The sequence below is a fragment of the Bactrocera neohumeralis genome, chromosome 2, assembly GCF_024586455.1.
Source record: "Bactrocera neohumeralis isolate Rockhampton chromosome 2, APGP_CSIRO_Bneo_wtdbg2-racon-allhic-juicebox.fasta_v2, whole genome shotgun sequence".
Lineage (NCBI taxonomy): Eukaryota > Metazoa > Arthropoda > Insecta > Diptera > Tephritidae > Bactrocera > Bactrocera neohumeralis.
The window spans coordinates 60,272,379-60,560,736 of NC_065919.1; the positions used below are offsets into that span (position 1 = coordinate 60,272,379).

The 288,358-nt window shown below is 35.8% G+C and overlaps 1 protein-coding gene across 8 annotated transcripts; it reads right to left on the reverse strand.

The window, feature by feature from the left end:
* Positions 1 to 2,143: 2,143 nt before the first annotated feature.
* On the reverse strand, positions 2,144 to 185,813 carry LOC126751535 (cytotoxic granule associated RNA binding protein TIA1). Of its 8 annotated transcripts, none has more exons than XM_050461878.1 (9): positions 184,613 to 185,813; positions 137,659 to 137,800; positions 47,759 to 47,846; positions 41,286 to 41,361; positions 40,931 to 41,027; positions 24,155 to 24,344; positions 23,463 to 23,858; positions 19,303 to 19,459; positions 2,144 to 11,939 (listed from the first exon to the last, which is right to left on the reverse strand). In XM_050461878.1, exons 1-9 carry the CDS (start codon positions 185,738 to 185,740, stop codon positions 11,898 to 11,900), a joined length of 2,316 nt encoding a protein of 771 aa, XP_050317835.1. In that variant the 5' UTR covers positions 185,741 to 185,813; the 3' UTR covers positions 2,144 to 11,897. The 8 variants fall into 8 exon arrangements, with proteins under 8 accessions (XP_050317835.1, XP_050317837.1, XP_050317836.1 ...); XM_050461880.1 differs by having other exon boundaries at positions 2,144 to 16,878; XM_050461879.1 differs by having other exon boundaries at positions 2,144 to 16,899.
* Positions 185,814 to 288,358: the final 102,545 nt, after the last annotated feature.

The following is a 288,358-nucleotide window of genomic DNA, read 5'->3' on the forward strand; positions in this document are numbered from 1 at the left end:
TCTTCTTCTGTCTACAAATGCGTCTCGCTACCCTCTTCAACTTTCGGTATCTATCCCATTCCGCACGTGTAGTGGTCGATCGTAACGTTGCGAGGTAGGCAGCCTGTTTTCTCTCCGCTGCAACACGGCACTCCTCGTCGTACCAGCTGTTCTTTTGCACTTTCCGAAAACCAATGGTTTCGGTTGCAGCTTTACATAAGGAGTTTGAAATGCCGTCCCACAGTTCCCTTATACCGAGTTGTTAACGAGTGCTCTCAGAGAGCAGGAGTGCAAGCCGAGTAGAAAATCGTTCGACTGTCTGTTGTGATTGCAGCTTCTCGACGTCGAACCTTCCTTGTTTTTGGTGGCGTGCGTTTTTTACTGCACAGAGGCGGGTGCGAATCTTAGCTGCACCAAGATAGTGGTCCGAGTCGATGTTAGGACCTCGGAGCGCACGCACATCTAAAACACTGGAGACCTGTCTTCCGTCTATCACAACATGATCGATCTGGTTGGTAGTTTTTCGATCCGGAGACAGCCAGGTAGATTGATGAATCTTTTTATGCTGGAATCTAGTACTACAGATAACCATATTTGGGGATGTTTCGTCGTGGAGGCTGAATTTACCGACCGTAGTGCCAAATATACCTTCTTTGCCCACCCTGGCGTTAAAGTCGCCAAGCACGATTTTGACATCGTGGCGGGGGCAGCCTTCATAAGTGCGCTCCAAGCACTCATAGAAGGCATCTTTGGTCACATCGGCCTTCTCTTCCGTCGGGGCGTGGGTGCAGATCAGCGATATGTTGAAGAACCTCGCTTTGATGCGGATTGTGACTAGACGTTCATTCACCGCAGTGAATGATAGCACTTGGCGACGGAGTCTCTCTCCTACCACGAATCCAACACCAAACTTGCGCTCCTTTATATGGCCACTGTAGTAAATGCCACAAGGGCCTACTCCTCTCTATCCTTGTCCCGTCCATCGCATTTCTTGGACGGCGGTGATGTCAGCCTTTATTTTCCCGAGGACATCAACCAGCTGGGCAGCGTATATCACATTCGTATATCACAGTGCGAAAATGGGCGAAATCGGACTACAACTACGCCTACTTCCCATATACCGCAATTTAAGTTCCGTTTGATTTCAGGACACAAATGAAGAAACTTTTATAATAACGTCAAAGATGCTCAAAATCCGAGCAAAACTATTTAAGCCCCTAGGATCCCAGTGTTTATAGTTGAATTTTGACCGAAAATATCGGCCAATGTGTGAAATATACTCTGAAAATTCAGACAGAATCCTTTTCTGACAATATTTATTCTGTGTGCCTAAAATAGGTTGAATCGGAACAATACTTCCCTTAGCTCCCATATACCTAATACAAACATTTTCGAACTTCCTGGTCACTTTATGCTAATCGGCCAATATTTGAGTATTCTCAATGAAAGTTGTAAAGCGTGACCTACCCCCATGTAAATAATATCAGAATTTTCGAACATCCGGCTGACTTTATTCTATATTGATTGGTGATTGTAAGTATGTGAGGTACTTTATGAAACCGTGTATGTTCCATACATTTGCTTAGTATGTGGTATGATAATAGTTAATAAATAAAATCTGGTCAATACTGCCCCCTTTTCTCATATATTACGTATAACGATTTTCTTGTTTCTAACAAACCTGAAGCCGAATATGTCGTTCAGTGTATGAGTTCTATACAGTATCTGCATATAAAAAATTTATTGCGTTCTGCTTGACATTTTACATCTTATGTTATTTTCCTGGCTTTGATTCTTGCAAGTTGAAAGAGTATAAAATGTTCGGTTGCACTCGAGTTTAGCCCTTACTTACTGGTTTTTTCTCTCTTTCTTCACCGAAGATTGAAAACAAACCCCAATATTCAATCAAAAATTCTCAAGTCAAAATATCAGATATTCTTAAAAATTCAGTAGGCCTTATGTTCGCTGAAATATCTACGTTCTGATGGTATAAACATATAGACAGTACTTTTATATTACATGTAGAATACTCGTTCTTAGATAATTCAGAAATACCCATTTGCACTGATCTGATTAAGCTGCATGAATCCCCATACAAGTCTAGTCCCTCTTTGCTTACCATCCAATAACTAGGCAACGGCAAAATAAAAACAAATTTGAGAAATATTTTTTTTATTTTACAAAATTTTTTTGGTTTGCTTTTTATTTTATTCGTGTCAATATTTGATTTAAATGTATATATATAATATATATATTTATTTTGTTTGTCAATTGTTGCTTTGACTTTACATTTTTGGATTTTGTTTTTAATTTTTTGTTGTTGCTGTTTGTGTTGCATGTTATATTTTATAGTTTCACTTACAGTTTTACATAATATATATATAATCTTTACGACAACTGCGCTGTGTTTGTAGTTTAATTAGTTTATTTTATGTTTTTTTTACTAATTATACTTGCTGAATATTTATATATGTACCGTATGCTTCAACTGGTCGCAGCAAAATCATGCGTGTTGCATACGCAACACACCCAAAGTGGGCTCGTGCGATTGTTACATAGCTGTTTGCTGCGTTTTGTTCTTTTATGCCACATGTTGTTGTTATTTGTTAATTATTTTATATATTTTATTATTATTATTATATATGTATATACTTTTCTGTTGTAACGCGTGGGTATAATTTGTTGTTGTTGTATAAGTGTGCTAGTGTGTTGTATATGGTATAAGTGTGTGTGTAATTCGGCTAACAGTTAAAATGTAGCAACTGCTTGCGAAAAATCTTAGCCTTTCCTTGTGACTAACATATTTTTTGGTTACTGTTTACCGTTATGTTTTTTTATTTTATTTTTGTTTTATTTATGTGCCTAGTGTTAAATATAGTTTAATGCTGCTTTCTCTCCATATATTTAATTTTGTTGGGAGCTCACCAAATATGGCCATAACAAAATGTTTTTTTTTTCTTCTGATACAATTTTTTTTAGATTTTCTTTAAATATATACTTTTCAACAGTTTTTGTTTATATTTTGTAATTAAATATTCGCCAATTGTATAAATAATTGTTAATTGTATATTATGCGTTACTAGGTATTATATATATATTTTTTTATAATTATAATTTATCTGTATTTCTAGTTTTTATGCACAGGCTCTTTGCATGCTTTTGGGCTTTTCGGTTTTATCCTATTTTTAACATGCTTCAATATATTTTTGCTTAGTTCTTATTTGCTATGTTTGCTGCGGTCAAACGCTGAACCGTCACTTAAATGCCTACAAAATAATTGCAATACTGCAGTCAATATGCTACTATTTCTATTCAAACTACTTGCGTTCCACACTTTTCATTGACGTTTTTCTACAGTTTCTACATCAACATATGCTAAAATATTTTATGCTTATTTCCCAGTTGCTTGTTGACTTCCTCTTTTCAGTTGTATACTTGAATTTATAGGTGTATTTATGTATGGTATATGGCTACTGCGTTGTGTATGCATGTTTTAACGGTAATTAATTTGATTTTCAGTTGTTTCAGATCTCATTTCAATTTAATTTTCGGTTTAATGTCATATTATTTTTTGATTTCTTTTATGTTTGGGCTATTACACTTTCTTTACTCCATTTTATGCTTAGCAAATGTGCCACAGAAGATACAAGTCTCATATGAATACATAATACCTGCAAGCAATTATTTCTCAACGTTTGCATTTTACTGTTATTTTGCTACCGAAAATTTTAGACCATTTTCATTCACACTTTCATTGAACTTCATTTCATAAAACGATAAACATGTATCGAATTTCATAGAAATTTTTCACAGTCGCACATAGTACATACAGTATCTTCTTAAGCACTTTAGCTCAGCACTAATTACTTTTCTTTTAATTATTTATATGTATGTATATATTTTTTCTCTCGCATGAATTCTTCATTAGCATTTACACACACTTTCTTAATTCATGTATTATTACTACAATATAAGACTACATAGCTTTGCCTATTTATATTTGCTTACTTTTGGTTTACTGCTCATCATTTTGATTTCAATATTTGCAATGGATATATTTTTGTTATCTGTAATTTTTAGCTTCTTAAAAAATTATATTTATTTTTGTTGATTGGTTTCAAACTGCGCTCATTTCATTAATAGAATATTGATTACACAGTATACATTTTCCTCTTTTGCAAATTGAATGAGCGGGAAATTGAATTTGTGGCATTACAGGCAGCTGTTAAAACGATTTTTTGGTATTCTGCGTAGACGTAGAATATTTCCAAAGCACAGGCTTATATTTTCATAAATTTTAATTAAAAATCATTAGCTTTTGTTAGCTTTTCAGAATATATTAGCTTTCATGAAAGCTCAGTGAAAGCTCTGTCAACAATAATGAATGCTCCTTTAGTAATTTTATAAACTGAGTGGAATAGATAATGTTTTAACATTTTGTTAAAGTTAAGTGGAAGCTTTTGAAAGCTCTGTTCACATTAATGAAAGCTCATTTACTAATTGTTTAAAAGGAGTGGAATTGATAATATTTTAACATTTTTTGAAAGTTTGTAGTGGAAGCTTTCGAAGGCTATGTCTACTTTTATGAAAACGCAGCTACTAATTTAAAAATACTGTATTGTGATATAAACATACTTTTGTTGAAATCACAAAGCAAATTAGCTAAAGTTTGCGTCAAAATGTATTAATAAAATGAAAATTGTATATTTGTTCTCACACGTGTTCCTTTAACACATGTTAAACTTTTAAGCTTAAAACTTAATGAACAAGTCAAATATTTTTCGTATAGCTTTCACTTAGCTTCAAAAGTGAGATTGTTATTGCCCTTAAATAAAATATTATACAGAATTTCAAATGATAGCGCTTTTTTATTATAAAAAATCGTTTAAGCTTTACTATTCAGTGGTAATTTAAAAGTATTGTAGCTAAAAAACTTTATCAGCGGTTTAGTAAATATATTTGTGAATTGCAATAACGCTTCATTTCATTTCATTTATACATTTTTATTGGCCATGATTAAAATTTTAAACTAAATGTTCATCAAGCTTTCACTACATAATTTGAAAGTTTTCAAAATTAATATTGGTTTATAAGTTTATATTTAATTTTTAAGCTTTTGAAGCATACTTACTTTTAGCTATAGTTATTTACGTAGGTCAAGAGCTTTTAAAAGGAAAGTTATTTTAGCAACTGAGCTTTCACTACTTTATGCAAAGCTCTCATGAAGTTATTTTTCCAATAAGTAATTTTCGAAAAAAGTTCCTCGCTCATTTAACGTACATAACCCAACTTCCAAATGTGTCAGTTTGTTTCATAAATATTTTTGATTGCTATTTTGATTTACTTTTGCATATGTACATATGTACCATTTCATAAACTAAGTAACGTTTTGTGTTGGCTATTATTGTTTAGCTTAGTTAGTCAAATATTTGTATTGCTGTGTAAGCTTCCTTTTTCAGTTTCACAATTTCATCGGCAAACAAATTGCACGCATACAAATAAACATTGCCATATTGTTTAATGCATAACTTGTGGCTATTTTTGTTGCTATTATTACTGCCATGTATGAATGTATGTGTGTTTAGGTAGACTAACTTTTCTTTCACATACACATATATGCATATGTGTATATGCAGTTGTTTACATTGTAATGCGTATCAAATATTTCTAATATATTTTATTGGTTGGTTTTTCTTCTATATATATAATGTATTTGTTTTTTTTTTTTGGTTTTTGGTTTTTGAAAATTTTTACCTCACTGCCGGCAACTATTTTTACTAATCTCATTTATGCCATGTCTGTATACACTTATACTCGTGTATGTCTGTATGTATGTATATGTTTTGCAATTTAATTTATTTGATGTTTGTATATGTATAAATATATATATATATATATATAGTTATATATATATATGTTTTGTATTTTTATTTGTAATTATATTTATTACACATATGCTAGTTATTTTGCTTGTGGTTGTGTTTGTTGTTGTTGTTACTGCTACTTCTATTGCATATAATACTCTTATATGATTGGTTTTGGTTTTCATATTTGTATTTGTAACATTGATTTGCCCTCAACTTTTCCGCCAACATATTGCAATGGTTTTCCATTAATTATCTTAGATGTGGCATCACTGTTTGACCGCCCGTCGTCACTCAGCATACCTACTCTGGGATTCATCTACTGCTATAGCACTTTTAAGCTACTCGGCTATTCAATTGCACTACCGTTACTACCACTCAAATCTTACTAAATTGACTAAAGTACTTAAAATAATTCTGCTGCTTCTTCTTCTTGCCTTTACTAGTATATATTATATTAATATATTTATGTATGTATGTATTGATTTTATTTTGCTTTTGCGTTTAGTTATGTAAGTATATATGTAAATATCGTGTTATGCATATGTGGTTATGATAATCTTCGTAGGTGTACCTGCATAAATATTTATTTTAGAGAAAAAAAAATCATAAAAATCAAATAATGAATTCACTACCGTTGCACACATACACAGTATTAATTTATTAACTAAGAGCTTAGTAAATATGTATGCAAGTACTTTGGATTAGTATAGTAGTATAATATTTTAGTAGTGATTATGGAACACTTTCAGTTAACATGCCGATGCTTAGTTAAAGGAACGTTACGTTGAAAAGCCAATGGTTTGGAGAGTTATGATTCGGTTTTTAGTGTTTTATTTCTAGATGTTATGCTACAACGAAAAAAAATGAACATATTATGGAATAAATAAACATATTACTTGTTTAAAGCCTCAATATATTTGCCAATGTTATGAAAGTCTGAGTTTTAACTACTTCGCTGAGATGAAAGTTTCATTCTCTAAGCTTTAAAAGTAGTGTATGTTAGAGCTTGTTCCAACGAAATGTTACTATGTGATTAGACACCGCATTTCATGCGAATAGATGTGCTTAAAAAGCTTTTTTAAGGGCTCCAAGGCTAGAATAGTTATTAAACAAGTTTGAAATCGATGTAAAACCGAGTTCTAACTACTCTATATGAAAATTTGTTTGCTTTGGAGGCAGTGAAAAGTCACGCTTCTTACATTGAAATATGCATGAATAGTATACACATGACATTATATAAAAAAGTGTGCTTGAAAAGATCCTTAAAGCTCCCTGGGACGAGAAAGCTATTTATGTTATAGGCAAAGCATTTGTTAATGCCTCAAATAAAATTGCAAACCGAAATAAACTGATTTTTTTAATTTTTCATATGAAAGCTTAGCAGTACGAGCTGTAGAGCAGTAAAAGCTTTTCCATGTTATAATGAAAAAAGCTTTTGGGATGAACTTTTTCATCTGAAATAAGCTCTTGTGGTTGCGCACGGCACTTTACAAGCTATATACACTAGGAAAGCAGTGAGCCGAGTATGATTTTCGTACACACAATTGATTAAATTTTTACACAATATTCTTACTGTTATATATAGGTAAGAAAGATTTTTTTTTACATAGTGCAGGTACAAATGACTATGTACGTAATTTCACTGAAAAGTTGTTACTGCTTCAAAAAGCAAAAATACCAATAGTTACCCCGTCTAGCTATTACCGATTGCTCGAGTTTTGGATAGAACTGAAGAGCTTTCACAACTCAAAAAAACGCTTAGAGATTTTTAAATTTTTATAAAAGAGCTTGCCACGTTTTTTTCTATTAAAATTTGTTAACGAAATTCTAGGAAATTAGTTCCAGACGGTTACTAAAGTCTTTGTGAACGAAGATAGAGCTTTCAATACTATTACGAAAAATGTATCGAAAGTTTTAAAGGAAAAGCTCGTATCTTTCCTGATTTCCATTTTATTAGCTTTTTGGAGAATGGAGGAAAAAGCATATTTATGCTTATAGAAAGCTTTCACTTTTCAATTTGTGAAATTGACGCTATTTTTCAGACTCATTAAACATATTTTGGAATAGCTTGATGCTTTTAGCACAACACATTAGTACAGAACGCTTGTTAAGGTAATTTAGAACTGCCATCAAAGCTCAGCGCTTAGCCAAAATTTTAAATATAATTTTGTATGAATGAAAAAGAATAATATATGAAGTTTAGTAAAAAAAAAAAACAAATAAGTTGATGCCACCACTAAACATTGTTACGGATTATGTTCAATATAAAAAAATTACTTACTTTTTCACACTAAAAATTATATATAACATATTATATACATATGTATGTATATTCAGTTATTTTTTCACTAGTTTGCTTGCTGCGTGTAGGTATATATGTGTCTTTTTTCTATATGGAACTTAACATTTGTATATTTTTTGGTTTATTGGCTAAAATACTATATATAATTATGCACATCTTTGCCTCGTAACGTATATCAGCAAATCAGTGTTCTACTTATATGTATGTATATTATACCTAATAATTGCACATTGTATATGCATTATTATATAAATTTATATGCTTATATATGTACCATATATAGGGTAAATCCTCCAACATAGCACAATCAATGCGGTTGTTGCATGTGTGTGTGTATTTTTGTTGTTTTTATTGTAAAATATTTGTTTTTAATGCTGTTGGGCTTTTTCATTTTCTTTCCACTGTATTTATATAGTCTTATATATATATTTGTTGCAGCTATTAAATTATATAATATATAATTATTAATTTCCTTTGTCATTTATTAGCCGTTAGACTTTTTTTGTTTTTGTTATACAAATTTTGTAATTCCCAACAAACACACTTTGCTCGTGTGTTATTTTTCTGCTTTTGTTTCATTAATATCATGCGTTGACTTACTTCTTCTTTTATACATTACGTGTGTATGTATATATGTTTCTACTATTATTTTATTTATATGTATATTGTATTATTATTTTTTATACACTTTTTTGTTTTTTTAGTTTTTCGTATTACTCACTGATATGTAGCGCAAACTTTAACAAACAATGCGTTTTCGTAAACTGCAACACGCTCTTCTCTTCCTGCCAGCTTAAAACTAATATTTTTGCAATTTAATATTATATTTTTTATTTTTATATATAAGTGTGATTTTTTTATTTTAATTTTCAGGTTAGTTTTGTTCCTTATTTACGTCACTTTGCTGCTTGGCTAACTCTACTATGGTTTGTGTACTATTTATGCATCTATATAAATACATATATAATTGTATATACATCCAGTATTTTTGTTTCTGTTAAATAATATTTCAAAAACTGTTTGCTTCTTCCCATTTTGCTAATATTTCTAGCTTGGTGATACTCTCTAGCGCATAAATTTCACAAACTTACTTCTCGAGTTCACATTTTTATCTGTTTCTTACATGTACAAGTATGCAACATGCTTATTAACGCTTGCAGTTTTGTTTTTGTCATTTTTTATATGAATAATTAAGTTTAAAGTTTTTTTTGTAAACAAAATTCATTTAAATAATTTAACAAAATTTTAGCCGCTTCCACATTTTCTAATAATTTGTGGTATTCTTACCTCAAACTTAATGAAAAATTTTTTGTTCATATAAACTGCCTAAAACTCAACGCTTATTTTTTAGACATTATATTGTACAAACTATTTGGATTTTTAGCCAACAAAATTTTTTGTTCATATAAACTGCCAATTATTCATTAAACTTTTTCGTGTTTTAACAACAAAAGTGGTTTTCTTTTTTTTGGCAGATTGCACACTATGCTCACGTGGGTGTATGTGTGTGCACTTAACCCACATTAGCATATATGGATTTCTCCTGAACTATTTCTATGTACGCATATGCGTATATAGTCACTCATAGCAATAGCTGCATATTATATACGTATGTAAATATGTGTGTGTGTGTATGTATGTATATCTGGCGTGCTATTGTATGCGTAGAAACATTGAACAGCCTCATGTGTGTATGTGTTCACGTCTATGCCTCAAATAATTCGGTGTGACACAAAAGCTACAGCTATTTTGGTTTGTATGTGTGTGTTCGTGTTGCTCACCACTAATTTTTAATTCGTTTGCTCACGTACTTACTAATTTCACTAGCTTGTGCTACATTTAAGAATACTACAGTTGTGTTTTTTTTGTTGTTGGTTTTGTTTTTTGTTTTTGCTAAAATCTACATACCTTTTCTGCTACACACATTCATATATGCACTTACATATGTGCTGCTATGTACGAGTATGCATGTATATAATTGGGTTTCATAAGTACTTCAATATGTCCTTACATATATATATATATATATATATGGGTGTATATATATACTGCATATATATAAATATATTTTAATATATACATATACATGCTATGTATATAGACTAGTTTATGCTCTTGTCCATTTTCACTACTCTTCTGTACACACACAATATAATGCCCTCGCACATACATATGTATGCGCATAAACATATATACTTTTATTTTTTAATTTTTTATTTTTTTTTTGTTATTTTCCGTTTATTAAAGTTTTTGTAATACTTCAGCTTTGCATATTAATTGATACATAATTATACATATGTTTTTTTACAATTATTTGTATGTGTATATATGTCTTTGCACCTGCTGTTAAAAAACCGATTATCAAGGTAACTCATTTATGGATGTTGATTGTGTATAAATTCCGGTATGTATGTATGTAAATGTATATATAGTATAATATGAATTTTTGATATAATTAAATAAGAGATGCTTAAATAAGAATTGAAGCAATTTAATAAAGGAAATTATAATAAATTATGATATAATTTTACTTGGACTCTCAGATACCCAAACGCCACTCAGTATATATATGTATGCATGTATATGTTACATAATTAGAACGTGTCTCGTAAGTTTCGAAATATTTTTAAGTGTGAAATATTATGCTGGTCTATAGGCGCCATAAACATATAGAAGAAGAGTTGACTGATACTCTCTCGTTGCTTTGTAAAGGTTATTAAGAGAAGAAAACAGCTAATATATCAAAGATTGATGAAAAAATATGTGTGCTGGTTGTGAATATAATGTACACTGACCTTTGTTAATTAAGTAAGCTTTCAATGTATCCTACTAATATATTTAGGGGTTTCATATAGTCTCATGAAGTTATAAGTTATACTGAACCGAAAACAAAGCATTGAGAATCATGATCGCATAAACGCATTTTTTTATGCAATCCAGCAACAATTTTTTTAACCAAGTGTAAAAATGAATGACTTTAAAATTTTTGATTTTTCCACCTGTTTGAATTTAACTTTAACTTTGAAATCGTAGAAATGATTTGTTGCTTTTTTTCGAAAAATTAATTAATTTTATGAGACAGCCCAAGCTTTTCTTCAAAAATGTATGAAACTTTCAATTCAAGAAGAATTCTGAACTTTGGAAATTGTTTTGTATAAAAATTTATAGGCGAATATTTCGAAATGTCAAACTATTCCATATTTACAACCGACAACATTATAATTACCTAGTCTTCTGTATTGGACTACAAAAGCTGTTTGCCCAGATCTCAAGGGAATCTGCAGCTAAAAAGCAACTTTTGAAAATCCATATAGTATATAAAAATATTACAATCAATAATAAATTTATTGATGTTACTGGCAATACAAAAAACAAAAACAAAAAAAGAACCAAAAATTGTTGTTTTTATCAATAAATATTGCTAACATCCTAAAAGGCGCCCGTCATAGTTCGACTCTCATATTAAAACCTGTAATGAATATCCTTATTTTGCATATATACCTTGCGTGTTTCAGAAATTGTCCCATTGAATTTGTTGTGTTTCTACTACTTTTCCACTCGCGCTATTTTGGTATGAATTTATGCCTGTAAATATCAGTAATTTATATGCGCACACATATCAATTATACTCTTCCGGTTACAGATCTCCTACATATTAATAACATATAATATGTATAATTAGTTATATATACATAAAGTATTTCTTGAATGCATGTCTCCATATAATTACAACATAACTTCACTTATAACTAACAGATTAAATTTGCTGCTAACCATTCATCTTCTGGCAACTGAAAAACAAATAGAGAAATTAAAATAAATAACAGTTTACGCTTAATATATAAATAAGTTGAAAATATTTTTAAATTTATTGAGTTACGAACGTTTGTTAAACTCTGCTTACGGTAGGGAGCTTTTAAATATATTTACACGTGTACATGAGCTTGAGCCTGGAACTCTAAGGATTATGTTTTTAGATGATAAATTTTTGAATTTTCATATTATTTAAAAAAAAAGGCTTTGTAAATGTTACAAAAGTTTTTTTGGGGAGGGTATGTTTGACTAACATATGGCGGAAAGCATTCAGTGAACCTCCTCTATAAGTGATGATAACATTGAAAACGTTAAAGTAATTGTGCTTAAAAAACGTCGTGTTGGCTTATGGATCGATTGAACCATTTTGTCCAATCTTTGTTTTTCTACCAAAGTTTTTGGCCAAACATGAAATGCAAGTCATTGCTTAGCCACCATATTCGCCAGATTTATTTCTTTGCGACTTTAATCTGTTTTCGACATTAAAATAACATCCGATTAAAAAACAAACGCAATTCGTTAATTGGCCCAATATATAAAAATCGCGAACCAAACTGTTCTCGTCGTTCGTGTCGCAGTAAAGAAAATATACCAGACGTAGTTGAGAGTGACACGAAGATCATTGGAGAGAAAAGTTCCGAGAAGATCCGACATTTTCAAGACAAATTTAGTTCAGCGATAAGCTGAAAAGATTCAAACCATTTCATTCAGAAAAACGCAAGGGTTTGCTGTGGTTTGTGATGCCGGAGAGAGCGCTACCGTCAATGGCGACCGTTGTCGCACCATGATTACTGACTATTTGATGCCTGATATTGAAACTTTGGTTTCCACAAGACGGCGTCTTTTTCCACACATTCCATCAATCAGTGGACATATTGAGAGAATACTTTGGTGAGTAGATAATTTAGCATTTTGGCTGGTCTATTGACCACCAACATGGTGTGATGTCGCACCGTAGACATTTTCCTGTGAGGATATGTAATGTCTTAAGTCTATGCGGACAATATCGCTTCGATCTAGGCCTTAGCGCAAAACATCACGCGTGTCATTTCGCCAGTTTGCAGTCGAAATACACATGTGAGTGATCGAAAATTGAAACCAACGTATGGCTAATTTTAGACATTCCCCATTAAATTCGAAATTTCTGTGTAATTTTCATTAAAAAAGTAGAAAATCTTGAAATGGATCACCCTTTAGTTATGTCTATTCGGCTTGCGCGCGTAGTCTATATGGATTAGTCTGCATTTATTTTGATACTGATTGTATATGCTTAAGCTCCAAGCTTAGTGTATAGTACATCTTCGTTATGAAGCGATATGAAAGGCTCTTGGAAACTTTAAGCAAACGAAAAAAATTGGAGTTGGCCAAATGAAACAAGTTTACAAATATACTTTAGTAAAAGGTGGACAGCAAAATACAAAATAAAATTAATAGTTTTTGGTAGCAAAGCTATAATTGGTTCAAGAGTGTACTAGGTACTGTTCAAAGTTAAGGGGTTATAGCAAGTGGCTGCTAGTTGACTAGTTGTTAGTTGGGGTTTCAATTGCTCAAAAAGTAAGCGTATATAACAAAGAATTTTGAGAAGTTTTATTACTAGGGAACATAAGCAAGTGCAAAATACTCATATAGTTAGGTGTAGAGGTATTTATAAATCTTAAATGGAATAAGAAGCTGATTTTTATGGTATATACAGTTGCTGAAAATGGTATGTTTGATTTTGATTTTGAACATTCGAAGATGGAGTGGTTGTTACTTGCAGTTTGAATAATTTGTATGACTAACTATTGAGTTATACGAGTATTATATTACTTATATTTTTTATTAGTTAAATCAAGAGTATGTGAAATTTTCAAAGGGGTTGTATTTATTTATGAAATAACATGAAGGCATTGATTAATAATTTTTTACCATGGAAATATAGATTTTTGGTAGCATACAATTTTTTGCGTTGTCAAACCTGAGGGTTCTGTTAATCGTTGGTGTGACGAGTGCTAAAAAAATACAAAAAGAAAGCTACTGAGGTGAAAGCTTTGTGTTACGCTCAGCTAAGGGAGTGAATTTTTTGAAAGCTTTAGAAAAAAGTTCAACCCTTTTCCAAGCTAATTTTTTCCTCTCTACTCCGTATACTGGCCTATTCTCTGTAATTGTTCGCTTTCACTTAACTACTTCACCCATTTTACGAAAAATGTAGGCAAGTTATGCTAACATAACAAGTCGGCTTAGCATTACGATCATGCTATCTCATATAACTCTTCTCAAAGTGTCCTTGATCGACTTGATAATCAATTACATTCGCAATTACTGCGCCTCTGTGTGTGTGTGTACAATACAAATATGCATACGCCATTAAGTACTTGAAAACGGTATATTCGAGCTTTGATTACAAAGTAAATCGCTACGAGTATTTCGTGAATTGTTTAGATAATTCAACAATGCAGCAGATAATGTGAGGAGCTAGCTTATATACCAATGTCTGTCTGCTTCTGCACATAATCAATGGGCAGCAATTAATTAGGAAATGTGTTATTGAGTTCGCCACGTCAATGATGATTTGACTGCCGTTCTCCCTCTCTGCAATGCCCGCGCTGCGTAGCGTTCAAGGTTAGAATTACCGACAGAGTTGGTAGGAAAAACAGATATTTATTGAATGCTTCATATAACGGAATGAGTATTGGAGGGTATTTAAGTGGGTTACATAATGAAGGATGAAAAAAATGTATGGCAATGTATAAGTAAATAAATAAAATGCAATTATTATAATTATTTATATGTGTCACTTAGCATGGAATTTGTGCGGGTATGTGTGTCAAGTTCACTTGGTAAAGTAAATAGTACAAAAATTTGATTTTAGTAGACTGTGTAGTGATATTGAAGATATTGAATTTATAGTAATTTTTTTTATTTTAAAAAATTTAATTTCAGAAGAGTTTAGCATCGAAAATGTCTTTGAATGAAAGTTTATAAATGCATGAGCTTTCAGTGAAAACACTTGAGATCAGCAGACCTTAGTGAAAGCTTTCAAAATTATGTGCTTTTTATGGAAACTTTAGAAATGCTGAAAGCTTTTTGAAATCTATATCTTTACGTAAAGCGTTTGAAACAATAAGCTTTTATGAAAGTTTTGTATGAGCTTTCAGTGAAAATACTTGAAGTCAGCATATTTTAGTAAAAGCTTTCGAAGTTATGAGCTTTTATGAAAGCTGTAGAGCTTTTAGTGAAAGCTTTTTTAAATCATGAGCTTTTATTGAAACTTTTTGCATTGCAAACTTTCAGTGGAAACTTTTAAAATCCGGAGCATTTTTCAATTTATGAAAACACTTTGTCATTACTATGTAATAGTTTCACGCAAAAATCAAAAATAATTCTAAATAATCTCTGTTTCAATATTTTCGCTTCTTGCAGAAAGCAACCTCTATATTTGTTTTAGTTATTTTATAATTAATAGACAAATTCAACTACTCAATTTGTTCTTAGGTTAATTTTAGTATCTTTTTTGTGTTTGCATTATTTCGATATTAGTCATACAGGCACTAGTGCAATATTCGTTTTAGATTACGTTAGATTACGAATGGTCTTTGTTTTGTTATATTTATATGTAGTTAGTGTATTTTTTAGGACTACTGTGTACCAATGTGGACCTGGGCTTTTCACCTACGGTATAAGCACACAATAGCTAATCGGAAACAATAAGTATAAAGGTATGCATGTGCTAGAGTCCTTGCAAGCGAACCGAAAAAAAAGCCGGAAAAGTCATCGAATCGCTGGCGCTTAGCACTGACCCAGTCTTAATATAGGGTATATGTGTTTGTATGAGTATGACAACTACGGGTATGCATTGATTTCGACACATATTATGTATAACTGTATGTATGCGTGCAAATCCATATGCTTGTGAGCGTTTTTCGGCTGCAGCGCCTAAAGCTAGACTTGATAAGTTTGTTTGCCAGTTAGTTTCAGTGCGAGTGTGTTGTGTGCATAAAAAATGTGTGTGTTTGTGTGGGTGTGTATATATGTGTTTTTGTTTGTTGAGCTTAAAGCAAAAATCGCTAAATACATATACATATTCACTTTTCAATAGACATACACTACGTTGCAATATTTCTATTAAAAATGCACTCAAGCGCGCATAAGCTCTCACTGACTTCGATGTTGTGGTGGTGGTGATGGTGGTGAGTACAAATTGTAAACCAATGAAATCCACATCATCCTCAATGTCATCGGCGTCACTTCAATCTTTCCGTTAAATTACACATGTGTGTGCGCATGTGAATCTGTCGCCTTTCTTCAACATTTTCCTTCATTTGGCCGCCATTCATTATGTTTCTACCATGTGCTGCTAATTTTAATTACGTACACAAATCTATTTTGGTTTTATAAATACTATTACAATTAGTTTATTTTATATTAATTTTTTTTTTGCTTTTATTCTTCTTCTTTCACGCTGTTTTTTATTGCACATACTCGCCGCCCTTTTATTTGTTATTTTTCTTCTATACATACATAGGTTTGTTTATGTGTTTGTTAATATTCTAATTCTTGTTGTTTCTACTACATTTTGCTTTCATTTTGTTGCAGCAAAGTAATCGCTATTCATATAATTACTACATTACAATATTTCGTATTCAACTTTCAGTGCAAAATTTGCATTTACGGTGTTTACTAAACTCACTACTTTTCCACTGTGCTTTGTGTTGCTTAATATATTTACACATTTAGTAATTTTTTATTTATTTTTATTTTATTTTTTTTTATTTTTTTTCTTTTTGTCAAAACTACCGCTATATATATATATATATATTAATTTTTTTCTTTAACTTTTGCTTGTTAATTCTTACAATCATCTATAACAATCTGCCTTAAGCTATTTATGTAGTTTATAATGTCTTTTATGCTATCTTAAATGTGGGTTTACTGTGCCTGCAAAAGTAAAGGATAAACCTTAAAAAATAATATGAGGTGTTAGTAAAAATTGGAAATAGTAGTAGGAAAAAATTTTAGTAAAATTTTAATGAATAAAATGTCGATAAAAAAGATGAAAATGCATATAATATCAATTATTTATATGGAATAATATACAAATGTTCGAGTAGTAGTAAAGCATTTAAAACTGGAATAAGTAAACATGCAAGTGCAATATAGAGTTACTATTTTCATATACATATGTTAATAAATAACAAAAGAAAATTTCTAAAATGGAAAGTAAGTGTAACATTTTAAAGAAAACATTACCATGAATATTTATAAAAAAGTTGCAATATTCTTCTTATTCTCATACAATTTGATGGATGCTGGACAGAAAAAAACATTTTTGCATTAAAATGTGAAAAATGATGAAAATATATGAAAGGCATTCAAAACCAAGTGCACAAACAAATATGTTCTTCTACTTCGTTAAAGCTTTCAGTTGTGTAAATAGCTTTATCTATCTTCAATCAAAAGTTTTACTTCATTCGAATTCCGCACATTTTCTTCCTAACAAAAACCCATAGACTAATTATTTAGTAACTTGCACTATTCTAACATAACTTAAAATTAAAAAGAAAAAAAAAATATGTTATTCCTTTAATCGCCTTTGATCTTATAACCTAGATTTGTAAATTAGAGAATAAATTTAATCCAAAATTTTCGCCCAGTCATTTACACCGGATTCCCAAAGTTAACCATCGGGCTTCGTTAAGGAGCTACATGGGTTTACGGGCTTGAAATTTGTATTTTTTATTGTCTTATAAAATTCTACAATAGTTTTCAAGTTGATCCGTGTAATAGTTTCGGAGATACAGCATTGAGAACTTGTGCGCTCGAGGCTAGCTAGGCTAAGTGCAGCGTCTTTAAACGCGTTTTTTTTTTTCAAAATTGTGTTTTTGAAGTCGGTTCTCGAGAACTCCTCAACCGATTTTCATGAAATTGTACACAGAGCGTTGAGATTCTATTCATGAATTCTTGGACGAAAGACTTTTTCTTATTTCGTTTACAAATATTTGAAAAAAAAATGTCGCGAAATTTTTTTTTTTTTTGGTAAAAATCTCTGCCGAAATCCAATTTTCAGTGTTTTTCCTCTTTGTCCGAGTTTTAAATTAAGGCTTTAACTAAAACATGTGTTTTTTCACTTTAGATGATCCTGTAAGGAGTTATTCTGCCAACGGGGGCGCATATTTTTCCGAGGGGTCACCGGATATGGCGTCGCAGTGACTGAGTTTGAAATATTTTTTTTCAATTTGGGATTTTATCACGCAAAAGAAAAACATTTATTTTAGAACGCACTGGAATTAATAAGCGGTAATGCTAATATAACAGTAACTACAAAATTACAAAAAAATTTGACATACTCTTTATAGATATTTTCCCGACCCACAAATACAGTTATCTGGTCACTCACTGGTTTGTCATGCGTCATGAAGTAATTAATCGAGGTCTCTTTCGGCCACTAATACGACAAATAGATCGGACACAATATGTATATCTTAATTGACTTAAATCATTATCCTATTCGAACAATTATAAATATTTGTAATATCCTAAAAATTAATTGGAACAGCCGTGCTTTATGCCCTTGGTGTTGACCTATAAAAAGTAGTGGTTTTAAAGATAAAACTCTGCAGACTGTTCGGTGTAGTTTATACTAATGCCGAATCTTTATGCTCCCAATGTCGTTCCGAACAACAGTGAATTCGAGGTCTCAACGTATACCATTTTGACTTATCTTCAGTGCCCGACTATCACACAGAACTATTTTACCACCAAAACGCTGAAAATGTTTGCTAAGGATGTCAATCAGGTGTTGAGTCCCTACTTCTGAAAGCTACTTGCATAACATGTGACTTCTGTCATTGGGTAGAGGCTCAGAATACGATCGCCTGGTTCCAAACCATCTCCTTTGTGCTAGTGAATATCGAACGATAGTTCCTCATTACACTAAATACCCTTTTATTTTACTCAGCTAATTACTGTAGTAGTAGACAAGCAAAAGATTTCGACTATGTTATATGGTAAAAAATTGGGTTTCGATACGGTGTAGCACTCCGTTATTGCTTATTGATTAAAACGCATACACATATATATGTGGGTATTAATGTATATTGTGCAAAATATTTTTAATGCGCTAAAAGTCGTTGATAGCATAATGTAATTAACATGGGACAAGCATTTTAGGTTTATGCAGCATGCAAAAAAGGGGTAAAAAATAAAAATTGCAACAACAATAAATTATAAACTCTTTCAATCTTGCAACTCCAACTAGCAACTGCAAACATAACGAGCACTAACACTATAACAACAATAACAACGAGATTTATATATATCGTCATTGTTGTTGTACGAGTGAAAACATGAATTGACACCTACCTGTGGGCTCACTTGAAATTGCTGAATCGGATAGGCGACGACGCCGGCAGCTTGCGGTATCCCAGCACCAGGAACGCCCGTCGCCAACTGTTGTGCAGGTGAGATTTGCGCTTGGGTGGCAACGCCTTGCCAAGTGGCGGGAATCTGTACGCCCATGCTGTAGATGCGGAAAGAGAAGGAAACGGATGAATATAATGTTTGTTGTTTCATAATTTTACGATTGTATAAAACAAATTCTAAAAAAAAGAATTAAAAATATTGTTTTCTTTATCAAAGAAAGTTTTCAAAATGTGCATAATCTATTGTTTTTGTAGTCGTGATTTGGCAAACTTTTAATTTTACTATGCACAATCACAACCATCAAAAATTTGTGGTACTCAGCGTTAGTATGTAGACAATTCTGTTACCGCTAACGAACACAGTTCTTGTCGAACTTTTTTTTAGATATTTTAGTATTTTTGGGTACACATCTATGTATATCTATTTACTAACAAATATATGTACGCTTTGTTTTTGTATATGTTGTTGTTATCATCGCCATTGGCTATATCTGCTGTTGACGCTGTAAACACAAACTGATGCAATCAACCAAAGTGTCAGCAAGAGTTACAGCCACAACGCTAATAGCGGCGAAAAAGTGTATACAACAACAAATACGAGCAAATGGCGAGAAAAATAAATTCACCAGCAAAAGTTTAGCTGTTATTGCAGCAGCGAATATGCTTACACCCATACACAAACAAAACGAATATATTGCTTTCCTGGTTGGTGTGTGTCGGTGCGTATGTTGCACTATGCGCCAATATCAGCTATTAACAGATTCATAAAATACTTTTTTTTTAATTTTGTGGTCATAAAAGCAAAAATTGTAAAAATATAGTTAAATGTTATTGCCTTCGTACCGAATTTATGTTCCCTATCGAATTAACTTTCATATTTTTCTTCAATTTTACAAACGAAACATTTTGTTCGAAAATTTATTATACAAGTGTTTAATAGCATAAATCTTGATTACAATATTCCTTCCAAAGTTCGTCTAGAACTTAAAATTCTGACTGATTATTTTTGGTGCAGTATTAAAGTCTTCTATAATTACTTTCAATTGAAATTCCAAAAAATCTAAGTTCTGAAAATTACACCTCGCAGTTTTAAATTTATTAAAAACCTACACAGAGAAATATAGTAAAGGAATTCTTTTAATTGTTCCTCATTTTATCTATATAATTCAGTTTACAAGCAGCTCACGACTTCCGGTCTTATATCAAGTATCCTCTGCGTAGCCAAAAAATGTCGATTGAGGGTGAGCTAAAGTGAAAAAGCGAAACGTACCTCCCCAAGGTTGTGCACTAAGTTTGGGGTCCGCCACGTAACACCCCCAATGAAAAGAGCAATACAGCCTCGGATGAAAACTACTGGCGCGCTGTTATAAACTAGGCCAATGAGGAAGAAGAAGAACGGTTTATGAGACCGCATTTCCTCTGATAAAAGATAGAAATTGAGATTGCGACAGTCTCATCCCATTACTACAGCTACAGTTAGTCCATTAGGTCATGAACGAAAGGTTGTAGTCATCGTATTACAAAAAAAAAAACGAAAATAAGGTACTTTTAGGAGCGAAACGAACTATTCTAATATTTGTGGTACTGCGCATATTTATATTAACTGCCATGATAATTGTAAAGGCAGTTCAGACTAAAGTAGCAAAAATTCGCATTTCCTGGTAAAGCATAACTTTGTATTAATTTTTAATTTTATTTAATTTTGGCGAAAATTGAGCTTTTTTAATCAGTTTAACCTATGAGCTAATTCAGGTAATACTACGTCCAATATTCGGTCGACATAATCTCACCGCAGAGTTGGTAATTCCAGCAACTATAAAACGGTTTCATACCACGTTAATCTAGTGTATATTGCGCATCCTCAGAGATACAGTGCGCTCTTAAGACATTATTGCTTCTGTGGAACAAAGTATCGAAGAAGAATCGAATGAGTCCATATGCCATCGTTCACAATATTTGGAGCTGTGTCTATCCATTGTGTACAAGATTTTGCAGAAGGATCTTGTTAGTTTGTGGGCTAACAAAATTTAACTCACGCAAGAATTGAAGCCAAACGACCATCAAGCGCGTCACACGTTCGGCGAATGAGCCTAAAAAGAGACGTCCACCGGTTCCGATTTTTACAAGTGAGTTTTTACTTTTTCGTACCTGAGTTTGAGTAAGTGGTCCGGCGACCTTTAGTTCCAACAATACTGCTCTACATACTACATAGTCAATATAATAATCGATTTTTACAAAGAAACTTTTGTCGAGCCCATTATCTATTATCTGTGGTGTGGCCTCTGAACAATTTTTTGTGGGTTTTTGTGAAGTTGCTTGGAAAAGACTATATAGCGTTATTGCTGAAATAAATTGAGCTATATGTACGAGCCAGCCGCGGCGATCACTTGCCATTAAATCATGTTTGAAACATAATGGAAGCCCTCATTTTTATAATAAAGCTAAATTCTTGGTTTAAAAAACACCCTTTATTTATTTTTTTCTTACGAACGAGGTTAATAAGTGTGAGAAGTTCTATATTGATGTTATGTACTGGTTATGTTAAACTAGATTGGACAAAGATGGAAATCATATGAACCTCCTAGGTACACAAAAAACTTGCTAATTTCTGGCAACATCTCATTCAAATTTTACCGAAAGGATTGTATTGGCATAAACGGAGAAAAACTGATCAATATTAATATATATACCAGTACTAAAGGTTTTATTTACATTCGATTACATGATAGCAACAAATTATTATCAAAGGCTTATTTCTATACCTATCACTTTATCGATTTAAGGAAGATTTTCATCTCTCCGAACAAAATGAAATGTAAGAAACTGGAATATAAGAATTTTGTGATTGTAATTACTTCTGCATTATAGAGGTTGCCACCAGATATGAAATACCTGATCAAATGAGCATATAGCGCACGTGAAGAAAAAATGATATTTTAAATATTTGTACTACAGCGCCATCTAGTGTGAATTTTTTGTCAAAGTGGAGAATATGGGAAATTATTACTCTTGCGCTAACTTCGAGTTTAAAAACGAAGCGGCTCAAACTAAAATTTCCATTAGTTTTAATAAAATACAAAATTTCTAAATTTCCATAATTTTATTTCAATATTAAATTTTTCTACAAAATTGCTGTAGTTACACTGTGCAACATATTCTTTGAAGACTATCACCGCATTGCGCTGGGCTAATGAAAGGAGAGGATGCATAAATACAGAGATGACAAACCGAAAATCCATATGACAAAACAGACGTACGAACGGAAACGCGTATTTACGGGACGAATAACGATGTGCAGCGACAACTGCAGACAGCGGACGGTGAAAGCGGACAACGGAAAGCACTGGCTGCGCATAACTTTCGCAATTAGCAAATGAATTCAGTCAACCAGTAATTTCGTCATCATTCAGCGATACACAACTGTGTGCTGGGAGGCTACGAAACGGTGAATTGGCTGTTGCAGCAATCGTTAAAAGCACTGTTGTTGCACCACGTTATGTGTGTACGCATCTGAGTTGAGGGATTTGTTGCGACTTTTATTTGAGCACGAATTTGAATTTCGCGGCGATAATTGGCTATATGTTTCGCAAAGATATTGCAACAATTCTCTGCCAACGACCCATTACTCTACGCACGCACATAGCGAACCGAATGTGTGGCACACGTATTAAAACGAACTTTGAACATTTGGAATCGATTGATCGATGGGGAGTGACAATACTAGTTGTGCTGTATTGTATTAAAAATGCAAAAAAAAACTCGTGGAATTGCAAATAAAGCGCTGCGGCACAATACTCGTAAGCGATTTCGAGTTAATTGCAAATTTTTGTTGCATACATTACGGCGCATTGCCTGTCATTAACGGCCTATCTGGCAGGCAGCGTTCATTATGCAGCCAAATGGACGTTAGATATCGATAAAGTGGCAATAACAACAACGGCACGCGCACGTAGCGCGATTATCGCCTTCAATTATGTTAATAGCTGCAGTGTTTCACGACGCACGCGCGCTTGATTGTGTGCGCTTTCAATGGCTTTAGAGCCGTCGTCGTATATACATATGTTTGCGTGTGTATATATATATGTATGTGCGTGTACTCACCCCATATATCCTTGCTGATAGCCACCATACTGTCCGAAATGATATCCCTGAATGCCTTGCAAGAATTGATTCTGCACCGCGGCAGCGGAGGCAGCAGCAGCCGGTGTTACAGCCGCTGTGGTCGACGAAGCGGAATATGTTGGCGTTGGCGAATACCAGCAACCGGTGGCGGCCAACTGTTGTCCATAGGCAGCGGCAGCCGCAGCTGCTGCACCCACACTATACGGGAAGCCGGCTGCAGCGGCAGCAGCTGGATTAAGCGCCTGACTGGCGATTGTCTGTGCATTATTCGGATCACCGCTCTCCTTGCCCCACGAACACTTCACAGGCTGCGCATTGATTTCCGTATTATGCACGCCAACGATTGCATGTGTGGCGGCCTCCTTGGTCGAAAAGCTGCGCGCATGCATGTGGCGTAACAGTAGATAGCGGTAGTCAGCAGTCAGTAGTCAGTAGGCAGCAACAATAACAATAACATTGCGCGCCAGCATGGAAGAGTAAAGTACAAAAGCAAATAATGAATTAATGGCTTTGCGCGTGTGGAGGAGTGAGCAAATCAGAGAAGTCATAGTTTGCGGTCTGTATGTGTGTTCGTGTATGCAGGTGTTTATATATACGTATATATGTGTTTGTGTACATGTGGGTGTAATGTTTGCCAATTATCTTAGTGTTCTGGCGTTGCTAATACTAACCGCACAAATGCGTAGCCCTTATCCTTAAAGACGCGTATCTCCTGTATCGAGCCGTACGGCGAGAAGGTCTTCTGTAGGATTTCCTCGCTGAGCGCAGTTAAGGCGCTGTTGACACCACCCACATAAACGGTGCAATTTGATGGGCTGCTTTGAATGTAGACCTCGTCGAATGTTAATGGCTTAATGTTTTCTGAAAACAAATGCAAAACATACATAAGACGGATATTACTTATTACTGGCTATGCGCCTGATAAGTAAGGATTATTTTACCATAAGTTAAGTAATATTCTGCAAGTTATAATGGATATATTCGACAAAATACAATTCTTGATCCAATAATATTTCAAATATCAGCTTGACGATAGCTTTCTGACTATATTTGTGTATATTGTACTATATACTTGTATAACGAGCATCTGCTTGGAGTAAGCATGATCAAATAGCTCTACTTCTATATCGCCTTACAAATATGTCTTTTTCGTTAGTTAAATTTATCGTTATCTTAATTGCGGCTTGGGTCTACATATAGTGTATGTAAGTAAGTAGATTTTCTAGAACAGTTTGAATTGGTATGGCCAAAAAGCTATACTTCTACTTATCTTCTATGTCACCTTTCTTAAGGGTAATTTCCCATTGAGATAATTTGGACTAATGCAGGATCTATGGAAACAGGTTGTTTACAAGTTGCTTGTTTTATTTTTTTTGCTGAAAATTTTCGAGAAGACCTACGGCCGAAGTATTAGGTAAATATGGTTCCCTTTACAACGGATTGCGACTTAGCTTAGGGTAGGAAGATGCATAAAAAAATAAAGTTTTCTTTAGACAATTAGCAGACTTTCGTTTTGGTATTAGAGACAAATGGAATACCAGCATAATGAAAATGTGTATTTCTTTTTTAAATGCGTTATTCTCAAAATTTAAAGCCAATATTTCTTTGAGTGATGATTTTCAAGCACTGAGAATCCGAAGCAGATGTTACTTCAGATTTGAGAAAATTCAATGGTGTAGTCAGTGACACAATATTTTAGTCAATCATAACTTCTACTAATACAAATGCTACTCAAGCAAACGTTGGTGGTGTTATATCCATCAACATTTAATTTACTAAATGGCGATGATTAACTCCCTGAATTTATTGACAATGCCATTTAAGAAGACTGGATTTTACAGAGATCTACCACTTCTGAGTTCATTTCGAAATTACGCCTTACATCATTATGCTAGTTTAGCTAACTAACATGAAAAGTAACGGGGCTTTCAAAACGACGCTACAAAAGTGGACCGATAGTAATGGCAAACGACGCCGTATTTTTTCCCGCTCTTTTTACATTTCTCTTCAGTGAGGTTTGCCATCGTGGAAAAATATACGCTCCAACAGCGAGTTAAAGTTATTAAAATTTATTACCGAAATACCGGATTTACACCAAAAATCATCTACAGCGATGAGGTTCATTTCTCGCTGAATGGCTTCATCAATAAGCAAAATATGCTTTAGTCATCAGGTAGCAATCCACACGTACTCCATCAGTCACCGTCAATTACGGTTTGGTGCTGTTTATGGGTCAGCGGCGTCATTGGGCCGTCGTTTTCCGTGATGATCAAGACCGGCATGTTACTGTGAATAAGAATTGCTACCGCTCAAAGATAACCGAATATTTTTGGTCCGAGTTGGATGATGTGGACTTAGATGTGGTCCCAACAGGACAACGCCACAAGCCAAACAGCGAATGTCAAAATCGATTTATTGAAAATCTCGTGCAGCAGTATCGGCCGATTCATGCTTGAAAACGTCGAAAATTGAGTTCAGCGTCTGGACTTCTGCAAGCGTGTTCATGGATGTCATGCGAAAGAAATGGAGTTGCAAACATAATGGCATCGAATGTACTTTCACAGGAGTAAAGAATTTCTTTGATATCCTTAACCTTTGGTTTCATTTAAAAGAGTTTGTAGCGCTCTTATTGAAAAACCCGTTATTTTCTGAAAAAATTTCCACTTTTGCAGGTTCGTGAGTTCAGCTCAACACCTCTCGTGCCCTCCCTACTCGGAAAATTGTAGAGATGATGAACTTATAAGAAAACGGTTCGGCTTTTCAGGTCTACTTTTGAGGTATAAGAACGACTTTTGAGCTGATTTTACTGACCTTTAAGCAGTTTGACAAAATATTTTTGAAAGTTTTTGAAGAACTTTCATTGCTTTCACTCATTCGTGCTCGTGCAAAAGTTTAAACTGCAAGCAAACCAATGGAAAGTATTTTGTAAAACATGAAAAAATTTTATCAACTATGCACCGTCAACATTTTTAATGAAATTTTCAATATAATTACCGGCATCATTGGATATGCAAAGGGCACTACAACAAACATATTAGTAACTGAACGAAATTGAGTATAATATTAAGCTACGTAGTCAAAGTTGGAAATAGATACCCCTGTATTGAAACTTTTATAAGGTTGCAAATCACATTAAAAATTCATTGCTATAAAAGCATGCAGCAGCGCATATGACACATATATGTACATTTTCGATGTGTACAAGGGAGGCCGTGTGGCTGCAGTTGTTGGTGCGGAAATGGACTAATTAGCCCTTTTCAGGTTAAAACGAAATTTGCACTATTTAAAGAAGGAAAAAGAAAATAATGTCAACATCGCGTGTTTATTGCTCAATATGTTTGCGCGCGCGTATGTTTCCTTATGCTGTTGTTATAAATATTCTATTATACATGCTTGGCTGTTTGGCTGCAGTAAACGCCAGTGCATTCCCCTGCAGACGAACGTATATGCTTTCATATTAGCAAATTACACGTAGTACGAGGGTGGTTATAGAATATACAAATATTATCAAAAATGAAACAAATTCACCCCCATGCGCTTTATACTTAAATATTCGAAAAACGTGAGGAACATTTCTTTAAGCCTTTAGAGAAAAGTTGGGCATTTCTGAGGCGCCTTGAAATGCATAAATGCATTAATCACGAATTTTCTCCACATAAAATGGAATAAATGGAGCACATTTGACTAGAAATCCAGACAAAAAGTCTAATATTGTGTCTTGTAGTTTGTGGTTACCCGCGTGTTTTAGAGGATTCGATCATTAAAGTTTTTTATTTGAATTTTTAGAGTTTCACATAAGAATTATTTTTGATCATTATCAGATAACGACTCTTTAAAGGACATATTTTATTTTATTTTCTGTCTTCTTCACATTCTCATAGAATTGTTGGTTTGTATGGAGCCTAGCTCTCTCTGCGGCTACTAAGAAAGTTGTTAAGGGAAGCCCCTATTGATTTTTGGAGCATGCTTTTGCACTAAGTATGCAACAGAGAACTTGTTTTTCTCCAGTACAATTACGTATGGATAAAATACCTTTTCAATGAAATAGCATTGCTCCTCACTCCTGACGTTGCACAGGGATATGTTTGTCACAAACTCAAAAAATCTTAAAATGAATCATGATAACCTGGAATGTATGTATGAATTCTGAAAATTTAGTAATAAATTCCGATTTTTGCAAAGTTGCATTTACACTGAGACAAATTTAATGTGACAAAAAATCATTGCGATAGCACATTCTTAAGGGTACTTACAACAAAAAAAAAGTGACTAGTCATTCTCAGAGAGATAACTCATATGTGTACACAATAAAAAAGAGGTATTTAAATCACTTTCGTAAAAAAAATATGCTTTCATTATTTTATGGTAAAAAACCCACTCACTTATCCTTTATTTAAATTACTTGTCTCATTCGAGACATTATTTGAGCCGCCACTGTAATTTTTGAACCAAAACCCCTCATGTCTAGCTTTTGTCGCCATACATTTCATTGTGCTGCAGCGTACCTTAGTTGTAAGGACAATAATTACCGTGCAACAACAACGAATAAACAAAGTGAATTAACAGGAAAAAAAATCAGAAGTAACTATAACGGCGACAATAAATGCGGCGCATACGAGTGGAATTACTACGAAGCATGCAACAGGGCTTTTTGTTCATGCAACCTCTCTGCCACTGTATGGTTGTTATAATGTGCTAATGCCTGACGGTGTAAAAATCTCATGACAAGCGCTCATAGGACGCGGCCAAAGTAACAAAGCAAAGCAAAAAAAGAAAATGTTATAATAAAGAACAGCAAATATTTCTATACGCTCATATAAATACCTCCATAACAAGGCTGAAATTTATTTAACGCTATTGCCATGCCGCATAGCAAATATATATATATACATACTTATACACATATGCACTGAATGGTGAAAACAATGCAATGTACTGTTAGATTGTTTACTGTTCTTTTGGTTTGCTTTGATGCAGTTGCCACCTTCATGCATCGTAATTTGCACTGCGAACAGCCACCAAATGAACAATATACAATATAAAACATTGTACAAAAACAATAATTAAAATATTTGAAAACCTTTGAGTTAGTGGTTGACTGTACGGCTGCTGTTCCTCTCCCACACTGCGACCCAATTTAAACATAATTTTTGTGGCTAATTCACTTTTGTGGCGCCATATTAGATATAGAAAACAATGCAAACGTAGGTTGCCTACTATATTTCTGGTTTCGGGAACCAAAAAAATAAATAATTTTCTTTTTTTATACCAGCGGGTAAAAATTGGATAATAGGCGTGGCACCGTCGACGTTCAGGTAAAATCACATATCTCAGGACCTGCCGCATGGATTTCATTATTCTACAGTACGTAATATTCTTATGTCGCAGTTTGAAAATAAGCGAAACTGGACTACAACACACCAAACTTTCCATATAACACTATCTTAAATTCCATGTGCCTTTTTCCTTTTCAGTTTTCAAATAAAGAAGCGATTAATGTAGCGGGATAAAACTTTGCACGAATATTTACCTTAGCCTATGATCATAGAGGATGGAGTCGTGTGTAGAAGTTCACGCAAGTGAGGAAAGTTTTCTGATCGCCATTCACTTGGTAGTGGCCAGAAACGATTCTTTTACACATGGCTCAAGCAGCTCACGACTTCCGGTCTTTGACCAAGTATCCTCTGGGTAGCCAAAGAACATCCGTTTGAAGGCGAGCTAAAGTGAGAAGGCGAAACATCCTCTCCGCAGGTGCGCTAGGTTTTGGACCCTCCACGTAAAAAACGTACCCAATGAAAAAGAACAAAGAGCCTCGGATGAGTTGCCCCCCCTCTGGATAAGAATCGACACACACCACCTCTTCGTCGATTTGAAAGCTGCTTTCGACAGCATTAAAAGGAGCAGCCTTTATGCCGCAATGTCTGAATTTGGTATCCCCGCAAAACTAATACGGCTGTGTAAGCTGACGCTGAGCAACACGAAAAGCTCCGACAAGATCGGGAAGGACCTCTCCGAGCCATTCGATACCAAACGAGGTTTCAGACAAGGCGTCTCCCTATCGTGCGACTTCTTCAACCTGCTGCTGGAGAAAATAATTCGAGCTGCAGAACTAAATAGAGAAGGTACCATCTTTTATAAGAGTGTACAGCTGCTGGCGTATGCCGATGATTTGATATCATCGGCCTCAACACCCGCGCCGTTAGTTCTGCTTTCTCCAGACTCGACAAGAAAGCGAAACAAATGGGTCTGGCAGTGAATGGTGGCAAAACGAAATATTTCCTGTCATCACTCGCGACTTGGATCTCACGTCACTGTTGACAGTCATAACTTCAAAGTCGTAGATAGTTTCGTCTATCTTAGAACCAGTGCAAGCACCCCCAATGTCAGCCCCAATGTCAGCCTGGAAATCCAACGCAGAATAACTCTTGCCAACCGGTGCTACTTCGGACTGAGTAGGCAATTGAGAAGCAAAGTCCTTTCTCCACGCACACTAACCTTGTTCTGCAAGTAACACACCATCCCCGTCCTGCTATATGAAGCAGAGGCTTGGACGATGACAACAACTGATGAGTCGATGAGTTTTCGAGAGAAAAGTTCAACGAAAGATTCATGGGCCTTTGCGCGTTGGCCAAAGCGAATATCGCATTCGATGGAACGATGAGCTGTAGGAGGTATTTGACGACATTGACATAGTTCAGCGAATTAAAAGACAGCGGCTACGGTCATGTTGTGCGAATGAACTAAAATACTTTAGCTCTGAAATTATTCGACTCAGTGCCCGCCGGGGGAAGCAGAGGAAGAGGAAGGCATCCACTCCTTTGGAAGGACCAGGAGGAGAAGAACGTGGCTTCGCTTGGAATATCCAATTAGCGCCATGTAGCGAAAAGAAGAAACGACTGGCGCGCTGTTGTTAAGTCGGCTATAATCGCGTAAACGATGTCTACGCCAATAAAGAAGAAGTAAGACCATAAGATACCTAGATCCAACAAAAACTTTTCAAGATCTTATGTACCGAATATGTAGACCACAGTATCTATAGTTGATTTTTAACACAAATATCGGTCAATGTGTGAGATATGTTAATTAAATGTAGCGATAATATTTTTCTTCCCATATACATATCACAACGATCTTCGAACTGGAAGTATAACATGTTCGATTGCAACCGAACTCAGCTCTTCCTTACTTGTTCAATTTATATTTTTGAAAGTAGGAGTTTGATGTCTCTGAAGTCAGACCGGTGTTGTGTTTAAAGAATATCCAATCCTTTTTTAAAAAAAATTTAATAGCTTCTTTCAGATAAAGCAGTGGTTTCATAACAAAAAGGAGAACAATAGCTTTGTCTTCACTTTTAGATGCTACTTGGTTCCTCCCTCTTCCTCGCGGTTTTTAAAACATATCCACTCAGTTCAATCAGCTCCTCCAGTTTATTTTTAAACGCTTTTTCCCAAACTCACATTTTTCAAATTTCCTTGTGTGCGCGCTCGATCTCTATCTATTTGTTAATCTGATCAAAAATTTAGTTTTTGTGAGGCAAAATCTACGAAAATTTTTGCTTAAATTCAATTTAATAAAAAACGACGATATTCTGTCAATTTTTAATTTTTGTTTCGACCGCAGGTCATAGCAATGGGCATTCCTTAATTTAGAATTTTTGTTTAGTTTACATCTGCGAAGGAAGCCAGAATGATTACAGCAGTGGAAAATCTTTTTAGCGCTGCGGAAATAATGTCAATTTCGAAAAATATTTAAGTTAACTGCGTATTCCCGAAATACTTATAAATTTTTACCTTGAGTTACAGCAAAGTATGAATTTTCTAATTGATACTATAATTTTTTAAGGTTTTAATCCCCAAAAATTTTAGTACAGATTATGATACTATTATATCTGGTAATTATTCAAGACTAAAGGAATATTTTAATCACGCTGTAGCTGCTATTAACCACAAAAATGATGAATACTGGATAATCGTCGGTACTTTCAAAAAGGATATTTATACCCAGTGGTTTTCAAGATATTTCTTATTATTTCTCGAACACTTATTATATCGCAATAATTTATTTTGTATAAACCGAAAATATGGCTCACCCTGTAGTAATAAGTATTACAAATAATATTTATATAACTTCACATTTAATAAAGAAATTAAGCACTTTATATTCAACTTAAACTATATGAGCAATCACAGGCACATTAGCAACTATTTTAAAGGTGTCATTAATTTATATTCAACCTCCATTAAGCGGCACCGCCCTCCAATGCTCATCGCTCATCGCACATTCACGACGTGGGTACAACGCCCCCGCTGATTTTTATGCCAGTTGACAGTGCGCAGCTTGCAGTATGCCACGTGCGCTACGACCGGGGTAGCTCTTAGTGAGGGGCTGAATACACGTAAATATTTAATGGTGACTTTTAGAGTTATTTCCGGTAAGCAACTTACTTACTACAATGCGATGGGGGCAACTGCTGCCGATATTGTTGTTATATTTGCCATAGAGTTATTGTTGTTGCATATTCCCAAAGCTCTAGCTAGAGTGGCGCTCTTGCATAAATTTCAACCTTATCCATTTAGCTGCATAGCGCTTATCAGAAGCGTCGTTATTATTATTATTATCATCATCATCAACGGCATGGCCGCCACTGGGGGGCTACAGCAAAGTAGCAGAAGCAGCGGTGGCAGAGGCAGTGGTGGCAGTAGTTGCCAAGCAATAATGTTCGATGACTGTAAGCTATAGCAAAATCCAATAGTGGCGATACCAAAGCAGCAGCATCATCATTTTTACTATGAATTCAATTTTGGATTTAGTCCCTCAGCTGAAGAAGTCCGCAAACACTCACACACACATTAACATACATTTTGCACAATTCCTGAGAGCTAGTTTTTTTAACTTTTTTGCGCTTAAATTTTCTTTTTTCTTGCTACTTTTAGCATTTGGTGGCCTGCTGGTAGCTCGCTCCTGGATGCCGCGCCGCTCTGCTGCTGTGATAGCTTCCGGTATAAATTCGAACGGAAATTCAATTCAACTTCCTTTCAATAATAGCATTTTAATGCTTACAACTCTGTTGCTGCTGCTGCTTGCGCTATGCACTTGAGGAAGGTCAAACAACCTCCTTGCGAGGCGAGTGTTGCTCTCCTGATGTTATGTATTATTTATGCTGATATTGTTGTTGTTGTTGCTGCTGACGGTGTTGCTGCTGAGTGCACTCACTCGGCACTTGCAATTGACAATGTGTTGTTACTGTTGTTGCTACTGTTGACGATGTTTTTCTTGTTGTAGTAGCGCTATGTACATTTGTTTTGTATGCAATCTCTGTTGTTGCTGTTGTACTCGTTCTACCGGACGATGCTCGTAAATCGAAACCGTTGACGTTTCTCATCCGCTCGGCTTGCCAGGTGCGCTCTGCTTTACTTAGCCGAGCTCAACTGCATAATGTCGCTTTGCTCCCTAGAATTTAATGCTTTTTACGTCTGCTGAACGATGGCCAATTAAATATGAATATTTGCAAATGCTTTGCTATAAATATATTTCGTATATTTATGTATGTGAGTATTTCAGAGCGGAGAGGAAAGTTTAAAGTTATGGGGAAGGACAAAATTGCTTTTATAGGAAATACTCGTTTTTATTTATGAAGGCATGGACATTTTATGCGTCGCAGAACATTTATTGCATTTGTATCTCTATATTTCGGAGAGATTTATTTTAAAACGCGTGTGTTGCATAAAATATATTTCTTGGTAGGCTTTGTTGATATAACGAAAAACTCAATAATTTTTGCCTCTCAAATTTTTAAAATAAAAAATTGTTCGGAGATTTATTTAAAACAAGTCATCACAATAGTTATTCATCATCAAAAATTATCAACTTTTATATCAAGTAAATGAATGTATGTCAATTTCATTCTTCTTCTAACATAACTATTACTTTTAAGAGCCTTTGCTTCCGCTGTCCACCTATGTTTCTCGAATCGAAGAAGCTTTTCGCATTCGCTTGGTTCGATTTTCTTCGATATACTATTTTGTGAACCATTCAAGAGATGGGCTCCATAGACCGTGCGGAGAACACGTCTCTCGACTGCTCCAAGTGCTTTCTTATCTCGGTTCGTCATTATATATCTGCTTCTCAGTTGCCTACCTAACCCAAAGTAACATATAGTATGTTGGCAAGAGTTATTTTGCGCTTGGTCTCCAGGCTTAGGTTGTTGGTCGGATTTATGCCGGTTCGGAAATATACAAAGTCCTTTCGCACACTATTATAATTTTAATTGATACAATTAAGGTATACATTGAGTCATTGCTCGCTTCCTAAATTAGTCACTACTTAATTATCTTTATGTTGTCAAAACAGTCTGACTACTGTAATTAAAAACAGCACGCATCATTTCAGCCAAAATATGACGAGGTATTCGTGATCGCCGTGCAAGATATAGTACAAGTATCGGGCCAACAGCTTTATTTCGTGCCGTTCGACTGATCTTGTGCAAACTTAACAAAAGCCATCTACTAAATAGTTGAAACAAAGACTAAATATTTGGTTTGGATAGGTGAGACCGATCTTAAGTTATAAAATTATAACAAAAAGTGGCATTAATTTTTATATATATTGATATAATATACCACTTTCTGTAAGGAAAAATCTGCTGTTAGGGACTCATCAATTCTTCATCCTGATTGATTTTAAATTATTTGAAATATAAAATGTTAGGAAAAAGCGGGAGTTAAAGGCTGCATTTGACAAGTACTACATTTTTACCGTAATTTGGTTAAAGAGTTTTAGCAACGACCCCTCAAAAGCCATTAGATAGCCATTGGAAAGAACCAAAAGTGTTATCAAAACCCTTGTCTATATCTTTTTTGAACTAATCTAAGCTAATTAAATTATGATAGGGAAACATTCATCTAAATTCTATGGAAGGAACAGTTTACTGTAACCCAGAACTTCAGGGTGTGGTCATTTAGTATGAATTTTATTGAAATTCTTTAGAATACAATTTTGAACGAGTAGTCAATACACCAAGACACAAGAAGCAGCCATTACGTACTTACTCAGGTTACTTTCTCCAAATTATTATTCAGCTTTCAACTATTTACATCCCCTTACACGTGCCTGTTAAGGTGTGAAGAAAAAAAACCAGAAGGAAAAAGTTTTTTGAGGGTGTCCTCATATGATAAATCTACAGAAAATTTCGTAGACTTTTGCTGAACTATCGATGCGCACGGAGTAATTGAATACATCCGAAGAAGTTTATAAAACTCTACAAAGGATGCGTTCCAATTCTCAGCACACAGCAGATTCAATTTAAAAACTGTGTTAGTATGACATTGATTAGATATTTAGTGCGCCTAAATGTATACCTCAGCTACTAAAAGCTATTACAAAGCCATTTAACAATAAAAACAACAACCGAAATCAAAACAAAACGGAAAACTTTTCGCACGCGCAACTTGAACTCGATATAAGAACAGTGTTGTAAACACGCAAACAAATAGGCTGACGCATACACACACATGCGTGACGTTGTGTATGCGCAAAGTTGGGAAGTACTTTGAGTGTCGTTTAACTAGGCGTACTTTCGTAATGAAGTTACCATGACCAACGACCGAAAACGGTGGTATTTTTGGCTTTTGTTTTCCCACAACAAACTACCAGCACACCGTTAGAGCTTGTTGTTGCGCCTAAAATTATGCCGTACACTCAAAAATTGCGAACCTAATTGTGCGCAACCTTATGAAAAGTTTGATTTATTACGCTGAATGGCTGCGCCAGCGTTTCGTGCGCCGGCGAGCAAACAGCACTACCACAAACTAAGCAAAGGGAAGTACAAACAAACAGGACGCGCAGCTGATTTCAGTTACTTTGCATCAGTTGAATTCAGGTGCGTCAGCCGCCGTCGACGCTGGCGTCCAACGAAGTCACAAGTCAAATAGTTGTCGGAGCAAATTTGTCATTGAAATATTCTGCAGGTTAATTAAGTTATTACAAAAGCAGGTGAGGTAGTCAATTGAGCGGATGTCAGCTGGCGGGTGGCCGTTGAAGGGTGTTGGAAGTGCTTTTGTTGGCTGTTGGAATTTCTTAGGCGTTTACACGCCAGTTAGACTGCATGAGTGCGCGCTTTTGTGTACATTTTGTATGCCTGACAGATGTGCAGTTGTGCGTGACGCAGGTGATCTCGGTGCCGGCAATTTGTGAAGCGTAATAAAGCGTTGAAAGCGTTGAGCTTTATATAGTTTCAATGTTGTTTTTGTTGTTATTTTTGATTTCACTGAAAGATATTGGCGAGAATTTACGACTGCGCTTGACATTCGGTGACTTTGCGTCAGTGAGGGGAGCACTAAATTTTAAGACAACAAGTACAACAACAACAACAAAGAACAAGAGTGCTCAAATGAAAGGGGTATACATAAAAAAAGTTCATTAAGCGACTTGAAAGCAATAACAAAGTAAGGAGCACAGCAGCAGCAAAGTCGTAAAACTTTGTAGAAAAATCAAGAAAGTTCAAATAAAGAAGAAGAAGTAATAAAAGTAAAATACAGCAAGCGCGACTTCAAGGGTCTCAGCTAATAAATTCAGATGCCCTATCACTATAGTGGAAAATGTAGAAAAGTATGTAGTACAGTTAGTTCTATATGCCTGTGTCTGAGTGTCGCTATCGAAATTTAACAGTAGTTTGCATTTAAGTGCAACGTTTACACACAAAAGTGATCATAAAGTGCGACTAACGGTATTTTTTCTTTTATCTACTTATATATTTCCATTTCCATTTATTGCTGTTATTTATTCAGCACATTTCGCCTCCAACTTAGCTGTAGGTGTCATAAAATCAAGCTGCCACAATTGTCGTCTGAAACCTGTAGCCGTTGGCGGCACCAAAGCGTTAACATAAAATACCTCAAAGAGGTAAGCAAAGTGCCAAGGATGAAAATGTAATAAATAAGAAGAAGTGGAGCAAGCAAAAAATAAACTAAAGAAATAAAATAAAAATAAAAAAGCCAAAAAAATTAAAAAAAAACTAAAAATAAAGTAAAGATAAAAACATGACAGGCACAATGAAAACTATCAAGTCAGACTGGCACATTTGTCAGCGCTTAAACGTCAACATCTAATATTGCATAAAGTACAGCGTGTGGCCAATAAAATGAGTAAAGGTTTATAAAATTTAAATGTTGAGCAGACAAACGAAAAGCCGTAAAAGGTAATTGCTGGCAGTGCTTGACAAATATGGTGACAGTAACGATGTGGCTCAGTTTTCTTTTATGGCAAGTGTGTTGGCATTTTTATTTAAATTATATACGTAAAGTGAGAGATTTTTTTGAGTTTATTTGCTCCCATCTATTTTTTCAATGCATTTAAATAACTGTATTTATTTACCATTAAAATAACATGCTGATATGTGCTTTGCTGCACTCCGTCAGAATGGTGTGATTTCTATATATGTATTTTATGTAATATCACATATTGTTAGTTTTCGGATTTACTTTAGAAGATATATAAATTCACTATCTCCCAATCTCTCTGATATGTTCATAGATCAATAAATGACTGAAACCATCTTTTATTTAAGGTGAGTTAGACTGATTATAAGAAAAGCTTTGCAAATTACACAACTCATCTAATCTGAAGGAAAAATGTGCGACTCATGTGCGAAAAGGGTCTGTGGGTTATTTGAGGTGTCTTGATTACGAATTTGAGTTAAAATTTTTTTTATTACGTTGTGGTTTAATCACACACTTCTTGACTGCAGCACGCAAATGTTTACGTCTTGTGAAATTCTTGCCATCATCTTTGGTTTTAGCAACCAAAAATTGGCAAGAAATTGCCTCTAACATAACAGTCACAAATGACTGTAAACTATTGATGTAGGCGTATATTAAAGTTTTTGTATTTGTTGAAAACTTCTAAATAAAAAAGTAGAAGAAATATATGTATATTTCCCTATAGAATTTTGTCTGATTTCTTTGAATATTTTATGTTCTCAAGTCGAATAAATTTATCAGGTACTGAGGAACAGTAGAAATAAATTATCACAAAAAAAAAAAAATACAAAATATTTCCAAAAAAGGACAGTTCAAAAATTTTGTATATTTCATTGAAATATTGTTTTTTTTTTTTTTGAGTTGGTATGACTGTCAGAAACATCTGAGCAAAATGTCACATTAAAATAAATGAGAATTGAGAAAAGATGAAAAGTCAAAGACCTTACTGGCATCGTTGGGATATCGGAAAGATCAGTGAAAACCATTTTGAATGAATATTTTTGCTAAACGGCTGTGAAACCAGATTGTCATGGAACGTTTTTTTTACTGTCGTTGAGTCTTGCTACTTTGTTTACCACCCAGAAACAGATGATCGTAGCAAAGGTGAGCCGAAGCTGAAAAACCATGTCAAAGCAAGTCGGAAATCAAGGTTATGTTGACAGTTTCCTTCGATTATCAGCTACTGATGCACTTCGAACTCCTTCCAACAGTGTACTATTTGAGTCTTATGCGTTGTTTGGGCGAAGCTTTTCATAGAGGGAGCAGGGCATTATGGACCGACAACTTTTGGTTTTTGCACCACGAAAACGTACCGTCGCATACTGGACTTATTCTTCCTAAGTTTTCGCCAAACATTCAACCAATATCATTATATTCAGCAATCTCAAACTAATGCTCCAGAGCAACCGTTTTGAGTCAATTGAACACACTAAACGTGTATAACTCTTTCGAGGATTGGAGAAAACTGTGACACAAGTGTATTGCGGTCAAGAGGGAATACTATGAGAGAGACAATATAGAATTTGAAGAATTCGAAGTTTTAAGATTACTATTTTTTGGTGATAGTATTATACTTATAATAATGGGATAATTTGTGACCATATCTCGTATAGGTTGCACTTTTATTTAGAATTCAAAATTGCAAATGAGTCATAATATATAACATAAACGAAGAAATATTATTGTATATTTAATATACTTTTAAAAACGATTGCTTCTTATATTTCTATAAGTTTTAAAGTAACACACTAAAATTTTAAATCGATATCTCAAGTAGGTTTCGAATTTTCTTGAATGACTACTCAAAGAAAAATTTTCCGACCACTATACAATTTTTTCTTCTTACTCTAAATGTAGTTCTCCATAGAATTGCTTACAAGATCTGGTAAAGAATTTAATATTTACTGACCACGCAGAGATAAAACTTCTTTTCCATTCCATCGTCGATCATTGCACAGACAATACTTTCTTGTGTACATTATTTGTTAGATTTCATCTTCCGAGAAGGCCAGGTTCACTGTAACAACGGAGGACGTTTTTATAAAAATACGAGCCTTATGGCATTGATTGATAATATTCTTGTGTCGACCGATAGTAGCTATTTAATCTTAAATTCCATTTTATCAATAAACTTAAGTTAATACATTTCTATATAAGTATTGTATTCTATATTCTTATTTACTTATAAAAATTACAGAGGCATCAAAATACCAACTAGTACCAACTAAAACCCTAACAAGCAGTGAAAAATATTCAAGAATGTAGTTGGAAAAGAAACTTTCTTCGAACACAAGCGACACGCAAAACAATGACAAATTGACAATAATCGCCTCGCGACGCGTTGAAATAACAATTTCTTGTGAGTTATTTACATATGAAATTGCAAATATGAAGATTCTCCAATGAAAAAAAATATAATAAGTTAAAGCATAATGAGCAGTTAAGCACAGAACACACGCAATAAATATGAGCTCAATTTAGAAGAAACGAGCGGCAGTTCTGAGAGACGGTGCTGGTAAAGTGTAGGCACACACTGTGTGGAATATCAGCAAATCAGGGCAATGAATATGCAAATGATTTCGTCGTGAAGCGGCGAACGATCTGGCAACTGGGGCGGAAGCGCGAGCGTGGAAATGGGCGAATCAAAATTATGTTGTTAATCAAAGCTAATAAGCATATTTGCATGTTTTAACATACTTACTAAGTTTTCTGCTTTTGTTTTCTCTCCGTTGTCCTTTGCTCTTAAAGGCATTTAAGAAATACATAAATGTGTCTACGCACTTAAGACACGTAGTTAAGCGTGTACGCATATGAGTGCATGTGTTTACATAAATAATTTATATGTATTTTTATAAAAGTTTGTGGGTAAATATGAACACAAATGAAAGCACGTGTGCGGCTTAAGCTCAATGATTTCTTCTTAAGTATATAGTATTTCAGATTTATGTCGACCTCTTTTTCTTGTTTCTTACTCTCAATGTAATAGCTTAAGCGATTTTAGCCAAAAAAAAGATAGTATCGGATTTTATTCGGTGGTTGACGTCACTTTTAGTAACAATTGATCTCTTTATACTAGTAAAAAAGAAGAGGGAGAGAGCGAGAGAGGTGTTTCACAAATTCACAGAATGAGAAATTTATGAATTAATTATCAATTATTATAATAAAGGAGTAGTAGACTACTTCTAACTAAATGTTAAACAATCGACAGAGAGATGCTTTAAGTAACACTTTGCGCTTCCTTTACTTTTCTAATGAGTGTCTTGATAGTTTTCTTCTATTATGGAGTTAATACCTTTTGTCGTTAGTGAGGAACGTTGCATTCGAAAAAACTTCCACAACCTGTCTGTACTGACCTGACAGATAACATTTTAGGAAGACAAGTTTGCGGGAAGTTGGAACGTACAAGTAATAAAAACTTTGACCAATTTCTGACCAAAATAAGTACCGTTTCCCATCAGTATTTGGTAAACATGAGATTTGTGTTCGAATATCATTTCTTTTAGAGGATTATAGAAATGATCGTTTGAAAATAGAATGTATTCCTAAAGCAGATTATCAGACTTCATTCTTTATTTTAAAATATCTCAGGTAGTGTTCAAACCATCTTTAATATCACGTGATCTCGGATATAAGGTAACCTCTTTCATTTTCCAGCATATCAAAAATTAAAAGATGAATAATTTTTAAAGCTAATGAAGAATATAAAAGTTCAGATTAATAAATCACTTTCGTCAGACCCTATTTTCATTTATTTTCTAGATTAATGTTTATACTACACAGAAGCTTAACAGAGAGTAAAATTATGGCCATTATAAGATCTGACTTCTTTTCTGAGAGTAATTCTGTCTCACAATGAAGCAAATTTAAAATTTTAAGAAAACAAAAACAGGTAATTTAAAGTTTTTACCGTTAACTAAAAAATATATGTATAAAAGGATTGCTTAAAATCGGAAAGTTCGCGGCATTTGCTTTAAATTCTATTGAAGTTAAAATACAACAATGTGTGTCTTACTAAAAATTGAAGTCAGTTGAGCATAATGACGCTTTGGGTCACCTATTTTGACAAACAAAAGCTGACAAGCTCAGACGAGACAACAAAAAACCAAGGAGTTCATGTCCAAATTAAGCCAGTCATTATTTACGAATAATGCTGACCAAACAATAAAAAAATTCTCATCGATGCACACTCACCTTTACTCGCCGGCGGTTTTCGTGTAGCCCAATTCGTTCGAATCGAACGCGAGCCCAGCCATTGTCCATTCATTGCTGTAATGGCGCTTTCGGCTTCCTGTTGAGCAGCACAGCCAGCATAATGAAAGAAAGATGCAAAAATGGTTATTATTAGAAGTGGCTTATTGTGCATGTACTATGTAGGAATATAGATATGTATTACAACGGATGTCGAGTGTGAGGCGGTGGTATTGGTGTGCCATGCTTTTTAATTAAGATGAAAGAGTTGTCAAAAGTTTTCGGGTTAAATTAAAATCTAATGAATTGAAGTCAACAATAAGTTTCAAGCAGTAATGAAATGAAAAAGCCGACTCACCGATTTTTTGACAAATGACACAAATCCATAACCCTTGGATTTCAATGTTTGTGGATCGCGTACGACGCGGCAATCACTGAAAGAAAATAAATGGCATTTAAAATGTGTGTTAATATGTGTGAATAAAATTTGTGGTAGTATATTCTTATTAATGGTGTTTTTATATGCTACTCTCAAGCAGAGTGTGGAGGTAAATAAAGGGTTTGTAAATGGCTGGCAATTTAATTAAAATAAATTAGTCATACGACATTGAAGGCATTGCTTAAGAGAAAGCTATGCTTCAATGAATATTTACATATATTATATGTATATTCTGTTATACACTCATGGCCACGCACACCTTACCACTATACATTCTTAATTTTTTTTCGGACTTTTTCGTTCGTTCGGGATTTTCTTCAATTTTATCTTTTTTTATGTTTTTAGTAAGCATAAGTAAACTAAATTATATTATCTAATTATAATTACAGGTTTTAATTTATTACGTTTAATGAGTAAAACACAAATTAGTTTTTCTGTGCTTATAAAAAGGCGGCCGATTTTATTGTTTTTAAAGTGATACACCGACTAAACTTCGGGAAATATGAAAATGAAATTAAATTTAAAAAATAAAAAATATTATGTTTACATCACATGTCAGTTTCTTTCATTTCATATTGTAAAGCTCACTACCTTTCAATTGATTTATCTATAGCTGAATGTGTTTTGTTTTTAATTTTTAATATTTTTGATAAATAACTTGTCACGAACTTATTTCTAAGTAAAAAATTTCTATACCGCAAAAAGTTCCGTTATAAAGTGTAGTCAAATCTGCACAATACTTTAAAATTTTTAGTGGTAAGGTTTGCGTGGCCACGAGTGTAAGAATTTCTTATACTATATAAGTGGAAACACTAAAAGTAATTCTTATGTTGTATATGTATAAATTATTATATCAGAATTTACATACTAGGATGAGCCAGCTATGTCGCGTGGCATGGAATTAGTATGCTCGTTATTTGAAATGTCTTAAATTGGCAATTGTACCGTAACATTTTGTATTGTCCTTAGCAGACTTAAATCAAAACAAAATTAGTTATTTTATATCCTTGACTATAGTAAGGTCGATTTAGTGAGTATAATAACTTTAGAAGTCTACAATCTGAACATCGCGGGAAGAATTTGATTATAATATTATAGATTTGAAGATATCAGGTGAGACATTTGCTTAATACAATAGCAGGTTAGGTTTGGTTAAATAAAGGTAGACTTCATAGGAGTCAGTCTAATTAGCAATTAGTCCTTTTCTTCTTTAAAAAGTACTCAGTTGTCGAAAACGTCAAATTCAAGTCCATGTATGGAAACCCTTTTATTTTACCAGATAGCTTAGCACATTGCATTCAAGGATACTATCTTCAAAAAAATTATTCAAGTCGGACCAATATAGCATATAACTGCCACACAAACTAACCAATCAAAGTCTAACGAACTAACAAATGGTCTTCAACGTAACTGAAATTAACGGATTTTTTGTTTTTTGTAATTCTATTACACCATGACTTTGTTGATTTATCACCTAAAATATCCACGCCTTTCCGCCATTGCTCCATACTGTTTTAAATTTTACTGAACAGTTATGCAAAATTCAACAAAAGTTAATTTATATACCACAGTATTTATGCAGAAATTGACAGAAGGGGAGTATGAACTGATTTTTAGCGCCCAAGGTGCGAGTTAAATTCATTTCGCGTCATACTTTGTGGCTTTCGGAGGCACTCACATACGTAGGGGAAAACAAGTCACACAAAACCACACTGGTACACATATTAATCTATTCGCATATCTTTCTGAGACTCGATGTGACACCAAAGTTGAAAGCGGTGACATATGCTACCGTATGTAATATATATGTATGTATATACATATGTATAATTCTAACAAGGATTTTATAAAAAAGTATGACGAAAATCCTCATTAAATAAAGTTGTCAAAGTACATTAAAATAATTTAAGCGCTGGAGAGATGTAAAATGAGGTGCTGGAGGAACAAGACAAATAGAAACTCAGCAAAAATAAATTTCACCATTTACATATCAGTTTCGCTTCCAACTTTGTGGCTTTTATTTATTTTTGCTAATTTATTTAACTTTTCATTTCTAATTTGTTTTATTTTTTATTGCTTGTCTCAGTTTTCACAATTATTAATTCTAATTTCGTTACTTTTTGCAACTTTTTCATTGCAATCCGATACGCTTTTCGGTGACAAATTGTGAATTTATTCCCGCTTTCCAGTTGTTTGTTAGAAAAATAATATGTTAACGAAAAAGAAACATTTTTTTGCCTTTGCAGATTCTCAGGAAAAAACATGAAGAGCTATGTCGCTTTAATTTGGAAAATATTGAAATATTACCGTGGACAGGGCTACTATAATGGTAGGGATATGAGCGGTAAATATGAAGGAGCGCAAAATCCCTAACAACCCATAAATAAACATGGTAAGCTGTTCCATTGCAGTGTGGTGGACGGTGAATTTGGTGAGCGATGACTCGGCTCAATGCTGTTCTCGTGCAATAACTTTTTTTTGTGCCGTTCAAAAATGTTTCAGTATAATCAGTAGCAGCAGATACCGTTGGGAAATTCTGAAATCCAAAATACCCAATTAATTTCATTGTCTTTTTAAGCCAATTTCGAAAAAGCAGCCCGCATTGATAAACGCTTTGAGAGAAATTAAAAACACTTAACACTACGGCAGAAACTGGTCGAGGCGTTGAAGGAATTCCGACATACTTGTATATGAGCAAATTTGAGTGTATTTTGATGATGGTGGACTTGCAATTTCTGCCCATTTTATACGTATAATGAATTTAAAATAGTTGCAGAGAATTTAGAGCATGTCGAAACGATTTTACCATCAGCAAAAATAAAAAAAAAAAAAATGGAAACGACCTACACGAAGAAGTGGATGAAAATTGTAGTAAGAAAGAAATTGAATTCAAAGAATTAGTTCACATTTCTGTGGCTGTTTCATGATATGAATGACGATGAACTCCACGCAGCTGCAAAAAAGTATTCTGTTGACGTAACATTCTGATGTTGCACATTTGGAAATCCGTCTTACTCCTTACACCTTATAGAATGCCATCAACCCTCGAATATTAGGAAGACTTTTACCAACTCTATCCGTTTCGGTTTCAAGTGGAAAACGGTCTTTTATTGGTTCTTAGCAAGTATAGAACATTTTCATCGGTCAGGCTTGTTCAGGACTAGCTAATTAGAGGAAGAACTAGCCACGAAATGTGATTTCCTTTCAACACATTACATTCGCCAAAGGTCGAAAGCTCACTTCTAAGTTCCAAATAATTGAAGGTTGAAGAATTTTAACCTGCAAGGAACCGTTTATAATTAGGTCGATAATAAATGCTTGTATCAGATGTTTCTGACTTTTTATTAACTGTCAAGGGTTGCTATTCTTATATTCATATATTTCGGTATATTATGTAAAATGTGTTTGATTAGAAAGCCTATTGATTAACTGATTTATATATTGTTGATTTTCTAAATCACGCAAATCCAATTGTGGAACAACAACAGGAAAGTTAATTTGATTTAAATTTAATACAGATGTGGTCAGAGCATAAAAAACTTCATCGTTTTTGACCTATTCTTCAAACACCTTGAAGTAGTAAGTAGGAAGACAGTTAATAAAGTTTATAGAAAGTTATACATATGTATAAAAACTATCTCTTTTTTTAGCGAAAAGCCGTGTTCATGACTTGATTGTTATAGTTTTTGAAATCATTTCACACTGTAGAGTTTCGGAGTAGAAAGAGTAACATCCTCATTTAAATTTGTTACACAGTCAAAGCATTTTCTTTATTCTCAAAAACTGCTGCTTAAGAAAAAGCTAATACTATCCGTAATGCAACACAATCTTGAGCTAGAAAAATGCAGTTAAATTCAATTTTCTATTTTCATTTAAAAACGCTAGTTTTCTCCAGCCAAAATTAAATTTTAAAGTTTAGTAAAAACCATTTAAATGCTGAAGAATATTTCTTAGAATTATGTCCCTCTCTTCCTTTTCAACTTCTTAGCTTCCTTATTTCCGTATATCCAGTTCTTTTCACAAACGCTCACTTATGAAAAAATATGTTGCTTTTCACTTAATCTCTTATTTACTTTCCCACACAATCCATTTCTCGTAGACCAAATTCTACACACATATCATTTACATTCATACTCTTGTTGCGAAATCGCTGCAAATGTCAACCAGCTGTCTCCAGCCTTTCGGCAAACACTTCACGCGGCGTCACTTTCGCGTCTTCCTGTTAGGCCGCCAAGCCAACAACTATGTAAGTATGAACAGTTAAGTACCGAAGTAATCACAAGTAGTTGAGGATTTTTAGGCGCACCGTTTTAGCTGCCGCTAGTCATATGGATTTTCGTGCTAAGCTTGCGTTTGGCGACGTGTCGTACTCACTCAGTACCGGCTGACAGCAGCACTACTAACTATTCTTCTCGGAAAGCAAGGCAAGGTGTCGCCGATGTTAACCACTTTATTTGCTTTTGTCATCTACATAGTAGTTGTTGTTGCTGAGGAAGCTCGCTGCCAGTCTGCTGTTGACAGGCAAATCCGCGTTAAATATTCGACAAATAAAGGCAAGTCAAACGTTTGCCGGGTTGGCAATCGTAGTAGTCAGATTTACTAGTGTATATAAATATTTATGCCTGATATGTTTATCTGTGCATGTTGGTAGAAATCCTCTTACTGGAAGCGGTAAATGCCATATGTTTAACTTAATATTTAAGTTATGGGGATTATCCGAATTTTTCGGCTACATTTGTGAATATGTGAGGGCTTGAGGTTAGCGAGGGAGTTATACACATTTAGCTTTGGTAAGTAAGTATGGGATTGCATGTTTCGAAATTTCTTGAACCTTTTCGACAGATAGTTGAGTAAATCCGTTGCCTAGTAGAATACTCCAAAAATTGTAGGCAACATTGAAGACCGAAGATCGTTGATTCCCCACTATAATCAGTTATAGAAATTGGCTCCGGTTTCATCTGACTACGTTCTAAACCTGTTTGGATCGATGCGTAACAAGTTAACCGAAAATCGTGCTATAACAAAACTGCGGTAACAGAAGTCTGGACAAAAAGATCTGTGATCGTTATTGCCAATTCCACTTTTCAAACACTTTTTATAAATAAATTTAGTCCTAGGAATGGATGCTGATCTATATTAATCTACGTACTATATATATAGATAAATTTAAGTAAAAGTATTTGTTGTGAAAAATAAAATTTATAGCCATATGCTTAGATCAAGAATTTACCGTCCACTCAGAGAGAAGAGCGGCGTTACTAGCCTTGAATTCATTAAGAGTGCGTTCAGGGTTGGTCTAGGAGTGCCTAAGCTCGCTGTAAGTAGCTCGAGTGTCTTTGTGATAACACTGGTATGGGAGCCTAGCCACAGTGGAATCGCAAGAAACTGAAAAGCTGATGAAAGAACAGGTACGCTAAAACGGCTATAGGTAGAATGAGAGCGGATTGGCGCTCCCGTATTATATTTTGTTCTACTACTAGATACCTCGTGGATGCTCGGTACATGAGCTTTCGCAAAATCCTTTTGGCTCAAAATCGATCGCAAGAGATTTAGTGATCTCTTTAGCCCTCAATAAGTCCCTAGTTGTGGGGCTTTTAACAGATTATTGAGCCATATACGTCCATGATACAAGGTTAGGAATCTTACTAGACGCTATCTGCTTAACCTAATATAACATATACTTAGATCGTATTCATTCATCATCCAAAATATATTTATTAAAAACCAAGTCGATACAATTTTTTTCAGAGAATCTCCTTTTGTCGTCTCGTGTTCGCTTCAGAAAATTCAACTCATCGTTGATAATTGTATTCCAGTATTATGCAAGGATAGATAGAAAAAATCTTTATTCCAAATTCAAAATTGGTTGTTTTAGTGAGAGATAGAAGTTATTTGGCATACATTTTGATATCTCGAAGAAGTTCTCTTTTAAACCATCAAAACTAATTTTGTTGTCATTGCATTTAATACATAATTTTCCGGGCAACCTATAGGTCTTCATATATGCCTACGCCACAATCTTTAACTATAAGGTCTCGCGACCACGATATTCATTTCGCATGACGATGTTGGCATGGATAAAAATTTTATAAAGCTAAGTAATGAGAAGTGAATAGTATTCTTTAAAAATGAGGGTTTATTGATACTACAGCAGCAACGAAAACCACAGGCTAACATTGGATTTAGAGAATAGCACACTCAAGTAAACGTAGAGTCATACGAGAGCATATATGCTCTAAGAAAATTTGAGAATAATCTGCTCTTTAAAGAGGACAGTAACGACAGTAACGTTAGCACAAAGGCGTGGAAACTCTCAATATTTAATAAATAGTATCTAATAAAATGAGATATATAAATCTTTGAAAATAAAATAAATATATTTATATACTTACGAAATTTCACCGAATGGTGTAAAAGCTTCACGTAATTGTTGAGTTTCGATTTCTGAGCTCAAATCGCCGACGAAAATATGAAATTGTTCTGTAATAAAAAAGAATCGAAAATTTGCATTAGTTATGGATTTTATTTGGCAAACAATCTCAGTATATATCTGTACGAATATAATAATCGTAATAAATAAATAAATGTAAAATTGTGCAGCACAAAAAAAAGTATAACAGAAAACTCATGTCATTTACATCCCCTCACCCAAAGAGCAGACATAATGGAGGGATGAAAACTTTCGGCATACATTTTATACAAATGTAAAGTAATTTGCATAAAACAATCTTCAACTGTAAATTGGGAACGACAAATGGCTGAGAAAAGAGAAAAAAGCGAGAAGACAATGTACCATAAATGGCAATGCGGACGAAGTGAATGCGAGTAACTCCAGCAGCTGTGGAACGCATAGTACAGTGACACGAGTCGCTCGAATGCTATGTGCCTCAACATGTTGGCGTGCCTAGTAATTTTTTATATATGTATAAACTCTGTGTTTGTATATGTATTTGTATCAAAACGAAATGTCTACATTCACTGACGCTCGAAAGAAAGTTGAGCAATTTTATTAAACGAATGCAAATCGCCTTAAAATGGTAACCGATGATTTTTGTTTGCCCTATTTGTTGCACCCACTACAGCCGAGAGAGAGTTGTTGTTTAAATTTTTATACCTTTTCATATTTCCATCTCAATTTCTGTCGCGAATTATTTCGGAAACGTAAATGTTAATGCTAAAGCATTTGTCGCAACGCTTGAAATAGGGTCACGAAAAAGAGAAAAAAAAATTACAATGCAATGACGGTGCAGACATAATAAACTCGCATAAAAGCTGAAGCAAAATATTGCGAAGAAAACGGGTTAAGTGCGGCATAAAGTTGATTTCTTTTCTAAAGCGTCGGCATCTGGCTACTGTTCTGAAGAAATTATATGCAATGAGTACGAAAAAAGAGCCATCTGAGTGACCATTGCAGCCACTTTCCATCTCATTACTTAACTTTACATAATAAAAATGCAACTTTATGCGTATTTACTTTATTGGCAGACAGCGCATTCATTTTATAACGCATATTAAAATTTAAATAACAAATATGCGCTACTTTCTTGAGTAAAATATGAAGGTCAGTTTAGGGCGCATACTTAACGGCGTAGTTGTCAGAATATTGAAGATGAAATTACGTAACTTATTATAATAATGCAACTTTTTAACAGTAACAACTAATAAATTATAACTTAAGTAGTATTAATTTTACTAAATATATAGGCAGTGAGCCAATAACGACTATGACTTTATAAAAATCAATTGAACTTCAAAGGTCAACTTCAAAGATCAAAGACAACAGCGCGCTAATCAATTATATTTTCCATTTAGTGTAAATGAAATCATAATATATAACGATTGCTGAGCCTTTATCCACAACTCGTTGGTAACCGAGTGGATTGCTACTTGACTTTCGTGCGTAGATGGCAGAACGCTCATATTAGCATACATACATATTACATATGTACAAAAGCTTGGTAAAATCAATTATTATTACAAATAAAATAAGTAGCCTTAAAAGACAAAATATTCGAAATATTTTGACAATTAAGTTAGGGTACTTGTTAAACTAAAACGGAGTTTGAGGAAGTTTAACGATTTCTTATATTTGATTAACTTTTGCGTCGACATCTATCAGAGACCAAACGGATGTCGCAGCTGTAGGCTTGGTCCTTTTGGGTGGTTTATCAATCTGACAAATTTATACATGGTTATAAGTAGTTACTACATCCATTTTGCATTTGAAGATGAAGGTCTCTTCATGTCTGAAATCATACTAAATTTCTTATTTATAAGCAAATTTCGTATGCGAAATCGTTGCGAATGTGGACAAAGGCTTCCGGTGATGTAGATTTATTAAAAACAAGCCTAAGTGTGGTACAAAGCCTTTAGGGACGGTAGAGAGATCGTTGAAGACATTCCTCGTTCTGGACGTCCTTCGACCTTTTCAACCAAAAAAAATATTAAAAAGTGAAGCATATGGTGCTAGAAAATCATTAGGGAGGTGTTAGAGAGATGGAAAAAGAACTCGTCAGCTCTCGCGAGTCCGTTGAAATGATTTTGGTGGATATTTTGTGTCTGAAATGCTCACTTGCTCGACTCGTCTCAATAAAACTGATTTTTTTTCAAAAAGAAAAGCAATGTGATCGAATTTAAAGGCAAAAACGATCAACCACAGTATCCACCAGATTTGGCTCCGTGTGATTTTTGTTTCCAAATTGAAATTACAGCTCCGTAGAACCCATTTCCAGTCGATCGAAAAGATAAAACAGAATTCACTGTAGGAGCTGAAGGCCATCCCAAAAAGTGCTATGATACTTTGTGGGGATTATTTTGAAGGCGATGAATAATTAAAAATTTTGCGTTTTATTTACAATTTCCGGGTACTTTTTTCATTGTATATGTATAACTATTTACAGGGTTTCAATAGAAATATATCTAATGTCATTGATTGTAATTAATTAGGTAAATTAGGTAAGAAAACATCAGTTAAGATTGAGATAAAAGAGCTTTATGAATGTATGTAAACACCCTTCTCTTTTATTTACCATACAGCAGGCAAACTCCTACTCGCTTCAGCATATGAACACTATTTCGTATTAACTACTTCCATAATAAACCGTTACCTCCGCACACCCAGTATTTAAAATATTGAATAGCAACAGTATTCATTTAGTGCCTGTGTCACCTGCCAGCAGCCAGAAATTACTAATGTCGCTGATATTAAATGCATATACTACCAGGCATTCCTCTGAACATAAGTACATATATTTGTGTGGGTGTGCGTGTGTGTGGCGCTTTATTTTCATTTACATCCAAAATTACCGGAAACGTTAATTTGTGCACGTGCGTCTGCTATAAAAATGGGCAGGCACACATACCTACACATAATTATATAAGTACGTATGTATGTTTGCGTGTACATATGTATGTGTGCGGTGGCGCGTGCATGGCAATCTGCAAACACTACTACTTAATGTACCATGTTATATATTGTATATGTGCATATGTAGGTGTGTGCCTTCGCTTAACTACGAGCGTCGTACCCACTTCCTGTTGCCGGCGCTGCGGCAAAGTTAATAAACGCGCACAAATCCAAAACTACGCCCCTCGTGCCACTTGCTAACACCACTACGTAGCCGTTACAATTTAATGCCTGAATGTCTGCATGTGCTCGCTATAGTTTATGGTTATATGAGCGTGTATGAAAAGCGCATGGGGATGTTAGCGAACAGCTTAAAGAAAATTTATAGAAGAAAGATATACTTGTATATCCTTTGAAGGACTATCTTTTTGCGCCAGCAGTTATCCAAAACGAATAGTGCTAATTATTTTGGCAAGCGACACAGTTACTTTTTTTTGTGAGGCTAGAAAGATGCGCCTTTAGGAGTATATCTATATTGTACCTGTTAAGAAATTTCTGCTTAAATCTTAACTGTAGTCGTTTCGTTAGCTTTTGAGAGTGCCGATTAGAACAACTATATTGTAAGTGCACTAAAATTGAGTGTGATAAAGAATCACCAGAAAACATTATTCTTCCATCTTATAATAATTATTTTAATATCCAGTTGGTTAAAATGTTGTGGTCACTGAATGTAACCAACTTTGTACTCGTAAAAATATGCAGATATTAACGCTATTTTTATTTTTTAGTGCTACTGAGTGTGTCATATACTTAGCGGAAGCGGAATCATCGACTATATACCATACATGTGTGGGTCTATATATAAATAGAAGTCAAGGTTTCATCACTTTCCTTTAAGCGGTTTGGACAGTCTAGGACTTTCAAAAAAATATCTAACTTTTTTTGGCCTAAAATACACTTTAGGGTCATAAAATAATTATTATTTCCTACAGGGTGCGTGTGCGCTATTGTAATCTTGTGACTTTTGCATATCGCCAACTTTCTTTGCTGTACCCATTTGCATAACTGTACGCGTGCATACAGGTACTAATTACATGCAAATGTACGCACGTTCCCAAGTACACACACACACACCTGCCTACGCAGACATTTCAAAGTGCAACTTCTTGCATAAAAGGACGTAAACTGTGTGCATTCCCTTCGCAGTTGCAGAAACTGTTGGAGTTGTAATTGAATGGCGAAATAGACGAAGAAATAAGCGAAACAATAAATTGTAGTTTCACGCATGTTGCACGCGTATACTCAAACTCACACAAAGCTATGTATGCATAAAGAAAGGTATAGCGAAATGCTTTATGCAGCAAAATTCTGAATTCACTGAAATGAATTCACGCAATTTTTGCATACGGTATCCTTATGCACAACTAAGCGTTGGCTGTGTATGTGTGTGCGTTATGGAAGCAACAATCAAACGTGGCAGGAATATATACATGCAGCATACTTCCATGCACCTTGCGATAGCAATCGCTTATTAATATGCCACAAACATACTTACACACTTATAAATACATGTAAATGTTTGACTATACCTCTTGCCGCATGTTGTTGCAAGCCAACCTAGTTACGCTTGTATATCAAATTGTAACTTAGTGTGTGTTTAGTTAAATGAATTTATAACTTCATATTGTTGGAATATACATATGTATGTACATACATACAAATAGCCGAAGAAGTTCTGGTACTGGTTTTTCACTTGCCAATGCACGTAATGTATAGTATGTGTGGATGTATTGTAAGTGCAACTTTATTTGCAACAATGCAGTAACCAATCAAGTTGGCAAGGAAGGAAGGAAGGACTTTTCACTTGCTTTGCACAACAATAAATGGGAAATGCGGAGCACTATTTTAAGTTAATTGCGTGTTATTTAAAACGATAAGAATTTAAAAAGTTCACAAAATGGAAATATTTAAAATGTAGAACATTAAAAAAATAGTATGTTGAGTGCTAACTATATTTTAAAATGGTGCGTTATGTTTAAAAAATAAGGTTAAGATGATTAAATGTTTTTATGAATATTTGTATATTACAAGAGAACGGAGCAAAGTAAACAAAACTAGTGTACTAATGTCAGATTTTTAGATGATGGAACACCTCACTACATGTTAATATAATTTTAATATTAAATATTCAGGAAGCATATAATTGAATACCGCTTCCAATGACTCCCAATCGAATATGTGTTGCTTATACGCCCTGTACAACAAAATTAAAAATGCGCTATTAATACAAGCCAGGAAAAATTTTTTGATAAATCGTAGTTGAAAGCTCGAAAAAATTGAATTTTATTCATTTTATAGTTTGGATCAATCCTTTTTTTATTTTTTAACTATTTTATTTTTATGATTTTGTTAAACTTTGCATGGTTGTGAAATCAAAATCGATTTGACTTGATATACATGTATTTAAGAAGAAACGAAATCGGCATGTAAACATTCACTAGCTCCAATACTAAATACTTTACTCGAAATTTAATTATTTTCCAAAAAGTTACTCATACGCACTGACATAACTTTTTCATAAACCTATGGACGCACCATGAGAAAGCTTAATGCCCAAGCGGTAAAAACTAAAAAATATATATTTTCAAGAGCATTTGGGTGTACTGATTTGCTATGTTTGACATTACAATATGGTAAATCTGTCATTAACAAGCGTTAAATATGCAAAAACAATTATAGAACAGTATTATTTACACAAGGTTGTAATGGAAAAAGAACAAAAGATGATATATACCCGGTAAAAACTAACTAGTACTAACTAAGTGACTACCAAGAAGCTTTGAGCAAATACTTCGCTGGGTGCCAAACACGGTTTTATCATAAAACCTGTCGGAAATCTAGAAATAATCTAAATTTAAGCTTTATTTTTTTAAAGCTTAATTATTGGTTGAATTCAGTATAAAATCTGTTATGGGGCTATGAGATTGTAGCTACATTTTCAGCTGTCCATGTTTTGATACCAATTTCTATGAAGGACTTATTCAGATATCAAACTATTTATACTGGAAAACACTTCAAGTACAGTAAAATATTACGAGTATAAATTATTGCCGCTTGAAAATATTTTTTGATAAATTAAAAATTTTGAAATTAAAAAATATTGTTTAAAATGAGATTTGAGTTTGTATGTTTATTAAAATTTTAATGCCTTCAATTAAGTGCTCTTATATAACATAACCAGCTAATTTGATTGCATTATGTCCAATATGTATTAGATACTCAGCTTGCCGAATTTTGGCCTGTTACGCAATTTATTTCAATTTAGTATTTTTAAGCACTTAAATTTTTTGTTATTGTGGAGGACAGTAGGCTACAAAGAAATATTGATAGTAGCCAAAATAACCGCCTCCTAGATTAAGGCGAAAATTGTTGTATTTTTTTTTTTTTTGTTATTTCACTTTAAACTTTGCTGGTCACTTAAGTGCAGAGAATTGAATTGAAAATATTTATCCATTAAAATTATAAGGTAAACATCTTCAACTTCTTTTCCATATAATTATTTTATGCGCTATAAAATCTCTTCGCAATTTAAGTTCAAAACTTCCTTAATTTAATTGAAAGCAAAAAATTCTTAAGCATTTATTCTAATCACATTACATTCCGGCATTGCAAAGTTAATTGCCTTAACTGAAAAGTATACCATCTTTATCTTTAACAATCAACGTAAATAATAAGCTCTTTCATCTCTTAATGATGGCACGGTGCTACCAACCGCCCAAGCCGCATGCCAGCGTAGGCCGCTTTGAGCACTTGAAAGCATAATTACATAAAGAGGCACTCGCACTTACACACATACAAACACAAAATCGTAGCTGAGATATAAAAGCATGAAGCGCATTCCGTGCGCCAGCAACTTTTCGCCGAACGGCAGCAATAACATTAACTTTAAGTTAACCTGAATTTTTAAATATCCACATCCTCCAACCATTAAGCCGCGAACAACAACAGCAACAGCATTTATTGCTTTTCCAACGAAAAGACATAACCAAATCTCGCTGCGGCAGTTCACCGTGCTCATTAGCAAACTGGCAGACAGCAAGCGCTTGTTGTTGTCATTGTGTTGCTGTTGTTCTTTCTGGTTGCGTAATGAAAAACGCCACACATTTAGGGCGCGCTTATTGCCGTTCGTTACAAATTTGCGCCGAATTGCCTACCCGCGGGAATGTCGGCGCGCTGCCAAGGTGAAACGATTGGGCGCCAGTTGTTTTTGTTGCTGCTAGTGCTATTATTGAGTAACAGCAAGGCATGCTAGTGGTCGGGGCACCACGCTGCCGCTCAGCCCAGCCTTTGTGCGTCGTTCGGGCACAAATGAGACTCATTATTGTAAATCAATCGACCTGCGCAAATTTCGTAACTGCGGCTTTTATTGCTTCCGCAGCCACAATTTCAATTTCCCTTTTTTCTGCCCTACACCGCGCGCCCTGCTGCGCAATCAGAACACACGTGTACGCGCACTAACGCACGCTGTCGCTTACAAGCACACAATGCTGTACATACATAGCAAATTAACATGCACACACATGCACATACATACATATACGAATACACATACATGCATACATACAAACTTATATAAACGCAATAGTAAGTGGCAATTGAGGTGTGCGTTACCCGTGCCGCAACCGCATTCGCCATTACAACGAATGCCAATAAAAGAAAAGTAGCACGAAAACAACAACAACACCACGCTGCATGGAAGAATGGCAACAATTAAAAAGGCAAATAGCAACATGCACCACCCTCTTACCCTTTAACAGCGCCTTTTTCTCTAACCGTCGTGAATGCTTTCTTACTGGCGCGTTCCGCCTCCTCTTTTTACTCTACTTCTTTATGCACCCCTCACATTGCTTACCGTAAAGCATTTCCTCTTTATTGTTCTGTTCGTGCCGGCTTTTAACGACATCAACGCCGCTGTCTGCTTTTGCCAATGAAAAATTCATGATTGTGGCTTTGGCATCAGAGGTGCTTCAACCTCGGCAACGCGTTGCCTCTGCATTGCCAATGCGTTCAGGCGCACCATCAGCGTAAACCGGGATCTGCTTTTACTCTATCTGCTCAACCATAGTCATTGTTGTTTGTGCGCTGCGCCGCCACAGCCGCAGTAGTATAAGAATTAATGATAACAACGCTACTAATTAAAGCCAAATAACGAATGCGAAGGATGGATGGAGGAAAGTGAGACGAATTGAAGACGCGTCTGACTGACTTAAACAGGAATGAATGAAAGGCATGCTGGTAATTAAAGTGCAGATAAGGAAAGGAGTTCATACAAGAGAGAAACTTTGCATATTTGTAGTATCTACAACATCTTATGCAATATCAGATAAAGTTAGATAACAGGTTTTATACTGACTTTCTAGTGATTCAATGCATATTTTATCAGAAATAAATGCTGTGACACATGCGTTGAGTATAGATCGATGTTCCATAGCTGTGAGCTTTTTAGAAACAGATCAAGATATAAAGAACTGAGTTAAATGAATTTGGAAATATAGAAGTTTTCAAATTCAGACCTCATTTTTAATTCATTCAGTTAGCATAACATAACCTAAAAAAACTAGAAGTAGATTTTTAAGTCGAGTGATATAAGAAATCTTCGAAATAACCTAACAAGGGAGTATCCCTGCGATAAGTTGCAATAAGAACTAGTGCTGGCTCAAAGGCTCTTAAACTACTTAAGAAATGCTAACAAAATACATTTATCCCAGCTTAACTATTTTCGTAAATTGGAACACTAGTAAAATTTCTTTATATACAATAAAAGAACGACCGCCCTGGTCTTCTATAGGTATATTTCCATAGCGTAAAATGGCATAATGTATTATTATCTTGACTTTGATCGGTCAGTTTGTAGAGTTCAGATTCTATAGCGTTGGTTTGGATAATTATCATCGACATCACTTACTGTATTTCCCAGCAAAGGGTAGCATAAATGACTTCCATCTGTTCCTTTTTATTACTAGCAACTTTAATTTTTTCCAAAATTTTCGTTATTCGTCGATTTCTTTTAAAAATCTCTTACGAGCTTCAACACAGAGTTTGTCGGTAAACTTTTGTGGCATATTTTCGCAGTGTATGACTTATTCATCTATTTTCCATATCTGAGAAAGTTTCACATATTTAGGTTCTAAGTTGCATTTTTTTCTATAATTTCTAGTTATTGATGATATTGGCTCAATATAACTTGAGGATACGTCGTAGGCATCTGTTAACAAAGCTCTGAATCTTTCAAGCATGGTTGTCGCTCACAAGCCAGATTTACATCCCTGGCGCAGTACAGAGACCGCGTTGAATTAACATATTTTGATTTTTATAGGGAAAGCTACTTGCGTCGAGCTGTGAGTATAGGTTCAAAATTATATCTACAGTATCGATATAAAAAATTAATATTTATTTAATTCCAGCATATTTTAAATATACTTATTGAAACGACTGGTTCGGTATGACCTAGTGGCTTTAACGAAGTTCTAAACAAAAACTATAATATCTAAAATAGTCGGAAATATTATTTCGTGGTTTTCAGTTTATTTTTCGAACTAAAACATTGTATTTATACCGTTATTTTTACTTTCTGCTTCGAATCGGTATTGACTTATAGCAATATTTCTTTACCCAACAACTACTAGGCCACTCAAATGAGCACGCATATAGTTTCTTAACAAACGACTAAAAAAACATAATAACATGTATATCTGTACGAGTACTTATGTATTTACATGATATAAGCCATTTGTATACACACTTAACTCCAGCTAAAGCAAAGTCTTGCAGCTAGACTGACGGCTACTTCCGCCTGATTTGTGGCGCTCTTACAGCGCGGTCGCATTGCGTACTTTCTAATGAGTTAATTTAGTTCTACTGCAGTGCCGCTCCACTACAATTCACACACACACACACACAAGCGCCTGTATACGTAGACACATTGCGACGCGAACACCACGTGCAGGACTTTAGCAGGGCACAGCCATTAAACACATCTGTATATATGCCTATATAGTTATGTATACACGTGTATTCGTTTACTTTTACCGTACATTGCATAGTTTGCGGCGCACTAGCCGCGATTTTACTTCCACTCTCGCCACAGCTGTCTAAACCACCCTTACTGGGCCACGACCCACCCGGCGGCAACGCGCATTTCCGCTACTTACAGCGGTACGTTATAAATTAATCATAAATTCTATTGCTGTGGCTTTTTTCTAAGCGTTCCGTTTTATATTTCAACCCGACGCAATTTTATGCTTCCTTTGTGAGAGATGCAACAGCGTGTACTTTGTTGTATATGTGGAGGCGAATGCAAATGAAATGCTTTATGAATATATAGTGTTGTATATGTGTGCGTGTGTGTATACTTATAAAGTCATAAAGAAACATGTTTGTACAAATAGAATTGTGTAGTGTATACGTTTTCATAAAAAGCAACAACAAAAATATTAAACTAGAAAAGTATGTAAGCCTAGTTTTATTTGTCACTGTGAACCGCTACCGTGCGTTATGAAGCAACTTTTTGTTGAAGATAGTATAAATTTTAATTTAGAAAATAGCTGAATTAATTTGAGTGCAGTATTAAGTGCTTAGTTTATAAGACCACGTTTTCCAGCGGAGTCTAGCTTTAGACTAACAACAATAAAAATGTATTTATGTAGCTGTCGACCTCAAAAAAGCCTTCATTGCAACATATTTCTACCATTAAATCATAGTTTATGAAATTCTTTAGCTGTTCGTAGTCGTTTAGGGCGTGCAAGACAACATCGAAATGAAAATATTCTACGAATATATGAAAATAAATGACTCTTCTGAAAGCATAATAAACGGTAGAAAAACAACCAAGATATGAAAAGTTATCATCCATCATCCCTAGTAAAATCGGTGGAAATAATCGGTCCGATCGTATCTGATCTAGTCCCCACAAAAATTTTACTAAAAACTCTTTTGGACACATCCATCTCATCAATATCGCTTTATAACCGTAAATATAACATCGAAAAAATAAAATAAGTAAAGAAAAGAAAAAATAATAAGCAGCACAATAGTAGAAATCAAATTAAATTTTGATATGGAAGTCAAACAGAGTTCAAGCTCCAAAAATTTAGCGTTCAATTGATCGTATAGCGATTTCAAGGCACATACTATATACTTATGTTGAAGCCTTTGGAGAGCGTCACGAATTTATTGAAAATATGAATTCTGCTATTATGAGTTGTATGATATTTTCTCTTCAAAATTGCATCATCCATAGATTCCTTTTTAACAATTATTGTTTGTAAGCTAGTTCAAATGTTAGAAAAATCAATGCTAAGTAAGAGTTTTGTCTCAACTTTTCAAATTTATGCTCATAGATAACTTTTATACGCTCCTTAATCACATTACCCAGCGTCTCATAATTAATTCGATAGAAAACTGTAAGAAATGCATACTTTTAGTAAACTGTACTTTTAAAATTTATTGATATTCATATTTTCTGAATGTAAAAATAGCGGTAAAGCCAATGTTTCCTAATTCCAATTCATAAATTTCAAATTAATTCACTCACTATTAGCCTTCTAGTAAATATAATCTTACCTCAAAACACTGTGTAAGTAATGTTTGGTTTCATGCATGACCTTTGCGCACTCTTAGGTATGTGAATATGTGTATGCCTCTGCCTAGAATGTGTGTGTAAATATGCAAATGTGCCAGTCATCAGCACTGCCGTCCAGGCTGTATGTATGTATGTGCGGGTAAATCAAAGTGTGTCAGCGAAATTTTACAAGTGTTTATTTTGCAGATTTTATTTATACGCACAGTGGTGCAACAACAAAAACAACACACAGTATATAATGCTACCACATTGTAACTACAGTCGACAAAATTTGTATACACGAATAAATGCCTAAGCAAAGCCGTATATACAAACACCTGCGTTTAATATCTTAACATAAATATTAGGGTGGGCAAAAAAAATTTAATTTATTTTCTTTAACTTTTTAGCTTTTATATAGGTACTACGTAAATATCGTTCGAAGTGGCAAAAAGCTAATTTCTGTCAAGTTATTTTATTTTGTGCAAAAATTAAAAAATATTCATTTGCTAAAATAAGCTTTTACGATTTAAGGTTTTACTTTGACAGTGAATAATATTTGAACGACTCACTTCAGCAAACAATCATATCCGTTTCAGTTTCACTGTAAAATAATTTCTTTAAATACATGAAATAACAAAAAAAAATAAATAAATAAGAAAATATTCCGTTGTTTTTTATTTTATGGAAAATCAAAAATTACAACTCGCCACTTGTAAATATTAATTTAAAAACTTAAAATGTACATGAATTTGTTTCATCATTCAAAAAAACAAAAAAAAAATATGTTTTTTTGCCCCACCCTAATACATATGTATATACCCACACATGTTCGTATGTCTGTCTGCATGTACGCGTATTTACTCACTCGTGTTCTGCTGTTAAACTTAGCCATCCGTGCTTATTCATTAAAGTCTTCAGCTTTGCAATGCATAACTCTCGCCGCTATCACAGCGCACACTAGCACACACACACTCATGCATGCATAGAGATATGAATATGCCGTTGTATAAGTTATAATGGCAATACAGCACTATACACTAGCGTGTGTGTGCGTATAGTGCTGTCTTCACTCAGTAAGCTCTTCTTTAGCCTAGTCTAGTGTAAGTTTTAATTTCATCCTTTCGTTCTTCCTGCTCACATCCTGTCTGCTCTAAAGCTGCAGCAAGAGCTGAGTACTCCACTTTGTAACTAACATGCTACCAAGCAACCATAACATGCAGTCATCATGTTGAGTTGCGTTGAGTTGTTCCTACCTCTGCAAAGCTTATTGCGCACTCCTCAACCCCCACGCCTGTTGTACTTGCGCTTATTTATGTTTTAACATACGAGTATTTATATGCATGAGTGTGTTTACAAAAGGTAGCTCTTCTTACTAACTTTGTTAGTTACTTATGCAGATTTTCAACGTGTAAAATTATACCACTGTGTCTATGTGTGTGTATGTGTGTACTTTGTAGTTTGTTAGTTGCGGTAGTTTCCGCCACCGCCGTCGTCACTTACACACACTCGCACTCATATATGCAGGCTGTCTTGAGAAATTGAATGTGTGCTTAATTACTTAAATCGTTTAAACTATGCAAAAGCGGGCGAAATAAATACCAGTTGCCGAGGAGAAAAATTTAAGGAACCAGCTAGGTAACCGCTGAAGTATACTCGTAACGGCAAATGAATCCTTACTGCGCTTAATCCTGCAGCTACTTTATATTTTGCATAAAATTTAATTGCTAAACAAGCATTGAAAGCAATAAATGGGAATATTATGTGCTTATATAACTGTATGTATGCATGTTTGAAGCATTTTCTTATGTCTGAATACTAAACCTGCTAACTTAGTTGAGCTATTTGTTTAATATACAGTTTTACCGTTATAGAAAGGCACTTGAGTTTTATTTATCTTAAGTAAGTCAAGTATTTTACTTCAAAGACTAGTTTATTATAGAGTTGCATACACAAAGCTACAAAGGCAAGCATGGATTTTAATGTATTTAAAAGTGTATATATATAAAAATTTCTATATACTGATGTGTATACAAAAGCAGCGATATGGGTTTTGTGTGGAAGACACCTTTATATATTCCAATTAAATCACTTAATTAGCATATGTTGTTCCTGCCTTCGGTAGTGCTGCTTCTTTTTAGCGTTGTAACCCTTTGGCACTGTATGTGTTATTTTTAATTGCATGCCATACACTATTTATTATCAAGGTGTCTCATATTTCAAAAGTTAGTTTTTTTCCACGCCCCCGTGTAGTTTCAGTTCTTTGCACTAAAAATGGTCATACACGTAAATAAGCACTTTATTTTCAATTTATATCGTCATCAAATCATTTAACTTTTCCCACATTTTTTATTTGCAATTTTTTGATTTTTTGCAATACATTTTTTATTAAGTCCAATAAATATACTACTTTGAAAATGTGGTATTCTAAAACTAAATTTGCGTACAAAAGGGATATTAATGATTTTTTTTATAAATCGTACAATCGTTTTTAAATCATATACGCTGTTAAAGTTAACCGGATATATAATCCATTCACATATTTGAGTACACCATATCGTATGAGTGACGCCTAATGTATGCACCACTTGTTTGGTTCCCCAGTGAAGTTGATGCATGATGCAATGCAAAATATCAAAGAAGCCCATATATCGGGTGATTTTTTTGAGGTTAGGATTTTCATGCATTAGTATTTGACAGATCACGTGGGATTTCAGACATGGTGTCAAAGAGAAAGATGCTCAGTATGCTTTGACATTTCATCATGAATAGACTTACTAACGAGCAACGCTTGCAAATCAGTGAATTTTATTACCAAAATCAGTGTTCGGTTCGAAATGTGTTTCGCGCTTTACGTCCGATTTATGGTCTACATACTCGACCAAGTGAGCAAACAATTAATGCGATTGTGACCAAGTTTCGCACTCAGTTTACTTTATTGGACATTAAACCAACCACACGAATGCGTACAGTGCGTACAGAAGAGAATATTGCGTCTGTTTCTGAGAGTGTGGCTGAAGACCGTGAAATGTCGATTCGTCGCCGTTCGCAGCAATTGGGTTTGCGTTATTCGACCACATGGAAGATTTTACGCAAAGATCTTGGTGTAAAACCGTATAAAATACAGCTCGTGCAAGAACTGAAGCCGAACGATCTGCCACAACGTCGAATTTTCAGTGAATGGGCCCTAGAAAAGTTGGCAGAAAATCCGCTTTTTTATCGACAAATTTTGTTCAGCGATGAGGCTCATTTCTGGTTGAATGGCTACGTAAATAAGCAAAATTGCCGCATTTGGGGTGAAGAGCAACCAGAAGCCGTTCAAGAACTGCCCATGCATCCCGAAAAATGCACTGTTTGGTGTGGTTTGTACGCTGGTGGAATCATTGGACCGTATTTTTCAAAGATGCTGTTGGACGCAACGTTACGGTGAATGGCGATCGCTATCGTTCGATGCTAACAAACTTTTTGTTGCCAAAAATGGAAGAACTGAACTTGGTTGACATGTGGTTTCAACAAGATGGCGCTACATGCCACACAGCTCGCGATTCTATGGCCATTTTGAGGGAAAACTTCGGAGAACAATTCATCTCAAAAATGGACCCGTAAGTTGGCCACCAAGATCATGCGATTTAACGCCTTTAGACTATTTTTTGTGGGGCTACGTCAAGTCTAAAGTCTACAGAAATAAGCCAGCAACTATTCCAGCTTTGGAAGACAACATTTCCGAAGAAATTCGGGCTATTCCGGCCGAAATGCTCGAAAAAGTTGCCCAAAATTGGACTTTCCGAATGGACCACCTAAGACGCAGCCGCGGTCAACATTTAAATGAAATTATCTTCAAAAAGTAAATGTCATGAACCAATCTAACGTTTCAAATAAAGAACCGATGAGATTTTGCAAATTTTATGCGTTTTTTTTTAAAAAAAGTTATCAAGCTCTTAAAAAATCACCCGATACAAAGGAAACACGATTTAGTCGCGGTTTAAATTGAATTGTAAGTAATTAACTCAAATAAATATCCATTTCTGCATGCACTTTAAGGACTCTCTGTTAGCAGCATTTTAAATGCTTTTAATAGTTAATAGTTCACAGGCTACAAGCAGTAAATTGTGCAAATTCTGTAGAATTTGAGCTACACTGCCTGTATAGAGAAATTAATTTCATTTTTACTGCGAATTCAATAAAATAATTTGCACCACGTTCGCAAAAGATCAAGGTATGTATGAGAAATAACCGTGAGTATATTTCGAGGAAATTTAGGAGTATCACAACAAGCTATTTCGTCAGAACGAGATAAATAAAATATAAATGAATTTCCGGAAATGAATTATAACTTCGAGTTTTTGAAATAATAACAAGCTTCTATTAGTATCAGATAGGTGGTATATTTTCTGCGTTCAAGAGCTTAACTGATTTCTATATGTAAACAAGTAAGGAAGAGTTAAGTTCGGGTGCCACCGAACATTTTATACTCTCGCATGATAAAGTGATAATCGAGATTTCATTATCCGTCATTTACATATTTTTTTATTTGCAGTAGTCCCTGAGATATGGTTTTTGGTCCATAAGTGGGCGACGCCACGCCCATTTTAAATTTTTAAAAAAAGCCTGGGTGCAGCTTCCTTCTGCCATTTCTTCCGAAAAATTAAGTGTTTCTGAAGTTTTTTGTTAGTCGGTTAACGCACTTTTAGTGATTTTTAACATAACCTTTGTATGGAAGGTGGGCGTGGTTATTATCCGATTTCTTCCATTTTTAAACTGTATATGGAAATGTCTGAAGGAAACGACTCTATAGAGTTTGGTTGACATATCTATAGTAGTTTCCGAGATATGTACAAAAAACTTAGTAGGGGGCGGGGCCACGCCCACTTTTCCAAAACAATTACGTCCAAATATGCCCCTCCCTAATGCGATCCTTTGTGCCAAATTTCACTTTAATATCTTTATTTATGGCTTAGTTATGACATTTTATAGGTTTTCGGACGGCAGACGGACGGACGGACAGACGGACATCCGGATTTCAACTCTACTCGTCACCCTGATCACTTTGGTATATATAACCCTATATCTGATTCTTTTAGTTTTAGGACTTACAAACAACCGTTATGTGAACAAAACTATAATACTCTCCTTAGCAACTTTGTTGCGACAGTATAAAAATTATCGTACGTACTATATGAAAGTAAACATCATAAGCCTTAAGTACCGTAGTTCCCATAATTTGCCACACATTTACAGATTTGTCTCAGGCAATGAAAAGCCAAAATGCCCTATTTAACTTTTTATGGGTCGAAGTGAAAAATCACAACAGTAGACTAAAAATCCGAGCTATATATTATTTAATTTATTGCGTGCGCACTAGTTTCATGCACAAACACAGATATATATAGTATGTGTATGTATGTATGTATATTTGGTACAACGATATCAAAGAGCACATTCAGTAATTTCGCCTCACAGCTTGGGTAGTGTGTGAATATGAGATCAATTGAGCGCCACAGTTCATGGACACACATATGTATGTGTATGACTATGAATATGTTTACAAGTGTATGTGCATATAAACGCAGCCAAGCGTACGATTGACCAACTAAAATGGCCAAAAATTGTAACCCACAAATTTATCGTTTGCCCACAAGTTAAAACATGCAAACGCCAGAGTCACAATACAACATACAGACATGTGAATGGGCACAGGCGCATGCATGTGGCTGCGTGTGTTTGTTGCCTCAATTTGTGCGTTAGTTTAGTGAGCGATATTATTACAGTGTCGATGCTATTGAGTCGCCGCTAATCCCCTCGACTTCCTCGAGGGTCCTAAAGGCAGGCTTCGACTGCCTTGGGTGCCCCATTTCGGTAGTGGCGTTGGTAGGGTTGCATCATCATATCATCTATCAGTCGAAGCTATGTGGTCAACGCGACTTTCGTAATTTTTCACATTCGATGACTGGGAAATGAAGAATATCCGCTATGGCGACTGGCACACATTTGAGCCGAAACGAATCGATGAATATGCAAAAGTTTGTGTGGGGGTGTACACAAGCGATACGCATCAGTTAGCCGGTAAATGCCACACACTTCCTTTTTGTGTACATAACTAACGACATTCGCACCAAAAATGTGCCAGACACACACATATATACATAGCTGTATTTGTAATTTCTGAAGCAAAGCATTCCGCAGCAGCTTAGTTGCCATGGCTGGTGCTTATGAGTGCGTGTACGTGTGTGTGTGTGTGTGCGGGCATAGTATGAGTGTTATGGCTGCTTTTGTTTGTGCGGCATTTACCGTTAGTACCATAAGCCAGCATTTTCGAGAGCTATGGATTTCACTGAGCCACACAGGCGCACAAATACTACGCCGTACAATAACAGCAACAACAATAGCAAAAGCAATTGCGGCAATAAAAGGCGTTACATATCAGCAATCGACATCTGCATTGACCACGTCCACAGACTCCGCACTCCACTCCACTCCTCACACTCCACTCGACTTCTACCTTGCAGCAGTTGTTGGCCATAAAGTCGCAAGCAACTGTGTGAGCCTGCGATAGTGCGCCTGTGTGTTTAGTGAGTAGGTAGCATGTACCAACTGCTGTGCTGGATTTACGACCATTTCTGCCGCATGAAATACAATCCGAAGACCGCACTTTTGCATTTATTTGCCGTGCCCCATGTGCCACAGGCCGTTCCCATTGCTGCCAGAGGATATCGCTACGCATTCGGTACGGTCAATTTTCCTTTTGCTTTCGCAGTCGTCAGCAAAAAATCAAAAACGAGTGGGTACATTGGTAGAAAGGTAGCTGATACACACACAAGCACATATACATGAACATACATATATATTCATATACAGAACGACATTCGCGTTGCATGAATATCAACAATTTATTTGTATTCACATCAAATAGCAAATATGAATTTGTCTGCCACAGCATGGGCGTACATATTTTATTATGAACGCACACACTCATACAACTTTACACTGTCTTAAATTGTTAATAATCCACTGAGATATTCACGTACCGAAAGTACCTTAAGGATGCAGCACGAGCGCAACTTTTTTGTTGCTATTGTCGTATTTCTACCATTTTTGATGCCTGTCGGATATCTGCCATTGTAGCGAACCTTTCAATTGCGCCGCGCTTATGCCGTTAAGGAATTCGTTAAGGACCTTCGATTGGGTTCAATGTGTGTGTGGAAGAAGGCCAGAAAGGAGTGTCAAGGATATTTAAATAGACATGTATGGGCATCTGACTTATGACTTTGATCACTTTGTCGTTGTTAAGGAATTTTTGTTATTTGGATTGGCCTTTTATTTTGGCCAATTGTGCACAGAAATGTCTCTCGTTTGTTTGTATGTCCGTGCGTAGATATGTTTGCATGTGTGCAGAATGATGACTTCAGTTAAATTTGGTTGATTTGGGTTTGAGTGGCCTTCCGTTGTTGGCCCATCAGTGATTTGTGACTGTTTTTTCGAAGTAAGGACATTCTTCTTTGACTTTTGGGGCTTGTCTACTGGGTGTATTTATCCGTTCAATTTATGTGGTCAATTATAAATTGTTGACTTTTTCGCCGGCAAACATGTGTACATATACAAATATGTGCATTAGGATGGTTCAAAACGAATACTTTTTTTACTTTGTATTCTGAAAATAGGGTCTTAAGACACCTTTTAGAAACTCTCCAAATATGAGAATTTTATGATAAGGAGAAGGTTCTCCGCCTTACAGTTTTCTATTTTTATTTTCTTATTATCAGACAGAAAAAATCATATACCGCTTTTAACTTGAAAAAATATCTCGTTTCATAGAAATTTTAGAAAATGTGGTGCTCGAAAAAAGAGATACTTTTCATTACATATGTATATGTACCTTAGGGTGTTTTTTTTAACTATTAATTTTTTTCAGTCCCATCATGAAATTTCATTGGAAATACCCTTGAAAAAATTCCCTGAAAATTTGAGCCCTTAATATTAACATTAAGGACTGGACTAAGGCATGTAAAATTTTCCATTGAAAATACACGACAATCGTGATTTTTTATCTTTAAATTACCATAGCTCAGAGGCATTTTATAGCATCGCTTTGACTTTAGACACATATTCCTCAGAATTGAACACTCTACAAAAGTGCCCATTGCGACAAAGTCGAAACTCACACCGGCGAGATAGTATGGGGCTCTAAGCCTGCTTTTTCCACAAAATTCGCATTTTTTTGTATATATCTCATAAATTAAAAGAGCTATAAAAAAATGTACATGCCAAACTTGTAGAAAATTTTGTTTGCTACAAAAAAGGTCCGAGGTCAAAATCGCTTTCATTAATACTTCTCGAGATATTCGGCTTTTTAATTAAGGCTGTATGGAGTTTTCATAGCTTTTTTATTACTTACCATCTATGAAAATTCTATAAAATTTATTAAACGAGATAGTTGAAAGCGAGATATGCATTATTTTATCTGATAATAAAAAAAAGAAAATTAAACTGGACGATTGAGAACCTTCCTGTTACAATTAAGCGCTTATACGTAGAGATATTTTCTTAGAAGTATCTGAGACTCCCTTTTTGAGAGCACCAAGCGAAAAAAAATTTTCGGTGTTTTACCCACCCTAATATATATATAGGTGTGTATGCAAATGTTGATTGTTAGCACCACAAGTACAAATGCTAATAAAAATTCAAAATCCTCACATACAAAAATACATTTCTTTTTATAGTATTTCTTAATAAAATCAATGCAATTAATAGCAATACAAATAAATATTTATCACACTTCGTGCAAATTGATAGAGTTTTGTGTCATAAATTGCTTTGAATTTCATTGCCGACAATTAGAAAATTTATTGATTGGTTTTTGTTAGATGGCAATTACATATTTCCATGCAATTGTCAACTAGAATTCTGCTATTCAATAAAAAAAAACTTCTCGAGAAAGCTTGATAGCGAAGTTTTAATTTTTACGGGAAATGAATTTTAGTTGCGGTTGATGTTATCAAATTTTTAGCTTAGGGAATCATTTTAATTTTGCTTAAACAAAATTCAATTTAGACAATAATGTTTGATATTAAACGACTATTTTTTTGAGAAATATGAAAGTTTATATCTTTTACTTGCTTTGTTTTAAAAAGTATATGCTAAACCTTTGGGGTATATTTATTCATATTTTAGGAATATACTGCTGTCAAATTGTAAGGTGAATCTTGTTATATTTTTAAAAACTTTAATTATTCTTGCAAGTCCATTCCACCTCCTTCAAAGTAATCCCCTCCCGCTGCAATACACTTATGCCAATGAATTTTCCAGACATCATAGCACTTGGAAAAATCCTCCGTCTTGATGGCCATCAGAGCTATCTTCGATTCAGCTTTTATATCCTCAACTGAGTCAAAACGGTGTCCTCGGAGTGGTCATGTGAATTTGCTGAATAGCCGAAAGTTACACGAAGGTAAATCAGGCGAATGCAGTGGTTGCGGCACGATATTAGTTGAAAATTTGGCGAAATGATCACAAATAACCAATGCAGTATGAGATGGTGCATTATCGCACTTCTCACAAAATAAAATGTATCTCAAATACTAATGAATATTTTGACGTGAGATTTAGTATTCACCATTCAATTTGATCACAGTAGTACAATACAAATTTTGGAGGTAAATAAATTTCATAGTGATCGGATCATTTGTTACTTTAAAAAGTTGTAATTCAAAGAATTTTATAAATATTCTTTTGAAGTTTTATTATGTTATTTTTTAAGGTCGGTATCTGCGAAAATAAAAACTAAGTTTTTTTCAAAGTTTCAAACTAAGTGTACCCTTTAAAAAGACTAAAAAATAAATAATAAATAATTTATAATGAGCGGAATATTATACATTTTAAAGTAGTCTCTTGGACATCATATACTCTCTGTTACTCTCTAAAATATTGAACCTGTCTCAAAATTCTAAAACCTTTCATTCTAATCCACTTGTCATTTGCATAGTTATCATCATATGTACATAAATAAGTGTGAAGTCAGGGACCTGAGACATGCTCTGCATCTATTTTGCTTAGATTAGTCCTTCCAAAAGCTTTGTAGATCACTTTTGATAACTGGAGAACTATTATTATCAAATTGAGAAGAGTGAACAAATGCCATCCCGGATATTAAAATCTTCATCGACGGGCATTTTTCCAGAATTAAGTATAGTTTCATTACACTTAAAAAAATAATTAGACCAACTCTATCTGTGTTGCTGTACTGAAGTACGGCAGCTTTTGAGTACAGCTTTTTGGTAATACAAGAACTGAAATCTTAAAATTATATCCAAACATACAGAGCTGGTCAAAGAAACTGGAGTACTGATATCTGACTTCTTGCAAAATCATGATGAATCTAATTTGCTATGCTTAGTTATAAGAAGAAAAAATTGTTCGCTTTTCACAGAATGGTCACTAAACCCATTTCAAAAATTCATATCGCTAACTGTAGCCTAAATCTCACCAAAGTGCAAACAAATATCTAATTTAAGTAACTTATCATACCTATTCTCGGTTTAAGAATTCAAACAAATTAAAAAGCCGAGTGTAATTGAATTAGATTCAATTAGAATTTGATTAAATTACTTTCAGCTGCTTTGTTTGGATGGAAGCATAAATATGCAAAGGATATTTCTTTTCGCTTGCAACAAAATGTCCTTACACTCACCCACACTCTATCTCTCTCTCTATCAAAATCTGCAACACGCTGCAGCTAATCTTTTGTTCCGCGCTTTCTCGGAAAACAGCATTAGTCGAGGCAGCCAGCGCAGACAAATCAGCAAAATTATTTCTAATGACCATTTAATTGCATTCATTTACATTTTGTTTGCCGCATACACACCTACTGCTGGCGCGGAGTCTTATCAACAACATTTACTGCTCTGACGCACGAAGGAGAAGTAAACTGAAAGAATGAAAGGAATATGCGGACGAGCTGAGAACAAAGCGCCTACTCGTGCTGAGTCGAAGAAGTCACATAATTAAACACATCGTCAAGGCGGGCTAGGAAATCACTTTAACACAGAGCTACGCATACAACTGCAAGAAGTCTACAACAACAATGAAACGGATAGTGGGAAAGGATTGGCTAAAGCCGAAGACCAAAAAAATTGAAGTTGGATAAGAGCGAGAAGTAAAGCAGCGTGCAGTAAAAAACCATGCCAAGCTACGTCACAGCTGATCTAAAAATACAACAACAAAAGCTACAAAAAATGCAGCATGACAATAAGACTTTACGACAGAAAGCCATCAATGCAGCGATAGCGGTGAGCACAAAAACCGCTATAAAAATGAAAGCGGCTGCCGTGGCGTCAATTGACGCGGTTGTGGTGTGCTGGAAATAGGAACAACGACAAGAACAACAACTGTAAAAAGCAAGCGCAAAAACGTCAGTACCAACAACAAAAACAACAATGAAGGCGATATAAAATTAAGTTACTCCACGCAATGCAGTCGGTTTGTGGCACACGTATTTCGATTCACTTTCGCACACAATGCCGCATTAAAATTGCAAATGCATTTGCATTTGAATTTGAAATTGGCGCGCCAAAGCCGAGCACACACCAACACTCGTGCATACATACAACAGCATACAAATACACTTTTAGAAGCATACACATAGGCGAGTTGGTGCCCTAATAGACTTGAATTGTAGTTGCAGTTATATATGTATATATAGATACATATATGGACGTCTGTATATAGTGTATATATGTATATATATATGGAAGTGCACACAAATGTGTGTAAATGTGTACATTTAGTACCCTATCTAAGCCATCTAAATACCTTGTCGCGCCACTGAAGCGTTATGTGGCACAAATGCGTTTATGTGTCGCCGACATACACTCTTCACTTCTATGTGACATACATACAAACATACACGAGTGTGGCCTTTGCATATTAACTATTAGTACAACAACTATAAGCACCATAGTGCGATTGCCGTTGATGATTTTAGCAGGAGCTAGTCGCTGCCGCTGCCACTTGCATGCACGCTCGCGCGTTTTAATGAAATCTTCACACATAAGACAGCAAATAGGATGTGCTGTCGCAGCACATGAAGATAAAGATAGCGGTAATAGTGGTGTGGCATTTTAGAGAATCGCATAGCAAGCTTCTTCCGAACAGAAAAAAACAACACTTGAAATAAAACTTTAAATATTTTTTTCCAATATTGGCTCAACTGTTTGCACAGCGCATTATAACAATGCATATTTAATATTTGGAATACTCTTTATGATTTAGTTTTTATGAAAATAATTTTCTACTGGTTTTTCATTTAAATCAAATTCAAAAAATAAAAGTGATAAAAATTTGTATCAAAGATTCTTTTGAAAAAATAAAAAAAAATAGTTCAATTTCTTCTTTTTTATTCATCAATACAAGTATTCATTTTGTTGCCTTCAAAGTAATCGCCACCGGATGTAATACACTTCTGCCAATCATATTTTTGCAGTCTTCGAAACACTTTCCATAAACACTTTTTCAAATGGCCTTCAGCCGTTTTGAAAACGGGCTCCACTCCGATTATTGTTGATTTATTTGCATGTCAAACCGTCGAGCCCATGTCTCATCGGCAATTATAATGCTCTCCATGAATGTGGAATCGGAAGTCGCACGATCAACCATGTCCAAAGAGACTTGTTTACGATATTCTTTTTGAAAAGAATTCAACTCTAACGGTATGAAGCGAGCAAGAACGCTTTTCATACTCAAAATAACCATCAAAATCATTCTAACGGACTCGCGAGAGAAGGTCACCCAGAACGTGGCATGTTTTCAACGATCTCTCGTCTTTCTTTGAATTGTTTTTACAACTCATAGGCTTGTGTTTTTGATAAAACTGAATAACTGAAGCACCAAAATTCGAAGCAAATTCTTTGTTTTATATTTTTATCCCTTGTAAAAATCGCAACGCATTTCTTAGATTAACCGTCTCAGGCAGCTGGTGTAAACTGATAAACAGATCGCGCTGATATTTAGCATAGTAATTAAGCCACCAGCAGCAAAATACAATTTATAGGTATTATTTATTATAAGAGCTTCAACAACTCTAAATACACTACAAAGTAGCGCCAAGTTCGCATTCAACCGCAAATGAACATGCCATATGGAACATACTGCCACAGACTTTTGTTTGAAAATGTCCTAAGAAAAAATTAATTATACCCCTTTGAACATGAGACCCGGCTTGCAGAAGAAAAAAAATCTTTTTCATCAGAACAACGTATCGTGTCACAAGAACATTTTGACAATGTCTAAAATCCATGAATTAAAGTTCGAATTGTTGGAGCATCCACCGTATTCATTAGATTTGGCCTCCAGCGACTTCCATTTGCTTCCAGAACTCAAAAAATGTATGCGTTGCAAGCGTTTTTCATCAAGCAAAGAGGTCATAACGGCTGCTAAAGCGTATTTTGCAGACCTCCCAGATTTTCACTTCAGGGATGGGATCCACAGATTGGAGGATCGTTGGAGCAAGTGCATTAATGTTCTGGGAGATTTTACTGAATGATAAAATGTATTTTGAATCATAAAATTGAGTTTTCTTATCAAATGACAAAACTTATTGGACAACCTTGTACCCTTCTTTTCACCTTCCGATCATTTGCTATACATCTATCTTGATTTTTCTAACACTTTCTCAGCAACTAAGTTTATCTAACCACAAATGTTTGTGGTGATTAACTCAGCCTTACAATATACTATATACGTATTAATTTTTTCACCATACAGCAACACACTGGCAGCCTCATTGAAATCACAAATATGATAGTGTGGAATAATGAAAGAAAAAAGGTAATATACCGCTATAAAAAGCCACCCAGCTGTTGCTGCGCTTGGAATCAAAGAGTTGCGCCGGCGAGATTTGATGGCACAAAAGTTGTTGACGCCACAATATGCATATTTACAGTTTACACACGCGCGTACAATGCATATATTAATGCTTTGACGTCTATATAAGTATATATATACGTATATACATATATACATATGTATGTGTGTGTGAGTTTAGACAACCACTTCAGATACTGGCGCGTTAATGGCAGGTTAGCAACCCAATAGCTTGACTGTTGAGCCGATTGAAGACGACGCACGAAAGTCGTCGGTGTTGTGAGCCATTGACGTGCGAGGGTGCTACTGTGGTTAACCAACGCACGCACCAATTTATTTCTACATGTGTGTATATATTCATGTATGTGTGTGTGTCAGCTTCAATTTTTAGTGTGTCATGAAATGGTCTCAGCCTACCACGTAGTTTGTGGTGGCGGTGTTTTGCTGTGGTTTGGTTGATCACCTGCTGTTTGTGATGCTTGTGGTGCCGTGGCTTAGGGTAGCTGACTGCTGCTGTTGCGATTTTATTGTTGTTGTTGTTGAGTTCACTCAGCTTACCATGCGAATGCTCACTTAACGCCTACGCTAGAGCTCAGCAGCAGAGCAGATCAAATGAAAATTTTTATTGTTTGTCACTGGAAGGAAGGTAGCCCCGAACGCACTTAACAACAAACCATCATCACCAAATGTGAAAGCTAAGTCATAAGCGGGTTTAGTGTGTGTGTTCCAGCTTTGGCGACCAATAAGCTGTAAGCTGTGACTCCTCAAAGCTGTCTGCTTAATTTTGGTCCAATATATGTGCGGTTAATGCTGTTGCTATAGTCAGTGTATTTGTTGTTGTTATGTTATTGCTGCCATTGTCAATGTTGTCCTTTCTATCTTACGAAATGTTGGTCCCCAGCCCCTCTTGAACCCGCCTTCAAACTTGACTGTAAATGTATTTCTGTTGTTGTTATTGAAGTCCTTCTGCTGATTTGCACCTCTACCGTTAGCGCTACGTCGCCTTCATTACAGCCGTATACTTTAACCCTTTTATGTCCATGCTTATCATGCCAGGGCCGTTTGTGCTCTTAACGCCTCATCCCATCCCTTCCGCTTCCGCACTTCAATAGCGGCACTCAGCCACTCAGTCAGTCAACCAACCAGCCAAGCAGTCAGACCTATTTTTATAGTGTTGCTATTTCTACCTTCTGTTGTTATTTTCTCGCACTGTTTGCTTTGCTTTTGTGCGCCTAGCTTAACAGCGCACACAACAACAACGACGACAACAAATATATATATATATGTATGTGTGTGTGCGTACCTTGCCTTCAACTCGAAGCAGTGAGAACGTGCAAAACAATGACTCATTAAGGCTCATCTAAATTCTAATGAGATTCAGTAACCATTAAAAAGGGTTTCGTTTTAGTTTTGCTGATTTGGCCTTTTTGCCTTTGCTTGCCTCGGCAACTATTCAAAGCTACACATGTTATTGTTGTTGTTGTTGTTAGTGTTGTTGTTGTTGTTATTTTGTCGCTATTTGTTGCTTATGTGTGTGTCTTTATTTGCCCGTGTTTCTAACATGCTCACGTACACACCAAATACACACACATACATACCCATTTATAAAAATATAGTACATACACATACATATAAATATACATATTACACATATACAGAGCGGTAGTTACAAGGTAGTTTCGTATTTACTTTACGTTTTTTTGTGCCTCTTCACCATTGCTCTGCCTGTGTTGGCCTGTTCTAACCTTCAACCGGCTTATGGCGGACCTTTAGTAAATTCTATGAAAATGATTTTTGAAAGGCTCTTAACTTTTATGCGAATTTAATATCTAAGAAATACTTGCCTAGGTGCTTGCCAACATAATGGAAATATTAAATATTTAATATGTAAAAATAACGGCAATATAAAGGGTTTAAGTAAATTCGGACACATATGAATTCGTTTGTTTTCCAATGAGTGATAAGAGCACAACACACGCCCGATACTTAATAATAAAATAGGCTCTCATTATTACTAGTACAGGGTGCTATAGAGATTTAGTTGTGGTTTCGGCAAGTAGAATTTTTTTGGACAATCACGGTTTTGCAGTGCATAAATAACTTTTTGTAAAATCCCCAACAAAAAAGTTATTAAATTTTTCAGGAAGCAACCTTTTTTTGTGCAAAGCTTTTTTCTTCAAACCTTCAGTTATCAGGTTTTAAAGAAAATAGTAAAATCTAAATCGTTCATCAATATTATATTACCGTACGATAATTTTTTCTTAGAGAACTTGTTAAGACCTTCTTATTTACTATATAATGGGTTGTCAAAAAAGTCTTGCGGTATTTTTATTGATTTTTATTTTTTTATTAAAATTGAAATGAATTTTTGATGACTATGCCGGTCTCTTTCGACCAATTCAGCGATTTTATCGCAATTTTCGACGACAGGCCTTCCGGAGCTTGGCGCATCTTCGACCACCTCTACACCAGAACGAAAACGTTGAAACCGTCGTTATGCGGTGGAAATGGAAACTGTATCGGGTCCATAAACTGCACAAATTTTATTGGCGGCTCAAGATGCATTTTTGCCTTTATCGTAGTAGTACTGTAAAATATGCCGTATTTTCTTTTTATTTTGCTCCATGTTTGCGACGCTTTAACTCACGAACGACTTAAAAGAAACGACAATCAATCAAACAAATGTGAAATGAGCTCTCCAAAAAGGTATAGCATGACCCGATGCGACGAATAAAACTAGAACTACGCGCTTTCAGCGTGAACTAGCGAAAACACCGTAAGCTTTTTTTGACAACCTATTATATAGTAAGCAGTGAACATCCACCGCATATTGAGGGCAAGTATATCGGAACCACTTTTTCTTTAAATATTCCAGCAGGAAGAGCTGGCCCTTCTACCCCATTCAAAATTCCGAGGAAGTTGGAAAAATCTTGTCTTCTGCGAGATAATGTCTAATTAGAAGATAAATGTTTGAAAAAATTTGTTGTTTGGTGATATCTGCTCTTACTGTAAAAGTTATAAGCATAAGTAAAATATGACAAGTCTAGGATGTGATGCTTCCAGGGAACATTTCAAGGAAGACTTCAAGAAATGTTTAGAATACATGGCAGAGCCTCTGTGAACCAGTAGTTTTAAGGCTATATTGATGAGAAAAGGCAGATAGCAAAAGAAATAACCAAAATTAATGGTTATTAACAAACAAGTTGCCTAATTAAATTTCCAGAGATTCAGTTCAGAACTATTCGAGAGAAAAATTGTTTGGAAATTTAAACCCATTAAACTTGAAGGCTTATTACCTTTTATGAATATTATTGCTTTTGTTATGTTATTGCTGCCATTGTCAATGTTGTCTTAAACCCACCTTCATGATTTTGTTGACTGTATATGTTTAAATAACAAATATCTTCTACTTTTTTACAATACTCCTTTGTATGCCCTCCATAACCTATTGGAACTTTAAACCTCACAAATATCAAGAGCATAAATCCATGAGTTTCCAAACGACTGAAATGTAATGAATGACGTGATTCGACTTTTTATAACCTGAACGAGGTAGACTCATATTACGTTGGTAACACCTGGAGGAAAACGTCAGGAACCGTACAAATAAAAATATAAATGGATCGATATATCGTCTGCCTGTCTTTCCATTTGAATACCATGTATGTAAGCTTGTCGGTCAAATTTTAGATATCAACCTGACATACACCCTTCTGCTCCCCAGAAGCCGATCGCTTATTGGAACCGGCTATAGCGGAAATCTTAAAGCTGCTTTCAAACTGACCGATCGAAATCATGTCTTCATATGGACAAGTTTTTTTATTTGACAAAATATCTTCTTTGACATGAAACGTTGTCCAAGGTAAAAAAGAATTGTTTAGACGGACTAGCATTAGCTGCCATACAAATTGACCGATCAAAATCAAGATAAAGATCTTTTTATGCCCTTCTATGCTATAAAAAAAACACCTGCGAAATGTATTAATGTAAAGATGGTCTTGTTATTTCAGTAAACTGTGCTCCTGAACCCAATATAAGCAGCAGAATTGATCACTCTTTAAAATGTCAAAATTAAAACTGATCTCTATCTGATTTCACCATTTGATAGAAATTATACAAATAAATATATCAAACGAAAGGGCTCTGTATTGATTTTGTTCAGTACTTGTAAAAGGTTTAAAAGTTAAGCTGTTAAAGCTAAATTAGTTCTTAACATAGTATTGGACACTTTTGTATTCAAAATATAGATGACGCTGGTGTTTAATGAGAGACTAACTGCACGCTTGATTTCCATATTAACTGACTATTTTTGAAACGCTCGCCAATGCTGTTAAAGCAATAACTCGAAATATCCAAATAAATACCCACAATTTTAAGCTTTTTTGTCGTTCCATTTCAGTTTTCCGAGATTTGTACTAGTTTTTTTGCGAGCCGTTTGTAAATTAAATGCATTAAAGCTGTCCCCAGGGTAGACAAGCATTCATGTTGTGCTGTAAATTAGCGGTGACACTTACACGAGTTCAAATTTATATGTTTATATGCTGGTATATATTTACTTCTCGCACAGTATATGGTGATGCGTTCACTGTTGTGTGCTTACGAGTGGCTGCAATCAAATGCGCTTTAATTCGTAGATAAAATCCCAGTCAGCAAAATATTTTCTGTCTAAATAAATTTTGATTTTTGGAAATATTTTAGAAAAAAACACAAGTAGGGAAGGACTAAGTTCGAATAGAGCCGTACATTTCATACTCTTGAAACTTGCAAGGATTTAAGACGGGGTAATACCTTCAGCTACACAAGGTGTGTTTGTTATGTGGGGTGAAGGGAAAGCTTTTATACGATCTTATTCAGCCTCAGCCTCAGCTTCAAATATACACATGCAAAAATGTGGTTTCAAAATATTTAAAATTAAATTAAAATTAGTAAGTCGATTTTCGGTTGGAATTGCATTGATATTTATGTGTATATGTATAAATTTGTTTTTTACACGCCATAAATTTTGCTCACTGGGTTACGGCATTTCACATGTGAAATATACATATATGCCTGTATGCTTGCATTTACGCACCCAAACTCTGCGCATGTTTTAGAACAAAGCTTCTATGGGTTTTTTTTCGCAAATGCACAAACTCAGCGCTGGTGGCGCCGGCACAACCACAATGTCACCAATGCTGACGACATGCAACAGCGATGAGAGAATGGAAATTTCGTATGCCAAATATACACAACACAAACATATACACATACATATCGTACTAATCGTATACGCACACATAGGAAGTAAGTTAGAGGCTAACGGCATTAGCGCGCCCGAAAAACCATTTGATAGCACATGGTGTGAATGAATGAAAGTAAAGGCCGTAACAAAAACAACACGGTAAAAATTTTGAACGGGAGCTTAAAAAAGTTGCATGTACTATATAATATGTATATATGTATATATTTCCATTTGGGTTGACGCATATATGTGACCGTTAGCCGGCAGTTGGTTGTGTGGGTGTGAAGATTGAGTGGTTTATTGCTCCCGGTGGTGTGCGTACGACACACAAATACATGCCTTGGTGCAGCAGTGGTGCACAGGCAACACATTCGTACCTTTTATGCAGTTTTTGCTCGCATTTCGCTGTCAATAGAAGTTGCGTTTATATATTTATAACGAACGCGACGCTTTCCCCTATTTTTAGCATTTCGAATTACAGCCACTCACGAGCATCAATTTTGTTTTTCGTTTTTTTTGGAGCAGTTAACACAATGCTTGAACAAATCCGCTCGGACTGCTGGTAAAATGAAATAGTTTTTCCGAAAAGTCAAAAGGCCACTTACGCAGGAAAAATATGTTTTCGTGGGAATCGTATTAAAGGAGATTTATATAGTTTGCGAAAAGTGAAGTGTGTTTATATATATATAGTACATATAAATATATTTTTAAATCGAAATCTCTGAAAGTAAATTTTAATTGTGTTGACTATGGGTTTAGTGGGTTTAACGGTAATCTTTTTGAATATTTTAATACAAATTATTTCAAAGAAATGCTTTTGTTATTAAATATTTTAAAAATATTTGTGACTTAGGCGTTGTTCCGATTAAATAAATAGTCTTATCATTGAAATTTGATCCTCAATTTTTACAAAAGCGGTTGTTAAGATTTTTTCTTGGAAAGAACAGTTAAGTTTATTTAAAAAATTTTTTAGCTCCGAAGAGATAGGGAGCTTGACAAGTTTTAAGCCAGTTTTACATAAGTATATTATTTGAGATATTTCTACACTTTACTGTAAAATATAGATTTCAATCAAGTTGATGGTATAAAAAGGGCGATTTTTCAATATAAATGATTTGATTATGGCTATTTTGGATTTAAAAAGATCGATTGAACAAAAATTTTAGTAATTGTGACTTTTGAACACTTTGACAGGCATTAAGCGCATGAAAAGGCATTACAAATTAATTAGTAAAAATAAAGAAGTTACTTAGCAGTCTTACCATCGTTTATAGATATTAGTAGGTAATTTTAATTTTTTAATTTTAAATTTTTATTAAAAAATCGGAAATCGGGTATTTCGATGGAAATAAAAATCCAACATGAAACAGATCTACTTCCCACCATTTTAAAGACAATTTTGCTTTAATATCAGCCTACAAAATTTTTTTTTGCCTATTATTTTCTAACTGTTCTATTATAAGCATATTTTAAAGAAAATTTTATTGCAAAACCAACTGCTTCTTGAAAAAATTAATTCCACACTACCGTCCAACTCTAGTTGATTTCTCATTAAATATTTGTAGATCTGGAAAATTATACTAATTCGACGACGCAAGATTCTCGGTCACCATCGTAATTTAATAATATGATTTTGTGAGAACGTCTAATTATTATACAGTCTGAAAGAGCCAAATGAAAAATATGCTTTTGCAAGCAACTACAAACCAAAATCTCTGCTGATCTTTATATTCATTAATATCACGTGAACTTTACTGCACTCCACCACATTGAAAAAATATGTTTATAGACTTCTTACTTGTATATATGACACTTATGGTATATAATATACGTTATATAATATAGTTATATATAGAAAAGTATGTAACCCAGAACAGAAGTCAAATTGGACAAAGTCCAGCAAAAATTCAGTAAAATAAAAGCTAGCAAACGAGTTCAACATGCAGCAAAAGCTCGAATGTTGTATGTAGTTTAGTAAAACAAACAAGCATACAACGAAGATGGGATATGCAAGTATGCGCCGCTGTGCGCCACGGCTCCGGGTATGTGTCACAGCTGCTGTGACTGCGACTGCGACAGTCGTAACCAAGGGGATGTGTGCAAAAAGCTGACTAACTGAATGCATGACCGAATGACGGAGTGACTAAATGAATTGCACAATCTTCATGTGCATGTGTGTGTTTCTGAATGCGCTTGTGTGCGTATGCGAGCATTAGAGTGCATGAATGCATGAATGAAATGTTGAAAAGCGACCAAAGCGCCATTGTGGCGAAAACTGCTAAATATTGCAGCAAGCAAATGCATATGTGTATGTATGTGGTATATATGACATGCGTATCTGCATATATTTATTTATAGTGTGTATATGATGCAGATACGCACAACTGTGTTGCGTTTACACACATGTAAGTCACCGCTATTAGTTATGAACTTTGGTTAGGCTTGTTTCTGCAGCCTTGGCTAACACATATCTTTACGGTTTTCTTCGTAATTTTTTTCATATTTGCTTTTTATGACTTTCATGTATTCGTAAAGGTTTTATAATTTCGAGCATGTCTTTGTGAAAACTAATACAGGTAGAAATGGAATCACAAAAAATTTTACGAAACAATCAGAAAGATGTGGTGTCAACTATTTTTGACTGCTACAATTTTTGGCTGCATTTTCGTTTGCCTTTTTAGCTGTCATCATCAAATATTGATTGACAGATGATTTTTGTTAAAACTTTTCAAGCACAAGCGATCGTCAAAAACGAGATCTTGCGCTATAGCTTCAACATATGGGTTATTAGTAAACAAAAAATTTGTTCTAGTAAGAGTGTGTTTGATATGGCTTTCCTATTTATCAGATAGGTATCAGGCACACCTAGTGTGAAATTTGGAATTTCATATTTTAAAAATTTAAGCCTTTAAAAATAACATACTAAAATTTCTAATCAATATCTCAAATAGCTTTTAAGTTACAGCCATTTATAATGTAGTCTTTAAGTCATTCCCTCTAATAGTATATTTCCATACTGCATTACAACTGTTTCAATTTAGTATTTATTAATGTAATATTTCTTAATATTTTTTCTCATATTAAAAAATATAAATTCATCAAAATCAGGCTACTATAACTTATATCAATCATGCAACCGATTACTCATATACATTTAGACATTTTCAATTTGAACACTGGTGGCGTGAAAAGTCGTAGTACTTTTATCTATTACAAAAGCAAACTCATTCAATTCGTATCAGTTAACCAACTGCCTACATGAAACAATCCTAAACAAACGTCTCTCAACTTTTATTTTTAATTTTGAATGCAAACTATTTCGGCCATTTAATTTCCAACTGACTTTTGAAATGCCTTTATGTCTGTGTATTCATAGAAATATAAAAGCTCATAACTATATGCCCAATGCACTGGTCTATTGCACTACCACTGCGCTTCTGTTTCCCACGAACATGTTTGCTGTTTGCTTTCTGCTGGCTTTTCATTAGCTTAACCCCTATTGCCGTTATTTTTAGTTCCACAGATTTTATTTTCCCTTTTTTCACATAGCAAACAATTTTGTGCGCGATTTTGCTGTCACAGATTCATATCTTCAATTGGTTGTGCACACGCATACATAAGCATTTCAAAGAACGCACGCACATATAGACAAACAACAACAAGAACATTTCATGTAAAGCGCTGTTTATTTGCTGCCTTAGAATATATACTCACCCACACATACACACACCTAACACATTTGTTTGTGGGTTCCATGTGCATTTCTAGCTTTTTCCATATCCGCACATATTTTCTAACCTCCATAGAGTGTAAACTACACAGCAACTACACGCTTGCTGGCAAATTGCAATTTCAGCTTGTGTCGAGCAGAGCGTGCATTAAACGCCACACGAGTGCGCAGAGTGCGAGCGATGAAGCAAAAGGCCGAGAGATACATGGATAACTTACATATTACTTGGCTGGTGGTAGGTGGCTATATGACATTGAGAAATACATACACACAAGGCGAATGTGCAATAGTATGTGTTTGTCGGGTGAAAATGTCCATTCGCAGGCGTCGCTGCAGCTAGCTGCGCTATTGGGGGCAGTAGTTGCACCTCAGCGTCACCGCAAACAGAAAAGTATTGAATATGAATGGCACATAGTTTTGTTTGTGCTTTTGTGGCAGGTGTGGGTGTTTAACTATTTGCGCTTTGTTGTTGCTTTTGCTTAACAGCTTTCCCATGTACACGTATACACATAAATGGCTTGTTAAGAGATACCAACGAAATGAATATTGCTTAAAATTTGAGGCGTTACTGAAAAGTGTCATATTAACTGTAATAATATGCGTATTATTGAGTAATAATCAAACGTAGCGCACATTTACACATGTTAAATTTGTTAGAATTAGCTGAAATTAAATTCTACTGATAACGAGCCGTGGATTTTTAAATTAAATATGATGCGCGACAACTGTCCAACAATGACCTACAAATGAAAAATTGTATTGGCTGAGAAGGAACTTATTTTTAAGGACATGATAAAGGTTTACATTGAAGTACTCGAATTTGTGGTTTCTGCCAGTCCGGTTCTAATTTGATCAACCGATAATTTCCATAGAACTATATTTCTACAGTTTACAGTTTACTCTAATACCAATGGGAGATGGAAAAGGAAATGAAAATGTTCAATGCTTGCAACAAAGGCTGTTAATTCTGCTTGTAGACGAGTTTAGGTGTAACTTGTGAAGATTTTACCAAGTTTTAGTTGGAAAATATTGAGTAGTTAAAGCTAACTTACCTAATTGTGTAATCTATATTTCTATAATAATCACTTCTCTTGAGAAAGCAATATTTCTTTCCGAGGAAATCATATTGATGAGGTACAAGGGTCTTAGTTTCGTTATAATATAAAAAAATATAGTGCATCTATTTAAACACCAACAAGTAATGCACTTTCCATCATCGAACCATTGGTTGAGTGTTAAATATTTTATATACTGCTTAATTACTGTTACCGAAGTGTTGGGTAATTTGAAATTAAAATTTATTTGCAAGAAAATCTAAAATTTCGGAAATTTTTAAACAAGTTAAAATTTAGTGCATTCTACTAAATAAATTACTACATTGCTATATTTGTACAAACACGTGTGAATGTATATATTATATATCATAATTCATACAACTAGTTATTCGTCTAAGACTCTCTCCTTGCAAAAATGTGTCTGTATAAATATACAAAATTTCCTGCACATAATTTGTATACCATTCCTTCATATAAACGTACTTATATATGTATATGAAAATAAGTTTATATAATAGAAATGCACTCCTGCCTATTTTTTTATACAGCCTTGACTCTTTGCTACACTCTTCTGCTGTACCCGCTTCGTGCCCTAACTACCACTCATTGATATTCTGTAACAGATAAGATTTGACATTTTCGGTTTCGTTGAATATTATTATGGTCTCGAGCGCGCCGGAGACATTTCTCGTAAATGAACAGACAAATTTAATTTTTCCAAGCTTGCCATGGCAATGCCGCATACGCACCCATACACATGCACACTTTTTGGTTAGAAGATGAGAATAATTTTTCTGCTTGCAACAACTTAAATTTGCCTTGCCAACACACATAGTTCATGCCCCGTTATTTCTTCTTGTCTACCAAATAATTATTTTGTCTGCCAAGTGGCTTAGCTGGGCCGCACAGTGGCAATCGTTGCCAAATGTGGGCATTTATATAGATAGAATTTGTACATATTATATACATATGTATACAAAGAATACATGAAATTCAATGTGGCACAGTTGAGTGCAAATTTAATTGTTTGTAATTTGAGCGATAACAAGCTATTGGGTTTTCTCAGACTTCTTCATCTATTTCTGTGGAAAAACTTAAATTTGCTCTCTCACTTTCCCACTTGTTCGTTATATAAGCTCAAAGGAGATGAAAGTGCGCCGATAAGCGCACGAGAAATATAATAAATGTTTTACAAGCAGACACATATTTTATACAGTTATGTAATTGGAACAGTGTGTGGGCAAAATGCGCGTCGCACCACAAACATGTGTGGGAATTAATTTTTTCAATCTTTTGTTTTGTTTTTGGTAAGGCCCATAATGCCAGTTAAGCCGTTTTGGCATTTTGTAATATAAACAAGTAAGGAAGGGCTAAGTTCGGGTGTCACCGAACATTTTATACTCTCGCATGGTAAAGTGATAATCGAGATTTCATAATACGTCATTTACATATTTTTCAAATACCGTATTTTTGTAAAGTTTTATTCCGCTATCATCATTGGTTCCTAATGTTTATACTCGTATTATACAGAGAAGGCATCAGATGGAATTCAAAATAGCTTTATATTGGAAGAAGGCGTGGTTGGGAACCGATTTCACCCATATTTCGTACATGTCATCAGGGTGTTAAGAAAATATTATATACCGAATTTCATTGAAATCGGTCTAGTAGCTCCTGAGATATGGTTCTTGGTCCATAAGTGGCGGCGCCACGCCCATTTTCAATTTTTAAAAAAAGCCTGGGTGCAGCTTCCTTCTGCCACTTCTTCCGTAAAATTTAGTGTTTCTGACGTTTTTTGTTAGTCGGTTATCGCACTTTGAGTGATTTTGAACATAACCTTTGTATGGGAGGTGGGCGTGGTTATTATCCGATTTCTTCCATTTTTGAACTGTACATGGAAATGCCTGAAGGAAACGACTCTGTAGACTTTGGTTGACATAGTAGTTTCCGAGATATGTACAAAAAACTTAGTAGGGGGCGGGGCCACGCCCACTTTTCCAAAACAATTGCGTCCAAATATGCCCCTCCCTAATGCGATCCTTTGTGCCAAATTTCACTTTAATATCTTTATTTATGGCTTAGTTATGACACTTTATAGGTTTTCGGTTTCCGCCATTTTGTGGGCGTGGCAGTGGGCTGATTTTGCCCATCTTCGAACTTAACCTTCTTATGGAGCCAAGGAATACGTGTACCAAGTTTCATCATGATATCTCAATTTTTACTCAAGTTACAGCTTGCACGAACGGACGGACAGACGGACGGACGGACCGACAGACGGACGGACAGACAGACATCCGGATTTCGACTCTACTCGTCGCCCTGATCACTTTGGTATATATAACCCTATATCTGACTCTTTTAGTTTTAGGACTTACAAACAACCGTTATGTGAACAAAACTATAATACTCTCGTTAGCAACATTGTTGAGAGTATAAAAATGAGCGAAGAACCCAGATATAATGGAAAACGAGGGAAACATGAATGTCCACTAACACAAACACCACACATGTTGCCTTGTTGTTATTGTTGCCGCTTGCGTGCGGTTTGCGTATGTGGTAGTGGCAATAATAATGCTTTCGCATCAGTCAGCTCATTTCTCATTTACAGTTCGGTTGGTCAAGCTGCGTCAACTGGGCCCGCAGCAATTCTTATCCCACTGGCGCTAACGGTTGCTCTTTGTGCTTTGTCCTTGACTTACCGCAATGAGCCGAAACTATTTGCAAATGAAGCAAAAGCTCATTTAAATAATTTCGTTTGGTTGTTGGCATTGTTGCTGTTACTGTCGCTTTGCGCGCAGTTAACTGGACTTATTGCGAAAGCGTGCTGGAAATGCTGCTACAACGGCTACTGTTCGAAGACTTTATTGCTTTTTTACGAGTTATTTGCTGGGTTTTCTTAAATTCTTTTTGTTATTCTCTGAAAATATTCAAAACAGTTTGCTAAATTTAACCTAAAGTGTGAGTGCGTGGGAATTGTGCTTAAGTTGGTGAGTGTGTGGTGCGTATGAGTGATATTTAGGTTAACAACTCATCGTACACCATAGCGTATGAGTGATATTAGAAATTTCATCATGTTTGTGACGAGAATTAAGCCTTCACGAGAGATATATTTAGGGATAAGTAAGTAAATCGGTCATCTACATTATTCTCTACACTGCATGCGGTGGCGTATGAGTGATTTTTGAAATTTGGAATGAAATCATGACTTCGAAATACATATGTATACCGTTATAGGGATGTAATGTCAGGGTTATTTTAAGCTTTTAGCTGGCTGAATTAACGATTCGTAGATATGTTTACTAGACGTTTATAACTTTTCCTTTAAAAATGTTATTGAATTTATCTATACTTAAAGAAAAAAATTTATTGTCATTGCGTATAAGTAACTTGAATGTCCTCTGTAATACTACTAGCTCTAAATTTTGCGCTAATGCAGACTTTTTAAAAAGTAATATTTTAAATATTAAATATGACACCAATTTTTTATTTTTATTTTCACACAAATTTAAGTATTGTCATATTGAAGAAAATCGGAAATCAGAAAGGCGATTTTCCGGCATAATATCGTAGTTCGAAATACACGAAATTAGTTTACCTCAGTTATTAAATTTTTTTCTGCACGACCTTCATGAAAATATAATTGTCCTTTATTGAATCCCTTGTATCTACTGCATTGGTCACTTAGTTTATTTCAATTTTTTCAAATATTTTTTGCATGGAAACATAACCAAAATTACTTATGATTACTTTCAGCGCTATTTGCTGCTATTTTCGATCTCTCATTTGTATTGATTTGAGCTGTTGTTTTCAATTATTTTCTTTCCTCCTCAGCGTGATTGCTTCTAAAGCTATTTCAAAGCATTAAAAGAAATTTCTAATTTTCTTCGATAACCAGATTAAATGTGGTCCTCATAAAGAAATTACGCTTTACTTAAATATTCGAAATAAAAAAGTAAAGCCTTAAAGCCGCTAGCAGCAGGACGTAGCAACCCTGCTGTCAGCTTTAAATTCCGTTCTGACTGCCACAACTAAAGCGCACACAAATGGTGGACTTAATGGGCATCAGCATGATATTATGTTGTTGCTTTGTGGCGACGACATTGCCAAGCATGCAGAAAAAATTTCTTTTGTATTCTCTTTTCTTGCGTTTTTTACCTAACGTTACGTTCATGACGGCTTTCTACAAAATTTATTTTTATATTTCTTGGCAGTTTTTATGCTTTAATTTATTTCAACTTTTTGTCAACCTCTAACCCAATTTTAATATGGTTAATTTTTTGGTGCATTTTCTTTTCCTTAGAAATTTATTTTTTTAAATTTTGTGTACAATTAAATTTTTTGTGACATTTCATATATTTAAAATCATTTGGGCACAGTATTTTTATTATTTCTTATTCATAGGAAGTTTTGGAATGTGCAGCCATTTCTATGATCTTTAAATTGATCAACAAGGAGAGATAGACTATATATTCTATAAAATTTTTTCATTTGTGTTCGCTGTAGGTATATGACTTTAAAAATTTTTGGGAATTTTCAGAACACTGAAGTAAAATTGTCGTCTTCGTTTGACTTTTTAAGTCATCTTAACTAAATCAGCATAGTACTAATCTCGTTTCTTTATACAAAACAAAGTGATAGTATGTAGACAAAAGGATTTATATTTACTCTCTTATATACTTTCTTCATATTATTTGTGTTGCTATTTCAATCAGATTGCTTTCTAGCGGTCTATGTTGGCATGTCATTAGGTGCCGGCTGTAATAATATTATCAGCTCAACGTTAATTTTGCCCAACACCAATGACAGTCCAACAAAAATTCTAAAGAAAAAGTCAAATGAAGCATAAGTAAAGAATAAAGAGAAGAAATAAACCACGAAAGCAAGAAATTTTGCTTGCACAAAGAGTCAGAAATAAAAAAGCTCCAGGAAGAACGAGGAAAGTATAAGAATTAGAACGAAGCTGCTTGAAAGAGCTCGCGTGGAATGAAATTCAATCAGTACTTACAACACTAGCATTGCAGATGAAGCAAATGGTAAAACGAGTGCCATGGAAAGCAACAATATATTTATCTAATACCAAAGTACAAATATATATACTCATGTCTATGTAAATACATACTTATATACCATAAATCCGCTTATTAGTCAGTAGATAAGCAAACAGCCCTACCTTATATTTCGCATGCAAGACGTGCTGCCTGGCTTTTCTTACAAATAAATAACCAATCAATGACTTATTGAGCAAGTGACTTCATGCTTCTGCACACATACTCTCATATATTCGTATATACATCACTGAAAGTGTAAGTTGAGGCATAGCTGAGCACGCAAATCATAAAAACTGCATTTCATTAAATTTAGTATATTACTTTGTAGACAATGTTATCAAAATATAGTATATATACACGAGCTAATGGAGGCGTACGGACAATGTTTTAGCTGTGTAATTTAATTTTCAGCAAAATGTTCTCAAAAAATTGTTATGCTTTTATGCGAAAGTACAATAGGAAATGTTCTTAATGAAGCTTCAGAGTAAGATTGAGACATAAGATCATACCAAAGCACGCTTTGGGAAATGTAAAAAGAATTCAGATACATTATCTTTCTTAACAGTGCGATTTCTGCGAAAGCTACCTCTTTTCTTTGGGTGCATATTTGGTAAAATATTTAGGATTTTACTTATATTTAAGATCTTTAGCTAGATTTGAACTAGAAAACAAATTTTTCTATTCGAGAGCAAGGTAAAAATTTACTTTCCGAGATTTCTAGAATCGAAAACTGACTCAAATAATCTTACTCTATATTAAATATTGAAATATGGAAAATAATTTTGTTCTGTAAGAAGAAGGACTTTCTTTCTTTCTTAATTCTATTGATTAAGTTTAGTAGTGTCTACGAATAGCAAAAAAAAATATTTTTGCGTGTTTGGGAAAGCCCGAATCTTTAAGCATAATATAAAATACAGTCCAGTATACGACTTTAAGGAATTATTACCAAAAAATTTCTCAATAATTTATATTTTAAACATAAAAAGGAACACTTTTTATTTAATACTACTTTATTGGTGTTGTATGAATCTGCTTTAGTTTTCAACAGCAGAAACATAGTAAAGCCATCATATCTAGAATATAGATGTACATAAATTTATTATATAAATGTATGTAGAAACGTATGTAGAGACCCAAATATACTGCATATAATTTACTCACTAACTTTTTCCAACTAATTTTCAAAATTTCAGGCGCTACCAGCATCAACACCCCAGAAGACGATCATATCAAGCAAACCATTACAATGGTATTGGTGTGATAGTGGTAGTGGCAATGGCAAAATTTAATTTACTACGCAAATAAATGTCACTCATACGCCATATGTGCACTCGAGAGTAAACAGTGACTTGCCACAGTGGCAACAGCAGTCATTGCTCCAAACTTACACACAAAAATACATACACAGCCATATAAGAGCTGCTACTAGCTTTGGTGTGCTCAAGTCAGTTATAAGTAATATATGCACACATATGTATGTATGTGTGTATGAATAGAGATAACATTTTTGGTTTCATTGTATTTGTGCCACTTTTCATAGTTCCATTGTTTTTGTGCCAAAGTACAGTTGAAGGTTTGCTGAGTAAACGCAGAAATTCAGCTATGAATAAATTTAAAGTCATAACTTTTGACACCCGCAACAAAGATTAGCGCTCTGCGAGTGTGTGAATGGAAGAGAGGGAGAAATAACGAGTCGTTGCATAAATTGTGGATAGACGCTGGATGTGGTGGGTGTAACTATAGATATTTTCGCGGGGTTATGCTCATGAATAATAGCGGTTATCTGTAAAAGCTGTGAATTAGTGCGTGGCACTTTGACTTTTTGCACTTCAATATGTGAGAATTGATCTATTTTGAATTCAAGTCAAGATTTTAACCAATTTAAGCATTAAAATTTTTGCTGCAATCTGGCTTTGACTATGTCAATTTGTTAAATATTTATAATTTTAAACTTATTTTATGGAAACTAATGTTTGAAAATGTACATATCTACATACATTCTCTATGAGTCATATAAACACTTAGGGCTGCATCTGAGGGAAAAGATCAAAACATTAAAAATATCTCCTAAACTAACTAACTGTGTAGTCGGGGAAAGATTGGTTTAAAATATCGAATTTAAGCTGCGATAAAGTCAATATACCGCAAATCTACACAGTGAAATTACTATATATATAAACACATATAGATATAAAATTGCGATACGTATAAAATATATGCATAAGCTAATACATATATACCTACCACGACTTGCATTTATGCCCACGCTTGCTTCGAGAGCTGCTACTTGAGACTTTCCCTAATACTTAAATCCTCGAAATGTGTCAGCCGTTCGCTCGCGCCTCGCTCCACCGCGCTACGTTTCGCTGTTCTGTGCTTTGCACCTCCCACTACCTTGTAGTTTCCGTTAGCTAACTGTTGTTGCTGTTAACATCGTATTTAGCAACACATCGGCAATGTAACGAGTAAACCGACATCGTTTATAGTTCGTGTGCAACGTAAAATTACAATATTGTTGTTGTTTTTTTGTTGTTGTCAGCTTCCGTTTACCATACAACAACATAGAAAGTGTTTTCACTTTTGTTATTGTTTAGCAACGAACGCCCACCCACCACCAAAGCCGGCAAAAGTATGCCGAAGTGAGCGTGCACATCCACACAAACATGTACATACAAATACGCACACACACTCACAGCGCAGCACATACAAATGCGCCAAGTAAACACTTAATATCGCTGAAGCAGTAAACGAGTTGCCGCAATAGGCACTAAAATGTTGTTTTTGTAATTGTTTTTGCTTTCTAAGCGTACACCAGCGCGTGGGTGCAACAACGTTGCGCGCAAAATTTTGTAGTTGCAACGAGGAGGGCTCACAGCAATCGTTGCATTATTGTTGCCACAAATTGTCGTGTTGCTGGTGCATGGCTATTGCTGCTGCTGCTGCTGGTGGTGGTTGATGGTGGTTGCCGCTCGCTTTGGCGCTGATTCGTTCACTTTACTCGCTTGCAACACGAGTCGGCTATTCGCTTGCTGCGTCTCGTTGCAAGTACTTTCTGTATTTTGTTAGTGTTTTTGTTGCGCAAAGCAAAATTTGTTGTTATTGTTGTTGTTATTGCCGCAACTGTGTAGTTACAAAATTGCTGATAACTCGTTGCTGTTTCTGTTGCCACCCACCCATTTTTTTAACATTTATTTTTATTCCCTGCTCGTTGCATATTTATTTTGTTTTCAAAGTTGCCACTTTCCACCACCTTTTCTTCTATGTTTCTATTTTTGTTTGCTTTTTATTTTACTAGCAACTTTTACAATTTCTGCATTTCACTCAATCATGCCAATACAATGTTACACCCGCATTTATTTTCTAAGTTGCACATGCAACAATGTCGCAATATGCTGTTGCAATTGTAATTTCTATTCGTTTCGCTGGCATCTTCTTCCCTTCAGTGCAACAACAACGTGTCTATGTGTATACACTCGCATATGTATGCGTGTGCGGCATGTAATTGCATGCTTGCAATGCGCCACCGTTAGTTGGGGTGGAAATTGTGTCCTCGTTTCCTTGCTTTTTATTTTTTTTTCTTGCTACCTAGTATTTTCTTTTGCTGTGTGGTCTACGATAAATTTCGCCTGCAGCAGAGCGGGATAAAATAATAACAAGTTATTAAAATTGAATTATAGTGTCGGTCTGCTCTTGCCCCAGCTTTCTTTTTATTTGCTTTTTGGCATGCGTCTTTGTGTGTACGTGCCACAAGTTGTTGGTTGTTAGTTGAAAGGGTGGTTATAAAGGTAACATAAAGTGTGCTGATAATTTTTTAAGCCAACAACTTTTATCGAACTTAATGAACTGAATATTCTTTTGCCATACTGTACGTGTATTTCTACAAAGCTTTAAGCATATTTCGGCTTTAATTTTTTGACAATCACAATATTGCCTTTCTGAAGTATTTTTACCGAATCAGTTTATAAATATTTGCTGTGTGCAAAATTTGCATTTGTGTTCTTTACACCTGCGTACCTCATTATATTTGGCTCGATCGGTTTGGCGATCGGTCTAATAATCCTATCTTGATACATGCATATATGACCATTTGTATAACCATATTATTAAATCTACTTTTTAAAGAACTTAAGAGTTCATTTGTTTATTTATTTTAATATCCATTTTAGCAATTCCGACTATTTGTCTTCATTAAACCAAATAATCTTATACAAATTATTCTTCGTTTTTTTCAGAAAAAATTAATCGCATTAATAGCTGCTTCCGATTTCGTGATAGCAAATTTTTTTAGCTTAACTTGAATCAAAATAGTTTTGGGTATTTACAAACGAATACTTCACTTGCAGACTGCAGACATCGAGTACAAAAATAAAAATATTTCAAAATGGAGTGAATAGGCGAGTGTAGAAGATGTCGCAACTGGCAATAAGTGAAAGAAAACTGAAAGAATAGTTTATTGAAATCCATTGAAAATTAGAGATAAAACAGAAATTAAACGAAACGAAACATATTTTATGGCCGCTCTGGGGACGCGATAAGGAAAAGGAGGGTCGTGGTGGGATTTCTAAGGGTTAAAAATGGATTAATCGATTGCCGGCATAACTACGAGTCATTTAGAAAAAAGGTTTATTGCAAAATTGTAGAAAATTAAAAAACCTACTATATAGTTATGTATAATACTAAAATATAATAAACTTTTTCTCAAAACCTCGAAATGTATGGGAAATTTTGAATAACCCTGCATTTTAGGTTTTTTATTTATATCTTGTACACAATGCCACTTATTGGCCCTGATGGATATGTAACATTAACCGCGTACAACTTTTGAAATAATGTTTTTATGAAAAAAATTAATTAAATACTTTTCTGTAAAATGAGAGATTCTGTAATAAAATAATAATTTTTAGAAATTTTATATTTACTTGCTTAATGCAAAAGATCGTGATTTAACACCATTATAAAGTTTCTTGCGGAGTTATTTGAAGTTATTGGTCTGTAGCAATAAACTAGACTCTTTTAAAGTTTTGAAAGTGTAGAAGATGTCATTCATGACATAAGACTTGATTTAGTAAAAAAAATACTCGAAAATTAGGCTCATCGAATTCGCTCCTCCAAAAAAAGTTGTGAAGGCTATTTGAATGGTCTATGTTCAGAATTTAATTGTATCGATTGTGCTTCACTTTAAAAAGAAAATCAGTTGAATTTCCCTACTATGTATGGTATGTTTTTTTTAAAGAAATCATATCATTCTTATTGGAAACAGTATATGTTTCAGTGAAGTTTTAAACTGAAAATAAAGAGCTTCTTTACACTGGACTCTAATTTTTAAGGCGCTATAACAGTGTAACGCATGAAAAATTAGGCGATTTTCCTGATTTTTTTTTTAAAGAAAGTACTCTTTTGAATGTTTCGAACTTCTTTGGATGTAATAAAGTATATTTTCAGCCATATTTTAAGATTTTTTTTTACTAAAATATTGAAAAATACTGGAATTATTTGCTGTCTTCTGAGGTGTCAAAAGGAAATGAGTAGCTGACACAAAAGAATTCAAAACATTGATTAAACTTAAAGGTATTTCCTATATAATGACTTACAATTGGTGAAAAATATCAAAATTTAGCAAAATGGCGTAATTTTGAAAAAAAAATCGTTTTTTTTAGGTAAAAAAATTTTCGTTTTTTTAATGCCAACTTGTCAATTTTTAACCGATCCTAGGTCATTTTATAGTAAATATATTCACCAAACACTCAGTTTTAATTTGAAGCCGAGCGGTTAATTTGAAATATATCAGCTTTAATTTGAAGTCGACCGGTTATGATATCAGTAATTTTGAAAAATGTCGTTTCGAGAAAAACGCCTTTATAGTTTCACATCGCTCTTTAGAACCCTGTCATCCAAAAACTATTCAAAATATGACCTTGCCGATTGTACAGGATTTTTTTGGAAGTATAATTTATCAAAAAGGCAAAAAAAAAAACAAAAAAAATGTGAAAAAACTTACGAAATAACAAATAATGACGTAAGAATTAGTGATTTCAATTTTTTTAAATATATTTAGTACAATAGTCCGGTTGCTTTATGGAAATAACTATTAACCGAATAACTTTATTTAAAATTTCAGCCTTATATTAGAAATTTGTAATTCTAGTCATTTTGCCAATATTAATTCACATATAAAAATCTCACTCTTTGTGTAAACTAAAAAGCGGACTCTTTAATTATCTCCCAGCTACAAATAGTTTCGAGAAAACAGAAGCTTTAAGCAACTGCTACGCTTTAAAAACAGAGACATTGTATTGTGATAAATATGCTGCTATTATACTGGTATGTACGTGTAAGTGTGTCTATAGCTAAACAAATATGGCAAAAGTTGACAGAAAAAATAATCTATGTACAGTGATGTGAAGTAATTTATCCATTTGCAGCATAATTTTGCGGAACAACGAAAGCACACACACGCATGCAAACAGCCGCGCCGTCGACAGGAGAGTTAGTACCAGTGCAATAAAACTACATATTCCCAACCGGAGGCGCAACAGCATAGACACGGCTGAGGCAGTAATATGTTTGCTTGCCTTTGCGCTTAAAAAGTTGGCGAAAGTGAGCCGGGTGCGCGAACTTTGCCGCCATTCATTTCACCAATGCTGGGTGCTGCTATTGCATGCATGTGGGTGTGTGCCTGCGAGTGTATTTGTTTGTGGCATAAGCCGGAAAGCAGGAAGCCTATTATAAATTAATTTTTGCTTGCAACTGCCGATTACACCGACACCGATGCCGATGCGAGCAGCCGATGCTGGTGGTGGCAGTCAGACAGGCGCACAGATAGACCGACAGATAGATTGTAACGGAAAGCCGGTAATAGCTGCCTATTTTTCAGCTATCAGTATCCGCTGTGGCATGCGCAATTTTTAGCTACCTAGCTTGGAATGAAGCCGGTGTGTGTGTGCTTTTGTACATGTTAGTATGTTGCAACAACAGGAAACACACAAGATTATATGAATTTTTGATTTAGTGCTCTCGCCCTTGCTTTCATATAAGTTATGCGCGCTTTTGTGTATCTGTATGTGTATGCTTAAATCAAATATACCATATGACTTCTCATGTGTATGTTTTTGTGTGATTTCTCGCCCTGCCATCGCATTTTCCGCGTATGTTGCTGCACATTAATGCTTGCAACTACTCACTTGTTGTCGTACTACAACGGCGGTAATGCCTATTAGTCGTTGTTGTTGTTGCTGTTATTTTTGCTGAGTTATCACAACCGCTGTCACAATTTTTCAGCGGCAAAGCAAGCACCATCCAGCCAAAACATTTGTTCTATCTCAATTCAGCGGCAATAACGGCGCACACCTTTCAGCAACTGCGTGGTGGCAGCGCGGTGTGTTGGGTAAATACATAAACTTTTCCCAGTTAACGGTTTATTATTTTTTGTTTTTTACAGTAAACGTTGTAATTTCCATCAGTGAGCCGTGGGTGTGAGCGAAATTAAAACAAATCATATGTATGCAACAAAGTCAGGTGTTTGAATAATTATGCTTGCTTGCTTTCACACTTACGAGCACCCACACTCACACATATGTATATTTATATTTTACAATGTTGTTTGATTGTACTTGCATATGTGCACTGCAAAGTGCTTGGCACATTATTTTTAACACATGCTGTGCAATGTTGCCACTTTCAACTTATTAATAAAATATGCGAGGGGAATATGTTTGCGAACTTTTTCATTATTTTACTTTCACGAGTATATTGCTGTGTTGGCGCTAGTCTATTTTTGAACATTTTTTTATTTCTATGTAGGATATAGTCAATTTGCGTGGAGTTTGGATACCACTTCTATACGAATATATTTGTATCGTGGAAAAACGTTATTTAATTTGGATATCAAAAGGAGCATTATTTTGTGAGATCTTCATTAATAAAAATGTATATAACTACGTGAGAACAAACCCATTAAATCATTTAATTTTTAGAGAAATGCTCAAAATCCTGCAAAAAACTTCGGTTGCACTGAAGCCAAGCTACCCTCCACAAGTTCATTTCTAATACCATAAAAGGGCATAAAAAGATTTTTATTTTAATAAAAATAAAATTTGCCAGTTTGTATTGCAGCCATTTGTTGTAGTAGATCGATTCCGAAATTGTTTTTCGGTTGACTTGTTCAATAAATCATTGCCAAGTTTGGTTTAGATATTTCGACAAATAAATAAGTTTTCCATTCAAGTACTGAACTTGGATCGATGAGTGTTGATGGCAGCTATATGCTATAGTGATTAAAAATATCTTCAAATATTGGCGTTATCTTAGATAATAGTAAAAGAACTTCATTCCAAACAGAAAGTTAGTATAGCAGCATTATTATATAGTGGTCCGATATCGGCAGAACCGACAAATAAGCAGCTTCTTTGAGAGAAAAGAACACGTAGAAAACATCAGTTCGAAATCTTAAAAGCTGAGGGCTTTGTCGGTGTATATACAGACAGGCTAAATCTACTTAGCTCGTCAAGCTGAATTGATTTTGGGAGTTACTTCTTTGTTCACTCAACATAAGTACCTTTTTCTGGGTAAACGTATTTATATTCGTTTATAGATTTGAAAGAAATATTTGACGAAGAGGTATTGTATTCGAAGATAGACTGTGGTAAGGAAATGCTTTGAAGAGATAATATGATTTTTTTATACAATAAAATTAAAGTTAATTGACTTTGTATCCATTCGCATAACACCTATAATTTTTGTTAGTAATAGGGCATAACAGTCGAGATATAAACCGGCCGGTGTGGCGCATGTTTAGTTTAATGCCTTTTTTATTTAAAGTAATATATGTGGGTACATTTAAAGTATTTAAGTAGTATGGCTTAATCACCAATTTATTCTCTGGAGATATGTGGAATAAATATACATATGTACTATATGGACGATATACTAGTTTACTTAATGCCAAAAGTGGCTTAGGTATAATAGTTTTCGAAGTATACAATTTTCTACATGGTTAGCTGTCAAATTAAAAACATGCGTTTAACATTTCCAAATATTTAGCACGCTTTGAAATTTTATACAGCAAAACAGGTTCGCAATTAGTGAAAATGTATTTCCAAAAACCGATAAGTCACACCTCTTTCTTAGCATGTACGGAGATCAGAGAAACTTCCTTAACGATTCACACTATTATTGAATTATAGGCCTTCGTCTTGCTTCAGTATTGCTTTGCCTTCAATGGCTTTCTTTCGGCCACGTTAGTGGCATAGTGGTGACCGAATCCTATGAAAATTTTAAAAGAGAAATTCTCTTTGGCACTCCATATAAATTACTGCCAAATATTAAATCATTCACTCAGTAATTCCGATTTTTTTAGGGCAATTTAAGCATAATTTTACAAATTAAATCTTTCAGCAACCTCTTGAGTTTTTATTTGAAGATTTGCACCGGCCAACAACTTTATTTTGTCCACACGACTTCAAGTGGCATTCTAGGACGTAGTACATCTTCAATATCGAAATTGACGGAACGAAATCTTGTCAACCAATTTTGACACTGGCGTTTGCTCAACGCATCTTCTCCGTACACATCACATAATTTTCGCTTTGAGGTAAATTTTTACACCTTTGATAGCAAAACAGTTAGAAATGCCGGAAATTCAGTTTCTTATGCCATTTTCGATAGGGCACCAATGAAAAGCTGATCCAAAAACTTTAAGATTGTTTTACAAATAATTCTTACTATACCAGCTATTGAAATATATAACGGCAAAGCGGTTAAGTGTGTACTTGGCACAATTATCAGCTGTTGTTATCAAATGAAATTACTTAGTGAGCAACACTTTATTTACTTTGAAATATTGAAGAGCAACCAATTTACAGACACTAGCCGCTTTAACTATTTCATGAAGCATATATTTAGATCAAAATTTACCAGAGGTTAGTATTTTTCAGATCACCTATCATTTTTTTTTGTTTTTTTGAAGAATATAAATAGCTAAGAGAAACTTTCTGAATTAATTTCATAAAATGATTTTTTTTTTTCGCTGATGAGTATCTACCAAATTTTCTTTTGTTTCCAAAATTCAAAATTTTCTTCAATAGAATTTAATCTTATCCCACAAAGTGATAAAAAAAAGCTATATAGATTTAAGAATTTTTTATTGAGACGCAAAATTATTGAATTGGCCAGATACTCTATAGATACATATCTGTCTGTCGTTAAAACGATTGAAGTGTTTTTAGTTGAGTTAATTTTTTTTTGTCATTATAATTTTTTATACTTAGATTAGCTTCCAAAATTAACCATTTCATTCTCAATAGCTTGAATTCCTGCCTTTTTCGAACCACAGAACGGCAAATGCATAAATTTCTTTCGCTCGTGCTGGCATTAATATTTATTTTGACGCTAACGCTGCGCAAAGCTGTTCATGCTGCGCGCACGTAGAGACTCAATTAACTTTTTAATACATACATATAGATATGAATATTTATCTTTATATTATCTGCTGCAACCTTAAGCCAGGTTGTTGCCGTTGAAATTATTTACGGCGAAGATTTGAGCATAACGGTTTCGCAAAATACGCAATTTTTTCATATATTAATATCCGCGCTAAATTATTTGATTATAATCACTTTAAAATAATTTCATAATAAAAATGCTTTTATAAAGGCAACTGATACGCAGCCGTGGTTCGCTGCAACAATGTGGCTAAGCTACTTTAAAGCGAACACACATACAGATGCTCGTTCAAACAGCGCAAATTTGTCAGCGAGGCGACAGCCGCAACGATGGCGAGTGTGATAAAGGCAACAAAAACAAAAAAATGATGGCGAAATAGCACAAAAATAACGGTTGAAACAACAGCTACAATCAGCCATCAGAATGGCAGTCATATTTATAGCTGCAACCACAGCCACATGGCGAACGTTGACAACGGTTAGCTACAAAAACAACAATGAATGGGTAAAAAACCAAATTTTCTACACCACAAAAGCAATTGCGGGGAAGCAAAAGAAATGGACAGGGAGAGAAAACAGCGAAATGCATTTTACAATTTTATGGTCACACATACAAACAGACAGGCAGGCGGCAGCAGCACAACAAGAACAACCGCAACAGAAACATCTGCAACAACGCCATCAACAAACCGTAACCAACAACAAGTCAAGTGCCAGCAACGAGTTTCACCGACTAGCATTTCGCCGCAAATAATGCCAGAGTAGAAATGACGTGCGATGGCACGGCAGAGCATAGCACAGCATGGCATGGCATGGTCGCGGTAGCATCAAAATCTACAACAATAACTCTTATATAAATAATAATAACAAAAAACCAACAAACCAATTTTAAATTTCTGCACCAAGGTGGGAGCGTGGAGCCCCCTCCGCAGGCACAACAACACCACTTGAATTAAGAGTAAGTAAGGCAAATAAAAGGCAACAACACAAAAAACAAATAACACCAAAATAAGTTGAAAAGACAAACAAGACTAAATAAAATATAAGGCAGCAAGCAAAGCGCAGCGTTTGGCCACATTCATTTCCCGTTATAATGCCAGAGGGCAGCGTACCAAATAACAGCGCGACTGCAACCAGCGAACACCAGTTGTGTGGATGGAGAAGAAGAAGCTTGAGTTGTGGCTGGACATAGCGAGCGATGACGGATGCTGAGTTTTAATAGAGAAGATTGTTGTGGAGGAAGATGGAGGATAAAGAGGGTGTATAGAAAGAGGGTGAATTTTGATAGTACATGGAGGAGAAAGTTATATTAAGGCGTACACAGGGTTGCTTTAAGTGAATAATTTTGTTATTGAATGTATATGTACATATTTTTTAGTGAATGAAAATTCTAAATAAATATATGCAATTTAATTTTTTCTACTAACACCACATTATTGTAAAAAATTTGTTGATAAACACAAATTTCTAATTATAAATATATTTTAAAGCTGTTTTCTACTAATCAGAAATTTTTCTAAAAAAATACTTTTTTGTAATATTTACATATGTATATTTGAATTTCAACAGGTAATGTGGTGTACAAGTAGCGACACCAAGTTAAAGTAAAAACAAAAAATAAATGAAATCCGTTTAGTTGACTTTACGAATTTTCAAAATATGGCGATGGATTTAACCATATTGAGAATTAATTTTTGAAGTTAATTATCGACTAATGATGACACACCATTTACTGGCGCGTATAATAAAGTAAAGGTCCTGCTTTATTATTTTCAAGTTGCTGTATCTTTGCAGCAATAGTTATTATGATATTGCACCTTGATTAGAAAATATGATGCTCACGGTCGTATTAATCGTTTTCAAAAAGAGGACATTCCGAATTGGCAGAAAATTAAAATAAAATTATTGGTCAATCCGCCTAAATGTAAGCAACATTTCTTTTGTTCTATTTTTACTGTCATACATACATTTAGGTGTGGCAAGAAAAGGTGTTTTTCATACTTTCCCTTTTGTGCTTAGCAATTGTATCGATATGATGATTTATATTCAAAGAAACGGCAGGTTGCAAAATTTTTCACTTGGTTTCATGAAAATCCAAAATCTTTATATAAGTTTAAAGTTTTTTAAATGAAATCACAGCTAAATAACCACTAAAAATACGTTGAGTGCCATAGATCCGGTTCGGTTTATGCAAGTTGGACTAAAGAAAAACAGCTCTGCACTTCTCTTATTAGCAATAAATTCGAAAAACTTGCACGGATTACGTCAGCACTAGGGAGTTATCAGAGAAACTATTGTAGAATTGAAATGAATAGCTGTAAATTCCACTTTTAAATTCACGATTCAAAGATTTTGGTTGCGGACTAAGGAAATAGTGGGGGAAAAGCATATCATTCCTCAACATTATTTTCTATTAATATGACTTTCGAGTTCCCGACTTTGTTAAAAATTAGTGGTGAACTCTGGTGGATATAAGACCAGATTGTTATATGGTAGGATCAGTTGCTTTAAGTCTATAGCAATTTCACTTAAAAAACTGAAATTCATATGAGCCGAAACCTATATCAGTTGCCTGGCATTTACAAAGGCATCAGTGCTGGGCCACCATCGGTACATGTGCAGTCGCAAAGGCCTTTTTAGTTGCAGTAGATCTAGTGATCTCTTTGCCTTCTGCTACTTCTTGCCTGCGAGAAAGCAAACTTATATACATATACATTACATACTATACATAAGAAGACTATTTTGCTGAAATAATGATTCCAAGAAACAAATTATTATTTTAGCGGTCGAAAAATTAATTCAATACTCTTCATATGTACATTATCATATCATATATACATATATGGTACTCAATGTATTCAGTTTAAAAAAAATTATGTAAATAATGGTGGACACACAAATGCGCACACATTGCATGCCACCGAACTTCTGAATTATCAACTAAAAGAAGCAATAAAATATAATTTGCTATCTGCGCTATCGCTCGTCTCCTCTGCTGATACCACTGCTGCTGTTGTATATTTTGCCTTAGTTGTATTGTTAATTTTCTTATATGCAGTTTGTGTATAGTTGCCACTCTTTTGTCGCGTTTGCTGGTCTCATGGCCGCATTCGTTTTGGCGAGCAATGCAAATGCGTTGGCGGCGGGTATTCCGCTTGGCAAGTGTCAAGCCATGTTGGCTCGCTGAGGTCGTTGCAATGACAATACTTGGGAGACAAGGAGCAGTGGCACAAGAAGTCGACGTCACACTTCCTTGTGTCTTGCTCTTTTCACTCTTCCTTGTTGGCCTCGAAAAATGACGGAACATTGTGTATTTGGCCTTTCTTTTTTTTCTTTTAACAGTTGCTGCTTTTCCAGTTGAAATTTGCAAATTTTTCCTCTTTTTGGTACAAATGTACATACCTTTTGATATATTTAGTGATTTTTTTGCTTTATGGTGAGTGTAGTTTGCTGCCCAGACACTCGCTGACTGACTGCTTGTTGTTGCTTTGTATTGGCAGAAAGTTCTTGAAATTTCGTCCATTGCTCTTTTGTGCTCTGCTGCAGTTCTTTTTCACTTATTGCTATTTTTGTTGTGTTTTGTCTATTTATGGCTATTTGCATGTATATACATATATATATATGTACAATGTATGTATATACATTTTATTGTGTTTGTGTTTCATTTGTTGTTAAGGTCAACATCAAACGGAGCAGCGCAGCATATTCCATACAAATGATTTCCTCCTTCCTGTTTGCCGACTTCCCTTGACCCAGCTCATTCTGAGAACATGGCCGAGTTGTTATTGTTAAATTCTGGTAATTTTTAGTTTTTGTTGTTATTATAATAGTTACTGCTGCTGAAGCTCAATGACAGCGCTGTATGCAGTTGGGGTCAGCAAGCAATTTTGGCTATTTCACAGCTGCTCCCACGCGAAGAATTTATATGCATTTGAATAAATAAGTATATGCATATAGAAGATAACAAATATATGTGTAGATACAAAATGTATTTGGGAGCATGTAATAATGTATGCTTTTATTTTCAGCTGCCAGTATACTTGTGCCCCCCTGTGATGGTGTTTAGGAGAACTAACATCTTGCCCTTTGGCCATCGAGTGTATTGCACTCTTATTAATATTTATGTATCTGCCCTTGTTCATATGTATATAATCTCTTACATATGTGTGTGCTTATCCAGAAATGTAATGCAGCCTCTCCCTGCTTATCCATTATACCCTCCTACAGCACTCTTATTGACCCTTTCAATGCAACTCCATTTGCTCCACGCTGTCCTTTTCGCCTGCGGCCACTTCTGTTTAAAAATTATATTGTATATTTGCCTTGTATCTTCGAGAGATGAGCACTTGCGTCGCCGCCAAGGCTAAACCATTATGCAACTATCTATGTATGTATGATAAAGCGGCGTCTCAACAACAAAAACAAGCATAAATAGCACAACTGAAAGCTTTCCTGCTGACACTATAATGTCACTACTATCGCCATATATAACTGTATAGTACATGCTGTCGCCACTGGGGTCACACAGCGGGATCAGCACAATCCCTTGGTTACTCTTACTTGTGCAACTCTGCCTTCGCTTTACTTTGAATTTCATTTTGAAAGTTTTGTGGTGAATTTTATAAAGCATAGAGTGAAGTGATATTTTTCATGTGGTTTTACTGGTTTCAACTTATAGTTAGTTAAAGTTTAATTTAATTTTACAGCAGCGTGCAGTTTTTGCTGTATCTATTTTTAGACTGAAGTAATAGTAGTAGTAGCAGATAGTTGGTAGTATAGTGGGCCCAGTGTATTTATGAACTGAAGAAATCTTACTCTGATTGGAATTGGCATATTTTTTAATGGTTTCTTATGTAAAATGATACCACAAAAAAGTGCTCTTTGAAAAACTAGCAATGATAAAATTGAGGCTGCAACACATTTTAAGGCACCCATATTGAGACCGCTAGCTTATTATTTGGATTCCTGAAATTTATTTCTCAGAAATTTAGTTAACATATTACCTTCGACTTTTTCAAAGTCTATTTGTCATAATGAATTCGTTGACAATTTTCTTACAGAAAAAGTTCACTTTGAACATTTTTTAATTTTAAATTTTGAATTGAACAATCTGAGTTATGAAGACTTTTAAAGCTATATTCTGAAAAATGTGAATCTTGCTAAGAAATAGGATTGTTTTTAAGTATTTATTTTATGTATTTCGGTTTTTGATGAAACCAAGACGGAAGGATAGTAAGATGTGAACCCACATTTGTGTCTGATGTACTAATTGTTTTGAAATCCTACATAATATTACATTGTGCCCTTGAAACACTATGAGCGAATGAGATATCTTGTTTTTCATATTTGCATTTAAATAAGAGGATCAAAGCTCGGTCTAATACTAAATTCAGATTTTTTCTTAAAATTTCTCTATACTACGGTCATTTCACTCTCTTGAAAGAGAATAGTTACGTAAGCGATCTTAAAGTTTAGAGATATACTACGATTTCTAAACGGCTTAGTAAGCTTTAGTGGCACAGTCTGACATAATTCGGCAGTCGAATGTGAGAGTGAAAATCATGGACTTTAAAACGCTTTGGGCTATTGATGGTCACATCTTAGCAGAAAAATCTAAAAATTTTGCATTTTTCTGACTGGCGAAAGGATTTCACAAAACACATTAGCCACTCGGAGTGACTTAAAAATTATATAATCTTCCGATGTAAGATATAGGCTGTCATTTACACCATAATTATGATAAGACGTCCGGCCAATACCAAGCGTAAGGTCTGACCGAAAGTTATTTTATACCATATATAAAGGGGATATTACATGAAATATAAAATCAGGTAAAAGTTATAATATGTCTAGTAAAAAAAGGCATTATTTTTTCAGTTGATATCTCGTGTTGTATAAGTGCGTTTAGATTAAGCAATACGCAGTTAGGAAGATTAGATTAAAAAAAAAAAATTAAGTAATTTTTAAAGTAAAATGCTTGACTGAGCATTTTTGGAACACACGTCAAGCAAAAAGAAAGTACGGCATATACCACAATTTTTCGCCGATAAAGGCGAAATCAGAAGTTAAGCTAAGGTCTTGACACTGCACCTGTCAATGTGTGATAGTTGCATCACGCCCTGGTAGAAGAATTGTCGAAAATATCAATAAAATAATAGAAACCATGCGATTGTTTTAAATAAGGCTGAATATGAAAATAAGTTCGATGAATGTGCGCCTCACAAGTGAATGCAAAAAGACCTCATGAACCGAAATTCGATCTGCGTAACAAACTAACTACCTAGAGACATTGCTGAAGCAGATGTTTGCTGATGACGCAAAGTGGGTCATTTAAGGCAACTTCAAGTTAAAACAGTTGTCATTGAATTGGGTGAACCGATAGCTACGGCGGAATTCACTAACAAAACGGTTTTGCTTAGTACATATTTGTTGTTATTGACAAGAAGTCATCAACCACGAGCAGTTTCTTTATGACCGAACTCTTACTTCAGAGCTGTACTGTGAACATCCATTTTATAGTTTGGCATTAAGTTAATATTATCTACTTCCGCCTTTCGGAAATGATTTTGCTTATGAAAATATACTATTCTAGTTTTTTGTCGGTTAAGATGAAGATTTTTATGAGAGTGTTATATTTAATACAGCCTCAAAATTCTAATAAGTGATCAAACAAAATGGTGCATATTTTACCTAAATCGGATAATTCTAACTATGTGAAATAAAGTTTCCAATTTAGCGCAAAAGTAGTGGATCTATTTTTGCTGGACCTTCAATATATTCCCTAAAGTTAAATCGAGTTACATGTATGAAATAATTCTCTGAACACATATACATATAAATTTAGTATTCCTTCGTGTGAAAGGAATCATATATTTTCCGGCTGCAGATAACGGTGCTTCCACTTTTTTTCGAGCAGACAATTAAGTCTTTTGCAATTTCCATGAATCTACGTTCTAATTATACACCAAAGCCAACTAATCTCGACGGCCACAATCCTATATTGTCATTGTCACATATTCGTCTACACAAACACTGCCAACACAGACACACTTATATGTATATATCTACATACATACTTATACGTACGTGGAAAATACACATTGTGCTCATGTGCTCATTACTTCAACTACAATGGCTTACTATCATACATATATGGGTGGTATATACATACATACACACAAGTACCATAATATATAATATGCAGCCATATATGCCCCTTGTATTTAGCAGTGTGGCTATGTGTGTGTTGGTTATAAGCTGCTGCCAGCAGCCTGCTGCTAAGCTGCCATTTTGCCACACATTCAGCGTGTTGCAGCTACTGTTGGTTAATGAAAAAATTGCTTCCGTTGTCGCTGCGCCCTTGCCATTAACTGTTATTTTCGACATCATTGTCGTTGTCATTGTTCGCTATTCAAACTATGGCTATCCACCGCTACTCCTACAAACCTATAATATACATATATGTATGTATGTTTATAGGAATGGTATGCTGCGCAACCTGACTGCTTGCAACGTCACGTCATCAATGTGCTCTTGTCACTCATGCCAGCCGAATAGCGTCAGTGATGCAAGGTACATACATTTATGAGCATGACTGTGTGTGTGTGCGCAAGGACATACGCGCAAATGACTCTGGTTGTAAGCACAAACTTATGCTTAAGCTTTCATATAGATATTTTTTTATGTGAGTTGTTAGAGCCCAGCTGTGACTCAATGCATATTGGTATAGAAGAGGGCTCAATTCTTTCGGTTTAAGTTCATTTTCGTTTTATTTTTTATATTTTTATCTCTTACCTTGTTTTATTACTTTGTCTTCTTTAGGATTTATCCTTTTCATTTCATTTTGAAACCGGAGCATCAATTTTGAAGAGGGGTTTTCTAATTTTTCTTTAATTAAATACAGGAACTTAGTCAATCTCATGATTGGTACACACGTTAGGTTAGGCTAACCACAGAGACGGAGAGCTTGCTAAAAACATTTTCATAAGCCCTCACTCGTGTCAAAAGCTGCTAAGTATTAATCTAGCCTCCTATATTGTCTAGAAAGCATGCTGATCGGATCTCAAGTATCTAATACCGCTTGATTTCGATTCCACTATGTTAGTGTGAATTGCTAATGGAAGGAGAACTAAGTTCCAGGTTTAAAGAAATATATGTATATTATTTATTAGGAATCCTTAAGAATTTTCGATTACAAAAAATCTTCCAAACTCTTTCTCATATTCCCGATTTTGCATTATGACCCAGGTTCCTCTAACCTTTGGAATTCAAAATAGCGAACTTAGTTGAGACATTCGACTTATCTTCGAATAGTGTTGAAAAAGTGCAACTATTATATTAAAATCAGAGCCTCAAATCACATGCCCCGAATAATTTTTCTAAAAGTATGGGAAATTAGAGCTAATTTTGCTTATAAACGCTAAGTTTATAATCTTATTTATCGCCCCAATTTACTCACCCCTTACCACAAATGCTTCATTTTCTGTTATACCATTTAAGAGGGAGCACGTTAGTTGACGTAAGTGACATTTCACGTACACGCTGGACACCATCAACTACCAGCTGACTTGAGTTCCAGATTAAGTGCATACACAAAGTCGATCAAAACGTGTCCATGGGTTGAGTGTGTACTATAAACCATACTATATGCAGAACAAGCATTGGCAGGAGCATGTGACAGTGAAAATGATTGGGGACATTTGTACACATATAAAAATTGCGTGAATTGTATTTTGGTAAATTCGGATCATTTCTGTGAGAAAGTGGGTAAAACAGAAGAGTATATGCTTCGGTTTTGGTGCTCTCAGTTTGCTCTAAGGAATTGTGAACATTTTGGATTCAGATATTTAAAGGTTTGGGAGTCTCAGATTTAAAAAGTCGTCCTCCTAACTTCTATAGTATTTCTCCATATTGACGCACATATAAAATATGAAATCTGCGGGAAGTGCAAAATTTTTTTATGTTAAAAAAAAGAGGGTTAGAAAAGTTTACTCTTTTGTTTGCCAAATTTGACACGTAGTCAAGAAAAAAGTTCCATGACTTTCAGTAAGGAGTCAACCATAGCCACTGTAGTTCACAAAATCGATATATGTGGTGTTTGAAAAGTTATAGTCCAATTTCGACAAGTTTTAGTCGTGAGATAGCATATCTTATTAGAATAGAATTTTATTCCAATATCTTTACTGCCTTTTGAATTATATATTTCATAGTAAAATAATCACATCGAAGATAAAATTGTTTCATGTTGAGACTTGGCGTGATTGTGGTTCGATTGCCGCCATTTTCGAATTGTAACATAAGACAATGAGTCGAGTCGTTGCCGTGGCTTGCGATTTTGCCATTATTTTTGATCAAAAGGTAAAAACTTAATAAAATTTAATCATCAAAACTTAAAAGAGCAGCCATTGCCAGCCTCACCAAAGTTTTCTTCGAAAAGTTCAAAACAATTTCTACAAGTTTAAAACTCCTAACTTTCGGTTGTGTAACAATTATTTTTCTTGCAAAAGTCCTTTTATTTTTAATTTTGTAATCAAAACTGATTTTTCACAAGAAATATAACCATATTTCTAGCGCTTTAAAGTCCTAACCCGTTCAAGAGCGCAAAATATGACTGCAAAGTACTGCGCATTTAAAAGCTAAGCATGAGGCAGACACATAAATTAAATGGGAAGAAATGAAAAAGTTCAACTAACCGCACAATAAAAAATGAACAATGACAGGTTAATAGCAAATAAATGAAATCCCATAAGCAAATGTACACACAAACGTCAATGAAGTGGAAGCGGCAGTCACGGACCACGATACATTGGCCAGCAAGAAGAATAGCGACTAAAAAGGAGCAAACAGCAATGACATCGATGGCCGAGAGGACACCACGATAATGGATACAAGGCAGCGAGTGGCGCTGGCAATAATGACAGCGCGTGAGAATGTACGCGCATAAATAAAAAATAACAACAACAACACACCAATAATAACAACAGTGAAAAAACGGCATGTATATAAATTATGCTGCAAAGAAGCGACGAAACAAAGTGATAAACAACACAAAGGACATGCAACGCAACACATACATACATATACACAGATACAAACATAAATGCAACAACATAAAAGTGTGTTAAGAGAAAAGAATTGGCTGCTTTTAGCCGCCTCAATTGATATATAGCTTCAATTTGAGAAAAACTCAACGAGGAGAAAAAAGCGAAACGCCAAGCAAGTGGGCAGCGGCGCATTTATGCAGCAAGTGGTGAGTAAATATAGCAACAAACGAAAAAAGCGATTGCAACAGCGCGCAATGCAAGATAACGCATTCGCTGCACAAGAAGAGGCAGAAACAGAAGAGTTGGCGTGCGGTGTGTGGGGGACGCAAAGAGTATCAGTGGCACGGAAAGAATCCAGCAAACGCTGTGTGGGTGTAGAAGACGTATTGGCAAAGAGGACACGTTGGCGTGGCTAACGGACACGCTATTACAGATAAGCGCGCACATGAGCACACATGCACCAAACACACACAAACACACAGATACGCAAGCAGACATATACATATGTATATGCACAAAGTTAATTGAAAGTGGGCGAACTGAGTGAAGCAACGCGGCTATTGCAGCAAAGTAAGTGGAACCGCGCAAATGTGTTTGTATGTGCACGTGTGTGTATAGCGGTTACCAGTGTTGTGGGCCGATAAGAGAATGTGTGCTCAGTGAAATGAGGCAGTGTTGTCGTGTAAGGACGACCAACATGCTGGGAGTAACTGGCAACCGGGCTGTTCCGCGACACTGCCTCCGCAGCAGACAAACTTAATGGCGACAATAATGATAATGACACGGCGCACAACAGGCGTTTCAGCAATAACAACAACAACAACAACAGCAACATGCACAGCAATGCGACCAAGAAAGACCAAGAAGAGGAAGCGCGATCAAACGATTGAATAGGGCAAATGAGCGTACGACCCAGCAAATGATGGTGCAAAAACAAAGCAAGAAGCGCCACGCTAGCGGCGAAGCGATGCAATGAAGAGGCAAAATGCGTGGCACATCATTTGAGGCGTCTGTAGGAGCACCCAACAAGAGGATAACGTAAATTTAATGAGCAGTGCAGAAATATAGGTGCTGTGCTGCAGCTAGGCAACTATGCAAGGCTTAGAGCAGAGGGGTTACTGATGCAGAAAATGAAATTGTAAGCTGTGAGCTGCATGATTAAATGCAGGTTTAATGCAATAATTTTGAAAGTTTGCACATTTTTCTTGCTAATATCATAGGCCTCTAATTATTTTTGAAGCACGAAAGGGCAGACATTTTTGCAGCAAATAAAGGCTGGTGGAAATAAATGCTGACTCCAAGAAGTGAAATATATTCTAAAAACTAATTGACAATTTTATGTTAAACAAAGAAATAATTGTAAATGAATAAGCATACAAGACGTAGTCCTTATTTAGCTATCTCTTAAGCAAATTGTGAAAATGATTTCCTGGAGGTTATAATGTTAATCTTTGGTAGTTAGACCTTTTATTGAAAAATGGTAAGATATTTTATTGTTTTATATATATTTATTTCAATCTTGCTAAGGTTGTGTTTAAAAAGAGTTCCTCTGTTAACTCCCATACAAACTAAGTAATCAAAATCAAGTTTTTGTATGAGAAACTTTTTTATTGGACAAGATATGTTCACAAAAATTGGTACAGATGTATTATTTAAACTTACCGTTAGTTAAAATAAATAGCCGAAGAAATGTTTCAGATCGGAAGAATATAGCATATAGGTGTCATACAAGCTTAAGAATCAAAATAAACTTTTTCTATGAAATATTATTTATGTGAGTGGTATTCTAGCTGCGATGTAATAAAAGATAACGTTTTTTTATTGTTTTAATATAAATTTAATATCTTTAACAGGTCTATTAAATATTACGTATACGCCCTGTGCTGCACAGTAAACCTTGCAGTGTATGTCAACTGAGTTTACTTGTATGCTTACTTGTGCATATGTCAACTGAGGTTGCTTTGTACAAACATAATAAATAAGTTCCTGTATTCCTTCTTTTGTAATCTAATTTTGCAATGTAATGTCGTTATTTTCAATTGCACATTAAATTAAATATTACGTATACGCCCAGTAATACAAAAAAACTTCGTATATATGTACAAATATTGACAGAGCGTTTGTTGGATATTATGTATGTGTAAGAAAGCATATCGTTTTTCATACGTAATATCATTTTTCATTGATGTAGAAATTAATATCATTTATGCTGTTGTTAATAACAAGTTACGTATACGCCTCGTTTGTCAAATTGGAAAAAAGTAACAATTGCTTGCAAGTGTAAAAAATACATTACATATTTTTTTTAGCGTGTTAATTTACTAACAAGGGAGTATTTAAAGCGTAAATGGCGAGTTGCTGTTTATTTTACTTCGAATATGTTGTGTTACGTATACTCCTAGCATCACCATTTAGTAAAAATATGTAGCTATTAAATTTACGAATATATGCTCTGACAAACAGCAAGATGATTCAGAAAACAATTTTCTATATTAATGAATAAGATACTGAGTAATTATTTTACTATATCTTGTTCCGCATATAAAAGGTTTTACATTAAATCTATCTTAGTGTCTTTTTCAACCCGCTGATATACATATATTTGCTTGTATACAGTTATATACATATGTATATACAATCCTATATATGTCTTTAACGCTTCGCACAAGCCACAAATATTTTTTAGTAACACCAATATTTATGCGTTTGGCTTAAGTATACACTTTATCACATGGAAGCGTAAAAAAAATAATTATGCAAAAAATAAACAAAAAAAAATTGCATTAATTAATGAAAGCGGTAACAAAAATGCACATGCGTTTGCTCAAATGCAAAAATGTGTTGAAAAGAGTTAGGCGTGAGCAGAGACGTGTTTAAGTCTAAAAAAAGTATTTAAGCAAAAAAATTAACGCTAACAGGCTGTTGAAAAATGTGCGCCGTTTGTATTAATTAAACATTATTTTATTTTTTGTGGCGCTTTAAACCGCACAACCGCAACAGCAGGTATTCTGTATGAAACAAAAGCCAAAAAATGTTTATCGAACACACTTTTACATAAATAATTTAATTTTTGAAATATTGTGGAGAATTAAACTTCAACCATGGACTTTACTGCATTCATGGAGAAACATAATATTTCTGAAATATTTTTTTAACTATTTTTAAAGCTCAATATTTAATGCCGGGCTTTTGAGTAAACTGAACAAAGAACATGTTCCACCAATAATTATTTGTGCGTGATTCTGTTGAATTTGTTTTTTGCTATGGGACTTTCAATTAATATTTCAGCAGCAGATTTAAGCTGGCATTAGTTATTTGAAACTTCGAAAACAAAAAGTTGAACTCAATTGCATTTAAATTAACTCTATTATTGATTTTTGTTTTGGTCAAAAATTTAGTTTAATAACCACCGCTGAAGCAGCTTATGGACTTAGTTTATACATGTATATGTATGTAGTCGTAAGCACATGCTATGCTTCAGCCAGTTGCTGACGTAATTAGTGTTTAAATACACATACGTGTGTGCGTAGGTGCTTTTGTGCTGAAATGCTAGTGTATGTGTATGGCATATCAAAAATTAATTTCTAACCAATAATAATGTAACATTTGAATTTTAAATAAGGCGATTAATATTTAATCAATTATTATCGAATACAGTTCACTTAACATATTAAATATCTATACATATAAACTGCTGTGTAGCATACCCACAGGCGCATGTGTGAAAATGATGTTTATGTATATAAAAAAATGCATGTAAAGTTATATGTATTTGTTTGTATACGTATATATGGTATATAAATACATTTATTTTACATTTTTTTCTACGAAAACTGCCAAACAGTTTGCTGTCCAAATATTATGTAATACTTTTATACGCTTAAATTATATATGTAATTTAAAAACATATACATATGTGTATATGCATATATATATATATACATATGTCAACAATTCAATTCTGAAATTTTCGCCATTTTTCTCCACTACACTTCTGGTGGAAACCTAGACTTTATACGTGCTCATGCCATTCTCTGTTTTACATTCTCTCTCCACATTCACTGTTAGTTTACCGCTTACTCAGTCATGAAATTGCAAAAAATCACAGTTACCCACACTTGCACACATACATAAGTGAGCATATACTAACACTGCAAATTCATTCCTAAACGTTGCCATTTAAATGCTGCAAAATAAATACACAACAATACCTTCACACACATACATATATATGTGCATATGTACAAATGTATGTGTTTGTATGAATTTATCGTATTCACAAAAATCATTGAAGTAGAAAATGTCATTGTCCTGAGCATCATAAATTTTATACTTCACTGCAAATGCATGTGTTAGCAGAATATGTGAAAATAAAATAATATGATGATCGTAAAATGTTGGAATATATGCTCGTGTTTAGTTATACTCAAAAATTAAATAAAAATATTATTTGTTGTTTTTGTAAGTTTTGCTGACTTTTCGTATGCAAGGTGTAATCAAATATGAAATAGTTGGAATTATAGTGAAAATTGTGATAATAAAAATTTTAAAATAGTAAAATATATTTGGCATAATACATATGTCTCTTAAAGTCAGGCTATTATACCTTAGTTTCCTGCTTTCTACAAAAGCTATGTAGATAAATTTAGGTATTTTGACTTTCAGTTATTGTAAGACATGCAGCGAGAGCTGCTTAGCCTTGATATCTTTGCACAACACTCTGATCTTTCCACGAGCTGCACAAAATTTTTTAAAGATTTAATAACATGCCAAAATGTCTAATTTTATAAATTTAAGAATTAAAAACCTAAATATTGCCTGACTGTTTTAGATACTAGATGCTAATTGTCTAACAATTTGTATGACTATCTTATTAGCTGCTTGGATTGTTCGTCTCAAGGAGTTTATCTACGTAAAGACGCACATTTACAGAAATTCGTGTATTAAATAATCGGCTCTGTATTTTGAAAAATATTGGATTCTCTTAATCCTGCAGCCGTTCTTCGCGCGATGAAATATGTTTTCTGTTTAAAATTTACTCGAATACGAAAACCAAGAAAAAGTATTTTATTGGAATATAGCCGCTTTCCTACAAAAGTCGTTTTTTGGAAAGACTTTGCGTTTCAAAGTGGCTTACAATTCGAAATTTTCCTCAAAAAATCTTTTCTCTTCAACTATTACCTGACATTTATGTATATCGAACAGATATCGTGTGAAAATTTCAGTACAACGTTTTCGAAGAAATTTTCCGCACCTACTCTGAAAACAGCATTTTCAAAAATATTGATCGTGGGAGTAGATTACACTAAACTACAATTTTTTTTAATTACGAAATTGCTTTCGCATCAACTTTTGGAATTTTTTTTTCAAATACATGCATATCGAAATATTAGCAAACAAAAACGATTGTTTGAAATTCAAAAGTGGATATAACCATAGTAGTGGATAGTGGAGTTAACAAAACAAACAGCCTCTGAAAATACCTCTTTACATAATTGAAAGTAATGGTACGCAAAATCCCAATGATATTGCTAGTAACTGAAAAAGCCGACGGAACGAGTTATACGGGTGCAAAACTGCAAAAGTCATGTGCAAAACGGTAGATCGGTTTTGCACAAAATTCCTATTGGCAGTCGATAAAAGAGACTGTTCTAACATGATAGGAATACTAACTGGTCACTGTCCGGTGGCGACACACACCTGCAGGATGCGGCCGACAGATCGACTTCAAGAAATGTCTAGAGAAGGGGCTGGGAAATAATAGAGCATTTCTTGTGCACTTGTCTCGCTTTGGCGAGCCTACGCTGGAAGAAAATGGGTTCCTCTCGCTATGATACGCTTGAGGAGGTATCGATAGCGAGGTACTGAGGTTGCAGAGTCTGTTAAAATTCACCTCAAGCGCAGATATCGTAAAGGATGACTACTCCTTTTGGACCTAGCAACTAATTTCCATCTGAAAGGCAAAGTACCAACTGATCTATGCGTGGCTTATTGGCTTACCAGATTAACCTAACTGAGTTATCTTAAATTACATTACAAATTATTTCATTATAGAAAGCCAGAAGCACATACTTTTTTTTTACTGGATAAAAAGCAGTAAGAGCTTTGTTAATTCTTTTTAAGGCTCATTAATTCAAATTGTAAAGAGATAATTAATTGTCAAGTAAAGAGGAATTAGTTAACTTAATACTAATTTAGTAAATTGAAACACAATAAAGCGAAAAATGCTTAATATATGTCAGTTGTCGACAACAGGTTTGACTATGCGATTTATAACTGGACAGTTAATCCACCAAATTAAGAAATAAAAGCATACGTCAAAGCCATCTAAATTTCCGACGCCTCCATCTGCATTAATGAAACTGTGTTTCTGACTGCTGATCTATTCTAAGTCTAAAAAACAGGACTTAGTTCAAAACAAAATCGAATACGCTTATTAAATGCCTTTCATAGAATAGCGCAGTGTTCATAAGAACAAAAATTATATATTATATGTAAGATTTAGAGCCTTGAAATAGATGCCATCTATAACATAAGATTTTTTCACTTACAATATGACTCATAAATATACGGTAGAAGAATAATTACTATTTCGCGACTCCATCGAGCAAAATACTTATATAAGGTTATATTAAGTTTTTTTAAACCAATTTTCTAAAATTAGTCGCATATAAAAAATTCCAGTATATTTGCTAAAAGGGTACTTCCCTGCGTATGACAAAAAAATATCATAGAAAACGATATCTCCATATCTAACCGTATTTTTAGTTCAAATAATATCAGTATTTTCTCACAATTTGTCCAATCGATTTGTATAAACAGCTTACAACTCATATGTCAGTCAATGTCCGTACATTGCAGACAGTATTTGTTGCTGTTACACCATGCAAAAGCTCTTAGTCGCTCTCCATATTAGATAAATAAAAGTACAAGCTGACCAACCTAACTGTATTTTTTGTGCAAAAACTAAAAACTTCTATCCACACAGACACACCCACACACAATTCATTGAATTTGTTAATATTTGTTGCAACATGCCGCATCAACAAGCTCATACTGTCGGCTTGCTAGCAGCAACTACTACAGCAGACAATACTCCGCACTCGACTGCAGCTCTTACGCAACGATAGCAAAACACTTACGCATTGAAGTTTACAAATATTTACTAGCCAGCTATGGCAAAGATATTTCTTGCGAAAAACTTCAGTAAAATAACAACAAGCTTTTGTCACTTTTACATAAAGGTATACATATCTATATATGTGTTTGTACTTGTGTGTGAGTGCACTTCGAGCAAGCAACATTTTGGTCAATACTCAATGATCAATAGCTGGTTGACAGCAATTTACTGCACAAGTGTATTTTAAAACCAACAGCTGTTGGAAGATGATATTATGTAACGACATGCACATATGTATGTATGTATGTGTAGCATTTTTTGCTTAGCTCTTTATGCATTTGTAAACATGTATTTATTGGCAGATTTTGTTGTTTCATGTAGCAGCTTATTGATTTTCTTCCAAACAACAACAAATGCTGGCAGTAAGCACAAATTTTGCATATAAGTAATAAGCTTATATAAACATATGCTTGCTATGTCTATGTGAAGCTGTGTGTAAGTAAGGAAAAACACAATCATACAAATATGCAGTTGTCGTTGTGTTCGTGAGCAAACAATTTCAGTTTCAATTTCAAGTGCAATCACGTCAAGCATCGCAGAGCAAAGCGATACACAAGGCATTATGCTAAATTTTTGTCAGCACTCAAGCAAAGCCGCTCCCAAGAAAAAGAAGGGTGAAAAGCGGCAGCAGCAGCAACAGGGCTAGTAGCCAATAACATGTTTACCAGAAAAGCCGTGCAAAGCCAATGTGGGTTGAGCGTGTACCGAAATTAGGCTGATATGCTGACTCAAGCTCTTCAATGTTTGACAGAAGCTACCCTAAACTCTAACCAGCTAACCATAAGTAAGTGTGTAAGTAATTGTGTGCGTATTTACTTACTGCTCGTGCAGTTGCTATGCATTAAATCTCATTGAACTGCAAATTAAATTACCGTTAAGCATCAATCTGGCATGCTTGAGCTAAAGCAGCAACCAGTCGATATCTATATGGTTACTTAAATGTATATATGTATGTATATACGTATATGTATAGTATAGTATCCCTCTAACATAGGAGTGTAGCGCAGACAAATGAAATTGAAACCCACTCGCTTGCCGCAGCAGCGCTCCCACTTTTATATGCCGTTGGTCTCTTTCAATCAAATTTTTGTTCAACTTTTTCGTATTTTTTTTTCCTCTTTCGTATTTTGCCATTTCCTGCTGCCCACATACTTGCTGCCCCGCACACAAATCTATTTGGTTAGGTTTCGATCTGTTTCGGTCTGCGCTGGACTTGCTGACTTGGCTCGGCATGGCTTGACTTGGCTTGTCTGCTCTTGACTGGCTTTCACTTGGTCTCGAATGCCTTCAGCAGCTTTTCTTTATCAATATCTACCGTTTTCCGCCACCCGCATGCGGCGCGCTACCTCAGCGTCTTCGCCTTGCTTAACGTCATAGTTTGCTGCCACTTTTGACTTCGGCTTTTCTTGTTTGTTTTGTTTACTTTTTTTCCCCGCTTTCTACACCCTTCATTTCGTTATTTGTTTTCTTATTTTCTTTGCGAATTGTTTTCGTTTGTCTTTCGTTAAGTTGGCGCAACCGTCCAAGTAGGTTGCCTGCTACTTATTCCAGCTATTGATGCCATGCCAACGCTAATGCTAGTGCCAACAAAATCAGCCAGCTGCGTCCCGGACATCCCCGAAATCAATAGCATCTGGAAATCGACAATAATTTCAAATTGATTTTCGTTTACTTTTCCACATGTCAGGCAAGCCAAACAGTCAGTCAGCCCAACCGCTGTACATGCAACACACCGGCACACACATGGAAACACAAATATATGTAGTGATGCGTGTATTTGTGTGTGATTTCACAAGTAAATATGAGCGCGAAAGGTGTTTTCGGGCACCGCTCTCGGTTAATACCGTTCGTTGCCACCGCCATTGGTGGCTGTTGGTGGGTGTGCCACGGTAAGCAATCACTGTTTGGGTGCACAGGCATTTTGGCATCAGTTGATTTAACAAACATGGCTTGTACGTGAAATTCTTACAGATTTTAATCTGCCATTCGGATAACCTCTCTTTATTTGTTTTTACGTGCCTGTGTGTAGGTAGGTGCTTATACACAGCCATCTTTTGCATTGTGAGCGCGCAAAATTATTCCGTATGTGTTGGTGGCTCACTTTAAATATTTAATAAGGCTTTAAGTGCAGTTTGGTGTCAAGTACTCAGCTACGAGCATAGAGACGAAATAATGCTGTAGTAATTTGTTCCGGAAGCGTGTTTCTCATAAAGTCATACCACAAATTGGTGGTGACACAAAGATCATTTAATTATTTTGAAGAGTTTTACAAAGTTTCATCAATTATCGCATTTCTTTTTGATGGCATTAGTATCGCGCCGATATGTAATTTCACCCAAAAATATCGATTGCAATCGTAATGCCGTCGTTCTTGCTTAATTTTTTTTTTTTTCTTTGTTTTTTCTTGTGGACATCATTATTCACGAAGGAATTCTTGAATTCTGAAGAATACTTCCAATAGCACACATTATAATTATTCGTTTCGAATATGGGTGATGAGTACTACAGTCTACACTTCCTAACTAAATTATTTATAGAATTTCCAATATCTTCATAATAACGTACATAAATTCGCTAGAGTCATTTATTCCCAATAATTAGTTTAAAATCGGCTTATGCAACCCTGTTACGCCATGCTATGTAGCAACATTGACAAAATATGTGAATAATTTGAACATATGGATGATGGCGGGGGTTATCGTGTGATAGAACTTTCTTTATCAAAATTAACCGATAAGCAATAACAAAAATACAACCACTTGGCTGTGGCTTCATTTACATCTTATAAGCTAATAGTTTCTTTATCTTTTTACTAACAATGAAACATTATTTTCAGTCTTCAATCTTTAAGTGTGCACATTATATTGTCAAATAAATTGATAAACTACAAGAGAAGTACAACAATTCTCCACTTGTTAAATTGACAAAAACTACTTTCGAAATTATTTTTCTTTGGTTAATTAATTTCATTCAATCTGAAAGGCTGAAGAACGTGACGAAATAAAATATTTGCGTAGTATTCATTGAGTATAACGCAACATTACGCAGAGAGCATATTCACACTCGATTATGGTTTAAGAATTGATTTTTTTTCATGATTACCTATTAGTACTACATTAATTTTTCAAAATTCCTCTATTAATATTTTATTCTGCTGAATTCCAAACTAAGACAAATCCTACTCCAAACTGGAATTGGTAATTACGCCATATATTTATTTTAAATTGCAGCTCCAGAATTTTGGCAGCTCCTACATAATTATTTTAATAAATATGCAATGAGGGCATGAAGATATTGTAAAATATTATAAAAAATATATCTAAGAAAAGCATATGTATCTATGAAGCAAGCAGTATTTAGAAGGTCACTGCAAATATTATTCGTAATTTTTAAGGTTTGGCGCTCTCGCGTATTACAAATTTATTGAGTTTCTTTAAGATAGCTCACATTTTGGTAGAAGATGGAAGGTGGCTAAAATTTTACGAAAAGCAGGATAATGAACATATTTATTCTTTCATATTTGACGAGGAAAGTACCCCATTGAGAGCACTTGGCATCCATCATATTTCTGCGCATATATTCACATGTGATTTTATTCAGAAACAAATTTTTTATGAAAAATTTTTTGTCTAGCCGATTCAGCTGCTAATCAAAAGACTCAAGAAAAATGTTCTATGCAAAATAAATGTATCTTTCTCCACAAAAAAATGGAAAATTTTAAGTATTTGATTTTGATTTAATTTTAATTGTTTCTCCACCGTCTTTGAAAATATTTGGAGGCTTCTGGTTTTGATAAAACTGAATCACCGTAATCCTTTTTCGACATTTGCAACGATTCCGCATACAAAAATTTATTAGAAATAATTCTTTTTTCGATATTTTTATCTATTGCAAAAATCGCCTACACACTACTGAGGTGTACCGACTTTAGCAGATGCTGTTATCAAACTGGTAGACAGATCGCGCTCATATTTGGCATAGTAACTAAGGACAGTTCTACCAACATAGGAAAATAAATTTATTCTTGTAATACCATTTACCCGGTGAATTTAATTACAGTTTCCGGGTGCTTTTTTGAACCAATATACTATATATCCAATATGATAGTTCTGTTTTGAAGCGAGTTATGTAATGTGTGAAGTATACAGTTGGGGAAGTACTCTTGAGAAATTAAAGACATTCGAATGTCTCGATTCAGATGTAAACATAATTTTCTTGAAAACTAGAATATGATTTTACATATTTATAGCATTTACTAATATAATACTCTTTTTTAAGAACCTGTAAGCACCTATCAAAACGCTGTAGCAGCTGTCAGATAACAGTTAATTTTTGTACAGATTCTGTAGTAAAGCATTTTAATGCCAACTTCAGCGATTAAAATGTATTTAGAAGTAATGACTTTCTCTGCTTATTTTGTAAACATTAGTAAGTAGTTAAATGTGTCCAAGCAATGAAAAGCTGAACGCAATAAATAAATGCGCTGATTTTCTTTACAGTGCATAGTCAATTGAATCTTATGTCATAAAAGTTATTACAAAATTTATTAGTTAAACTGATATACAAGCATTTAAGATGCAAATTGAAATAAATCGACAATTAAAGGACGATATTTACGGCAATACTTATATTAAATTGAATATAAAAATTTAATCGTCAGATTTATGATCTTTAAGGGAGACTTTGTATAAGCAATTCGCAACAAAAAGTCACTATCTAGTCACTAGTGTTGCCCAACCGCCCCTTGTTCCACACCACTCACCTTGCTTTGGCGAACTGCTGCTCATCACCTGCTGCGGCGACTGCTGCTGCGAGTGTATCTGATATTGCTGCTGTTGCTGTTGTTGTTGCTGCTGCTGTTGCACTGCAACGCAAGCCTGCTGCTGTGCTACACAAGCAGCTGCTGCAGCAGCGGCTGCAGCTTGTTGTTGCTGATGATGTTGAGCTACAGCAGCGGCGGCAGCTTGTTGCTGCTGTTGTTGAGCCACTACAGCGGCTTGTTGTTGCTGATGCGCTACTTGTGCGGCCTGTTGTTGCTGCTGCTGCTGCTGTTGCTGCACAACAGCCTGTTGATTGGCTGACATTTGCTGAGCCTGTTGTGCCTGTTGTTGTTGTTGTTTACTAACAGCAACCGCAGCGCTGCTTTGATGGTGCGACTGCTGCATATGCGATTGATGAATGGTCAGCAATTTGGTCTCGTAAGGTTTGGCGTGCGGCGCACCCACCGACAGGGGTTGGCTGCTGATCGTCATTTGTGCTGTGGCTGGCATCATGAGAGTCGGCATCGCCAACATGTTTACTGGATCGTCTGCGGCGGAGGTGGCGGTTATTGTGGCTATTTATTGCTTAATGTTGGGCTGCCCGAATTAGATTTTTGTTAGATTTGGTGTTAGGTTTTGTTTTTGTATTCAAATGTTGATCGTGCGGTGGCTGTGTTTATTTTTGGATTTTGATCACACGCGGTTTTTTGGGTTGAGTTTCGCGAGGAACAATCAATTGTCGCGAAATTTTGATTTCTCTCTCGTTGGTTTACTGGGAATCAGTGATTTGTTTTTATATTTTGTCTAATTATCTTTTTATTTATATTTAGTGTTTTGTGTATACATATGCACCGTTTTGTAGCTGTTTTGCTTTTTCAGAAATTTTTAAAATGTTGAGTTATGAAACCGAACTGTTTGGATGTTTTCTGTTTGCTTTAGGAGCGTTCATGCGATCTTTAAATGTTGTTATTGTTAAAAGCGTGATTTTTAGCTTAAACTATTTTATGATTTCCACTATAAAATTCTGACATGACAATCACTTATCACAGACCAATAATTCTAATATGCCCTTTAGCTTTCCTTAGAATTAAAATATTTTTCATTAACTTAATGTAAGATGTGTGACAATTACGTAACATGCAATGATAAACTTTTTTGAAGTGGCTTTGGTGTGAAAGAAATAATTGAATGCTATACTGAGATTTTTTTATAGTTAATGTAATAAAGTCGTATTCTTATAAATATATTTTAAATTAATTACAACAACAAAAAGACATTATTGAGCTAGTTCGAAAATTTTTGCGGCCAGTTTGTGCCAGTTCACCACTAATTGAGGTTTTAATGTATGTTAGCCGTGGCTAAGTATATTTTTATACCCTGAGCAGGGTAATTAAGCTTGTAACATCAATGGAGAAGCGTCGGAGAACCACTGGACATATTAGCTGTCATGCAAACTGAGCAATCGGAAACAAGTGTTTGTATGAGAGTCTCTCCATTTGACAAGATATCTTCAAGAAATAAAACAAAAAATGTTTAAGATATCTTCAAGAAATTTTGCAGGGGTATTTTCCACGGCAATGTTGCAATCTCCAAGGAAATTGTGCTGATCATGCAACTATAGCATATGTCATACAAACTGAACGTTCACAATGAAGTTCTTGTAAAGACAATTTTGTATTTGGGAAGGGTATTAAAGATTCGGTGCAACCGAAGTTAACATTTTCTCTTGTTTTATTTTATGTAGCAATTTTTTGATAAGCTGAAAGTCCTTCGTAAATGAAGCTGGGAATTATTTGTCTTACAGTTGGAGTTAAGCAGCATGAACTTAGTGATTGTGAGCTAAGCTTTTGCTTTTATTTGCCTTTCATTAATTTACGGCTGAGAAATGTTTCAGATAAATACACTTTATTTTTCAATTGAACTTGATCATTTAAAATAAAGCAAAAAGAAACCATAGGGTGAGTTCGAAGGCATTAATATATATTAAATTTATTTTCAGAACTTATGAAATGTTCCAGAATCTATTAAATGTGATATGTGGGTTTGTAATAGTTTTTATTTTAGAAATTTTGTACTATGCAATGTGAACTAGCGGCAAGACCACTTTGAACCAACCAAGACATAATGTATTTTTGTATATAATAGGCATATGAACAGAAAGCAATACGAAGCAATGAATAAAACACAAGGATTATATATATTATAATAATAATTTTAAAGAATTTATGTAAACAGGTAAGAATTTGTTACAACAACTACATATAATTATTCTGTCATATATATTTTATATTGACTTTCTTGCTCCCCTGAATTGCCGTTTCTTTTCAACGTTACTCACACATTCTTAAAATAATACTTAAAACTTGAGAATCTTATCAATAAATTTACTTTTTGGTGCACCTTTTTATATAAGAGCCACTTCTATCCTTAAAAGATTCACATCGTCCATTACGTCAACATCTTCTTTAAATATTTATGTTAATGAGTTTCTCTGATTCCTTCAAAATTTTGTGGCACAGTCTTAAAATAATATATGGAGAAAAGACACAAAAGCACTCACAGCTATTTGTAATTCTTCTTCTCATTATAGATACATATCAGGACCCCACTGTCAGCTTATATAGCAACTGCAGATACGGAAGTATATAAAACATTTTTTTACACTGCTCACACACACATATACATACATACACAGGTAGATAAGTGCAGATAAAAAGCTTACGAAAAGAGCTGAAAAAATTATGTAAAATAAATAAACAAATAACAACTCTCGACGTCGTCTGCTTTACTTCACTATCTTCGTCTTAAATTTTCGCCTTGCACATTTTCATGTACGCAATTTGCGCTGTTTTGCTTTTATTATGCACTTAATTTTCACACAAAAGCAAAAAAAAGCGTATAACAGGAATTCATTTAATGACTTTTCTGCTGCCACACGAAGCTGCAAGCGGATTCAGCTACAGATTCGGTTTACGATCGTGCACATATAAGTTATGAGTATAAAGCTAAAAATATATATCACTGAAGATATTTTACATCATATATATATGTCTAGATATATCTAACAATATATGTGTATATAACACATGTATATACTTATGTAAAATTATATACCTAACGTTATATACAGGGCACTCATGCGTTTCGTCCTCTTGAATGGGCGTGTATTAGTGTACATAATTTCTCCGACTCGGGGTTTTTGCGTATGTAAATGTGTATGTGTATGTGTATAAGTATGTCAACAGACGAGAAAATCGATTTCATTTATATGCAACTCGACATAATCTAAAATCATGTAAATGCGGAAATTAAAGCTGAAACACGCACACGCACGCCTAAGTCATTTAATGCCATTTTTGATGCAAGTAATATTTAAATTATGGTGAATACAGAAAGATGTTTCTACAAAAGTTTATGCACTTTTATGCGAAATGAAAACTATTGTGATAAATTTAATACGAAAAAAGATACTCAAATTAATTACACCTGTTATGCCGCGATTTTCTATGGACATTTTTTTATATGTATATAAAAAAGCAAAGAAAACGAAAACCGGATACATCAAGCAATCATAAATTTTTGTTTTAAATATTGGAATTGTGAAGATAAAAACTTTCTTAATTTCATATCTTTTTTGCTTGAAGTGGATATTGATATACTAGGTGTACTATTTGATTAAATATTCATTTAAGGAATTAAACCATTATTAACTTATTCATGAGTTTTGTTGAGAATTTTATGTAAACTGAATATTTGGGATTTAAATTGGCTCGTTAATATTTTAATAGACATTCATAAATGTTTTTGTAATCTAAGGACTATGAATGTTGTTACTCAAGCCGCAGATATATACACAACTCATTTAAATATATGCAAATAAGAATTTTTGCTTTAAAAAATTTCTATTATTTTTTTATCTAAGCTGTCTATAATCAAGTTAATCATATAAGCTGTATATAATTAACTTTTTTTATATTTCTGTTATTTCAAAGAATAAGCTCTCGAACTATGTACTATTGTTTGAAAAAAAAACAATCTAAATCACTATTTTTTATATAACCACAGGCAAAGTAGTTCTACCCATTTTGCTTCCGATTGGAGTATAAAAAATTTAAATTTTTAAATAACTATTTACTAATTTAATTTACTAATTGCTTTAATTGTAAAAGTTTTACTTGCTTTTCATGCTCCCTCCACTATAATAAAATTACTGTAAGTGTTCAGTATACATATGTTACTGTTTTACTTATGAGTTGGCTAAGAAGCTCATTCAATTATTAAGATAATAAGATATTCTCTCTCAATATCGTTAATTTGTATAAAACTTGTACAAATGTATACGTAGTATATGTGCACATGAATATTTTTAATTAATAAGTAAATTTTTTTTTTACAAAATTTATTAAAAGTTTGAAGCTATGAGTAAATTTTCGTGGTAAAAATTTTTGCAAAAAAAAATAAATTTTTTAATATTCATAAATTTGAATTTATATTTATAATGTTAATTAGTTTTCTCTACTTAAATCTACTTAAATCTTGTAGGAATAACGTCTTTACAGTTATGAGCTATTGTACATATACATATAAACAAAGAACATATAATAACAAAGCGAATATTTTTGCAAAAAAATAAAAATTTTAAAATTTGTTTAAATAAATACTGCCTAAAATTAAATTTATTTAAATAAAATTAATTAATTTTTTAAAATTTATTTAATTAAAACTAATTAATTTTTCAAATTTTATTTAATTAAAGTAAATGTTCAAGTTGGAACTTCAATTGATTTAAAAAAATTTGATTTTTTTATTTTAATTAATAAAAATTAATTTTTCAAATTAATTAAATTAATTTTCTAAATTTAAATTAAAATTAAAAAAAATCAAAATTTCTAAATTAATTAAATTATATGTTTAATTTCTATTTAATTAAAATTATTTTCTTTTTACCAACTGATTTAAATTTAATTTTTTAATACTATTTTTTTATCATTATTATTTTTTAATAAATTTAATATCACTAGCAGCTCAAACGTTTTAAGTAATTATTAAAATAAATTTAAACTATTATTTTTTTGTTTACGAATGTCTTGTATCTATTTTGTTAATATTTTTTATTTTGTCTTCATTTTTTTCGTCAACTTAGCTTTTTCTAGATTTCTTAAAAACTTTTGAAGAGACTTAAAAGGTTTTGTAAAAACAAGAAAATATTTTGGTATAAAAATATATATGTAAATATATATGTATAATTTATAATGCTGATTCATACAATTTCACCGTTAACATTTTTGAGAAAAGTTTAAAGAAAAAAATATGTATACGCTTAATTTAATTCTAAAAAATTAAATATATTTAATAAGTACTAAAAATAAACTCACATCAATAAATAACCATAGAAAAATTATCTTATTATTACCGTACCTAATTTTTCATAAATTATCCTAAATATTTATTCGTTATTAGCAAATGCCTTAACTGCTATACTTCTTGATTAACTCCAATCTCTCACTTATATTTAAGCACTTCCTACTCACTCCAGACACTACACATATTCATTGTTTATATATTTAGTCAATTCAAAGTTTACATAACACTAAAAATACACAACTTCACACACATACTTGCATACATAGCTACTAACAATAGACTTTAAGAGTCTTTCACTTTCCTCCAGCCACTTCAAAGCACAAATTCTCTTAATTTTGTAAATAGTAAAATACAACAATAATTTCTGAACTAACAGTTATTGCTGCTTAAGCATAAATTATATCAGATCATTATTTTTTGAGCACGCAAACTTACACCTTTCTCGAAACAATCTTTAAAATAATGTGAAATGATTTTTTGGGTTTTTGTTTTCCTACAAATTTTTGATTTGTCGCAAAGTGTCGCGTTTCAGCAAAATTCACTATGTATATACGCGAGTACACTTTGGTAATTTTCAACAACGCTCGTGTGATTTTATTATATATTATTAAAACGCTTTGATTTTTTTTAAGCAAATTAATTTTTTAATTTTTATTTTTATGTCAAAAAAGGGGGGACTTTTATTTCGTCGTTTGATTTCTTTTCTTTTCGCTTTTATTTGAATTTCAATTGAATTTTCTTTTTTTTTTTTTGTTGCGCTTTGGCTCTTTTAATGCTTGCTGGGGCTAACTGTATAGATTTGGTTTTGGTGAGACTTTGCTTCAATTGCTGCTTCTTCTCAAAAATTATAATAACAACTTAACGACAATGTAACGAATATCCTTTCTTTACGAGGACACAATTCAAACTGAATGCGAAGTTCGGAAGTCGCCTTCACAAATACTCAAAATCGCGAGGACAAAGCGTTGACGCTGCCAACTGCTGGTCGGCCGCTGTCAACGTAGCTGTCGGCAGCATGCAACACATCGTTTTCGAATTTCAAATTTCGTTTTAGTAGCGGCGGCGGCACATTCGCCATCGTAGTGGCCATCATTTGTTGGCGGCATAATCCTTGTACGTGGCTTACGAGCGTGGCGTGTACGAGTCGCATGCAATGTCGTTGGCAGCGACGTCGCTAAAAGGCTCGTCATCATTTCAAGCAATGCTCATTCGCTTGGATTCACCGTTAATGGGGGGAGCGTTTTATATTGGCAGTTCAAAATGTTGATACGAATACCATGCAATTTGAATGTGCATTGCTTTCGACTATAAGTTAGTCTCTTCATTTCTACCCGGCTCTCCCAATATTACGCTCTTCGAAAACGCGTGTTCAAGCAAGCGCAATTGCTTGTTCCGAATATTGAAAGTGTTCCTTCAATGTTTCGCATATTTCCGTTTGTGCCACACGATTCACAGCAGCCGAGTGCGTGCGTACATTAGCGCTTCTGAACTTCAGTTTCGTATTGGTTGCGAGTACTGGCGCTTTCGTTGTGTTGAATTGTAGCTTGGACTCGGTTTTCGATTAAGAGTATATTATTTCGAATTTGAAGCTGGTTCGTAACCTAACTAATAACGGTACATTTCCCTTTATTGGTGCTAGACTTTCTCGAATTGGGAAATCATAACTGTTATAAAGCGTTATGGCAGGATAGTTGTCGAAAATAGTTCGAATTAAGCACGTAAAAAGTATTTATAGTCGAAAATGTGCATTGTTATTTCGAAATTCGAAAAAATCAAACTTAACTTTATGGACATAAGCAAAACAGACATCGGTTGTACCATGTTAAAAATTTATATCCAAATGCTGATGAATAAATATTCAATAAAACGAACTTCAGTAGAACTGACTATATAAAATATATATAATCTGGTTACATCTGCATCATTAATTCGAATATACAAGTATGACATTGTAAATATCAATTTATATAATTATAACTAAATATGAATTTTTCGTTTAGAATTTAACTCCTGAATGCTGTAACATAGAAAAGGCAATAATATTATAACATTAATATATAGGGACTACCAATAAAAAAAATGGTTATGTGTTTGTTTTTTTTGCCATTTATGATTTGAAGAAAGTGTCGGCCAAATGGCCACCACAACTTTGTTTGAATATCTCCTCCGATTTACGCCACTTTTCAATGACCAAATACCGCATTTTGGCAAGAGCGCATTGAATTTTGCGTTCGAACTCCTCCGGCGTTTTTGGTGGCGCAAACCTTCCGGAGGAAATTATCTGGAGGCGTTAAGCCGCATTATGTTGGCGAACTTTAACCGCACGAGGATTAGACTCACTCCAATAGCAAAAATTTTGAAAATTTATCGAGCATTTTCCAAACTATGTAGGCCTTTTTCTAAAGGCCTTTGCTTGAAATAGACCAGAGAAGATAATTTCTGAAAACAAAAAAAAATCATAGTGGAATGAAACTCATAGGAAATCCTTCAATTGTTGAGACGAAGTTATTCTCTTTTACAGTGCCTCTTCGCTGTCATCAGTAGCATTGGTTTGCTTTACAGCCTGTATGACTTCAAGTGCTGCGGTTAGGCAATGGCGCATTGCCCCTAAAGCGCAGACCCAAATCAGTCGTGTTAGCTTCGATAGACCTACCAAAGACTTAAGGTGCGGGACAAAGTACTATAAGTAGCAGATAAATGCTGGCGAACAGGCAAGTGTTGCTGACGACCGCAATTTGTCGGGTCCTAGATGTTCTCCGAATTGGAATTTAAAGGGCGTGCACACGTATAAAGAGGTTCTCACTCAGAAACTGGTGAAATTGGTGACACCGTCTCTGTCCATAGAAAGCGGTATAGGTATATGAGAACCAACTTTTTATGGTCGCAATTGGAAGAAGTTGAGCTTGGCAATATCTGGTTCTAACAAGATGGTGCTACGTGCCACACTGCACGTGCAATAACCGAATTATTGCCACAAAGAAGTTGTGATTTAACAGCATTAGACCAATTCTTGTGGGGTTAGTTGAAGTCGTTGGTTTCTAGCGATAAACCATACTCTCTCCACGCTTTCGAAGTCAACAATGACTTCATAACATACCTACGGCTCGCTTTGGTAGAAAACATACTCGATTGGGTTCATCGTTGCTGCAAAAGAAGTCACGGAGGCCACTTAAATAATATTATATTTAAAGCTTACAAGTATCGATTTGACCTCGCAAAAAATAAAAAACATTTGAATTTCCTTAACAATTAGTATTTTTGTTTTTAAAGAAATCATGTCACTCTTATTGGGAAACCCTGTAGTATGCGACATGGAAAGTCGACATTTTCCAATGATGGGCAAAAGTATTTTTCTCAAATATTTGTAAAATATAATTTAAAAAATTCGAAAGTATTTATGTAAATTCTTTTAACTTTCAAATTATCTACAATGAGTGATTTTAGCTCTACCTTATTTTTAAATGCAGTCATCTACCATACATTTAGCGACCGACATTATTAAAATTTAAAATGTGGTAACCGACAAACACATTTGCTTTCAATAACTTTGTGATCAATTAAATAACCCATTAAATCGACCACAAAGCCAATAATCCACTTGAACGCCTTATGTAACACTTTTGTTTTCATCGCACTTAACTGCCATCTAATTTGCCACTTAAGCAAGTCAATTGTCTGTTAGACTTTTCTCAAAGTGTGTGCAAGAGATGCGGTTGCAAGTCTTCAGTTAAGTGAAGAGCAACTGCAACGCCGGGAAAACAAAAGAAATCCGATTCGCAAGTCTCAATGAAACCACAAACAATGGCGAGTGTAATGAAATGCGATAAAAGACGAGGCGAGCATTGAAAACTGATCGTCAAAAGCGCGCAGTAAGGGACCTCAATGTAATTAAGACGAAAGGTGCAGGACAAAGTACTATAAGTAGCAGGTAAAGTATCCATAAGATAGATGTGAGCGTTTATTACACATTTTATATATGCTCTTAAGGAAATAAGTTTGAGATGATATAGAAAAATAAAAATTTATTTTAAATTGACTTATGAACTATTTAGGAGAAAGCGCTTATGACTGATACATATGCATATTAACATATTTAATATAAACAGGTAGTATAAAAATAACAACAAATTCACTGGCTCAATATTGGAAAAAACGTTCTCTCCTATTCACTTTGGCTAATAAAAATAAATATGTTGTTAAAACAAGCATTCTTATGCATATTTATAAGTATTGGAATATGTACAGAAGTAAGAAATGAGTCCGTGAAAGAGCGGTTGTACGCAAAGTTGCGCCTGCAAACAGCTTGTTGCATTATAAGGAATGAAAAAATGCATTGCCACATCTTACTTCTGACTCCACTTTTTTCTTGATATGTCTTTATTTGCCTGCCCTGCATATTCCACCGGCGCAAACCTTAACTGTTTGTGTACATCGCTCTGCATGGGACAAGTGGCAAGTGTATGTGGCCGCAATATTGCACGCATGTCTTGTGAATGCAAGCACAATAATGCCATTCAGCTGGGGCAGCACGCAAGTGGAATGCAAACGACGCAGACACAACCACCAGCAGATTTTTACAGGGGGATGTGTGTGTATGTGTACTTTCTATGTACCAATATGTATTCTTTTTACATTATCATAAGACTTCTTAATTGTTGCATAAATCAAAAGTGTTTGGCTTGCTTCATAAAAAATGCATTGTGAAAGTGGAATGGTTATTAAAGGGAATATCAATTTATGTAGATACATATATGGGAAGCGTTTGCTAAGTCCGTCTAAAATATAGGTGTCGCTACTAGAATGAAACCATACTAATTTTTAGTTAGCGCTAACCTTCAAAAGTGGCGTTTATAAATTTAACAGCTGTCGGATCATCACTTTGTGAATAATATCATTTTGAGGCAAGCAACTTATGATACAAAAAAATTTATAAAACCTTTTCATAGGGACAAAATACAGTTGAAGCAAGAACTTGGCTTGAAGATGAGTTTTCGGACACTGCCCCAGGAAAATCAACCATCAAGGATTGGTGTGATAAATTTAGACGTGGTGAAATGAGCATCGAAGTGACTGCAGTGGACGCCCAAAAGAGCTTGTTACCGACGAAAACATTATAGAAGTCCACAAAATATTTTTGATTGATCGTAAAGTAAAGTTGTTCGTGATAACAGACATTCTAAAGATATCAACTGATAGTGAGGATCATATCATTCATGAATATTTGGGTATGAGAAAGCTCTGTGCAAAGTGGATGCCGCGTGTGCTCACCTTTGACCAAAAACAAAGACGAGTAGATTATTCTGAGCAGTGTTTGGAGATGTTAAAGGGTAATAAACCCGAGTGTTTGCAACTTTATGTGACATTTTAGGAAACATGGCTTCATCATCCACCCGCTCATCTCATCGACGAACCTGGTGGCACTGTTTTTTTATAAAACTCTTTCGTTTATAAGATTCACCAAAAATATAGTTAAACTATTGTTGGACCACTTTCCCAATGCTACATCATAACATTTCAATATTAAAATTAATTAACGACCTGATATATTATCTATCTTTTGACCTGTAGTTGGAGATATAATTATTAACATCAGTGATCCTTTGAGGAACCCAAAACCTCCTTAAATGAATCACCTGGCCCACATCGATAAAGCGTGTTAAGATTACCACAAAAATGTTGTCCGTGCTAGGTTCGCCGAAGTTGTGTCTACTTAAATATTTATCAGTCTTGCAAAAGCTTGCCAATAGAGCAGACAAGGACGAGATGATGGATAGTGTTCAGTCATCTCACCAGCAATGGCAGGGGGGTTTACTTAACCGATTAAGGGCTGATTTTGTTGATAAAACTGGGATGGGTGTCGGGCCATAGTGGAATTGCAGGAAACTGCAAAACTTATGAGCCAGCAAGGAAAGGTACCCTAGAACCGCTTTTGGTAGAATATAAGCGGGTCGATGCTCACGTATTCTCTTGTGTTCTACTACTAGAAAGCTGAGCTTCGCGGAAGCTTGGCCAGCACTGAGCCACCATCGGTACATGCGCTGTCGCAAAAGTCTCTTGTACCAAAATCGATCACAAGTGATTTAGTAACCTCTTTGCCCTCAGTAAGGCTGGCCTTTCTCAAGCTTACAGATCATTTTCCTATTGACGTCATTATGTAAGGCTGGGAATCTTACGAGACGCCCTCTGCAGAAGCTGTTTGGAAGAAGATGTGGTAGAAACCCCCTAACACTTCCTTCTTGACTGTAACGCGTTTCGGAGGTCAAGACTTAAATATTTGGGAGCGCATAACTTCAGAAGGAAAAAAGCTGAAAATTGGATGCTTGATAGACATTTTTATAAAAAAAAAATTAAAATCTCAGTGAAAATTTCGCGACATTTTTTTTCAAATAGTTGTAATCGAAAAAAATGTTTCATCTAAGTCTTTATTTTACGTCAAAGACTTATATACAATTTCATGAAGATCAGTTGAGTAGTTCCCGAGAATTCAAAATCACAATTTCGAGAAAAAATAGAATAATGAAAAAAATCGAACTTTTGAGTCCTGTAAACCTATGTAACTCCTTGGCCAAACCACGCATACAAGTTGAGGTTTTGATATCACTTTCCTGCCTCTTATCCGATCGCTAGTAATGAAACACAAAATCAATATGCATACTATATAAGTATACGCAAATATCCGAACTAGTTCCATTACATGTACTTACATATGTATGTACACATGCTACTTGTATGGATATGTAAAAGCATGAGTATGTATCTAGACTACAGCGAGTGCGAGTGATAGTGGAGGTGTCTCCAAATTGCCAGCTGTTACGAAATTGTTGCAGCTGCGTATGAAATGTCGACGCTGTGAAAAATTGTTCAGATTTCTTTAGTGACAGTTTTGATTGTCGGACAACGGCGACAACAACCGCAACAGCAACAACAACAGCAAAAGAGAGAGAGAGAGTGGGTAACAGCAGCAGAATAAAGCTGCAACAATAATACATACAAACTTACATAATAGCCTTATATTTGCGACTGGTCATGGATTTAACAAAGTTTCGTCGTTTAGCATTTTGCTCGGTTTCCGTTTTTGTGCTTTTTTAGCAAAAAAGTTTTCGCGTATTCGTTAAAAAGTAAATGGCACATGTACTATAAATGTCTGTGTTTGTATGTCTGTGCGCATTTAGAATATTGCTATTAATGTAAGTGCAGCGCTCTGTTTAGTGCAGAAGATGACAGCATAATGCAAATAAATCACGAATTATGTCATTCACGCTTCTGCTCACCGACTGGTCGTCGCAGCGCGCGCGCCAGCCGAGATTTGTGCAGCAAAAACGTCTCTGGTGAAAGTTTGCAATCAAACTTTTTTATTAATATAAGCAAGTATACATATCTACATACATATGTAAGTGTAAGTGAGTTGAAAGGGCACATGCAACCATGAAATTTCCTTTTCATTTCCTTTCGTTTTCATCTAAAGCCACTTTTTGAGTTTCAGCCCTGGCTATTAATTGTATGCACAGGTTATTTCCGGTTTTATTTATTGTGATATTTTGTAAGCTCAAATGCAGTATTTATGCAAGCATTATGAAACATTGACGTTATTTAGCAATTGATTTATCAGAATTGATTCGATATGCTAATATCGACGAGCGAAATAAATTGTTACACTATTTCATTGCAAAGTCAATTATTTTAGACAGAAAATTATACAATTTTATGAGCTAGTGATAGTTAAAATTTGAAAAAAGTTTAACTTTGGTTGCATGGAAGCTTCGCTACACCTCACAGATGCATTTTTTATAACACACAAGACTTAAAAAATTCTTTTTCTTGATTTTGATCAGTCAGCTTCTTTAGCAGCTACATGCTATATTTGTGGATCTAAACTTTTATTTGACAAGCTATTCAACGAAACTTAGTGTGGGTTATTTCCTCGGGCACTATTTTAAAAATTTTGATAGTTTCGAAAATTTTTTAACATTAGCCGAGTTTTCCATATAGGGACTTGAGTTTGAAGTCAGTTTGTATGGCAACTAAATGCGATATCGGCGAATCCGAAACATAAGCAGCTTCTAGGGAAGAAAAGAAAGGACAAAACATTTTCAGGTGGATATTTCAGAAACTAGAATAGACGGGCAAGCAGACGGGCATGGTTTAATCAACTCATCTAATCACGTTATTCATTTATATAAACACTTTCCAAAGTTTCCTTTTAACATACCTTATTCAAGGTATTAAATTACACAAAAACATGTGCTCTATATGGAATCGAAATATATTTTCTATATTACGGTCGAGTCGCTGTAACTAGGAGTTTAAGCTAGTCAAATATTTGGCCCAAATTTGCACAGGGTTACGCGAATCTCGGGAGGCAACACCAGAATGTCGGAAACAAGATTTTAAAGATGTTTGCAAGCTCTCTGTGAATACAATATGCGTTCCAAAGTAAACAGGACTTAAAAAAAAAAACAGAACAAATGGTTTTTCCGGCAAAATCAATTTATTTTATTCTGCTTCAATACAGCTTTTTGCACGCTCCAAAAGCATGTCAAACGAGTGTTTTAGCTCGCCAGTGTGCCGATGCAAGCGTTTTGAATGGCCTCTACATCTGAGGTCGCACGGTGCTATATCAGGTGAATACGGGGAGTGGTTAATGGTTAAAATGTGATTTTTGGTCAAATAATCGTCCTTCGAATGTTGGATTCTGAGCAATTTTTGGTCGTCAGTTAATTTGTGCGGAACAAACCGTGCACACACCTTTCGTAAGCCCAAATGTTCGGTCAAAATGCGATAAATCGAAGTTTAGGATATGTTCAATCTCATTGTCATGAATTTCAATGATGGTTTCGGCTAATTTTTGATGAATTCACGCACATTTTCAATGGAATTTCCGGTGATCACGAATTTTTATTGGCCCACATGTTGATCGTCATTTATGTCCTCACAACCACTTTGAAAATGTTGAAACCACTCGTGCACTCCCCTACGAGATAGGCAATCAATTGAGACGCTTCGGTAAAAGTTTTACCAATTTTAAAACAAAATTTAGTGTTCGAAGCTCATTTTCGCACCGATAACACGAACATAATGACAATTGAAACGCAATAACTTCCCTTCCAATCTATGAAATGTCATGTAATTCTCACTGGAAAATTGGTAAAGATGGCAGATTCTAACGCACTAGTCGCCATATAGATGACGCCACCAAGGAACGCTAGATTCAAAAAGTCCTGTTTACTTTGGTAAACCCCTATGCAGTTGTCTTTGATGAATGTTTTATAGTGCTCAGTAGGCTTCTTTCTGCTTTCCTTGACGTGGAGATTTTCAAAAAGTTCAAAATCGCCCTCCATAGGGGTATCCTGTAAATGCGGTAAACCTCTTCACTTTTGTGAAAAGCCGGTTGAAATTGGGACAAGAAATCTGGAATGATTAAGTCAGATCAAACACTGTTGATCGCGTCAAGTAAGAACCAGCGTATACTGATTTGACGCAACACGAACAATCTATTCTTCGGCAATCACAATCGAGTGCGTTGCGACTGTTGCTTCAATCAAACCGATCAATTACTTGAGTAATGAAATAATGATGCCAATCATGTGAGGTATACTCGAGTAAAAATGTATGAGGTTTGCGTATGAGCACATGTTGGAAGATTTCGATGAGTTGTATTTATATCCAAAGACATATAAATACATGGGTACAGCAAGTACACAAGGAAGTAAATTTATTGGATATGTAGGGTGATCGATTTCGAGGTTCTCAACGTTTTAAAAGAAAAAACACAGGAACTTCATATTTAATGAGGAATGTTTATTATCATTCGAAAGAGCTATCTTTAGCATTTATTTTGTGAAGCTTATCTCTTTTAATTTAATGACAAACAAGAAAAAACGTTAACTTCGGTTGCACCAAAGCTAAATACCCTTCACAGGTGCATTTCTGTTAGTAACTATGTGTTAAGTTTGTATGGAAGCTATATGATGAACAATTTCTTCGGAGTTAACCGAAAATCATATACCAAATTTCGTGAATTATCTCAAATGTGAAAGTTGACTTGATTTACATTGTTGCCTTATGCTATAGATAACCGATCTGAACAAAATACATTGTTGTCTTAAAAAATATATACCAAATTTCGTGAATATATCTTGTCAAATGTGAAAGTTGTCCATACAAGAACTTGATTCCGATCGTTCAGTTTGTATGGCAGCTATATGCTATAGTTAACCGATCTGAACAATTTCTTCGGAGATTACATTGTTGCCTTAAAAAATAACATATACCAAATTTCGTGAATATATCTTGTCAAATGTGAAAGTTGTCCATACAAGCATTTGATTCCGATCGTTCAGTTTGTATGACAGCTATATGTTATAGTGGTCCGATATCGGCCGTTCCGACAAATGAGCAGCTTCTTGAAGAGAAAATGACGTTTGCAAAATTTCAAAACGATATCTTAAAAACTGAGAGACTAGTTCGTATATATACAGACAGACGGACAGACAGACAGACAGATGGACATGGCTAAATCGACTCAGCTCGACATACTGATCATTTATATACATATATACTTTATAGGGTCTTCGACGATTCCTTCTGGGTGTTACAAACTTCGTGACAAACTTAATATACCCTGTTCAGGGTATAAAAATACTAAACAAAAATAGCATGTTAGCTTGACACGAATCACTTGTGATCTGTCAAAAAAAAAACGCTTTTGAAAAAAGTAAATCGACTTGGATCACCCGTTAGTATACAACTCGAACACTGTTGAACATTTTAATCATACAAATATTGAATTATGCATTAGCTGTTTACTATTGATTCAAATTTGTTCTTTGTCGCTGATTGATCAATTATACAAAGGAGGCACAAAATCCCAAAAAGTGACACACAATAACTTGTCTACCCTTTTATCTTGGAGAGGTTAGACAGTACCAGTCTCAATAATGCAAAATTATCGATCCCGGTAAAAATCTTAGGAGGTCTCAAACATTTCTAGCTGACACTTGATCTTCCGTTGTGCTAATGATCGTACTTGATATAATTTTATAAAAACAAAAACAGCAAGTGAAGCGTGTTAAATACACTATGCAAACATGCAATCACTAACGTAATATCATTATTATAAGAAGAATGCATAAACTACTTATTTAATTTATAGCGCATTTCTATCTACAAACTTCTATCATTGTGCCCGAAACGGACATCCATAGGTAATGATGCCATCCATATAGATGAGTGAAACCCTTTTCCATGCCACCAACCACCCATCTGTGATGCCCACTAGGGTAACATAATGTAATATTAAAACCCCTTCATCCAATCACTCTACACCGTGGCAGAATGTTGTGCTCTTAATAAACTAATACACACACACACTAACATACTTGCAGCGCACTCATTAAAAACCAACGCAAATACGAATTCCATGTTTTACACACAAATATTGCCCTTAAAAAAATACCTCTGCTGCCAGCCGTACCAACCACCAGAACAAGCAGCGCTCGAACGAATGAACACATACACATAAATACTAATGTGTGTGTGTATGTATTGCGCTGGTATATTTACAATTTTCAGTGGAACCGTGTGTACTTATAACCCTACTTAAGGTGCAAATAAATTTACATGGCATACTCACTTTTCACCTCAGTTGGCTCGTTGCTCGCTTCGTCCACATCACCGCCAACACCGTCGTCCGTTGGCGCTGACAGCATTTCACCCCAATTGTTGTTGCGTAACGATGTTTCGAGTAGCGGAATGTTTGTGGGCAATTTTCCATTCTAGAAATTAAAACAAATAAGAAAATGGGTAATGAAAGAAAGCTATGAAACATTTACAATTTACATTACAGTGAAATGAATATATGTACATTGTACTTATGTGTACATACATATATGTAAATGATGACTTGCTCTCCGCAAGATGCGAGAAAATGTTGTAAAAGTAAAAAAATGTTAATGTAAAAATGTTGAAAGTAAAGGATGTATACTGTAGAGTATTTAAAAATTCAAAAATTTTAGTTCGAACAGAAGCTGCCACTAATTCACAAGAATTTCGATAGATTTGGAAAATTATGAAAGTACTGACAATATTTTTTTTTAATTTGTTTAGTATTAAATCTAATAATTTTAATTGAAAAAATTAACACAATATGGCGCCAGGGTAATATAATTACCAAAATACGTATTTATGGTCAGTGGTATATGAAACAAATATACTTATCTGTGATGTCTATTAATATTATTAAAATTATAGAAATTTTCGAGCGTACGTTTATTGTTTACAATATGTTCATGTGCCAATAAGACAAAGAACCGTCCGAGGTAATGAAAATATTGCTGTCATTCAGGCAAGTGTTATTGAAGACCAGAAACCAGAATTGGAAATGTCTCGAACTATAATCTGGCGGATTTTGAAAAACATATTCTCACTCAAGAACTGCAGCCATTGGAACACCGTTGCTCATCTGTCTTGGAATAACTTAATAACGATATAAAGATTTTTTTAAGAAAATCATCTTCTTCAAAAAGGCTCACTTTCATCTGAGTGGTGGAGCAAATAAACAAAACTTTCGAATCATAGGTCCGCACTTCTTTAGAAATGAAGCTGGCGACACCGTTACTGTCAATGGAGGGTGATATAGATCGATGATAACAAACTTTTTATTTCGCAGAAGTTCATCTTGACAATATCTGGTGCCAACAATACGGGCCACACAGCATGTGCAAGAACCGAAATATTGCGAGAGAAGTATGAAGATTTGATTATTTCAAGACATTGTGACATTGGATGTTGTGATTTAACTCCTTAGACTAATTTTAGCGGGGTTATTTGAAGTCAACGGTCTGTAGCAATTAACCCGACTCTCTTCAATTTTTAGAAGTCAATATTGAACGTGCTATTCAGGACATAGGAACTGAAAAAGTACAGGAAAATTGGGATCATTGAATTTGTTCCTGCAAAGAAATTGTGGAGGCCATTTGAATGATGTTATATACAGAACTTAGTTGTGTCGATTCTAGTGTGTTTCTTTTTTGTTTTGAAAGTAAATAATTTCACCTTTATTTGAAAACCGTGTAGTACTAATATTCTCTATATTTATATTTAACTTCACTGAATTCTTTGATTGGCAATAAAGTGTTAATTTACTTACACATATTCCTATATTGCACTACTTTGATAATAGACAACACATTTCGAAAATCGACTTTCGTTTTCTAACTGATGTTCTACAAATAGAGAGACACCCTAATATAGTGACACCTCTACCTATTTCGCTTAACCCAAACTCATCGCTTCATTAATACGAGGTCATACATAATAAATGTGATTTATATGTCTAAATGACTTTTGCGCTGGACCGCACAGCTCGTCCCAAAACTTCGGCAAGTGACTCGAAAGAAAACAGCAAAACAAACCTGTAGTATATTGAGGAATGGGATACATACAAACATATGTATATGTTTGGAGGATAGATTTGTAAAATACAGTTGCGATGCTGTTTATAATTGAAACATTAAAACTCGTTACGATCATCAAGGTACGAAGCACACATATGTGTGAGCAGAAGTGAGATCGTGTGCATTGGCTAAGAGTTCGCTTTCGATAATGTCTCTGCTGATTTTAAAAAATATATCCAATGAAAGAAAAATTGTAGAAACAGAGTTGAGTAAAATTTTTGAGTTGTAGAAGTGCTCATTAAGCTGATTTATAATTAACATTTAATACAGTTTCAAAGAAATTTTTCCTCATCGATACTTAAGGATGTTTGGGACAGATATTTTTATGTCTTCATTTCTTATTTCTTTTTAAGTGAAAATTTTTATCTTTCGTTCCAAATTTTTAATTTTTAAACTTCTGTTTGGAGCATTATCCCTTTAAACAAAAGTGTTCATCGTTGTCGCAAGCCTTACCATCCTTTCAGAACAGTACTGAGGGTGAAGCAATAATACTCGATAGAGTCATCGAAAACGAAAATATCGACATTGCTAGCAGGCAAAAAATGTTATGTTCCACTAATTTCTTTATTAAAATATATAAGCAATTGGAAGGCTTTCAGTACTTTATAAGGTTGTAAACGTTCAGAAACTCTTAGTAATTCTTAATAAAAATTCTGAGAAAATCATACTACAAAATATTTGGTAAACAATTTTCAGTAGAAAATGATCATAAATATTTAGCTAAAATTAATGCCTTGACAGAAATCGAATTAAAGAATACGGTAAAAGCACTCATATTGCATGAATTTAATCCTAAGCAACTTCAATAATTATTTGCAATAGTGGTTAGTGAAATATTAGTATACTATTAGCTGATGGTAGAGGACTTAAAATGTTTAGGTCGTTTTACCACTTGGGTATTCATTCAGTGGAGTCTTAAAGGTCTATGCCATATATAATTTTAAATCCTTTGACTACAGTATATGAACAGCTTGAATGATTTACTCCCATACGAAATAGGTACAATTACGGCCGAAGCGTAAGCTAAAAAGAATAACTGTATACCTCAGACAGGCTACCTCCTTAAACTTGTCTCACTTTGAAAATTACGTCTCGGCATAATAGCTAAGAGATGTCATACAATTGTAATTCCCAAGCATATTACTATGAGCAAAAAGAAAGATTTTGTTCACAATTTATTTTTTAAAATCTATTTCGTCACCCTTAGCTCAAAAACATTTCTGCCAACGTTTTTTCAATCCTCGAAACAGTTGTTAACGACAATTTCCAGAATAGCCTTCATTGTGCGTAACCAGTACCGTTTAATGTTTACAGTTTACACAAAATAGACCGAAGCGGTCGCTTGAAATTGCTTAATAGCCATATGCCGGAGTAAAATCAGTCAAATACGGGGGTTGCGGCATGATAGCAGTTGAAAATTTGACGAAAAACTTATAAGATAATCTGACCTCTTTTACAGCTACGCGCAAACGACTCATAGCACACAAATAAATAGTTTGACTGGTTGGAAGGAATTCGGAATGCACCACACCTCGACAATCGAAGAAAACTGTCAAAATAACCTTGATTTTTGATCTGCTTTGACGTGGTTTTTTGGTTTCGGCTCACTTTTACCACGATATTCAGCCGGTTTCTCGCTGCTTACGGGTCATAGATCCATGACTCATTGCTGGTGATGATGATACGTTTTATGAAATTATGGTAGTCGGAAAGTATTGTTTCACATATGTACGTTAGTGCGACTCTATTTTTTGAAAAAAATTAGTGATTATGGAACCAATCATGCTTTCGCTTTTCTTAGAACCAAAATATCTTTCAAAATGGTTTTCACTGACCCTTCTGATATTCCAGCGATGCCAGTAAGATGTCTAATTCTTAATCGTCGATTCTCAAGCACCAATTCTCTAATTTTATTGAAGTGTTGATCATCAGTTGATGTTGATTGTCGTCCTGGACCTGGTTCGTCGTCAACGCGTCCTCGAACCTCTTCGAATAATTTGTGCCAATCAAAAACACTTGCTACCGACAAATAATTATCACCAAAGGCTTTCTTCAACATTCTAAGCGTTTGGGCACCAGAAATTTTATTCCTCACCCAAAATTTAAGTGACTTCTTTGTTGAATAATTTCACTCTTCATAAAAATCGCCGAATATACTTTATGTACTTCAGAACGACAAGCGTATACTAAAAACTGATGATTATTTTGATGTGAAATATGATACAGACAAACTGACAAACCCACCTAAAAAAAAGATTTCGACGAATGGGTTTTTGCGCGTAATTTAAATTAAAAAGTCGTACTCGTTTTTTATTCACACTAGTATATATGAATTGTTTTCATGTATTAATGCCTGAATGCAATATCGGAAAAAATGGTGTAAATAGGCATGTTAAATCCATACAAAACCTGAAAATTTGGAGAACTAAAGCTTTTGGAATATAACATAAGTATGTGCTGCTTAAAAATGGTCGATATTTATTTTGAATTATATATGAACTATTTAGTGGGGCATTCTTTTCGAGTGTTCAAACTTTAAAGTGGCTTCAGGCATCTAAAACCACAGAAAACTATTTTCATATATTCCACATTCAAATTAAATTGTTTCTAGCTTCCTTCGAAGAATACTTCAAATATTCTAATATCCTCTCTAATTATTATAGATCAACTCAAACTGTTCGACAAAAACTTCCAAAATTAAAATAAACCAACTGCCGGTATAAAGGAAAATATTTCGATTTTATTTAATTCTTTGATAACGTTTGCAAAAACTAAAACAAAAACTAAAAATATAAGAAAAGAACAAAAAATTCAAACACTTTGATTCACTGGGTAACAACCGCTAATACCGTTAGCAGCTGTCAGTGACACAAAATAAAACGAACACTCGAACAAAAACACAAACGAAGCACAACTGCATAAGCGAAATGAAGACGGAAAATGAAAACAAATAACCAAAGAATGCAACAGACAAAATCCAAATTGCTCAATAAACAATTTTCATTCGAAATGAGGGAAAACGAGAGATGAAATTTCTAAATAACAAACAAAAGTTAAACTATGCGAAAGTGAAATAGAGGGGAGTTGCACATAAAAAATAAATAGTATTAAGGAAAACAAAACAAGAGCACTTGGCAATGGCAGTGGAAGCAAGCTAAATTAGAGCGCTGCTGGAAGACAGGAAATATGCTTTAGGTCAAATATCTGCAATGGCCAACCGCAAACGCCCTTCAAACGCCTGCTCATTTGTCTACGAGGACACACACACATACATACATACATAATCTACACACGCACACAGGCACATTAATTTATCAGCAGCGTATACACGGTGACAAAAGCAGCGCAGGGGGAGAGGGGCCGGGCGGCAAATGAATTTGGTTAATGTGCACATTACTTGAGTTTATTAAAGGGCGTGTCCTGCTCGTGCACATTCTGTGTGAAATTTTTATGTGTCAACAGACAAAGCAAAAAACCAACACACCAACAACAACCACGCACAAACAGAAAATTACGCAAATGACACGGAGCAGCAGTGCAGAAGACAACAAAGGACAGCAACAATTACGCGCACGCACACTCACATAAACGCACAGACGCACACACAGAATTTTCACATACACACTCTTGCATAATAAGGACATTAGCAATAGCGAGCACATCATTGCCAATGTGACAGTGCCACAATTAAAGACTCGCACAAACAGTTACCTTGGGACACAGTCCGTTATTTTGGCCGAGCAGGACAATTGCGGTCAACCGCAAGAACTCAACAAATTAGAATTTCGATGAAATACACTATTTGGTTGGGCGCTGTCTCTGTGACCGTGTGTGTGTGGGTGCAGCGTAGCGTTAAAGGAGCGAACAGTAAGCAACAAGCGCAAGAGGCAACATACACAAACAATGGCAAGCAAAACAGATGACACGCAGTAAAGTCTGTGCTGATAAATAAAGGGTAGTGTTATGCTTTGCTGTAGTAAATTCTTAGCACCGAAAGTGCAAATGTCGTTTCTGTGTTTCGCCAAATTACGAATTCTTGTATGTGCGACCCACAAATGTTTTCAACTATATACATACATATGTTCCAAAATATACATACATACATACATATATACAAACAATATCACAAATATATTCAAATATACCATTGCGGTAAGTCCTTTCGAGGAAGCTGTGGTGTACGCAGCCGTTTTATAATTTTTATACCTTTATCTAGAGATCTTAATCGTCGCAAGATGAGCTCGAAGTACTAACAGTTATTAAATTTTTATTAATCTCTACCAAATCTAAACGACGTTTCCAATGTATAGACTTACACATCTTCCCCTGTTAACTTAAAAAAAAAATACCTTAAATTTGGCTGCACCAAACCTTCCCTTGGCCCTCGCAAATACAAAAAATTCCATATTAGAACTTTATGCAGTGATCCGATTCAAACCATTTCTTCAAATAAAAACGTTTCCATACCATGACATGATTTGGATCGTTCAGTTTGTATGACAAATGAGTGGTTTCTCGTAGAGGAAAGAACGTGTGCAAAATTTCAGAGCGATATCTCAGAAACTGAGGGACTAGCTACGTATACACAAGCAGAAGAACAGGCAAATGTCACGTTGATCATTTATATGCATATCATCATTATGTACATAAGTATATACCTGAACTAGTCTCCCATTATCCTTTCTGAATGTTACAAACTAAATATAGCCTGCTCAGAGTATAAAAGCTTTTGGCTACACAAATTTCAACTATACAAATCTATATATTCTTACAAGATAAATTCTGCTTCTTCTTGTATTTGCGATTTCTTAAAATTTTACAAAAAAAAAGAAACAGTTTAGCAATTTTCTACTGAAGCTTTCAAAGCGATCTTTTCTTGGTTTTGTTAAGTGGCAAGCAACCAATCTATGTATAGCAATTTGCTGACTCGAGACTGAGAATGTTTTTAGTGACCCAAAAATTAGAAATGCTTATTCATTACCTCTATTTTCTGAGTGCAATTTCCAGTCAGATCGCTTTTAACCTTGCTTCCTGTCACATTGAAAGACCATAAGGTTAAGTTAGGTTAGAAGACCGATCACAAGAGTGATATCACTTAGACAGATTAAAGCAAAGGTTCATTGTGATAGCTTTAGACTCGTAAAAACTGGAGCAATATACTCTTAAAGACCGAAAAGCGCTTAGAGTGTATCACACATTTGTTGAGACTGCTAATATCAGTTTTGGATATATGTTTTGGTTCTCTGAAGGTAATATAACCGACGTGTTTCAGCCTCAGTCTTGTAAAAATTGGATAATGGAAAAGAAAGTTCCTCGATGTTTTCACCTCACCCTTCTCCACACAACTTTGACAACTATCGTCCGGCAAGATTTAAAGTTTTACCGTATGAATGCTTATGGGACATTGTCTAGTAAGCACTCCTAGAATGCAAAACGTCAATGTAAATCCAACTTGGTCCCATTCCGATTTGAGCGGTGCTGGGGTGACCTCTCTGGCTAGCTCATCGCCTTTACTGCAATTGCGCTGTGACCAGGCATCCAAACATGTTTGATGCTGAGGTAGCTTGATGATATTTTTAGTAAGCATAGACACTCCTTGACCAGCTGTGAGTGTACCGTTAGAGGCGCTAGTTATGCCTCTCTGATATCGGAGTGAATGCTCACCTCCCTAAAAGCGGCTGCACATCGTAATAGTACGTCTACCGTCATCTTGATAGTGGTAAATAAGTAGTGGTCTAGTAGTCTACAGTTAAGGTTCCTTACAGAAAACTTTCCTTCCAACCTTCCCTATTAGCTTCGACCCATCCGTGAATAAGCTCACTGCGCCTTTTCTCCAGCGACTTTCTCCCATCCACATCTACATCGTTAGTAGTGCATACTAACCAGCAATACACTTGCCAGCAATGTACACCGAGGCTTTGATTAAATAAGCATTTGGCAGTGAGGTGTCAGACTGGTCATTTCTTTCCTATAACAATAGACTCGAATCCCTAATTGTTGCTTGCGTGGCAAAGAAAGTTATGTGATTACTCAGAAAATGTCACATGAAAACTTCCTACTTCCACAGTCTTTTTCTTATATTAAAGACAAAACACACAGACGTTGGTCTTGTCAATAATAGACCGACGCTTAATTTTGCGTACACTCATATCTAATAAAGTCTTACTGGAACTGCACTAATGACAATAAAAAAGGGCTATTTTACCTTTATTGTTTCATATCCGGCGCGTAATTGCAATAACGAAATTTTCTGTTTGCTTCGTTTGCATTTAACTTTTTGGCTACTGAAATATAAGGAAAAAGCAAAATTAAAAATTCTTGCGTCACAAAATTATTTACTAACAAGTAAGGAAGGGTTAAGTTTGGGTGCAACTAAACATTTTATATTCTTGGAACTTGCAAGAATCACAGTCCGGGAAATACTTTACTGTGTAAAACCAATCATATAGGGTAAAGTCAGCCGGATGTTCGAAAATCCTGTAATAGTAAACTTTTCGCCCAATTGTATTATTTTCACAAAGATACACTATTAAAAGGGGGTATATTAAGGTCGAAGTTTGTAAACGTCGGAGACCCAATAAGGTATATATATAAATGATCAGTATGTTTTCTGTCCGTCCCTCCGTCTGTCCGTCTGTCTGTATATATACGAACTAGTCTCTTAGTTTTTAAGATATCTTTTTTGAAACTTTGCAAACGTCACTTGTATCTATTTCAGTCACAAAATATACACTATTAAAAGTAAGGCAACAAAAACATGATTTTTCCTAATTTTTATTTAGATAACGATCTTGTATGGACAACTTTCACATTTGACAAGATATATTCACGATATTGTATATGATATATGTGTGCTTCCATACAAACTGGTACAGAAAGTCATCCTGAAGTTCTTGTTTTATTTAATTTAGAAAATCTCTATCTATTAAGTATATGAAGGCTAAGAGAAGTATTCAATAGTATTCAAGTCCAATTCAACCCATTTTTAACATACAGACATACCATTATAAGAGAAGAATTATCCCTTAATTTCAGTTATATATTTCACACAATGATCGACATTTTCGATCAAAAGTTAACTATAGGTACCGGGGTCTATAAATTCAGTAACTTGAACAGTTTTTATTGGGTTTAAACAATTTTTGGATCATAAGGTGGCACACACTAAAGACTTTTCAAAAGATTTTTCCACAGGTGCCCCTTGCTACTGTGAACACTTGTACTAAATTACAGCTTTATATCTTAGTTTAGTGCTTAGTTATGGCACTTAACATGTCTTCGGTTAAGGCGATTTATAGGCGTGGGAGTGGTCCGATTACACCCATCTATGAACTGGAAATTTTTTTTGTAGTAAGGAACCCATATACCAAGTTCTATAGGGATATCTCAATTTTTACTCAAGTTACAGCTTACACGGACGGACAGTTAGACAGACAGATAATCAACCGGATTTCCATTTTTCTCGTTATCCTGATAATTTATATGAATATAACCCTAAATCTATATCGATTAGTTTTAGGTGATACAAACAACCGTTAGGTGAACAAAACTATAAACCCCTGTGCAACTGGTTGCAAGAGAATAAAAAGTAAACATAAAAGGAAATTTTAAATTCTGATACCTGGCAATAAATAAGAGCAATTTCTCGTGATACTCGAGATTTATATATGAAACAGGACGAAAGCTAACACTAATTGTTCTCAAAGCACATCTGACTAGTTATGATTTCATAACATTTTCAAGAGTTGTCATATCTGATTCTCCAGTGTTTTAGACTTGCGTACGCCAAGATCTGCGCCAACTACCGTGGGATAAGCCCCTTCAACATCGCATATAAGGCTCTATCGAATGTACTTTTAATGTGTGAAACACAGAAGCCCACCGTCAACATACTGATTGGACTTTATCAGTGTGGCTATAGACCTGAAAAATCTACAAACAATATGATTTCATCATGTGCTAAATCTTGAAAAAGACCTGTGAAAGGAGGGTCGACACACACCACCCCGTAAATTTGAAAGCCAAATTCTACAACTCGAAAAGGAACTGCCTGAACTTGGTATCCCCCGCCAAGCTAATGGGGCTGCGTAAACTGACGATAAGCAATACAAAAAGCGCCGTTATGATCGGAAAGGACTTCTCCAAGCCGTTCGATACCAAACGAGTTTTCAGACAAGGGGGCTCTCTATCTTGCGACTTTTTCAATTCACTGCTGGAGAAAATAATTCGAGCAGCAAAACTGAATAGAGAAGGTATCATATTCTACAAGAGTGCACAACTGTTGGCGTATGCCGATGACATCGATATTTTTAGCCATAACAGCTGAAGCGAAGCTTATGAGTCTAAACATGAATGAAGGAGATAAAATATCCCTTGTCATCCCCTGCGTTACAATTTTTCGAGAGAAAGGTTCTGTGGAATATTTACATCTCTTTGCGCATTGGCAACATATATGACGACATTGACATAGTTCAGCGAATTAAAAAACAGCGGCTACGCTGGCTAGGTCCTGTCGTCCGAATAGACGAAAACACTCCAGTTCTGAAAGTATTCGACGCAATACCCATCGGCGGAAGCAGAAGAAGAGGAAGACCTCCACTCTGTTCTGTTGGAAAGACCAGGTGGAGAAGGACTTGGCTTCGCTTGGAATCTCCAGTTGGCGCCAAGCGGCTATAACTGCGTAGGTGGTGTCTACGTCAACAAGGAAGAGGAAAACAAGAAAAAACGTTAACTGCGGTTGCACCGAAGCTAAATACCCTTCACAGCTATAGTTAATGTAGTTAGTTATGCTATAGTTAACCGATCTAATCAATTTCTTCGTAGATTACATTGTTGCTTTAGAAAATAACATATACCAAATTTCGGGAATATATCTTGTAAAATGTGAAAGTTTTCCATACAAGCATTTGATTCGTCTAATTCGGTACTATTTTTAACAAACGTCTCGTTGTTATGAGTGCTTCAACCCGCAGCTTCAAATATATATCAATAAATTCTTTCATTTCCTAGTTATTGGGATTAATCGCATTCGAGACCATCATTAAGTACTAGGTATATATTATGAGTTGTCATAAGAAAATAACGAATAAACGGAGTTGTGTTATAAGTCCAACGAATTGTGAAGTATTATGCAGATAATTTGCTTCCTTCTTTGTAATATACTTTTCTGCAATTTCTAATGACGTAGTTGTATTAATATAACATTTGATATCATACTAGAAAATATATGTAAATAACCGTTTACCACTTCCGTAACATTCTTGGTATTTCCAGCTGTGCTAAGCCACTTGAAACTGTGAACACCATACTTACCATTGGCAAGTCGGCAAAACGGAAATGCGTTTACGTTACACATACACATACATACGTATGTACCATAAAAGAGGGCAGTCGGCCACACGCACGAAAGCACGCAAAGAACGCAAACGTCAAGCGTGTGAGCTTTGAGCGACTTCAAGCAATAATTCAACGTCAAGTGACAAAGGAGGAGATATGAGCAAATAATATTACGGCAGAGCGTTGCCTTGTCCGTATATTTTACGGTTTTTAATCACTTTTTTCATGCCTTCTTTTTTGTTGGTTTTTCACTCGTACTATGATTAACCAGCAGGAGGAGAAAAGCATAAGGTAATCCTTATAAAAGTGACCGCAATGCAAAGACACACGCAGGCTCGCAATTTAAATAAGAGACACGCATGCGGACATAACTTCGTATCAAGACCCCAGGAATATGCGTTTGTACAGCTGTATTTAATTTAATGTTTACCGTTATTTCACTCATATGACCCTCATATGTTTGCCATAAGTGTCCGCTTTTAATAAAAAAATGCGGTAAATGCAGCGATGATTTATTTGCGTTTGCTGTTTTCTTTTTTCCTTTTGACAACATATTCACGGTCTAACCACACGCATGCTTTCCCCGTTAGCCCTTATGATTTCAACTCTTTTATTGCGATCGCCTTTTGCGTTGAGTATTGGATGTAGTCATCTGCACGTTGTTCAACTTCTGGGTTTATAGTTAAGTTTCCATTTGATTTGTTTTGTTTTTGTTTCGGTTATTCTGCGGTTACACCCACGCTACGTGTGCTTCAAAAAATTTTTTTGATTATCTCAATAAAAAAAGTTTCCGAAAATAATAATTTTGTCGCGGGAATTAAAAAAGTTTGAAAATCCAACTTTATGAATATGTGATGGTAATTTTTGAGAAACGAAAATTTGTTAGTGAAATTTTGTTTGAATGAAAAAACGAAAATTCCTATGTTAAATGTATGGGAACCTAAAAAAAATAGCGACCCCTTAGATTTAAGCTACAGCGCCTGGCTTGAGGGAGGATTTTTTGTTTGTCAATCACTAATATTTCAGGGGGTAAGAGTTGAAAAAAAAAAAAAAATTCAAAAAAAGTTTTTAAGCATCCTAGTGTTGATATGTATAGTATAATAGTTTTCTTTACTTAACAATTGTGTGTAACACCTAAAATCAATAGAGAAAGATATAGAATTTTATATGCCAAAGCGGTCAGAACAGCGAAAAGAGTCCAATTCCGTATGTCTGACTATCCGGCACTTCCAGCTGGCTGTATGTTTCTCTCTAAACTTCATTTTCCCATCCTTCATTTCTGTTTTCAACATTCAACTTCTTTCATAAGACATCAAGTCTCAGTTCTCTATTATCACTTTGTGTTTCCTACTCGTTACAATAGACCAGGCCGCAGTGCATAACTCAATATTTATTGCTCTGTTTTTACTTTATTTAATATTCAGGAAATTAAATTATTATTTCAAATCTTAGTTAGACCCTAGGTCATGATTGTTTTTTGTAGATCTTACTTCTTAACATAATATAAAGTTCCCCATTTCAATAGTTCCTTTAGAATAATATAACTCCTCTATTTTCTTTGAATATTTTATTCCTAGGTTTCAGTTTTTATTTGTATTGAATTCTTGCTAGCCAACAGTTTCAAGATTACCCTCAGTTGACCTCAGTATTGAGGTTGCTATATTGGTTCTACCGAATTTATTATCAGGTGTCTATTTTGAATTTCTTTTTAATTTTTCAGTCCTTAGTCTTTAATTATTTCTTGTTTGGCAGCATATATGCATATTAATGCACATAACTACCTTAAAAAGTAAACGAGTAACATAAAAGAACACATTACTTTGGTGCTAAAGAATTTATACGATTTCATAAGCCGGAACAATTTTCAAAAATATCCTCGAAAAGATATTCTGTATCAATAAGTACTTCTATGTTTGGGTACATTACAATCGTCAAATGTTAATGCGAAAATAATGTAAATAACCACACTATTAGGCAATCGCATTTCACATTATCGGAAACTTTCAAATGACCTCTATATGAACTTCGTGAGCGTACGATATTGAAAATAGCAACAACGAGCAATGGTTTTGGCCTTTAGAGCGGCTTGATTGCTAAATGAAGCCATTAACATTTGCATATTTTTATACAGTTTTCCAATCAGCAATCTCATTTCGAACTGCCCACTAGCGGTGCATTCAATTAGCTTCAAAGTTTAATAGCTTTCAAAGTCTAACTTAAAAAAGAGGCGTAAGTAAACCCTGGTTTTGGTTGGGGGTTTATGGGAAATTCTTTTAAACAGTGGTGGTTACTTTAAGTAGCATAGTCAAGGTTACTGAAGACAGTTGCAGTAGAGTTTGTTGGAGGCGTAATAGCCCTCTGGAGAGTTCTTGGTTCATGTCGCTCGAACAATGAAAGAAATATAAAGATTATCTTGTTAGGAGAATAGTACTTTACAGGCAACTTTAAAACGTATGGATTCAACAGCTACTTAGACACAAAAAAATTAACAACAAATAAACTGAGCCAATCATATAAGTATATGGATGTGGTTGGTAAAAACCTAAACACCATTTGTGTTTGGTAAGAAATTACATGAATTTAAGTAGTAGATTTCTGAGGCAGAATTTTCGAAAGCATTATATAAATAATCGTCAGTCAATCAAAATTTTGTGTTAACAAAATACATCAAATAACCAAAGACCAGGCTTTTTATACTTGCCCTTGTCCACACAGGGTAGGTCTGCCGACAACGCATAAGCAAATGTTGTGAACTAGTACATTGTAATTAACCCCAAATCCTACTAACACAGAAACAAAAGATTTTTCCATATAAATATTATGAACCCAGCCCATCTCGTTCAAGGGTATAAAAAAAGAATTAAAAGAAGAGAAAAATTCTTCTATAAACAGCGAGAAAATTACCATATGTAATTATCCATCTTCGAAAAGTGGAAATAGTCACATTTGTTCAATTGACGGACTACTTGCCAAATCACGTACGTCTACTAATAAAAGTAGTGAGCATTAACGTTGTTCAACAAGTTGTTCGATTAAGTAAAATTTCATAGTAAATACATACATAATCTTTCATTACTAAGATTTCATAGTGCTCCTAAGTCAACTCATTTTCATTGATAGTGTTTTTAAGTGGCGGGTCCCAAACCCAGCGCACAACCTTGAGAGGGGGGCTTATGTTTGCCTTTTCACTTTAGCTCGCCTTCAAATGGATGTTTTTTTGGCTACCCAGAGAATACTTGGTCTAAGACCGGAAGTTGTGAGCTGCTTGAGCCATGTGGAAAAGAATCGTTTCTTGCCTTATCCAAGTGAATGACGTTCAGAGAACTTTCCTCACTTGCGTGAACTTCTACATATGAGTCTATTCTCCATGGTATCTCGCATTGGTGCCAAATTTCGAAAATAAGAAACGACTGGCGCGATGTTGTTAACTCGGCTGTAACCGCGAGAGCGTTGTCTACGCCAGTAAGCAACAACAGCAACACTAAGTCCATTCTTGGCGCTATCCTGTCCGCCATCAAACCGCAGCAGCCATATGGAAGACATTTGAGCCGCTGGAACAGTAAGCTTCTTTATGAATGCTTTCCCGCTCAGGGAAGATTATTGACAAGATATTTTATCTTCAGTCCCCCACAAATTTATATTTAGGAAATTTTTTAAAACGTTTACGCTACGGATTTTAACTTCTTTTAGAGACTTAATGGCTTCGTTGTCCATTAACATGACATTGGTTAAGGAATACTTAATCCTAACATCAGTTGCAACAAAATACTTCGCAACTACAAATATAAGAAAGTCTGGTCACAGAATAGATTTTAATTATAAAGACGGTGAACTTGCACGGAAATAAAATTTCATAATTAACATACTGTAATTTGTCGTCTTGCGGTTAAATGGTGGAGAATTAGAGCTAGCGTATGCTTGGCGACCGCTGTAACACTGACAATAGATCCGCTTTTTGACACTCATGTAGGAAGACTGGAGACCAGATACCGATTCCTCACGTTGTAAAGAATGAATTGGCTAAAATCACTTCGGCCTTCATGGTTTTCCTGTCTTTGCCAGATTAGTATTAAGGTATCATGGCTCTTCAAGTCTCAGTCAGTTGAACTACCTATAATCAAAATCAATTGTTTTAACAGATTTGTGGTATGCCCCAGACGATTTGTCAATACGCGAAAGATGAGAATATTTCACATTTTTCAGCATCACAATGGATTCATTTGTATTTAAACAATGTAACTTTATGGTTTTACGATCACGTTTAATTATTTAACATATTATTTCCTACAAATTGATTAGGTCGATGTCACAAACACGTAAGGATTTTCCCGCAAGTAAGATCCTCTCGATAATACTAAAAATTTTAGTATCAATAATAATAGCAGCTCGAAAGATCTCAAATCTATAGAGACGCAAATATGTCAACAGTTGTGTGAGCACATTGCAATGACAATTCAACGGAATGTAAGAAGTACCACCAAACACTAAGCCAAATGAGATAAAAGCCAATGCTTGGTTGAAGATTAGATATGTCATGCGAGTGTTTTGGATTGAAGCATTCGAACTGCCGAACGCACGACTGGCCATTTAGGAAAAGCAGAATAATGGAATTTTCGCAGCAATAATCCCCAGCACAACGTCGGCGGAGAATGCCATCGATATGCAACAGCCACCATTAGCCACATTGCAACGTTCATAATTCGCAATTGAATTCGTCGCATTGTTGCACACGCATACCCGGTGACATATCTCGGCCCATGTACCGCTATGCCAATGCAACTGATTGCTCATATGCCGGGCGTGTGGCGGAGATAGTGCGAGTGCGAGTAGCATCCAGCTGCCGCTAGTAGATTATGGAAAAAGGCAGACACGCATTCCTTTTGTAGCAGCGCCATTTGTAAATGCAAAATCGTGCCACGTCCACATACACACGTATGCAGATACCTCATTCACAAGTGTGCATGAGAACGTTTGCTCTGAATGTTACGTATACGCCAAGTACACGCGTATAACAAGCGGCAATGAACCGAAAAACAAATGCAGCCAATATTCAAATTGACTTATTGTGTTGTTGTTGCTGCTGTTGATGTTGTTCGAATGACTGAAGTATGCAACTGCAATAGCAGCTGTGGATGCCAATATCGCCCAGCCAAGTGTAGGAACACACACACCCATATACACGCACCTACCAACCGACTGGTACAGTGCCGCTTTGTCTTTCATATCAACTCATTTTCTTGTATGTTTATTTGCTTGCCAGTTGCATGCCTTTCCGCGTACCCGCCTACCCATTCGCTTGCCTGCATTGCTGGTATGTACGTTGTATCATATTATGTATTTTTGCATATTTCTCATCACCAGTTTCCTTTGTTTGTACACTGCCGTCGAAATACACACACACTCACACACACACATACAGGCGCGATTGTAGTCTTCGTGCATTGCACTTTTTATTGCCTCATAAAACTTTCAGATGCAATTTTCTTATATCAATTTGAATGAATTTATTAGTTCGACAAAGTGTCTGTGACGATTGGCTCTGCTCCGACACAAACACCAGCCAGCTGTATACCATATATTTGCCTTCATATCGCACCGTTGTCTATTAGATATGGTACGCTGTTAAGGATATACTGCCATAGCTGCCTTGTGCGACGATAAATTGTAACACACAAATTTGTGGCCGGAAATGAGCATAATTTTGATAGCAGCAAAGGCACTTGTTTTCTCTATGTAAATAAACAAACAAACTTTGGAGACACGAAGTTGAAGAGAAAAGGGAAGGTCCTCTTCGCATTCTGACAGCAGCAACAAGTAGAGCTTATAAAATTCATGTTAAATAAACATAATTAATAAAAACTATAGTTAATCAAAAGAAATTTTGAACTCAATTGCCTTGAAGGTAGTATTATTTATTAAAAAAAAAATTTTCGAAAAGGATTTCAAATTTTTTTATTAAGTGAAAATCGTTTTATTAATTTAAAAAATAATTATTATTTTCGAAACAAGTCCGAATACTATGTAAATGCTTTCTGAAATTCTCTTGGCGACGCGCTATAACAAGGAAAAAATATCCCATATATTCTAGTTTAGAAATTAAAAAAATGCATTATTTTTTATTAACAAAGCTTAGCCTTTCGGGGTATGCTCATAAGAAGATTTGTCATAATTTTAATTATATTTGGATAAAAAGTGCTTTGTTTCATATTTCGATTCCAAGGCCTTTGATCTGATGGTATCTGGGGCTTGAACAGTTTTAGTCAGATTTTGACAATTTTTTGTCATAAGGAGGGCTTTCAGCATACTATACGCGCAAAGTTGTACCACGATAAATTCATTCGCACTTGATTTTCACGTTTTTTACCGGAATGCTCAGGCTTTGTTACTTCCTATCGCGATAAAAATGTGCTGAGGTTATTTTAATTCCTAAACCGGGAAGACCTGTACATCTAGTTAACTCTCATCGACTGCTGTCTAATGGTAGTTATCTCATAAGTATTCGACGTTTTTATGCAGAGTTTTTTCTGTGTTGGAAGACTAACAGCTTATTTCGAATCATCAATGAATGATTGAACCAATTTGATTTTTAATAGCATCGAGATACACCATACTAAACAAAATATTTGCGTCTAGTTTTGCTGGGATGTCTGTACCACTAACCAACCGTGAAAAATTAACCTTCTTAATAATGATTATAATTGGGCTAGGCATTCCTTTCCTAACAATTTCATCTATTTTTACATAATTAAATTGTCATTGAAATACCACTCATTTATCTCACATATTGATTGCTTTATATGATACTGAAAGAATTTATTTTGGAAATTTGGGCTCCGTTACAAAGTTCCATGTGTTCTACGGCGACCTTAAACAAAATGAATGTTAGTTTTATTTCTCATTTTGATAGATTTTTTTATATGGCAACTATTTGCTATAGTATGCCGACCTGAAATACTTATTCAGGCATTATAGCTTTGAGTTAAACAATAATCCATGCCGAATTTCGTAGACGTCTTGTCGAATAAAATAATTTTTCATACCAAAACTTCATATTGGTCGTTCAGTTTGTACGAGTATGACAGCTATGTATATACCATCGACGGTTTCAACAAATGAGCAGCTTTTTGGAAAGAAAAAAAAAACGATTGCAAAATTTCCGATCGATATCTAAGAAACTGAGGGACTAGTTTGAATGTATAGAAACGAATTCATATTTAAAATTTTTTTTTATTATTTATATGCATATGCAGTCTTTGCGAAATCCATCCCTTTTACTAGACAAAATGCCATTATCCGTTGCTGCGGTATTGCAAGACAAGCTTACGTAGTTTTAGCAGTAGCTTTCCCATCAATTGATATTTCAATTAAATTTAATCGCACTCTTCCTCTCCCTGTAATGCGAAGCCTAAACATGCAAAGCCACGGCTAATCTTTACAAGCACGTTAATAATTGCATACAATCGAATTGATCGTGTAATCGACATTTTGACAGCTGTAATTTGCGCTGCGTGTTGCGCTGTCAAAATTTTAACAACTCACATACATGCAAACATATATGTAAGCACATCCCGCATCACATCGTTTAAGCTTTTGGATGCAACATGTTTCATTGCTAATACCGGGAAAATGAAATAATTACATAAGTTACTTATACGCAATGGTGGTAAGGGAAATATGGTTTATACTCTTTAGGAGTGTCGGAGCAGTTTCTGCTATGGAATGGTAGCAATTTTTGTACCAAATGATTTTAAAAACTACTCTATACACTTGAATGAAGGTATTTTGGAAAATAATATTTCTTAGACAGTCAAACATTTTCTTTACAGTTGAACAGCTTTTTCTTTCAAGAGCTTACACCACCAAATCATCTACTAGTGGAGCGAGTGCAACAAATTCAACAAGTAATTACTGACATAACCCACACTTTCAACCAAACTACTAATTCAATAAACTCTTCTCCGCCTCGAAGTGCACTAGAATTCATATGAAAAATAAACACGCTTAATTTATTAAAAGGCAAATAAATCAATTAATGTCAAACAACCTATTAACATACACATACAAGCAAAAACAACACCGACACAAAAGCAAATAAACAGAAAAGCTTCATATAGCCGTTTGAAAATTCTAAGGCAGTGCGGCAGTAATACTTTCAGGGGAGTGACCGAGAACTGACAGCCGTAAACTGTGATAAATATAATTAATTAAGTGCCTCCACCGGCAGCCGTAGATAGAAGAAAACAATCAAGAGGCGCATGAAATATTTGCCAAAAGAATGAAGCACGAAATTCCAGCACAAGAAAGGCAAACATTTTATTACAACAACAAAAATAACAACAAGTACCTAGCGAAATTATATTTGCCACAACAAATGCGAAGCATTGTTCTACAAATCAATACAAGCGAAAATGGAAAAATACAACAAAATTAAAGAAACATGTAAAACATGACACCAACAACAACACAGAAGAAGAACAGCAACAAAACAAAAGAAAAGTCGATGAAAAAATCTTAAAGACAAACGATGTTAGGAATTCGAGAAAAACATGCCTCCAACGGTGGCACTGAACAATAAGTACAACAACAATAACAAGGCAGAGCAGAAAGTCCAATCAATTATACGCTCAATTAAGTGCACCAAAATATGGGGAGCACAAGCAACACCTAAAAACCGTCACTACCTTGGCTTCTATGCGTTCTTCGGCGGCGCAGCGTTTGGCGGCATGTTTCGCTGTCAATTCGCTCTATTTGACGGCAAGCAAACAGACACGCTGCTAACTTGCTAAATGTTTCAAATTTCTTATTGTTGATGTTTCTCGCACAAGTTATGGCGCTGTCTGCATGCCGGTGTTGTTTGCCTTATGCCGGCAATGGCAATGCGCCGGCGAAATTATCTCTTTGGTTCTGTATGAAAATATGTGTTACTTGCTGCTTCTTTCTTTGTTTTTAGTTAAGGAAAAATTGCGCTCACGTAGAACATGGATAATTATGTTGGACACAGCGTGAACTTGAGGTAACAAATTTTAAGAAACAAACTTTTCAAAGTACAATATTTTATTTTTAGAAATTCATTGCGAGCGTGTGTCACTTTTGTATGTCTTTTTGGACAAAATGCTTGTGATATACAGATGAAATGTAATTGGCAACTGGTCAGCAGAAAGCTGGAATTCAATGAAATTCTCAGCATTTGAACACAGAAATTTATCATTTCAATTCGGTTGAACGTTCTTGAGAAATTTTATTGAAGAAACTATATTTAGAACTGATCGATATTTGTGATAACAACACTGTAGATTGTTGTAGATTTGTAGACTATAACGGTATCATTGGAATTCGTGGCAATAGGACCATATCTAACGGGTGATCCAAAGAAAGGCACTTTTTCCAATAGCCTTTTTTTGACAGATCACGCGAGAGTCGTGTCAAGCTTCATGTCACTTTTATTGTTTTTATTGCTGTGTTGTTTGCCATACTATCATAGAAAGACTTACGCCTTACGACTTCGCTCAACTTATGGTCAACATAATTGGCCTACTGAGCGTAATATTCGCAATACCATCAGCCATCTTGAGACCCAGCATTAACTATTGGATAATATTCGACCGAGTAGACAACGTCCATCACACCGTCCATCAGCCGTAGCTGAGAGTGTAAACGAAGACCGTGGAGAATCGATTCGGCGCCGTTCGCTCACACTGACGTATGAAATGACTTGGCACGTTTAACGTCAAGATCTTACATTGAAAGTTATAAAATACAGATTGTGCAAGAACTGAAGCCACTTGACATTTCCAAGCGACATCGCTTCGCGCTTGGGCTCTTGAAAAGCTCCAAGAAAATCTGACATTTTCAAGCTAAATTATGTTCAACGGTGAGGCCCATTTCTGACTCAATAGGTACATATGTATGTAAACAAGTAAAATTGCCTCATTTGGGATGAAGAGCAACCTGAAGACTCTATAGCTGTCATTTCATTCAAAAAAACATTGGTTAAGTGTGGTTTGTGAGCCCATGGATACGTCGGTTTGGTTTCGACAATACGGCGCCACTTTCCACATATAACATCAATCAATAGATTTATTGAGAGAACACTTCGGTGAGGAGATAATTTCACGTTTAAGGCCGGTCGATTGGTAACCGCACACCGTTAGACTTTTGCCTGTGGGAGTCTTCTTCTTTACTGGCGTAGACACCGCGTAGCCGCTGTCTTTTAATTCGCTGAACTATGTCAATGTCGTCTTATAACTCATACAGTTCATCGTTTCATCAAATGCGATATTCGCCGCGGTCAACGTGCAAAGGACCATACATCTTTAACAGAACTTTTCTCTCGAAAACTCAGTTGTTGTCATCCTCTTAGCCTCTGCACCATATAGCAGGACAGGGATGATGAGTTTCTTGTAGAATTTGGTTTTTCTTCGTGGAGAGAGGACTTTACTTCTCAATTGCCTACTCAGTCCGAAGTAGCACCTGTTATATACTGGTTCCAAGATAGACGAAATTATCTGCAACTTCAACGTTATGACTGTCAACAGTGACGTGAGAGCCCAGTCCACTACTTTGCTTTCTTGTGCAGTCTGGAAAAAGCAGAACGAAATGCTCGAGTGAGTCATCAAAACTTGGACTTAATGAATAGATGGTCCATTCACGTGACGTGGCTGCGGCCAACATTTGAAAGACATAATCTTCCAAACATAAATTCCGAACAGGCATGATAATAAATAGTCCCCATTTTTTCTTTAAAAAAGTGAAGAACCTACTGGATCACTCTTTACAGTTTTCTGCTTTAAAGTTAATTTTCACGTGATTTGTATGATGACCAAACGTGTATGATTGCATAAACGAGGTAAATTCAAATAACGCAGAAAAGTAGTAATTGGAGCAGTCATCAGAATGTCTGTTTTACACCTCACTTAATCTTATCGGTGAGAGTAGTGCGGGGATTAACAGGTAAGCTCCGTCGAAAACCAGAAGACAGTAACAAGAAATTGAAAAATTTACCCACCACCACCTTCTGGAAAGGGTCCTTTTCTAGCCGACAAGACAGTCTTCCTGAGTAATTGCATCTTTTTTCGACCGTTTCTTAGTCTCTGGGGTGCACCACTGCATCCGTGTTTGCGATCACGAAGCTGTGCACACACTCATTCAGATTGCGCTTAAACAGCATGAGATACTGTAGTGAAGAGGTATCTTGGAGGCGTTTGTTTATAAGTGTAAGCCAAGCTTCCACAAGCGGTCAAACCAAAAATACGAATTCGACTTCTCTGATTGGATAGTTAAATGCATTGGAAAATATTTACTACTGACACACTCTTTACTGGGCACTCTCTTTAGAAATCGCAAAAACAATAACTCTGTTACTTCAGTGTTTTCAAAACTTCTTCTGTTACAATATTTAATTTGCTGCCACGCACATTCCTTCAGCGATTCGCTATTTTGTTTCACGTCAAATATATTTACTAAAATGTCTGCTCTCCTTGTTACTGCCACTATTGTGGCAAATAATTTGAAGGTCACAACCGCCAAACATTTAAAGCAGCAAACGAATTAAATGCAATTGACAGTTGCAATTTCAAGCCAACTGTCAAGCAGTAAAAATCCCCGAATGTCACAGTGGTTGCAGTGAACCACGCATCGCTGATTGTTTCGCTTTCAGCACAAACCAACGCATCGAATATCAGCGCAAAGAAAAGCAAAAAAAACAGCAACAAAGTGAAGCCGTAAAGCTAGAAAATGCATGGAGAAGCTCGAGACCATAGCTCGATTGCCGAAAATCCAAAGCGAAAAATCTCCATTGTCAAGTATGGCAAGGATTGCGTATCAAACGATATTTAAAGAATATCCTCAAAAATCTAAATCCGCACTAAGGCAGCCGCAAGTGTATTCAGAAAATAAATCGCGAAAAAATTCGCTGCTTTTTCTTCTATTCCGGCTGCTTCTTCCTCTATTGCTGTACGCATTGCGATGTCTACACTTGTCTTGTTGTTGCTTGTTCCGCAAGTCTTTCGGTAGAGTGTACTTCGAAATCGTGTATGCGCCGCATTGCTCGCCGCTTGACGCGCGGAAATCGCTGCCATTAAGGCGTGTGTGCAGCTTGCTTCGGCGGCGCGGCTATTCGGCGTTTGGATCTTAAGCAGCTTTACGCATTTGCACGCTTTTCAAGCGCATACCACTTTGCAACATTTCAACTGTGGATCTCCCACACACTCACGCTTTCAGGAACAGTTATGTACGGAGTGCTAGTCCGCCTAGGATTGTTGTGCGCCTCTCCCCTTCTTCCGCCTAGTTAATATGGCATACTGTGTTGCAACATCGAAAGACGGCAAGTACAAAAATGCGGCGATAGTTGCACGCAGCTATTGGCTCAACATTTTCAAGTGTCTGAATAGTTCTAAGCCGTACTAGAGATGTCTAGCGGAATGTTGTGTGCATCTTAGGTGCTGTTTATCGAATTTTTCACTCCCGTTTTGTTGTTGTTGATTGGCATTTTTTGCGTTTCCGCATATTTTTGCCTGATTTTCCGACCCGCATTGAAATTTTCTGTGGCGCAAAAGTTTCAGTTTTTCTCATTTCCCTTACTGTTTTGAGCACACCCACAAATTATTTTCACATACTTTCTGGTACTAGTGGACACCAATACCAATTTTATTAATAATTCTGGGTTCTACAAAGGCTTACTAATTCTTCGATTCGAAACTAAGCTATACTCATTTAACTTTCCATGATATGGCAACATCTATATAAACTAGTTAACAAACAAAGCGTGATTGTCTCCGACCGAATGGGGTGTGAAGAGAACATACATCACACATGCACTGATAAGCACAATGGTACCCAACAAAGGTCACTGCTATGGATCTGGAATAATTTATTGTAGAGTACTATTCCTTCATAAAAATAAAATACATACAAACAATAAAATCGAGAACGTCAGTTCATCCATCACAAGCGAAGTTGTCTCCAAATTGCCACACAGCCTACAAACCCTGGTGTAGATGGATAAGTTTCCACATCTAAATAATATATTGGTTGGCGAGTTGTCTCTAACATATTGAAATTCCCTAAACAATATTCGAAGCAGCAAAAATTGTATTGCAGAGAGTCCATCTTTCACATCCTTTTCGTTGAAAAAAATTAAATCCTATAAGTTGAAATCACACTAGATCTGATTTTTCCGTTCTCTTGTAATTCTTTTCATGAATTGAAAAAAAACAAACACTATACCCTATGTTGCAATAAATTTTGAGATAACTAGTATATCACTAGATAGCTTATCTCCCATCGAACCCTTGTATCGATTTCCGCTAACAAAGGTTACAACACTAGCTGCTGTCGGATCGGGTAATAATATTGTAAAATTGGCCTCTCTATAGAATAATTTCACTTAATTTACTTATGAGACGGGAAGTCAATATGGAATATTTGTTTTACTTCACAGACAAATACTCGTAATAACTAAATATAATAAGAAGAACTAATGGTAATAAAAGAAAAGATACAAACTTCTAGTTATATATTAGTGATTCAGTATTTTAAATACCTTTGCCTTGATTCCTTCCTGGTAATCATTCGCTATCCTGCAACAATAACAACGAGTTTTAACAGAAGGACAAAGGCGAAAGCGAAAATCTGATTCACTAACAAATTCCGTTAGACTACACCAATGTCTACACATACATTCGTTAAGTAACTGTAAGACAACGCCAACGCCATCTAGTGTCCACAGCGCGGATTATATTAACAGAGCCGTTCAAACGGAATGCCAACATAATGCGCCAACCGAAGCGAAGTAGAAGAATCGTAAAATGGAGGACAACCATGCAATTGGCACATAACGGACAATGCCAAGGAGTGTCATGCTGGAACTCACACACACACACACACACATGTCATAGATATACAAACATTTGAGCTGAGTGTTGAAAGGTTCACAGCCGAGCTGGAACTGCAGAAAGTCACCATGAAACGGACAGAAATGACAAAATCATCAGCGCAAAGTGCCGCTACAGCATCAGCTCTTTGACACGGACTGTTGCCAGCATAATACGGAGATGTTATTAAGGACGCTGCTAAGGACAAAGACAATTTGGCGAATTCGTGAATAAAATTACAGCAAGAGCCAACAGCTAATAATGATGTTAGTCGTGCGACAATAATGACGCTGTTGCCGCTGTTGGTTAGCTTAAGGCACTAATGTATGTGATATTCACTGTTGATGTAAAAGGAATATGTGCTCATTGCACTTATCTCATATGCTTCTGAAATACTTTGGTTTCATTTTGGCGTAGCATTCAGATTCTCTGTACTTTTTATTTAACTTAACTTGAAATGCGATGTTCTTCCAACTCTTCACCGTTATAAGAACATTATTTTAATGACTTCTACGAAATAATGTAAATTTTTTAGAACATCCTTTCTGTGAGCATTATCTCTGTGTAGCTCTTATGGTGCATTATGAATGCAAAGTATTACTATTGTAGTCAAGACAGGAATACAGCACTGACAATAACATAATAAATCTAATCAAGAAATGGAAAATGAAAAGATAAAACAAATGTATTCATTAAAATTGCATGAGCACACATAAACTTGCATATATCACGTATGTATGTATTTATCATAACAACTTTTTTTGCAAGTCTTATTTAGTGTTTGATTTTTTTGATGAATTGAATTCTAATAAATGTACTCTGCCTTCATCTATAATTCTTTATACGCAATAGTTACAAAACCTAAACTGATTTTTTTTTTGTTTTTATTGATCGTACACTTTATATACTGTCATATAAATCAAAAATCATCATTGCATGGAAAACTTGTTTATTTATCAAGATATCTTGATAAAATTGGACCAAGGCAACACAATACAATCACCAAACACAGTATACAGATCGGACCACTAGCGTATATATGTAACTGTCGTACAATATGACCGACCAAAAAGGAATGGATCTGTTTATATATTTTATTTTAAAATAAATGCACTTGTGAAGGGTACTATAGCTTCGTTGAAGCCGAAGTTATCATTTTTTCCTTTATTTTATTTTCCTATCAATTTTTAGAGTACGTTATTAAAGCGTAAGCATAACACAAAACAGGCCGACCCTAATAGACTTATGAAAGGGTTAAGGGATGTTCTCTAAGATCTCAACATCCTCTTTCCAAACTCGAAAAGCAACTTTCAAGTTGAACTGTTGGTGAACGAATGGGTTAATTTATATTAAGGATTTATATAAGGATAATACCCCTCACATATGTATTCTTTGTAGTAAGCCGGAGTATTCAAAATGTGTATTTTTATTTCGATCAGTTAGTTTATACACATAGCAGCTAAATGCTATATTGGTCCGATGTGATAATTTTTTAAGACATTGCCTTAAACCATGGCAAATTTCTTGAAAAAATTTCGTCAAATGAGAGAGAGACCTCCAAACAGATGAACATGGCTTAATCGACTCAGCTCGTCATACTGAAATAATTGTTTATATATTTTACAGAGTGTCCGACATTTCCAAATTTCATGACAAATTTAATATACACTGTTCAGGCTAAAACAATCAGCTACTTGGACTCGAAATCACCATTATCTCGGTCCAGGTACGTAAGTATATACAGGAAGGACATGTTTTGAAAGAAAAAAATACCACAAATCTAATCGTGAATCGCAACATACTCAAACGAGTAAGGAAAGAATAGGTTCGTGCGCTACCCAACATTTTAGGCTCTTGCAACTTCCAAGCGAAAAATTCATGGAAATACCTTAAGGTGCCACATTTCAACCAGAGGATCGGAATGCGAGCAATTATACATCTATGTAACTCATACACACACCGACATATTCGAATTCCAAAGAAATAGTAAATCGAAGAATGGACAATTTAGAAAGCATTGAAGGATGTATTTATTAGTGCACACAAACGCTTGGAGATTGACTAATAAATATAATAAAATGCGTGAACAGAATTACTTGAAATCAAAAAAATCTTAATGAGATCCCATTGTATAAGCTTAGAATCAAGAGATAACACACAATTTATTTCAAATGATTTCTTTTTATTTTTCGTAAATTGCAAAACAATCGCCACAAAATGTTGAACATTTCCATTTAAAGCGCTTTTCCTTATAATACGACAGAGGAAAAGAGAATGAAAGAGCGGATAAGTAAAAACTTTCGAGCAATGTCAGTTGTCAAATAGATTTAGCCATTTCCGGTGCGCTTATTCCCTAAACTTTTCACGCTCCACCTCTTCGGTGCCTCACTACAACGGCACAAACCGAACAGAGTAATCCCTGTGCAGTGAATGTTGTCGTTAACATTGGCAGCCAAAATCATATTCGGTAAATGCCGCAGGATATCGTCAATAAGGGATTACTCAACGAATGCAGCAAAAAAGTAAAACGAAATACGAGACAAGATTCTGTTGTAAGCACGAAAGTTGCAACATTGACTTTAACGCAACAACAAACAAATACCAAGAAGAATATGCCACAAAAAGTCAAATGTGTAGAAAGGAAAAAATGTTGTCTGTCAGACTAAGCTAAAAATGTTCGAACCCACCGGGTACTAACGAATGACCCTGGCGATGAAAAATGTTAAAAGAGTCACACGAAAATGCGAAATAAAAGCAAAATGTGGGTAAACCATGCAAAATACTTGGAAATGCTTTAGATCGGCTACGAAAAGAGTAGGGGAGTAAAAAGCAGACGTTCAGAATAAATAATAAAAAACAGAACTAATAAAGCTTAAATTAGTGGAATTCATCAAATGATCAAGTGGAAATATCATATTTTTTGAAATGATCGGTAATGTAACTTGAGGTTATAACTAATGTATTCGACTTCGGTTTCTGTCTTACTCAGCAATACCTCAGCAAGATTGGTTCCGCTTCTTTTCTAGAGAAAAGTAAATTTAGGAAAAATATGTTAGTCGTTAAGATTTCTGACATTTCACTATACAAAACTTTAAATTTTCAAACGTACATAGTGCGTTCCAAAGTAAACACTCTTTGAATCTAGCGCCCCCTGGTGGCGGTATCTATATGTTAACTGATGCATTAGGATCTGCTATCGATTGTCCAGTGAGAATTTCATGACATTTCATTGATTGGAAGTTAAGTTATTGCGTTTTAAGTGTCGGAAGTTTTTCGGAAATGAAAGGAAAGCGTTATGCAGACGTAGAGGCCATTCAAAAGGCTTGCACCGGCATACTGGCGGCCATACCGGCCAAAGAGCTAAAACACTCGATCGACATGCTTTTGGGCCATGCAAAAAGCTGTACTTAAGCAGAAGGAGACTATTTTGACCAAAATAAATTGATTTTGCAAAACAAAACATTTGTGTTTTTTTTTAAGTCCTGTTTACTTTGGATCGCACCTTGTAGAAACGAGTTGTCTCACGTTTTACTTCATTTTTGAGGTGTTTAAAGCGTTTCAGTATTAAGCCGACAAAAATTATATTTAATTCGAGAACGCACAAAAGTCGAATGTTGCTATCTGACCTTAAGAGAATCAGTCTCTAGACAGTTCAGAAAACAGGTGACGAAATTGAACTTTCTTTCCTTCCAGTAAAAGACGAATATTATACAAAAAATACCACTTCCGGTGCTATACCTGACATGGCCATTAACTGGACCTAATTTTGTTAAACATTGAGTGAGTCGTAATTCGTATTCGTAAGACTTTTCTATAAGTTTTTCATAAATTTTACACTCCCACCCTTACATCAACTTCATATACAGATCTTTGTTTCTTGCATCATGTTGCACATTTCATACCGAAATATTTTCAAATTAGTTCCTGAAAATTGCTTTTACACTACAATCCCGAAGTTGTTCCTAGTACTTCAACCAAAGTAAAAATTCTAATGTAAATTTCTTAGAAGAAAAATAAGTCTTGCGTTTTATAGAGATTTGTGATTTGATTGATTTGAAAATTTTGGTTGTTCTCTTTCAGTTTTTCTAGATTAAATTTTTGTTACTCTTTGTTTGTTGGATAGATTTTCGCAGATGTATTGAGGTTCCTAACTTTTGAAAATAAAAAAATTTTGTTCATTAAATCCGATTTAAATTAAAGCTGATGCTATAAAGGATCTGCTCGTGTTTTTGTTGTAGCGGTAGAAAGCATTTTCCAAATCTTAGGCAGTGGTTCAGAGTTGAAAGTCCTTAGCAAAAAAAATCCAGCTTCATTCCGGTTTTATTTCAAAACAGTTTGCTCTGTATGAATTCATGTTTTCATCCGCGGAGATAGTCGTAAAGAGAGAATGAGACATTGGAAATGGTAGAATTGTTTAGTCTGGATATAATCTACATGAATTCATTATTATTTTCAAAGATGCCATTTCCATTTCGAAAGTGTTTAAAAGCTGTACGAATTAAGGACTAATACAAAAAAGTCTGCATGTTCTAATAATCCGAAACCCTTCTCACAACACAACCCAATACTATGAAAATTCAGTCTTGCAGATACTGCCAAGCTCAGTATATTTCCACTCACACCTAAAGGAGTGACCCTTTAAGTGGCATTTTCATGTTTGTGAATATGAATATGTGATGTGTTTTTGCTATGCCTGTGTCATAAGCAATACTCGTATTCGACTTATGCTGTATTTCCAATAATTTTCTTTATTACAGTGCATCCCAGTTGCCCCAAGCATTTGCGATTTGCTTGTTTTTTTGCTATTTGTTTCTGTTAAAAGCCATAATATTTTTGAAATCCCCTCTCACGCTTATGAAAAATCCTTCGCCTTAACACTTAAAACCCCAGCACAATACAAACACACACACCCATATACCGCAATGTATGTATGTGTGTGTGTTTCAAAGCAGCAACCTTTCAGCTAAAGCGAAAGTTCGGCGCTTAATGGCCATGGGTGCCACCAGGACCTGTAAGTGAATTCATATTTCATATGCAACGCGCTTAAAGCATAAGCAGAAGTGCACATACTTATATAAATACACAAGAGTTGGCGACCAACAGTAATGTACTATACATATGTATATATGTGTCGGCTTGTGTTGTCTTTGTGCGCGTCGAAAATATGAAAACATATTCTTTCGCCCACTTAACTTTTTGTTGCTTTCTTTGTTTTCATTCTCTTTACTTTGCCAGCAGTAGAGGTATTTTCCCCCTCACAGATTCATAAAGTGAAAGACGAATGAATGCATTTGAAGCTCTTTCGGTTGCCACTCATTGATGACGCCGCGTGGCGTGGCGCGGCGTACAAAGGCAAAACACATACACGGTTGCCATATAATGAGATGAAAGCTTCACGAAATTATGCCATCTTCTTGTATTATCTACTTTTAGGCGCACAGCCGTCACACTCAAGCGATGACCGCTTGTGTGGTGGTATGGTCCCTACTGATAGTCGTTGGTAGCGGTAATGAGGTGCACATTTTTGTGGGGTGCAAGCTGAGCTTATATGGCACATGCCACCTGGCTTTTTAACACCGCTTTACTTGTAGGAATGACTGACTGACTGGGTTTCCTTTCATATGCTGTTTCTGTGTGTTAAGTACGCGAAACAAATGAGTATGTAATGCACACATACTGTAAATATCGAATTTGTAAGGATTCTTTGATATGCTCACATTTTCAGGTACATGAAGGCGTGTTGCCACTTTCCTTCAAGGCTTACGAATTCTTCAGAATGTAGGTAAGGTCACTATGATATATTAGTAGTAGTATATAAGTAGCTGTATCAATTTAGTTGTGAGATTATATGTGTATTACCAACTTGATTTTTTATATTACTATTGTTAAAAAACCTGTGCTAATATTTATTTTATTAATTAAATTTATAAAGAGTCTATATATTAGGGCGGGTCGATTTAAAAATCGCCCATTGCTCTATGAAAATCATATTCTAGGGATCAAAATAAGACACTATGCCGAAGGAACCATACCTCTAAAACGAATTTTGATGTCCCCCAATTTGGGTCGAACCTTTGGGTAGGGGCAAATTTTGAAAAATCCCATATTGACCCATTTAGAGTGCTTCAATCGATTCCAAATGTATGACCGACCCCCACTAACTTTGGACGGCCGGTCCACCCATGCCAGTGGCACACCCCCTGGAACTCCCCTGGGGGGTTCCCCATACAATCATTTCAAAAAATCACCATTTTTGGTGATTTACATGAAAAAATCAGCTAAATTGCTTTGTTTTTTCTTTATTTTTATTTATTTATTGTTAATAATATCTATTTTTTCTCTTAAGAAATTTATTTAGTCAGAACATATATAAATGAAAAAAATTTATTTAAGTGAGTTGTAGAAAAGAAATTAAAAGCAAGTAAGGAAGGGCTAAGTTCGGGTTTCACCGAACATTTTATACTCTCGCACGATAAAGTGATAATCGAGATTTCATTATCCGTCATTTACAGATTTTTCAAATACCGTATTTGTGTAAAGTTTTATTCCGCTATCATCATTGGTTCCTAATGTATATATTATACAGAGAAGGCATCAGATGGAATTCAAAATAGCGTTATATTGGAAGAAGGCGTGGTTGTGAACTGATTTCACACAAATTTTGTACATGTCATCAAGGTGTTAAGAAAATATTACATACCGAATTTCATTGAAATCGGTATAGTAGTTCCTGAGATATGGTTTGTGGTCCATAAGTGGGCGACGCCACGCCCATTTTAAATTAAAAAAAAAGCCTGTGTGCAGCTTCCTTTTGCCATTTCTTCCGTAAAATTTAGTGTTTCTGACGTTTTTTGTTAGTCGGTTAACGCACTTTTAGTGATTTTCAACATAACCCTTGTATGGGAGGTGGGCGTGGTTATTATCTGATTTCTTCCATTTTTGAACTGTATATGGAACTGTATAATGAAATGAAGGAAACGACTCTATAGAATTTGGTTGACATAGCTATAGTAGTTTCCGAGATATGTACAAAAAACTTAGTAGGGGGCGGGGCCACACCCACTTTTCCAAAAAAGTTACGTCCAAATATGCTCCTCCCTAATGCGATCCTTTGTGCTAAATTTTACTTTAATATCTTTATTTATGGTTTTCGGTTTCCGCCATTTTGTGGGCGTGGCAGTGGGCCGATTTTGCCCATCTTCGAACTTAACCTTGAGGGAGCCAAGAAATACGGGTACCAAGTTTCATCATGATATCTCAATTTTTACTCAAGTTACAGCTTGCACGGGCGGACAGACAGACATCCGGATTTCAACTCTACTCGTCACCCTGATCACTTTGGTATATATAACCCTATATATGACTCTTTTAGTTTTAGGACTTACAAACAACCATTATGTGAACAAAACTATAATACTCTCCTTAGCAACATTGTGGCGAGAGTATAAAAAATATTGTTTGAAGTCGTTTTTACTTTCAAGTCTGGGCAATTTCGCACGGCTCTCTAATGTCGTCCCCATAACAGCCTCTACATTTTCCGGTATAACCCGTTTCGATTTATCCATGATCAGAGGTTTCTATGCTTATCTTTAATTTTAAAATCTTACAATCAATGTATATATCTGTCACATACCAAGGCAAAGTTCTCGTATCTCTCTGTGTATTGTGAACTTGTGCATCCATATCTTCTTGAACCGGTGGCGGTGCGTATGTTGAATCATCGGGATCTTGGTATGTTGGCATTGATGACATAGACGTTGCTCCTTGCTCTTCAGTTTCCATCATAAATGCGTTCATTGTTAGTCTTCTCTGATTATGTCGATCGTGCATGAACCCTTTGAGGCGTTCGGGAACCCAGCCGCATGCACATGGAGCTGACTTCAAATCGCATTTACATGTTCCAATGTAAAAAATTGTTTCCAGAGATATTACATACTCTGTAAATTGTTGGGTGTTATTTCTTCTCTTGATTTGCTCTTGATACTTGTCAAGCAATTTATTCAATTTATTACATACACTTTTTTCCAGCATTATTTCCGTACCAAGTTTTTCCCAAATTCCAATCAACTTATCTTGTACTTGAATAGTGAATGATTTATGGGGTTTTTTGTTCTGTTTTAGCAGAGACTTAAGTAAAAATAATATCTCAAGATATCCAGATGGGTTGGTAAATTAAGATCAGTCAAATCAGTAGATACACCAAAAACAGTAACATCATGCTTGGGTGTATGACTCATTGGGTTTTCGATAGTTGTTGATGTAGTTGCTTCATCTTGCGGTGTAGAGGATGGGGGATTAATTGTAAACTTTTTGATTTGGAATGGTCACATCACTTATTATTTTTTTGAAATACCATAGTGGTTATTGCTTTAGTTCTCCTCACTTTCAGAGGTAATAAGAATAAAATGGTAATTTCAATTCTATTTCAAAATTTGCCCCTACCCAAAAGTTCGACCCAAATTGGGGAACATCAGAATTCGTTTCAGAGGTATGGTTCCTTCGGCAAAGTTTCTTATTTTGAACCCTAGAATATGATTTTCATAGAGCAATGGGCGATTTTTTTGCCTCCCCACAAATCGACCCGGCCTAATACATATACTATATTTCAGCGTGAGAAAAGGAGCAAATTAACTGCGTACTATTTTTCAGTACAGCAACTAAAAAAGTAGATAGATAGATAGATATGAAACTTGAGGTATTGCACTGTGACCAATGGTCTGTTATGCCCTCCCCCATATCACATATGGTTACTAAGGTCCAGCATCCTGAATAATTCTAGGAGCCTGCTGGGCGCGACTGAGGTGGTGTGATCCCTGTCCACGTAGATGGAACCTAGCGCCTTGAGCTTGCTTCTTCAAATTGCTGGACAATCCAGAATCAGGTGTGCTGGATTTTCTTATTTCCATGTCGCAGAACCGGTAGTTTGCGCAACAGACTATGCCCATTTTGGACAAGTGCTTCCTGAGCCTGCAATGCTCTGTAGAGAGCCCGAAAAGGAGACGGAATTTTTCTCGAGGGACCTTGCAAGGTTATACCCTCACATATCCCGTGCGGAGCAGCTCCTTTATAGTTCGGGACAGCTCATTTCCAGCTACCTCTTAATGCCACGGCACCCAGATTTGGTGTACCCGCTCGAACACTCGAAAAAAATACCATTGGTTTGGATAGTTTAGTATGCGGTTACGCAATGCCTTGCAGTGTTTTCGAGCCGTCAGTGTACCACTGCATAGTTCTGCCTCTCAGTAGTAGGCGAGCCTTTGCAACTTCGATAGTCGAAGGCTACGTTGCCTTAGATACCTAAGCAACCGCCCCATAAGTGACAATGTCCTTACAATCATGGTATATAACCATCTTATGATACCTGGCTTGCAATACCAAGATCTGCCGGCGAGGAGTCGGCTTTGGACAATGTTAAATCCACATGCCCACTCCACAGGTTTTAATGTGAGACCAAGGAGTTTTACATCTTTAGACACCTCCAACTCCTTGCCACCGATTGTTAGGAGCATTAAGCGCGGAAGAGAACTTTGCTTTGTTAAAGGAACAACGGTTGTTTTCTACGGTTTGATATTTAACCTTACGTTGTGCACCAACCCTTTGCTAGACTTAAGCTTTGAATTATGTCGCAGAGACTGGTCTCAAATTCACCCCGCGCCATTATGGCAATATCATCGACGTACCCCTAGCATCGTATCCAACTGTTAGCGAGCAACTCATGGAGCTGCCCTCCACAGCAGGGCGGATAGAAATCCACCTTGTGGACAGCACCTCGTAGCACCAAGACGAAATGTAATCTAAAGCCTCTATCCATCTGCATACGAGCCGCCACGTCCCTTTTCTCCAATGCCTTGTATGAGAAGCATTATCAAAAGCACATTCGATGTCAAGAGAAGCGCATATCACAACCTCGCCATTATCCAGCGAATTCTAAAGCAACTAAAAACATTGCAAACGCTTCCAGAGTTTTGAATCTATTGTTGACGAACAACTAAATGAGAAAGAAGGTGTAAGATATGATAAAATAGCACAATCCTATTATGAAGTAACCAAAATGTGTCATTTATTTAAAACCAAATGATGCGATATATTTTAGAATGAATAAATGAATAGAATTTCTAAGAAAGTTAAATATATAGTAAGTTTATCTACGAACTGATGGAAAGCAGCGATCATCTACGCCATAACCAAATATTTTATTATGATCACCTAAAACGGAACGTTCTGCGATCATACTTAAAACGAAGTCCTAGTACTGGCATTGTCCATGATAGAGGTCATTCAAATTTCACCTTTATTTTCGAGATTTATTTCAAACTTATTAGAGCAAAGCGCAAATGTTCCTTCTTACTATCTATGATCCCCTGTATCCAGTTAAAGATTTATATGGTGATTGTGACTCTAATTAACGATATTTTGTGGGCACTTGGAAGTGCAATACCAATTTTCTTTTAGTAATGGAGAAGGCATGTTCAAACTTTTATAAAGATATTTCTATCTTTACTCAAGTTATCGCAATTTAATTGAAGGTTTTATCAAGCGCTTGCCATGTAATTAATATGGAGTGCTTGAAAATTACCACAGGCACCGTAAGCTCCATATTCTGTATATACATACATAGTTCAGATACCAATTGTAAGGAAGCTCGAGCAGCTGAAGAATAACAAAGCTTACAGAGCAGTTAATACATTCAAGGATACAGACTTGAAACCAATGTAGACATCAAGTCTATTACAAATTATGATTGGAGTGAAACATGCCTACCGCTTAGAAATAAAATATACACCAAACTACTAGAAAGTTGATTAGTGAATTTAAATATAGATTTCTTCATTTAGCAACATGTTATGAAAAATGTTACACCCCAATCGGCACACTTTATCAACAAAGAATTGTACCTGAAATAACTAATGCCGATAAGTTGCACGGTTATATCGCCAAAACAGCAGATTTGGTCGTATAAAATTCGGTTCAGTTTCGGTACCGAAGAACTGGCTGTCGTGGTAATTATTCCGTAGAACTTTCAACACTCAGCATCTATTTGTCGACTTTAGAACGAAACTTTGACTATACGAAAAAAATAAATAAAATCCAACTTTCACTTTACGAGTGCGCGTGGGGGTTTGTTTTGTGTTATGATGACTACATTCACATCTGCTTAAGTAGTTTTATTTATCTAAGCCAACAAATGTAAATACAAAAAGTGCAAAAGCGGAAGAAATGAAACTTTTTCTGCACATTTGAATACTAAATCTTTCATGAAAATGAAACCTTTTTGTGTGCTCATACACCTAACTAATATGTAGACATGTATAAAATAACCAGAGTACCCGGTAGGGATTTCATTGCATCAATGAGTTTTACTATTTTTACTTTATTTATTGGATTAATAATTATTATTTCTAATAGTTCGTTCACATAAGGGTTTAATGGAAATAAAATATTACTAAACGTGTGCTAGGATACTGCAAGTATTTCATATTCAGGTTTCAAATCCAATATTCAGTTGTACTACCTGGATATAACGAGCAAAATAATTAAAGTTCTCAACGGTGTTGAGATTAAAATATAGTAGTCTAAGTAATAAATACTTTTTGTAGGATTTTAAAATATGCCTTGTATATAAAAGTCAACTCGTTCAACTCCTCTCATCAAAGCAAAAACCAATTGCTGATTGTTGGATTGTAAAAAATTTTAAATTTTTGGAAAATTTTGCCAAACGTCAATATCATCACTATCTAAGGCAGAAAACTACCTTCAAGCCGATTTAATCTTTGAAGAAAACGCTCAAAAATGATTTAGGTAAATAAGTAGCTATCGTATATGCATTATAGACAGCCAAATCCCGACTTGACTCGAACTGGTCCATACAAACAGCACGCGCAAGCCGTATCGATATAGTATATTTTTTTGTTTTTGATTTTGGTACAATCTTTATTAATGTTCGTGTGGACTTTGATCTCTTTACGTCAATTATTGTGTGCTTTGCAGCTGCTTGATTGTGACTTTGTCTGATGACTTTTAGGATGAAATAACAAATTAAACAACGATTTTGCTGGAAATTTGGTGTTTTCAAAAAAACAAAAAAACACGGCTACGGGATCGTTGAAAATGTTCTACATGTGTTTTGAGGAGTCTACTTTATCACGAACATAAGTATTTAAGTGGCACAAAGCATCAAGTGGAGGTCATGAAGTCATTGCAGCTTCGTGCAAGTCGCTATAGATGCAGTTCTTGAAAATGTCGTATTGCTAACACGGAGATAGCAACGTTCATTTTGGATCAGCTCAAAAGATATTTGGTAATGTTTTTAATATGGGACGTGTCAATGATAGACTCGTACTTAAAGATTTGCATTTTTTGTATGAACGACGTTCTCCTATAAATCTCCTATACTTATTTGTAGCTGAAGACCCTGCATTCTGCCTAGTCTTTATGAAAAAAAAAAACGACTGAACCCATTGGTGTAGCTATCTGTAGTTTTGTAATATATAATATATTTACATCGGTGCAACGATCATAAGAATAGAGTTTTTTACAACCACTCTTATGCGGAATCGCTTAATACTTTTCACCTGTTAATTTATCTCATTCTTTCTCACATTAATGAAATAATTTTTAAGTTGGTATCCTTTTCTTTTGCCAAGTTTATTAGCTTTCTAATAGGTAAGAAAACATTAACATGAGAGAAAACATCCGATAATAGCTCACGAAACTGGAGCGAATTTCGGTGGGATGCAAAAGTAGACATGGAGTATATGTTGAGCCAAAACTATGTTGATTATTATGATATTGTTTCTATATTGAATTATGAAATCGGTATAGATAAAGCTAAAATGTGATTAGCCTAAAATATGTTTTGCTATAAAGCTAATGGGTTCGTTCAACCTATAACTTTGTGTCTATTCATGATCAAATTTGCCCCCAATCGGCTGAGCGCGTAGTAGACTGCAATGTTTACATTGATATAGTTAATATTGAAAAATTCCCGTTCACAGATCATTTTGGAAAGATGACGAGCACTTCTAAAATCGACAAAATCGACGTTGTATGGGACGAAGGGTCACATGAAATTGACACCTAAGTCAATTTATACTCATTTGAAAGATTTCCTACAGGGTTTGTGTGAGATGTCTTTCTCCAAAGCGATACTAGAGCCAAAAAGCACGACAAACAAATAACAGTGCTAACCGCAAACATTATTTACAAAAATAACAAAAACAGATCAACCCGTACCATCTATGAATTCGAAGACAACCCGAAAGGGGAGAACGCATTTAAAGAATACCACGTCAGAAACACATGCAGAAAGGCTATGTAGCCTCACACTGCAAATGAGAGTAGAGAGGAACTATATTTCAGACAGCGTGCATGTGTGCGTTTGCATAAGGAACGGTTATTGTGACTAACCGACCGACAAACTGCACATCACTTATATGCGCTTCACTACCGGATATGAGAGTATACTCACACCGAGAAGTCGCTTGTACTTAGGAAAGTGCTCATAACATAACAATGCGGTTGTTTTTCTTGTGGTCAGCCCCCTACCGCTGCCCCCCGTTTGTGCACTAAGCACACATGACATCATAAAAACCGTTTATTTTGTTGTCCTTTAGTGCTGCTGAATGTATTGGGCAGTTCCAATGGACGTAGCTTCTAAAAACACCCAAAGCCATATTTACAAAATCCTTACTTTATGCTTGTATGTGTGCGTGTGTCGATGAGGGTGTGTGTGTGTGGGCTTTCTTATTGTTATAATGGACTTGAGCGCACACTCGCCGACCGGTTACAGCATAAGTGCGCTGTTTGCATGTGTTATTATAAGAACCGTTATAAATACGTGTATTTGTGTGTGTGTGAAGCCCACACATGCTTCTATTTTGCTTATCCGTGTACACTCGAGCGCAACGAGTTAATGGTCAAGTGAGTGAATGAGTTTCATCTCTATTTCAAATTGCATCTTTATTTTCTCGTACAACATTCACAAAAGTAAAACGTAACAACAACATCAACAACTACAACAAACACCGAGCAATTCATGTGTATTATAGTTAAACTTTACAACACTGTTTATGCCACATACACTCACATGCACACATATGTATGTATATACGTAGTAAAACCCTCATATTCGAATAGTTGAAAGTAGTCATAACAATAACAACGACAAGAGCGCCGTCTCACATAATGCATACATTTATAGGTAATATTAAAGTAGTAAAAAGTAGTAGCAGATTTTGTATGCACTTACAAATAATAGAGGATGCCATTATGAGGCATCACCGAAGCAGTCAAGTATTTCATATCAAAAATGCTGAGTATTGGCTTATAAAGTGATACGGCTACATGTATGTATGTATATAAGTACGAGTGTGTGCGTTTAGAGACGTAGTGGGTAAACACATGACCTCATAAGGTTGCAAATATAAAAGTGAGTATTATGTGCGCAAATATAAGCAGTTTCTTTTATGGAACTCGCATGTAGCGCTTTGTAGCAACAAACTTTTTTCCTTTTTAACAGACACAATAAAGCTAAGTTTAAGTTTAATTCTGTGTTATGTTACATAATTACAACAGAGTTCCATTTTAGTTTTCTAATATTCTTCGCTCTAAACTAAATAGAAAGCTACCCGTCACGACTTGCCCACAATAACATGTCAATCGACACCTTCCAGACTTGACATATAGATGGCTTCCTAGCCCTAACCTTCAAAATGCGCGTGCATAAATTTTACAGCAGTCGGATGACTAGTTATGATAAACGCGAAATTCGACAAAACTTGCTTCACTATCACTTTGAGTGAAGCAACTTTTGTAATTGAGAAAAAATGAATAGAATTTCGCGTGTTGCTAAAATATTGCTTGAACAGTATTTTTACCCATCAAAAATACTGTTCAAGCAAAAGTGGCACGATCACGAGTATCCGGATACTGCTCTAGGAAAATCAATCATCAAGAATTTTTGTACCAAGTTTGTATGTGGTGTAAAGGGCCCCGAAGACGCTGAACGCGTTGGATACCTAAAATTGGTTTTTACCGACGACAACATCAAAAAAGTCTAAAAAAAAATTTGGATAATCGTCAAGTAAAGTTGTACAGATATCAACCGATCGTGAAGATCACATCATTCATGGATATTTTGGTATGAGAACGCTCTGAGCAATGTGGGTGTCGCGCAAGCTCACAAAACGACGAGTTGATGACTCGGAGAAATGAATTTAGACTTTCAAGAGCAGTAAGCCGGAGTTTGTGCGTCGATATATGACAACTGAGGACACATGGTTCCACCATCCACCCGCTCATCCCATCAATGAAGTTGCTCTAAAGCGTGAAAAAACGCAACGGATGGCTGGCAAGGTTATGAATTTGAATGTGTTATTTTTTATTGACCATATTGAAAAAGGAAGGATCATCAACATCGATTATTACATAATATTATTGGACAGCTTGAAGGACGAAATATCCGAAAACGGCTGCTTTAGAAGAAAAAGAAAGCGCTTTATTAATAAGACAATGCACCGTGTCACTAATCAGTAAAAATGATGGCAAAAATGTAAAAACTGGACTTCAAATCGCTTCCGCAATCACCATATATCTATATCTGATCCCCAATGACTATGCCCCGTTTTCAGATCTTAAAAGGATGCACTTTGGGAAGCACCTTTCGTCGAATGAAGAGGTGATCGCCAGAACTGAGGCTTATTTTGAATCAAAGGACAAAGCGTACTACAAAAAGGATAACGAAAAGTAGGATGATCGGTATAATCAGTGTATCATCCTTGAGGGGAACTTTTTCAATTGTCTTGCTACTTAAAATCTTTTCGAGGTAAAAGATCTCTTAGCCGCAAATGGTCTTTTTGATAACCGTTTTATAAAACGTTTTGGATCCCTAATATCCATATTTCAAATAAAGGAAAAGGAGTTTTGATATGAATATTACACCTACTACTTAAGCGACAGTGATAGCAGACCCTAAGAAAAACATTTTCCTATAAGCTTTAAAGCATTTGTATAAAAACAAAAATTTATGGATCCTGGTTGATGTAGTTTATAGTCAATATTTGCTAAGTTCAGTTTTATGGGCACAGTTCCGAGATTTGATACTTTTATTACAAAAATTTCAAGTAATGTTTCAAACTACTTGTATATCATACATGCTATTCCTTTCCCAATCAATGACGATGGAGCAGACGTTCTATTGCCTGATCATGAAAAAGTTCGAATAGCAATTACCCGTCTGAAAAACAACAAAGCGGCGGTGGTCTATGAATTGCCGGCGAGCTATTCAAATACTGCAAACTGAAAAGGTGATGCATTATCATATATGTTCGGATGAAAGCATGCTCTACGATTGGAACCTAAGTGTGTAACTTTAAAAACTGGGAGTGACACCGCCCTATATTTGGTTAAATGTACATATCTTCTAAACCACGTAGCTACAATTGCCAAATTCGCTCACAATAAATCGCTTTAGCCCCCCTATCGACACTGTAAATATAAATGAAATCAGAAGATAAGCCCGTCCACTTCCCATGTAAGGGTACTCTTAAAAACTGGTAAAAGTGCAATAAATCAATGAATAAATATTTTAGGTTAAATCCCATATTTCGGGACTCGCTTGACCAACTTCGAATAAATTTCAATCGCGTAATTTTTCTTACATTCCTATATTGCAGTGTGGAAACCTTGCACGAACAGACAGACAATCACACGGATTTGAACTCGTTTCGTCATCGCGATCATATTTTGGGTTGTCGAAAAAGTCTTTTCGTATTTCTAATCAAACTTCAACTTATTTTTCTTTTTATATTTTACTAATAAATAAATAAACAAATGTATATACCATTTTTTTCTACCACTTTTTTGCCACTTTTTCGCTACAAACATTATTCCATCAGTGTGCAACTTTCATGAGTGTAAATCGAAATTTTGAAATTTTCAGAATGAAAGCGAGCAAATCATTGTTGTGCTACACGAACAGCATCATCTCCGTAAACTTCACAAATTTCAGTGGTGGCTTGCGTGGCAGTCTTTTCAAAAATTTATACAAAAATTTCACTTAAATAAAGCGAACTTTTTTTCGTGAATTTAATTATTTTCTGACACAATGTATTGGTCACTGGATATATTGCAACGACATCTATTGACAAAATATCTTTTTCGACTACCCTATATATACTACTATAGTATATATATACATATAACTCTATATCTATCTCGATCAGTGTCATGTAAAACATACATCCGTTAAGTGAACAAAAGTACTACACACTTTCGTTTGGAAAATATTCAGCTCAAATTTTCGGCTTATTTACTCGTTCACTTTTTCAGAAACATTGTTACTAAGCGAGTTGGCTCCTCTGAATGTGTTTTAAAATATGTTTGCTATTTCTATATTCGTAACATCTTTGTCATGCTGACCAACATTTCAATTTGGTTGGTTCTAACTTGCCTCAAATGACATGTCTTTATTCTCTTTCCTTGGAGAGGCGCTTTAATTATACATTCACTGTCAATTCCATCAAAATGTACAAGAGAACAGATGTCCAGCAGCTAAGTTTGGATCCATAAAATTGGTGTGTTCGCTTAAAGACTTTTCTCAGCAACAATGATACGTTCATTTTGAAAATTTTTTCACATTTTTATGTTGCTGCCTGTCATTCACCTGTTACGGATGCTTATCAGCTATGCACAACAACAAGCATCTCTTCAGCTACTTTTGCGAGCAGAATTAATACAACACAACATGAATCTGCCAGTTAGTCAAGCAACAACATCAAATGCTCGAATAAAAAAGAAAACGAGTACCGTAACTGATGCATTGCTTAGATGAAGCAACAGCATACTTTAGTAGCCGTTATGTACTAGCTTGTAGCGTTTTTTCGGCCCTGCGCTCTCGGAAGTATCTTTTCGCTGGCAAATGAGAAAATATTTCAGAGTGACACAAGAAAAGTGCCAAGCTGTGCTTTTAATTTAAGGGCAACGATTTTCCTGAAACAAAACTTCTAAAAAGAATTTTTACCGTATTTTATACTACGACACTTTATACGTTTGGGTATTTCAACTTTGTTCATAGTTAATGATATTTACTGGACTGAATAAGGTAAACTCTTTAAGTGATGTGAACTTAACATAACAATTGTAGGCTTTTATGTAAGTGATCAGTATCTTCAAAGAAAACCGTCTTTCGGCTCTGTCTGAAAAGGGTGTACAAACAAAATAAGGAGACGAGGTCAAATACTACGGTTCTCTTTAACTAGAAGAGATCTATATTTCTATTTGCGACAACTACCCTTGAATTGGATTTAATAAGACCAATTTTTAAGAAAAAATTGTGGTTTCGATGTTCGTCGTCTAACAACCTTTTTTTTATACCATGTAGATTTTATATTTAGCAAAATTTCTCTTGTTACTGTCTATCGTCTGATTCGGTGTGAAAAAATTTATATCTTTGCACATAAACAGATTTATTGAAATAAAATTTCAATAACTTGTTACCGTAGGAGAAGTGGTTAGGTCAGGCCTTGAGAGAAAAAATCAAAAGTCTTTAAGAACTGCTGTAACATGTATTTCTTGAATTCGTGGAAGCCGATCTAACCATCGACAATGCGATGCCTAGAAAACAATTGCAAGCCGAGAGACGTTTCTAAAGTTCTCTGAGCTGTGGAATTCTGATGAAAAGTTCGCTTTGCTTCGACAAAGAAGTTTTGCTGTGAGCTCTTATTATTTCTTCATTTATCTCCAAAAACATTGTTTAAAGTCACTAAATTTAAAGTCTATTTTCTGTCAATTTTTTTATTAGTTTATTAGTTTCGTGGTGATCTTCTCTCCTTCTATTGACCACACTGATGAACAAGATATTTAGATAAATGTCATCCCCAAATTATATAACAATATAATTTCTCCGAGAACAAAATGTTTTTAAACGCACCTACCAGTATATTTACTATGGTTAGTTCAGGTTACTTTTTCTTAACTTCTATTTGATATATATCGCCAACGATGCCCGAACTTGGTCCATCCCTACAAGCTATTATACCGCTCTGCCGCTTTTATCCTCTCGCTTTTCGCTATTCCACTTTCCTTCACTTTCGCTATGCACTTTCCGTTGGCTTTCTAAATTTCTAGCGCCAACAATGGACACGGCTCTCAGCCATTTCTGCCTGCCAATCATATGAAATGCAAAAGTCATTGTAAACAAGACTGGACATAGGTAGCTAAGCAAAAAAGTAGAAGAAGAAGATGGAGAAAACACCGACACTTTGCATACTCAAAGCGTTTTCCACACCTTTGCGCCACTCAGCCTAACAGGCCGCTCGCTGTTGTCCAGCGCATAGTATCAACGGGTTATTTATAAAACTACAAACATGTATGTGTGTTGGTAGGTTTACCGGTTTATCCCCTGGCATTAGCATCTCTTGACCGTTTTGAAATGTCCGGCATGCACTTGACGACGTGTACGTAAAAAATCGTGTTGATGATCTCACTCGGATATGCATTAACTTGTTTTCGCTTTCCAAACCGGCCAACCCCCCTCGTGTATACTCATATTAGACTTTGTCGCCATAGTATGCACATACATGGAAAATCGTAGCTGCGAAAAATGGTTGAACATGCTGCAGGTGTTGCAGTGCCATTTAATAACAAACACCTCTCGTTGCATGCAACAAATTATGCAGATTGCAAACTTGTAGAATTTTCAATAAATTTCTTATGCGAGAACAAGGCAAGTTGTGTTGAAAACAATGTATTTTGCAAAATTGGTGTTGTTTCTTAAAAGCAAAAGTTGGTTGGCTATGTTATTTATAAACTGTTCTAAATATATTTTGACATTATAAAATGATGGGTACTTAAACTTAAGAATTTAAATTATTTTAAAAAATTTCGAAGTAGTTGCAGTTAAGCAAACGCTTTCAACCCTCGCGACTGAGACTGTACTAATCCAGTTTTATTAATCAGGTGTTATGGAGATGCAGAAACAGCGATCTCGATATATTATTATTGTTTCCTCAATTTCAATAGTAAAAGATAAACACAATTATAGTCACGTTAGTTTTTAATATTATATTATTATCAAAAGTCATACTCATATTCAGAGATTCGTTCCGATTATAATATTTTATCTAAAAAAAATCTTCGAAAATCTTTTCAAATTAGTTTTTTTCCTTGAAAATAACAATGCTGTGATTTAAGACTAGTATATATGATATATAGGTAGTTCCACACACACTTTTACTTAATATTGACTCTAAGGTCTCCAACTATACAAGAGCTATTGGTAATTAAAGTATCACAGCTCAGAACAGTACCCATAAAGCTGCACTTAGAAAATATTGACACTATAAACTACTTCAACCAGGATCCATAAATATTTTTCTCTACAAATGCGTTGAAGCTAATAGGAAAATATTTTTCCTACGACCAGCTATATCTGTCGCACAAATAATCTCGTAAGGTTGGTTCTATGTAGTATACCTCAATTTTTTTGGTTGGAATAAAAATTTCTTCATGAAAACAATGCAATATTAACATCTAAACTCGTTTTCCTTCATTTGAAATATGACTTCCTTGATATCCAAAACGTTTTATAAAACGGTTATCTTCAAGACCACCTGCGGCTAAGAGATCTTGTACCTAGAAAAGATTTTAAGTAACAAGTCATTTGAAAAGTCCCCCTCAAAGGAGATACACTGATTATAACGACAGTCCAAGTTTCGGTATCATTTTCATAGTACGATTTGTCCTTTGCTTCAAAATAGGACTTAGTTTTTGCGATCACCTCTTCTTTCGACGAAAATTTCTTTTCAGCGAGCATTCTATCAAGGTCTGAAAACAGGAAATAATCACTGCGGTCCAGATCTGGAGAATACGGTGAATGTGGAAGCAATTTGAGACCCAATTTATGGATATTTGCCATCGTTTTTACTAACTTGTGACACGGTGCAGTTTCTTGATGAAAAAGCACTTTATTTTTTTCAAATGCGGTCGTTTTTCGCCGATTTCGTTCTTCAAATTGTCTAGTCTCTAATTGTCGAGACAAAAACTCGGGTATATTACGCTTGAACATCTCTAAATCATCAACTAGTCATTGGTTTTGGACAAAAGTGAGCTCGCACCGCAACCACTTTGCACAGATCTTTTTCACCTACAAGTATATGTGAACAATATGATATACACGGACAGTTGATATCTGTAGAGTGCCTGCTATTTCGAACAATTTCACTTTACGATCACTTAAACATATTTTGTGGACTTTTGATGTTTTTGTCCGTAACAACTCTTTTGTGCGTCCACTGCGTTTTTGTGTCTTCGGTGCTCGTTTCATCATGTCTAAACTTGTGAGCAAGCCAAGTTTTTGCTTCAACTATATTTTGTACCTTCCAAAAAAATATTATGAATACACGAAATTTCTTTCTATCCAATTTTTTCACAATAACACAATAAAAAGTTGCTTCACTTAAAATTATATAATTCCCAAAGTGATGATGAAAACTGTCAAATTTATAAATGCTCCTTTGGTAAAAACCTGAATGAGAATTTGTCTTTTTACGACTTGGATACTTAACTACGACTTGGCTCTCTTTTTCCAATACATAAATATAAAGTTGAGAGAACATGAAAGGAGTAAATTTAAAAGAATGAGAGATAAAAGAAATCAGAACTGTTATTGACTAGTTTGATTAAGCAGTATCTTCTAAGATCGTAAATTTAAATCTAATCGTAAATTTTAATCTTCTAAGATCGTAAATTTAAATTGGAGCAATCTCTTCTGTTATTAGTTGGTGTTAAGAGATGAAAACGGCAGATATACTAGTTGGAAGCACTAAGATTAAAAGGACTTAGTTGCATGTGTTACATGATAATAGTCAAATGATATGTGAGTATTTTTCTCGTAAACCTTTGATTCAGTAAACCTTTTGAAACTCACCTTTTGATAGGTCGAAATGGCGGCAGCTGCAATTTTCTTGAGCGGTAACACTTTGCGCTTCATTCTTCTCAAACGCTCCGCGAAGACGCCAGTCAAGCCTTTTATTTTGGGGGCGCTAAGGGGGCGCATGCGTGGAACTGCAGAATTAGCGTGAGGTAAATGTGCAGCTGGCATTGCATTACTGCTGACAGGGCTTTGCATATGCGGACATGTGTGTGGCATATGAATTGACGCCGCAGGTGCTGAGCCAGCACAGCCTGCTGCTGATGTCGGCGCAGCCGATACTAAAGGAGGCAATCCAACCGATGAATTAGCTAGGGGCGCCACCGTTGGTGCCATTGTCGGTAGCTGCATAACGTTTGGCAGCTGACAACTAATCGGTAATAAAAACATTTGATTATTCATTGACGCATTCGAATTAGACGCTGCAGCGGGGCACATGCTCGTCAGCATTGAAGCGGACGTGGTAACAGGCGTACCGGTCATGTTGGTGGAGTAGCTGTCACATAACCAATTTGCGGAAGCGTAGTGTGGCGTTTGCGCTGAAGTGGCCGTTGCTGTAGCTGTGGTTACTGGCTGCGATGCTGTGATATTGCTTGGCATAAACGCATTCATCGGTAGTTGCGCCGCGTTTAACATTGTTGGTGGCTGTGGCGGTGTTGGCGGGGGTGGCACTGTAAACGAAGTGGGCATAGTAAGCATAGCCGTTGGCATCGCAGTGTTGTTGCCTACTGTTGTGGCAGCACAGTGCCCGCCAAAACAGTTAGTATGGGGATTTGGTGCAGCTAGCGTCGCAACGCAATTAATTGGTTGACATGATGAATGCATGTGCACCTGTTGTTGTTGTTGTGGCTGCACCTGAAGTGTCGGCGCTTGCGGCTGGTAGTGCGCCTGCGCATGCAAAACTGCACGCTGTTGTTGTTGTTGCTTTTCGTGGCACTGCGCGCATATCGTTTGCTTGCTGGCATTTGTTGTATTAATGCTGGTGTTATTGTTAGTGTTGCCATTAAGTGTGGTTGGCTGTGCATAAGGAGTGGCCCGCGCTCCACTCGTTGCAGTGGACTGCTTTGGCGCCTTTGGCCCGTGCCAGCATTGCAGCGCGCAAGGTACCAAGCCCACCAGCTGCATGCCACCAAGGTGGCTCGCTTCGTTCAGGTTTGGGGCAGCTATTTTGAAGCAATAATTCACCAGTTATTTCTAATTTTATCCTGAAAAAAAAAAAACAAACGCAATGGTTGATTTGTTAGCATAACTTGTACTCGTATTTTCAGAATATCACATCATATTGTCACATCATCATCACATCACAACTTCATAAGAGGACCGAAAATAGCTGACCAAAGAAGACCCGATTCAATCGAATCAAATTAGGTTGAAATCATTGTAACCGTCAAATTTTCTTTGAATTCCAACTCACTTATTAATTCAGTCAAATACATTTAGTGACTAAAAGAGTGTAGTAATTACGAAATCATTAAAACCACAAAATTGAGAATTTTTGTCAAAACCGTCGGTGAGTGAATTGCGAAAACTTAAAAAATGAGAAGTTGTAAGAATTTGTATGAAAATATTGCTAAGGACGCCCTAAATAAGAACAAAATGTGTATTTTAGAGAAAAAAGACAAAAACACACAAACAAAAATCGATTTAAAGTACATAAGGTTGTGATAGTAATAGTGATAGTGGTAAAGTACATAAGGTTCAGATAGGTTGTCAAATATCTCCCTTCCGCCTTTTTGTCTTTTGAATATGTACTATGTTTAAAACGCTACAGAGCTCGTATCTGGTAATACTATACATCTTTGAGAGGTCTTGACATAACCTACAAAACTGCGCTATGATTAGTTTGGATATTGCGTTCAACAGTTATAGACGTGCAAACATGGAGTTCACTAACGCCGAAATTGGCGTTATTTTAAAGTTTTCCTTCGTTAAAGGCAAATCCGCTAAAGAATCGTTCCGTAAGATTGACGGTGTTTTGGGGGATCGTACTCTATTACTTCGAACCGCGGAGGAATGGTTTCGACGACTCAGGCCAGGTAAAAACGACACCATGGATAAGCCAGTCGCCGGAAGACCTGTGACGACGAATACCGATCAAATCATGGAAAATCTCGAGTTAGACCGGCATGTGGCATCTCGTGACATCGCCCACAAGATGGGAGTTAGTCACCAAACCATTTTAAACCATTTTGCAGAAGGCAGGATACACAAAAAAGCTTGATGTTTGGGTGCCGCATGATTTGACGCAAAAAAACTTTCTGGACCGAATCAACGCCTGCGATATACTGCTGAAGCGGAATGAACTGGACCCATTTTTGAAGCGGATATTGACTGGCGACGAAAAATGGATCACATACGACAATATCAAGTGAAAACGGTAGTGGTCGAAGGCCGGTGAATCATTCCAAACAGTGGCAAAGCCGGGCCTGACGGTCAGGAAGATTTTGCTGTGTGTATGGTAGGATTGGAAAGGAATCATCCACTATGAACAGCTCCCATATGGCCAGAGGCTTAATTTTACCACCTACTGCGAAAAAGTGGAGCGCTTGAAGCAGGCGATCGACCAGAAGCGTCCAGAACTTCGTTGATGACTCGTCGTAAGCTACAGGAGCTCGAATGGGAGGTTTTATCCGATAAATGTATGTTTATAAATCTTTAAATAGAGAGCAAAAAAACGGAAGGGAGATATTTGACAATTATATTATATTTAAGGAAGATAAGAATATCATAGCAACCAAGTCTAAGGAATTTTCATAAACCTTCACATCACTCACAATATCACCACTTACAATCCACATTATGCACTACTCACTATAGTACCTCACATCAACATCCACAGACTAGTACACCAACCACAATAATATCACATAAATCACGCCATCAGATTCCTCACACAAATAAGAATAAAATGACAGACAATTGAGGTATCCCAGACATTCGATAAAGACAATGATTTGTTACACGTTGTCGTGATCATATCACCTCATCCCTCTCAGTTTTGGGTACACAAAATTATAGAATACCGTTTTCTTTTTTTAAATCAAAATCTATTGAGTAAAACACCAATAGATATACCTTCAATAGCATACACACATACATATAAACTAGTTTTTTCTTTATTTTAATAAGTGCGAAGATGAAGTAGGTTTGTGGATCAAATGTGGGTCTCTTAGCGCAGTAACTTTAAGTCCACTCGAAATGGAGGTAAGCAGTATATGTACATACATCTGTTGAAGGATTAAAAGGCATGAAACATTTTGGATGTTCTGCAGTAAGTGCAGCAAACATTTCCGATTCGATCCCTGCTCAAAGCACGAGTAATAAGAGGCCACTCCCAAATACAAAATTTATTATCATATTTAACCCATTGTCGTCTTACAGTACTTGGAAGTAACATCAAACGTTTTGCTCAGTTAAACGGAATGGAAGAATCTACAATACAATCTAAAAAGTTTGTATTACTTCACTTTTTGGTATATGCATTATGTGTTCGCTCCACGTGCTCATTGCAAGTTGACGTTTGCTACAGTGCAGTAACAAATTAAAAGACCCGTTTTCTTGAAATTATTTCCAGCAAAGTTTTCAATATTTTTCTTCAATTTGAAAATAAGGTATTAGTTTCGTTGCTTATTAAAACAATAAATAATAAAGCAGGAAATATCTATCTCCTTTGTCTGACGGTAACAATCGGTTTTCTCTTAAAGACTTGTGCCGCTGGGCAAATAAATACAATCATTGATCGTTTTTATGGCAAATCTTTGAAGAAAGATGAAGTTGCTTTAATTTTAGAAAAATCATAGATAATGAATTAAACACTACAGGAGCACGAGTGAAGAGTTAGCTGTACTCATAATATTCAAAACAATTTCCCGTAATAGCTTCGACTCAATACTAAGATTTTTACATGTTAACGATAATTCAAAAATCTCGGAAAATAATAAAGATCGGCTATTCAAAATACGTCCTATGATTGATGCTCTGAACAAACGCTTTCAGCATGTGTAACACGGAGCCAAGAAATTATGGAATCTGTGGTTATTTTCAAGGGCAGAAGCTCCATCAAACAATATTGCCCCATGAAATCAATTAAGCGTGATTATAAATTGTGGTGTTTGTCGGCTCAATATGATTATATTAAAAAGTTACAAAAATATCAAGCAAAAAATTAAAATGAAGAAGCATAGGAGATGAGTGGGGCAATAACAAGTATGTGTACTTTGATAATTACTTTAACTTCGAAAGGAAACCAGACAATCAAATTAAAAGAGGCGAGTTTGATTCACGATCAAGAACGAATTGTTTACAAACGGATAGATAATAAAACAATATTATGGCGTCTATTTTTCATGGCACTAAGAAAAATACAGTAAAGGGAAGCGATTGAAAAAATTAAAACTCATTCATGGGCGGAGCAGACCATGCATATCAACCGCCATAGGCGGGCATAAGCATAGGGAGGCGATTCCAAAAATGGTGGCATAGATTGTTATGGGGGCTTTTGGAAATAACTTTCCTTAATTATTATGTCGTATACTGTCCAACACATGAAAAAATCACTTTTCTGGAATATAGACGGTCCGTTGCTCAAGGTCTAATGATGCAAAAGGATATTGGTGCCAATAAACGAAGCTTGAATAAGACGGCAACACAATCAAGCAAAAAACGTTGTGGTAAGGGTGCGTCGGTTGCAACTGATGTTCGGCTTGGGAGTACATTGGCCAATATTTGTTGAAAGCCGAGGAAGATGTAAGATGTGCAGCATAAAAAAGCTTCAGTTCAAACCGCATTAGAAGGCTACTATGAAAATAAGAAACTGTAGTTCAAAGTACCATATTCTTTTTGTAAACTACGGTATCCTTGAAATTTATAGTTTTCTTTTTTTGTTAATAAAATACTCATATGAATGACATAATTGAAAAATAAATTAAACATACTAATTTTTCCTGAGCTTGGTCAACTAAGGGTTAAATCCTGCCCTATTTATGAATACTTAAATATTTTGCGTTTCATAAGGTGCGTTCCAAGGTAAACAGGACTTATTGAATCTAGCCCTGGTGGCGCCATCTATATGTCGACTGATGCGTTAGAATCTGCTATCTTCATCAACTGTTCAGTGGGAATTTCATGACATTTCATTGCTAGGATAACTTCACTTTCGTTTTAAGTGTCAGTATGCTTGTGTTATCTGTGCAAAAATGAGCTTCGAACAAAGAACCAACATTAAATTTTGTTCCAAAATTGGTAAAACTTTTGCCGAAACGTTTCAATTGATCCTGCTTATCTGTAGCAGAGTGCACGAATGGTTTCAACGTTTTCAAAGTGGTCGTGAGGACATAAATGACGATCAACATGTGGGCCAATCAAAATCCGTGATCACCGGGAATTCCATCGAAACTGTGCGTGAATTCATCAAAAATCAGCCGAAATCATCACTAAAATGAAATTCTTGGAAATGGAATTGAACATCTCCAAAACATCGATTTATCGCATTTCGACCCAACATTTGGGCTTACGAAAGGTGTGTGCACGGTTTGCTCCGCTCAAATTGACTGACGACCAATAATTGCTCTCATCGATCGACGCTTGTGACCGATTATTTGACCAAAAATCACATTTTAACCATTAACCACTCTCCGTATTCACCTGATATGGCATCGTGCGACTTCTTCCTTTTCGGAAAAATGCATTTTCCCATGAAAGAAAAGCGTTATGCAGATGTAGAGGCCATTTAAAAGGTTTGCACCAGCATACTGGCGGCCATACCGGACAACCAGCTAAAACACTTGTTCGACATGCTTTTGGACCGTGCAAAAAGTTGTATTGAAGCAGAAGGAGACTATTTTGAATAAAATATATTGATCTTGCCGAGAAAACCATTTATTCTGTTATTTTTTTAAGTCCTATTTTCTTTGGAACACACCTTGTATTTACAATTTCATACTTTTTTTAGAGCGTATTCATACATTTTCAGCATTATGTTATGGGTTTATATATATACTATTTAGCTTTGCTAATAAAAACCGGAAATTTGAATTTCTTATATAAGTTCCATATTATCTCTTAATGTAATAAAACTTACATATTGAGCGACATATAAAACCAAGCGGAAGTTCGAAAATCTTTATATTAGGTACTTGACCCAAGCAGGAAATACTATTATTCAGAAAATAAATGTGCGTTGAACGAGTTTTCCGATTCGGAAATCATCGGAACTGTAGTGTCCTGCAATATTAATCAACAATAACTAACCTTCCACCCTTAATCGCATCCTCAGAACAGTAATTAAAAAATCCAATTCAAAGATAGCTTATGTGTACCACCAAATAATAATCAAAATAATATTATAAAGTTTAGATAATTTTTATTAAATATTCGTAAGTACGTATGCGTATAGGTATGTGTATATATTCAACAAAAGATCCAACAAAAAAGCGAACAACGCATTTTATTTTTGTTGTTGGTGTCATCGTATTGTTGAAAGATTCAGTGGTGAAGTAAGTTCATTGAAAAGTTTATCAAGAAACAAGAAACCAATTTTTCAGTTGAGTGAATTTTAATTTAAAGTACCTACGATGATGTGCCCCTCACATACCAACACACGCACACACAGGCATACCAGCAGTCAGCCCAAATACACTTTGCGTCACCGCAAAAACTAAAAGAAAGCAAGTAAACAAAAACAAGCCAGGAAAAAAGGCCATTTCCATTTAAAACAGAGCAAAAGGAACAGCAACAGCAACAACAACAGCAAATGTAAAGAAAGCCAGCAATTGCGGAAAGACGCTTTGGGACGCAATCGTTGGCAACGCAATTCGTCGTGCAACAGCGAGCAACATTTCATGACAAGCAACTGCAATCACAAAAACAACAATCAACGCAATAACTATGAAATTAACAACAACAACGACGGCAAACACAACAACAACAAGAGCAGCAGCAGCAGCAGGAATAAACGCTCCGCAACTAGCCGCAATGCAATTGTACAACACTGGTTGAAACAATTCGTCGGCATATTCGGCCAGATTTCAACTTGTTTTGAGGCTTGTTGCAAATTTGCGCTAACCCCCTTCCGCACCCTTCCGCTCTCCATTCCGCGTTGAATATAACTCGGCTGCCAATCAAGCTGCCACAACTCAAGCATGTGTATCGGAGACTACATAGTTTCAATGCAACAAGCGCGCGTATGGTGTGTTGTGTGTGTGTATGCAGACATGTGTGGGTGTATTGAATAACAAACAGCACACAAATGAAAACTTCGGTAAACAAAAGTTAGGAAATCTGTCGGCAGAGACAGTCAAGTGGTGTAGGAAGGAAATTCGCTTGAAAGCAATAAAAAAAAAACACATACATATGTACATATGTGTAAGGCTGCGGTGTCATATGCGTATATATGCATATATGTATATGTGTTGCGACAGATTCCCGATAGGCTGTTTCAAAATTTTTACCACATCGTAAATTGTTTACTTAGCAAACTTCTACCACAATGTTTTCAATGCTTTTCTGTAATGCAAGAGAGAAGCCGGCAAATGCTTTAGCACTCATATAAAATAGTTTGCGTCAAACAATTTTTCGCCTATTGAGTTGTGCGAAATTTTGTTCGTCCACCGAAATTATTATATTTTAAATAAAAATTTTACGGCAAATAATGGCAATGGTATTTAATGGACTAAGCAATGTGAGAGTATGAACGAGTACATCCTCGCTTCAAGTCAAGAGTTAAATACAGAACATAGAAATCAGTCTGAACTCATAAGAGTAGAGTTGACCATCAAAAAAGGTTCGGAAAGGAAAGAAAAACAGCTGCTCCGATTGCAATCAAGTGGGGCTACAAATGTGCTATTTAGTTAAAATATTTAAATTAAATATCGTGGTAAATATTGTATAGAAAACACTGGCCGATATTTTTTCCAAGAAAAAATTGCTCTGCATAAAATGCATTTTTATTCAAATTAATTCTAATAACCACAGTAAAGCATCAATATTTTATGTAAAAAGGGAGTAAAATACATCCAAGCTTCTTACGGTTCATTTTCATCAATATAAGTAGATTTCACAACGAAACAGGTAAAATTTTTCGATCAGAATCAGATCATATCCATAAGCTCGACCTAAAATTTTAATAACATTTTTTTACTACTGGTAAAAAGATAAAACATGTAATAGTGAAGAGTAACTTTTATCCCTTCTTCTCCCTCCCCTCCCCTCTGTTCATGCTGGTAAAATTATTGAGAATTTGTTCAGCATGGGTGGATCGGTACCGTCAATTATTGTAAAGTTATGAAGTTATAAAGCGAGCTTTGCACTTAGTATTGGCTAGCAGAATCATGCCTCATAGTAATACAATAACACTATCTGGAAAAATGGAGTTAAAAAATAGCAAAAGAGTCTAATCGAGTCCTCATTTACATCGGATAGAGTAAATTGCAGAATATTAGTTATTGGAAGAAGAGATGGATACTTGTTGGGTACTTACTTCTGAGGAAGTCAAAAAACTTAATCTAAAGCAGGATATCGAATATTCATTAAAAGAAGTAAAGATCGCCTTAACTTTCATCTTCCGAGAATCCTCAGTTCTTCAAGCTCTTCAAGATCATTTGCAATACTTTTCTTGTGCCTTTATAGAAAGGCTGTCAATTACGATCAATTGTATTTTCGATATAAAATTTTTTTCTACAGACTGCACAGCAAAGTGTTTTGTGAGTCGGCAACAACACAGATTTGGAATATTTTTATATTCATTTTCAGCAAAACACATTTAAATATAAATGATAAAACATAAGGCCTGCATTGGGACTCGATATCTCCTTAGCCAACATGCTTTTGATCAAATTCATTTTTCTCTTGCAACATGTTGGTGGATCGTATTACATAACGGTTACTTGTTACACCTAAAACTAACATTTAAACAAATGATCGAGATGATGATCGTCTTTGCAAGCGAAAATTAAGATATCATAATGAAACTTGGTACACAAAAACTAATGAGTGCTAACTAGTTCGTAAAGGGATGTAGTCGGACCATTGCCGTGCTCACAAAACGCTTCTTAATGAAAACTTGTTAATTTGACGCATGGGGTTCGCAGTAGCAGGCCAACTGTGAGCAAACAAAAAAAAATGACACCGCCCTCTAAGAGGTTTAATATATGTACACTAAGCCACTTAGGGCACAACATCCATTTTCCTTCAGGACAAATTACTTAAGCACCCTAATCGACCTCATTTAAGGGTTTCGTTAAAAGCGAAATAAATCAATAAACAAATACTTAAGAGGCATTAAATTTTACTCCTGGGTTGATACAAGAGAACTTTATAGGAAGCGGGGCTAAAAATTTGCGTTGGGGATATTTTCTTTGAAACATCAGATCTCAGGACCTGATCGAACGATATTGACTATACGGTATACAATGTCATCTTGACTTTCCTCTGTTCTATAGCGAAAACATAGTATATATTGGACTAAAGCCATACCACTTTTCTAACACAATTTTAAATTTCTCTCAATATTTTACTTTCCAAAACGCAAATTAGGCACAAATGAATGTATCGAAAGAAATATTTGCCCGATTAATGCACCTTAATTGGGGCACCTTATGACCGAAAATTACCAAATTGGGCCTAAACTATTTAAAGCCCCAGATACCGAAAATGTGAATCAGATTTCCAATTGCGAACTTTTTATGGAAAATATCGGTCAATTTGCGAGATATATTATAGAAATTCGTAGAGAATTCATTCCTAATAAAGAAATGCCTGTATATTAAAATGGCTTGAATCAGATCAACAATTTCTTTAGCTCCCATATACCTAATAGAATGATTTTCGAAAGTGCAGTTGATTTTATACCGTATATATCGGCAAATGCGTGAGAAATTGTAATAAAATTGAGAGAGGTGTTTTTCTAACATCAATTATAATATATTTGTAATAAGATTACCCTTCAACTTCTCCATATCCATACCCCTTTGAGCATCCCATTTCATCTCTTTCTCAATTTTATATATCTCAAAATTCACATATAACCTTTAATAATCATCACTTTATTAATCACGTAGATTATTCGTGCACTTGGCTTTGTACAAGTAGACTGTCCCGAAATTGTATGATCTTGATTTCCACTGTTAAACGATTCATGCTTTCAGGTTAAAATCAGGAGAAACGATTACAAAGTAATTAATTCCTAAGAAGAATAAGTTTTATTACATATTTTCTTTCCGAGTTGCAGTAATGAGTATTATGTATTGTATTCTATTACTCTTTTTTCGACGCGCCTTATAATAATTTGTAATAATAATGTATCGATACCTTTTACCCTATAACCTTTTAAATTCTATAAGAAAACCCCATTTACGAAAGTAATTTTTATTTTAACGAATATTTCTTGAGGTATTATTTTATGTTTATTCCTTTGTATTTCTAAAACTATTATTTTCGCATTTTATTTAGTATCCTTTAAATCTACCAGAAACCCTTGATCCTTCAGCACAATTTGTCACCAACCAAAATCCAAATATTTATATTAAAATAGCAGAGAGAATACCAAATATCGCATAGTTTAAGCAAAATTCAACAAACAGAATTTTCTATAAACAGGAATTTACGGTGGATATGCTTTGATCAAAATAAAAAATGACAACCCTTTAAAATTAAACACAAACAAGGAAGGTGTACTAGAGAGTGAAACAATATTTTGTAAAACAAAAGTAATGAAAGCAAATCGCAAAACTGACCGTAAATTCAGCGCAGACAAAAGGCAACAAGAAAACAAGCACACACAAGTACCTGAAGGTGGTGAGTGGTGATAGCTGCACTACAGGTGGTGCGGGTGTAATTCATCTCAGCATTTCATACAAGCTATACTCCGCCACACAAACTCCTCTCCTTCCCTAATACTCCACCCCTGAATATATATACATGTGAGTGTGTGTGTGTGTTGCGAGCGCTGGTATTGTCCGTTGCCCTTAATTAAATTTAAATATTTTATCACCGAAAAATTGTTTGTTACAACAACAGCAAAAAGTGAAACAAATCAAGGAGTCGGGTGCAAAAAGCTGAATATGAAATGGAAGCGGTTGCACTGCAAAAAGAAATGAAGTACCGCAAGGTTGGCGGCAGGGTTGAAAAGAGAGTGCAGGATTACGAGGGCGTCGGCGGTAGCGCTGATGACTGCCAAACAAATCGCACGAACCGTTCACTGAACCGGTCGGCGGTAGTCTTGCATCGGACAGAATAAACGGTGCTGCGGAAAGTGGAGGATAGTGACATAAGGTGGGTAGAATTCATATATAAATATTTGCTTATAACGGCTTATGTTTGAGTGAGGTACACATTACTCTACATATTTATATGTGTGTGGGTGTGTATGTGTGTGTATGATTGTATGAATATTTGTCTGGTGTTACCGGCCTTTTCAACACAATTACTACTTCATCCAATTATTTATTGCCACCATGCCAGCATTGTTGTTCACCTCGTTGTTGCTATTGTTGTTGGCCGATTTCAAGTGGTATGCTGTTCATTTACCGCACTTCATCTTCAATTGTGCTGAATAATTGCCATATGTTTTTTGGCCAACAGTTTTTGACACTTTTTTGGTTGTTCGCTTGTAAATCTCTCATTTATCCACTCACACGGCCGGCAGTTAAGTGGCGGCCGTCGGCAGTTGCTTTACCCGACTCAAAATTAACCCGGCAACAGATTGTCACTGACCAAGCGGCCTTTTCGTTTTTGAAGTCTCTTCTTTTTTTCTTGCTGTTTTGACGTGTTAAGTGCGGGCACCCGCACATTTGACTGCCGGCTTTTACTATTTTCGACGGCGATTTTCATGAATTTATTTGTGTATTTTAATCAAAAGGAAACGTCGGCTTTAAAACCAACAAATCAAACATGGAGGGAAATACATCGAATTGTGTATACAAGTATTAAATTAATACTTAATAAATCGAACAATTGGACTTATTTTCTCATAACAGTAAGATATGAGCAGCAGACGTGGAGTTAAAGTATTTTCGAACACGGCAGGACATTGCTCTCTGATAGACTTACTATACGTACTATAGCACTTAAGGGGTGTAACTCTATATTCTGCTGCCTCATAAAGAAAGAAGTCGCACGGTGCCATATCAGGTGAATACGGGGAGTGGTTAATGGTTGAAATGTGATTTTTGGTCAAATAATCGGTCACAAGCGTCGATCGAAGAGAGCAATTTTTGGTCGTCAGTCAATTTGTGCGGAACAAACCGTGCACACACCTTTCGTAAGCCCAAATGTTCGGTTAAAATGCGATAAATCGATGTTTTGGAGATGTTCAATTCCATTTCCATGAATTTCAATGATGATTTCGGCAAATTTTTGATGAATTCACGCACAGTTTCGATGGAATTTCCGGTGATCACGGATTTTGATTGGCCCACATGTGATCGTCATTTATGTCCTCACGACTTTGAAAACGATGAAACCACTCGTGCACTCTGCTACATGTTGGGGCAATCATCGCCGTAAACTTGTTTCATCAATTGAAACGTTTCGGTAAAAGTTTTATCAATTTTAGAACAAAATTTAATGTTGGCTCTTTGTTCGAAGTTCACTTTCTCACCGATAACACAAATATACTGACACTTATATCGCAATAACTTCACTTCCAATCTGGTGAAATGTCATGAAATTCTCACTGGACAATAGATAAAGATAGCAAAATCTAACGCTCCAGTCGATATATAAATGGCGCCACCAGTGGGCGCTAGATTCAAAAAGTTCTGTTTACTTTGGAACGCTCCTTGTAATATGCATACAACGTTTACCAAAAGAGATCACGTGATAAGTAAGGTTTGCCTTTTTATCATGTCACGGTTCACTTTTGTACAACGTTTAGAAATTTTTCTAGATTATTACGCAAATCACGTTCATCGGAAACTCTTCTTCTCAGATGATGCTTATTCCTGGCCTGTTGGCTTCGTCAACACACGATGGTTGCTGTGGCAGTGAGTGGTGTGGTTCAGAAAACGCAATTGTATTGTATCTCTAAAAATGTACCATTATTACGAGAGAATATTTTGGATTGAGTGCGAAATAAATAAGATCCGTCTCTAGTTCCTTTAAAATAAGTTTCCACTTTCCTATACCTTCCAAAAAGTTTAAGATATACTAATGAAATATCATACTTTGGGGAAGCAAATAGTTAGTATTGGCCTCGAGTAAAATGACTTTCTTCTAAACCTAAAACGTCATAATTGGATCACAAATTAAATCTCGAAACTGAATTTTGCCCGATGGGACAAACTGGTCTCAGACAAGCATCAGTATCGTCAAATAATGGTTGTCAAAAAAGTCTTGCGGTATTTTCGCTAGTTGGCGCTGAAGGCGCGTAATTCTAGTTTTATTCGTCGCATCGGTTCATGCTATACCTTTTTGGAAAGCTCATTTCACGCGCTAACACGTGTTTGATTGATTGTCGTTTCTTTTAAGTCGTTCGTGAGCTATAGAGTCGCAAACATGGAGCAAAATAAAGAGAAAATACGGCATATTTTACAGTACTACTACGATAAAGGCAAAAATGCATCTCAAGCCGCCAATAAAATTTGTGCAGTTTATGGACGCGATACAGTTTCCATTTCCTCTGCACAACGATGGTTTCAACGTTTTCGTTCTGGTGTAGAGGTGGTCGAAGATGCGCCACGCTCCAGAAGGCCTGCCGTCGAAAATTGCGATAAAATCGCTGAATTGGTCGAAAGAGACCCGCATAGTAGCAGCCGTAGCATCGGTCAAGAGCTGAGCATGAGTCATCAAAAATTCATTTCAATTTCAATAAAAAAAAAATCAATAAAAATACCGCAAGACTCTTTTGACAACCCATTATATCAAACGGCTAACTCTATGTTGCGAATTGTGAGAATCTTCATCCGTGCGGTTGTTACGTGTAATTTCTCAGTCACAATATTAGATATCGTAAGAAAATTAATTAAAAACCATATCTTGAGAATAGCATTGCTTGGTGCGTATAGAGATAATATTTATAAGTTGTCCTAGTAATATACAACAAAGTAGAAAGTCGTTACATATATCTCCCTAGGTCATGTATATAGAATGTGTTATGTCATGCCTGCTAGCTTTGAGAATTTTTTTTACCAAATGGTTTATCTGCAACTCGTTAAGTCCAATGATTCGGCACTCTAGGTAGTCGATGTAGATTTTACCTTGAGACCATTTTTTTATGATAGTAATTGAACAGCTGACTTTGCTGCGCTTGTTGGCTGGACTGAGAAAACTCGGCATCCATTGCATCGACAGTTTTTTGATGAGAAATCAACTGATGATCAACACGCCAACAAAATAAGGGAATTGATGCTTGAGAATCGTCAATTGATAATTAGGGATCTCACTGGCATAGTTGGAATGTCGGAAGGATCATTTTAAAAGATCATTTGGGCCTAAGAAAAGTGAAAGCACGATTCGTTCCAATGTCACTAAATTTTTTCGAAAAAAGTTGTCGCGTTAACATCTGTGAAGCAATGCTTTTCGACCACCTTGATGTCATGAAGCGACCCCCACGAAACAGACGATCAATCAGCCGAGCATCATGCCAAAGGTGAGCCGGAGCGAAAGAACTACCAAAGTCATGCTACAAAGTCATGCTAAAGCATCTAGGCTCGACGGGAGTAAAATATCTCACCAAGGTCCTCAACCTGTCGCTGACCACTCTTCAAATACTCGATGTGTGGAAAATCGGAAGAGTGCTCCCACTACTGAAAACTGGGAAACCCGCCCACTAAGGGGAGTCCTATCGAACGATAACTCTCCTCTCCCCAGCAGTGAAGACACTTGAGGCCTTTCTACTTCGAACTTTCACTCACCACCTGAACCTAGCCAACCACCAGAATGGATTACGAAAAGTGCGAGAGAACGATCCTCGAAGCGTTGGACTTGTCAAAAGCTTTTGACACTGTCAATCACACAACGCTACTGCAGGACATCGAACAAACTGCGCTCTCTCCAGGACTGAAGGGTGGCCCATGAACTATCTGTGTGGTCGTCAATCATCCGTACTATTTCGAGGATAAATATCGAAGCTGAGAAGAATTAAACAGCATGTTTCCTGGGCCTTCCGTTAGAAGACGTCGACGGCAACCTAGATAGCCCCCACCACACGCACGGGGATTCTACATCTCCGAAAACAACAACAACAACCAAAGGGTTAAAAATCAAGGTTTTTTGATGATTCTCTTTGAGTATCGAGGTGTAGGGCAATGGAATCCTTCCGACCGGCCAAAGTCAGCAAAGAATACCATTTGTTGTTCTTGTGCTATCCTGGATGTAAAATGTGATATCACTGATGCATTGATTTATTGATTTATCGCACTTTTGGTAGTTTTTAGCATAACTTTTCTATGGGGAGTGGTTAGGGTTAACGCAAAACTGATTGCTGTGAAGCTGACGTTGAGCAACACACTCCGTCAGAATCACCAACGAGGTTCAGGTGATAACTTATTGTGACTTTTTCAACCTGCTTCTGGAGAAAGATTATCGAGCTGCAGAACCGCAGAGAAGGTACCATCTTAAGATGTGCAGTCTGCTGGCGTATGCCGATGATATTGATATCATCGAACTGTCAATAACTTTCTCCAGACTGGACAAGGAAGTATAGAAAATGGGTCTGGCAGTGAACGAGGGCAAGACGAAATATCTCCTGTCATCAAACAGTCTTCGCACTCGCGACTTGGAACTCACGTCACTGTTGACAGTCATAACTTTGAAGTCGTAGATAATTTCGTCTATCTTGGAACCAGCGTAAACACCACCAACAACGTCAGCCTAGAAATCCAACGCAGGATAACTCTTGCCAACAGGTGCTACTTCGGACTGAGTAGGCGATTGAGAAGCAAAGTCCTCTCTCAATAAACAAAAACCACACTCTATAAGTCGCTCATAATTCCCGTTCTGCTATATGGTGCAGAGGCTTGGAAGATGTCAACAACTGATGAGTCGACTTTGCGAGTTTTCGGAATTTATCGCATTCGACGGAACGATGAGCTGTACGAGATATATGACGACATTGACATAGTTCAGCGAATTAAAAGACAGCGGCTACGCTGGCTAAGTCATGTTGTCCGAATGGACGGAAACATTCCAGCTCTGAAAGTATTCGACGCAGTACCCACCGAGGGAAGCAGAGGAAGAGGAAGACCTCCACTCCGTTGGAAGGACCAGGTGGTAATTACCTGGCTGCGTTTGGAATATCCAATTGGCGCCACGTATGGAAAAGAAGAAACGACTGGCGCGCTGTTGTTAACTCGGCTATAATCGCGTAAGCGGTGTCTACGCCAAAGAAGAGGGGTTATCATCCGATTTCACCCCTTTACACACTTTTGTATGAACTTTTAAAAAGATTTGTTCTTTTCAAATTTGGATAATATATAGTAAGTTGAATATTTTGTAAATCATATCTTCTTTTTTATTCAAGGTACAGTTTGCATAGGCAGATGCACGAACAGACAGTCAACCTGATTTCAACTCGCCTCATTATCCAGATCATTTATATGTGTATGTGTAACTCTATATCTATTTCGACTAGCGTCAAGTGCTTTGGCAACAAAGGTATTATTACTCTGTAGCAACATGTTGCCAGAGTATAAAAATTGCCGGATTTCGTACTTCTGGTTCTATTTGACGCGGGGTGATTGATGCAAGAATTGGGCCAACCGCACTTTGGACAATGGGGCAGGTTGTTTTCTCTTGGATAAACAAATCTATTGTCAAAAGGCTAACTTATCCATTACTAAAAGCCTATTTTTTATTAAATAAAATTTTCTTGCAACCGCTTTCAACGCTAACTGGCAAGGCACATATTTTGAATTTACTTATTATATCTAAGTCCAAATGCCGATGGAAACTATTAGCGGTATACTAGACAGAAGATTAGATACTCATATTCACAAATTGGTTAAGACACCTCCAGACTTTCAGCCTAAATTGCTTATATCTCCGAAATAAATAATATAAGTCACTCATGCGCAGTGGCATACCAACAGAGAGCTTCACAAATAGCGACGTCATTCGTGAAGCACAAAACGGAAGACTAATCTCAAAGGACAGCTCGCCCTTCGGCGTTTGCATATGCTGCCACAATACGATACAATGCAATAACAACAACATATTTGCGATACAAGGCAACAACAATAACTAAATAGTAAACAAACCGCACGTGGCCAGCTGTCAAGACGACGAAGACGATGAGCAAAAATAATACAAACAAATAGCAACAAAAGCTCGCTGCAGTCACAAGAAATTCAATTCAGCGCACTCACACCAGTACACGGCAGCAGCGTGTACACGCTGGCCACCCCAGCTGACACGGTTAAACAATAAGCATATCACGATACACGAAACAACACGGCCAGCAAAAGCAATAACAACGCCGGCACTAACATTCACACACACAAAACAGCTGTATCGAATTTCGCTTTCGGCCTACAACAAAAACAATACACAATAAGCACAATACACTTACGTGTGTAGCTGTGTGTGGTCTTCACACAGCTGCTCGGCTATGAAATTATAATTTTTTCCGTTAAACACAATAACTGTAATTTGGATGCGTTCTAATATATTTCTTAACCGCTGAAACGCACTGATAGCACACACAAAACCGAGCGATTGTAAAAATTGCGAAGTAAATACACGTAAGAATCTGAGCGCAACTGAAACGCCTCGAATCGACGAATTAACACTGAAATGTTGCTGGGCAAGTGCTGGGCTAAGCGCACAAACACAGTCGCATGCAGCCACATGCCCACACATACACACACATACGCGGGAAAGTGGTGTAAGAGCGCGGCAATCGGTGTCAGGCGTTAGTTGTGGTAGCACACACACTCGCCCACACACACACAAATGCGCGTTTATTGTATATAATAGCAACTGAGTACAGCGCAGCAACAAGAAAAGTGAAATTTTCATACACGCAGACCATTCACATGCTCGTCAAGCAAGGACCAGTGGTGAAAAAACTAAGCGCCGCACAAATACAATGAGCGCACAATGTGCGGCGCTGAGGTTGACATTACCTACTATGCGGCAAAATTCATTCGCTCAGCCTCACCACCACCACAGCGCGCGCACACACACATACAGACACGCACACAATTACACACAAATGCATAATAAAAAGCTGTAAGTTACCGCCAGTTATTGCCGCAGTTGCTGTCGCTGTCAAAGCGTAGAAATATGTGCCACAAATACCCAGCGGAAGGCGTTGAGCGGCGTGCGACGCGGCGCAAGCAGAAAAGGCAAATCAAATTTCATAGAAATATGAGTAGTGCAAAATATGAGAAAATAAAGCGATGCATAACAAAAACACCGCCCACTTTTAGCACGCAACCAAGTGGTGCTGAGCAGCATTGCATGCCTCCGTGACGTATACGCAACCGACGAGCGTACATAAACACACAAGCGCGCGCTCTTAAAATAATAGAAAATATGAGTCGAGCCGTACGATGTGCGCATATGAGAGGAAAAAACGCATATGTGTAAGTGTGTTGTTGGCGTTGCACTCTTGGCGCTGCAACAACCACAGTCGTGCGGCTACGTCACCTAATATGCTAATTTTTGTTGCGCCAATTCAAAGCGGCTCCACCAACTGCTGAGCACTGTGGCATGCAAATGAGTGTGCACTTTTGTTGTGTGCTTCTTGGACACACGCCGCAATGTAAGCAACGTTAAGTGGCGCTAATGCGACCGTTTGTAGCGCTCAGGCTGTCGTCGCGCCAGCAGCATGCAGTTCGATGTTGTTGGTCAGTTACAGTGCAGTAGGAGGCTGCTTCTCAAGTTGCTGAGCGTATACTTACGAGGATATAAGTTACAAAATTGCTCTATAATCGGTGAATGTTATTTGAGCGGCATTCACTTGCTCTCATTTCAAAGCATGTGCGCTTGTAAAGTTTTATTTTGATGGCATTTTATGTTTTAAGTTCTACTACAGCAGTTTTACTACATTAGAGTAATATAGCAGTTATAAAGTAATAATATTGTAAAACCCCTCTCATTTTTCCGTTTTAAATAAGGATTGCATTTTGTTCTTAACTCAAAAATAAAAGAAATTCTGTTTTCAATAACAAATAATTTAAAAATCCATTATCCATATATCCAGTAAAGAGCTTCATGTTCTATTTTTATTACAAAGTGTACTGAACCATTAAAATTTTACATAATTTTTCAGTCAATCAAAGTTTTATTGCCCAAAGTAATTGACTGCAAAGTCGTTAAGTTGCTGATATTATTTTACTTTTTGAATACATATAATTTTTATGGCTTTTCATAGAAACTATATTCATAAAATGAGTGTAAGAAAAATTGAATAACCTTTTTCGATTTCATTTAGAAATTTGAATTGTGTTGTGAAACTTCAGTAGAGGTCTGCCTCAAAGAAATTTCATAATATTAATATATTTTTCAACCTGGTAAGGTAGGTTATGGTAATTAGTACTCTTCGACCATGCAAGAGTCATGTGTCAAGTATCACCATCGACTTTGAACCGCGTGACAAAGGTTTTAGATCGTTTCCGATAGCAAATCAGCATTACTGATGTTATCCGATCCAATAGCGACCTCCAACGCTATACTCACATTTAATTCTTCTACGTTAGACTTACTAATGTCCAGAACAAAAGTTTACAGAAGAAAATTATACAAATTAATAGCGAATGATATGGAAATGAATACAAAGTAGGGAACTAAAAACAAAACTAGTCATTAGAACGCAAAAATAATTATGTAACGGTAAAAACACGTAAACAGTTTTTTTTTAAGAACGCAAATTATCAAGCTAACAACTCTTGTTGCCTCTGTGCAGGTCAGAGTTGACTTAAAAGGTTCTATTCTTGATTAGTACTTCTAAACGCTAGTGAAGCGCTAAAGGTGCGTTCCAAAGTAAACAGGAGTTTTGAATCTAGAGCCCACTGGTGACGCCATCTATAAGTCGACTGATGCGTTAGAATCTGCTATCTTTATATATTGTCCAGTGAGAATTTCATGACATTTCACCAGATTGGAAGTGAAGTTATTGCCTTTTAAGTGTCAGCATATTTGTGTTATCGGTGCGAAAATAAGCTTCGAACAAAGAGCCAACATCAAATTTTGTTTTAAAATTGGTAAAATTTTTACGCAAACGTTTCTATTGATGAAACAAGTTTATAGCGATGATTGCCTATAACGTAGCAGAGTGCACGAGTGGTTTCAACATTTTCAAAGTGATCGTGAGGACATAAATGACGATCAACATATGGGCCAATCAAAATCCGTGATCACCAGAAATTCCATCGAAACTGTGCGTGATTTCATTAGAATCTGCCGAAATCATCATTGAAATTCATGGAAATGGAATTGAACATCTCCAAAACATCGATTTATCGCATTTTGACCGATCATTTGGGCTTACGAAAGGTGTGTGCACGGTTTGTTTCGCATAAATTAACTGACGACCATCGATCAACATTCGATTCGCCACTTGTGACCGATTATTTGACCAAAAATTACATTTGAACCACTCACCACTCTTCGTATTGATCTGATATGGCACCGTGCGACTTTTTCCTTTTCGGAAAAATGCATTTGCCCATGAAAGGAAAGCGTTATGCAGACGTAGAGGGCATTCAAAAAGCTTGCACCGGCATACTGGCGGCCATATCGGCCACCGAGCTAAAACACTCGTTGGCATGCTTTTGGACCGTGCAAAAAGCCATATTGAAGCAGAAAGAGATTATTTTGAATGAAATAAATTGATTTTGGGGGGAAATTTTCCGTTTTTTTTTTAAGTCCTGTTTGCTTTCGAACGTACCTTGTACAATCGAATTGTTTAGATCGGACCACTATTAGGACTTGTAAAGAGTTTTATATTCCGATGGAGCCAAAGTCGATGATTTTTATTTAATTTAGATTGATTTAATTTAATCAGTTTAATTTAATTTTATTTTATTTTATTCTATTTAATTTTATTTTAATTTCTTAATAATGAAATCCATTGAATGCCACTTATACCACTTATGCCACGTATAGCGTGACACGAGCACCACAGCCAGCACAAGAGTTTTGCGAGAACTCTCAGGAAGCGATAACAAAACACATACATACAACACTGAATGAGAGAGAGAGGATACGTGAGAAACACTATTCACACACTGACACAATAATATTTGAAAATTCAAGATTCTGTTGCACTAACACTTATGCAATGCGAAACACCAGCGCGCGCACCAGAGGCGGAGTCAGCAGCCGAAAGTAATTCTGAGCACATTATATACCAAAAATGGGTGGCGCTTGCAAATGAAAAAATATTTTACATAAAATACCGTATTATATGTACAATACATAACAGCGTATATAATCGAGCGAAATAAAATGGCGGATAACAGCTTTAAAAAGTATAAAACAATTCGAAAAAAAATTATAAAAATTTTAAATTGAAAGAAAAACCCTTTCGCACAAATTGCGGCACGACGGCACTGTATTTTGTTTACCGCGTGTTTATCAATAAACAACACCTACTGCACAGGCAATCACTACCCACCGCCAACGATACAATGCAACAACAAGGCGCTGTAGGCTTTCGCAGCTGACGAAGTGAAAAATTATAAACACAACAAACGCAATTGCGATACAACGACGATACAAGCGCTGAGAGAGCACAGCCGAGTGTTGCCTGCTGAGAGCAGATTTCTGGCATGTCCTTGCCTCATGTTTTGGCTTGTTTCGTTGTATCGCTGATGGAGCGCCCAACACGTGGCTCAGCGAGGCAAATGCGATACAAAGCAACAACAATGCAGTAGCGCAGCCGAGTGGCAAGTTTTGGCGTGGCGGGGCGTGAGTACGCGGTGCTTCTAACAAATGTGATACAACTCATTCATGCCACCGCGACAGCAACAACAACAGAGAAACTGGGCTTTGTGCTGACAATGTGACAGGCGAATTGGGTGAATAACGGCAGTGTTGCTTTTGTGGACAGCTGGAAATGCGGTCGGCGGCTGTTGTTTGGGCGCGCACCGTTTGCACCTTCGCCCAGGTGATTTTACCGTTAGCTACTTTTCTACAATGTGACGAATTGTATGGTGTGTGTGTGTCTGTGTTTTGTGCAGTTGGCCTATTGTATTTTTCGCATTGTCGCTAGAACTTTTGACATTCGCAACATCACAAAACCGGCGTCCACGTTGACACTATGACAATATCGGTGACGTTATCTGAGCACGTCCGCCAACACTGTGACAATAGTGCATGCATGACGCGATAGGGAAAAGACAGGGTTAAACTAATTTTTGGGTGATGCAAATTCTAAACTGAGAGTGAATTTTGGAAATAGTCTGAGGTGCGTCGAGATTTAAAATTATATATATTTATACCCTGACAGGGTGCATTGAGCTTGCAGCGAAGTTTGTAATACGATGATCAGCGTTACGAGCTGAGCCGATTTTGCTACGGGTGTCTGTGTGTATATGTTCGAACTGTATCTTATTTGCGAAACATCGATCTGAAACTTTTCATAAGTCCTTTCTTCCACAAAAAGCTACTCATTTATTAGAACCGCTAATATCGCACCACTATAGCTGCCACACAAACTGACCGAAAAAACTCAAATCCTCTTAGAGACTATTTTATTGGTCTAGGTATCGGCACGAAATTCGCCACGGATTATTGTCTAAAGCAGCGTTATAATCTCCGAAGAAATTCCGAATAGTCTAGTACATATTTGCCATACTGACAAATCGACCAAAATCAAGTATGAAATCCTTTGTATTGTTTAAGCCTAACTTAAGTTAATGTTTTTTTCTGTTTCTGTTAGCTTGTCTTAATTCCATTTACCTATTTTGTAATAAATGTGTCTATGTAGATTTCCCCTTAAAATGTCAGCAGGTCTAATAGCATATATGTATAAATATGTAATAATATCTAGTTCCGAATTTCTCCCGTCCATTGGATTAAAAATGAGTCATAGGTAACGCACTCCATCCACACCCTTACTAAATGGTTGAGAATATGTCATAAAACTTGTTTTCGAGTTCCTTGCAGTACATCACAAATTTTAAGCTTAATACTTGTATATGTTACGGTAATTCTCCTCAACAATTCTCAGTTTTTCTTAAAAACCACTAAATTTGAGGCATCACTTTGGCATGAGAAGACAAATAGCAGAGGAGCTGTTGATAGAGGAGGATCTGAAGAGATTGTTGATAAATCGATCAACAATCGATTTGTTATGTTGCTAACGGTCTGGGAGTTACTAATCCCAAAAGGTGAACTCCCCAACTTAAACAAAAGTTCTATTACAAAAAGAAATATTTCTGCCTAGAATTAGACACATTTGAACCAATTTATTTTGATTAAAATTTGTATAGATTATGACTATCAAAAATTAATTCTTACATTTGGGATGTAATAAATGTTTTGTTTATAGAAAAATTAAACTAAAAACTTTAAGAAAGCAGTCTCAGCAATTCAATGGAGAAAGTTTTCTTTCTTTTCTTGTTACTATAGGCATTAACTTAACACAACATTTGAACTCGCATAACACCAAAATACAGCGCTTTAAATCGCTAGCTGGCTACACTTGAGGTAAAAGATGGATGATATCTTACAAAGTTAAAGACTGAAGATTATATATGTATCACTGGAATTGGCATTGAAAGAAAATGCTGGATTCCTCCTATAACACCACGTCTAGATGGAGGCCTCGTGAAAACGACAAAAATAATGAGGCGTATGTCAAGAAATATAGCCACTGACTATTTTCGGTGAAAAAATACACGTAGACACTCCGTTTTACATATAAAAACTTCCTCACAGAAAAGCCAATCAACACCTTCTCCAAACCCTCTCATAAACTCCCGTTTAATATAAAAGCATGTTAATCCATCCAGACTTGTGCCGATATAAATACCAAACATATATATTGACTCTAACGAATCTCTGAAAGATTCTGCTTATCAAACATTCCTCTTCCTATGGACAACAGTCTAAGCCTCTCTATAAGTCTATTTTCCGCCATTTATTACTTGATTGAAATAAGCAAATATTCTCAAACATCTTAGATAAACTTGATTTTCGCAGAAAATAGTCTTAAATCGTTAAATAAGCGCTTACCTTCTGGAAAAGTTTAAGAAATAAAGGACACTATGCAAAAATCCAACTTTCTTCCGAAATAATATCTGAAAATTCAAATACAAAATATTCGGTCAAATAGTGAAAAGATTCAAAGATCAAAATAGCACAATGTTATATCAAAGAAGGAAAACAAAAAATTCTAACCCTCTTCGTTAGGTTTTCTGAAGCTTTGGAATATTTCTATAATGCAGTGTGATTGCTGATGTCGTAAAGTTTATTATGTGGAACTTCCTCACCAAAGCTGTCAGCTGAAGTTTCGAGGAATAATTATCTTTAAGCCTCGGTTTTTACTCAACCTGTATGGGCTTTACAATTCATAGTCAGCCACGAAATTATCTCAGTCCTGGTCACTGCTCTCGCGAAATCTTGTTATACAGTGTGTCCCAAAATTAATGCACAATTTAAATTTGGCGCAATTTCAAGTAATCTCTTCAAAGTTGACGAAGTTAAAACACCATTCTGACCATATTTTGTATGAAATTTTTGAACAGCAGCCGCCAAGCTTTCATTATTTTTGAAATATTTTTCAATAATGAGTCTCGTTTTCTATCGTGTAAAGCGCCATTTTTACTAAGCTTGACTAGTTAGCTGTCGATTTATTTTTTTTTGAGTCATCAACACTTAGTACATAAAGCAAGGCAAATTCTTGCGTTAATTTTGGGACGCCTTGTAATTAATTTCAATCTTGACTTAATTTTGGGACACCCTTTACAAGGCAAGGTCCCATGTTTATGTTACTTTATTTTTTAATAGTTTAAGAGTCTATGATCGATCCCAGTTCGATCTAGCATGAAAAATGTGTTGAGTTGCTAGCTACCGAGCGCGTTTCAGCTAAGATAAGAACTCTCGTAAAACCATTAGTTCTTTGGAGGCAGCTTTATATCTAAAGATCATCCAAGCATTTTTCCTAGTGTAAGCAAAAATTGCGTAATAAAATTTGCAAAATGTATGCTCCGTGAACGAAATTCATTCCATGACCTGTCTTTATGTACATAAAACTAGCATATTAAATGCGTAATCTTAGTTTTATATACAATACTTGTATCTGTTACCACAATATGCTTTACACACTTATATATAGTTGAATCTCCAAAAACCCCTAATGAAATTGCAGCTCAACTGTAAAAATGTAAACATTAGCTAACGGTAAAAATTAAATTTATCACTCAAGCGAAAAATAGGAGCAAGCGAAAAGAAATCAGGGAAGAGAAATTTATGTGCACAATGTTCACCTTGAAGGGAAGTAATCACGCAATTTCGCACTACTAGCAATTGCTACCTACAACCAAACAGCAGCAGCAGCAACAACGCACCACACCACTACTTATACAACAACTACTACATTGCCGCTCGCAAACAATCACAACTCAATCACTGCTTCGAAGAATTTCATTTTTAAGCCGGAAGGGTTTGGAGTTCAAAATAAAAAATTCTATTAGCCACCGAACAAATGTGAAGTTGACTCTGGAAATTGGTAAACTAGATTGCAAAAACAACAAAGAAAAAATGCTACTGATAATATTACAATGTATGCTTGCTCTGCCACAATTACAGTTGGAGCTGCGTAGAGCGGCAAAGAGGAAGAAAGTAGGAAATTTGTAAGGAATTCAATCAGAAAATCGTAAGCAATTAATTACATGGCGCACATTTTTCAAGCACACACATTTGTATGCATTTTTATGTAGCTTGTAGGACGGATACGGTTAAGTGATGTGATGTGGAAGCCAAGCTTATATGGCAACCATGCATTGCAAACTCACTTGCAACACAATGCAATTGAATACAAATGAAAGTGCAGCGCATCTAATTGAGTACCCTCCAAGTAGCAGTCATATATTACGAAAGCAGGTACAAATACTGATGTGCTTGAATGTTATAAACTTAAAAATTGTTCTTATAACCTAAAATATAGCGTCAATAAATATGTGGATTTCTATTAAAGGCACATAAATCTTGAGAAGAAAGCACAATTTCTTGGCATTTTACATGCACTTTCAATTTTCATTAGCTTGTAATACCGCCATAACGGTAAAGTGAAAGCACAAAGTGAGTCGAGCCAGACAATGCAAAGCTTTCAAACGCATAGATAAAGTTTTTAACAATATCTTTACGCTATGCAAAATGAGCGCTCACTCCTTGTGTGATGCATGCTTCGCCTTTGTCTTTGTCCTGGTCCTTGCCTTGGGTTCCTTAAGCAAATTATGCAAATAAGGATTTTTAATGTAAACATTTATTTTGTGCATACTTCAAAAAAGGATGCGGGTCGCTGCTGCAGGCGTTCAATCTAACAACCAAGCGACACGCCAACCAAGCAGCCAACAGGCATTCGCTCCATCAGCTGACGAGTGAGTGAGTGAGTCGGTAAACAAAAGCCCAGCTGTCGCTGCTGCTTGAGTTGCAAGTCAGCCAACCATTAATTTTTGTCTCTGCTTATCGGTCATAATCATTAACGCGTCTGTGTCTAGTCACTCGCCTTTCTAATTGTCTTACAATTTTTGCGCAACAACAAATTTATGGGGAATTTTGTGCCAGCATTGTGACTAAAAAATCGACCTTTCCTTAAACGGCGCTGCGCCAGCATTCTTTCCCCGCTCTCTCCGCTCTCTCGCACACTCTTTCTTCTGCTTTTTCCACACTCCGTTGCGCGCTGAAATCGTGGCGGAAATGAAAAACAAACATAGACGGTTGACATTGGCGTACAAATACAAAAATAACAAATTCTCCAACGCACTGCCTCATCCAATTTGACGCCCACACATTTGCGCCGTGTAACGACTACGCGTAAATCCTGTGAGTCCACTCAAACCCACAACTTTTTTACGCTGCTTAATACAGAGTGACTGTCTGAACGTGGCTCTACTTTTTTGACTTCCACCTTACTGCACTTAGCTGCGAGCAGGATGGAAAAGTAGTTAGAGCGGCTTCAATATGCCTAGCAGACAGCTAGTAGACTGGCAGTCGAACAGGTGGTGATTAAAAGTAAGTAAGTACGGTAAGTAAGCAATACTGAGCTCAGCGCCATCACCTTGCTGCGGCTGAAAATTTAAGCAGAAGTATTGTAAGGCAATGTTAAGTTCGAGTGCAGCCGAACGTTATTGCGAGAATAACAGACGTGTGAGATATTACGTTCTATTATTAGATATTCCTTCTAAGTCAAAATTGTCAATGGCATACTAATATCCCCGTATCCAATATTATTTGTTTTAAGTTCCATGTCTTTAATTTGCATGAGCTAACTTTTGTAAAAGCAAAACGAGCTAGGATACTGTATCTATGGTATTAGCGATATTCTATGTTTTGCAATGACATAATTCCCTATATAAGAGTGCTCAGAATGCCGGCATTCACTTCCTATCTAATAATAACGAACGTGGTTTTATGCGGTCAAGGCCTTCCAGCTACATTCTCCAAGTTATTTAAAGATTTTTGGCGCTACAATAACAACGATCGGTAGTTCCAGCAGTTAGATAAGCTGACATCTATTTGCCATTTTGACCCTTCTGATAGTTTTTTTTAAACGTGTAGCTTTCCATTAAACAATATTTTTTGGTGTTGGTCCTTTTGTCATCTATTACTTGATGTATACTCAGTTTGGTTTACCATTTCTTAATAAACAACCCTCTTCAGAACAACGTTTGCAAATTAATTAGCAAAATAATGGTTCGGTTCGCTTGATGGATCGTAAGCTACGTTTAATATTCGGTCGGCATAACCACAAAACAGAGCCGGCAACCCGAGAATAGATCAATTTCATAATACGTTTGCCTGAGTAGATAAGTTTTTCTTAACGACAAGGTAGAGTGCACACCGAAGACGCTACTGTTTTTGTGGAACAGAGTATCAAAGAATACCGGAACGAGTCCATCCGCCATCGCAACAATTAGAACTGTGCCCATCTACTTTATGAATGATTTTAGGGAAATATCTTAGTTTGCGGGCTTACAGAGGCTAATTTGTGAAAGAATTGAAGCAGAACGACCATCAAGCGCATACTATGTTCGATAAATGGGCCCGAAACGAGACAGCCACTGATCCCGATTTTCCCAAGCAAACTTTGTTCAGCGATGAAACCCACTTTTAGTTAAATGGGTGCGTTAATAAACAAAATTGTTGCATTTGGAGTGATCATAATCCACAAGCCATTGTCTAAACTTAGTTACGTCCTAAAAAATCTCTGTTTTTCCCTCTGCCATAAAGAGAGGGAATCAATATTACTTCAAAAATTAACACGGCCATAATGTTACTGGAAATATGGAGCATTAAATAGCCATGATAAATGACTTTAGTCTTTAGGAAGCTTGAATTGGAGGAAGTTGATGTGGATGATCTTTTGTACCAAAAGGACGGAGCTATGCTCGGCAGCCAATGAAACAAATAATGAATTAAAGCTTTATCTCGTGGGCATGTGGGATGGCCTCCAAGATCATCGAGATTTAACACCACTCGACTATTTAACGATTAACGCATTGAAAGAGAATATGTAGTTATTAGTGACATACTACCCCAATTGTTGCAAAAAGTGGTAGAAAATTGGTCATCTGCGCTGGAATTATTCGAGCAAGCACCGATCACTTGGTCGAAATTATTCTGAAAATCTAGTGAATAGGTTATTAATAATAAGACTGAATTCTTGACCATAGCATTAAATTGTATGTGTTTTATTTTTTCTTCAAAACCAAACGTATAAAAATCACCGTTAAGTAATTAAACTATTGTACACTTTGCATCATGATGCGAGAGATTAAGAATAATGTTTTGGTGGAGAACTAGAAAATTATGGCATGAATTTAACTGTGCATTTCTCCATGTACTAATGTGCGTATCTAAGATGGAGAAATAGATATATAATTTATTTAGAAAATTACATGGAGCGAGGAATTAAAAATGTTGATTAGTGAAATTTATAAACCTGAAACTCTTGCTTTTGCCAATTAGTCTTTCTTAAGCAAAAAAAATTGTCTCTATTTATCAGAGTGTAAACACAGGCAAGTGTTAAAGTTCTAAAGAAGAATCCTGGAATTATGTAGTCGGTAGTTTTCTTAATACTCACATTATATGTCTCTTCTACTTCGGAGCACCTATTCTTATGGATTTCGAATAATATATTGGGTTGTAGAAAAAGTATTTTCGTATTTTGTCAATAAATTTCGCTACTAATCACATTGTTCCGTACCATAGAGTGGTGGAAAGGTGAGATATTAAACTAGGTTTTAACCATAAAAAAAACTAAATTCGGTGACATTAAAAAAAGTTACAGCTGTTCAAAAATGAGGGAAAATAATGAGGAAATGCGCTAAATTTTGAAATTTTTGTATAAAAAGAAAGAATGCCACACAAGCCACCCATGAAATTTGTGAAGTTTGCGGAGACGATGCTGTATCAGTTCGGGTAGCACAACAATGGTTCGTTCGCTTCCGTTCTGGGAATTTCGATGTGAAAGATGCACCTCGCCCTGGTCGACCTATCGTTGAAAACGTCGATGAAATTATGGAAAAGATTGACCAGGACCGTCACGTAAGCAACCATGACATCGCTAGGGAGCTTAAGATTCATCATCAAACAGTTTTGAACCATTTAAAAAAGGCTGATTACAAAAAGAAGCAAATGGTAACATGAGACGAAAACTGGATCAAGTACTCAAATAATATGCAAAAAAAATCATGGCCCAAACTTGGTGAAGCTCAACAAAGGGTCGCAGAGCCAAGATTGATGCCCCGAATGGTTACTGTCAACAACTGATGAGATTGAAGCAAGCAATCGAAAAAAACGGTCAGAACTGATTAACAAAAAGGGCTTCGTCTTCCATCAGGACAACGCTAGACCACACACATCTTTGATGCCTCTGCAAAAACTGGTAGAGCATGGCTGGGAAGTTTTGACGCATCCACCATATAGCTCTGACCTTGCAACATCGGACTGCCATTTTTTCGGTCAAAGCAGAACTCCCTTAGTGGAGTAAAGTTGGCTTCAAGAGAAGCCTGTGAAAATGTGAAATGTCGCAGTTTTTTGCTGAAAAACCAGAAAACTTTTACACTGATGGAATAATGTCTCTATAGGGAAAATGGCAAAAAAGTGGTCGAATTGGTATATATTTGGTTTATTAAAGTTCATTATAAATAAAAAAAATAAGCTGAGATTTGATTAAAAATTAGTAAAATCATAACAACAAGTAAGTACAGTTAGGCCTTTTCTTTTTGGTTTGAGACCTAGAAATACTTGCCAAAAGTGACAGCATTTTTAAGATTGGCATTACCGGACCACGATATTTTACACATGCCTGTCACATTAACCGTGTCTAAGTATACCATATATGCCTCTTCATATGCATACATTTGGCTTAGAAGTGTGCGTGTGCTCGAGGCAAAGTTACGTTCTTAAGGGCTGCTTTGCGAGTACATCAACATATCACCAGCTAGGCCAATGACAGCTGAAGTGCGAACCTATTGCCAAGCGAGTAAGCGCCGCACCACTTTAGCCGCTACTTAACTCTTTGGCTGCGGCACCGCCAACCAACTTAACTTGTTGGCTTAAATGTGTAAAGATGAATTATGGCTTGAAAAGGGTCTGTCTGAAACACAAAAAGAGAAAAAATATAAAATGTTGAATTTTATTTGGCATTTTAAGGCATTTATGGTCGAATGCTTTTAGGTTCTTTTAAATATTTGTTTTCTGTATTCAAATATCTGACATTTAATTTTTTGAAAGCACAAAATATTTTCCATAAAATATGCAAAACATTGTCAAACTAACTTCTCTACTTGACAGCGCCTCAATTGTTTTGATAGTTACACCTGTCGAGTGACTATAAAAACACTCCATAAAATATGAGCATCCCCACTCACAATGGCGTTAAAAGTAATTTTATGCTCAAACACAATTTTATGCACCAATTTGATAGAGAAAATATTTATTTTACCTGAAAAATATTTAAGAGTCTTACTTTCAGTGGCCGTGTCGTTGACCAAAGCAAATGTTTTGCATAACTGAAATTAAAAAAATATTTGTTATTGCTTTCTATGTAAGAGCAGTTCATTAATGTAAATTTAATAATACATTGTCATTTTGTTAGAACATACACATTTGCAGTATTTTCTAATATCATAGTGTATTCGAGGAAGAAAAGTTTACTGTTAAAAATGTTTGTGCAATATCACTAGAATTTTATAGTGTACTTAAACTGTAGCCCTGCGTCGAAATCGACGGCTACAGCCTGACAAACGATGATACGTTGGTATCGCGGTCGCTACAGAATTCAAAAGTATCTATAAATTTAAACATTTTCAGACTAAACTTGATTTCTCAGCAGAACTTTCAGCGGAAGAAGAAAAGTGCTTCAGTCAAGAATAAAACAAAAAGTTAACCCATTTAGACCTGAAACTATTTTTTTTTAATTGAAGTGTTTTTTGTCTATTTTTATTAGTCCAGGGTATCACAGAACATAAAAAAAATGTTAAAAAAAAATTACATTTCTACAGGTTAGGTAGAAAAGGCCGTATCGTATGTGATACAGTAGGCTCATATATATATGCAATAATACAACAAAAAACAATTTCTTATCAAGGGTACTTCAAAATAATTTATTACTTCTGGTGTATCGTATATGACACGGTAGGTCTAAATGGATTAAGTCACTCTTTTTGTACACAAGTCAGTCTTCAATTAGAAGCATTTTTACTACATGGAGCTTTAACCGCTATAAGAGGTAAACATTAAGATGTTTTTACTTGCATGGAAATATTTTACACTTCTTCAGAACCCTAACTTAGCCTATCCAATCTGCAGTTGTACATCCATGTAGGATCATTTGAATAAAATCGTCGATTCCGCTTCCGATTCCCACTTATGAAGAAAATTTTAGAAAAGTGCGTACGCAGGCGGATTCATACATATTTTCCATTAATTTTAATTTTGTTCACACCCAGAATTTTATAATCGCAATTGCTTTTGAACTCGGTTTGAAATACGAGTAGTCCAAAAATCAAAGTCAGCTTCTAAATATACATTGTGACAAAAAACACGGAAATTGTAAAAATTATTAATTAATATTTATTTTGTCGCCTTTAAACTAATTCCCATCGGATATAATACACTTATAGCAACGATTTTCCATGTTCCCGAAATAATTTAAACCAATTTTGGGATGACCTTCAGCTTCTTCACAAAATTATGTTTTATCTCGTCGGTCGACTGAAAACGGATTCCACGGAGCGGTTCCCTATTGACCGTGTATCTTTGCAAAGCAAGTTTGTTATGCACCACGAGGCGTGTTTTCTTTCGTCTCTCGACCGTCTTTGAAGCTTTGTACCTTTCGTAGGCTTGTGTTTTAAAACTGCCGATGAGGCATGAGTTTATGAGTCTAAAATCATCCAAAACCAACAAAAAAAAAACAGGCCATAGCCACTTAAAAATCAAGGTGATGGTGTGGTTTTTTTTGATATTCGTGGTTTGGTGCATCATGAATTTGTTGCGGATTCACACACGGACAATAAGGAGTTCTATTAAGCCGTGTTGAGGCGTTTGCGTTAGAAAATCCGTCGAATCGCCAAAATTGTAGAAGAACAGTTCATGGATTTTACACGGTGTAAATGCACAATCTTATCGAGCCACGATTGTGACTGAATTTAAAGCCAAAAAAGCAATGTATCCCATCGATAGGTGTGATATTTGCTTGTTCCCCAAACTGAAATTGCCGTTGCATGGAATTCGATTTCAGTCGATCAAAGATATAAAACAAAATTTACTGAAGGACTGGAAAAATCGTTTGCATAAGTCTATTTTATTATTATTTATTTACGATTTCCGGGTACTTCTTTGTCACAATGCATGCATACATTTAGTGTTTAGATCCTTGAAAAGTTATAGTCTGATTTCGACAAATTTTGGTCCTAAAGTACAATACCTTGAGAGCACTATTTCGTTAAATTTTTATTCTGATGACTTTATTGGTGTTGTAATTGTATACTGGAAATGAACGAAGGGACGAAATTTTAAAGTGCATCCGATTTCGTCCATTTTTACAGCATATGTTAGGAATGTTTGGGTTAGTGCGCACACAAAATTAAGTAGAAATGAGCTTAGTACTTTTTGCGACATAGGATTTCATCTAAAATTCACCTGATACCATAAAGCTCTTCTCTAACATAAGTTGGCGAAATTGAATATTTGTAGCCGATTTGTAGATTTCGGTAATTCGATTGATGCGAAAAAACTATCGGAATACACTATTCGAACTCCGATACTTTTCCGGGAAATCCAGTACTATTCTTTCGCATATTCGAATTTGGCAATAAAGGATCTGGCAGTACGAGTTACTTATCAAAAACTATCTACGAAGAATTTATACAGCTTTTATCAGAAAAAGTATATACGTATCCTATCATAGTTCAAGAAGTCAAATCAGCGAAATATTATGCGATTATTGTAGATTCCACACCTGATATATCTCATGCCGACCAACTTTCGTTCAGATCAGATATGTGCAAAAAGATGGAACGCCTGTTGAACATTTTCTGATGTTAATTGAAAATTCTGGATATAAAGCTGAAGATTTGCTAGTTGCTGTATTATCGATTCTCGAGTTTTTTGATCTAGATCTCACCGACTGTCGAAGTCAGTCATATGTACTCTAACACTGTATGTATCAGGAATTTATTCAAGTTTACAGGCAAGAATGCATGAAATTAATGAGATTGCAGAACATGCTCCTTGTGCTGCTCATTCTATAAATTTAGTTGGAGTTCATGCAGTAGAATGCGCGCCAGATGCTGCTTCTTTCTTTAATACTGTACAAACTTTACTGCATCGACGCACCACTGGGAAGTTTTACAATTTCATACTGGAAAAAGAATTGCGTTACAATCTTTATCTACAACCAGATGGTCAGTTCGTTATGAAGCTGTTCATGTACTTAATCAACATTTCGACGAAATAATCGAGACTTTGGTTACTATTGAGGAAAATATGGAAGAAAATGCAATTACAAGACAAGAAGCTAAAGGTTTACGAATTCAATTGGAGCGACTTGAAACAGCATTTATGCAGATACTTTGGCATTTTTTACTCTCACGATTCAATGCTGTTAGTCAAAGATTGCAGAAAATTGATTGTAGCATTGCTGACGTGATCGACGATTATAGTGGTTTGATCAAAGTTGTTGCTGATACGAGAAATGAGTTCGAAATCTATGAAAAAACTGCTTTAAATATTTCAGAAAAGAATATAAAACGACAGTTTCTAGAAAAAGAAAGAGAAAATTACATGCTGATGAATCACGGGGTGGAGATGTACAACTGTCAGGTCGAGACCACTTTAGAGTCAACACTTTTAATGTCATTCCTGACAATCTAGATTCTGAATTGCGAAAAATTCTGTTGCATATGAAAAGATTCATGAAAAGTTCTCAGTTATTATTGAGTTTGGCAATTTGGATAATAGAGAGATTCGTAACCGAGCTAAACGTTTACAAAATGTTTATTCTTCAGATCTTGGGTCCTCATTGGAGGACAAATTTGTGCACTTCCATGCTTATTGCACTGAAAAAAAGATGGAACAAAATTCACCTTCCGATATTCTGAAACTTTTGCATGCAAACGACCTTTATATAGAGTTTCCGAACGTAGAAATTGCATATCGAATATTTATTACCTTAGCTGTAACAAACTGTACCGCAGAACGATCGTTTTCTTGTTTGAAAAGAGTTAGAAACTACTTACGTTCTAAAATGAGTGCAAATAGACTCAATAGCTTAGCTATTCTACGCATCGAATCAGATGTCCTTCAACGTTTCGATTGTGAAGATGTAATCGACAAATTTGCAATTCAAAAAGTCAGGTTTGTTTGCCTGTGAAAAAAATTATTGTAATACAATTATTAGTCAAGCTCAGTGCAAAATTTGTAGTTTTAAGAACAAGAACCTATATTTTTTATATTATACTGAAGTATTATATATATAATAAATTATTTGCAATACGTTAAATATTTTAATTTTTTAAAAACATAATATCAAATCTAAATAATTTTGAGGGAAATTTCAGTGACGGCGCGGCATTTTTTCCAGTGCCAAATGGCGGCAAAAATTTAAATCCGGCCCTGCCTTTGAGACGGTAATTTGTACAAGAATCGCGTACTTTGCCGGCTTAGACGGAATATATGTACTGCGTAAACCTTGTTCATCCACGCTAAGGAAATAGCTGCTTGTCTCCTGTTATTGCTGTGTTTATCGTGTATGTTTCTAGAAGATTGTGTTTCATCATAATCCATGTATAGTAAAGTGCTACTGATTTACTCAACATCACAAGTACAGAACTAGTGGTGCTCCATCAAAACGAACAAACCTTAGCAACATTTGGGATCGAACCAATCGAATGACATTGCTGCATAATAAATATCAAAATGTCGCGAATAACATTAATCCTTTGCCAGTACCAGGTTGTTCAATTTGTTTTGTCGTTTGATATGAAATATTATGTTCGGTTACACTCGATTTTTATTTTTGTTTGCTTTATTTTTGGAGTATCAAACCGATCAGGGTTTTCCATGAGAGTTGATTTCTACTTTCTTTCAAGACATAACTAATCTAATGCAAACGTAGGTAACGTTCTTTGCCATGATCCTCAAGACTTATTTGTGGTTCAACTTCCTTGGACTTTAAAGTTCAGTAATCTTTTCATAAATAAATTAAATTTTGAGATCGTATTGGTACTTTTCCACTTATAGTCTTTCACAGGTACAAATAATTTGGTTTTAAAAAAAATAATAACTGTATATAAATATCAATATGAAATATTACAGTAAAAGCTATAACTGTACATCACATCGGTCGCCATAATGTCTCTAGCAATGCGTTTATCATTGGAAATGCAAGAATGCATTAGTTTGTCATACGTTTGTGCATCCATCGGTCACATCCGGTGGGACTCATTAGTGCACAACATATACCGTTACCGTTACGTAAGGTAAATATGAGTGCATTAAATATTGTAGCTTATTGCACTTGCTGCTTGTATTATTATTGCCAGTCTTGTTAGTCTTACTGCTTTCTTGTGCTATCTGCTGGCAATTTATGGATATATTTTTTCCTAAAGGAGCACTAAAACTAGAGCATTTGAGTAATTTCCCAAGTAATACTTTTTTGTAGTTAGATATTACGTAAGAGCCTTCGGCTTATTGCACGTGCTTGTTGCAGATAAAGGTTGCTGCTTGAGAGAGGTCTCAGTAACGGCACATACACACACCATTACGTTTGTGCACAACTGTAAGCGAAAAATACATTTTCACCATCACTAACACAAACACACAATTACACATACTTAATACTGCCATTCCGCATCCTTGGAGGCATCAAAAAATTATTGCCACAACCAATTTTCCAATGGCCGTGAGGGCTCAAGTGCCCAACAGCTCGACTACTCTGGCATCAGTCAATAAGCCAACATACAAAGTATGTGTATATACATACATACATATACATGGATGCACTAATACTCTAATGCACTTGCAATTTACAGCAATTTTGCATTACCACATTTGCATTTCATGCCCCACAGGCCAGCAGTCAATACTTGTGGCAGCGACAACAATAAAACTGTCTATTTGCGTTGTAACAATGCAAATATGTGCAATATAGGGAACGATAATAACAACAACAATACTACGCATTAGAACTGTGCTTAAACTGGCTTTGTGTGTATGTGTGTGCGTTTAAGCTTGCGTGTCAAAGCGGTTACAGGCTAATCGCTTCTGCACTCTTGCATATAATCTTTAGGGAAATTATCGCAAAAATTTCGACAAAATTTGAATTTCGCCAAATTTCATATGTATATGTTGCATTTTAACATATAGCGCTTATATTGTATATACATGTGTGATTTTTATATGTATTTATACAGTGTTGAGAAAAATAATACGAACGTGTTAGTGCAAAATGAATCGATGAAGCGAAGCTGAAAGAATCCCGTTTTACGGTTGAACTGTGGGGACATTTTAGTTTCCGGTTCGACCATCCAGGTTTCCCTGACTTATCTAGAGTTATATGATAAATTATAGCTTCAAACTTGTATAGAAATATATTAAGGAGTGCCTACAAAAAGAAAAGTCGGATTTATGGAGTGACGAATATAAAGTTAAAGACCCTTTTCTGAAAGACATTCAAACAAAAAAAAAAATTCCACAGAATTTTTGATTTTTTTTCTACTATCATTTTAATAATATTAAACTGTATTTTGTTTTTTGTTTTTTTTTTGTGTCGGAGGGGAATCTTCCAAACGATACTGCCTTAGACAGGACTTACTAAACCCTTAACTCCGGCTTCATTAGCTTGTATTTGGTCCTGCGGGACCGCCGTTAGGTATTACTTCGCAGGACCAAGCTGGGCAAGAATGCCTCGTCAGAAACTCCTTTCGTGTTTATTCAGCTGGTCTCAAGCTTCTTCGCTGTCGTTCTCTTATCCTGAGTTCGTGGATCGCTATTGCGGCCCACTCTTTCATTTTCGCCCATACCAACTTTGATTGCAGCATGTGGCTTATAATGTTGTCAGGCGTCATCCTTTGGTTAATTATTCCTTCGATGGTAGTTCTCTCCACTTCGTATCTCGAGCAGAAGAAAAAGATATGCTCGGCGTTTTCATTGGCACTGTTGCAGAATGAGCATTTTGTGTCATCATCGTGGCCGAATCTGTAAAGGTATTCCCTGAAACAGCCATGGCCTGTCAAGAATTGCGTCAGATAAAAGTCTGTCTCCCCATGTTGTCTCTCAATCCAAGCTGATACGTTCTTAATGAGCTTGTGCGTCTATCTTCCTTTTTCTGCCGCGTTCCATTGTTTTTGCCACTCTTCGAGGCTAACCTGTCTCTCCTTTTTTCGCTCATCATCTGTTAGACGCCTATTCATAGCTTTAGATTTTAGGTAGACTCTACGTAATTCTGAGGCCATTAAGTCCGGAGGCATAAGACCAGATATGATACTGGCCGCTTCATGTGAGACCGTTCTGAATGTACAGGCCACTCGGATGGCGCATAGCCTGGTCACTGCCTTTGCCTTGTTGGCATTTGTTTTTTGGTGCAGGGCATTCCCCTAAATAGGGGCCGCATACATCAGTGTTGACTGACTAACTTTAGCTAGTAGGGCTCTCCTACTTTGACTAGGGCACCAGTGTTAGCCATTATTCTTGACATTGCCGCTGTAACAGTAGCTGCTTTGCTACAGGCTTTTTCAACATGCGCTTTGTAGTTCAATCTCGTATCAATTATGACTCCAAGGTATCTCAGGGAGTTTTGAGTTGTAATGTTGTATCCATCGATGTTTCTAGCTTTTTCCTGCTCGTAATAAGCACCGCTTCCGTCTTTTCTCCGGCCAGCTGCAGCTGAAATATGTTGTTTAATTATTGTATCCTGAAAAGGGTATACGAAGTTTGCTGCCATGTTTGTAACACCAAGAGAGAAACGTCAGCGATCCTATATAAGATATGCGTGATGAGCTCATTCGCCTTAGCCATGTTTGTCTCTCTGCCCAATCTGTATATACGCGAACTAGTCATTCAGTTGTTGAGATATTGATATGCAATTCTGCACACCACCTTTGCTTCTCGTGAAACTTTAGCTATAAGCTATAGGGTATATCAACCATTCAAACTGATCGACCATAATTAACTGCTTGTATGGAAAACTTTTTTATTTGATCAGATATCTACACGAAATGTAGTTTGTTTGGAAAAGCGAAACGAAGATCTAAACATTCGATGGGAATTGATATCCATAAATGTTTTGCTGCCAGTAACTACTTTCAAGCACAATAGACCCAAGGTCGCAGTGCATACCTCAATCAATTCTATTCTAACTACTTTCAAGGTTCATCTGTAGCGCCAATGCTAAGTCTCATTACGTTAAGTTATGCAAGCAGGTAATTATTACACCTACTCTTAAGATGTCATCTTCATAAAATGGGAAAAGTTGATTCGGCGAAACACAGGGCATATGCGTAGAATGACGAGACGCTGGAAGATTATCCATGCGAATACTCAGGCCTTCAGGCGGATGAAATGGTACCTATTCGACGGCTTCCAATACTCCAACTTAAAAACATTGGGCAAATTGGCAGCTGTGGTGGGAAAAAATTTGAGTTTTTACCACATCGACAGATTTGCTGGATAGGGGTTGTATTGACTACTACCCGGGAGCATAATGAGCCTAATGATGCCTAAGTGCGTCCGGCGCTTATGCGCCTCCTTTTTCAATCAACCAGCCAAACCTCCTTTATATTGGTTATGGAAAAGAGGTGACGGTTTATTAATCACCTGAAACAATAGTTGCGTCATGCTGACTTTATGGGGTTATTTAAACCAACCCAATAAATAACTCAGGTCAAGCATTCGTACAGAAATTTTCCAATGATTTTTCAATTAAGTAAATGTGTTGTGGTTTTTTTTCGAACTTTTAACACATTGTACATACATGAAAAAAGCAATTTCTTTTTGTATAAAATTGGGTATGTGTTTCCATTATTTCCACCACCACTGTATATGCAGCTTCTCAACTGGATTAAGGTTATGTGCATGCTAGTATATGTATATGTTTCCACATGCTGCAAATAATTGCATGCGGCAAAAACGCACAGCAGCAACAGCTCAAGAAAGTGTCGGCCAACAACAACAACACCGAATTCTACTTTCCTAATTTCTAGCTTTTTCGCTTGTTTCATTTCGAAGCTTTTTGCATTGTTCTTGTATTGCATGGAATTTCTTATTGTTTTTTGCTGATACACAAACACATACACATATATACCACACTTACTGCCGCATCTCTCCCTCCTTCCAGTGGCTGCTTATGCAGCTTTTGGCATTTCTCTCACCAGCAGCAGTCGCAGTTGAATTCAATTCCCCAATGCATTTTGGCGAGAAAATTGCTTTCAAATTATGTTGTCATCCAGATATCTGTATTTGTGTGTTGTTGTTGTTCTTATTGCTGCTACAATGCATTATCTGCTTAGTAAGTGCTTACACACGCATTCGTGTTAACACACACACACTCACTGCTGCTACAACTGCACTCGGGCTCACACACGCACACGTACAGGTTCGCACTTCATTTGTGTGTGTATGTGTATGCATGTGCATTTTGTTGTTAACACAATTGCAGTGGATACTGTCGAGCGGTCGTCGCCAACATGTCGACAATTTTGGGCATTACGCAATTACTTTGCCGCCGCCTCTAATGCACTGCTCTGTTCTGCTCTGCGCCGCTCATTGCTCTAACTCGGTAAGTAGAATATTTTTGCCTTTTCGGTTGTTTTTTTCTCGTTTTTTTTTGTTCTTTTGGCTCTGCACATTTTCATGCCACTGTTTTGCTGTTGCTGCACTTTGGGAAATTTAATGGTCAAACAATTCAATGAAAATGTTGCTTACGCATGACCATTCCATTTTTCGCAATTTTCTTGTGTGATTTTTTTTTTTTTGTTTTTTCCTCGCATTTTCTCTCTTTGCGCACATAAATTTGATTTGTCAAAAAGCAATTTTAGTAAAAGTACAAATCAAAAAGCTTTTAATGTTTTATGTGTTGGTACATGTGTGTGTGTGTGTGTGTAGGGTGCGAATAAATTTTAAATGAGTTGTGAGCTGTAAATTAGGCCATAGCATTTCGGAGATAACAACAATAGCAATAAATATGTACAATAACTTATTGCATTTTAGTTACTTGGTGGGTTCTGAGAACAATCAAAATCAGCAATGACTTGATACTTGCCATACAGCCATTTTCTTTTTAAAGTGAGAGCATAAAAGCGTTCTAAGCTCTTGTTTTTATGGGCGTGCTTGGGTAACTATAGAGTTTCTTTATAGGCTAACAACAGTTGTAAGCAAAGCTCGAGCATAATTTTCAAAAACTTAATTTTGAAACTAAATAAATTCTTAAGTACTGTGAACATTATTTTTGACTATTCACCGAATAAGCAGCTGACCGATCCAAATTCAGATCGAAGCTTTTTATTTCATAAAATATTCACACAAAATTTGGCTTGTTTTGGAAAGCGAAACGAAGATGTAGATATCTCATGAGAGTTGATATCGATTATTGGTTGTTACTAGTAACTAGTTTCAAGGTTTAAGGCTATCTGTAGCGACAATACTAAGTCTCATTAGATTATGCAAGCAGGCAGTTGTTACACTTTCAGTAGATAACTCAGTTAATATTATCTGAGCACGCGGGTATGTAGGAATAGAAGGAAAAAAAAGTCGGCTTGGCCCACTCGGAAGCACACGAAACCATAGCTGGTGAGCACGATGTATCGATCGTATTCATTGCATTTTTGGCTCTAAAATTTGGTCACATTCGTGTAAAATCGATGAATGGTTCTTCCACAATTCCGCTTGTGTTTGGCGAATGTTCTCACGCAAACACCTCAATGCCGCCAAACTCCATATTGATCGTCTGTCCCACCGGAACAAATTCATGATGCACCAAACCACGAATATCGAAACACCCAATGAGCATCACCTTGATTTTTGTGCGGGTGTAGCATTGTTTTTTTTTTTTTATTATTTCGGCCCGGTTTTTCCCCTCTATTCCGTTGATTGTTAACATGTTTGCATTTGAAACTCGTTAACCCATGTCTCATAGGCAGTTATGACTCTTTCCATGAATGTGGGATCGGAATTCGCACAACCAAGAATGTCAAAAGAGACCTGTTTTCCGTACTCCTTTTGAAGAAAATTCAGCTTTATTGGAACGAGTCGAACATGAACACGTTTGATACCCAAAATATCTTCCAAAATCATTCAAACGGACTCGAGTGAGAAGTCGTGTTCTCTTGACATCTCTCTAACATTTGCCTGATGGGTTTCCAGCACCACATCATTCACTTGTTTAATATTGTAAGGAGCTTGAAATGCCGTCCCACAGTTCACTTATGCCGAGTTCTTGACGAGTGCTCCCAGAGAGCAGGAGTGCAAGCCGAATAGAAAATCGTTCTGCTGTCTGTTGTGATTGCAGCTTCTCGACGTCGAAAGTTCCTTGTGTTTGTTGGCGTACGTTTTTTGCTGCACAGAGGCGGGTGCGTATCTTAGCTGCAACAAGATAGTGGTCCGAGTCGATTTTAGGACCTCGGAGCGTACGCACGTCTAGAACACTGGAGACGTGTCTTCCGTCTATCACAACATGATCGATCTGGTTGGTGGTTTTTCGATCCGGAGACAGCCAGGAAAATTAATGAATTTTTTATGAGGGAATATAGTACCACAGATAACCATATTAACCTCGCCTCGATGCGTATTGTGGCTAGACGTTCATCCACGGAGGTGAATACTCGGCGACGGAGTTGCTCTCCCACCACAAATCCTACACCGAATTTGTGCTTCTTTGTTCCTACCCCAGGACCTACTCGCTCAGACCTTGTCCCGTCCACCGCATTTATTGGACGGCGGTGATGGCAGCCAATATTTTCACGAGGAAATCAACCTACTGGGAAGCGGCACCTTTCCAATTAAGAGACCGCGTATTCCAGGTGCATGCCTTCAAATCGTTATCTTTAATGCGTTTGCCATGGTCGTCATCAAAAGGGGGTTCGAGGTGTGTTCAAAAAGTATAGCGAATTTTGTGTTTTTTCAAAAATTATTTATATATTCATGAATATCTATTTTGTCCCCTTCAAAGTAATCCCGATGAGATATTATACACTTGGGCCAACGGATTTTCCAATCTTCGAAGCACTTCAAAAAATCATTTTTTTTTTATCTTCTTCAGCTCCTCCTTCGATGCCGTCTTTATCTCGTCAAGAGAAGCGTAACGTCGTCCTTTCATGGGCCTCTTCAGTTTAGGGAACAAGAAAAAGTCACAAGGGGCCAGATCTGGGGAATACGGTGGCTGCGGCATCATTAGTGTGTTGTTTTTGGCCAAAAAGTCGCGCACAAGCAACGATGTGTGAGCAGGGGCGTTATCGTGGTGCAAAAGCCAATTTTTGTTCTTCCACAAATCCGGGCGTGTCTGGCGGATTGCTTCGCGCAAATTGCGCATAACTTGCCAATCGATATGTTTAGTTCCTCAGCAACTTTTCTAACGGTGATTCGACGATTGGCCAATACCATTTTTTCCACTTCATTAATTTTTATACTCTCGCAACAAAGTTGCTAAGGAGAGTATTATAGTTTTGTTCACATAACGATTGTTTGTAAGTCCTAAAACTAAAATAGTCAGATATAGAGTTATACATATCAAAGTGATCAGGGTGACGAGTAGAGTTGAAATGTCGGATGTCTGTCTGTCCGTCCGACCGTCTATCCGTCCGTCCGTGCAAGCCGTAACTTGAGTAAAAATTGAGATATCATGATGAAACTTGGTACACGTATTCCTTGGCTCCATAAGAAGGTTAAGTTCGAAGATGGACAAAATCGGCCTACTGCCACGCCCACAAAATGGCGAAAATCGAAAACCTATAAAGTGTCATAACTAAGCCATAAATAAAGATATTAAATTGAAATTTGGCACAAAGGATCGCATTAGAGAGGGGCATATTTGGACGCCATTTTTTGGAAAAGTGGGCGTGGCCCCGCCCCGTACTAAGTTTTTTGTACATATTTCGGAAACTACTATAGCTATGTCAACCAAACTCCATAGAGTCGTTTCCTTCAGGTATTTCCATATACAGTTCAAAAATGATGAAATGGCGTCGCCCATTTATGGACCAAAAATCAAGAAACTACTCCACCGATTTCAATAAAATTCGGTATATAATATTTTCTTAACACCCTGATGACATGTACGAAATATGGGTGAAATCGGTTCACAACCACGCCTTCCTCCAATATAACGCTAGTTTGAATTCCATCTGATGCCTTCTCTGTATAATATATACATTAGGAAATGAAAATACAATTCAATACTCAAAGTACACAAATTGATCTAATCTAATTAATTTTACAGCAAAATAAAAAAAATATGTAAATGAGGGATAATGAAATCTCGATTATTACTTTATCATGCGAGAGTGTAAAATGTTCGGTGACACCCGAACTTAGCCCTTCCTTACTTGTTTCGTCTGTTGTTGAAGTGCTCGGGCGTCCGGCACGCTCTTCGTCGTTCACATCTTCTCGGCCTTCTGAGAACATTTTGTACCACCGATAAACGTTGCTTCGGTCCAAGGTAGCTTCTCCGTATGCCACAGTCAACATTCGGAATGCATCCGCGCACTTAATTTCGTTTTTCAGACAAAATTTGATACAGGTTCTTTGATCCATTTTTTTGAATAGGTAAAAATCGAAGACGATCCAAAACACGTGCAAGCAAAGCAGCTGTCAACAATTAAATGAACATTCAAAATGGCCGAGCTTGTCGGCATAAGTGAGAGACATGAGTACCAACATAACGCCACAAAAAATTCGAAATTCGAATATACGTAACCCGCGAAAATTCAAAATTCGCGATACTTTTTGAACACACCTCGTATTTCATCCGAGGCGGTTGGTAATTTTTCATTGGTAGTGTATTTTACGTGGCGGGTCCGAAACCAGGGCACAACCCTATGTAGCGGTTGTTTCGCCTTCTCACTTTAGGTCACCTTCAAATGGATGTTCTTTGGCTACCCAGAGGATACTTGGTCAAAGACCGGAAGTCGTGAGCTGCTCGAGCCATATGTAAAAGAATCATTTCTGTCCACTACCAAGTGAATAACAATCTACACATGAACTTACGTGAACTTCTACACATGACTCCATTCTTCAGTATTCTAGGCGTTAATTAAGATTTAAATGCCCTTTTACACTTTTTATGGATTTTCAGTTCTGTTTTCCTAATTAGTATCACATTCAAAAATGTTACTCATACGCCATGTACGAGTATATATATCATATTTAACTTTTTACTTTGTATTTCGTACCTATTTGTTGTCTTTTCAGTTTTCTAATGTGTATTTATATGTATATATGTATTTTAAAATATCTATTATAAATATGTCATTTAAATGGCGCAGCTGGCTTTCGTTGTATATGTCTAGCTACAGGTACGTGGTCAAAATAGCTAAGATTTGAGGAAAACTACCTACTACACCGGTAAAAAACTCAAAAATTTTTGGTTTCGGTTCTCAACCCCAAATTCAGATTTTAGATATTGAAATCACTAGAATTTTTATTCAAAGTTCGTTTTTGCATGACACGAATATGACTGAATACAAAAGAACTATGAAAAAATTCTACAAAAATAAATTTTAATCAGAAAAAAATGTTCTCCTTATTTTTGCTTAAGGTGAAATTGAAGTTTAACATGCAGTAGTCAGAACCAAAATATTTCGATAGGTATTATTTAATTTTAAGCTTACAAAACATTGCCCAATCAAACCCAGAAATAAAGTTTTGAAGTCCGTCGCTTCTTATTTTATACCCTCTAGAATTGTTAACAACCTCAAGACTCGACGATTTCTCTAATAAAAGTGCTTTAAATTCGGGAGAAACATTGCTGGGTCTTCTAGGTTTGAGAATATCAGATTTTGAATCATTCTTAGTACCAATATTGTTGACTGATTAAGGAGTTATATACAGTTAGAATTATAAAAAAATCGATTTTTTATTTTATTTTCTCAATGTATATATATTTGAGAATACATACACACACACAATACAAAATTTGAAGGAAAGAACAATTAATATATTTATATTTTTATACATACTACCATGAGCCCAAAATAGTAAGATTTTGATCATAATTTTAAAATTCTTAATTTCTTCTTCAAAATTTATGTCGTCGTCGTTGTTAAAGTCAACCAGAAGTCACACCGAGCCACTTTACACAATTTCATATTGTTCTGTTGGATATTTTACTATAATATTAAGAGAATTTGAGATTTTTTAATTCATATATTCTGAGAAAAATTTTGTTCTAAATTATTAAAAACTAGAATAGTAATAATTGTATTTACCAACAAAAAATGTCATCTTTTAATAAAAATGTAAGCTCAGCATCAATACTTGTAGTTTTCAACTCATAACTTTGTAAAAAGGTGCCGACAAACTACTACGTCACCGAAATAAAAACTCTATCTAACAGTAATATATTTTGCAGAGTTACAGAAAAAATTTTGAATATTTGATAATTTCATATACATACATCAATATATAATTACACATGCAAATCATTACCAATTGGTGTAAAACATAAACAAAAACAGATTTCAGTCGCGACACAAGCACTAACACCAAGCTTAAGCACAAAAACACACACACATGTATATTTATGTAAGTATGTGTTCTTGTATGTGTGTCCTATTTGTAAACAGGCCAAATCGCTTGTTATTTCTACCGTCTGTTATTACTGTTATTCCAAACAAATTGAAAGACAATAAATGGAGCATTCAGTCATATGGAAAATTGTAATATTCACACAATTTAATTAACAAGAACAAATATTGTAACGCCAAAGCAATGCCACGGCACACGCGAAAGGGTGGCAAGGGCTTGAGCCAGCAGGCAACGAGTGTTGGGGCCGAATGGTTGCGACAAAGGCGGTTGGAAAGCGGCAAATAGAAAATAAGAAGATGTGAGCACAAAGATTGGCAAACAAACGACAGTGCAAATGATGAAAATCCCTTGAACATAACCATAACGCAATCAAATACAAACAAAAACAACCATATTCACATAACCTCACATTCACACCAGTCTTCCACATCAATATTGCTAACTTGCCGGAAGCAACGTTACAATTTTGAATTCATAACTCTGTTCTCTGCGCAATGGCGATAATACAGTGGTTCGAAGTTGATAGTCTAATGAGCCAAGCATTTACCCTGTTTGGTCCTTAGCAGTGTCAGATGGTGTGCCGTTACGTAGTTCCAGAAATATAATCATCCTGCAGGATACCAATGCTTGACGCGAATTTCAATAGGTTCTGCAATTTCACTAACGGTAGTTCTTCCAGTACCTCATATCGTGAGACCGCACAAGAGATATTGCATTGTTGCCCTGGTGTTTCGCTCTTGATATTTCCTGCAGTCTTCTTGATATGTCAGCCCCATTCTGCAGACGTATACCACCAACCTGTAATCAGTGAGAATTGAAATCAGGAATATGCTATGTACTGTGCTCAAAAATTTCATAAAGTTAGTAAAACAAAGTCCCTTATCACTTTGTTTTCAACATTTTTGGGAGTCCTACCTACCACCTTCCATGCTGGTACTTTAAATAATATGATATGATACGGAGAATAGTAGTTTTTTAATTTTTTTCTAGTAGATTTAACGCAGATGTTTGTTCGATTCACCACACTGAAACCAAGCGTAAGAGTCCATGTAGTTTTTAACTCTCTATTTATCACATTCAACTTTCGAGAGAAGTACTTAAAAGTTAAGTAATATTACACTAAGAATCTAAATAGAATAAAATTGGGGATTTTCCAAATATATTATCTACCAATAGAACCAATCTCGACGTCGATGCAAACTAAAGACAGTCCTCTGATAAGTAACGCGAATTTTTAAGAAATGTTTTGCTTTAGACAGCGCTTAATGAAAATTCTAAACAAGTCTCATTAAGGTGTTTATTATTCCCCAAATTGTTATTTCTTTTATAAGCAACTAACGTTATGCAACAAATGTACTGAATTCATATAGTACACCATGTCGCATGAGGAACACAGAATGTATGACTCACTTGTATGAACACTCTGATCATTTGAAGTATAGCTGTAATCGCGTATAACTTTTAAAGGAAATTTTTTCTCTAAATCATAAATATCTTTTTTGTTTAAATACTGGAGATTATACAAAATGGAGGCTAATAGAGCAGATTATATAGCATTTCAAAACAAAAAACTCATAGTAGGGAACTTCTACAACTTGCGAGATGGAGAAAAACATTCAGGTACTGTCAAAACTTTATATTAAATAAGTAAGGTAGGGCTAAGTTGGGGTGTAGCTGAACATGATAACTTGCAACGATCGCAGGCTACTAAATACCTTCAGCTGTTTGCTATATTGGAAAATGCAGCAACAGGGTTCAACGTCATTGTTCGATGAAATCGTGAGTGGATTAAAATCAAAGTGAATATTAATTGATTAAAAATAGGAAAAAATTTGTTCGACTACCAATATTTTAAATAAAAACAAAGCGGGTTTGGGACATAAAACGGTAAAGTTGATGACTTCATAAAGCGGTCATGATTTATATCTTCTATAACAAACATTTTGTTTTAATACATGCTTTAGGTTATTGAAATCAATCAAGAAATAATTTTGCTTAATACCAAAATGTTTATTGACCATTTTTACAGTCATTTCAAATATTTTAATAATTGCCCAATCGTTGACCACTTATTTTCCGATACGGTCGCAGTGATTTTCAGTCACTTGAAAAATTAATAAATGCCAAGGCCAATTCAATACGACAAAATGTAGGCACTTCAAAGATTCCGAAATCTCGCTTATTCCTGGTAAAATTTTTATTGAACTTAATGTATTTGGTATTTTGGTGGATTTACGCTAGCATCATTATAAGCGCACCTTAAAAAAATTTTGCAAAATAATACCAAGTTAGACACCACTGTGCAACATTTCAACGGCCTCCACTTCACCCTTTATATTAGCTTATATTCCATCACTGCAAGTCCTTAAGTAAATTTTGTGCACAAAGCTTTTTGTGTGTGTGCCTCAGTATATATTGAAAATCACTATGGTAGCAGCGACAATTTTCGACAATTGCTGTCAATCTGAGCTCAGCCGCCACGCAGCATACACAAACACAGATTTACAAGCGTTATTATGTGTCAGCCTGGTGCTACCCTTGCCATTGCTCACCGGCTAAACATCATAAATCCCTGCAAAATTTGCTCGTTTGTTATTGTTTTGAAAGTCTGCAACAACAACACCAACAGCAACAATAAAAGCAACAGCAACTGTCACAAAACGTACAAACAGATTCGCTTAAGCTCGCAAAAACGAAGAAAACAGTGACGAAAAATATGCCATTTTTGCATGCCGCGCGGTGAATGTGTCTCTCCGTGGACAGCAAGTGTTGAGGAAATTAAAATGTTACGCCCTTTCAGCGACTTCTTTCCCACCAAAACGTATTTCAGCGGATTTTCATTTTATTTCTGCTCTGCGCTCTGTGGGTGACGAGGCAATATAATTTCGAGCCAATTTCGGCTTTTGCTTGCTGCATGCAGCGCGTTGTTGCAACACTTTGCTCCTTTTATGAATGAGGTATGAGAGGAGATATTAGTGTGCGTGTGTGTATGTGTGTGTTTTCGCTCGCTTTTCTTGTGTTTTACTTACATTGGCATTTAATCTCAGTTTTGAGTTGTTTATTGTGGTTGCTTGTTTGTTTATTTGTTGTGGTTGTTTTCATTATCCCTTTATTAGTTGTTTTACTCTGCGCAGCGCATTAATATTGTATAACACAACAACAGCAATAGTAGTGAAAACATAAATCGCTCTGTTTACTGTTGATTATTTGGTGTGTTGCAGCCACTTTACCGCGCCCCTTAGCCCGACATTATTGCGTTGCCTTGACGATATTACTAAGTATACTCCTTTGGCACTTTTGTAATTGCGCAACGCTTTGAGTCGTCTTAGCGGGGCGAGGTGTAGGTAAATTTTAATACCGCGTAATTAACTGCATTCGCATTTGATGTATTTTTGATAATACGCCAGCTTCAGTTACTTCAAAAGTTTTCGTGAATATTGTAATAATTACGCTTTCGCAACTGAACGTTATTATCATTAAAAACTGAATGTTATTATCATTAAAAATTTAAATTTATTTAATAAAATTATAACATTAACTATTTTTCAAAGGTTTTTTACCTAATAACTAAAATTAAACGACTTTTTAAAAAATATTATGAACGACTGAGACTCCGAGTTTACGTTTTCAAAATGACTCCAAATTCTCTTCACACACTGTTATTGGTTTAAGAAATCGACAAAATAATATGCGATTATTTCTTCTCGCCAAGCGAGCCTGGATCATGCTTCTACACTGAATGCAACTTTTGGTTTACGAGTCAAAACTTCTGATAACGACTGACATTGCTTCCAAATAGCCCTTATATGACAACCAAAGATTAAGTGAAGTATCTGCAGAAGCAAACCCACATACATATATGTCTACGAAGTTCTAAAAAGTAATCAGAAGTGACCACGGTCCTATATTCATTTCTATACAGTGGGAGTCCTTTAATTGAGAGCTCCATTCTTTTAATACGATTCGCTCTCAGTGTTTCATTGTTTTAACATTGCGATTTTTTTTCGGTTAGACCAAGTTTACAAACTAAGACTTTTGTTTCTCATTAATCGGATAATTCTGAAACCTGGAAAAATTTCAAAATGAAAAGAAATATCGCATATCGTAGCAACTGTTACGAACAAGAACTCAAAGTGTGTTGCCGACAACGAGCGACTCGGTCCTCTCGTCTTTCCGCGTCTTCGCCTAGTCTACAAATATCAGTTTGAATGATAAAAGGCAGCCGCTGTAATTTACTGGAAAATGGTAGGAATAGAAAGAATAAATGAGCTTATCTTTAAACGTGTTATCAGAATTCACTTTAACGGTTTCAGAAGAAACTATCGAACTTCTGTAATCCAAATTTTTGATCATCGAAACCTTGGACAGCACACCCATATTTTCATACCCTGAACAAGGTATATTAACTTTGTCATGATGTTTGTAACACTCATTTTTCGAAACCACCAGCTCATTTTTCGAAACCACCAGTATCGAACTACCATACGATGTAGCCGCTGATAAATTGAATGAATGGATTCAAGTGCTTGTATAGGAAACTGTTTCATTGGCGAGGTATGTTCGAGAAATTTGGCACATATTATGACCGAAGGCATTGCTACAGTATACGAATGAGATCGGACTATTAAAGCATATAGCTGCCATACAAACTGAAACTACTTACATCGGATATTATAGCACATAGCAGCCACAAAACTAAACGATCAAACTCAAGTTCTTATATGCAATACTTTTTATTTTTCAAGATGTGACAAAATTTTATTAATGATAATTGCAGCAGTGTCTTGGATACATCTATGCCAAATTGATTATTATCCAAGACATTGCTACAATTTTCGAACACATTGTTCAGCCTGAAACACTACCTCTATAACAGCGTTGTCCACGGCCTATGCGCACAATAGCGGACAGTGCCAGACACCTCACACCAACATGTCGCGACAAGTGTCTGTGAAAGCACGATTGTGATACTGTATTCAACTTCGTAGGCAAGCAAAGCAGAATTTTGCGATCAGTTGACGCTAGAATAACCAACACAAACATAACGTGCACATAGTCACGTTGGGCAACACTGCTCTATAATTTACAGCTGCGATCTAAACTAACCGATCAAAAAGCACCTGTGACGGATTTTTTTGCTTCAGTGCACCCAAGTATAAATATATATATTTTTTACATTTTCGACTGCAATAGTAAATATCTTCATTTGAAGGTAATGTCAGGCCCCATGCGACGAAGTTAGAAATACAATAAGCAAGAGTTATGGCCACTGCGACTGCATCTCATAAAAACAATTTAATCTAATTGTCTACGAATTTTTCAACCAGTGTCGGTTTTATTTTTTATCATAGCTTTTTATCATATTATAAGTTCACACCTGACATAGTTGAACAAAATCCAGTCCAACGGACACTTAACAGACCCTTTCGTAAGTTTCACTTCAGCAAAATTTTATATAAGGAGCTTTTTGGCTTTTTGCATCCATTATCCTGTAAATATTTGGCAATTAATTAGTATATATTTACATGAGGAGCCCAAATTTGTAGGCACTTAAGAAATCTCTTATTGATTGCATTTCAGTAGTAGTAGCATGTAGTTTTATTATCTTTTTAGTCTGAAATTTGACTCATCGTTACTGATATCTGAAGGTATGTAAATATATCCCATACACAGCCAAAGGCTTTCCAGTGTAAATCTTTATTCTTCAGCTTAATGGAAACTAGATTATTTTTGAGCATAACTTTCAAGCGCATTTGTTTATTTTGAGAGTTTATTTGATAGGTATTTCTATAAAAAAATTAAATATTAAATGGGGATTCCCATGGATACGAGTAAAATCCGCTATAAGTGTATATTTCCTGCTTTAGAAATTTTGAAAGGCATTTCAGTTTATAATTGGCAAATGACTCAAGCAAATGTTATCCTTGAGGAGTGCAAAAATTGTGTCGTTCTCAAAGTATTATCTAGGTAATGAGATTGAAATTGAAAACCCAGATTCTTTGAGTTACAAAAATATTTCCAGTTCAGTAATATTTTAGCTTTTGATTAGTGTTCTCTATATGTATTATAGTAGAATCCAAGTTTTCCTTTTGTACATATTCATAAGTTCAAGGCTTTTGTTTTTCAATTCTCGCCTTTATATATAAGCATGTATGTATGTGTGACGAAAACATTTTAGAATATTTATGAGTATTTGCACTTAGCAAACCATTTGACATTTATCTTATTTATGGGTGATTTTGCCACCAAAGCACTTTAATTTCAATATCCGACTGGCTTTTCAAAGCACAAATCAAGAGTGCACATAAATCTCCAACACATAAATATAAATTAATAAATTAATGAAGTGTAAACAAATTAAAATTTAAGTAATATTGCTTACTCAATATTTTCTCCGTTCCACAACAATGCACTAAATCCAAATAAATCACGTCCAATGCATTACAAACAGACAAAACGCTAGGTAACTAATTGTAAATCATATTTAATGTAATCAAAGATAGCAAAATATGGCGGCAGCAAAATGGCTGCATGCTCCACACACACACACACACACATGCACACCCACGTGAATTTGAAGGGTCGCTACAAGGCGGGCGCAATGACAGTCAGGCGACAATGTAAGATTAATACTTGCTCGCAATTCTCCCCGTGGTAATGCGGAATTGTACGGTCTTGCTGAAGTTGGTACCAAGAATCGATGTTAGGATTTTTCAAGGTATTTCATACTTTAGTGGCAATGTTTCGAAGATACTAAGGATACTTATTATTAGTAAGCAATCTTATTAACATGAGAACCAGTAAGAAGAAGAAATATAAATAATTTAAAGTTTCCTCTAAATAGTATAACAATCGAAAACTCTGTTTCTTTAGTCTTCAACTAAGCTAGATATAATGGTCAGCTTTTCTTTTATATGAGTCAGAGCTTCTTTGTCATCATGAGTTTTATTACTGAGCGACTAGGCTTTACGTAAACTCGGTGATCATTGGTCGATCACCAGCACTTGGCAGACTAGAAGATCATTCTGACTCAGAGTATATCCTAAACGAATCATATAACTCATTGCTAGCAGCAAAGTACATGTCCTAATCAAGTCCCTCTCGTCGTAACGGAAGAGCTCATATCTAGAAGAACTCGTGTCCATAACAATATAAGTATTATTAAGTTTTCAAAAAAATTGATTTTATAAAGACGAACGACCTAAGTTTTGAACAATCTCTTCGAATAATCGCGACTAGGTTTTGGATTACAACTGAAAGGGCAGTTAACACGTACAGACTAAAAGCACACGGACACTTAACAACTCAGCTCGAAATTGAATTTGCTGAAATTAATTTTCGAGAAATTATTAATTTGAAACCTAACTACTCTCAAACTAACTACTCCAAAGCGAATAGTTGACGACACCAATTGTAAGCAAGTTAAAAATTCTATTTCAAATGCTCATATATAGCAATAGTGCATGTTTTGTTGTTTTTGCATTTTCACTGCAATGGCTTTTGTTGTTGTGTCCACTTTCAAAGGTAATAAATCCGAGTACATTACTCATGCGAAACTGCAGGCAATTAGCAAATGTCTTGAAGGGGATTTAAACGGTACTTACACACTTCGTGCGCATGCATCTCGGCCATGGTCAAAACCTGAGTGATGAATTGTGCATGCTCATAGCACTATATTACGTCGGTATGTATGTGTGAGCATGCGTTTATGTTTGCATGTGTGTACTTTAAAGGGATTTATGCACTCATATTGCTCGCAATTGTACAAAGATAATGCTAATTAATTTTGCATTGAAGCTCACCGGTAGTCATGCGTCACGTATATACTATATACCTAAATTCATATATGTACGTAGTATAGAAGAATCTGTTTATTAGTAAAAATATGTAATATAGGAATAACATGTATTGGAATTTAACGAAAAATATCCCGTAGGTAGGTATTTCGGAAATTTTTAATTCACCGACAATAATTTTAGCATTATTAGTGGACTTCGGCATTATTGGGAAGTGCCGGCTGAACAACTATGGCCATTTTCACATCGAAGATTTGTCGCCATTCAGACACTTTCACTTTCTCTATTAACTATCATGTTTCATCGTCATCGTTCTTCATTATCGTACACAATTTACACTTACGCAGTTGTTTTAAAGGCTCACTTGCATGAGACAAAATTCGATATGTAAAGTATCATTATCTCATAGCTACTAAATCGTTGGGTCTAACTACAAAACATAAAGAATCAGTCCATAATGGCTCTCACAGAAATATTGCGGACTTTTCAGTTTCTATATTTTCTATGACAGGCAAAAGCAAAACCCTCTTTCTTGACTAGTAAAAACCAGAGGTCTGTGCCAAATGTCACATCATTAGCGTTTTGTGTACGCTTGGCTTTCTGAAGTACTTGAAGTAACTTCGGCAGTTTTTTCAATGAGTGAAATTATTCTGCAAAGAATATCCATTAAATTTTGTGTCCGGAATAAAATTTCTGGACGACGAACCAGGACGGCCAACGACATCAACTGATGATTAACACGTCATTAAAGTAAAGGAATTGGTACTTGAGAATCGACGATTAATATTCAGAGATCTTACTGGCACCGTTGGAGTATCAAAAGAATCAGTAAAAACCATTTTGAAAGATCATTTGGGCCTAAGAAAAGTGAAAGCACGTCGCGTTAACGTCTATGAAATCAATGAGGATGAATAAAGTCTTACCCATCTTTGCTCATACACTGCAGACCCTATAGTTACTTATTCATAATGATTCCAAGCTATTCTATAATAAAGACCGGTGTCATAGAATAAGTCGTAAAAGGTCCAGACGATATTCTTTCTAATTCGGTTCAATAAGTGTCAAACTAATTACAATACTAATTAAAAATACGTTAATCTTGTCGCTTGCCCTAAAAGGTTGTTGGCAGTGATAAATACTATACTACGCTCTGCTCATTTGATAAAACTGCCAATATCGGAATATAGCACAGAGCTGCCATTCAAGCAAGTCGTTCAAAATCAAAAAAGTTCTTGTGGGGAACATTTTTTATTTGTCAATTTATCTTCGTACGTAAATTAAAAAAATCGCTTAAACGTGAGGAAGAATTCAAGACTGAAATGTATATAAAAAAGCTGTGTCCAAATTCAAGCAAACAAAATTCCCTTTGGAAAGCCTAAAAGTCCATGAAGCCACCAACTGACTCCAACATGCCTATATGAGACACGAGTGGAAATTGAGCTCGTAGTGACGGGGAAAAGGCTAATTGTTTTGCAAATCACCTAGAAAAGGTATTTTAACCAAATTGCCGAAAGAACAACTTTGAGCTGTCCAGCTTACCAAACACAGTTACTCGAGACTTTTAAGACTTCACCTTCTGAAAGAATATAACCCAAAAAAGTCGCCAGAACATAATATAATAATAGGTTGTCAAAAAAGTCTTGCGGTATTTTCGCTAGTTGGCGCTGAAAGCGCGTAGTTCTAGTTTTATTCGTCGCATCGGGTCATGCTATACTTTTTGGAAAGCTCATTTCACGCGCTAACACGTGTTTGATTGATTGTCGTTTCCTTTAAGTCATTCGTGAGCTATAGCGTCGCAAACATGGAGCAAAATAAAGAGAAAATACGGCATATTTTACAGTACTACTACAATAAAGGCAAAAATGCATCTCAAGCCGCCAATAAAATTTGTGCAGTTTATGAACCCGATACAGTTTTCATTTCCACCGCACAACGATGGTTTCAACGTTTTCGTTCTGGTGTAGAGGTGGTCGAAGATGCGCCACGCTCCGGAAGGCCTGTCGTTGAAAATTGCGATAAAATCGCTGAATTGGTCGAAAGAGACCGGCATAGTGGCGGCCGTAGCATCGGTCAAGAGCTGGGCATGAGTCATCAAAAATTCATTTAAATTTCAATAAAAAAACAATTCAATAACAATACCGGAAGACTTTTTTGACAACCCATTATTACCCCAAAAATCTAATTGAGTTACTAAATACGGCTGTAGAAGTGCTCTCTTTGCTCTTCAATGTAATTCTTAATCTCGGATACTATCCTAATTCGTGGAAAAAGTCGCAGATTATCTTGATAGATAAGCCTGGGAAAGACTTAACACAGCCGTCTTCATTTAGACCAATCAGTCTTCTACGCTGTCTTTCTAAAATATTTCAAAAAGTGTTACTATCAAAGATGATTCTATTCCTCCACAAAAAGAATATAATACCAACGCACCAATTCGGGTTTCGTGAAAAAAATAGCACGATAGAGCAAGTAAATAGAATTACTAACGAAATAAGAAAAGCATTTGAGCACAGAGAGTAGTGTTGAGCTATTTTTCTGGACGTGACTCAGGCGTTTGATAAGGTGTGGAATGAAGGGCTTTTATATAATTTTATATAATAAAAGTGTAAGCATGTTACGTTTTCGCTAAGACCAAAAATCTGTCCGCAGTAAAAATGAACAATATTTTAGTACCCCAATCGAATGAAGTAACTTATCTTGGTATCCACCTAGATAGAAGACTTGCATGGAGACAAACATGAAGATAAGAACTGCAAATTTAAATTGGCTTTTAAATAAAAACTCCAAACAAGAAAGTACTTTTATATAATGCGGTCATAAAGCCGATTTGGATGTATGGCATTCAGCTGTGGGGTACGACCTTTGCAACTAATATTGATATAATACAAAGATTCCAATCAAGAATGCTTAGAACAATCACGTGTTCACCATGGCACATGCGTAATGAAAATATCCATAAAGACCTTGGTATTTCTATGGTAAAGAAAGAAGTAGAAGACAACAGAATTAAATATATATTTTAACTCCGAGATCACCCAAGCCCATTGAATAATGCTTTGATACATTCCTGCGATCAAACACGAGCAACGTATCACCAAAACAGCTCAATCACTTGCTTGAGCTTGTCTAGTTTTTAAATAGATTTAAGATTTTATAACTTATTGTTAGGCTTTTAAAACAAAAAGCAGATTCAATAAATGAAAAAGATATTTCAAAAAAACAATATTTTCGCGAAAGTTTATTATTCTAGGTAAGGCCACAATATTCGAGCAGATAATTTAGATCGATCCTTATATCATATTGTTGCGATTCGAACTGATCGATCAAAATCAAATTCTTATGTGGTTAACTATTTTATTTGCCAAGATATCGAATTTTTTCACTGAGCCGACAATTAACATAAACACAATGATCAGTGAGATCTGTATCTGAACAAATTGGAGACCTTAACGATTTTAACATAGTCGAACGCGTTACTCAAAGTTTTGCTGAAAGCAGTATTGATTTTCAGCAATTGACAAAGTTGTGGGTGTCGATTCAGTTGTATGGAACCTTCTTTTGTCAGGCCAAATCCACTCCGATCGATCTTCCGGATAATGAGGTGAATAGGATACTGTGTAACATATGTATAATGAAATCCAGTTTTCTGATATATACCTTTAGTGAATAGTGAATAGAACCACAATTACCTTAAACCGCTAGCATTCTTTAGTCCAATTCTATTCCACATTAGAGTTGAATTATTTATTTGCTTTATTAATAATTCCCGCCGTTTTTCACCAGATCCAACATTCTATTTAACTATTTGTGCAGTTAAAGGGGCATGATTTCTCATATACCCCAGGAGTTTCGCTAGTATTTGCCTTCAACATAGTCATTCTACTCTATTGGAAATATAAGTCAAAAGTAGAGAAGAGTGATATACATATGTATTATCAGAGAGAACATTTAGCATTAGGTTGTTCCTCACGAAGATTCCAATTTTATTTCATTTCATTGTCCAACTTTCTCTTTTTTCTCAATTAATTACTTGTTATAATTATCACTTTCTTTGTACTAATATCTAGAAGTCATTTACTTTACATAACCATAATAACAAAACAACAACATGCTGTCATTGCTCGCAGTACGTGAAGTGCAAAGTTATTGCGTTGCGGCGAAAAGAACTTGAACGCCAAACTATTTTAAGTTGAACAAGTTCAAGATAAAGCACGTACTGACATGCGATGTCTACACGCGCACAACTACATAAAAGCGGCCGATAAAAATTTGCTTCCATAGTCAGTGGAGTGACTAACGGGCAGCGATGCACCAGACACCACAAACACACTGCCGCCAGAGCAAAGAACCGGCGAGCGGAAAATCGCCATTTACGAAGAAAATACGTTTACTTATACTCGTATACATATAGTAATACATATATACACATACCTATCCATAAAGACATATATATATATATACATATATGTACGTGTGTAAGTGTGCGTGCCAGTAAACGCTGTGAGATGTCTCGCCGCGACTGCTTGACTGGGCACACGCGCAGCAGCTAAAGCCAAAGTTATCATGTCAATGGCAATAAAACGAGCTTAGCCCACGTCAATGGCGAACAATGACAACAACAGCAACAATAATGCATTTTTAGTTTTCTTCAAGATAACTCGCATATTTGTATAAGTAGCTGTGTGTGTGTATGTGTCAATTTGTGCTTGTCTGCGGCTGCATATTTCGCAAAAGTTTTTTAACGCTCGTCCGGCCAATAGTTGCGTTGATAAACAAACACAGCTGCAACTGACAGTTAACACCGAACTCACATTATAAATTGCAAGGAGTATGATGAAAAGCGGCAGAGAAAAGTGTATGCTGTTCAAAATAAAGTAAAAGTGTGGAAAAGTCAAGAAAGGCAAAAATAAAATAAAAAAGCGAAAATTAAAAAAAATAATAAGGGCCAACTTAAATCGGGCAGAACGAAACTCTCTCGCGATTGATATACATTACAAGAGAGAGAAAACTAATTGTCTGCTCAAAATATTATGGAGAAAGACATAACAATATAACAAACGTCTAGTCTCAAATCATTTAAAATGTTAAAAAAAAGTATGGTTGGAACCAAGTACTGAACGCCTCTATACCTGTGCGTTTAAAGCTAGTCAAAGAGTGTCCGTCCTCACTAGAAATAGCATCAAGGTACTTCATCTTCAGACTCGTTTGAGTGCGCGATCATAGCGGAATCTCTGGTAAGTGCAAAGCCGATGAGCTAGGCGGAAGGAACTCCCTTTCTAAATTAGAACACAGGAACGAACCTTTGTCGGGCGAAGGTTGTCTAAAATTTATGAACACTTTCTCCCCCATTATCCAGCCTTTAAGAGACTAAGGTTAAAATATAAATACAAAAAAAAAAAAAAAATATCGGATCGAAATAAACTACTCCTCATGGAATATAGTTTTAATCTAATAGAAATCTGTTTACTCCTATTTTATAGGGTTAAGAAGAGAAGGTACCATCTTCTAAAGAGTGTACAGCTGCTAGCCTAAGCCGCTGATTTTGTTTTTGGTTAGTTCTGCTTCTCCAGAATGGTTATGAAAGCGAAACAAATAGGTCTGCTAGTGAACGAGGGCAAGACGAAATATCTGCTGCCATTAAACAAACAGTCCTCGCACTCGCTACTTGGCTTCCACGTCATAACTTTGAAGTCGTAGATAATTTCGTCTATCTTGGAACCAGTATAAACACCACCAAAAATGTCAGCCACGAAATCTAACGCAGAATACCTCTTGCCAACAGGTGCTACTTCGGACCAGGGATAATGGGATGCCCAACTTATTCCAGCGTGAGAATGCCTCAAAATAAGCGTTTTTTATAACATTTTCCATTGTGGCCACATCGAACAAAATAAGAATTTTTGGGCATTTAAATTAAAACACCCAACATTTATTACAATTGCAAATTATTATATATTGGACTTTTAATATATGGCGAACCTACTTAAATCCTTTTTTATGATTTTATGTTATTTTAAAACAACTGACTTTTGATATTTCACTACTTAATAAGGTGAATTAAGCCTGTTAGTTCTCAATTAATAAATGTTTTTAATAATTTTTAATTGAAAAATTAATTATTCTGTGCATCAAATAGCAAAATGTTTCATGAAATATATTTAAATTTCGCATTTTCTTTGATTTTCATTTTTCTTACTTTTTATTAGCGATTTTGAACGGCGGCAACAAATTCCTCCGTTCACATATATTTTTGGTATAATTTCAATCTGGCCGTTCCAGTCATTCCAATTGCAAAACGTCAAAACCTACCCAATCGAGTGAACTGTCAAAGTTCGGTAGGTGAGTGGTTCTCACATTTCCAGTGACAGGCGAGTTGGGGATCTCTTTATCTCTGCTTCGGACTGAGTAGGCAATTGAGAAGTAAAGTCCACTCTCCACGAACAAAAATCAAACTCTATAAGTGACTCATTATTCCCGTCCTGTTATGTGGTGCAGAGGCATGGACGATGACAGCAACTGATGAGTCGACATTACGAGTTTTCTACAGAGAGGTTGGGCTTAAGATTTATGGTCCTTTGCGTGTTGGCCATGTCGAATATCGCATTCGATTGAACGACAATCTGTATGAGATACACGACGATATTGACATAGTTCAGCGAAAAAGACAGCGGGTACGCTGACTAGGTCATGTCGTCCGAATGGACGAAAACACTCCAGCACTGAAAATATTCGACGCAGTACCCGCCCTGGGAAGCATAGGAAGAGGAAGACCAGGTGGAGAAGGATCTGGCTTCGCTTGGAATCTCTAATTTGCGCCACCTTGCGTTAATAATCAATAATTAATAATAATAATAATTTGATCTAATAAATACAAATTCATTCTGAATTATTCCGGCCTGGCTCCCTCTTACGGAACGGTACCACGCCCATTTTTCCAAAATTTTAAAACCTATATGTCTCACCTCTGGATATATTTATATCTACTATCTTAAGGTGTCACTAACCACCAAGCGTTAGTTCGAGTGAACAAAACTTCCATACCCTAGCGCAACATGCTGCAAGAGCATAAAACCCCGAACATTTTCCAACCTCTAGCAATTGACTTAACTAAAGCTCTGACATCGATTCAACAAACGCTTGTCTATTCCTGTCCAGCTGCGCTTGTCTCCCTAACATTACAGCTGTTCATCGACATCTTGCATCAACATAAACGTGCTTACCGCCTCCCTTCCCAAAAAACATTTAGTGCGTCAGTTTGTGCCACCCTTTTCACCAGATATTGAGTTGTTAAACGTATTGTAAATTGGTATTGAAATGTTTGAATGCTAACACAATCAGTTTATGGTTATTGTCTATGTAGGTGTTGCCGGCTGCTGGCGTTGCCATTACTGTGAAATAAAAGCTCCTTCGCGACTTATGTTGCCGCTGCCATATCCTTACTGCCGCAGCGTCGGCAATTGAAATCTGCAGAAAAAGTTTATTTTACTTTCAACGCCACGCTTTGCTGCCCGCGCACAGCTGTGGAGCACCTACACTCAGACATAAAGTCATACTTACATATATACTTTTATTCGCACTTGAGCACTCACTCAACCTACTTTGGCATTTATAGCCGCAGACAAATTGAAAATTCTCATAATTTTCACGGAAAAGATTGCATTTGCAAAAGTTTCCAAGTATTTTATTTTCACAGTTATTTGCATTGATACTCCACTCAACGCCCGTAGTGTATGTGTGTGTGCGTGTGTCGGTGGAAATGTTTAAGTATCTTTAACTTTTGTCTGCAATTCTTTAGCTGTCGTTGTTGTTGTTGGTACCTTAGTCACCGCAAGCATTTTGATAAGGGTATTCGAGCCAATCATGCAATTAAATGGTGTTTTCAAAGTCAAATTGTAATATTTACAGTGAAATTGAAGTGATTTCGTAAGTGGCGACATCTTCATGTTGCGCTCACTTAATAATAATGAATAGAAAGCGCTTGTTAAAAACTGTCAACACAACGGAAGTTTATACTTAAGGTAATTCAAAGTACGTCTCTTTTTAACAGATAGGTTTTCAATATATGTAGATGATTAAGAGTGATATTTGTGATGGAATATCTTAACTTGTCTGCAGAGTGGACGTTCAAAGCCGGGCCGAGCGCAAAGCTCACAAAAGCGAGAAATCAGCTTCTAAATTGTGTGGATACATAGACGCTGGCCAAAGCCGTAGCCGACACCGATCAATGCGAGAAACCAGTTATGAAATGTTTTTCGCTGCGGGTTGGCGTGTTGCATAGTTAATTTGTTGATGTTAAGTAAAATTCTTAAAAAACTGGCTAGTTCTCAACCAATTCCTTTTTAATAGGTGAAGCTTATTTTACGGATATACCTTCCAAACTCATAAGGTTGAATACAGCCACCAGCTCCCGGTTAATTTCAGCTGCACCTAATACCTTTCAAGGGCATCTTTCATGGCATAAAAAGGTATAAAAAGATCTTTATACTGCTACAGTGGTCCGACATCGGCGGTTCCGAGAAAGGAACAGATTTTTGGACGAATTCAAAATTTCAAAGCCATTTCTTAAAACCTATGGACCGATATGACAAAAGCGACTTCGTTAGTCACGTTAAACAATTAAATATGCATATGCACTTTTTAAGGTCTCCGACAATAGATGCTTTCGATATTATAAATATCATGACAAACTTAATTTAGGAAGAGCAAGAGGTTGGTCTTGTTGTGAACGAGGGCCAGACAAAATACCTGGAGGCTGTTCACAAATATTTATCTAGGAATTAAATTACTATTAGCAATTATAAATTTAAAAAAAGTTAAACAATTTGTCCATCTTGTAACCAGCATAAATAACACCAATAATGTAAGCATTGATGTCATGCGCAGAATAAATCTTGCTAGCAGGTGCTACTTTTTGATCGCTAGGCAATTGAGAAGAAGACCCCTCTCTCGACGAATAAAAATTATGCTCTTGGAGTCTCTTATAATTTGGGTCCTATTATACGCCGCAGACACGACATCCATGTTGAATAACCAAGACGAGATCTCTCGAGAGAATTGTTCTCCGCAAGGTATTTCAAATCCGCTTGTGCAATGAGTCCCGAAGAAGATGGAACCCCTAACTGTATGACTTTTACGACGATATCGATATCGTTGAGCGCAAAAAAATACAATAAATGCGCCGGTTAGGTCGAGCCATACTCAAGTTACACGATGATCCTATGGTCCAGCGAAGTGTGACCTCCCAAACAGAAGATATAGAAGAACTTTACTACAGACTTTTTATTTTTCATCAATTGCAAATAAATGGATATTTGAGATCTTCATAATAAGTGTTGGTTTCATAGCTAGCATTTTCGCTTTATGCAAAGTAAGTTTCGATAAACAATTATCTCCTCTGGGTTATTACAAGTGAAAGTAACTAAATTTTAATATTTTGTGTTTGGGACGCGAACTTTACCTTTACCTTTGAAAAACCACATTGAACAAGAAGTTTGCTTGAAATTTTTTATTATAAATTTTTCTAATAGAAGTCGCAAAGGGATACTTGCTTACGTAGTCGAAGACCCTATATTCATCAAACACATCATTGATTGTAAGTTTATGAACATGACGTTAAAACTGTTCGAAATTTGGCAAATGGTGCTAAGAAATGATCCAAAACATTAAAAACAGAGCTCACTGACGACCTAGAAGGTCGTCTCAGCCGAAGTTTATACATAAATAAAAGTAAAAAAAAATTGTATAAAGCTGTATTCGTTGAAAAGGAGTCTATTTAGAATGGAGTTTTTTTTTATTCGTTGGGTTAAATCTGATCAAATTTATACCTTTACATAATATATGGCAGATCTCAAATATATTGTTAGTTGAGGTAAAAGGTGACGATAAATTAAAGTAAATAGAAATGTTACGATGCTCTTCATTCTGAGTCTATAAGATGCAAATATATACCAACGATCGAAACGGACATAATGTAGAATATGACTGAGTACACATTGGGACATACATGTACCCGGAAATTGTAAATAAAACGCAAAATATTTAATTATTCATCAATATTTATTTTCACGCCTTCAAAGAAATGCCTACGATTTGTAATACACTTATGCCAAAAAGTTTTTTCAGCTCTCGAAACACTTTTCAAAAGCACTTTTCAGGATGGCCTTCAGCTCCTTCAGCGAATTTTGTTTTATCCCTTCGATAGACTGAAAACGGGTTCCACGAAGCAGCAATTTCAGTTTGAGGAACTATAAAAAGTCTCACGGAGCCTGGTCTGGTGAATACGGTGGTTAATCGCTCATATTCATTGCGTATTTGGACTAACGAGTTCTGTTTACGGTACTCGTTTTGAAAAAATTCAGCTTTATCGGGACGAGTCGAACACAAACGCGTTTCATACCCAAAATATACATCAAAATCATTCGAACGAACTCGTGAGAGATGTATGGTAGAGCACTCTTGTCATCTCTCTAACATTTGCCTCATAATTTTTGAGCACCATATCCTTAACTTTTTCAATATTCTCGTCAGTTGAAGCGGTTGAAGGTCGTCCAGAACGAGGCATGTCTTCAACAATCTCTCGACCGCTTTCGAAGACTTTGTACCACTCGTAGGCTTGTTTTTGATAAAATTGCATCACCGTAAGATATAACAAAATCCTTCGCTTCCTTCCAAATGGCAACACCGGTCCCATAATCTACACACTTTTTCTTAACCAAGTTTATAAAGTTGAGGCTTTCACAAAAAAAAACTTGTATCAAGTATTTACGGCACTGCAGCTGAAATAATTTCCACTAATAAATCGCCAGCAAAGTGCATGCTTTAGTAAAAGCAATTATTGCGCAACAATTTTTTCTTTTCGCTCTGCCTCTACACCTCCCATGCAAGCGTGGCGCTTGAGTAATTCGCGCTTCTAACTTATTTACGATGACTGCATAGGAATTTGTATGAAACAATTTGTGACGGAAATTAAATTTCAATATGGCCAATGGCGCGGTCGCTGCCGCTGCCACTGTCGCTACTGTTGCGCCGCCATGGATGTTGCTGTGGCAATGGGAATGGTTGACAAGCGCCGCTGCTGTCGCTGTGACAAGCGTTGACAGATCTGCAGCGGCAACACGAAGCGCGACGACACGTATGCTAAGTGCCGCAAAATCTTTATTTATGGTTTTCAATAAGTTGCCGCAAAACGACTTTGAAGCGCACAAATCGGCTCATAAACAAGCGCAGTGTTTTATGTGCCACACAAACAGCAACAACAGCGCAATTCGAAGTGCAACTGAAAGTGAAAAACAACAACAGATTTCTTTTTTTTTTAGAACACAAGTGATAAAGGTGCTAGCGAGCGTGGCATGAGTGGCATGTTATGTGGCACATGCATACGTAGCGCCAGAAATCAGCGAGCAAAGCGCGGTTAGGGGTTAGCTGAAAACGCTGAGACATCGCACCATTAAAGGAATTACTAGACTTTTTTCACAAATTAAAAACAATAAATTTGCCAAGTGTGATGCGATGCGGCCCATGTTGCAGATGCAATAATAGTCACACAGACCATGGCAACAGAGACAAAAAAAAAACACAAAAAGAGCAAAAATAATAATAATAACGACAGCGCACAGTGACAGCAACAAATACAACAACAGCACAAAATTACAACAAAAGTCAACAACAAAAAATATAGCTGACAACAAATGGGCTGCCACAATGCAAATCCCCAGCGCCAGCGTTGCCGCTGCATCGCGCCAAAGCCACCAAATAGTTGCCCGTGGCACATAAAAATCCAAGGCAGCGAAAGGCACACGCTCGTAAAAAGCGCCAACCAGCGGCTGGTAGATATGTGCAAGCCAAATAAAAATGAGAAAATTGCAAATACTTTTTTCCACCAAACAAAAATGTATGTGTGTGTGTGAGTTAAAGAAAAACTATCTTGAAATTGCCAAAGCAACAATCCCTGCTTCCACAAACACATGTGGCGTGGAATGCACGAAATGGCAGCGACATATTTTCCAACTGAAACCCCAGCTAAGGGAATGTTTCATATGCAAACAAATATCGGCATGCAACAATAACAATAACAATAAAGTGTTGCGAACGTTTATCCTTAATCCTTAACCGCGTTGAAGAAATAAATTCCGCTTCGGCAACAGCAATGGGTAGCCATTGCCAGCGTTTGTGGCAGACCGCTGGTCAACTGTTGTTGAACATACGCCAGCTGTTGCCCCGAAATCCGCATATATGAATATATGTGTAACTGCCGTTATTGCCATGACTGAGGCTAGAGCCGAAGAGCAAACAGAGTGATCTACTATTTCAATGCCTTAAAACCGCTGCTGATGCTGCCGAATGCTGCTGGTTTTGTTGGTGGTGTTGCCACTCGTATAATAATATATACGAAATCCCCTTAAATCTTGCGCTAATTCCATCATTGATTGTATGGGAAAGTAAATAAAATGAATAAAATAAGAGAAAGAGCGCATCGTTTTGGTGTGAAAGAGAAACCGTTAAACCAATGTAAGGGACAATTAAGTCGATAGTATTCACAATTGTTTCATATAAAGTTTACTTATAGTCGAACGAAATTAATTTAAAATATTAACATTGGTTTAAAAAAGTTATTTGAATAATCAAGTTTCTTAGTTTTGAGCTAAAGTACTGTGTAAAGCATTACAATAACGATAAAAAAGTTCTGTTTCATAAATAACAGAACTTTATGTGTAAAGCAAAGAAATAAAAACAATAAAAAAAACGTTAACTTCGGCTATAAAACCTACCATACACTGGCTCAAGTTTTCCTTACAAAAGCTTTTTTTTTAATCGATCATTAGGTAAGGCTATAAGGCTTCGATCTGAAGGCATTCTTCGCATATTGGACCGTTGCTTTGGATATTATCCAAGTCAAATTTGGTGAAGATGGTTTCCAAAGTAAAAGAGTTTCCCATCCTTCAGCCTGATCCGAGCAAAAATTGTCTTCAGAGATTTTGCGTGCCGCGTTTTGGGAAGATATTGATCATGCTGTGATAGACGGAAGACACATCTTCCGTGTTTTAGAAGTGCGTACGCTCCGAGACTAACATCGACTCGCACCATTATCTTGTTACAGCCAAGATACCCACCCGCCACTGTGCAGCAACAACCACACGTCAACAAACATAAGGAAGGTTCGACGTCGAGAAGCTGCAATCACAACAGATAGCTGAACGATTTTCTACTCGACTAGCACTCCTGCTATCTGAGAGCACCGACAGTTAAAAAGGGAAGCGAGACGCATTTGTAGACAGAAAAAGAAAGAGGCCGAAATGCGTGAGTATGAAGAACAAGCTGACCTATAAGGGTAGTGTTCGAAAATTCTATGAAAAAATTCGGCGACTAACAGAAGTTTTCAAGACTGGAGCATACTCTTGTAGAACCCCAAAGGTGATCTAATCACCGATGCCCATACTAAAATTATGGAGAGAACACTTCTCCAGCATGCTGAATGGCAGTGAAAGCATAACGCCAGGAGAAGGCGAACCCAACTCCCCAATCGATGACGATAGAGCAGACGTCCGATTGCCCGACCATGAAGATGTTCGAATAGCAATTACTCGTCTGATAAACAACAAAGCGGCGGGGGCGAAGAACTGAGAAGGAGCATGCACCAGCTCCTTTGTAAAATATGGTCGAACGAAAGCATGCCCAACGATTGGAATTTAAATGCGCTCTACCCAATCCACGTTGAGCAACACCAAAAGCTCCGTCCGGATCGGAAAGGACCTCTCCGAGCCGTTCGATACCAAATGAAGTTTCAAATCAGTCGACTCCCCTTCGCGTGACTTCTTCAACCCACTTCTGGAGAAAATAATTCGAGCTGCAGAACTAAGTAGAGAAGGTACCATCTTCTATACGAGTGTACAACTGCTTGCTTATGCTAATGATATTGATATCATTGACCTCAGCACCCGCGCCGTTAGTTCTGCTTTCCCTAGGATGGATAAGGCAGGGAAGAAAATGGGCTTAGTGGTGAACGAGAGCAAGGCGAAATATCTCCTGTCATCAAACAAACAGTCGTCGCACTCGCAACTATAAACCCACGTCGCTGTTGACAGTCATCACTTCGGAGTCGTAGATAATTTCGTCTATTTTGGAACCAGCATCAACACCACCAAAAATGTCAGTCTCGAAATTCAACGCAGAATACTTTTTGCCAACAGGTGCTACTTCGGAATAAATAGGCAGAATAGGAGAGAAGTAAAGTGCTCTCTTGACGAACAAAAACAAAACTCTTTAAGTCACTCATTATTCTCGTCCTGCTATTTGCTGCAGAGGCATGGACGATGATAACATCTGATGAGTCGGCGTTACGAGTTTTCGAGAGAAGGTTGTGCGAAAAATTGATGGTCCTTTACGCGTCGGCCACGGCGAATATCGCATTCGAGGGAACGATGAGCTGTACATATGAGTTATACGACGACATTGACATAGTTCAGCGAATCAAAAGGCAACGGCTACGCTGGCTAGGTCATGTTGTCCGAATGGACGAAAACACTCCAGCTCTGAAAATATTCGATGCAGTACCTGCCGGGTAAGGGGAAGCAGATTAATGGAAGAGGAAGACCCAATTTTAATTTAGCTTTGAAAGAGAAGTTGGCATTATGTGTCTTCCGTCATCTGGAAAATTACTTTAAACCTAGTAATAAACTCGCATTTCCACTCAACCAGGCAATAAATGACTCATAATCTATGATGAAAAACACCGCAAACTACATCAACACCACACAGCTAATAAATTAACTGCAGCTTTTCGGGAATACCTGAAAAAACGCGCAATAATTGAGTTCCTTTATTTTCGACTACGACCGCGTTGACCCAAAAAGCCACAGGATGCATGATGTTGCATGCCGCAAATTGAATAGAAAGCAACAGAGACACACAGAAAGCAAAAACAACATAAAAACGGCAATACCGCAATGTCAATTTTGCTGATGCCACATAAACTGCAGTAACAATAAAAACACTAACAAAAAATAGCAACAACAAATGGCTCTTTTATTACAACAAACGAAGTAGCAATAATTCACTGCAGTTGTTGTAACTTTACAAGTTAGTTGTTTGTCGGTCGGTCGGTCGGTTGTGAGCTCACTAGTTGCCACCAATAATTTTTTCAGGCTGTATAATTTTTGCAACAACCACAACGTGGAGTGTTGATGACTTCACTGCGGTATTTAACAGAAATTAATTGCTCAAGCAAGCCGAGCTGCCGAACAAAAACAACAACAAAGCAGTAACTAATAATTGTGTCAAAAAAGTGAACGCGCTGGTGGTCTGCTCGGGTAGATGGGGGAGAGCGGTCACGCCGGAACGCTGCAACAAGGACGCGGCAACAAAAAATAAAATTACGTTCTACAACAACAATTATAAATAGCATTACGAGCTTTTCGCACGCTGGCGAGTTTTTATGAAGATGTGTGTGTATGTGTGTGAGTGTGCGTTTGCGGCTTGTACGTGTGTGTTCCGTTGAATACAGTTTGTTGTTTTGTTGAACGCAATTAATTAACTTTAAGGTTGCACCAATTGCAATTAAAACAAAAATGCTTAAACAACTACAAAATTAAAAACAAAAATTTTACTAACAAACTACAAAACAAGGGCACTGCAAGGAAAATAAAAAGTTCAACAAATGCGATAACACCATAAAAATAACATTGAACTCAGAGTTTGCTGGAAAAAGTTGTTTGTACAGCAGCAACAAACCATTAATAAAATCCAAACAAAATAATATCGTTTTACGCACGGCAAATCGCTGAAAAATTAGTAGCAAAACAAACTGACACCACGGGAAATCAACGTTACCACAAACGCACAAGCTCCGGGTATACATAGTAGCAGCCCACACTCTTCGCACAGCCTTACCCTGGTCCAACATGCGGCATTGTTGCCACTTCTGTTGTCGCTGCGGTTATTGCTGTCATTGCATTTTTGGTTTCGTTGACGCAAGCGCCCGAACCACGAGGCGTTCGAGCCAACTGAAAGAGAATCGGACAAAAATATAAAAAGGAAAAACAAAAAAAAAAAAAATACAAAAAAATGTAAATCGTATGAAAAAGCGATCATTGAAATGGAGCTAGAAACCAAAATGTCATTTGGCGCTGTACGATGCGCAGATAAAGCGAATTGTGGTGGTCAGCGTGACCGAGGCAGCAACGAGCAGCGGCAATAGAAAAATGGCTGCTGCCATAAAACGTATTGCTGCTTGTTATAGCGCTATGTGTTGCGGCCCGAAGTGTTGGTCAAGTTAAAAATTATTGCTTACACGTCCTAATTGTTCTATTTGTTGTGGGGATTTTCACGCTTTCCTCCTTTTACCGCTCTTTTGTAGCTTCCACCGCTGGCAAGTACTATGATTTGTCGTTTTTGCTGAAGGGGTCAATCCCTTGGCTAACTGCTGCTTTGCTCGCATGCTCTTCCACTATTTTTCAAATATTCATGTGTATGTGTATGTATATGTGTCTATATATTTTTATTGCGAAAATACACAATTCTGCTGCAATCATGTTTCGGTGTTTGAAATTAAAAGTTTTGATTGGATTTGGGGTGTGCTCTTGCTCATGTCTCTAAGCACTGTTATATAAATTACTATGCATTTACATACATAAATAATTTACTTTGTGATATAGAGCTAAAAGTTGAATTGGCAATCGCTTGTTGGTGCTTGCGGTCTGGCGCTATCTAATTAACTTAAATTAAATAAATTAAAATTATTCAGATAATATTTTTATTAAATAAAATTGATATTCTCGAGCATCTACTTTATCACAAACAGAAGTTCTTCAGTAGAACCAAGCATTCAGTGAAGATCGTGAAGTCACCGAATACTTGTTTTACGCGAGTCATTCATCCACCTCTACTAACGACGATAAAATAGAAAACATTTAAGAAACAGTGCTTAAAAATCGCAGTGTTGGCAGCAGAAAGATATCAAAAGATCTCAGCATCTGTTATGGATGGACTCAATACATTTTGGTTAACGTTAATGCATGACAACGTAGCTGAGAACCCCGCAAACGCATAATTAATGTTGGCGAGACGTGGGTTTATGGATATGACTTTGAAACTGTCGAACAACCAAACAACAAGTAAATTATAAAAATTTATTAAAAACTACTCTTACTCAAGAAATATGGAGAAGATTGCAGATAAATTCACACCAGTATGTGTGAGACTCAGGAACTCTTATCGGTAAACGCCCAAACATGTGTAGATTCATCATACAGATTTCTAGATGGTTTTGAAATTAATCTCGGTCTTGCTTCTCTGATACAACTGAAAATTTTTGATGTCATACATGCAGAGGTTAGGAAAATTTCTTTCCGAAAGCGTCCAGTAATGGATCTATCGTCCTCTCTACTAAGGTAAGGTTCCCAGTTTTTTGAAAAGAAGAAGTCTAACCAAAATGCTGCTGGCCTTCGACAGTTTATATCGAGCAATGCTGATTTAGTTTTTTGTTTTCCAGCTCAGTGCAACATTTATATCTGTTCTTTAAGGGTTTTGGCTGTAAAGATTTAAATATAGGGCTTGCCCGGAAAGTAATAGAACTGATTTTCTTCCACCGCGACTGTACTTCAGAGCGTGCGCGCACCGACTGGATTCGGTAGAGGGCATTCATAGCTAACGAACCAGCGGCTTGCCTCCGAACACCTGACTCTCCGTCAGGACAAAACACAAGCCGAAAATGCAGTGTTCGTTAGAGCAGAGGTAGGCTATTAAATTTTGTGGGAAACTCGGTAAATCTGAAACAGAGACGTTCGATATGAACAAGCAAGAACTGGCGTATTTCTGGCCTTTTTGGAAGCCCGGAAAGGGTCGCTGATAAATAAACAAACCCAAAGTGAAAACGATGCTCATTGTCTTTTTTGACATCAAAAGCATCGTCCACTATGAATTCGTTCTGCCCAGGAGGACAAACGCCAAGTTTTACGTAGAAGTCCTCAAGAGACTCAAACAAAGCGTCAATCGGGTCCCACAAGACATCGCTGCCTTTCTTGTGAACAGCTACCTAACCGAGGCCGGCATCCCAACGCTTCCGCATCCGCTCAACAGCCCAGATGTGGTCCCCCGGACTTTTTTGTCTTACGGCTATTCCGGAGAATGCCTTTTGTGACGCCTTCAATGCTTGGAAGTCGCGCTGCATCTACGCAGAAGGAGCCTATTTTGAATGTTTTTAAATAATTGTAACGATTGCTTTAAACATTTTTTTTTTTTTGAGTCGACTCAGTCCAATCACTTTCAAGGCAAATCCTGTACCAAAAAAACGTGAACGAATAGTATAACAGATAGGTCACTTTCAAAGAAGCTTCTATTGTAATAATATTGTTGAATGAATCGTAAAGTCGCTCAAATTCATTGTTTCCTGGCTTGCTATCTACGCTTCCAGGTTCTCCATACAGGTCCGACCAGTTCTTTACAAATACTACGAAGACTGTGGGGAATCAATTCGACGACGTTCGCAGCAACTCGGACTGACGTATGGAATGACTTTAAGCATTTTATGTCGAGATCTTAAATTGAAAGCATACAAAATAGAGCTTGTGTAAAAACTGAAGCAATATCACTTCGCTCTATGGGTTCCAACTTCCAAGAAAATCCAGCAATGAGGCCCATTTTTGGCTCAATGGGTATGTAAACAAGCAAAATTGGCACAAGAGCAACCTGAAAAGATTCAAGAGCTGCCATTTCATCCAGAAAAGGCAACAGTTCGGTATGGTTTGTGGGCCGTTGGAATCATCGGTTCATGTTTCTTCAGAAATGATGCGGGTGAAAATGTCGCCGTCAATCGCGCCATGATACCTGAAAATGAAGGACGTGATCATCTACTACACATTATTGAGAGATAATTCACGTTTTCGGTCGGTCGATTGGCCACCTAGATCGTATAATATCACACCCTTAGGCCTTTTTATGTGGGGATATGTAAAGTTTAAAGTCTATGCAACAATCCCGCTTCGATTCAGTCCTTTGTGCAAAACATGACGCCACTTACCAGTCGAAATGCTCGAACGAGTCTTCGAAAGTTGTACTCAGCGACTGGACCACCTAAAACGTAGCCGTGATCAATATTTGAAAGAGATAATCTTCAAAATATAAATGCCAAAGGAGATTCTTTCGAATGATAACAAATATTTTCCATTAAATTTGAAGCTTTGTGTGTTTTCTTTACACAAGTAGGAAACCTGGAAATGGATCACCCTTAATATCTTACAAACTTCCAAAATTCAATCAATTGAAGTTGCTCAAAACAATTCCTTCTAACTCTTCTTCTTACAGTGCGAACCCGGATGATAACCAAGCCCACCCCAATATATTGAAAACTTTCTTACATAAATAGGTCAGAAATATTTTACAGTCAAAATTATTCGGAAGGGCTTTATAGGAATCGTTGTCAAAATTGTATTGCACCGCCCACTTTTAAGTAAAATTAGAAAATTAAAACTATTCGAAAAATTTCAAGTAAATTTAATGTATAAGAATATGTTTGTATTATTCACAGTGCAAAATGGGAAGAATTCTAAAAATTCGGAAATATTTTTAAGCACCCAGAAACCAGACCTCAATGTGTCCACTGACTTTTTACTGAAAATGTCGTTTAATCTGTGAGATATATTATTGCAATTTTCAGATAATATTTTCCAGATAATAATGTGACCTTGTGTTAAAAATGCTTACAAGCAGAGCAATACTTCTCCTAATATAGCGATGATAGTTTCAAATAGCGAGAGTAAAAAATATTCGGCAACTCAGTATCAGTAGTTGCCATTCGCTTAGATGATTGAGAGAAAATAGAAGTGTAGAACAAATAAGACATTAGCACCTCACTTACATTGTTTTATTTTCCGGCCTTAAATATAAGCCGCCTTCATGGGAACGCTAAAAGTATAGAAATTATATATTTACCCCGAAACTAACTTCCATTACGATTTTTAACAAAATTTTCAAATTAACAAAGCATATATGCGCAGTTTGATTAGAATACAGCGCCTGCAGTGACCATAACTCAACACTTACCCCCACACACACATGGATATGGACCGCCAATTCGGTTGCCCCAGTGCCGTGGCCCGCAAGTGGTGACCAACTAGCCGACCGCTAGCCACCCATTGGCATTCAAAAGAACAAATTTAATTTTTTCAAACTTGTCATATTTACCGCAGCAACAACCAATAAAAAGCAGCAAACAAGTTCACAACAGCAATAACACCCACAATAACAGCTACAGCAAAGTCAACAACAATAACAACAACATAATAACAAACACATTTATACTGTTGACCGGGCAGCAGCAGAAAAATGAGAGAGAAACGCAAAAAAAAAACGAAGCAATTTATCGTTTGTTTTCATAATTTCACACAAAATGACCAAAAGATGATGTTGGCAGAGGCGAGCAGCGAGCAGCGCAGCGCCGACCCCAGCAGGGCAGCGCAGCGTGGCGCTTAGTACAGTTGATGGCGGCGACAGCAGTTGTGGCGTTAGCGGTTGCCCTGCGGCTGCCACTGCATATTGCACTCAGCATGCAACACAGATATGTATGTGCGCCCAAACACACTCACACATATGCGTAGTGCGTTTGTGTGTGTTTGGTAATTGTGTTTGTGTTTTGTGGCGTTAATTTTCACAAAATATGCTTTAACCTGCAGCCAAAAGTTAATTAAAAACCAACAAAACTGCCGCACACCCACTCAATAACTCACACAAACACACACACACACGGGCACGCATAACTGCAAACGAACGCGTGCTTTCCATGAGTGGCTGCGTGTGTGTGTGTTTGTGTGCCAGCACACTTGTACTTGTACGCATGCGTGCACACATTGCACGCTCGTTTGCAGTCAGTCAGTCGAAATTTTTGGACAACTCAAACACTGTATGCACTACCGTAGATGTGTGTGTGTGTGGATGTGGGGCACTTGCATTTGCTTTTATATGTAACTGCGTGCCGCTGCGTGTGGGTGTGTTTGTTGACATTGCCGTTAGTAGTTATCAGCAGTAGTAGCAATGTCGTTTCTTGTTGTTGTTCTTGTTGGCATTGCTGCTATTGTTGGCGACGTCATCACCAATTGACCGCTGGCCATTGGTCAATGTTATTTCTTCCATGTTAGTGACACACACACATGCACACAAATGCAGGTGTAACAATTTCATTTACACGCAGTCACACATACACATGCGTATTACATACATGATTGCCCGTCTATTATACAGTGAGTGCGCTTTTTGTTTATATTGCTTCTAAAACAACAATAACAACTACTACTTCAAATTCAATTCTATGTTACTGCACTTTTTTAATTGCTTTGCTCGTTTTTCTTCTTTTTCTTGCTTTTCTGCTACCTCCTTAACTACCTAGCTCGAAAATTGTTGGAATGCTCTCGTTTGATTTTCTCGCAGAATTCTGATTTCTCTTATGTGGCGCAAAAAAAGTTGTTTTTGTCTTACTTATGCAGAGACATTTCAGAATGCTAATGGTTAGTCATAGTCATCTATACGCTATATATATGTATATAAATTAGTTTGGTATGAAAAGTTTAGATGCCCAAAAAAGCTTGTTACCGACGAACACATCATAGAAGTCCACAAAATAATTTTAGATAATCGTAACCTAAAGTAGTTCAAGATAGCAGGCTCTCTAAAGGTATCAACTGAACGTATATGTATATCATGCCATTCAAGAATATTTTGGTATGAAATAGCCCTGTGCAAAGTGGATGCCGCGCGAGCTCGCTTTTGACCAAAAATTTAGAGATGTTTGAGATGTTCAAGCTTACTAAACCCGAGTTTTTGCGTGGATATATGACAGCAGATGAAACAGCATTTCACTCCAAATTCCAATCGACAGACATCCGAGAGATCTTTACTCGATAAACCCGCTCCAAAGCGTAGACCAACGCAACAATCGGATGGCAAAGTCATGGTGTAAGTATTTTCTAATACGCATGGAATAATTTTTTTTACTTCTTTGAAAAAGGAAGTATCATACACAGCGATTACATCGCGTTATAGGACTGTTTGAAGGACGGAATCGCTATAAAACGGCCGCATTTGAAGAAAAGTGCTGTTTACCAAAACAATGTACCGTATTAAATACAACTCACTAAAAACGTTGACAAAAACCCATGAAATGGGCTTTGAATTGTTGCCACATTCACCGCCTACAGATACTGATCTCAGGTCTCAAAAGAATGCTTGCTGGGAAGAAATGTTTAACGAATGAAAAGGCGATCAGAGAAACTGAGACTTATCTTGAAGTAAATGACAAATCGTGCTGCATCAAGTAAGGTTAGCCCTTCCTTACCTCGGGTGTAACCGAACATTTCACACTCTTGCAATTTGCAAGAATTATAGCCGGAGTAATACTTTCATGTACATATGTAAGTGCTTTTAGTTATATGGGGTCTTGGGCAAGTTTTCAATCACAAATCTGCATCGTTATAAGAATTTTATTAAGGTAACTCATATATTGGCCGATATACACGGTATAAAGTAACCTGGAAGTTCAAAAATCTGTATATTAAGTATAAGGGGGCTCAGGAAAGTACAATTTCAGTATATTGAATTTAAATAGTTCTCGCAGATAAGCCAACTAGAAACAGTCTGGCGTTCACTTTGCTAAAAATTTTGCCGTTCTGCTCTACTATCCTCTGGGCAAACGAGTTTCAGCTATTTTGCCATCACACTGATCACAAAACGAGACAACAGTAACTAAGGCACACAGTTTTCGTACTGCGCTGGCACTTTCGTGGACTGAAAAAAGGATTTAAGGGAATCTTGGAAAAAATTGAGAATGCAATCGGATGTTTGCGACATTCACAGCTACACATGCTAAGCAATCTCTTCACCAGAAACTCCTCAAAAAAAGGCACAAGCAAGAAACCAATCCAAGTTTTCATTTGCGGATGAATAATTTGAAAATAATATAGCATTATCCGCCAAATATTACAGATATTCTAAGTCTAAGTACAATGGGTCTGTAGTGATGCGGTATCGAAAGGTGCGCAATGGTAAATAATATTGGTCGAGTTAAAGAGGAATCACTTTTCCAACAAAAAATATATGTGATATAGGAAGTCTTTTTCAAGAAGTTTAAGTTAGCAGCTAACTTATCTACATATAATCCATTTATACGATCGACAAAACCCTCGGCATAAGGTATGCGAAGATTCTCTTGAAATACAAAGGCTTCGAATTCTGTACTGTGAATTGGTAGAGACTTGCGTAGAAATCTTCTTTCTCAGCTTAAATGAAAGCTATGAATAATATCAATACCTTGGACATAATAGGGATTCTCACACATAGCAATATTGACTTACGTTACAGACCATGAGACTGCAAGACATGAATCAACTTGTCCAACAGTTGATCGCCATAATGGAAGATAAATTAATTTTTCTTACAACCAGCAATTCCTTATTTTATCCTAAAATCGCAAACGACTAACAGCTGTCAAACAGCTTCTACAATTCATTAAAGTAACGAGTGCAGCCCCAGTTGCGACTAACCGAGTTCATAATTTTCGTATTCAATTACGTGGTTACTTAATTTTCACTGTTGATTTTTTAGCTCATTAAGCTAACATTTAAAACTTTCTTCCACATACAAACATGCGGCCAACACAAGTGCATAAGCTTCGACGAACGACTTCGAACGTGTTAACTAGTGAAAATCGGAAGGACACAGGCCACGGCGTCTTTGTTTTGGTGCAAAGTATGTGGCGGGCACAAATTATTTACGTAGTCCATTGTGCGGAGCCTGACGGACGGACGAACGTGTAGCGGAGCTGAGCTGGCGATGAGCGCCCGCAGCAGCCATTAACACGAAGTCATAAACTATAAATTTTTCTTTAATTTAGATCACGCAACATTCGAGTCATAAAAAACTCAACGTACGTGCAGTTGCATAAATAAGCCGAACCAATGACACAAGCAACACAAAGCCAAGGACTTGCCAACCACACACACACACATACATACAGCCATAGTACTTTGGTGCGTGGCGTGTGCGTGTAAGACGCGGCGCATAGATTGTGGCATTGTCAAGAATTGGTGGCAAGGCAGTCGAGCGCTCCGCTAGCTTCTTTAGAAGTTCGCGCTGCTTGTCTATGTGGAATTACTTTTCACTGCTAACGATTTCTGCGTCGTACGTCTTTCAATATTTAGTATGCCTGTTTGCATGTGTGCGTGTAAGAGTCTTTGGGACTCGTCGTCGTTTTGCCAAATGCTCGTTGCCCATAAAATAAAATAATGTTTGAAATGAATTTAAGCTTCAAAGTAAATCACGCGCTGCAAAGCGCGCCAAAGCTACTAGAAATGTAAATAAGTTGCGGAGTGCCAAGTTGCAGAGCGCAGCACTTAGATGGCATGCGACGATGCTGGTCTGTGTCTAGGTTAGGGCAGGTGTCTCTGGCGGCGTTGCAAGTGTATGGCATCAAAAGGACGAGTATAAAGTTTTGTTTTATTCCTGGGTTGTTTGCAAATAGTTGCACTTATACTCTAGTACATGCATATTATATGTTTATGAACTTTCTAAGTACATCAAATTGTGCTAATAATTCAAGTTTAATGTTGCAAGTGTCCTAATGAGTTAAACATATACTACTTGTCGGAAAGATTTGAAATAATTATGCAAGTACGCTTGGGGCGGGCGAAATAAATATAAGGACATCGTCATAAATAAATGTTTATGGTAGGTAAGGTTTCTGTTTTCATTGCTTTTCATCAGCTAATATAAAATATATATCAGATAATGTATGCTCATATATTAATGATCCGTTATTTTAGAATAATATTCCTCTTATTAGTGACATGTTTTTTTAAGCCTGCGAAATCACAATAATCTAATTATTATAATGGTTTGCTGCCTTATTTACCTATCGTTTGCTTTGTGTAAACTTACCCTATTTATAAAGTTGCTAGCTCATGACGAGTATTTTTTATCGAAGAGTCATTTTCATCGAGACAATACTTTTTTCGCAGTTGGTATTTTTGACTGATGTTATCAGATTTGTTCTAAAACTTGCCATTTCATTATTCGGTAACTAGAGGAGGTTATCGAAGAAGACCCGAAAAAGACCATCCGCGGAAAAATTGGAGCTCTGCCCATCCACCTTAAAAATGATTTTGCGGGAGCAATTTTATTTCCGGGATCCAACTCATCATTGAATTGAAGTCGAACGACCAACAAGTGCATCACACGTTCGGAGAAGATACCCAAAAATTATGATGATTTAAAAGCAAATTTTATGCAGCGATCAGGCGCACTTTTGGTAGAATAGACCGCTAAGTAACAAAATTCTCTCATTTAGAGTGATGATAATTCACAAGCCATTGTTGGGACGTCGTTACAGGCTGAAAAGGTTTCTGCTTAGTGTTCGCTATTGGCAGAAGCACACTATGGACCATATTTCTTCAAAAATGAAGACGGACATAACGTTACAGTCAATGAGAAATGCTGCGAAACCATCATAAATTTTGATGAATTTTTCTTACATGAATTAGAGAATAACCCTTGGTTCCAAAAAGACGGCGCTACATGTCATATAGCCAATCAAATAATCAAGTTTTTAAAGAAAAATTTTGGTGAGTGAATTGTCTCGCGTCGTGGATTTGTCACGTGGCTTTTTAGCTCATGCAATTTAACACCATACTATTTTTTGCAGGGCTATGTAAAATCGCTTGTCCACGCAAATAAGCCCGAGGCGATTGATGCCTTGGTAAAGAATACTCCGTGCGTTATTTGTGACATTTGATCCCAATTGATGCAAGAAGTTGTGAATATTTAGAACTCGTCTGGAATATATGTATTCAAAGCACTGCGCCCATAACTTGAATCTTTATAATTTAATCAAATTTTTTTGTCATAATTTTAAGGAGCGTTCCAAAGTAAACAGGACTTTAAAAAAAGAACACAACAAGTCGCACGGTGCCATATCAGGTGAATACGGGCAGTGGTTAATGGTTAAAATGTGATTTTTGGTCAAATAATCGTCCTTCGAATGTTAGATTCTGAGCTATTTTTGGTCGTCAGTCAATTTGTGTGGAACAAACCGTGCACACACCTTTCGTAAGCCCAAATGTTCGGTCAAAATGCGATAAACCGATGTTTTGGAGATGTTCAATTCCATTTCCATGAATTTCAATGATGATTTCGGCTGATTTCTGATGAATTCACACACAGTTTCGATGGAATTTCTGGCGATCACGGATTTTGATTGGCCCACTAGTTGATCGTCATTTATGTCCTCACGATCACTTTGAAAACGTTAAAACCACTCGTGCACTTTGCTACGGGATAGGCAATCATCGCTATAAACATGTTTCATCAATTGAAACGATTCGGTAAAAGTTTTAACAATTTTAAAACAAAATTTATTGTTGGCTCTTTGTTCGAAGCTCATTTTCGCACCGATAACACAAATATACTGACACTTAAAATGCAATAACTTTACTTCCAATCTATGAAATGTCATGAAAATCTCACTGGACAATCGATAAAGATAGTAGATTATAACGCGCTAGTCGACAAATAGATCGCGTCACCAGGGGTCCTGGTCCTGTTTACTTTGGAACGCAACTTATTTAGCTTAATTTTATCTATTAAAAAAAATATTGGACGCGGACGAGTGCATTAACAAGTCAGAATTTAATTTATATATATTAAGGCTATCGGCTATGTTTAATTGTTTGAAATATAAGGATTAATAAAGTAAATTGCGGATTATAAATAAAAATTTTTATTACGACAAAACCTCTCATGAATCTCACTTTCACATAAAAAAGAAATTTATAACTTTCTGTGGCACATAAAATATGTTTATGAAGGTCTTTCCACTCAAACCAAATCATTATTTACATATGAAGAAAAGATAACCTGGAAAACATTTTCGAATATTGTTCAAAACCCACAAATTCCGAAAGAATTAAGGCGAAAATATTTTTCAAATTGTAGTTAAAGTAACCTATGCTTTTTAAAGTTTTCATGATAATTATGGTATGACTAATGTTAATCGAAGACAGATAACCAAAATTTTGCAGCACTCGGAACCACATCTGTGATACATAAGTATTGATAAAATAATGGCAATTTTCTTTGTTTGGTAGTTAAAACCACCGAAGTTCTACAGTAATTGCAGATTTATAACTCTGTTGACAATTGAAACACTTACTTAGTTGCGCTCGGCGATTTTTATCAAATCAAAAAAAGTTTGATAAGTTGTCTTCTTCTATTCAAGTCATGGTTGAATAGAAACAATTTAATTTATTTAAAGTTAAGGTAAAACTGTTCTAAGTTTATTTCCATTTAAAATAACCTTTCAAAATTATATCGTCATACGGGTAGAATAAATATAGAAAAAAATTATCAAAGAACTTAGAAGCTATTTCCAAAAAATTAAAAAAATCACGGGTCAACTGTTACTAAAACTGTAAAAACTTACAAATATGTTATTATTTTGGGAACAATTGTATTAAATTACGAGATATTCATCTTATTAATAACACTGGCCTACAAAAAAAATTATATGGTCATCAGTAGTCGGTATAGTAGTTATGATGAACCACATTCCCGCTACTAGATGTTTTTTCTTCTTTCTTATGAACAAGAGCTGATATGGAAAATGTGACTTGTTTTCTCGTATCAACTCACAAAATACATCCAAAATCAAGTATAAAATCTTAGGCACCAAAATGAGTGTAGGCCAGTGTAATCGATTAAATATTTTCTAATATCGGTAAGTTTTGATCATTGTATCAGTATAGTAATTGTATCTTATTTGGAGATGGTAGCGTTGCTGTACGTGATAATCTGTGCCACTGATGGTGATAAAAAGAGGTGTGTAGGGTTTCGGATTGATATATCAATACTCAAACGTATCCTTCTGGGTGTTACAAACTTCGTGGCAAAGTAAGCCTGTTCAGTATGTAAAAATAGCTTTTATATATTGTGCTCTCTATTTCTGAGGCTAGATGTTTAATAACATCTTGAAATGTAATTAATATTATTCTTGTGATCCTTTAACGTTCTCCATATTTTTAAGGTGCCGAGTATGAGTTACAACGAAAACCAAAAAGACAACCATCTTAGTTGAAAACAACAAGTAGAGGTGCAAATTTATTTTGATTTTGATGTTGAAGTCAAAGTTTATTCAATCTTCTTTTAATCTAATATTTCAGTCATATTTTAAATTAGACACAATGGAAACATAATTTGCATGCCAATTCTAGAAGTCTTTTTATCCTAAAACTAATATCCAATCTTAAGCCCTACTAATTCCAACTAATGATGATTTAATGAAGGTTAGTAACCGCATTGGAGGAACATAAAATTAGTTGATTTAGTTGTACATAGAACTTCACAAGGGGGTTGTTGCACTAAAATCTTTTATTTACAGAAAAATAATCATGATCGATATGTTTTCATACAAACAGAAACAGACGATAGAGATTAAGATCAATGAATGGTAGAACAAATGATTGGGTGAAAGATTTCTTGATGATTATTGGTCACTTTTACGTCATATTGCAAATCAAAGTATTCTGTTTTGTCACAAAAACTACCGTAACGTCTGATTTCAAAAAGTTGGAATGTTAACTGAATAACCAGAACTCTAAATTTATTACCTTTTTTTCTTTACCTAAAGTCGTTTTAAAAGCAAAGAATATCTCATAAATTCTGGCGAAATTAAAGAAATGATGGGAAATACATCAAAAAGGTGGCCAGATAAACTGTAAATTGGCAGTTAAATAAAAACATAAGCAATGAAAAGATGATTAGGGTATTTCGAAATAACTTAAAGATTTACAGATTAAGATGAAAAAAATTAGTCCGAGAAAAACTTTGTTAAAAAGAGCCACAGCCGGAGAAATTCACGATCTGTTAGAAAAAATTGGTGACTATACTTCTATTAATTTCAGCTAAACAACTGAATTTTTACAAATTAATTTCCATTTTCAATCGACGAAGTAGCCAGAATCATCGCTACCTGCCTTCATAGGCAAGTTTGCTTAATGTTTCTCATTGACAATTTTTAAACCGTGAACAGGGTATATTAAGATTGCCACGAAGTTTGTAACACCCAGAAGGAAGCGTCGGAGACCCTATAAAGTATATATATAAATGATCAGTATGTTGAGCTGAGTCGATTTAGCCATGTCCGTCTGTCTGTCCGTCCGTCTGTCTGTATATATACGAACTAGTCCTCAGTTTTTAAGATATCGTTTTGAAATTTTTCCTACGTCATTTTCTCTTCAAGAAGCTGCTCATTTGTCGGAACGGCCCATATCGGACCACTATAACATATAGCTGCCATATAAACTGAACGATCGGAATCAAGTTCTTGTATGGAAAACTTTCACATTTGACAATGTATCTTCACCAAATTTGGTATAGATTATTTTCTCAGGCACCAATGTAATCTGTGAAGGGTATATTAGCTTCGGTGCAGCCGAAGTTAACGTTTTTTCTTGTTTTTAGTTTCAAAAGTACCCAAAGGCTTTGCCCATCATCTATATATAACTGTTTCGCTCTCGTACACCGTTGAAACGGAAGTACAGAATATATAAAAAATCGACCACCTTACGTCATACCGTTTACATAACAACTAAACATCGAGGTGCCTCCACACAACTCGAAACTCGACTACTCACGACTCAATATACAACACGCTGCACGGAGCAGCGCAACCCCACAACAATTCTGTGCGCAACAAAAGAAGATTTCTGTTTGTTGTTATTGTTATTGCTGCTGCTTTATGCCTAGCGAAATTTTGGCCCAACAACAGCAAAACTTTAGTGATTATTACTGACGGAATTACGTGACTGTTTTAGAAACTGCCGAAAATGTGGCACGCACGCGAATTCCGCTAGATGCACATACACCGCAGACGGACGGAGAAGCATATAATAAGGAGGACAGCAGCAGTGAAGTAGAAAAAATCTTGTAAATCTGGATTGAGCGAGTATTGAATAATGTAAAAGCGTTTTGCGAGTTTGTGATTTTGTGGTTACTTCGTAAATAACTCGACTGTTATTATATTCTGGTTATTGTTGCTGTGTTTTTTTGTTTTTTTTTTTTTTGCTTCCCTAGTATTTTACACGTATTTCTTGTGAATCTCGGTGATTTCGCTGTTGACTATGTGTTGATTGCCTACTTGCCATGGTTGAATGTGTGCAACGTGTAATATTTGTTGTTTTTGAATGTGTGTGTGTTTGGCTGTGAGCGTGCAAGATGCCATAGAGCTAATCCAGTGGTGTGCAATAATGTTATTAACTATTTATGTACTGCTGATTGGCTATGGCATGCAACAATAGATGAAATTAGCATAGTGAGTGATTCAGTGATGGTTAGCGTTGCAATGAATTACAAATAAAAAAAAAAACAAAAATTTATTAATTCGAGTTTAAGTCTTAGTTGGTCCTAGAGAAAAATTTGTTCTTCGAAACCCTCAAAGCCTCATTCTCATTTCTCTCTAACTCTCACTCTCTTTCTAACACACAAAAACAACCACTTATGCACACTTTTATCCTTTGATGATACTAAATCAACACACACCATCAGCATATCAGCCACTTTGCCTGCCATTGTCTGTTTATTCAACTTCGGTCTGTTTCGGATTAACCATATTTTTGGTTATGCGCTCCACATAAATGCACGCCAGGCACAAAGAGCTATAAAATAGATTTTTTCTACATTTTAATATTTTCCTTTCTATTTTTTTTCGTTTTGGATTCGCACATATTGGGCGGAAAGCTGTCATAAGCAGATAAGCGCAGACCGCAATAAGCCACAGACACAACGCCATCTAGAGACCAGGATCAAGTCGACGCTGATTTACGGGTTGCGGCCGATGAGTAAAACGAGCACAAAGAGACTAGAAAGCAAAACTTGCATATGCAAAGCGTGGAACTTTAACTCGCCCATATGGCTTTCGAATTTTAATAAGACAAATAAACTTTAAAATAATTTTAGCTCGAGAACTACATTACAAAGAGTATTTAAAAAAAGTAGGGAAGGTATAAGTCAGCTGGAAATTCTAAAATCTTTTAATTAGGTATATGGGGCTAAGTCTTTAAAGTCATTGTTCGTGCAAAGTTTTATCTCGTTATATTAATTGCTTCTTGATCTGTATACAGGAAAGTGATAGAATCAAGTAAAATTTAAAGTTGTGTTATATGGGAAGCAGGTGTGGTTGTAATCCAAATTACCGATTTACCGATTTTGATTGAAATCGGTAAAACGCGCCTCGAGATATGTGCTTTGATTTAAAAGGCGGGGTGCCACGTCCATCGTTCAATTTTTACTCCGCCTTCCATAAAGTCCTCTCAGACCCTCTAGTGTAAAATTTACTGCCTCTGGCGTATTTAAATATTAATTTATCGCAATATTTATAGTTTTCACCAGGTACTGTTATATGGAAAGTGAGCGGGATTATAATCCGATTTCATCCATTTTCGCACTGTCGGTGAGAGTTCTTGTAATATTTAGGCTAGGTGAATTTCGTTGTTGTAGCTTAAGTGGTTGAAGAGATATATGAATTAAACTTATCAGCATGTAAAATAGCATTACTCATACGTACTGGTGTCCAGTTTAATGTAATATTCAACCATGGACGGGCTTCGTTATTTTGCTCCTGTTTGCAAAACACGTTGATTATTAGTCGGATCGACTAACAAAGCACGTCCAGGATTAAGCGTCATCAAAATAGTGAAAGGAAGCGTAATTACAATTATTACTGTTTTACAAGAAATTTCCCATTTCTGCACATCTCACTTTGAAAACGCTTATAATTTTTAAAGTTATCATTAAATAATTATTTTAGCTATCACTACACAAAATACTAACTTTCATTATTGTTATATAAAAATTATCTCACTTCTGCGTCCCTTACTTCGATAATTCTAATAAGTTTTAAAGTGCTCATTAGCTACTCGATACATTAATCACTACACTAATTACTACAGTAATTTTAGTTGTAAAGTTTTTTTATTGCAATAATAATTGTACTAATAATCCATTTACTGTTATAATTGTAATTATAAATATAAATTTGTATACTGTCAGAAAGTCAAGTAATTTGTCATAACTCTAAACCATAATACTAGTTTGCTGCCTTTCTGCGACTATGATGCACGTAGCTTTTTTTGTGTTGTGGTCAAGAGGTTTTGGGGTCAAGCCACCACCTTTTACTAAAGTGAAAAAATCATAAAATTGCTGTATGTGATGAAACATTTTTGAACTCAAATTTATAAAAACTGTGTTGCTTATACGCACTGCCTCTCACTTAAGTTCCGAGATTTTCCATACTCATGATATTATTTCTAACAGTCATTTCGGTCATTTTTTAATGTCATGATTAATATTTTTTTGTCATTGTATTTACTAAAGTTTACAACTTTAAAATGGAAAGATATACGCAAGACTAACGATTACAAATTATTCAATATTATTATCAAAATAAACGTTCTCCAATTGCAACATTTCGTGCAAAAATGGTCATAATAATCATCCATTTGTGCTCGCTATTCGACAAATTGTTGAAAATTTCGAGCGTACATTTTCTTTGCATAATATTCAATGCCAATAAAGCAAAGAAGCGCAAAATGTAATAAAAATACTGCTGCCGTTCAGGCAAGTCTTATTGAAGGCCGCTATTTCTTGATTCTGCGACGTTCTCATACCACAACCTCGCGTATTTTGAGAAAGGATTTGGGCCTGCATCCGTGTAAAAATGTTCTCACTCAAGAACCGTTGAAACACCATAAACATCGTGAATTTGCTGATCTTTACTTGAAATAACTTGAAAGCAAAAACGATTTTTTGTAAGAAGATCATTTCTTCGATGAGGTTTACTTTCATCTGAGTGGTGCGGTAAATAAACAAAACTTTTAATTCTGGTGCAAAGAAAATCTCGAAGTTAATCTTGAACAACCATTACATTTACTTAAATTGACAGTTTGGTGTGGCTTTTGGCCTGGTGGAATCATCGGTCCGTACTTCTTTCGAAATGAAGATGGTAACAGCGTTTTGTCAATGGATAACGCTATAATTCGATGATAACCAAGTTTTTATAGTCGCAATTGGAAGAAGTTGATCTTGAAAACATCTGATTACAACATGACAAGGCTACATGCCACACAGCACACGCAACAACAAAATTTTTGCGAGAAAAGTTCGGAGTTTTGATTATCGCAAGAAACAGTAACATTGAATGTCCTCCAAGAAGTTGTGATTTAACACCATTAGACTATTTTTTGTGTGGTTATGTAAAGTCATTGGCCTTTAGCAAGCCACTCTCTTCAAGCTTTAGAAGTTAATATTGACAGTGCATGACATACGACTTGGTTTACTCTAAAATTGGATTCATAGAATTTGCAAAAGAAGTATTGGAAGCATTTTGCATGATGTTATCATAATCCAAATAGCTAAATATTTTAGGGCATGTGGAATCTAGTGATCTTGAGGACTATAGGATAAATGGCAAAAAATAACCATAAAATTTGTGACCAGCTGAGTCGATTTAACCATGTCTATATACGCGAACTAAATCTCCCCAGCTTTTGGGATAACGATCTGACATTTTGCACACGTCCTTTTCCATCTAAGAAGCTGCTCATTACTCAAACCCATTGATATCAGACCTCATGTGTCGTTCCAATTGGCCGATCAAAATTAAACTAACGACATTATAATTATAATATAATATATAATTTAAATGAAGTTATTTTACTTTCTATTAAAAAGTTGTTTATACCAAACAACGTGTCTAGAAAGAACTTGCTTAGCATTAAAAATGCCACTGAGAAGAGTATTATTTTCTTTTATGTTTGTCCTTGTTTTTGAACAAAATGAACCTCATGCCTAAAACAGTTTTATTAATTATTGATAATTACGTCAACGGCAACCCCTTTCTACCAATACCTTCATCAAAAGTATTTTCAAATGTTTTTTTATTGAATTTACTTTCAAAGAATTTAATAAATATGTTTAAAAAGAAATACACATGTGCAAAAGTGTGACTCCTTTCCTTTTCAACTATAAATCGTCTTATCATTAACATATACTAGGTGTGTTCAAAAAGTATCGCGAAAGTTTTGCTGACAGTTTTCTTCGATTGCAGGGGCGTGGTGCATCATGAATTCTTGCCACAGGGAAGAACGGTCAATAAGGAATATTACCTGCAAGTTATGCGCAATTTGCCCGAAGCAATCCGCCAGAAACGCCCGGATTTGTGGAAGAACAAAAATTGGCTTTTGCACCACGATAACGCCCCTGCTCACACATCGTTGCTTGTGCGCGACTTTTTGGCCAAAAACAACACACTAATGATGCCGCAGTCACCGTATTCCCCAGATTTGGCCCCTTTGACTTTTTCTTGTTCCCTAAACTGAAGAGGGCCATGAAAGGACGACGCTACGCTTCTCTTGACGAGATAAAGATGGCATCGAAGGAGTAGCTGAAGAAGATAAAAAAAAATGATTTTTTGAAGTGCTTCGAAGATTGGAAAATCCGTTGGCCCAAGTGTATAATATCTCATGGGGATTACTTTGAAGGGGACAAAATAGATTTTCATGAATAAATAAATAATTTTTGAAAAAAAACCCAAAATTCGCGATACTTTTTGAACACACCTCGTATGATCAAAACAGTTGGCAGTTTTTCTTTTCTCTCTAAGTTTGTTGGCAATCTACTGATTTCGCTATGCTGCATTAAGATGTTCATTTCAGAAATTCTCAATAAAACATTACGCTTTAAGTAATCCAAAAAAAAAAGTAAACCGTTTTTAATGTAACCCATAAGTAGTATAAGTAGAGAGGGATGAATTAATGCATACTAAATTTATATTTTTTCTATTTCGATGATTTGTTAACATTTACAATTTTTAAAATATTGGTATTGCATGTCGTCCAGCACTCTTCCAGCACCATTATACAATTTTAAAAAAATTCTCCACTTGATTCCTTTTTTCCTTGGCAATCACAACGCCGCACTGTGCCGCAGCAATCCCAATAGATTTAATTTAATTTCGCCACATTTCGACTCATCAATTTGTGATACACTTGTTTTCATAATTATGCCTTATTATAATATTTTTTTAAGGAATAATAACGCAGGAGCAAAAACGCAGCGACCAAAAAATTTATCTCAGTGCGAGACAATGAATAATAAAGAGTCAGCAAGGCAGACAATGCCCGATAATGGTTGACCGAGCGAAATTATCATTTGCATTTACAAATCGAATTAATTGATTGCTGATTTCCGCTTTGACAATTTCCAACGACTGACTGGTTTGCAATAAAAAGGGCAAAAAAATACCGTTAAATAAAGTAATGAAATGAGTGCACAAAAAACTTGCAGTAGACTTGTCGTGCTGACTTTTTTCTGCACTAGGGTGGTGATTAAATTGTGAAAAATAGCCCAACCCGCTGGGCGATAGAGTAGAGCGGAAAATGTCATACCTTATATATATTATATATATATATATATATATATATATATATATATGTCATACATTATTAATGCCGATTTGTGATAATTTAGGCCTTGAACCAGTATTATTTTATATTTAAAGTTTGGACTTAATAACAAATAATAATACAATCGGATATCACAGGTGAATTTTACCATTGTAAGAAGTTAGTTACAAATTAGTCCAAGCTGTTTTAACAGCATCCAAACTTAAAATCAAAATGTCTGCCTATATTAGTACCGATTTTAGGTATAATTGCTTTTTAATTTTTTTTTTTTGTTATTTCAGTTTTACTTTAAACTTTGAAGGTAGAAAAATTAATATTTAAACAAAGTCGATATATATATTAATATCGGTTTTAGGTATAACGTGTAAAAATTATATTTTTCTTCCTAGCATTATTAGACATTTGGTATAAAATTTGATCACGCGCAGCAAGAAAAAAATCTATATAATATGCAACTATACCGTTATTCGGTATTATTTAGGTACAATTTGAAAAGCAAAATGTAGGAATTATTTGTTTTGAGTTTTGATGTTATAACTGAGCTTTCGACATTTTCACCGTAATAGTACCGTATTCAGGTACAAACTGAAAAACTAAATTTATTTATTCATTTTGACCATAAGTGTATAGTATTTAGGTAAAAACTGAAAAGCTAAGTTTATTAATTCTATCTCTTGATTTGATATGCATGCAACTTTGAACATTGTGCAACATGTCATAAAAATTAAAATTCATATGTGACGCCTTTTACTATTATTGTACCGGTTTTGAATGCAATAACTTATTTATGTATTAATTTTTTAAATCTTCAAAAAAATATAAACACGGAAAATATCAGTATCCATATGTGGAATCTTCCACTACAATAGTACCGTTTTCAGGTACAATTTACAATTAGGAGATATTAGCTTACTTACAGATTTTGACCACTGAGCAACATGGTACAAGCATCAATGTATCCATGTATAAACTGTGATCACTGTGTACAAAAAATCATGATATATGGAGGATATGCCTGACTGGTATAATACCGGTTTAGGTACAGAGCAAAAAACTAATTTTTTTTTTTTGAATTTTCATATATAAATATACGTCAAAAATTCAATTGATTTGTATACATATATGGAATCTCCGATTAAAATAATAGCGTTTTTAGGTATAGCTTCTTTCATTGATTTGATCACACTAATATTGTTTGTTCACTGTGAAATACGCTATGGAAACTAATGTCTGGGATAATGTTTGTTGGAACCGAGAGGCCGCTAGAAGACTCGCATCATATCTCTTAAGAACCATCCTAATGTACCCATATATATTTTTTATGTCCTTTGTGCGCACGACAAACATTTATTTGGTCCAACAAAATGAGCAGACGCGAGTGAATGCATTCAAACAATTCAATCTTTGTTGAAGTAGTTGCGGTGGCAGTGGGTGCAGCAAGCTACGGCGGCGTGGAAGCGCTTTTTTCGAGTGCATAAATTTGCATTTTTATGCGTAGCAAAAAAAGAAAAAACGAAGAAAAAAGTGAAACTTAAAAAACAAGCGCCCGGTAGCGGCTACAGAAGGTAGGAAAAACAAGGCAAGCAAAGCGAGTGGCTGCATGAAAAGGCACGCGACTGTAGCGGACTGCTGTCTTTAGCCTTTTTATCCTTTATGGCAAAGCGAGCAATCGGGCATTTCTGCGTTTATTTATATTCATTGGAAGCAGTTTTTTGGCCGGCCAACTTTTTTCGCTTATAATTTGTTTAATGTTTTCGGCATTTTTTTCCCTTTTTATTTTGACTCGCTTTTGGCCGAAAAAGCAAACGAAAAAAAGCGTAAACGTATTGTCTTACTTGATGCTGTTTGCAATAAAGTTGATTATATGCGGCAAAGTACTTTTTCAATGCATAAATTTTTAGCAACTTAATGCAGAGCGGAGCGACGTAATTTCGCCGGGTGAATACGTAAGCGCCACATGTGCAGCAATATTCTTTATTTTTGGTTTTTTTTTAATACCATATACTATATTAACACAGAGAGAAATGTTATATTGTATTTAAATGATCAGCATGACGAACTTGGTCGATTTAGTCATGTCCGTATGTCCATGTGTATATATACCAACTAATTACTTAGCTTTTGAGATTTCGATCTGAAATTTTACACACAAGCTTTTCTTTTCAAGAAGCTACTTATTTGTCAGAATCACCGATATCGACGCACTATAGCATATAGCTGCCATACAAACTGAACTATCAATATCAAGTTCTTGTATAAAAAATATTTTATTTGACGAGATATCTTCACCAAATTTGGTTCGAATAATTTTTTTAAAGCATCAGTATAATTTCTGCAGAAATTGTTCGGATCACATTACTATAGCATATAGCTGCCATACAAACTGACCGCTCGAAATCCAAATAAAGTTTTTTTTATTCTTTTGATGCTTTAAGAAATGCACCTTTAGAGGGTATTATAGCATTGGTGCCGCCAAAGTTGACGTTTTCTCTTTTTTTTTCATTTTTTTCTTCTTCATACACTTGCCTTTCAATGGCGTGCAATCCAAAATTTGCTACGCATTTCTATGCATTGAATTTTTTATGCGCTACCGCTGGGCTGCTTAGATTGCTCTTTTTTTTTTGCTGCTGCCGTTTCTTGCACAGCCAATACTTGCGTATTTCGTTGGCACGCTTTTCTTTCAATTTCGAGTTTTACGCAATTTAAATTATTTAGCATCTAATTAAAGTGGCGAACAGACAATTTCATATCTGTTTAAATTTTTCTGATTTAAAATTGTTTTTCTTTGTTGTTGCTGTTGTTTTGCCGCACATAATTCGAAAATGCACTTTTCTGCATTGCTGCCGGCAAATGTTAATTTGAAGCACAAGTGCATACTTTCGGGCGCCACAGACGGCATGCAGCAGTGCGTCATATAATCATATGTGTGTGGGTTTATACTCATCCATGTGTTTTTGTGTGTGTGTTCGTGCATTCGACATTCATACAAATTTAATTGAATTATTCGGTTTTATTATCATTTTGCGCCGGCATAGTGCTACACATGCATTATCTCACTGGAACTACACACATACACTCACTCATCTTTGCAGCTGTTGTTGTAATGCTTTCAAGCGCACACACTCCACGCGCTATTAAACTACATTTGCAGTGCTAATGCATGTCAGCCACTCCTTCTACTCCGGCACTTTGCAGCTTCTTAGCCACTGCACCCCCTTGCGAAGCGCTGGCAAATATTCAGTGTGCATTTAGGCGCATTTGTAATTAATTTAAATTATTGGTTATGTTTTTGCAGCTGCATAAGAATGTGCAAAAGGCTTAAATTGCATTTTAATTACAAAACTAATTTCGGCATTTATAACGATTATATATAAGTTTATTTATACCAGCGCACACACACACTTACATTCACACAAACATGCACATGTATACGCAGTAAGTACATGTAAAGCGCTTTAAATTAACTCTGCTGCATTTTAGTTGTATTTGCTTTAGTTATTACTTATTTGGCAAGTTAATTTCATTGTCCATATACATTTTGCTTATGTATATGCTGTAGCATATAATTGTTGTTGTGCGAATGGCCGCAATAAATTGCAATAAGTTTCATGCCTGATTTATTTTACTCACTTAAGTATAAATCAAAGAAGTGTACTTTAGTGCTTACTTAATGGATGCCATGCATATTAGCATGCATCAATGCAGCAGACAGATTATTAACTAGCTTAAGTAGAACAAATATACGCATGCAGGCAGAAATTTATATAAACAGGCACATAAAATAGCATTAATGAAGATATACAGGGTGCGGACACTTTTACGGCAGCATATGAATGAGAAAAAAATTAGTTAAACAAATTTCGGAATATATTTTAGATGAGTGACGATGCCTACTTAAACGTTTGTAATGGCTTTAAAGGGCGTCTTCCAATCTTCAGAATGCTTTGTTTAAATAGGGACAATAAGGTTAAGAATGATACTAGCACCTCGTGCTATTTGAAACAAAGTAGGAAATGGGATCGTAATCGCCATAGGACTTGCTTGCAATAAAGGATGCTTCTTGTTTAGCCTTAAAGATATAAAATTTTAATTTTGCGCAGAGAACGGCAGTAGCAAAGGGTAACTGTGGGCATAAAATTTTTAAATATAAGAAGTCCTACCGACAATGTGAAAATTGATGAAGTCGGATAACCCCGCTCATTCTTCATATAACGGTATTGGTAAAAACTACTACAAGCGTGATAAATCAAAAACTAAATACGCCAGAGGCCTTATATTTTACCTTCGAGATAGGATAAAGATTTATAACTGGTGTCAAGATTTGGTACGTAACACTATACTGAAAATGTGCAACATCGGACTACAGCCACCCTACTTCCCATATGACAGAATTTTCAATTCCGTTTGAATCTTTCAAATCAAGAATGAATTAATATATCAGGATATAACTTTGCACGAACAGTGCAGTTTAGGTGAGAAACATTATTACGATAAATTGCGTAAATCGAACCAAAACTATTTAAACCCCAGCTACTGAATATGTCAACTTAGTGTTTATAGTTGACTTTTGACCGAAAATATCGGTGAATGTCTGAGATATATAACTTAAATGCAGAGAGAATATTTCCAGATAGTAGTCTGCCTGTGAGTCAAAAATTGGTTGAATCGGTTCAATACTTCCCTTAGCACCCATATATGTACCTTATATAAAGATTTTCGAACTTTCATATGACTTTATACCTCATATATGGACCAACATGTGAATTATCCTAATGAAAATTAGGGAACGTGTTCTGCTCACTACGGTGCACTTTTGTGCTTAGAATGAACATACTTGGGATAAAACTCGCCTTATGCTCCATATAACACAAGCTTTATGGGCCTGAAGGTACTTCGCCGGCTTTAAAAATTGCAAGTTGCAAGAGCGTAAAATGTTCGGTTACTCGAACTGAGCTCCCCTTTACTTGTTTACGTTGGAAATGACGTCCTTCATCGAGGCCTAAAAATTACATCTGTAAAAAACTGTTAGTCGTTTGGAGAACCATGATAACTTATTTCCGATCTATCTGCTGTACAATAGTCAACAATAGAAGTTTAGTTTTTGTAAAATATCTTTCACTGTACTTCACCAACATTGCTTTTATCAGCAAATTTAAATAAAACTGAATATTAACAAGAAAAATAAAAATACATAGTTTACACGGTAATATTTATGCGAAATAAAAGGTTATATGTATATCGTAGTTACTTACGAACACAGAAACTTCAAAATTAATGGGGATTCTTTATTTAAATTCGAAATAACGTCCTTTGGCATTTATTTTTTAAAGATTATGTCCTTCAAATGCCGTTGCTACGTCTCAGATGGTTCATCCGTTGATTCCAATTTTGGATGTTCGAGCATTTCGCCTGGTAACTGGCGAATGACATGTGTGATGTTTTGCTCCAAGGTCTGAATCGAAAGGAATTGTCCGCATAGACTTTAGACTTTACATATCCCCATAGGAAAAAGTCTAACGGTGTGATATCACACGATCTTGATGGCCATTTGCCACCCCAAATTGTGAAATTATCTGCTCACCGAAGTGTTCTCTCAATAACGCTATTGATTGATGCGAAGTGTGTGAAGTGGCGCCGTCTTATTGAAACCAAAAGTCGCCGAAATCACGAGCTTCAATTTCTGGCATCAAATAGTCGGTTATCATGGCCGTAATGGTCACCATTGACCGTTACGTTCTCAGCGGTATTATTTTTGAAGAAAGTTTTTCCATGACTTAAATAACATGAAAGCCTGACACGACTCGCCCGTAATCTATCAAAAAAAGGCTGTTGGAGAAAGTACCTCCACTTGGATCACCGGATATACAAATATATATGATATACTTGATACTTTTAAAAAACAATTTTTGTTAGAAAGACACAGTCTCAAGAAAACTCATTTAAGGTTTTATTGCTGACCGGAGTGTTTCGACATTATAGCCTGCTGGGCTTAGAAAGCAATTTGGTTTATTACTCTACCACTTCGGTAATGTTTTCAGTACAATTATATACTCTGCATATAAAAACAAAAAGTATAATTTTTTATAAAACACAGGTTGGCCTAACTCCTTAGTAAGCATAATTGCCACGCTGGGACCACCGTTTGCGTCAAAACCTTAGTTCAGCGATAGTTTTCTATTCGAAATAGCCGATCGCTATCCATACCGATACCAATAACAATAGCGATACCAAAACGTTTATTTTCGCCTGCTGGATAAAAAGTGTTTTTACGGCTTGGCAACTGCTTGAACTGTTAAAAAATCTGTATATTCAGTTTCGGTAACAATAAATTAATCGATATCTTAAGACGTTAAGAATACTTTACAGTGACTGGTGACGCAGAAATCCATATTTGACGACCCTAAAATTTAATTTGAGGAGATGTTTGAAAACCCAAATTTGGGTCATTATCGTGCAAAAAGAAATATTCGTTATGAAATCATAGCGATATCGTCAGAGATAATACAAAAGTTAGAAGAAGCAGCAACAAAAGGGCTATGAGCACACGAAGGTTGTCACTTGAAGATTTTTTAGTAAAGAAAATAATAATAAGTTAAAAAGAATCAAATTAAACTTATTTTAGGTTAAGTTTACTTTTTTTAAATCAAAGGAATGTCATAAGAGATAATCCACTCAGTATATTTCATATATGAACTAACTACATCACCACCTCACACACTGGCGCTCAATAAACTTCTTGAAATAAATCTCAGTTAATTTCCCATAACCTAATTTTACTTAACAAAGTTTAATTGTGTTTGCATTTCAAACAATAACTTGTTTGCCCAGCTGCATATTTATTATTTAAATTATAACAATTAAAATTATGCTCATTAAAATTGTTGTTTTATGTTAAAAATCCTTTAATTGCTGCATATCTTCCTGCTGCAAGCAGCTAACTTACTACACATTCATACGCACATTATATACATGAAATAAATAACGGCTATCTTAACACATACATATGCATAAAATATTGTGCGAAAAGCTTCACATAAAACTTAATGACCCATTTATTTTTTGTCTCAATTACTATTTTATTACCACACAAGTACCGTATTCACTCACACGCACTCATCCTCAAACATAATTATAAGTGTGCTTGTAGTAGTTTTTCTACGCGCTGGTGTGTTGTCGGTCATTAAGTGGACAATCTTAATTATTTTACAGCCACGCACTTAAAACTTTTTCTTTTGCAGACCCGAGCTCTCCACTTTTTAATGCGTTTTTTCAAATATACTATATATACATATATATATATATATATGTGTGTGTGTGTATAAATTTTCGTTCTTTATTCTATTTATTTATTTTTAACTACAGTGTTTACGCCTTTATCATATAGCTGTAAATTATTATGCGAACATTATGACATCATTAATTTGCTGCGCCGTCCAGCAATAAAGCATAAGCGGAGGATGTGCTTTGTTGGTAGTTGTGCACGACTATATAAACTAACTACTTCTAGGGAGCGGTATAATAGGTCCTAAGTAATAATATTCATTGTCTGACTATTATTTAATTTTTGCTCACCTGATTCTTCCATTTTTGATGCTTAGTTGAAGTAACACTCCTTTCTCTAGTTTCTTTTCTACGCGATTTTTCCAAAAAACTACAGCCTGCTAACATGCTGCTAGTATGTTGAATACTTTCGTAAGTGGGATGTTACTATATTTTAAGCTTATTCATTTCTGGTTCATTAAACTTCGTTGTTCTCATTGCAAAGTTCGTAAAATTATTCATTCCCTCTTTCCGACTAACATGAGCGAAGCCAGGATGTGCTAGTTAATTTTACAAATAATAAGCAGGTTCCTCTCTTCAACTGCTTGCCCCAGTGGACAACGTGCTGCATAGTTCTAAAGCCAAAAGCTCTGTCTGAAGACACAGCTAATCGTCTAATGGTCTTAAACGAATTCGGAAAAGTAACAATTACGATCTATACACTCTCGGATTAGTAGCATACCTTACCAAAAACACGTATATGCCCCTACTTATGAGCACAGAGAAAATGACAATGTCATATACAAAAAAGTAAGGAAGGGCTAAGTTCGGATGCAACCGAACATTTCATACTATTTCAACTTAGAAGAATCAAAGCCATGGATATACTTGAGGTACTGATATTAGTTATATGGGGGCTAGTCCAGGTTTCGCTCAAATTTATCTATTTTATGCACGAAGATACACTATTTTAAATAAAACACGCTATCGTTTTTTCATTAGGATAACTCGCATATTGGCCGATATATGCCGTACAAAGTCACCCCGCAGTTCGAAAATCTTTATATTAGGTATCTGGGAGCTAAGGGAATTATTGGTCCGAGTAAACTCAATTTTTATATATGTACATAGAGACATGGGATTATAAGAAAAGGATTGTGCCTTAATTTCGGTTATACATACATATCACACATCGCTATAGGTAACGGGGTCTAAATACTGGGTACCTAGGGGATTGAACAGTTTTTTTTGGATTTAAAAAATTTTTGGTCATAAGGTGGCACACACAAAAGGCATTATTCATGCAAAATTTTTTACCGTTATATTAAATGCATCCTGAGTTGTGTACTGGAATCGTTCAGTTCAAGTGGAATTTAAAATTATGCTATAGCTATATGGGAAGTAGGCATAAAACAAATGCCACGTACCAAATTAGTCAAAATCGGTTTGTCGGTTTTCGAGATATGGGATTCCACCAAAAAGTGGGCGGGGCCACGCCCATCGTCAATTTTCACAACGGCTATTAACCGGTTTCTTTACAGCAGCTGCTTAAGCCGGTTTACCTCAGTAGTGCGATATTCAATACTCTATACTTTAATAGAATTTGTCTCAAATTTTGTATATCTAACCAAATTTCGTTTGCGAAATCTATCCGAATGGTTGGATGGTGACTCAGTCTTATCAAAAACAGAAGCCTGAGAGTAGTACAAAGCCTTCAAAGACGGTCGAGAGATCGTTGAAGATATTCCAAATATTAAAAAAGTCAAAGATATGGTGCTTGAAAATTGATTGATGGCAAGAGAGCTTGACATCTCTCGCGAATGCGTTCGAATGATTTTGGTGGATATAACACGTATAAAATGCGTTGTTGCTCGACTCGTCCCGATTTAAGTTCTTTCGTGCGTATTCCGATCCCACATTCATGGAGAGCATTATAACTGCTGAGAAATGGGGCATGCGTTTATGAGTTCGACATGCAACCTTGTCAACAATCTTCGGAATAGAACCAAAAAAAAAAACACGCCACAGCCGCTCAAAAATGAAAGTGATACTCACTGTTTTTTTCGATATTCAAGGCATGGTGCATCGTGAATTTGTTCCGGAGGGACAAGTATCAAATACTGAAAAATAATTAAATTTTTTATTTAGAATTTCGGACACATTTTTTTTGACAAAGTGGGGATGTGGTGTATCCGCCGTTCGCAGAAAAATAAGAAAATAGCAATATTAGTCCGTTATTCGATTCTCGATTATAGAATGAAACCCGCGTAGGGAAAACAAAGAGAACTTGAAGTTATGGCTAGGTGATTTTCCTGCTTCGTTTGGACTGTCAAAAATTGTTTAACGCGTTTCAACCTGGTCACACTTCTATTTTTGATAACTACACGCAGGATAATGTGACAACAGCCCACGATCTCTGATTGATAGACCGACAATTGAATGTGCTCGAGAGATAAATAATAAGCATCTAAAAAAGTCGTGTGTCATAACCTCTAAGAAATATTGAGTAAGATAAAACTGCCAGTATATTTCTCGGTCGTTTCGTGATCGTCACCGAAATGAAGCAACAGTCGAAACGGTAAATTTCACATGGTGAACCTGCTGTAAACAAGATGGAAACTGTTATCGTTCATAAGCAACAAAATAAAGAATAAAAAAAAACAATCTAAATGTGAAAATGAATCTACTTACGGGATAGCAACCACTCACATATAATTTAAAAGTTCTTCGAGCATCATATAAATCTCATCAAAATCATATAAATCTTACAATGAAGCTTCCGCACGAACACTCCTAGTAAATATCTCTTCCAACTCAACAACGTCTCTTTTAAAATAACTGCTCAGTAGCAGTACAATAGACTCCGAAAATTTTCACAATAAAACAGAACTCTCCGCATTTCAACTTTTGCCATTATTTATTGGCAGCAATTTTATGCTGAAATCAATTTACAACAGACAATAACTAAAGGCAACAATTACCAGGGAACACCAAAAGCAACCAAATTGCAGCAGTCAACTGGCAACAATCAAATTAACGCAAATTACGCGCTCTGGTCCATACATATTCTGATGTAGATAAGGGTCTGGGAGCGTCGAACGAGGAGACGGCAGGATGCGCATTGGCCCAAAGGTCATTCTGGATGGGCACTCAATTCAGTAAATGACCGCAAATCAACTTATCAACAATGCACAAACAGTTTTCAATGAGCATAAAATTACAACAACAGCAATAACAATAACAAAGGCTAACACGAAAATAAAGTACAATGAAATAAGGGTAAAAAATAAATGGCATGTAACGAATTGGCAAACAAATCGAATCGCATAATGATGAAGTTGAGTAAAAGGAAAATAAAATAAAATTACATAAAAGATAAAGAGGAAATTGAGGAACAGTAAGAGAAATGACATTAAAAAGAAAAGCTTGAAGTGGGCCGATGAATGCAAAAATCTTACAAGAATGGCAGTAAGGTATAAAATTAAAAGGTTGTCCAATTTGGAGGAATAATATAAGAAATAATGGGAAAAGTAGTCCAAAGGCATTCTAATTTTTAACTTACAACCTTCATTGTTTGCTCATTACACGACGGCATTCAGAGAGTATTAACTATCCGACAGAGACTTTGAAATCAAATGAAGGCAAGCTTCGCAGAAAGTAGACAAAGAGTAAACAGCACTCTTTTATTGACTACCCGTCATGAAGGAGGCTGGAGTTAAATAAACCGACCACTAGGTAGACAAAGTATAATGTTAAATTTGTAGGTAATATATTGCAAAAAGATAAATCAATCGTGATTTATACAATTAACTCTTTTCTAACTACTTTCTTGGTTTGCATAATCCACTCGATACAACTCAACCGCCGTTATCAGGATTAGATACATAGCTCTGCTCTCAAAAACTTTAAAAGACTACGAACGATATATAGTGCGCTTTTTTTGAACTCCACTTGTACATTACATATAAAAAAAAGAATTTATTTTCATCGACACTCCTTATTATTAAAATAATAATTTCTTGTCTGAAGAAGAGACATTGCTGGAACCTTCCTTTACCTTTTATAAAGTGAGAAAGTTGCTTGCAATCCTAATTGAAGTTATACGACTTTTTATATACAATGCGTCCAAAAAAAATCAAGGGCGCGTACATGCTGATACATTTTTTCGATCTTTCTAATGTGTCACGTTGTATCGTGAAACAATAAAAGTGATTGCTCAGTAAAAGAAACGTTTTGGAGCAATCTTTCGAATGAAGCATTCTAAAAGATTTCAAATAGACAATTAAAAAACTTTAAAAGTACTTAAATACGAGTTGAAACGGGTGACCTAAGTACAGGTACCTTCTTCAATAGCCTTTTTTTGTCAGATCATGCGTTAATCGCGCCAAGTTGTCATGTTATTTTTGTTCTATATTGTTTAGTATTTCATCTTACGTCTGATTAACGTTTACAAATCATTCGACTTTATTGCGAAAATTCACGTTCTGTAAAGAATGTGTTTCCCGCGCTTCGCTCCACTTATGGCCAATATAATCAGCCTACTGAGATCCTGAGACCCAGCAATAATTATTGAATAATATTCAGCCGAAAAGTCCACGTCCACCACGCGGTGAAGAAAATATAGCAGCCGTAAAAGAGAATGTACACGAAGATGGTGAAATGTCGATTCGGCGCGGTTCGCAGCAACTCGGACTGACATACGGAAAGAGTACGAAATACAGCTTGTGTAAAAAGCGAAGCCGTTCGACCTTCCCAAGTGACATCACTTCGCTCTATGGGCTCTTGAAAAGTTCAAAAAAGATCCGACATTTTCCAGCCAAATTTTGTTCAGCGATAAGCATTTCTGGCTCAATGTGTATGTAAATAAGTAAAATTGCCGCATTTGGGACGAAGAGCAACCTCAAGTGATTCAAGAACTGCCATTTCATCCAAAACTAGGGACTTAGATGATATGCCAAGGGAGGAAGAAATCACGTGATGTGGAGACAAAGCTATTATTCTGCTTTTGAGAAGATAACACTTCTCAGCCTAAGAGAAGCTAACACAAATTTGTTTAAAGAGAGATTAGATATATCACTAAATACAATACGGGCCAGTCTTGAGAGATCTCTCATCACTGAAAACGGTTGCATTGGGTGCAAGAAAACATCAGTCGTAATTGGATTGGATTATTTAACTATTTGGAAGTACAACAGCTCTAATTCTTAAACTGTGACTCGATATTATGGAGCAGTTTGTTACTACATCAAATTCTGGTAGGGATGGACCAGTTTTGGTCCTTTGCGATACCAGATTGAGTGCGGTTACTAGGTTCATGAGGAGTAGTCATCCTTCAGGATGCCTGTATTAAGGACTTCCTCAATCATATTAATGCCCTTTCGTAAGAAATTACGAACTAAGGCGAACTTCCGCTCAGCAAATGATATGCATATCGTCAAAAAAAATTGTTTCTAGCTTTTAAATCGCATCTAATGGCTTAGATGTCTAGTATAAACGGGTACACATTTCCATAAACACAAATCAGTCAATATTTGCCTGCAACCAAACGATTAAGGAGGCAATTAATTCCAGCTATTAATAGCGACACACGCAATCTATTGGCGATTAAGGTAACAAAGAGCCGATATCACTACACCAATTCCAACACATATATATTTAAGAATACTCTGGAACTGCGCTGAAAGGTGACCAAAAGCAATTCAATGGAATAGACGATGAAAAAAGTGCTTCAGCTAACGTCCATGCGTAGCAACGCAGACCATAAGTGTTTGTGTCGCTGTATATGTATGTGTTTGCACTTTAATTTAGCCGAGGTGTAGAGCAATTTAGAGTGCCATATAGTGTCCAGCATTGCCAAAAGCGAAATAAGATTTTCCACTCTGCCGCTTAGCCCGCGCGTTGGTCCACCTTCCCAAACCAGCTACACAGTGCCGCCGCTGGCCAAACGAGCTTGACATGCACGAGTGCATCCGTTCGCGTTGCTTGTACACGAATTTGTTTTCCAGCATTTGTACGAACACACACATGAACACATATGTCTTAGTGTAGCTTTAGCAGTAGTAGTGGTGCGCTTAACCTCTTTCTTTTGTGCGATGACTAGAGCCAAACTGGAGCTTTTGGTGCCATTCCTCTGCCTATCAGAGACACCATCTCCAGACCGTGGCGTCCGTTGTTAGTCCGAATTTTCATAAACACAAAGGCCGTCCCTCTGACGGCAAGCCATAACACAACAATAGCAACAAAAATGGCCGACAATTTCTTTTCACACACACGCACACAAATGCACGCATGTATGAGCATGTGTGCACAAAAGAAACGAGTCTTCGCATCGAAAACAACTGTTTGCTCTGCCGTTGAATTAGTGTATGTGTGCACTTTTGTCGCTTGTGTCGGCCGCGCCGTGTACGGGCATGTCCTGCAGTCACAATTAAGCGCATTCACACACTAAAATACACACAATCGCACTGCCGAACAACTGCCTTCGTCACATGCACGTTTAATCAAACACTCACACATCCACTCGCATGCATGCTTGCACTCACACTTCATCGCTCAAGCATATGTTCGGCGCTGTGCATTAGAATGATAGCCTCAGTTGCCTAGTTGATCGGTGGGGGGTCACTTTGGCCGCTGCATTGCCGCACTGCAGCGTCACAAATGCGTTCGCAAGGACACCGGTGTTTGGGGGGGATGAGGCAAAACACCGTTAGTTGGGTAAAAGGCGCTCACTCACTGCTCGCGTACAGTACATGTGAAAAATAAAACGCTTGCAGCGCATCCAACTTTGTAGTCAAAGTGACACAAACTCTTTCATTTTCAAATTTTGCGTTTGTCCTTCGGTTATCATT

Bases quoted from the DNA above. Each gene is read 5' to 3' on its own strand.
- LOC126751535 (XM_050461878.1), bottom strand. From the start codon at position 185,740: ATGCAGCTGGTGGGCTTGGTACCTTGCGCGCTGCAATGCTGGCACGGG. The intron at 23,859-24,154 runs GTTAGTATTAGC...GCATGCGCGCAG, and splicing joins AAGGGCTACGCATTTGTGCG to CTTTTCGACCAAGGAGGCCG. The intron at 11,940-19,302 runs GTAGGTGTCAAT...TTTGTTTTTCAG, and splicing joins AATTTCAAGTGAGCCCACAG to TTGCCAGAAGATGAATGGTT.